The sequence below is a fragment of the Podarcis filfolensis genome, assembly GCF_964270895.1.
Source record: "Podarcis filfolensis genome assembly, chromosome: 6".
Classification (NCBI taxonomy): domain Eukaryota; kingdom Metazoa; phylum Chordata; class Lepidosauria; order Squamata; family Lacertidae; genus Podarcis; species Podarcis filfolensis.
The window spans coordinates 90489346-90777083 of NC_139609.1; the positions used below are offsets into that span (position 1 = coordinate 90489346).

General features: G+C 43.6%; 7 protein-coding genes and 1 long non-coding RNA gene across 22 annotated transcripts; 5 read left to right on the forward strand and 3 right to left on the reverse strand.

Moving 5' to 3' along the window:
- The first annotated feature begins 2206 nt into the window (after nucleotides 1–2206).
- MRGBP (MRG domain binding protein) lies at nucleotides 2207–11662 on the forward strand. The gene is made up of 5 exons (XM_083619287.1): nucleotides 2207–2691; nucleotides 3549–3670; nucleotides 4986–5067; nucleotides 6916–6990; nucleotides 10024–11662. Exons 1-5 carry the CDS (start codon nucleotides 2391–2393, stop codon nucleotides 10212–10214), a joined length of 771 nt encoding a protein of 256 aa, XP_083475413.1. The 5' UTR covers nucleotides 2207–2390; the 3' UTR covers nucleotides 10215–11662.
- Nucleotides 11663–16984: 5322 nt separating this feature from the next.
- OGFR (opioid growth factor receptor) lies at nucleotides 16985–35140 on the forward strand. 2 transcript variants are annotated; one of them, XM_083618559.1, is made up of 8 exons: nucleotides 16985–17527; nucleotides 22700–22747; nucleotides 26296–26358; nucleotides 26776–26857; nucleotides 28266–28344; nucleotides 29958–30024; nucleotides 31082–31230; nucleotides 33059–35140. In XM_083618559.1, the coding sequence occupies exons 1-8, from the start codon at nucleotides 17234–17236 to the stop codon at nucleotides 34668–34670; spliced, it is 2394 nt and encodes a 797-aa protein (XP_083474685.1). In that variant the 5' UTR covers nucleotides 16985–17233; the 3' UTR covers nucleotides 34671–35140. The 2 variants fall into 2 exon arrangements, with proteins under 2 accessions (XP_083474685.1, XP_083474686.1); XM_083618560.1 differs by lacking the exon at nucleotides 22700–22747 and having other exon boundaries at nucleotides 17092–17527.
- A 1832-nt stretch (nucleotides 35141–36972) lies between these two features.
- COL9A3 (collagen type IX alpha 3 chain) lies at nucleotides 36973–108121 on the forward strand. Of its 2 annotated transcripts, none has more exons than XM_083618668.1 (32): nucleotides 36973–37038; nucleotides 40433–40501; nucleotides 49519–49554; nucleotides 52680–52751; nucleotides 53054–53107; nucleotides 57496–57531; nucleotides 60119–60142; nucleotides 60881–60934; nucleotides 63772–63825; nucleotides 66365–66406; nucleotides 69111–69167; nucleotides 72824–72877; nucleotides 74774–74827; nucleotides 76049–76102; nucleotides 77932–77985; nucleotides 80904–80957; nucleotides 81757–81810; nucleotides 84287–84340; nucleotides 89792–89845; nucleotides 90054–90098; nucleotides 90374–90427; nucleotides 91053–91106; nucleotides 95347–95400; nucleotides 96997–97068; nucleotides 98889–98924; nucleotides 101661–101705; nucleotides 102815–102847; nucleotides 103141–103287; nucleotides 103942–103996; nucleotides 105556–105738; nucleotides 106294–106371; nucleotides 106885–108121. In XM_083618668.1, exons 1-32 carry the CDS (start codon nucleotides 36988–36990, stop codon nucleotides 107058–107060), a joined length of 2013 nt encoding a protein of 670 aa, XP_083474794.1. In that variant the 5' UTR covers nucleotides 36973–36987; the 3' UTR covers nucleotides 107061–108121. The 2 variants fall into 2 exon arrangements, with proteins under 2 accessions (XP_083474794.1, XP_083474793.1); XM_083618667.1 differs by lacking the exon at nucleotides 36973–37038 and adding an exon at nucleotides 37940–38153.
- Nucleotides 108122–108123: 2 nt separating this feature from the next.
- Nucleotides 108124–119235, reverse strand: TCFL5 (transcription factor like 5). Its single transcript, XM_083618801.1, has 6 exons — nucleotides 117197–119235; nucleotides 114531–114723; nucleotides 112745–112901; nucleotides 110735–110972; nucleotides 109809–109950; nucleotides 108124–109208 (listed from the first exon to the last, which is right to left on the reverse strand). Exons 1-6 carry the CDS (start codon nucleotides 117925–117927, stop codon nucleotides 109086–109088), a joined length of 1584 nt encoding a protein of 527 aa, XP_083474927.1. The 5' UTR covers nucleotides 117928–119235; the 3' UTR covers nucleotides 108124–109085.
- Nucleotides 119236–122792: 3557 nt separating this feature from the next.
- Nucleotides 122793–189271, reverse strand: DIDO1 (death inducer-obliterator 1). Of its 11 annotated transcripts, none has more exons than XM_083618260.1 (18): nucleotides 189005–189182; nucleotides 175052–175234; nucleotides 173744–173942; nucleotides 171649–171747; nucleotides 168239–169112; nucleotides 166332–166650; nucleotides 163881–164087; nucleotides 162188–162413; nucleotides 144551–145031; nucleotides 143811–143970; nucleotides 143193–143309; nucleotides 142939–143046; nucleotides 141884–142019; nucleotides 141052–141598; nucleotides 139981–140134; nucleotides 137404–137493; nucleotides 136098–136293; nucleotides 122793–127928 (listed from the first exon to the last, which is right to left on the reverse strand). In XM_083618260.1, the coding sequence occupies exons 2-18, from the start codon at nucleotides 175217–175219 to the stop codon at nucleotides 124633–124635; spliced, it is 7377 nt and encodes a 2458-aa protein (XP_083474386.1). In that variant the 5' UTR covers nucleotides 175220–175234; nucleotides 189005–189182; the 3' UTR covers nucleotides 122793–124632. The 11 variants fall into 11 exon arrangements, with proteins under 11 accessions (XP_083474386.1, XP_083474389.1, XP_083474390.1 ...); XM_083618263.1 differs by lacking the exon at nucleotides 189005–189182 and adding an exon at nucleotides 188609–188688; XM_083618264.1 differs by lacking the exon at nucleotides 189005–189182 and adding an exon at nucleotides 188575–188604.
- On the forward strand, nucleotides 189125–202935 carry GID8 (GID complex subunit 8 homolog). 2 transcript variants are annotated; one of them, XM_083619195.1, is made up of 5 exons: nucleotides 189125–189265; nucleotides 197292–197421; nucleotides 197876–198072; nucleotides 198692–198889; nucleotides 200047–202935. In XM_083619195.1, exons 2-5 carry the CDS (start codon nucleotides 197304–197306, stop codon nucleotides 200218–200220), a joined length of 687 nt encoding a protein of 228 aa, XP_083475321.1. In that variant the 5' UTR covers nucleotides 189125–189265; nucleotides 197292–197303; the 3' UTR covers nucleotides 200221–202935. The 2 variants fall into 2 exon arrangements, with proteins under 2 accessions (XP_083475321.1, XP_083475320.1); XM_083619194.1 differs by lacking the exon at nucleotides 189125–189265 and adding an exon at nucleotides 192057–192189.
- Nucleotides 200492–207426, reverse strand: LOC310764826. 2 transcript variants are annotated; one of them, XR_014549239.1, is made up of 3 exons: nucleotides 207289–207426; nucleotides 206205–206277; nucleotides 200492–203607 (listed from the first exon to the last, which is right to left on the reverse strand). It is a non-coding gene; the product is annotated as an uncharacterized lncRNA (long non-coding RNA). The 2 variants fall into 2 exon arrangements; XR_014549240.1 differs by having other exon boundaries at nucleotides 200492–203889.
- Nucleotides 207427–207868: 442 nt separating this feature from the next.
- SLC17A9 (solute carrier family 17 member 9) lies at nucleotides 207869–241200 on the forward strand. Its single transcript, XM_083618889.1, has 13 exons — nucleotides 207869–208006; nucleotides 218951–219148; nucleotides 220080–220219; nucleotides 222038–222137; nucleotides 223145–223275; nucleotides 223993–224089; nucleotides 226732–226828; nucleotides 228374–228461; nucleotides 229185–229219; nucleotides 231952–232067; nucleotides 234674–234729; nucleotides 236883–236912; nucleotides 238467–241200. Exons 1-13 carry the CDS (start codon nucleotides 207873–207875, stop codon nucleotides 238628–238630), a joined length of 1386 nt encoding a protein of 461 aa, XP_083475015.1. The 5' UTR covers nucleotides 207869–207872; the 3' UTR covers nucleotides 238631–241200.
- The last annotated feature ends 46538 nt before the right edge of the window (nucleotides 241201–287738 follow it).

Here is a 287738-nt window from a genome sequence, read left to right on the forward strand (position 1 = left end):
TTCTCTTGAATGAGACTCAATGCAAACTCCGATGAATTAAATCAACAGGGTGGACTGTCTCAAAGTGGAGATGGTCTTCTGAGATCGTGTATGCCCGGCACACATGCCTGCATTTAGGTAACCACCGAAAATGGGAACGCATCACAAAGAAGAAACAGTTTTGCAAGGAATTTCCCTATGATAACGTAACATAAGGTTGCATAGAAGTGCTAAGATTTCAATAGACACTATAAACCTCAAGTCTACGGCCGGAATAATAATAATAATAATAATAATAATAATAATAATAATAATAATAAAATGTATTTATATCCCGCCCTCCCCAGCCGAAGCCGGGCTCAGGGCCTGCAAACTGAGACCTGCATGCTTGCTCAGTTTGCTATCAAAATGCTTATTGTGGATAAGAAATTTCAAGGTCGTTTCCCATTCTCCCTTCTTAGGGTTTTTTAAAATCTTTAAAGGAGACTGCCCTTCAAACAGAGGGCTGAGAATTTAGACTTCTAGTCTGCATCAAAAAAGATGGAAAGCCATTCCCTGCCCCTTCAAAACTATTGTTTTATTTGCATGCAGATTTACACATATTTAGGGACGAGGTTGGCGGGTGGGCTAAACCACAGAGCCAAGGACTTGCCGATCAGAAGGTCGGCGGTTCAAATCCCCGCAACGGGGTGAGCTCCCGTTGCTCGGTCCCTGCTCCTGCCAACCTAGCAGTTCGAAAGCACGTCGAAGTGCAAGTAGATAAATAGGTAATGCTCCGGTGGGAAGGTAAACAGCGTTTCCGTGCGCTGCTCTGGTTCACTAGAAGCAGCTTAGTCATGCTGGCCACATGACCCGGAAGTTGTACGCCGGCTCCCTCAGCCAATAAAGCAAGATGAGCGCCACAACCCCAGAGTCGGCCACGACTGGACCTAATGGTCAGGGGTCACTTTACACATATTTAATCCATCAAGCCACTGATTAAAACTAGTACATTAATGTTTGAGAGAGGCAGCCCTAAGACACACACTCTCTCCCACACAGTGTGACTGCACTCAGAGCTGTTCGATGGAGAGGGAAATGCACTCTGCACCTGCTCAGGAGCACTCTTCTCACAATTGTACGCACAACAATGAGAAGAAATAAAGAATAGGGGGACGAAAGCATTGTTTTCCTTGTTTTTCCTTTCTTTTTTTATTGTGTACACATGCCACTTGTGAAGCCTGCCAGGAAAGGAATTTTATCCCCAGAATCAGTAAAAACTCGGCATTAAAACAAAGATAAATCTGACATAATCTCTCGCTCTCACACACAAGTGAGAAGGAGAGTGTCAGTCAGCAAGAGAGAGAGAGAGAGATTATGCCAGCTTCATCCTGACTTTAATGCCGAGCTTTTACTGATTCTGGGGATAAGATTCCCTCCATGGCAGGCTTCTCATGGCATAGAACCATAGAAATGTAGTTGGAAGGGACCCCTGAGGGTCATCCAGCCCAACCCCCTGCAGTGCAGCTAAAGCATCCATGACAGACGGCCACCCAACCTCTGCCTAAAAAGCCTCCAAGGAAGGAGAGTCCACAATCTCCCATGCCAGGTATATGTAATAACAAAAATAAAGGGAAAAGAGCGAAAAGAAGACCTCCCCCCCGTTTGAACCCTTCCTTCCTTTCTATCTTTCTTTCTTTCTTTCTTTCTTTCTTTCTTTGTCTATCTGCTTGTTTTCTTTCTTTCTTTCTTTCTTTCTTTCTTTCTTTCTTTCTTTCTTTCTCTTTTCTTTCTGTGTCTATTTGCCTGTTTTCTTTTTCTTTCTTTCTTTGTCTATCTGCTTGTTTTCTTTCTTTCTTTCTTTCTTTCTTTCTTTCTTTCTTTCTTTCTTTCTCTATCTGCTTGTTTTCTTTCTTTCTCTTTCCTTTCTGTGTCTATTTGCCTGTTTTCTTTCTTTCTTGTCTATCTGCTTGTTTTCTGTTTTCTTTCTTCCTTAGTGTCTGCTTGTTTTCTTTCTTTCTCTTTTCTTTCTGTGTCTATTTGCCTGTTCTATCTATCTATCTATCTATCTATCTATCTATCTATCTATCTATCTATCTATCTATCTATCTATCATCTGCGTGTTCTCTCGCTCTCTTTCCTTGATGCTTGCTTTCTTGCGGTGGTGCACACAACACGCCCCCGGGCAAAAGCGCTCCTGAGCCGGCGCAGAGTGCAATCCCCCCCCCCCCGCGCTCGAAGAAGACGCATTAGAAAAAAAGAGGCCGGGTCCTGAGCAAGGCCTTGAGTCCCGGGGGCACCTTCTTCGTCTCCCCGCGCGGAGAGGGATCTCCCCTCAGCTTCCCGCCCTCGGTCGCTTCCCTCGGGGAGGGCGGCCGACAGGGGACGCTCCGCTCTCGCCCGGCCCGCTCTCCGTGGAGGCGGCGGCGGCCATGGGCGAAGCGGAGAGCTCGGCGGCGGCGGTGGCGGCAGACGCGGGGGGGTTGAAGGCCCCCTGCCCGGCCGCAGGGCCTGCGCCGCCCGTGTCGGCCGAGCCCGCCCCGCAAGCGGCGCCCGAGGAAGCGGCCTCGGCGGCGTCGAGCGTCTCCTCAGCGGGCTCGGCGATGACCGTCATGACGGCGGCGGCTGCGGCGGCTCCCCCTCCTCCTCCCCCGCCGCTGCCGGTGCCGGTGGTGTGGAGCCCCGAGGTGGAGGTGTGCCTCTTTCACGCCATGCTGGGCCACAAGCCCGTCGGTGAGGAGAAGGCGGCGGGTGGGGGGATGGGGCGTAGGCCGCGGAACGAGCCTCGGGCTCGAGTGGAGGCGCAGGCCGCGGACGAGAGCGCTGAAGGCGGGGTGACGCCTGTCAGGAGAAAGGGCATATAGAGAGGGGTGGGGGGACGGGACACACACGCCTTATAGGCTGTGAAGCGCCCTGACATCTACGGGTGAAGGGCGGTGTACAAATTTAAATATTATTATTATTATTATTATTATTATTATCATCATCATCATCATCATCATTATCCATGGAGTCCCCTCGAAGCCATTTCCTGCACCCTCCTTCTGAAAAAAAGTACATAGACTTAAAATGGTTCCATCGCTTAGTTGTGATCTTTTATAGCCTGAGGTGGTTAAAGTGCTCTTTTAACATTCGTTTTACAAAACAGCATTTTCCCCTCTTTTTTTACCCAGAAGTAATGCTCACTGTGTTCAATAGGGCTGGATTCCTTCTACCTCCAAATGTGCTTTAAGCTTGCAAACTACTTGTTTCCCTAGTTTAAGATGTATGTAGCCCCGTCATGGATGCTTTGGTTGAGATTCCTGCATTTCACAGGGTTGGGCTAAATGGCCTTTAGGGATCCCTTCCAGCATTATAATTCTATGATCAGCGTGAAAGATAAAGGGCATTAAAATGGGTCCCTGCCGCTAGGACTTCACAGTCCGAAATAATCTGTGTTAGTGCAAGGAAGGACATAGGGTGGGACCAGATTTTGGTTATTATTTATAGTGCCATCAGGGTGCATAACAGGATTTTAATCAAGTCTTTAAAAAAAACACCACCCCGCTCTCTGTATGTTTTCTCCTTCTCACTCCCCTCTGCCATTCCAGGTGTGAATCGCCATTTTCACATGATCTGCATCCGAGATAAATTCAGCCAGAATATCGGGAGGCAGATTTCTTCCAAAGTCATCTGGGACCATTTAAGCACCATGTATGACATGCAAGCGCTGGTAAGTGTCACCAACCAAGAAACTGAGATGCTCCTGCTCCACAGGTCAGAGGTCCAATCCATATGTGCAGATGTACCACAAGCAGAATCGGGTACCGTTGTGTCCCCTATTAGTGCATGAGCTCCTGATTAAAGGGAAACAATTTGCTGTGTTGTTGATCCTCCCATTCCCTCTGTACGTGCAGATAAAGCCTAAGGGAGATGATCTCTTGTGAACGGCTTTTTCCTGCCTTCAGGTGGATTCTGAGGCATCCATCTGGCCTGTGGAAGCTGCTCACACCGAGTCCAACACCCAAAAAAGCCATGGTCATGTTTGGTTTGATGCTCTGGTCCTGGCAACTTGTGATAGGGTTACAGTGTGCAATATGTCCTAAATCTTTGCTATCCTTGTTAGCATGGCTGCTGTCCACAGCAACTAGGCCTTATTGGCATGTAAGGGTTACAGTTTGTCATAAAGGCCTCATATGATCCCAGGAAGGTGCCTTAACTGATTAGTAACTTGCATAAGAATCTGCATGGTTCTTTAGGGGAACCAAAGTTCTCATACAAGGTACAAGTGAAAAAATGTCCTGGATTTTATTTCGCTTCCTTCCACAAAACCATTGCTGAAAGGAAATACCATCTTTGATACTCTTTTTCATTTATCATTGTAATACACAAGAACCCAAATGGACAGCAGCTGTGTTTAATTTGTATTATCTATTCTTCCAGTTGATTGTCTGAAACATATTGATTTCACCGATGTTTATGTTATTGTGCTTTGCTTGGGCGTAGTTGACCAATGAAATTTTTAAACATGTGCATTTTTAAATAACTGCAGAATCTGATATGGCAGCTCTGTTCATTCTAATTGACACTGATTCTGTCCTTGCCTGGAACATGCCAAATTGCATATCTGAAACACTTGTTAAAAAATTTTAAGCAGGGACTTTTGTTTCTTTAGTTCTGGATGAATAGGTTTAAATGACTCTAGTTTTATTATGCAATTTCATTACAAAATAAAATATATTCCTTGTTGTCCCTGAAATGGAAGGGTCATTTCAATATTTTCTTTTGTTGTCGGGTAATAATTATAAATTGTATGTGATGGCGATTACCTTTGCATTTGTTTAGCATATGGTTGGCTAACCTGTGGCCCTCCAGATGTTGTTAAGCTGCAACTCCCCTTAGCCCTGTGGGCTATGTCAGGGATGATGGATGTTGTAGTCCAGCTACGTTTGGAGGGCCCCATGTTAGCCACCCTTGGTTTAGAAAATCTGAATTGTTGGTATAACCAAATTATTTATAGATTTCTTTCTCTTTAAAACATTTCTAAGCATGAATCTGAGATTCTTCCCTTCCCCAACTCAGAAAAAAACTTCAGCCTCCCTGAAGAAATTATTCAAGAGGTAAAAGAAGGTGAGACCCAAAAGCAGTCTTAATAATAATAACAACACTACTTACTATTTATATACCACAGGCAAGATTTTATTCTAGGACTTCCTCTTTCATGACCCAGTCTCTTTTCAGTATACTCTGATGCCTTTTTACTCAGTGGTAAGTCCTGTTGTGTTCAGTGGGGCTGCCTTCCCAGCAAGGATGCATAGGATTTTTAAAAGAAATATATCCCTTTAGGTTTAAAAGGATGTAGCCTTAAGGAAGTGTACATACCCTCCAGATGTTGCTTGAGTACAACTGCCATCATGTCCTATTGTGTTATTATTATGATTTGTTGTTTGTGAGCTGCTTTGGCATTCATTTGAATGCAAAGCAGCAGGGAAATATAATAAATCGAATCATCATTGGCCATGCTGGCAGGAGATGCTGGGGGCTGTAGCGAAGCAACATCAGGAGTTGGCTAGCCTGTAGTGTATAGGATTGCAGCCTAAACCACTACACTGGATCATGATGATGATGATGATGAAATTTATATACCACCCTTCATCAAAAGATTAAAGGGCGGTTTACAATATAAAAACACAAAAATACATGTCAAACATAACACCCCCCCATAGGGTTTAAAAGGCCAGAGATAGTTTAATTAGCCAAAAGCCTGGATGAAGTCTGTGAAGATGTTCAAATCTGGATTGTTTTTTAATGCTTCTATTTAAGAAAAATGGAAAGCAGACACAAATGTATTCAAAGGCCTGATTACAACATTTGAACAATTTTGATTGGTGCTTTAGTAAACAACAAAAGAATAATGAGACCGAATATTGATGGAATCTGGATTGAATTTGGGTTGTGGGTGTTCACGTTTTTTAGAAAATGATTCAACTGATATCAGTTGGGTATGGCTAGGTTTTAAAATATTTTTAAAGCTCCCCCCACTTTTTCTTTTTCTTTTGTACTCTTGTCTTTTCAGTAGTGGAGCAATTCCAGAACTGTCTGTTGGGAAGAGCATTCTGTTTAAAATTAAAGAAAAACAAAATGCAATCGTTTGCAGATATATATTAACAAAGCAGTCCAAGCGCCCTTTATGTCAGTTTGAGGGGGTGGTTCAGTTGAGTAGAGGGGCCCTTCACTCCAGCAGCTGAGTCAGCCAGCTGCAGGACAGGCAAGTGGGAGGTCACTGGCAGAATCCTCATCAGTGTAGGCCAGTAGAAAGCCCTGATATAGGATATTTTGAGAGCAGGGAGGGAATTTGGCCCAAACAGCCCAGGATCTGCTAGATCCTGAGACAGTCTCACTGCTGTCACCCAATGGCATCAGGCCTGATCTGGAACCTGGAGCTGGTATGGGGATTTCCAGCTCACCCCCCCCCCCCAAGAAAAGACAACAATAATGTTGCTACGAGCAGCTGGGCTGCAGATGTAGCAGATCTATGCTGCTCTACACATTCCTGCCAACAAGGAGTTGAGATTTGGATTGCACCCAAAAATCAGTAGCCTTTACACCTCATTTGCAGAGGTAATTTTTAAGTGCTTGGAATGGTTGAGGTGGATGTACTCTCAATATGAAAAATACTGCATATTTATATTCACAAGTTTCAAAAGAAAACACCATTGCTTGGATGATGGCTCCCTTATCATTTCTTTGCATTTTTCTACTTCAGTTGCTGTTGTCAGCTTACTGCTTGAAACAATCTAGTTTTGCTTCCTAAGTGATTTAAAATAGCCTTATTGGGAGCCGGGGGCTGTTGGCAATGACTGATCCCTTTAATTCAGTGCATATTGCTGCCATGAGCATGCCTGGAGAAGTAAAGAGGAAATTGAATTTGAATCAGTGCCATCTTCACCATCACTCCACTCATAATCATCCCCACAGGTAAAGTGATGATTGAAGATGACGTGAAAGAAGAGATAAAGGAAGAGATGGAATCGCACGCAGGTCCTGAAGAAGGTATGAGTTATTCATTTTAGCATATGAAAATGATGTGTCATCCATAGGCCTGGTTCGCTCATCACTCTTAAGCCATAGTTTGTTTTCATCTCTGGTTTAATCGCAAATGTTCCTTCCTACTGCCACCCTGGGCAACTGCACTGATTTCCAGCACACTGCTTTTTGTCACTAAAACTCAGATTGTGACTTGTTTTGTTTCAAACAAACCACAAGTGGCAAGGTAGAAATAAGCCAAGGGTTTATTTCTTGGATTATTTCTAGTTGAAATCTGGGGTGGAGAGTCATTCATAACACTGGTCAACAACAAATTTGTTGCCTGCGTTTTTTCAGTTGATTTAGGACAAATCTGATGTGCTCAATCCAAAAATCACATTGGTTTTGCTCAATCAGGTCAAGTTTTTGAGCTATGGCCACATCTCGGTTTTTTACGTTTTTTTACGTTTTTGTAATCTTCAATCAGCACGTCGTCCTGTAGCTCATTGTGATGAAATTCCAGTGCCTATCTTCGGAGAACTTCCTGACATTAGTGACGAAGATGCCTCCAGTGTTGAAGGACATGAAGAAGAAGTGGTTCTTGAAGATGATGCTCCACATCCATTTTCCCAAAAGGAGTTGAATGATCTAGTTCGCGACCTCAGCTTATCAAAGGACTCTGCCGAACTGTTGGCATCCAGATTGAAGGAAAAAAACCTCCTCTCTGATAGGGCTCGCATCAGCTTCTTCCGCAACAGGCATCAAGAGTACCTCCGTTTTTTTCTTGGAAGAGAAGGACTTGGTGTACTGTGCAGATATTGCACAGCTTCTGCTCAAGCTTGGAGTGCCACAGTATGAACCCAAAGATTGGAGACTTCATTGACAGCAGCAAGCAATCACTGAAATGTGTTCTGCTACACAACGGCAACCAGTATGCCTCTATACCCCTGGCTTACTCGAGTATACTGAAGAAGAACTATGAAGTGGTGAAGTATGTGCTGGAGAAAATTGGTTATGATCAGCATAAGTGGTTTATTTGTGTTGACCTGAAGATGGTGAACTTTTTGTTGGGACAACAGTCTGGCTTCACCAAGTACCCATGTTTTCTGTGCATGTGGGATAGTAGGGACCATGCTCAGCACTACACGAAGAAGGACTGGCCTGTGTGGGAGGAATTGGTGCCTTGCAAAAAAAGGAACATCATCAACGACCCTCTGGTGGACAGAGACAGAATACTCTTCCCACTGCTGCACATCAAGCTCGGCTTAATCAAGCAGTTCACCAAGGCTCTGGACAAGGATGGTGACTGCTTCACTTACTTGTGCCAGGCTTGACCATGGAGAAGTTGAAAGCTGGCATCTTTGACGGTCCTCAGATCCGTCAGCTCATCAGAGATCCAGAGTTCGGAAACTCAATGAACGAAGTGGAACTGGAAGCGTGGAAGGCATTTGTTCTGGTAGTGAAGAACTTTCTTGGCAACAATAAGGCCAGAAACTACGCAGAACTTGTCAACGACATTCTGACTGCTTTCAGAAACCTGGGCTGCAACATGAGTGTCAAGATGCACTACCTATTTTCACATATGGACCGGTTTCCTGAGAACCTGGGTTCAATGAGTGACAAGCAGGGGAGAGATTCCATCAGGACATGAAAGAGATGGAGACCAGGTATCAGGGTCGCTGGGACGCAGTCATGATGGCTGACTACTGTTGGACTCTGAAGAGAGACCTCCCTGCCGCTGAGCATTCCAGGAGTTCCAAGAAACGGAAGTTCAAGCCCTGAAGTTTGAAAAATGGTGAAGCAACATGCAATTCACGTGTACTTACCTTTATCAATGCCCACCATTTTACAGTAAACGTGACCTGATGGAGAGAAACGGATGCCATTTCCTGATTCAGCAGTGCAAAAATACCCTAAATCAGTTGTAGAAATCTAGACAACATTCAAAAAGTAAAAAATTGTTGCCCAGTGTAATAATTTAAACAAACTCATGGGGCCACAGTGTTCTGGGATCTGATTTTCAGCCACGTCACATGTGGGTCCTAGTTCCAGCTACCATATTCTAACAAAGTAGGATAGTACAGAGAAAATAGCCGCTACTGGATTGTGAAATATAGCCGGTTCCTCTACAGTTGGGTTAGTTCTAAATCAGAAGTAGGGAGAAAAGAGGTCCACATTCTGATTCTCACAAGAATGAGTTCCGAATTGACTTTTTATGTTTTTTCTTGTTTTGTTTTATGCTGGCTGTAATGTATGTGTTATTTATTTATGTTTGTTAAGTCACCTTGAGTTACTTTTGTAGGAAAAGGTGCCAAGTAAACTTAATTAATAATAATAATTTTGCATGATCTTCTTTGTCCTGGGCCTGCTGTTTTGATTGGCAGTGTCTTTATGGTTTGTGGGGGTCAGGGGTGCCCCTGTGCCGGATACCCGAGAACCTTCTTGAAAGCGCCTTGAAGATAATTCCCTTCATTCTTTTGGAAAGGTTCAGGTGCACTTCTAATAGTCACAGAGCTAAGGGTTTCTTCAAATGCATTGCCACAACCAGTGAACATATATTGAAACAGCGCATTTGGTTTTGGGAAGTGCTCCTTCAGTTTTGCTCCATCTATGCTTTCATGATTCTTTATTTTTTATTTCATAAAATTTATATACCACATAATTGTAAGGAAAAGCATCAAAGTGGTTTGCAAAAATGTGATCATGAGACTCCTGGGAGCATCCCCAGTTCTTTCAGAAGTGTTCAGAATATTGTTCCAAGGCAACCCCAAGATCAGGGGCTGAGAGGTATTTTCATGGGGCAGACAAACTCCAGATCAGACCTTTAATATTTTGTTTTGTCGCTTTAGTGAGGGGCATTTTTCTATTATTAGAATTTCTGCCCATATAATTAAAGTGAGTTGAGTGTGCTTCTGCAAAGAGCTTGTATTTCCTTTTTTAAAAAAGTTGGCCCACCTGCCCATTGGGCAGGGCTCGCATGCACCTGACTCTGCCTTGGATCATGGCCATAATGCGATGGATGCCATTTGGTGCATAATCTTTCATTTAATTCTCTTTCAGTATATGCATCTATGGGAAGCCTGGCCAAAGCATCTGAGAAACCAAGCAGTAAGGAGAAAGAGAGAAGCTCGTCTGAATCTGGATCCAAAGAAGGAGCAGATAAGAGAAAGCGGAACAGAGTCACTGAGAAGGTTTTGAACGCAAATAGCAATCCTTCCAGTCCAAGTGCTGCAAAACGGCGCAGAACATAAGCAGTGGCCGAGCAAGGCATAAGCATGTTTGAACAGTGGAGCCTAGGCAGCAAAGAGATTTTAGAGTCTAGTTAGCACAATGCGGGTGGAAATGAGAGATATATGCCTGGGCTCTATTGGTTAGCATAGAGCGGCGGAAAGGAGCTGAACAGTATCTTTAGCCTTACAACTTTGGGATGCATGGGAAGCTGGCAGCATTAAGAATGTGTGTTTACTGAAAAAGTCAGGATGTGGCTTTTTTTTTTTTTTTACATACCATTTGCACATTCTTGAATGGGATTCACCCAACCAGCCCCATTAGGGGAAGCCCAGCACAAGGACTGCTGCTTACACAGGGGGACTTTTCCCGCTCTCCTTCCTTCACATGCCTTCCAAAATGAGAACCCAGTTTCTTGTTTGCGAGGAGTTGGGGGGATCATTCCATCAGGCAAGCTGTAATTCTTGCGGAGACAGAATGATTGGAAGAACGCAACATTGAATTCCAGTCTACGTATTAAACATCCCTCTTGGAACAACCATTCATGGAAACACAGGACCATGGTTCTTGAATGGCTGGTTTCAACCTTGGGTCATGTTTGTATCTTGAGCTGCAGCTGCTAATTTTAGTGACGTAATAAGTGTCTTAAGTCGGTTACTGTTCTGTGAGAATTAGTTCCAAATGCCACTGGTTCTGGCTGAATAAGCATGCAAAAAATACACACCACCTGCAAAATGAAGAAGGAGCATTCTTTGCTTAAATTATGATCCGCTTTGCCTCTTCCAAACTGGAGGTATACATTTATTTTTTCAGATTGCCGAAGCAGAACAAAGGTCATTAAACATCTTAAAACCAGGATGAACAATTTCCTCATATCTGGGCTACATAGTCTCTCTAAGGAGGCTTAAAAGAAAATGGCATATGTATATTGGAAGGTTCAGCACAAACTGGTAAGAGTAGAAGAAATGGTGACTCTTGTCTTAACCACTTGTACTATATTAATGTCCTAGCTGCAAAGTCTTCAATGTGAGCACTTCCATTCAAGTAAGTGAAATCACTTGCATGAGAGGCATTTGCCAGATCGGGACATATATATATATATGTATGTATGTATTTTATATTCATTATTTAATTTCTTTTTTTGAAAAAAACAAAATGTTATTTTTGCCAGGAGTTCTTAAATGGAAGTGTTGAAAATGCTAATTTTGTCTTGTTACTCTACTTTCAAAAGTAGTTTTCACTTAATGTTTTGGATTTGTATGCAAAGTTGCTAAAACCAGAGATCCAGTTATTCATCATTTCCTGATGATCAGATAGTAAAATTTCCTCTTATTTTCGTGAAGTTGGGAAACATGTATTTTATAAAGAAAAACAAAACAAGCAAAGGAATGAAAAGGTAGCTGAAAAGCTACGGAGTTATGCATTTGTATTATCCTTTGCTATGCAATAAAGAGTTCCAGCCCACGCTTCATATTGCAGTGTCTCTCATCCTAATTATCAGGGATATAGCAAACACTTTCATTCTACTGCATATACCAAGTTAGCTTTGTTCTAGACAAGAATCAATCTTCCCTGTATCCCAGCTTCTTAACTAAGATTCATCACAAACATCAGATGAAGAAATAAAACTCTGTAGGTTTTTCCATCTCATCTGTGAGAATTAGGCCTAGGATGAATTTTAGCGTCAGGTTGTTCTGTAATTATAATGAAGGCCATGGTACAGAGTTGCTATCATGTGCACATGGAGTGTGATGTGTGATCAGAGGATAAAGATTTCTAACAATTGCTTCCCACCGCCCACCCCCAGCCCTGATAGTTTTGAGGGCAGTTGCCCAATCCAGCAGTTCCATGCTTACTCCAAGCGCCTTGTACACAAGGGCTGCTGTGAACCGCAGGCCCAAAGGAGGACTTGTGGGAGTGGTTTGGTGCAGGGATATCAAAGAAGGGTGTTAAAAACACCAGAGGGATCAGTTTTAGTACTTTATTAAAGAAAGCTGTAGACTTGCAGCAAATCCGCCTGCCAGGCCTCTCAGCCCTTAGAGACATGGGACGGACATCGCAGCAAGGAGATGGCTTGTCCACACTCAAGCAAACATTAATACATTCTTTATACACAAGGTAGCATACATCACTTGGGCCAGGACTTATCACCAGATGAGGACATAGGTGCAAATGCCCTAATCTTACAGACAGTTCCACTTTCTGGGCTCAGAGCCCAGCACCCCAAGCCCTCCACAGATAAGGATAGCATCAAAGCATGCCAATTAGCTTATATCAAAGCAAGTGAATATAAACATATATGAGCTCATTGTTACAGCAACTACCAATTAATTGTGGGGTTATCTTGACTTCCAGGATAGGGATTGCAGGAAGGGTTTCTGGAACAGTTCACCTTTGCTTCAATGCAAGGGCTTCCTCCATTCACTTCAATGGGAGAACGGAGGAGCTAAAACGGGATGCACATGGTGAGCTGTCCTCTGTTGTATGAACAGCAGCACATATATATAGAGGCTCTTATTTCAGGAGCGTTGCCTAAAAAGGGCTTAAGTATCCAACAGCGTGGAATTTTAGTACCATGAATTGCTAAATACCTACTTCTCATGTTCTTCACATGTCATGTCCTGCAAGAGCTCAAGTGCCCATTCTCCATTCTAGAACGAGTCCACAAATTATGCAAAGTTCTGGAAAGTGAACACATTTTAACTATTTTTATAATATATACATTCAGATCATAATAAGGTTTTAAGCACAAAGTGCCTAGATTCTACCAAAACAGTGACGACATTATTTTAAACTCTTCTGGAGCCTTAGTTGGGGAAAGGCCAACACTGAAGATTTATACACTGCTAGATCATATTGAAGAGGGGCGCGGGTGGCGCTGTGGGTAAAACCTCAGTGCCTAGGGCTTGCCGATCGCATGGTCAGCGGTTCGAATCCCCGCGGCGGAGTGCGCTCCCGTCGTTCGGTCCCAGCGCCTGCCAACCTAGCAGTTCGAAAGCACCTCCGGGGCAAGTAGATAAATAGGGACCACTTAACCAGCGGGAAGGTAAACGGCGTTCCGTGTGCTGCGCTGGCTCGCCAGATGCAGCTTGTCACACTGGCCACGTGACCCAGAAGTGTCTGCGGACAGCGCTGGCTCCCGGCCTATAGAGTGAGATGAGCGCACAACCCTAGAGTCTGGCAAGACTGGCCCGAACGGGCAGGGGTACCTTTACCTTTACCTTTTTTAGATTATATTGAAGTTGACAAAGTTCTTTTAATATAGTTTGACTAACTGTGGAAGCCTAGATAGAACAATTCAATAATATAAGCCGGTCCCTTAAGATGCCTGTGAATTTATTTTTATAACCATATGAGCCTTTCAAATTGTCAAGTAAATTTTATTGGTTCAGCTTTTTCTTCTTCTCCAGTGTGCACATAGTGTAAATTCCTATTAGAAGCAAAGATCTGACACAGACATTTCTGTCAATTCTAGAGAAAGCTGACTTCCTTTTCGAGTTTTTTGGTGAAAGGAAAGTTTGGGCACCTGTCTTTGATGATGCTGTAGCAGCAGTGAGTGCAACATCTTAAAACGCAGCTTGGCCTCTGATTTACCTATTGATTTTGTTACAATTCTAGCAGCATAGATAACATCAGCACAGCCAACTGGAGGGTGGCTTGTTTTCCGCATATAATGTATGCTTCAGCATTATTTTTGCTTGTTTATTAATATACCCTGTTTAGCTAAACTATCCTAAATATTTTCGCAGAAGCTTACGGAAAGCTTGGCTTATCGCTCAATATCCAAAAAAAACCAAAGTGCTGCACCAACAAGCACAAAACAACCCCTCTGCAGCGCCACAAATCCAACTCAGTGGTGTAATGTTGGAAAATTGTCAATCACTTTTCCTACCTGGCCAGTTACCTTTCTACAAGGGCCGACATTGATGCTGAAATCCAGCATCGCCTGAGCTCTGCAAGTGCAGCTTTCTCACGATTGAATCTCAAGTGTTTGAGGACTGGGACATTCACAGGAATACCAAAATGTTTGTTTACAAAGCTGTTGCACTACCAACTTTACTGTACGCTTGTGAAACATGGACCACTTATAAATGCCATCTCCAATTCCTTGAAAGCTTCCTTCAACAGTGTCTCCGAAAAAAATTGCACATCACTTGGGAAGACAGGTGAACAAATGTCAGTGTACTGAAGGAAGCAAAGATCACCAATGTCAAAGCAATGATTCTTCAACATCAACTTCGTTGGGACAGGTCATGTGCAGATGCCTGATTATCGTCTTCCAAAGCAACTACTCTATTTCCAACTAAGATTGGAAAGCGAAATACCGGTGGACAACAAAAGAGGTTTAAACACTCTCTCAAGGCAAATCTTTAAAAATGTGGTATAAGCACTGATAACTGGGAAACACTGGCCTGCAAGCGTTCCAGTTGGAGAACAGCCTTTACTAAAGGTGTCATGGACTTTGAAGAAGCACAAACTCACAGTGAAAAGGAGAAACAAGCTAAGAGGAAGGGACATTTGGCAAACTCTCACCATGATCAACTCCTGCCTGGAAACCTATGTCCCCACTATGGAAGGACGTGTGGATCCAGAATTGGCCTCCACAGTCACTTAGGACTCACGGTTAAGACCATGTTCATAGAAAATAATCTTAGTTGGCTACAAGTGATCGCCAAAGAAAGAAAAAAGAAAGAAGATGGATCTTCACGTAGCTTATTTTAAAGGGTTAGGGTTAAGGAACATGATTCAGGCTAAAGCTAAAGAGGTCCATGGTCAGTGGTTGGATGGGAGGTAATAATAATAATAATAATAATAATAATAATGATGATGATGATGATGATGATGCCATCTTCAACCAGGCCTTTGGTTGACTGACATCAAGTGTCCTTTTAAATCTCTCGGGGGGGGGGGGGTGTTAGTGGATTGTTTTTGTTCATATAGAGAGAGAGAATGTGTGTTTTTTTTATACTGTAATTTTATGTTGTGAACTGCCCTAAGATCTACAGATGAATTTAATAAAATCATCATCTAGGATAGAACAAAGAATATAATCACAACTATTTTGTTTCCCTGGTTTATCTTCTGATTCTGTAAGATAAATTGGTCAACAGCATGTGTCTGGTTTAAGGTAATCCAGTGAGCTTCATAATCAAGTGGGAAATTCAAGTTCTTGCTAAACCTTGGACAGATCCTGGCAGTCATGGTACAGGCATGCCCTGTATTGTCTGTTCATAGGGAAATACTTTGGTTTTCATAGTATGGTGAGGCCGTGGATATAATCCTACCTCCCACACAGAGAGATACTAGGAACTATGAGTCATCAGTGAAACTAACTGGCAAGGAAGATTCAGGGGCCACAAAAGGAGGTAGCTCTAAGCATAACACTTTTTTCAAAATTAAGGAAAGCCGAAATCTTGTTATACACACCCCAGTCTCTGAGTGGTAAGAGAGTTCAAGGGTTCCAGCGCTTCAGCAGGGGTTGGTCTCTTTGAAATAAAAGTCGCTGGAGACAGTGATGTGCTTAGGGTATATGGTTTTATTTGCCGATATATATGCAACTTGAGCATGAGACGGCAGGTCTCAACATTTACACTTCAAAAGATCTTCCTTTCCCCATGAGGATTCTTGGGGAGAAGAGGTTTCCCCGTAAAGTCACAGCTTTGGTTTTAGCACACAGGGCAAGTCTAACCGCTGTGTCGGCCCAGCTCCAGAATAAGCCTAGACAAAAGCTGGCTCCTGGCCTATTCTTCTTACTCCTCATCCAGCAAAGTGAGAGGGGAAAAGGCACATGCTCTCCTCCTGAAAGCATCACTAGCTAGCTAGTTTCTATGGCAACACATCTAGGGTTGCCATATTCCCAAAAGTAGGTGGGTGGTTTGTTTGTTTTTTGCGCCCTAGTTGCCATACATCCAGGTTTTCCCAGACATTTTGCCTGGACTACATTTTGACAGTCCAATTCCTGGACATGTCTAGGAAAACCCAGACGTTTGGCAGCCCTTAACACGTTTGTTTTTGACCAACTCTCTTAGGCATGCAAACTACAAAAAGAAAAACAAACACGGACTTGGCCATTTCAGCAGTCCCTTCTACTACAAACTGCCATCTTACAGAGGCAAAATCACAGGCTTGGTTGGGGCCCCCAGGCATCATCCAAACCGACCCACCAATCCTCTAACAACACAGTGGCCTACCTCAACATTCCCTAGGATGCCACACTCTCAGCCTTACCATACCTATCCATATTCTTCCTACTATCTGGGGGGGGGGAGTGGCTGTTTGTATCACCCACCCCCTTTGACTTCATTGTACGGCGCTTTGAACACCCCAATCTCCAGATAAAATATTAATTTATTTAATTCATATGCTGAGTTTTATCCAAAGATCTCAGGGTGGCACACAACATCAAAAACATAAATTTACACAGCATCATGGTAATAATAATCACAGGAAAAAAAGATGATTTAACATTTTGAACCCCACTCTTCGTTTAAGAAATAATCCACAGGAGTGGCTATGGTTAAATAACAAAAAAAATCGGTTTAGTCCCAGTAGATTATATTATCTCCTAGTATTGTGGCCTGAGGCTGCACATCCTGTGCGTATACAGTATTGGGAAGGGAACAGAGCGGAACTCCCTTCCGACACTAGCTGTAAAAAAAAAGCCCCGCCATCCGCACGCATTGAAAATACGCGAGGCGTATATACGAGGAGGAGCGCGCGGCTAAGGCGGCGCCAGCCTTGCAAGGTCGCCCTGTTTCCCGGTAGACGGGCGCCGTCATTGATAAAACAGTCTCGAGTCTGCGCCCGCGTTCCATCGGGTCCCCAACGTTCGGAAGGAGAGCTCGCCGGCCAATGAGAGAGCAGCTCGGGGTGGGGCCACCCGCGGCCGCCCCCGCCTCCTCCTCCTCCTCCTCCTCCCACGTGCCTTTCGCTTTGCATCGCCGCCGCCGCCTCCTCCTCCTCCTCTCCCTCGCCGCCGGTGCAGCGGCTGCATCCGCTTTTCTTTCGCTTTCCTTTCTTGCGCGCGTCTTCTTCGGCGAGGATGGCGGAATGGCGGTGGGGGACGGAGGAGGAGGAGGAGGACCGAGCAGGCGAGGAAGAGGAGGAAGGAGAAGAAGAGGAGGAGGAGGAGGAAGGATTCTGGGAGTACGATTCCACCTGGGAAGAGGAGGAAGAAGAGGGGGAGGGAGGAGAAGAAGAAGGTGGAAGGCAGCTGGGGGGAGATGTGGGGAGGAAGGACGCGGGGGCGGCTCCAGCCGCTGACAAAGACGCAGGGATTCAAGAGAAGCCCCAGCCCAGCAGCAGCCCAGGCTGGTGGTCGCCCTCCGGTAGCCAGGTGAGGGTCTTTGCCTATGGCTTGGGGGGGGGTTGGATATAAAGTGGTCTTTGATCCCTTCCGGGTCTCTGCAGAGAAGGAGGCAAGGGGGGGTCGTGTGTGTGTGCGCGCTAATAATAATAATAATAATAATAATAATAATAATAATAATAATAATTTATTATTTATACCCCACCCGTCTGGCTGGGCGGCTTCCAGCAGAATATTAAAATACAATAACCTATTAAACCTCTAAAGCTCCCCTAAACAGGGCTGCCTGTTTAGGGCATATAAATAAATCCATTTACTGGAGAGGTTGCAGCGCACGATTTCTTTCCCAACGTGGTGGTGTTTTTTTAGAAGGGGCTCGTTTGCGGCTGTTAATGTGGGGAGGGGCGGCGTGATCGGAAGGGAGATGACTGTTACCGTTCGCCTTACGTAACTCGACCTCTCCCTCCCGGGAAAACAGAAACGAAAATCCCTCTTAGACGTCTCCACGATCAGAAATATTTGAGAAAGTGCCAGCCGGGCACGGGACGCTGCTCCCGTCTCCCTCGGCCTCAAAGCGTCGGGCGCACGTCTTGTTGCAGATCAGTGCAATTGCAAAGGGGTCTCTCTTCCAGCGTTTCCCAAACCTGCGGGGATACAGGAAGTTGGGCGATGGCTAGATACTGTTATTAAGCGCTTATAGTGGTGCTGGGGAGGGTGCAAAGGTGTTTTTAACTGTCCTGTTCCTTCCTCCTAATTGCAGGAACACTCTCAGTGGTTGTTCTCATTTATTTATATTTTTCTGCTCTAGGCTAGGGTTGTGGGAAGCTGGGCAATGGAGTTTGCCTAAGGACGCTCAAAGGAGTTTTTGGCTTAACTGGCATCTTGAACCCAGATTTTTCAATGGCAGGCCTTGCATTGCAGAAGCCTTCTGCTTCAGAATGCGGAAGATGTGCGGTCACACTTCTGAAAGCTCACTTGTCATTTTTAAAAAATATATATAGAAAAGTTTCCCCCTGGGAAGAAAGGTTCTAGGCCAGCCATCTTTTAATTGCTTGGCTAATGCAGCAGTTTATAGAAACATTTTGTGTTTTACTTGAAACCCAAAACATTAACCACCGTTCTAATTCATTACATTAGTGTTTATTGCTGTATTGTGTTTTTAATATTCGATTGGGAGCCGCCCAGAGTGGCTGGGGAGACCCAGCCAGATGGGCGGGGGTATAAATAATAAATTATTATTATTATTATTATTATTATTATTATTATTATTATTACATTCATATACCACACATCCAGCTGAATTCTTGGGGGCATTCACAGTAAGGTACGGAATGATGATGTACAGTATGATAAAAAAAAACCAATGATGTGCATTTCACAATAAAACTCTTAAAACCAAAGTTACATTACAAAGCAGAAAACACAGCCCAAGAAACCTTAAACCCAGCAAATGAAACAATTAAGACCATGGTAAAAAAATAAAAATAAATTTACTAGGCAATAGTTGCATAGTTATGAAACTTTTTAAAGATAAGTCTGTTACTTCTTATTTTATGCATTTTCAAATGTCACTTTAAAGTTTTGTTGTTGTTGTTGTTTAGTCGTTTAGTCGTGTCCGACTCTTCGTGACCCCAAGGACCAGAGCACGCCAGGCACTTCTGTCCTCCACTGCCTCCCGCAGTTTGATCAAACTCATGCTGGTAGCTTCGAGAACACCATCCAACCATCTCATCCTCTGTCGTCCCCTTCTCCTTGTGCCCTCCATCTTTCCCAACATCAGGGTCTTTTCCAGGGAGTCTTCTCTTCTCATGAGGTGGCCAAAGTATTGGAGCCTCAGCTTCACGATCTGTCCTTCCAGTGAGCACTCAGGGCTGATTTCCTTAAGAATGGATACGTTTGATCTTGCAGTCCTTGGGACTCTCAAGAGTCTCCTCCAGCACCATAATTCAAAAGCATCAATTCTTCGGCGATCAGCCTTCTTTATGGTCCAGCTCTCATTTCCATACATCACTACTGGGAAAACCATAGCTTTAACTATACGGACCTTTGTTGGCAAGGTGGTGTCTCTACTTTTTAAGATGCTGTCTAGGTTTGTCATTGCTTTTCTCCCAAGAAGCAGGCGTCTTTTAATTTCGTGACTGCTGTCACCATCTGCAGTGATCATGGAGCCCAAGAAAGTAAAATCTCTTACTGCCTCCATTTCTTCCTCTTCTATTTGCCAGGAGGTGATGGGACCAGTGGCCATGATCCTCGTTTTTTTGATGTTGAGCTTCAGACCATATTTTGCGCTCTCCTCTTTCACCCTCAATAAAAGGTTCTTTAATTCCTCCTCACTTTCTGCCATCAAGGTTGTGTCATCTGCATATCTGAGGTTGTTGATATTTCTTCCGGCAATCTTAATTCCGGCTTCGGATTCATCCAGCCCAGCCTTTCGCATGATGAATTCTGCATATAAGTTAAATAAGCAGGGAGACATTATACAGCCTTGTCGTACTCCTTTCCCAATTTTGAACCAATCAGTTGTTCCATATCCAGTTCTAACTGTAGCTTCTTGTCCCACATAGAGATTTCTCAGGAGACAGATGAGGTGATCAGGCACTCCCATTTCTTTAAGAACTTGCCATAGTTTGCTGTGGTCGACACAGTCAAAGGCTTTTGCATAGTCAATGAAGCAGAAGTAGATGTCTTTCTGGAACTCTCTAGCTTTCTCCATAATCCAGCGCATATTTGCAATTTGGTCTCTGGTTCCTCTGCCTCTTCTAAATCCAGCTTGCACTTCTGGGAGTTCTCGGTCCACATACTGCTTGAGCCTTCCTTGTAGAATTTTAAGCATAACCTTGCTAGCGTGTGAAATGAGTGCAATTGTGCGGTAGTTGGAGCATTCTTTGGCACTGCCCTTCTTTGGGATTGGGATGTAGACTGATCTTCTCCAATCCTCTGGCCACTGCTGAGTTTTCCAAACTTGCTGGCATATTGAGTGTAGCACCTTAACAGCATCATCCTTTAAAATTTAAAGTTTAACCATAGTTAAAAATAAGCTGTGGTTTAATTCAAATGGCCAGCTTTTAGTTGCACGCTGCACAAAATTTTGCTCCTCCTCTGCTCCTGCTGTCACAGTATTGGCGAGGGAGCAAGACACAGGCTGCTATCATATTACGTGTGAACCAGCACTGATGGTTTGTTTGGAGAGAAACAAACCACGAGCACTGGGTTACATATGTAAAGTGCGGCCAGCTTCTGGTTTGTTCTCTCCCCAGCTCAACAGGAGCAGGGGAGGAACAAATGAAAGCACACAGCTCATTCACATAAACCGTGCTTTGTTTTTAACTACAGTTTAGTGTGACGTGCAAACAAGGCTTATCCAGCCTTCCTTTTAATAAATCAATTCCCATTGGATATTAAAGGTGAGTAGACCTATTCTGTTTCTTCAGCCTAGGGGAAAAGAGAATGAAAGGGCCGCAAGAAAATAATAATTATTTATACTCCACCCATCTGGCTGGGTTTCCCCAGCCACTCTGCGCGGCTCCCAACAGAATATTAAAAGCATGATAAAACATCAAACATTAAAAATTTCCCTAAACAGGGCTGCCTTCAGATGTCTTCTATGTCAGATAGTTATTTATTTCCTTGCCATCTGATGGGAGGGCGTTCCACAGGGCGGGTGCCACTACCGAGAAGGCCCTGTGCCTGGTTCCCTGTAACCTCACTTCTCGCAGGGATGGAACTGCCAGAAGGCCCTCGGGACTGGATGTCAATGTCCAGGCTGAACGATGGGGGTGGAGACGCTCCTTCAGGTATATCTTGCATCTCCCACCAACAGAGAAATGGAAACTAATATTTGGATTTGGTTTTGCTGTGCAACTTGAAAGAAACGAAACTGAAATATAATAGTGCCTGTGTAAGGCAATCTCATATTTCAGTTTCTAAGTTTGCACTGATTCTTAGGAAGCAACTTGAGAAGGTCAGGATTGCTGGTGTAGATGCCAGATTTAATACCAATCTGCTTTTTGGAGCTTGTCTGCTTTTTGGCTGATTCACCCAGATCAGCTGAGTAGGAGAGTCACCTCCCAGTTCTGTATCTGTTCTTGTTTTTCATGTTGTTGCTGCTGTCAAAATTAGAGGGGTGGGTCACACAGAAAACTGCTTGGGAAGCCACATCCGGTTCTCAAACTGGGAGTTAAACATCCCCATTCCATAATAGAAAGTATTGATAAGCAAACATGAATTAAAAAGGGGGTAGCCATTCCAGGTATGAAATTAATTGACTGCTTTTTCATGAAGTTCAAAACTTTCTTTAGTCCTGGGTAAATAATAATATAATAATTTATTATTTATACTCCACCCATCTGGCTGGGTTTCCCCAGCCACTCTGGGCGGCTCCCAACAGAATATAAATAATACGGTAGAACATCAAACATTAAAAACTTCCCTAAACAGGGCTGCCTTCAGATGTCTTCTTAAAGTCAGATAGTTGTTTATTTCCTTGTCATCTGACAGGAGGGCGTTCCACAGGGTGGGTGCCACTGCTGAGAAGGCCCTGTGCCTGGTTCCCTGTAACCTCACTTCTCGCAGGGAGGGAACCACCAGAAGGCCCTCAGCGCTGGACCTGAGTGTCCAGGCTGAACGATGGCGGTGGAGACTCTCCTTCAGGTATACTGGGCTGAGGCACTCCTTGGCCAGAAACGCAATTTTTTTACTCTTGGCCAGTTACCAGAACTATTGAATGCAATGCTTGAAAAAAAAAGGTTCCCGTGAAGCCATTTGTTTAGATGCAACTGTCATCAAGCAACAAAGAAATATTATTTCTGAGTTATTCCACACACCAATCTCCTTCAACCTGGTGCATTTCAGATGTTTTGGACTACAACTCCCATCAGCGCCAGCCAGCAATCAGGGTTGATGTGAGTTGTAGTCCCCAAATCTGGTGGGATTCCAGGTTGGGAAAGACTGCCACAAACTATTCACTGATACTTGTTTAGTTTTCTGATAGTGGTCATAGGAGTTGCACCACCGATATGACTCTCCCTTCTTGACCTTGCAATTCTATAACCACTTAATATTTCGAGAAATAACGAAGAACCACAATGAACCAAATGAAGAGGGTTTTTTGTCAGGTGTTGGTGAAATGCGTTCGTTCTAACTGTTGATACCAATATCCTAAATGTTTCTAAAACTTTTAAATGTCCTGTTTTCTCTCTGCAGGAGTGGCAACGGCCAAACCTTGCCTCCATGAGCTTTAGAAAACGCACGGTGGGTGTTTTCTTTTTTTAAGTTTTGTGCCTTTTAAAGAATTGGGCTGTGTTCTCTTCTCCTGTGGCCTTTGTGTGTTTGATCCGATGCAATTGAGAAAGTTTTGGTGGTCTTGCTGTTTTCATGCCTTCCTGAGCTGAAGAACCAGTTTTGAACTGCAAAGAATCTAAACTATAAAGGCTGAAGTAGCTTGTTAGGCCCAGTAGCTACCAATTAGTTTCCGGGCTCAGTTGGAATTGTTGGGTTTGATCTATAAAGCCTTACGAGGCCCAAGACCCCAATCTCCCCTCTGGTTGCCCCACCTCTCCAATACCATTTTTGTTCAGGCCTTAAGACCCATTAAATTTTTGCAGGACCATTGTTAGCCACCCTCTATGAGCTCTGTACGAGGAAGGGTAGGAGGCAAGACATCAAATAGCATAGTTGCTTTGCAAACTTATGTACAGTGGTACCTCGGGTTAAGTACTTAATTCGTTCCAGAGGTCCGTTCTTAACCTGAAACTGTTCTTAACCTGAAGCACCAATTTAGCTAATGGGGCCTCCTGCTGCTGCTGCACAATTTCTGTTCTCATCCTGAAGCAAAGTTCTTAACCCGAGGTACTATTTCTGGGTTAGCGGAGTTTGTAACCTGAAGCGTCTGTAACCCAAGGTACCACAGTACTGTAGAGGAGAGTGGTGCAAAAGTTGCACTTGTCCCTTTAAGAAGGAGGCATCATGGACATTCTCCTGCAGCATGTGTTTGTGTGGATGTTGTCGCCCTTCCCGTTATTGGGGTGCCTCTTCTCGCCACGTTAGTCCAGTGCGAGGGTAGGGGAGCCTGAACACTGAGCAGCAAATGTCTCTCTGTCTGGCTCTTGGAACTGTGCCCAGGCCAGACCTGTCACTGGCCCTGCATCCCACCCCATATGTTTTTGCCAGGCTGGAACTTGTCCTCCTTGAACTCTACTGGTGCTTCTTGGTGGAGGCATGGGGGGGGGGAGAGAGAGAGGGTTGTGTGTGCGCATGTGTGCATGCACACACACGCGCGCATAGAAACTAACCTGCTGCCCAAGGGTCAAATTTACATTTCCTGTTCCACTCACTTGGACCTGAAAGGGACCTTTGGGTTCATCTAGTCCAAGACTTCCCAAACTTGGGTCTCCAGCTGTTTTTGGACTACAATTCCCAGCATCCCTGACCACTGGTCCTGCTAGCTAGGGATGTTGGGAGTTGTAGTCCAAAAGCAGCTGGAGACCCAAGTTTGACAAACCCTGATCTAGTCGAACTTCCTACAATGTAGGAATAGGCAGCTGTCCCGTACGGGGATCGAACCTGCAGCCTTGGCATTATCAGCACCACGCTCTGTCCAACTGAGCTGTGGCCCTCAGAAGGTTGCGCAGAAGAGAATGTGGCTCTCGGCCAAGGAGGGCATGGCTTCCCGTAAAAATATCACTTGAGAGCATGATGGGAGTGAACCAGTAAACCATTTGAATGCAGTGATTCAGCTACCCTGATTGAGGTTTCACTATTCATGGAACCTGACTGCTTGTTCCGTGATGTGGGATGCTAAAAATAAAGCCATGGCGGTCTGCTTACAAACTGTGCAGAGAGTTGATACGCAGAGGCAAGGTTGGCAATTGAGCAGGAAGGCCGAGGCTCAAGCTCTCTTCTAGCAAAGCAGCCCTATGTTCAGTGAAAGCACGCCAATGGCATTCTCTCCCCATGGCATCCACATCACTAGTGCTGTGCACCGGATTCAGCCCCACCACCCTGAGCCGAATCAGGCCTACTCAGAGGGAGTTGGGCGAGTCGGGTTCAGACAACCATGGTTTGCTCTGGGTCGGGTTGGAGGGCCCTGAGCAATCCGTGGCTGTTGGGGAGCAGGCCGTGAAAGCCCAGCGAAAAATCCAAGGACCAGACCCAACTTCCAGCCTGCCTTGCACTCCCCTTCCTTCCTGATGACTCCCTGCCTTGGATCACAGCTGTTGATAATAATAATAATAATTTTATTAAAACAAAAAAAAATTTTTTTCTTTCCAGTAGCACCTTAAAGACCAACTAAGTTAGTTCTTGGTATGAGCTTTCGTGTGCATGCACACTTCGTCAGATACACTGAAATAGAAGTTGCCAGATCCTTCTATATAGTGAGAAGGTGGGGAGGGGTATTACTCAGAAGGGTGGTGGGAATGGGTGGTTGGCAGATAGCTGAGATGAGCCTGTTGACGGCTCTTAACGATAAATAAATAATATATTAACGATAAATAAATAATATCTTAACGATAAATAAATAATAAATAATAATAATTTTATTATTTATACTCTGCCCATCTGGCTGGGTTTCCCCAGCCACTCTGTTGAGGCGAGCGAGGAATTCTGCAGCCTGCAGGTGATACTCTGCAAACAGCAACCAAGATCGATCACCCTGCTTGGAGCAACTTACTTGGGGCCGTATCTGGGGCAGGGTGGTGGTTCCCAGAGCGGGGGGGGGGGTTGTGCAGAACCCCATAAAAGTCACCCCTGTGCCTTCACTGAGCATAGTCCTGCTGATTTAAAGGTCCTGCTGATTTAGGAATGTCAAGAGTATGAGAGATTATGTGGCGAGCCGGACTGTCTCGCCAGAGTGGTGAATGCTCTGCTTATCTCTCGTTTGGACTACTGCAAAAGCGCTCTACGTGGGGCTACCTTTGAAGCTAACTTGGAAACTACAACTAATCCAGTATGCGGCAGCTAGACTGGTGACTGGGAGCGGCCACCGAGACCACATAGGTCTTGAAAGACCTACATTGGCTCCCAGTACGTTTCTTAGCACAGTTCAAAGTGTTGGTGCTGACCTTTAAAGCCCTAAACGGCCTTGGTCCTGTATACCTGAAGGAGCATCTCCACCCCCATTGTTCTACCTGGACACTGAGGTCCAGCGCCGAGGGCCTTCTGGTGGTTCCCTCGCTGTGAGAAGCCAAGTTACAGGGAACCAGGCAGAGGGCCTCCTCAGTAGTGGCACCCGCTCTGTGGAACGCCCTCCCACCAGATGTCAAATATAAATAACTACCAGACTTTTAGAAGACATCTGAAGGCAGCCCTGTTTAGGGAAGCTTTTAATGTTTGATGGATTACTGTATTTTGTTGGAAGCCGCCCAGAGTGGCTGGCGAAGCCCAGCCAGATAGACAGGGTATAAATAACAAATTATTATTATTATTATTATTATTATTTATTATCATTACCGTTATTGTCCACTAAACATGAGCACTGCATCTAAAATAGGTTTTCATAGAATTCTATAGTTTCAAGGGACCCTGAGGATCATCTAGTCCAACCCCCTACAGTGCAGGAATATTCAGGTGTCCCATACAGAGATCGAACCTGCAACCTTGGCATTTTCAGCACCACGCTGTAACCAGTTGAGCTATCCAGGCTTCTCTGGAATTTTGCTCTCTTCGATCTAAGTAACTTTGTACTTTTCAATATGGAAGGACTACGTTGGCTTTTGTGGTGGTCTGGAGGGTTTTTTATAGCGATCATTCAGCTTCACAGCCCCTCCCTTAACTCTCGCCGCCCCCCCTCTCTCTCTTAGAACGCAGCTGGTCGCAACTGGATGGCAGCAAAAGATATGCAGAAATACAGGCAACATTATCCGGTAAGAGTGTGTTGATCATCGTTCATAACATGAGACTGCTAGCTGGCTGTGCCATTCATTTATTGTACACCGATCTTGTATATAAGCCCCCAATGATCCACGTAACTAAGATCTGAATGGCGCTTAATTTAGAAAGGAAACCTCCCAATCAGGGGTAGCCAACCGAGTGCACTCCAGATGTTGTCTCATCAGCCCCAGTCAGCATCACGCCCATGGCCAGGAGTGAGGGGAGCTTCTCTCCAGCAAAGAAATCAATGGTTCCAAAAAAAAGAAAAGGCCATTTCTGATGTCCCAATTAAGTCTGCTAAAGGGGTGTGGCACGCAACAGGTTGTGTGTGGTCAAGATTTTCCTGGGGTAGCTCAGTGATACATCATCCACATCCTCAACTGATCTTCCTTCCTTCCTTCCTTCCTCAGGGTTTGGAAGAAACTGAAATGAGAGAGGAGAAAATGTGGAATTTGAGGTTTTACAAAAACGAGATGAGTTTTCAGCCTAATGGTATGGCTTTTGATATTATTCTCTCTTTTCCCCAAGGCAAATGTTAGCTCTTGCTTCCCCCCCCCCCCCCACTGGCCCTTGACAGGGGAGTGAATTGTTTTTGGTTTTAGAACGCTATTTATTTATGCCTGTTCCTGAAGAAATGATTGAAGGCCTGTATATATTTCCTACAGCTGTTCCCCCTGGAAGGCAAATTTAAATCTGTAAAAGGGAACCCGTTGCATTCTGCTGTTGCAAGGAGCAGGTTTCGTTCTCCCTTTTCCCGGGGCAAAAGGCCTCTGTCTCTCCCGCAGGTGTTTATGAATTCTTCCTCACAATACACCAGGATAGGTCAGCCATGCAGTAATTCCTACAGTCCCTGAGTGGTGGAGATTGCCTGGGAAATCCACACGGCTTGGAACACTGGAAGTTGCATTGTATCAAGTCAGGCCATTGGCACATCTAACTTAGTATTGCCTGCACGGACTAGCAGCAGCTCTCCAGGGTTGTAAGCGGGGGACACAAGTACTCTCAGCCTGGATAGCTCAGTCGGTTAGAGCATGGTGCTGATAACGCCAAGGTTGCAAGTTCAATCCTCGTATGGGACATACTCTTGCATTGCAGTTCAAAAGTATGCCAGTGCAAGTAGATAAATAGGTACCACTGTGGTGGGAAGGTAAACGGCATTTCCATGTGCTCTGGTTTCCGTCACAGTGTTCTGTTTTATCAGAAGCAGTTTAGTCCTGCTGGCCACATGACCCGGAAAGCTGTCTGTGGACAAACGCTGGCTCCCTCAGCCTGAAAGCGAGATGAGTGCTGCAACCCCATAGTCGCCTTTGACTGGACTTAACTGTCGAGGAGGGATGCGGCGGATGGCGCTGTGGGTTAAACCACAGAGCCTAGTGCAAGTAGATAAATAGGTACTGCTCCAGCAGGAAGGTAAACGGCGTTTCCATGTGCTGCTGTGGTTCGCCAGAAGCGGCTTAGTCATGCTGGCCACATGACCCAGAAGCTGTACGCCGGCTCCCTCGGCCAGTAAAGCAAGATGAGCGCCACAATCCCACAGTTGGCCATGACTGGACCTAATGGTTAGGGGTCCCTTTACCTTTAACTGTCCAGGGGTCCTTTACCTTTTTACCCGGGCATTTGGTGGCTGCATAATAAAATTCCTGGCACCCCCAAGATTGTTAGTTATTATATAACTGCAACTGACTTTAGATGTCTTTAATTGTTTTTGGAATGTTTTAGCTGTTTTTGAACGTTCTGCTTGGGTTTTGTTGTGAATTGGGTATCTGTTTGCCACCCTGGGCATCTTCGGGAGTAAAGGCGGGGTATAAATTCAATTAATAAGAATAACAATGGGGGAATCTCTCCATTTACATGCTGTGTCTAATTTTAGACCCTTCTTATGTTTCCCATCCTCTTCTAGGCCTCCTTATTGAAGATCTCCTTGAGTTGTGGCATAACGACTATGTAACTCTGGAAGAAAACCATTCATATATCCAGTGGTAAGTGGCCCCCGTTAGATATTCTAATGACACATGGGGACTGGGAGTGCTGTAGGCTATTTTCTGTTTTTGGACATTCCTGTTCTTTCCTTTCCACTTCTCCTCTTCTTTGGAGGCTCTCCAAAATCTGAGCCAGAGCATCTTCCAGAGGGGCTGTAACACACTTCCTTTGGGCGGGACTGCAATGAAAAACAAGCTTATTTCCATCAAATATTGTTAATAGTGAATTGCAGCTTGCATTCTAGAAACATAGACGTGTTCTGGGCTACCACGGTTCGTGCCCTCACCCACCAATGAGCGTAACTTTAAAAAGCATCAGTCCCTGTGCTGTATGCATATTCAAGGTTATGATGATGATGATGATGATGATGATGATGATAATGATAATAATTTATTTATACCCCACCCATCAGGCTGGGTTTCCCCAGCCACTCTGGGTGGCTTTCAACAGAATATTAAAATACAATAATCTATTAAACATTAAAAGCTTCCCTAAACAGGGCTGCCTTCAGATGTCTTCTAAAGGTCTGGTAGTTGTCTTTCTTTTTGACATCTGGTGGGAGGGCGTTCCACAGGGCGGGTGCCACTACCGAGAAGGCCCTCTGCCTGGTTCCCTGTAACTTGGCTTCTCGCAGCGAGGGAACTGCCAGAAGGCCCTTGGCACTGGACCTCAGTGTCCGGGCAGAAGAATGGGGGTGGAGACGATTCCTCAGGTATACTGGACCGATGGCTGATGCAAAGCTCTGCTCCAGTTACTTGTTAAACAAAATGCTTGGGATGTGTGGCACTCACACAAGTGCCTCACGTGTTGGTCTAAGGGTTTGGGTAGGATGCTCTGGCAAGATGTGAGCAGGTCCTAGGCAGTTTGAGGCTTTATATACCAGCAGTAAAAACCTTAAACCAGTTGCCAGCCAGTACAGATCCCATTAATAGTGTGTCCTCCTCTCAAGCCTAACTTTGGGGGTTAGGGGGTACCAGGGAATGCCTCTGAGGCCACCTGTGCACCTGCGGGCACCATGTTGCAGACCTCTGTTTTAATGTGTAGCCAACTTTCTGAAGTCTTGAAGATGTGGGTCATATCTAAATAAACTGACCCATTTTCTGGCTTAATCAGGGTCTCTTGGGTATTTCTGCAGAAGTTAAGGTTTCTGTGCAATGCGGAAGAATCCTTGCAACTCTGTCACACTCGTGGCAGTTGGTAAGAAAACTTGAGCCAGGGGCATAATTGTCTCTTCTAAATGGCTGCTTCCAGAAGTTGCTCATCAGGCGAGGCAGAACCTTTATACTCGCTCCTGACCAAGCGGGGTCACTGTTGCTTGCCAGAAGGGATGAGAGGAGAAGGAGGTCAGCGCAGTGCAACTGCACTGGTGGAAACAATCTGGTGCTCCTGCCAACGTGTTTGCACCCCATCAACCTTCCTGCTGCAGCAGCAGCAGCAGCCCACCTTCCAGGAAGCTGGGCTGCGGCGGTTGGAGTTGGGATCCAACAATATCTTGAGGGGTACCATGCTGGATTCTGTGCCTCTCAGCAGTTGGGATGTCCTGCCTGTTTCTGGGCTAAATTCTTGTTTTCTTTGCAGACTTGATTCCCCTCTTTGTTTGACTTCCTTCCAGGTTATTTCCTTTGCGTGAGCCGGGAAGGAACTGGCGAGCGCGGCTTCTCACCTGCCAAGAAATCCAGGTAGGAGTCCTCTTGCCCTTTAAACATTGTCTTTAAAACCACAGGTAGGGGGAAATGGATTCTGAGTTTTCTGCCTTCTTTTTACACCCATTTATGAAATAATAGCAACTCTGACTGTGGTGGCTTTGGCGCTATGACTGCTGGGGCCCATAAGACCTGTGTCTCGATTTCCCTACTTCCACGCTAGCACCAGTCACCGAACCCAGGAATCCCCAGAGGTGTCTTCCCTCTAGCTTTCGGTCAGAGGATGGAGACATCCCTCTGGTTCACCCAGTTAGGTGACCCACAACCTGCATTGCTAGCTATCAGGACTGAAGGGAGTTATAGCTCAAAAAATATGGAGGGCACCAGAATGAAGGTTGTTGAGTTGCTCCTTGATGGAACACTTTGGCCAACTTCTAAAGTTGCTGCTGTTGTTTCAGCTCTAAAATGTTCCTGTATAGCTGTTCATACAGAATCTTGCACTAGGGCTGCGGGTGGTGCTGTGGGTTAAACCACCAAGCCTAGGACTTGCCAATCAGAAGGTCGGTGGTTCGAATCCCTGCGACGGGGTGAGCTCCCGTTGCTCGGTCCCAGCTCCTGCCAACCTAGCAGTTCAAAAGCACATCAAAGTGCAAGTAGATAAACAGGTACCGCTCCGGCAGGAAGGTAAACGCCGTTTCCGTGCGCTGCCCTGGTTCGCCAGAAGCGGCTTAGTCATGCTGGCCACATGACCCGGAAGCTGTATGCCGGCTCATTCAGCCAATAAAGCAAGATGAGCGCCGCAACCCCAGAGTCGGCCATGACTGGACCTAATGGTCAGGGGTCCCTTTACCTTAACCTTTGCAGCAGGTTGCATAGGTCAAAAACAACACCCACAAAATCAAGCAGTAAAATAGTACCAAATAAGCAAAAAAGTTTAAATCAACAGTGCTTAATTAAAAAAAAAAAGTTTCACAATATATTTTTACCTCTGGATTGTAATTAAAACCTCAAAGCAGAGGTTTCAAGTAGAACGAAACAATGAAGTCCTCAATAAAGAACAACTGTTTTGTGTCCTGTCTGTTGGGTATTTCAGGCCTTCAAGAAATCGAAGGAAGTCATGGCGAGGTTCGTCAGGGCTTACAAGCTCATGTTGGACTTCTATGGAATCGAGCTGCTAAATGAGAAAACGGGCGAATTGCGACGAGCAAAGAATTGGAGAGAGAGATTCGAGAACCTCAACCAGTGAGTTGCTTTGCTAGACAGACATGTGCATAAAAGTCACCAGGTGGCCTGCACGGCAGTCTCTTGACTACTGCAGTCATGATTCTGGGAATGGAGTTGAGTGATGACCTAACCTGGGGAGAAAACAGCAAAGACCTAATGAAGAGAGCACAGCAGAGGTTATATTTTCTGAAAATCCCCCGGAAAAATAATCTCTCAAAGGACCTGTTGATGGCATTTTACCATTGTACTGTTGAGAGTGTATTAACTTATGGTCTGTGTGTGTGGTTTGGGAGCTGCACGGTCAGAGAAAAAACAATGCTGTCCAGGGTTGTAAAGACTGCGGAGAGAATAATTGGGTGCACTCTTCCCACCTCGGATCAAATCTATGCTTCCAGGTGCCATAAGAATGTGGCAGAGATAGCACAGGATAGTGCACACCCTGGAAATGATCTCTTTCAGCTTCTGCCTTCTGAAAGAAGGTACAGGGTTATAAAGACTAGGACTAGCCGCCTGAGAAACAGTTTTTATCCAAATGCGATTTTGGTTTTAAACGCAGTGTAAGGTAGTCTCTGTGGGAGTATATTGTATTTAATTATGAGGTATCAGAGTTTTTAGGGGGTTAACCAGGCTGGGATAGCAGGCTTGTTGGTTTCTGAATGTCTGATGTAGATTTTTTCAATTTCGTTGTTGTGTATGGGACAATGACAATAAAGATATCGTATATCGTACCAAATGTGAATGAAGCTGAGTGAAGCTGGCTTTGTGCTGTGCTTGCATAGAAAGAGCTATTCCATATTAGTCTCAAGAACATCAGGAGAGTCCTCTGGATCAAGCCAATGTTTCATTTAGTGCAGTATCCTGTTCCCACAAAGGCCAACCAGATGCACATGGGAAGCTTGCAAGCAAGACACGAGCACAACACTTCCCTCTCTGCTTGTAATTCTCTCCCCGCTTGTGATTCCTGGCATTCAGAAGCATTACTGCCTCTGACAAAACATAACCATCACGGCCGGTAGCCATCAATACACGCATGCTCTGTGAGATGATGGGCTGCGCTAGGATCCATGGATTTTGCAGTGGGTTTGTGAGTGAACTTGGGCCGTTCTCCACCTCCAGTTCTTGGTCTGGGATCCTGCATGGGAACACCAGCTACTTAAGCTAAGGGGTGCTTGATAGGCTGAGCGCCATCAAGGCAAAAACATCCTGCCAACCAGAGTTTCTGCATAAAAGCATAATAGAATTTATTATTTGTGCACTGTCCATCTGACTGGGTTGCTCCAGCTGCGCTGGGCGGCTTCCAACAGATATAAAAGCATAATAAGACATCAGAGCTAAAAACTTCCCTATACAAGGCTACCTTCAGATGTCTTCTGAAAGTCAGATACAGTTGTACCTGAAGTTCCGGAAGTCCATTCGACTTCCAGAATGTTGAAAAACCAAAGTGCATCTTCTGATTGGCTGCAGGAATCTCCTGCAGCCAATCAGAAGCCGCTGAATCCCCATCGGACATTTGGCTTCCGAAAGAACGTTCGAAAACTGAAACAGTCACTTCCGGGTTTCGATCGTTTTGAAGCCAAAATGTTTAAGAACCAAGCTGTTCGACTTCCAAGGTATGGCTGTAGTTTTTTATCTCCTTTACATCTGATGGGAGGGCATTCCACAGGGAGGGCGCCACTACCAAAAAGGCCCTCTTCTTGGTTCCCTGTAACTTCACTGCTGGCTTGTTCCATTCCAAAAAGTAAGTGGGAATGTCCTTTGTAGGATATTTGGATAGTAGCTCCCTTCCGTGCTAGTCGTTTGCCTTCACAATGTGAGACTTACTTCGCCTTCTTTCTCCCCCTTTCAGGTTCAGCCACAATAATTTGCGGATCACTCGCATCCTGAAGTGCTTGGGAGAGCTGGGCTACGAAAACTACCAGATGCACCTGGTGAAGTTCTTCCTGACGGAGATCCTAGTCCACCAGGAGCTCCCACGGGTGCTGAGAAGTGCCTTGGACTACTTTGTGTTCACTGTCCGGAACAAGCAGCAGCGGAAGGAGCTGGTGCATTTTGCGTGGCGGCACTTCACGCCCAAGCGGGATTTCGTCTGGGGCCCGCACAGGAAGCTCCGACGATTCAAACCCCGGTCCCCAGAATTCCTGAACAGCGAGCGGCTGGAGGGGGAGCAGAGTGAGGATGGAGAGGAGACCGCAGGAAAGAGTGAAGTCGAGCAGCAACATAAAACATGCCAGAGACTTGAGGAAGAGCCTGCGAGGAGGGAGAGCATGGAAAACGATCAAGATGAGCTGCTGGACATGACAGGCACCGTTTGCCCTGCTGTAGACCAAACAACCAATAATCTGATTGAGGAGCCTGTATCCAAAAGTGATGATGAGCTGGGGTTTTCATCCAATGACTCTGTCCTTAGCAAAGTTATCAAGGGAGAGCCTTCTTCTGTGATCTGTGGCGATGGATTGCAAGCTGGAGATGGTCTGGGACCCCAAACGAGTCCCGCAGGTGAACACAAAGCTTCAGGTAAGGCGAGTCAATGTGGGCTCTTAACAGCAGAGGCGGAGAAGGACGGTGGGAAAGAAGACACACCGGTTTCTTCATTTGTCAACTTGGGAAGGCAGGATCTTGAGGAGGAGGCTGAGAGTGGGGCACAGAAGGGCAGGAGGAAAGATGGAGCTCCAAGTTCTTCGCCTCCCCAGCTGGAAAGGCAGGATCCCGCGGACGAGGGTGAGAGCGGAGCGTCCGGTGAAAGTCCGAAGGAATGCAAGAAGAGGAAGCTGGAGATGAGCAGGTTGAGCGAGGAAAGCATGAGGGTGGTGAGAAGCCCCACCGACATTGAGAAGATCTCTACCAACCTCGGAGAGGTTGTGATTGGTCAGAAGGCGATCGACGGCCTTCTGTTCACGGAGGAGAAGGCCTGCCCCTTGCTGCCTCAAGGAGGTGGTATGGATGGTGGGTACATGAAGGAGACGGAAGCCACTGACGCAATGAGAAAAAGGCGGAAAGTTGAGATGGCATCGGAAGGCAGTGCCTTGGGGACACCTGAAGAGGCGGGCATCGAGGTGGCATCCTCTGAGGGCCAGATAAACTCCGCCAGCACCGAGAGGACGGATCGAGCCTGCCACGATGCGACAGAAACAATTGGCAACACTCCTATAGACAGCGACTGTAGAACGCCGGGCGTGGATTTATTGGTTAATTCCAAAACTAACGCCAAGTCGAGCCTTTCGCTGGACAGCTGTGTGCCAGCCCAGTCTGGCAAGCAAGGAACTACCTCCGCCTTGGAAGGCAAGAGATCACAGGCCAGCGAAACTCTGCCAGTCAGTGAAAAGAAGGATGTGGGTGGCGAAAGCCCAGGACAGGAAGAGGGGGGCATTGAAGGAAAGGCAGAAGAAGTGGCAGATAAGAATGAAACACCTGAAACAGCGGAGGGTGTGAATTCTGTATCAGGTCTAGAAGCAGAATAGCTTTATCCTGGATAAGAAGTGAAGTGGTTCCACTGATTCTGGAGGCAGTTAAAAGGACATACCTTTTTACAAGTTGATCAGAACAGCACCAGTCCACTGCCCGTGTGTGTGTGTGTGTGTGTGTGTGTGTGTGTGTTTTGGTTCCTCTTTTTTTGTATACTTGGTTATGAAGCCCAAGACCTTCATAATGGGTTGTTTTCACTGGGGACAGACAACAAAGGCTTCGAGATGAAACTCCCCCAGTTGTGGACTTGCATACTTGATCTTCTGAATTCTCAAATAATGTGTGTGGGTTTTTGCCTTTGCTTTATAAATGATTCCTAATAGCTCTGGTTTCGAAACGGAAATCATTTTTTGAGCAAGTAAATGCCACTTTGTGGGCAAATTTTCCAGTATTTACTAGACGGTCCGAAAGGAATCTATTTGTTAAATTAATCTTGCTTTGTTAAAATAAAAGTTCCTAACTTCTAGTTAAGAGCTTCTAGTTTCTTTTCTTCATCATTAAACTGGGCATGTTTGAGAATGAAGCCTAAGCTAAACAATCTTGCAAAGATCTCCTCGGAGAAGAGTGTTTTGTGGCGTCTGATTTCATGTTCTTAAATGTAGAGAAGTAAGGAACAACAGTTGTTTTCTTCCATATACTCCCCATAGACTTTGGTTTATGAACAAGTTAAAAAGCACAGATCTCAAAAGCGGTCGTTGGAGGACTCCTCTTTCTACATCTCCATTGGGAGAACTTTCAATTTATTCTCACACTCTGCTTTCTGCTACTTAACTACTTGTTCTTTATGAGGAGAGTCTAAAAAGTTAGCAAGATGGGACTGGGGGGTGGGTCTCTAGTGACTGGCATTGCCCCTCAATGCAGCTGAAGGCGTCTTGGTGACATTCCCATTCCGCACCATCAACCAAAGCCTCTGGGTGGTTTGCAAATTTATAATTCAAAACATTGCAAACAAATGCAATCAGAACCTTATAGCAATCTCAACACAATATAGAATAAAAGCCAGCACACGGCAGCGTTAAGTGCAATGTAAACCCAGTCAGGGGAAGTGATGGTCTCCCAATGGTCTTATGTGCTAAAAGGACCATAAGATCAGTGTCACCAGGTGAACCTCTCTAGGGTGTCTGCTGTGCAATAGGAGAATAGGAGAAAGCGGGAGGCGGCCTCGTATGAAGGTCTTGGGGGCCAGGCAAGTATATTCAGGAGGCCACAGTCCTTCAGATAACCTCACTGCAAGCTGCATAGGTTTCGAAGCGTGTTGGGGAAACCGGTGGCCCTCCAGCTGCTAGTAGGCTGACAGCTCCCACCAGCCCCACCCAGAATGTCCAATGGTTTGGGACAGTGGGAAAGTCCAGCAATCCAGGTTTAAAGTTTAAGGCAAACACTTTGAATTGGGCATGAAAAAGGACTGGAAGCTAGTGCAGATGACCAAGCAGTAGTGCGATGCCTGCCCAGGTCTGGACCAGCTGAAGTTTCCAGACTACGTAGAACAGGTAGTTCTCCAACCAGGAGGTTACCAGAGCCTGGATAACTCAGAAGTCTCTGATCTGAGTGTACACTGCTGGACCTAAGCATCCCCACCCCAAAATCGCACACCTCACAATTTTTCCAGTGTGCTGCAGCTGTGAAAAATACAAATGCCATGATAATAATCATCTTTAGGAAAGCAACTGAAAATAAGATGCTAGTACAGTGGTACCTCGGGTTACATACGCTTCAGGTTACATGCGCTTCAGGTTACAGACTCTGCTAACCCAGAAATAGTGCTTCAGGTTAAGAACTTTTGCTTCAGGATGAGAAGAGAATTTGTGCTCCAGCAGCACGGCGGCAGCAGGAGGCCCCATTAGCTAAAGTGGTGCTTCAGGTTAAGAACAGTTTCTAATTAAGTACGGACCTCCGGAACGAATTAAGTACTTCACCCGAGGTACCACTGTATCATAATGGCATTATGGTGCAGAAGCGTCTGGAATGCTGTACAGTTTGATTGCCTCAAAAAGTGTTTCACAATCAATCTCTTAAGGAGCAGAGCGGAAGTGTTTCCTATAAGAATTACCACATTAGAATATCCACATTGCCTGGCATTGGCCCAGACAGCAGTAGTTGATCTCTGGCGAATCTGGTTAATTCACACTCGCAGCTCGTCGCTAATCGAGGGATCAATAAGTATGTCTGAACTCTTGTTGCCGGTTTGTGCACTAGCGCTGTCCTGCTTATCCATGGGTACAAATTCTAATGGATAAACTTAAAATGTGAGAGTTAAGTTGTTCTGGATATGACCCCTGCAACCATTCCAATCGTGGTGGGACTCTGATTCACATGGATACATCCTTGGGTCACCCAGCTAACACCCTGTCAATGTTTTTCCATGTAAGTGGTGTCAGAGAGTTCAAGGCCTTTTTGCATTGCCAAATGGATCGCCCACAACATAAATTTAACCCACTTAGAACAGCCACACCTTCCCCCAAATAATTCTGGGCACTGCCGCTGAAGTGTGCTGAGAGGCCTCTATTCCCCTCATGGAGCCACAGTTATCAGGGTGACAATCTACTCTTCGCAGGGAACTCTAGGAATTATAATTTGGTGAGGGGAATAGAGGTCACCTAACAATTCTTGGCACCCTTAAGAAACTACACCTACCAGAATTATTTGGGGGAAGCAGTGATTGTTTATAGTGGTATCATAGTGCTTTAAATATATGGTGTGGTAAAAGGGAAAGGGACCCCTGACCATTAGGTCTAGTCGTGGCCGACTCGGGTTGTGGTGCTCATCTCGCTTTATTGGCCGAGGGAGCCGGCGTACAGCTTCCGGGTCATGTGGCCAGCATGACTAAGCCACTTCTGGCGAACCAGAGCAGCGCATGGAAATGCCGTTTACCTTCCCGCCGGAGCGGTACCTATTTATCTACTTGCACTCTGACGTGCTTTCAAACTGCTAGGTTGGCAGGAGCTGGGACAGAGCAATGGGAGCTCACCCCGTTGCGGGGATTCAAACCACCGACCTTCTGATCGGCAAGCCCTAGGCTCTGTGGTTTAGACCACAGCGCCACCCGCGTCCCTTCATATGGTGTGGATGTAGCCTAAATCAGCTAACCCAAGCCAATCAACACTCTCCCTGTGCCTGGGCCCCTTCCACTGCTATCCTCCAGCAAGCTGGAAAAAATATATTGAGTTATGAATGGAGGTGTCCAGCTCTTCCTTTCCTCCTCCCCTTTCTCAGTGGCCCGGTCTCATTCTGCATCAGAGTCCAGCCCCCTCTGCCTCCTTGGCTGGTGTGTGTCTCCTTCCAGACAGGAGGCACAGGTTTCCCTGGCGGTGGAAGGGACTTGTTCAGGAGTGGAGATTCTGAAAAGCACAGGACGGAATAATAGGCAGCAGGGGGAGAAGGCTTCTGGAGCCAAGAGGAATTAATTTGTGACGGCTATGGCTGGGTTCTCAGCCCTCGGATTACTTCTTCTTTCTCAGCTTTTGGCCTCCTCAGCTCAGGTAAGGATTGTTCTTTCTGCCTTTTCGAAAGGACAGAGCTTCCCAGCTGCAGTTTAGCTCCATCTTCTGGAACAATCATCCACATCTCCCCAAAAGAAAAGGACAGACCGTATCACTTTTCCGTTATGTATAGATAGGTCTGTGAGGTTTCAGCTTGAAAGCAGCAGGACTTATAGCTGGGTTGGTGTGGATAGGATCCAGGTACTTCCCTGAATAGCAATTAATCTTCAATGCTCACGTTTTCGTTTGCGCAGTCCTGATAGCAGAATATGAGAGCGGTCTTGGTCTTAGGAATCGGGCTGTGATTCAAAGAGTCTTTAGTGGTTATGACAACTGAGCTGTTTTCAAGATCCTTATCTATATGATTTTTGCAATGCTATTGTACGGTCCGTGTCATAAACCAACTTCATTAAACTTTACGTGTTTCTAAAATGGAGACACTTTTTTCCTCGCTATAAGATATTAACACTAAGATGTTGGGGAGTTGACTTGGAGAGTAACCGTTTTGTTTAACATGAAAGCATCAAGTTTCAGACGGAACAAAAACTCCAGTGTTCTGCATTTTCAGCCTTTTTGGAGGTGTGAGCTCCCCGCTCCTTTTCCCATCAGTTGATCTCCTTTGAACTAACTTTTAAGGGGGAAATAATAGCAAATTCTTCATCCAGCAGAGGTCCCATTCCTAAAGAGCACCCTGCAAGGAATATTAATTACTGAATTATGGGGGAATTAAAAGGATTCTTTTCTCTAAAGTTGCCAGTGACGTTTGTCTGCAGCCGGGTTCAGGAATCTAGAGTCGTCCTGTCCCATCCGTGAGCAAACCTTGCTGTACAAAGAAAGCTTTGTTGACCAATGCCTGGTTGCAAGTTACTCTCTGGGGCCTTTTTTTTCCACATAGAAAAGCATTTATAGCATTTCTCCCCCCCCCCCAACCTTAGCACCAAACAGTGCGTGCATTCATTGAGTAGAATTTGACGCAGCTCACAGAAATTGACTGCAGACCCCTATGTCTCCAACCTTATAGACATATTATAAAGATGGCAAATTGCAGACTGTTGTAACTTTAACTAATTCGCCACCACGACATTGGAAAGTGGTTCTGTAACACTCAGTAGGGTTAAGATGTGCAATTAGTGTAACTGGGAATCGTGCTTGCTAAATCTTTTCTGCGCTATAAATTCTGTGCTGCTAAGGAAGAAGGTCTTTGACCCATTCGCCACCAGGGGAGGGGGAGAGAGAGAAATCCTTTTGAATCTGCTGAGCCGCAAATTTGTCTGAAAGTTTAGAAATAGACAGCCAACAGGAACATACAGGTGAGAGATGGAAGCCACGTGTGGGTCGGAGAATCCGTATTTCAAAGGGAAAGAATTTAGGGCAGGGATACGAGCTGTTTGTAGTTGCCTTTGTTTTTAATGATGGCTGGTAAAATGTATTTTATAATATACACCATCCTGGTGTTGGCACTTGATGATGCATCTTTTAAACCAATTAAATAAAATGCTGAGGTTCAAGTCCCCTCACTCAGCTATGATACCAATTGAGTTGTTCGGAATAAGTGATTGCCATAATATTGGCGATTAGGATCAAGTGGAATGACCCTGAGAACAGAAGATACAAGCAGTGCCGGATTTACATATATGCAAAACAAGCTATAGCTTAGGGCCCCTGGGGCCCCCCCAAAAAAATTTTAAGGAAAAAAACCTTGGATGTACATTTCCAAAATATAAGATAAAAAATAATTACTTTGATAAAATACATATTTTGTTATGTGCAAATGGCTTTAGATATCTATTAGGTCCATAAATTACCATATAGCATATATTCAACACAAAAAAACCGACAATTTGTTGTTGACAAAGGACAGCTGGACATATAAAGGGCCCCATTACCTTCAGTAGCCGAGGGCCTCATCAAACCTAAATCCAGCCCTGGATACAAGTGTGATAAATTATAGTTGTGGAATGGGGTCCCCCCCCCCCATTTCTGAAAGGGTGTCGCTAAATTAAGGGTCTGGAATTGAATGTGTCCTTGTTTGAAAGTTCCACGAAAGCTAACCCCAGAAACAGGGCGAGGGGGAATTTGAGCAACATGTTTTAATGAAGGCTGGAGGTTATGTCTCCCTAGCATCTGAGCTGGTTAGGTTTCCACTCAAAGAGTTCCTTAGGTGCCTGTCCCAAACAGAAGGGGATTTAGAAGTCTCTGGTTGTCCATGAATTTCTTGATCTATTTCCTTACGTTTCACCTGATGCAAAGCCTCACTTTTCTCCCGCTTCCCTTCCCAGAGGCCAGGACCACGGGGCCCTCCTGGACCACGAGGACCTCCTGGAACATCTGGCAAAGATGGCATAGATGTAAGTATCTGAGCAGCCCAGGATTGGACCAAGCTTGAGGGAGAAATGGGCGGAGCATCGGTGGGCCAACCTAATAGGCTGAGTAGGATTACTGATGGGTCAACCTCTAACCTCCTGTCTGGCTTGAAGACTTGCTATTTATAGTGCAGAATGTGCCTCTTTCATCTCTCCTTCCTGAGAGAGTCTTAAGCAATCTTTTCTCCAACCTCAGAACATCTAGTTCGTCAAGAACATGGGCGCAAAATGACCACATCTTCTTGGACAGGCCTCTGCTTCTTGCTGGACGAAATGAAGCACCGAGATCATAGAATTGTAGAACTGGAAGGGACCACGAGGGTCATCCAGTCCAACCCCTTACAAATGCATAAATCTTTTGCCCAACATGGGTCTTGAACCTACACCCAGATAAATAATCCTTCATAGAATTAAACCTGAATATTACTTGCTAGGTTGATTTTTTTTTGAGTGTGTGCCTTGTTTCAATAAACAGGCGATGTCATATAACCTCTGCACAAGTTTAGAATCACAGAATCACGACAGATGGCCGTACCAGCATGAGCACTCAGTAAATCTCCCTGTCTTTCGTCCAGTTTAAACTGTTGTTCTTAAGCTTTAGAATTTATTGGTATTTGTTCTTGTTCTTGGTACTGTGCTTGTACTGTGCTTTTCAGGTCATATTCATGCCAGAAAATGCATGTACATTTTAAGCAAAGTGTGCTGTTTCGGAAGGAAGAGAAATAGAGAAGATGTATCCCACTGCTCAGAAGGGACGCGGGTGGTGCTGTAGGTTAAACCACAGAGCCCAGGGCTTGCCGATCAGAAGGTCGGCGGTTCGAATCCCCGCGACGGGGTGAGCTCCCGTTGCTCGGTCCCTGCTCCTGCCAAACTAGCAGTTTGAAAGCACGTCAAAGTGCAAGTAGATAAATAGGTACCACTCCGGTGGGGAGGTAAACGGCGTTTGCGTGTGCTTCTCTGGTTTGTCATGCTGGCCACATGACCCGGAAGCTGTACTCCGGCTCCCTCGGCCAATAAAGTGAGATGAGCGCCACAACCCCAGAGTCGGCCATGACTGGATAATGGTCAGGGGTCCCTTTCCCTTTCCCTTTATCCCACAGCTCAGATCCCACCGAACTGGGAACACGGGGGAGCCACCTGTGGCATTGCATTTCTTCCAGCGCATGATTCCAAATTTCATTATTTTATTGTTTAAAATTATTGAATTTACCTACTCCCCTTCATCTGAGGATGGGGGGCCGGACCCCAAATTCTTTCACATCTGCGCAGGTCACCCAGCTGCCAGCTGGGGGCGCTAGAAGCAATGCAACTGCAAAAGGTCTTCCTTCTGGGTCACAAGTTAGGAAAACAACAATCAGGATCGAGAGCAGGGCTAATTTCTACTGACGGATGCATGAGTCAAAACAGTTTTTGGAGAACCCAGCATGCACCACCACAAGCAGCTTCTCGTTTCGCTGTTGCCTTGGGAGCATAAATGCTTTGGGCTGGGGCGGCATTACCGGGATCTAGCAAATGCTCCCACCGGAGTAAGAAAGGGGAAGAGTCTCCAGCTCAGCGGCAGATCATCTGCCTGCCCTCAGAAGCTCCTAGCTTCAGTCCTTGTCATTTCAAAGTAGGGCTGGGAGAGAACTCTGCTAGAAACCCTGGAGAAGCTGCTGCTGCCAGCCAGTGTTGGCTATACTGAACTGGGTAGACCTAAGGCATAAGGCGGAAAGCTGTATTCCCTTTGCTTTGTAGGAAAAGGAGAAGGGCATTTTGAAGCCATCGCCTCTGTAGCCCCTGTTTCATAAAAAGGTAAAGGTAAAGGACCCCTGACAGTTAAGTCCAGTCGCGGACGACTCTGGGGTTGCGGTGCTCATCTCGCTTTACTGGCCAAGGGAGCCGGCATTTGTCCGCAGACAGTTTTTCCGGGTCATGTGGCCAGCATGACTAAGCCGCTTCTGGCAAAACCAGAGCAGCACACGGAAACGCCATTTCCCTTTCCGCCGGAGCGATACCTTTTATCTACTGGCACTTTGACGTGCTTTCGAACTGCTAGGTTGGCAGGAGCAGGGACCGAGGAACGGGAGCTCACCCTGTCGTGGGGATTTGAACCACCGACCTTCTGATCGGCAACCCCTAGGCTCAGTGGTTTACACCACAGCGCCACCTGTGTGCCTCCATGTTTCATAGAATCATATAATTGTAGAGTCGGAAGGGGCCATTTAGCACAGTGCCCTGAAATGCAGGAAACTCTTGCCCAATGCAGTTCCATACGGTCTCTCGCCCTCCTGAGCAGATTTTCGGGAGATCCAGTGGGCTTCAGACGGAAGGAGGAAATTGCCTTCCACTTCCGCCAGCAAAAGTGCCCTCTGAGCATTGTTCCACTCATGCGAGTTGTGAACTAGGGGGTTGGACTACATGACTCTCAAAGTCCCTTCCAACTCTACAAATCTATGATTCTAGGAAAGTTTTGTACAATAAACCCTTCCCATCCCCACCTCCAAAAACACACACACTGATATTCTTGTCATGATCTAACAAGGTAATTGCTTAGCTTAGCTCCTAAGAATAGAACAGCTGTCAAATGGGAATTGATTTAACTGACATTAAAAACTTGTGTGTGTGTGTGTGTGTGTGTGTGTGTGTGTGGAGGGGGGTTAATCCATTTTTAAAATGTATTTGTGTCTGAAGTTGACTTTTATGTGATCATATGATACAGATTTCACAGAAATAAACAAGCTTGTGAAAAGGGATTTTTGCTGAGCACCCTTAAATATAATTATTAGCGGCTGATTGATTAATTCTGACCTCCCCCCCCCCAAAAAAATGTTTTTCTTCTTGTCTGTTCTACGAGGATCAGGAAGGTGGATTCAGAGGACTGGGACCCACAGGGTAGCTGCTTTTAAAAGATGTTAAATGTCAGCATGTTGCGAGTTGGTTGGTGCTTAAGCCTCAGACCTAGTGGCTGAACCTAACATACCCCTCTGCCAGAGCTCAGCATCTGCAGACAGTCCTGGGTTCAATCCCCAAGCAGGGCTGGGAGTTTTTCTAGCTTGAAACCCTGCAGAGCTGCTACCAGTATGTGTAGACAGTACTAAGCCAGATTGCCCAAACGCCCGACGCAGTGCGAGACAGCTTCTTCCTATGTTCCTCTGCTACCGAGGCTTTTCCCATGGGAAGGGGCTAGCTAACTCCAGGCTTAATTGCACGATCAGAAGTCAGCAGGTCACATGCAAAAGATTCCTGTGTTGCAGGGGGTTGGACTAGATGACCCTTAGAGATCCCTTCTGACTCTGTGATTCTGTGCTGAAGGTGAAATGCTGAATCCAGCTCAGGGTGAGGGCATTTGACATGATGTGCAGACCTTGCTTTGCCCAAAATTGACATTAGGGCCAAACCTATTGATTAGGCGGATGTGTCACAAAACAGCATGCAAGCTTTTCAGCTCAACAGAATTCTTCATGGGGGCAAGCAAAGCAAGGAGGGAAACTTGCCAATGAGAGGAATATATTATTGGTGTTTTACAACTTTCTGACTAGTTGCAGGACCTTAGCCAGGCCTAGCAGAGTACACGCAGAATCCACGGAAGCAATTGGCAACTTGGCTGCAGACAGGATAGACGAAGCAGGAACCAGGAACTTGTAGTTGGGTGTTTATTATATACAGTGGACTATTTACAGGAACAGAAGATGGATCTTTTGCTAGCTCTCTCTGATATGACTCACAACTCCTACACTGACACAGAACTCTGAACACTGAACTCCTGAACTAACACATTTCAGTTAGTAGGCCATTAATTGTCACTCCCTTGAGAGAGCTTGAGCGGTCTCCATGTCTCTGTCAGGGAGCGGTCTCCATGTCTCTGTTATCACCAGGCAGACTTACTCCTTCAGATTGCCTTCTGGCTGTCTGCCAAACCTTAATTGACTCTGTGTGAGTAGCTGCACGTACACAGTTTCCCAACATATATTCTCTGAACGAACATTCCCAGCCATTAGTGAGTAAAGCTACCTGGTGTGGATCTTAGGTAAAGGGACCCCTGACCATTAGGTCCAGTCGTGGCCGACTCTGGGGTTGCGGTGCTCATCTCGCCGAGGGAGCCGGCGTACAGCTTCCGAGTCATGTGGCCAGCATGACTAAGCCGCTTCTGGCGAACCAGAGCAGCGCACAGAAACGCCGTTTACCTTCCCGCCAGAGCGGTACCTATTTATCTACTTGCACTTTGACGTGCTTTCGAACTGCTAGGTTGGCAGGAACAGGGACCGAGCAACAGGAGCTCACTCCATCGCGGGGATTCGAACTGCCGACCTTCTGATCAGCAAGTCCTAGGCTCTGTGGTTTAACCCACAGCACCACCCGCATCCGGGTGTGGATCTTATTTTAACCTAAAATTAATCTCCAGCTTTATTAATATGGACACAGCTTTCCCCCTTTCCTGTTTTCCACCTACCAAGGAACCTGTGTTAGGCCAAAGGGCCAAGACAGACCTGGGCTATTAGGTGGATTTTTATATTTTAAAAAATGAGGGGGCCGATCATTTGCACGCTCCTCCTTGCTGGCAGTCCCAGGTGCAACCTGCAACCTGCAACCTGCACAGCACCTTGCAGAGTAGCCTCATTTTGATGTGTACTCCTCCATTGCCCCCCGAGACAGAAGGATGCTAGCCGACCAACCAACCTGCACACACACACACCCAGACTCTCTTTGCTTTATGATATGGTAGCTGTCAAAGAAGAACAGGTTCAAGAACGCTGCCACCTAAGGGTGAGAAGTCAGATGACCACACACATTGACGATCTTGCCAACTGTTGAGATCCAGGAAGATCTTTTTTTAAAAAAAAAATAATTATAAATTTTATTAGTATTTTCCACACAACAACAACAACACAAAAAAATTCGAAAAATAACAATACACAAAACACAAAAACCGACATTCAAAAAAAGAAAAAAATCCATATCTTACAAGTTAATTATATAAACACTAAAAAGAAAAACAAACATTGACTTCCACCAATCCCGCAGCACCTCTTTTACCTCTCATTGTGTCTTCCTGTTTTCCTTATCATCTCTATCCTAGCATCCAGATATAAATCCCTCTTTCTTATCCTTTCACTTCACAAGGTTATTCCAGACTCAGCCAGATTTCTGTCCTCGAACCTTGGCTTTTAAGGTATTCATTTAGACACTCCCATTCCTTTTTCACTTTTTGTCTTATTATATCTGTCAATTTGGCTAATTCTAAATATTCTGAAAGCTTACATAACCACTCTCCCCTAGTGGGTAACTGATTTCCTTTCCAATACTTAGCCGCCAGGATTCTTGCTGCAGACGTCGCATATAGGAAAAATTTAGTTTCGTCTTTTGGAATATCATCATTTAAAATTCCTAGAAGGAGGTTGCAGAATCTCCTCCATTGGAGATTTTTCAGATGGCCATCCGTCATGGATGCTTTGATTCCTGCATTTCATGGGGTTGGACTGGATGACACTTGGGGTCCCAACTCTCCAATTCTGTGACCCAACACCTACCCCAACCGCAGTTCCAGCAGTCTATTTTAGTGATCTAGGCATCCATCAGGCAAGAAGTTTGATTAGATGAATTCAGCAGGTCCCCTGCAGTTGGAGGACTCCATACTCTTCTAGACATAGGATCAGACCAAAGGCATCAGGTGTGGGTACCCCTTGGTCTTCCAGGTGTTGCTGAACTACAACTCCCATCATCCTTGGCCATTAACCATGCTTGCTGGGGCTTCTGGGAGTTGTAGTTCAGTAGCGTCTGGAGGGCCAGAGGTTCACCGCACCTGGCCTGCCTTGTCCTTTCTCCCACAGTGGGCAGGCTGGTTCATTTTGCTTACATTTATATTCTGCTCTCTCGTGGAATGCAAGGGGAACGATAGGGTTCCCAGGAGGTATCCCATCCAGATGATGATGATAATTATAATTAATTTATTATATATATCCTGCCCACCTGGCTGGGTTTCCCCAGCCACACTGGGCAGCTCCCAATGGAATATTAAAAACATGATAAAACATCAAACATTAAAAACTTCCCTGAACAGGGCTGTCTTCAGATGTCTTCTAAAAGTAAGATAGTTGTTTATTTCCTTGACATCTGATGGGAGGGCGTTCCACAGGGTGGGCGCCACTACCGAGAAGGCCCTCTGTCTGGTTTCCTGTAACCTCACATCTCGCAGGGAGGGAACCACCAGAAGGCCCTTGAAGCTGGATCTCAATGTCCGGGTAGAACGATGGGAGTGGAAATGCTCCTTCAGGTATACAGGACTGAGGCCGTTTAGGGCTTTGAATTGTGCTCTGACCAGACCCGGCTTAGCTTCAGCATGGTGGTGGTTTCATAGGCCTTCAGATTTTGCTTGTGTTTCTGCTTATTCTCTCATCCCAGAGGTAGCATAAAGCCATCACTAGGAGTAGCCACCGATATCCATGACTTTGCCTCGTTCTTTTTTAAAGCCATCTGTCTGGGTGGTACAACTTAGCTTGCTCTTGGCAGCAAATGTGCCTACATTTTTCTGGACACGTAGGGCAACTTATAACAAATTTATTTTTCAAACAAGGAATGTTTATTTTCTTTATTTTGTTCCATTCAAGAATCACTTCCTGTTAACCATCTCAAAGCAACTGAACAATTTATGCATCAGTCTTGGTTGGTTGGCATCTGTCTGTTTCGAGAGACAAAGGAGGAGTGAGACTTTGGGGGTGAAGTCAAACTGTTGGAAGGCTGCAGCGCCTGCTGTTGCTGCAGAGATCGATAGGGGAGAGACATGTTTTGTTGCAGCAGGGGCAGATGAAGGCGTCTGGTTGTGCTGATGCAGATGCATCATGGCGTTTCTTTTATCTGAGTTCCTCCCAGTGGTCATTGCTCCTCTGGTCATTGCTGTGGATGCACGACTGCACTGTCTTGTCTCCAGGCCGAGCCGTCTTACCCATAGGCACTAGGGGTGCGGGGCACCTGGGCACTGGGCTCTGAGGGGCGCCAGGCCAAGAATCTGTGGCCCAAGAGTTGAGTCCAAGGAAGAGCCTGCCGGTCGGTTGGAGTGTTGTGGTGGGCTCTTCTGTTGTGGGCGGCTCTGCGCCGCGAGTTCGGGGGCAACCGAGCCACCGAGACGCTGAGGCGGCCAGCTGGCTCTGCCCGCCTGCGTGCCTGGGAGCGGGCAACCTGGGTCAGGGGGCTGGCGCCGGGTGGATCTTTGCACCCCAGTGCCGCATATGCTTAAGACAGCCCTGTCTCCAGGCGCTGTGATCCAGGCACTCTCTCTTTCTAAAAACAGCTAAACAGTTTTTATAGAAAAGCAGTTTTCAAATCCAAGGCCAGATATGGACAGGAATAAACATTCTGCGGGACGCGGGTGGCGCTGTGGGTTAAACCACAGAGCCTAGGACTTGCCGATCAGAAGGTCGGCGGTTCGAATCCCCGTGACGGGGTGAGCTCCTGTTGCTCAGTCCCTGCTCCTGCCCACCTAGCAGTTCGGAAGCACGTCAAATGGCAAGTAGATAAATAGGTACTGCTCCGGCGGGAAGGTAAACGGCGTTTCCGTGCACTGCTCTGGTTCGCCAGAAGTGGCTTAGTCATGCTGGCCACATGATCCGGAAGCTGTATGCCGGCTCCCTCGGGCAATAAAGCGAGATGAGCGCTGCAACCCCAGAGTCGGTCACAACTGGACCTAATGGTCAGGGGTCCCTTTACCTTAAACAGCCTGCACTTAAAATGGTTGCTGAAAAAGGAAAGTCTTCAATAGACACCAGAAAGACAGTAGAGATGGCACCTGCCTAATGTGTAACAGAAGGCACTTCTAAATGATGAATGGCACCCACTAAAGGCCCAATTCCTACATTATATGGAATGGACTTCCCTATGAGTTGTTATCTGCAGGAGGTCGTCTCCCCAGCACAGCACAGTAATCTGTTGGCTGTATGAGACCATATCAATGCATGGGATGAAAAAAACCCCACAGAAATTCTTCCATGCTTCTTTTGGCTTTTTGGATGGTGGGGCAAAGATTGTAGCTTATTGGTAGGACTACATGCTTTGTGTGCAGAAGATCCCAGGTTGAATCCCCAACATCTTGGGACCGTCCCCTGCCCGAAATCTTGGAGAGCTGCTGCCAGTCCGTGTAGACAGCACTGGCCTAGTTGGAGCAATGGCCTGACTCTGGGCTCACCCGCTCGCCCCATGCCTAGAAAGCACAAGTCTAAGCGGTTTTGCCTTTGCCCTGCCACTTCCCCCTGGAAAACCTGATCTTCAGCGCAGGCTTTAGAGACTGTGAAGCTCAAGGTTGCGGGTTCGAGCCCCACAGTGGGCAAAAGATTCCTGCATCTCAGGGGGTCAGACTAGAAGACCCTCGTGGTCCCTTCCAACTCTACGATTCTATGCAGGAATATGCAGCTGTCCCGTACAGGGATCAAACCTGTAACCTTGGTGTATCATTGCTTTCTTTGGCAATCAAAGCAACTGATGCTTTTGGTAAAGGTAAAGGGACCCCTGACCATTAGGTCCAGTGGTGACCAACTCTGGGGTTGCAGTGCTCATCTTGCTTTATTGGCCAAGGGAGCTGGCATACAGCTTCCGGGTCATGTGGCCAGCATGACTAAGCCACTTCTGGCGAACCAGCGCAGCACACGGAAACACCGTTTACCTTCCCGCTGGAGCTGTACCTGTTTATCTACTTGCACTTTGACGTGCTTTCGAACTGCTAGGTTGGCAGGAGCAGGGACTGAGCAACAGGAGCTCACCCCATCCCGGGGATTCGAACCGCTGACCTTCTGATCGGCAAGTCCTAGGCTCTATGGTTTAACCCACAGCGCCACCCGCGTCCCAAAATGATGCTTTAGGAGTTCCTAAATCTTAGTGGACAGTGAAGTTCTAGCAAGTACTTAAGCATCCGGACTTACAGGAAATCTTCATGTGCTTTTAGTGGGGCTGGGGAAAGATTGGGTGTAAATATGGCAGCTGACGGTGGAGATAGGAACCTAACTCTTAATTCTGCTTTCTTTTAAAATATTTAGGGAGAGCCTGGTCCTCCTGGTTTGCCTGGTCCACCAGTAAGTATTTGCTCATTTAACATTCCTTAATGTTGTCCTTAGGGAAGTCCAACAAACCCCATCGCTCAGTGGTAGATCAGAGACTTTGCATGCAGATGCTCTTTGTGGGTGGCTGGGATTAAGAACTACTTTGCATAGAGGGAAGATTCTGCAAGTGTGCTCTGTTACTGTATTTTTAGATACAGTAACATGCCCATTTCCTCCTCCCTTATTTTTTTTTTTTTGCTGCAGTGAGAATCTGCATTTTATGAGAAGCTGTCTTCTGCTGTGCATTTTTCCTTATTGTGATTTTATTTCTGTAACTGTTCAGATCTGTATATTGCATAGATATGGCATTCTGTATTGTGCTTTGTGTTCTGTGTTGTAAGCTGCCCCGTGGTCTTTTGACAAAGGCTGGTATGCAAGATTTTAATAATAATAGTAATAATAATGGATAATTAAAAAAAAGTTAATAATAGTAATGAGGTTGATGCAGAAGGTTCCGGGTTCAAATCCCCAGCATCTCCAGGTAGGGTTCAGAGAGACCCTGAAACCCTGGAGTGTTTATGCCGGTCAGTGTAGACAATACAGAGCTAGATGGACCCAAGGAATGATCAGAAGCATCTGTGGTACAAGAAAGAGACCAGAATCAGGGGCAAAGGGTATAGGAGGAGTAGAGACAGCAAAGGACCAAGGAACACACTTGTCTGGGAAATAAAAGCAGCTTTCGGTAACTCTTATTTCTGAAAGAAGGACAGGTAGGGATGAAAAACTTGAGAGCCTCCGTACTGAGGTGGGCTGCAGTGAGGAGGAATGGTGGAACCTCCCCCTCCCTCTGATCCTGAATCTTCCCAGGAGCAGGAGGGCAGCATAGATTTGGAACAGTGGTTTGTAGAGGGACATAGTTCAGAAGGCAGTAGCTGGGAAATACTGGCTGGGGAACAGCTAGGAGAAGAAACAATGGGAGAGGGAGAGAGTTAACAGATTCACAGTCTCTGGACAGCATTCCTCCGCTCAGCCCAAGGTCAAGAAAAGCTGAGAAAGTGGCAGAACAGAAAACACAGGGTATAAACTCAGAGTACTAGATGTTGGAGTGACGTAGATTAATAGGGACAGAAGGGGGTGAAATCCTTAACTGGGAGCACCGCCATTCTAGGAGATGGTTTCTTTGTTCTCTTGCTGTGATTATTAAAGTTTCTAACTGGTAGGAAGACGCCTTTTCCTTTGTTCTGCTTATCTACTTCCATGGGGGGTGGAAACAGATTCCCTTAAGCCTGACATCCTAGCAGTGTTTGATTTATATCACAGAACTTTTTTTAAGAATATGATCACGGGACTTACAGGAAGCATAGAACAATGCAGCTGCATAAGAACACGGATCGTTCCCAAAGTATAATATTGTGTCAGGGACCAGTGGCGTAGCGTGGGGGGTGCAGGGGGGGCCGGCCGCACCGGGCGCAACATCTGGGGTTAGGGCAAATCCACGGGTTAGGGGGCGCAAATCCACGGGTTAGGGGGCGCAAATTACTTGCCTTGCCCCGGGTGCTGACAACCCACGCTACGCCACTGTCAGGGACTGGCAGGGCATTGTGGAGGGTGCAGCAGTAGAAGGGAGCCTGGAGTCTGACTCGCGAGAGGAGGGCAGTGGTTTGTGGGGGACCTGTACCACTCAGGAGGCAAGACTCAGAGGCAGGGGGAGCTTCAGAGCTGGAGGGTGGCGCACAGGGGGAAGAAGATGCAGGTCAGGCAAGTGAAGGGCTGGATGCTTCCCCACCTTTTCCTGCACCACTGTTTCCCAGAACCAGGAGGAAACTGAAAAGGGATGAGCAGAGGACGTTTCCATGAAGGCGCAGTCTCCGGCTGCAGCAAGTGGTCCTCTGTTGCTGCCACTGCTCCACAAAGCGTGGACCTGGGCACAGCTGCCTAGCCGCTGGATTGGCGTGCATTGATACCCAGAGCTGTTCCTTTTAAAAAGTCCCATATGCTCAGAGACTTTGCATCTGTTCATTGGGGGAGATAGGAAGCCCAGAGTGCTTGTTCTTTTACAGTGGTACCTCAGGTTACATACGTTTCAGGTTACATATGCTTCAGGTTACAGACTCCACTAACCGAGAAATAGTGCTTCAGGTTAAGAACTTTGCTTCAGGATGAGAACAGAAATTGTGCTCTGGCGGCATGGCAGGAGCAGGAGGCTCCATTAGCTAAAGTGGTGCTTCAGGTTAAGAACAGTTTCAAGTTAAGAATGGACCTCCAGAATGAATTAAGTACTTAACCTGAGGTACCACTGTAGTTAGACCATTGATCCCCTGCTGGTGAGGCTCACTGACCTCCCGGAAAAGCAAAAATTTGACGTTTTCCTGTTAGGCAAAGGTCATAAGACGACCCGGATGGTCGCCAGATTCTGTGTACAGATCTGTAGGCGCAGACCATCCCCTGACTCAAACTAGTTTGTTAAGAAAATCCCCAAACTCTGTTCCATGGGTGACTCTGGGTCATATCTCTGTGGTAGCTTATCTTAAAGTTTTAAGTGTCTATACGCTTATCGCATTTATAATTTATTGTTGTACATTGTTTTAAATGTTTGTTTTCCTTCTGGGATTGTACCCTCAAGTGTGTTTTATAAGCTGGTCTCCGACCGTAATAAATTATCTACCCAGAGCTGTAGAAGCGACTGTGTTATCTTTGGCAATAAATACTTAGCTATCTGCACTGCACATTCCTTTGGCCAGGACGCGCCCTTGGCATATGGATTGCCCTTGGGTCTTCCTGCCACGCTTGCCACCTTCTCCGGCCACGTGGCACATCACACCCTTTGAGAACCACTGCTGTAGCTTGTGGGGCTGCAGAGAAATGCCTGGGGAGCGCAAAGCTGTTTCTCCACATCCCACAGCAGAGAAGTGCTCAGAGCCTTGAGAAATACTTAACAACTCATTAGGCAGGCCACAGGGATAGAATTCCGCTGAGGGTGTCCTTCCTGTTGGTGGGAGTCAAACGTGGATTCCAATTCCGAGACTTGAAAGAAATTCCGCGCTTATATATGCTGCAGAGTCCACGCTTTGAGAAAGTGTCAACGCTGAAGGCATGCTATCCTGTTATATCTCTGTGGTTGTTATATTAACAGTGCCTGCCTCTTAATCTGGTTTTAGGGGCCAAAAGGAGCACCAGGGAAGCCTGGGAAAGCAGGAAATGCCGGCTTGCCTGGCCTTCCGGGAGTAGATGTAAGTATTGAATATTCCTTTCTGCGCCCTCCTCATTAGTGAGAGCGATTCCCAGCATGCTTTGCTGACATCCCAGTGCTCAAATTATGGGGGGAAACCTCTCTCTGTGTGTTCTTCAATATCGTCATTCTCTTTTCTTTTTTAAAAAAGGACCCCACTCTGTTTTCTTGGCTATAATTTTTAAAGACTGGTTTTAATATTGAATTTTGTCAGTTGTCGTATCCCACCTCTGGACCTCGTGGTGAAGGATGGGTAAGAAATAAATGAAAACATTAATATTTTCTCTGCTGCTTCTTTGTCAGGGTTTAACGGGATCCGATGGCCCACCTGGACCAGTAGGGCCACCAGGGGACAGAGTAAGTACCAGAGCCTTTAAAAACGTGAAGGACCATTGGGGCAAAAGTAAGCTCATTAACCAAAGTGGAATGGCAATATTAATCTGCATGCCAGGGATGGAAAACCTGAGGTCATCTAGGTGTTGCTGGGTTCTCCTTCAGAAAAGGTGAAATTGGCAATTAACTGTTCCACCCAATTCTGCCTCTGGCCCCGCCCACCTCTGCCATGTGGCTCTCAGATGGTTTGCCCAGAAGTGAATGTGGCCCTCAAGCTAAAAATGGTCCCACTGCCCCGTGAGAGTTGATCTAGAATGGGGGGTGAGGAACGTGCAGCCCTCTAGATGTTGTTCTTCTGCAAGTCCCAACATCCCTGACCATTGGTTGTGCTGGCTGGGGTTGATGGGAGACTAGAATCGTAGAGTTGGAAGGGACTCTGAGATTCGTCTAGTCCAGTGTTTCCCAACCTCAAGTCTCCAGCTGTTGTTGGACTACAACTCCCATCATCCCTAGGCAGCAAGACCAGTGGTGAGGGATGATGGGAACTGTAGTCCAAAACCAGCTGGAGATCCAAATTTGAGGAACTCTGATCTAGTCCAACCCCCTGCAATGCAGGAATCTCAGTTAAAGCATCCATGGCAGATAGCCATCCAACCTCTGCTTTAAAAGCTCCAAAGAAGGAGAGTCCACCATCTCCCTAGGGAAACCGTTCCATGGTTGAACAGCTCTTACCTTCAGAAAGTTCTTCCTGATGTTTAGTCGGAATCTCCTTTCTTGCAACTTGAAGCCATTGGTTTGAGTCCTACCCTCCAAAGCAGGAGAAGACAAGGTTGCGCCATCCTCCATGTGACAGTCCTTTAGATATTTGAAGATGGCTATCATCTCTCCTCTCAGACTCCTTTTATCCAGGCTAAACAATATCTGGAGAGGTCCACAGGTCCCCCAACTTTGCTGTTACCCACTGCACATACAGCTAACCAGTGTGTGAATTACTTTCCATATTTTAAGGGATTTTAGCTCAGGATTTGTGCGAGTTCTGCAGCAGATTTGATGTAAGAATTAGCAAGCTTTTTCTGAGAACTCATCATTTCTTCAGTCATTAAGAAGGACAACAATCCACTCTTTCCTTCCAGCAGCCAGCGCTGTAAAAGACTAGTTTAGGATCTGTCAGGAAGTAGTCCAGGAACAAAAAAATGTGAATAACCGAGCTTTTAAAAATATATAACTAAGCTGGCATTTGTAAACAAAGTTGATCTTGATGGGATTACAGCCTGATCTTAAGGGGGTGGAAATGGAATTAATTATGGCTTTGAGCTCTCAGAAGCTGTCCATCTGATTAGAGGGTTGTCTTTAAATTTAACGGGGGGAAAAACCCTACTAATCTGCTTTGGTGTGGTATGCAGAATGCCAGGGTGCCCTTCCTTTTGAACTCCAAATCAAGCAACAGCTTTTCAGATGTTTTCATAAACCAAGTCCCTTTTTTTAAGGCAAATTCATAGAGGAGAAAGCTTTCAACAGGATTATCTCTGTTCTGCCTCCATGGTCATAGCCAGCAATGCTTCTCAGTACCAGTTACTGGAATATAGTATAGTACTGGACTATAGGTCCGTATACTTAAAGCTATGGTTTTCCCAGTAGTGATGTATGGAAGTGAGAGCTGGACCATAAAGAAAGCTGATCGCTGAAGAATTGATGCTTTTGAATTATGGTGCTGGAGGAGACTCTTGAGAGTCCCATGGACTGCAAGAAGATCAAACCTCTCCATTCTGAAGGAAATCAGCCCTGAGTTCTCACTGGAAGGACATATCCGGAAGCTGAGGCTCCAATACTTTGGCCACCTCATGAGAAGAGAAGACTCCCTGGAAAAGACCCTGATGTTGGGAAAGATGGAGGGCACAAGGAGAAGGGGATGACAGAGGACGAGATGGTTGGACAGTGTTCTCGAAGCTACCAGCATGAGTTTGACCAAACTGCGGGAGGCAGTGGAAGACAGGAGTGCCTGGCGTGCTCTGGTCCATGGGGTCACGAAGAGTCGGACATGACTAAAAGACTAAACAACAACAAACCAGTTACTGGAAGCCGCAGGAAAGGGGAATGCTCTTTGTGTTCAAATCCTGATTGCGGGCCTCCCACAAGCATCTGATTTTCCACTGTGAGAACAGGATGCTGGACTAGATGGGCCATTCGCCTGATCCAGCTGTCTCTCCTTATGTTGCTGTGACAAGTCCCTGCTTAAAGGCACTTACATCCTCAAACGGGGTTCAGAGACATGCTTGCCAATATTATATCACTGGTGGGAAAGGGGGAGGCGCTTTGCAAACGACAGGCAGGAGGGGTGCTGAACTCCTCCTGTGCCTGTAAGTTTTTATCTGCCAAGACCCAATGACCCAAGAGTCATTGTAGTCCGACTCCCTGCAATGCAGGAATCTCAGCTAAAGCATCCATGACAGATGACCCTCCCACCTCTGCTTAAAAACCTCCAAGGAAGAAGAGAAGAAGAAGAAGAGTTTGGATTTGATATCCCACTTTATCACTGCCTGAAGGAGTCTCAAAGTGGCTAACAATCTCCTTTCCCTTCCTCCCCCACAACAAACACTCTGTGAGGTGAGTGGGGCTGAGAGACTTCAGAGAAGTGTGACTGGCCTAAGGTCACCCAGCAGCTGCATGTGGAGTAGCGGGGAAGCGAACCCGGTTCACCAGATTACGAGTCCACTGCTCTTAACCACTACACCACACTGGCTCTCAAGGAAGGAAAGTCCACAACCAGAACAACTCTTTCTGTCAGAAAGTTCTTCCTCATGTTTAGTCGGAATCTTCTTTCTTGCAACATGAATGGTGCTACCATACCCTCTGACATGCCCCAGTGCAAAACTTGGACATGCGGCTTCCGGGTTGTGCTGCCACACAAGTCACATGACCTCCATGAACATAACAGTTTTCACATGCAGGGCAGAATAAAGATAACAGTTTGAGTTCCTCACTTGAAGCTTTATAAATTTATATATTGTAACATCATGGATGGAAACCATTAACTATGCAGCTGTTGACTAAGGGATTATTATTATAACTGAAATGTAACTGATAATAATTAAGATTATGGAACGCAGTGATATAAGAACGGAAATTGCACGCAGTCCACCATGCGGGGAGCCACTTTAACTAAAATGCATTAATTGGAAGTTGATTGACATTTTGATAATTTTGATAATTTGGGAATTAATCGTTGCTATTACAATTTGGCTATTACAGTGGTACCTTGGTTTTTAAACGTGTCCGCTGACGAACATTTCAGTTTACGAACACCGTAAACCCAGAAGTAAATGCTTCGGTTTTCGAAAGCACCTCGGAAGTCGAACATGCCATGCATATTGAGTTTTCCATTTTCGAACATTTTGGAACTTGGAATGGATTATGTTTGGAAACCGAGGTACCACTGTATTGGGGTTATGTGGGAAAACTAATTAAAAAAATAAATCAAAAAACAGAGAGAACCCTCTGCCTTAGTATAAAGCAAACAAGGAAAGTTACAAGTCTGCCTGGTGTGAATTTGTGACGTTGGTCAGAAAGGTTTTTTCAGTAGGCCAATGGGTGGAACTGATTTTTCTGTTTTATGTTTTTTATCAAGCCTGATCACTTCTTATTACTGAGTTGAAAGGGAGGGGAGGGCAAACATATATGTAATTTATTATTTCCTGCAATTTATCTATACCTGCATCTCTATACATCCAAAAGCATCAACATGAAGAGGTTGGGGTGTTGTTGTTTTTTGCACAACTAGTTCAAAGTGATCTAGTTCAAATGGGCAATGCTGACATCCAGAGGGTCACCCATTCACGCTGAACTGGGGTGTGCATTCAGTTGTGTAAGGCAACATGAGTCTCTTTCTGCACCAACCACTTGTGTGTTATTATGCACAAAGTAGAACTGGTTTTGTGACCACCGGTGCTCAGCACCATTTGACATGGCTGGGAGCACCTTCTCAGATGGTTGAGCAGTGGGCATGAATTCCCACTTCCCCACCTCCCAAAGCAGGAGCAGCAGTGTTGTGTAATGGTTAGAGTGTTGGACTATGACCCGGGAGAGACCAGGGTTAGGATCCCCACTCAGCCCTGAAACTCACTGGGTGAGCTTGGGCCAGTCATCGCCTCTCAACCTAACTGGCCTTTCAGGGTTGTTTTGCAGATGAAATGGGGAGGAGGAGACCTCCTTGGGAGATAAAGGTGGCATATAAATGCAAAAACAAACAAATAAAAATGAAACAAAATTATAGGAACCTTGACTGCAAAGAGGTGCTCATGAAAGAGCAGAATGCAGGGTTTCTGTGATCATTTTGACATCTGTCCCTAAATGGCAACTTTCACAGTGGAATCCAAATTCAGTGCAGCGCTAATTTTAATGTTTCTATCTGGCAGGGCGCCATAGGACCTCCGGGGCCAGCTGGACCAGCCGTGAGTGAACCTACAATTTTATATCTCTCGCATATAAGTATGGCATAGGTTGTGCGTCACGCACATTGCTGCATAGTGCAATGTCAACAGGGATCCTTCGTGCTGCTGTTTCTGAAGTCGCAGGAATAAGGCAAGGGCATAGCTAAGGGGCAGAACACACTTTTTGCATCCAGGTCAGGGGTCGGCAACCTAAGGCCCATGGGCCACAAGCGGGGGTTGCTTAACCAGCCCCCGAACCGAGCCACCCACTTGGCAAGTCCCTGTGAGCTGTGCTAAATCAGCGCGGCACAGGGACTCGCTTTCGTGGCACTGGAAATCACGTCTGCGCAGACGCAGATGATGGAAATTGCGTCTGCGCAGGTGTAGACGCCGGAAATTGTGGGGTCGTGCGCAGTCTGGCCTATGGAGGGATCTCCGCTGGAGTGAACTGGCCCAGGTGGGGTAAACCTTGCTGTCCCCTGATCCAGGTGGTCCCAGCACCTCCTGTTTAAAGCAGCTGGAAAATGGGAAGTCATAGCAGATAGTACCAGACTACACAGCGGCGTAGCGTGGGTTGTCAGCACCCGGGGCAAGGCAAGTAATTTGCGCCCCCTAACCCGGGGCAAGGCAAGTAATTTGCGCCCCCTAACCCAGGGCAAGGCAAGTAATTTGCGCCCCCTAACCCGGGGCAAGGCAAGTAATTTGCGCCCCCTAACCCGGGGCAAGGCAAGTAATTTGCGCCCCCTAACCTTCCGCCGCTGCCAGCTTCTTCTTGCTGCTGCCTGGTCTGGTCTGGTGTGGTTCTCTCCCGCGCTCAGCGCTGCGCTGGGCGGCCGCTGCACTGTCCCTCCCCCAGATAGTCCCTCGCCCTCTCTCCGCACCGCACACCTGGCACCCACCCCCTCCACAGTGGGCGGCGACCCGGCGGCTCGGATCGGATTCGCACAGCCAGCACTGCAGTGAGAGAGAGTGAGTGAGCCAGGTAGGGGCAGAGAGCTGCGAGTGCGAGCGCCCCCCCCAGATGTTGCGCCCGGTGTGGCCGGCCCCCCCTGCACCCCCCACGCTACACCACTGAGACTACATGGCACAAGGAAGCTTTGTGTGTCCAAGAATAGTCAAGAGAGGAGATGCTAGATCTGGTCCAGTGTTCAATTTCCAACTCTATGTCTGCTGGGCCTGAAAATTAGCCAGCGCCAACAGATGGGTACATTTGGCCACAGTTAGTTACTGGGGTGGCGAAGTCATTAGGAATATTATTTCCATTGGAATCAACAAGGATTTGGATCAGCTCATAAAAGTTATACAGGTGCAAAATACCATTTTGTTAAATCTTGTGCCATCGCTGCGGAAAGCTGTGAAGTTATTGCGCCAGTAGTTCACAGTATTGCCTTTTGTCTCTGTTGTTAATGTTACATCATGATGTGAACTGATGTTCTGTCACCTGGATCATTTCAGGGGAGGAAACCACATGTGTTTTTGTTTTGGTTTTTGTAGCTGAAGAAGGAACTGTGCATCCTGCATTGGTCAGAGTTGGTCCTCTCCATTAAACAGCTAACATGCACAATTGCTGACATTTCTTTATTTTTATAGCAAATTTAACGAAAGAAATAATCGAAAAGGCAAAAAATAAACCCCGGCTCCCAATAATAATAATACAAAAACCATCAATATATCCATCTCAGTTTAAACCTACAAGTTGATATATAGCACCCAAATGTCCTGACAGACAGCTGTTCAATATTGACAATTATAAGAAATATGTTCAAATGTAGCAAGGCCAGGAAAGTCCTCAGATGATCATTTAATAGATGGTGGGTGTTTGTCTTGAGATGAGAAACCTATTGAGGTTATTAATATTGCGCCTATGGAAGCTGTTGGATGAATACAAATGGACTCTTCTTTGAAATAAAAATTCTCCAGTCCAAAAATATGGTTCAAAAACTTTACTTGCAGAACTTTAACTCCAAACAACTTGAAACAATACAAGTTACATTCAGATAGTTGCCTATTTCTTTATACTGATCCCAGCATAGGTATAAACCTAGCATCTTGATTCCTGAGCTAAAAAATCAAAGCTATACAGTATCTCTCTTCAAACAGCCTCCATTTAGCCTGTGGCTGTTTTACTGGAGAGATTAGCATGTCCGTTCTCTTCAGCAGCTGGAAAACAAAGCATATGCATAGACCTATGGGATTCTCAGCTTGTGACTGAGCCAGCAGAGATACAGCCCCACTTAATGATTACCCTGTTAGGCTCTCTGCAGCTTCAGTGGAAATTTCCATGCCATGTTTCACAGTATACATGCAGACACATTATAGAGTTATTTTCCATTTCAATGTGCATTAAACAATTATGCTTAACAAAACCACCATGTGCAACTTAGTTCACTGCATCAGTTTTCACATTTCCTCACAGCCTCTTACGTCCGTGTAAGAACATCCGTTCCCTTAGCAGGAAAGGGGCAAAATAGTTTGCTAATGTTTTAAAACTGCACATTTTATATTTGAATAAAGGGAAGGGAAAAGAGAGGAGAGAGTGGGTTTTCAAACAAGGTCTATTTTTTATGAATCTTCTGTTTTTGAAATGTAATTTTGATCTCACTTTCAGGGCAAAGGACTTCCAGGGCCCCCGGTAAGCAAGACCAGCTTGGTACTATTTGCCGAAATCTAACCACACTTACCTTTGCCTCCCTGAGAACTGCCTTTACAGCTCTCCGTTTTCAAACAATGCTTGCATCAGTTTTAGATGGAAGATCTAGAAATGTTCCAAAGCATTTAAGACTTTGTACTAACATGAGTTTGACAAACTGTGGGAGGCAGTGGAAGACAGGAGTGCCTGGCATGCTCTGGTCCATGGGGTCACGAGGAGTCGGACACGACTAAACGACAACAATTTGTGGGCTAGGCGAGGTAGAAGGTCTCCCCCATTATATACTCCACTGTCACCTATATCCAAACCCCAGAAAGATATTTTTTTGGGAACAGATGCTGGCAGAACCCTGAAGTGAAAATATGTTGGCTGTTATCTGATTCTGATCTGGTTGTGCTATACAAAACAGCCCTGTTTGCTAAAGCAGCTAAAAGTATTCATGCTAGCTATATAAAAGACAACGCTGTAGACTGTGCAGGTGATTCATTAATTTGACTTATTGTAAATGGATGTATATCTCTGGATATATATATATTTAACAGGTTTTAATTGACTTGCTGGATCCGTAATTGAATTTGTAATGGCTTTTAGTCAAATGCAATAAATGATGGATTGGATTGTGAAGTAAGAGCAGCTCCTTAGCAATATGATTCAAATACCTTGGAAGTTCAGAGCTCCTGTCCTACGGTTGTGGCTCATATAACATGCTTTCTTTTGCAGGGACCTCCAGGCCCCAGTGGGCTCCCAGGTGGAAACGGATACCCAGGACCACCCGTGAGTTCCCCTTGCTTCTGAAGTTTCCCATACCCCAAAGGGACAAATATCTTGCCTTTCAGCACTGCGTTTTTCAGGTGTTGCAACTGTATGACCCAACAACCAGGTGGCGATCTTTCCTTTATAAGCAACTCCTGCCAGCATAATGGCACTCTCTCTGATGGCACCCTCTCAGAGCCAAGTACTGAATCGATTCAAAATTTGGCGGCTGCGTCTCCTTTTAGAAGGGAGCAGCTCTTGGAGCAGGGGCAGACTTTGGTCATTTGGCGCCCTGAGTGAGCACATTTGTCCCCTTCCCCCCAGAAATATTTCTTATTTTCACAATAAATCCTTTTGGCACAGTGGCTTTTTATCAATCTTCTCAGTATGTACACATATAAATATAGGTTTATTGTTATTGTTATTTTGTGCCCCCTCGGCTCGGCGGCCTGTGCTGTGGAACCGCCGTAAACCCAGCACTGCTTGGAAGGAAACAGCTACACACACAAAACCAATTCATGGAGGTGGTTTGTGCAATTTTTGTTTGTGGTGAGAAGAATGCAGGGTTGCAGCATTAACCTTGCTTGAAGCTTCTTTTGCATGACGATGGCCCAGTGGGGAGCTGGGATGCCTTTGGGTACCCAAGGAATAAGCTGCCCTCCTATAACATATTTCCCCTTCTTTACAGCTAACCACCTTATTTAACAATAACTCAGCGGCGCTCAGAATGCCCTAAAGCAGAGTTCTCCAGGGAGGTGTCCATGGGCACACACACGCCCACAGAGACCTTCCTCGGTACTTGCCAGGTTCCCCACCATCCCACCCAGAAAAGAAGCTACCTTTGAAGGTGACCCGGAAACTGCAATTAATCCAGAATGCAGCAGCCAGACTGGTGTCAGGGAGTGGCCACTGAGACCATATAACACCGGTCCTGAAAGACCTACATTGGCTCCCAGTAGGTTTCCGAGCACAATTCAAAGTGTTGGTGCTGACCTTTAAAGCCCTAAACGGCCTCGGTCCAGTATACCTGAGGTCCACCTCTGAGGGCCTTCTGGTGGTTCCCTCCCTGCGAGAAGTGAGGTTACAGGGAACCAGGCAGAATGCCTTCTCGGTGGTGGCACCCGCCCTGTGGAACGCCCTCCCATCAGATGTCAAGGAAATAAACAACTCTCTGACTTTTCGAAGACATCTGAAGGCAGCCCTGTTTAGGGAAGTTTTTAATGTTTGATGTTTTATCTTGTTTTTCATAATCTGTTTGCACACAGCAGTTTCTCCAGTTTGCAAATATGCCCTGCTGCAAAAGCTGGCGATCCCTGCTTTAGGGATGGAGCATGGCATATGGCCTCTGAAAAATGTTTTGTTTTGTCCCCCGTCTTGGCCATTAACTCCCCTGCTCCTGGGGTCCTCTTCCACTCAGTGAGCTTGACTGTGCAAGACTTCCTGCCGCTAGTATCCTGTTCTCTTCTGTTTTTCTTCTGGCTCCCATGTGATCCTTTCCCAGCCAGGCTGGGCTTTCACCTCTACGCCATCCACCTCGTTTGGCCTCACATAACAATCACAGCAGGGAGATCAAACTGTTTGCCTGCCCGAATTGTTGTTGGGATTGACTGTGCGAAGCTGCTGCATCAGAAAACCGGGAGAGCAAATATTAAGTCCCCGGCAACATTTCCACTGCAAGAGTGGCTTTGGAGCATCAGTGTGCTTGAGTAAACAGACACAGAATGGAGCGAGATCTTCATTCAGATAATCCAAATAGGGGGATGTGTGCAAAATATCACCAAGTAAAACATATCAGCGCAAGGATTTCTGACGGTGCCACAGGATTTCGCCCCCTCTCTCCCCCCCCCCGTTAAATCTGTTATGGGGTCTCCCCCCAACCCTCTGGAGCAGATTTGGGAAGCATGTGGGGTGAACACAGTGGGAGGAGGAAAAGGAATAAATTCCCATTGTGCAAGTAGAAATCCTTGTGCTGTTGGGATGCATTAGTTGGAGACTACAAAAAATGTCAGGGGGCATAGTGTGGATGAACATGCTAGCTCTGCCCCCTTTATCTCTTTTTTCCATCACCTTCCAAATTGTGGAAGACTTGTGGGGCGATTTTTATACCTGCGGAGGCGTTCAGCACATTTTGGAACCCCGGGGAACCCAGTCTGTGGCCTGCCACAAAGGGGAAGGTGACGAAAATTGACACCCTCCTTCTCCTATTTTCCGGTATTTGGGAACCGCAAAATAAACTAGGCATATAATCTGGGCAGGGTGGGGGACAGTTACGATGTGAACAGGTCGTATAAATTCTACACCAGGAAAACGGACTATATAAGGAGTGTTTGTGCATTCAACATTGGCTGTGTAACCAATGGTTGAGGTGTGCAAATCAGTCAAAGCCCAAAGACTTGTACATCTGTACAGGCAGCCTTTACCTGTGTTCCATGTATTGGGTTGTCTCCAATATTAGCGCTACTCAGAGTAGACCCATTGCAATCTATGGGCCTGACTAACCTAGGTGCATTAATTTAAATAGATCTTATTTGGTAACTGCTGGCTTGTTTGAAACCCACCACAGTGCACATTCTTTGCACTGTGTCATAAAACCATTGCTAATCCATTCCCCCAGGTTTTGCAGGACAAATCCTCTCCTCATTTTCAAGAATCAGAAACCTTATTAAGATTTATTGAGTGCCATGGAAGCTAACCACAATTTGCATGTTGATGGGATTTCATAAATTTGGGATGCCTTTATGTCCAACCTCCAATTCTTCAAAATCTTCTCCCAGATCTGCAAGCTGGAAATCATTTCTCCCCAAATATAAATAGGCTGTACCTGCACTGAAACCTTTGCTATTTCTCATTCTGTTTAGGGACCAGCTGGACTTCCTGGTTTTGCTGGACCACCGGGACCCCCAGGACCACCAGTAAGTTTTGATTTTTTTTCAGATCGTACTATTGGACTTGGGGAAAATTGCCGGCTCAGCTGCCCATCACTGTATCCTTTCGGGGGAACACACAAAGGATGCCCGTTCTTTAGCAATAGCAGGTTCAGGAAAGCAATAGCTTTCACTGCTGACAGCCAATGAAAAATTGTAATGCACTTCAATGCACATTAGTGCTGTTCAGTTAATACTAACGCAATAATGAAATGGAGACACAGATTGCCCAGTGCTTTGGGCGAGGTGAAAAAGTACCGTACTTTTCTGTGTATAAGACTAGGTTTTTTTCTTTAAAAGTTATGCTAAAAAGTGGGGGTCGTTTTATACATGGATAGTGCTAAGGGGGGGGGGACGAGATGTTTGATCGGTTCCTGCTGTTAGCTGGCAATTGTCAGTGGCTATTGGGTGTGTTGTTGGTGGCTGCAGCAAGCGCTGGAGTTGATTGGCTGTCACTGTGGCAATTGGGCGGGCGATTGGCGGCTTCTGTCGACAAGGGGACAGATGATGTTATACAGAGAAAAATTATTTGGAAGGTCAAGCACCCCTCGTAGCATGCGACTTGTCTTTTGGAGCCATTCTGAGGTTATTTTTTCTTGCAGCATAGTAAGATCTGGTGTGCATAGACTGACTTCAGATGAGTTGGCTATGGGCTGGATTGCATTAGCCTGCTGAGCAGGGCAGTGAGTAAAATGGCCCGTTCCTGCAAATGTCTGGTGTGCCACGATGATACACCGCCTTACTTATATGTTAGAATTCCTGCTCCATGGTTGCAGTCATGGGATTTTTGTCTATCACATGACGGTATATGTTTTGACTCCACAGAGTGGGAAGTGACGGAGACAGGATGTTTGTGTTACTGTGTTCCGTGAAGTGGGACTATTGTCCTTTGTTCTTTCTCTTTGCTGTCTGATGCTAGAGAGAGAGGGAGCCGTGTTGCAGTGCTCCGTGTGTGTTTATATGTAAATAGATTAGCCAAAATGCTGAGTTGCTGAGGTCTGTTATGCAAGCTGCAAAGACTCTGCGGATCCCTAAGTGTGCCGATGTCTGTTGGCATCGGTCGCTGTGATTTTCGGGCAGAAAAAAAGCTTTTGAAGCTCCCGAACAATCGACCAGGAGGGAGAGAACATGCCAGTCAGGCATGTGTCTCTGCCAGGGTCCTACTCGAGAGTAGGACAAGCTCCTGACAACTTATACCCCATTTGGATTACTATTACTCTAACTGGGACTTCCTTCGAAAAACGTTTGGAAATTTCAGTGGGTCAAAGCTGCAGTGGCCAGTTCTCTGGTTACAGGGAGAACAGAAACACTTGGTTAGCTACAGCTGCACTGACTGCGAGTCTGGTCACAATTCGGAGACATGGTTATGACCTACAAAGCCCTTATAGCTTGGGTCCAAGCTCTCTGAAGGAATGTATCTCCCTCTATGAGCCTGCCCAGGCTTTGAGATCTTCTGAGGAGGCCATTCTCTCAGTCCTGCCACCTCCATGGTAGGGCTGAGTGATGTATCAATATCCTGTATTGTCCAAAAGCGGCTTGAAGAAGAGTTTGGATTTGATATCCTGCTTTATCACGACCCGAAGGAGTCTCAAAGCGGCTAACATTCTCCTTTCCCTTCCTCCCCCACAACAAACACTCTGTGAGGTGAGTGGGGCTGAGAGACTTCAGAGAAGTGTGATTGGCACAAGGTTACCCAGCAGCTGCTTGTGGAGGAGCGGGGAAGCGAACCCGGTTAACCAGATTACAAGTCTACCGCTCTTAACCACTACACCACACTGGCTCTCAGTCCATATGGTGATATTGGTTTCATAATTTTTGACCTGGCAATATATCACGAATCGTGCGTGTGTGTGTGCGCGCTATGCAAAAATCACAATGTGGGGAAAACCGTGAAGCCAGCCATCGCCTCTACCAAGCTCCATCCTTATTTCAGACATTGTGATATATCGGTATGTTGTGATGTTTAGCTAGTGATACATCACAATGTTGAAAACCATATATCGCTTGGTCCTATTCCACAGGTACGTTTGGTGAGGACCTGAGGCAGGGCCTTCTTGGTGGCTGCTCCAAGATTGTGGAAATACCTCCCATGGAAGGCTAGATTGCTCCCCCCCTGTCTTTTTTCACTGGCAGTTTTGGCCATCAACTGGCTGTTGTGAAAGTCTTCTGAGATTGGGTGTTGTATATTGTTTCCTTTCCATCATTTTTAGGGGTTTCAGTGCTGGTTTTTTAAATAATAATAATAATAATAATAATAATAATAATAATAATGTTATTTTTCATTTGTGCTGAGAGCTATCTTGGGTCCCGACTGGGAGAAAGGCAGGATATAAATAAATAAAATGCAGTTTTGATTATTTCCAGCTCTTGAATCTTCCAAATAAAAATTACAAATTGTTCAGAGCTGATTAGACACTCAAACGGAGCACAATAAAAGCGGCTTGCAGCCTGTCTGAATTCAAATATATTCTTTGTTACCCTTGGCATGTATTGGCGACATATTTAAAACCCACACTCTTTGTTGCAGGGTATTCCTGGAGTTATGCCTGACGGCAATGGAGACCTTCAGGTACTGTTTCCTTTTACACACCTATCAAACTGTTATTTTCCAACTGCACAAATGCTTAAGCTCTATATATCTTTTAGTGTGACAGAACTTACACTCTGGAATTCCTTGCTTGTTGACACCAGGCAGGCGCATTCACTGTACTCTTTTTGGCGCCTGCTAAAAAAGATTTTTGTGTAGACAATCCTTTGAATGTTTTAAAGAGCCGCCTTCACTGTACGCTTTTTGGCGCCTGCTAAAAAAGATTTTTGTGTAGACAATCCTTTGAATGTTTTACTGGTTTTTACTGATAATTCTGTTTTATTCTCTTTGGAAATGACTTTCAGGGTGGTTTTGTTTGTTTGTTTGTTTGTTTGTTTGTTTACAATCCCTAATTGTAAAAAAAATAAGAATTACAATTGAGTGATGCCAATTTTTAAATGCCTGCAGAAAACCTTTCTGTTTCTCCATGCAAGCTATTAAAAGTCCTTGCGCTTTTATTGCATGTTCTTTTTTTTTTTAACCTTTGTAAACAGCTTTGACAAATACTTGTGATGTAGTGGCATATAAATAAATACACAAAGAATGCCCTGGTGGTGAGCACTGGTTCTGCACAACTGGCGCTGATGGCTTCATCAAATCACGAGCATCTTCTTCCTCTTCGTTTAAATCATCGCTTTTGTTCATGCCTTTGAAATAGGAATGGTCAAATTTGGTCCGCGGTTGACAACAGCACCTTTTTCCCGTGGGCAGGGCAGCTGTTTGTTCTGTGGGCTTTGAGCACGCACAAGAAAGTCTTGATTCTTTGCGTTGAAACAAACATGACATTAACGCGAGTCGACAAAGCAACATTTCAGCGTTCCCCATCTGTTGTTATGACAGTTCCCTTCGTTTTCTAATTGGAGTCCTCAAGGAGAAGCTAATAATTTCCTTGAACCGCCTTATTGGAAAACCTTTTTAGAGGTTGGATGGGAAATGACAGCGTTCCCCTCCCTCCTTTTCCATTTTCAAAAGAGCATCCTATAGAAGCTAATAGAAAATTATAACCTTGCTGTGAAATGACATTATTATTTATTTATTTTTGAAGGGGTGAAATACCAAGGAAAATATCTTGCTTTAAGTCCCGTGGATTTGTAAAGAAACTACCATTAACATCTCTCTCCCAATTTCCATTGACTCTGAACTAAGATAAGTTGAGGCTGAAGAAGACCATGGCTGGGGGCAAGAGGGGGAGGGGAAAGGACTTTACTTTTTGAGGTATCCCAGGACACAAGGCTTCACCAACCTGGTGCCCTCCAGATGTGTTGAACTGCAGCTGGCAGGGGCTGATGGGAGTTGTAGTCCAACACATTTGAAGGACACCAGGCTGGCCAAAACTGCCCCAAGCTACTGTTCTTAGAAGCCATAGTGAGTTAAAGGTAAAGGGACCCCTTACCATTAGGCCCAGTCGTGGCCGACTCTGGGGTTGCGGTGCTCATCTCGCTTTATTGGCCAAGGGAGCCGGCGTACAGCTTCCGGATCATGTGGCCAGCATGACTAAGCCGCTTCTGGCAAACCAGAGCAGCACACGGAAACACCGTTTACCTTCCCACCGGAGCGGTACCTATTTATCTACTTGCACTTTGACGTGCTTTCGAACTGCTAGGTTGGCAGGAGCAGGGGCCGAGCAACGGGAGCTCACCCCATCACAAGGATTCGAACCGCCAACCTTCTGATCGGCAAGTCCTAGGCTCTGTGGTTTAACCCACAGTGCCACCCGCGTCCCATCATAGTGAGTTAGGGTAGGATTTAATAATAATCTATTATTATTACAGTGGTACCTCTGGTTGTGAACGGGATCCATTCCGGAGGCCCGTTCGCAACATGAAAAGAGCGCAACCTGCAGCGGCGCATCTGCGCACACATGGGTTGCGATTTGCGCATGTGCGTGATATCATTTTGCGTGTCTGCGCATGCGCGAGCAGTGAAACCCAGAAGTAACCCTTTCAGGTACTTCCGGGTCACCACGGGACATATCCTGAAAGAACGTAATATGAAGCAAACGTAGCATGAGGTATGACATTACAGAACTGCATTCCCTGGTGTTTCCCAGGAAGAGCAAATCCCTGTTGCTCAGAAACAGCCACAACAGTGGTTCCTCACAGGAAACCTCTGCCTTGACCCATTTTACAACTAAAGGTGTGACACAGCCTTTCTCCTGCTTTTGTACAGTTCCTTACACTTTATTCATCCATTGTATTTCTTTTTTTAAAAAAAACACATTTAATTTCACTCAGTAGAAAAACGGAGACAGTGGGTTGTAACCAGTGCTAGTCCTACTTCGAGTAATCCCATTGCTATTGATGAAAAGAACTTAGGCCCATTAATTTCAGTGGGTTTACTCTGAGTAAACCTTAGTTGGATGTAACATCCCCACATTGTGCAAAACTGCTATTTGATGCATTGTGACTCTTGTAACAAAGAAATGCAGACTTGTTGTTGTTTTATTTAAAAAACAAACAAATTGCTGGAATGTTGTAATAAGCAATCGGCTTAACCAGTTTCACCAAATCCTGAATTTCCCTTAACCACCAGCGATCTAGAGTTGAATATTGTCCATGAAACACAGTAACAGAAATTTCCAGGCTTGTTAATATCACTGCCTTCTCCCCTCGTGGATTAATTATTTTTGTTCTGGTTGAATCTGGTTGTGTGTTATATTTATATTTCCCATTTGTTTTGAGTACAGTGTCCAGCTGTCTGTCCACCTGGCCCTCCAGGACCGCCAGGGATACCAGGATTCAAGGTGAGGAATGCTCTTTGGTGAACCTAGAGTAGCCATTGCCTGACGTAATGTAAAGAGAAACACAGGCTGCATTACCCATCTGCAGCCCAGATAAGTAGGTTTCCTAGATACAGAATCATGCATGCTCATCTTCAACAATGCAGCTTCTAAGCTAGATGGATTATAGATCCTGTTGTCTATAAGGGTGGGTGATGTAACAACATACATTTGAAAACCCTCCCCTTAATTTGATTATCCACACTTTCCCCTCCCAGAAGGTGAATGTAGAAGCAAGTGCCAATGGTGATCTTAGTGTATGCCCACCCACAACACCATTAAGGAGGTGGGGATATCTCTAGGACCAAGTCCATCCATGGCAGGTGGTGGGACGATGCAGCATCAATCTGCAATGAGCTTTGATCTCTGGAATTAAACTAGTTTGTGGGAAAGTGCTCTTGAGGGGTATAAAATATTCAACAGGTCCAAACTGAATCAGAATTGTAGAGTTGGAAAGGACCCTGACGATCATCTAGTCCAGTGGTTCTCAACCTGTGGGTCCCCAGATGTTGTTGGACTACAACTCCCATCATTCCTAGCCAGCATGACCAGTGGTCAGGGATGATGGGAGTTGTAGTCCAACAACATCTGGGACCCATAGGTTGAGAACCACTGATCTAGTCACTCAGGGGTCTCAGCTGAAGCATCCATGACAGATGGCCACCAGACCTGGGTAGGAGAAACGCAAGATCTCAGGTGCATTGAATGTACAATGCAATGTTTTGTTTGTGTAGCCATAGACAGAGTCCCACTAGTGCAATGGACCTTTAACCCCCTCCACTGCTTTTTTCTGGGGTTATGCAGGGGTACGCATACCCTTAAACATTTTGTGAATCTTTGTACTTTTGTCCATTTACTGTACAGTGGTGCCTCGGGTTACAAACACCACGGGTTACAAACACTTCAGGTGACAGATTCTGCTAACCCAGAAGTAGTACCTCGGGTTAAGAACTTTACCTCAGGATGGGAACAGAAATCGTGTGCCGGCAGTGCGGTGGCAGTAGAAAGCCCCAATTAGCTACAGTGGTACCTCAGGTTAAGAACAGTTTCCGGTTAAGAACGGACCTCCGGAAAAAATTAAGTTCATAACCAGAGGTACCACTGTATTTATTTTCCCCTGATACGAACTATAAAATGATGATTTTCTTGAGTCAAAATAATACCCCTAAACATTTTTTTAAGGGGGCGGGAAAAGAGCACTGCCCCTCTCTTTTTTTTTTATTTTTTATTTTATAATATTTTTATTTTTTCCATATAAACACCACACAACAAACATAAACATACAAAGACAAAAACAGAACAAAAAACATGTATCATTTCATATCCTAATTTCTTATACCTTTCTTCCCCGACTTCCTCATGCCTCCCCTTTCTGTATTCCAAATTCTTATCGATTGTTCAGCAAATCTTCCCTTATTTTAGAGCACTGCCCCTCTCTCCTCTCTATCAAATCTGCTCTGGGAGGGTCAGGAGAGCCCTAAGATCAGCACACAGTAGGAGGAGATGGGAGATTGTTCTGTCCAGCAAGCAAAAATGATGAAATGATCACCTTAGTGTAACATTGAATTCCGCTGTGGATTCTCCTTGTGTGGTGGTTTTGAGAAAAAGGCGGGGCAAGCTTTTGTTGAGAAAGAGCCATAGCTCAGTGGCAGAGCATCTGTTTCACATGCAGAAGATCCCAGATTGAATTCCTAGCATCTCCAGATTTGGAATGTGTGAAGCCCTGGAGAGTCTGTGCTAGTCATTGTGTAGACAACACCCAGGTAGCGGGGGACCCCTGACCATTAGGTCCAGTCGTGACCGACTCTGGGGTTGCAGTGCTCATCTCGCATTACTGGCCTAGCTTCCGGGTCATGTGGCCAGCATGACTAAGCCACTTCTGGCGAACCAGAGCAGCGCACGGAAACGCCGTTTACCTTCCCACCGGAGCGGTCCCTACTTTGACATGCTTTCGAACTGCTAGGTTGGCAGGAGCAGGGACCAAGCAACGGGAGCTCACCCCATCGCAGGGATTCGAAACACCCAGGTAGAGAGACCCAATTATCTGTTTCCCAAGCACTGGGCTTTCCCCCGATGGATTTGTACAGACTGTATCTGTGCAGAAATGATTAATTTACTAATTTAAATTATACATGAATTACATGTAACAGTAAATTTCTAAGCAGTTTAGTACAGAACGAAATAGGAAAATGAACATCAGAGTATCTCGTAAGCAACTGGGTATAATTAATGCTGCGAGAGACGCAGTGGCTTGGGCGCCCGCAGGCTCTGCATTGCCCAAATGGTCCACCCACTGCCTCCCCCCATCTGTAGGGCGGCTGAGTGGAAGGAGGCAGGCAGAAGAGTGACTAGTGGGGTGCCACAGGGTTCTGTCTTGGGCCCGGTCTTATTCAACATCTTTATCAACGACTTGGATGATGGACTCAAGGGCATCCTGATCAAATCTGCAGATGACACCAAACTGGGAGGGGTGGCTAACACCCCAGAGGACAGGATCACACTTCAAAATGACCTTGACAGATTAGAGAACTGGGCCAAAACAAACAAGATGAATTTTAACAGGGAGAAATGTAAAGTATTGCACTTGGGCAAAAAAAATGAGAGGTACAAATACAAGATGGGTGACACCTGGCTTGAGAGCAGTACATGTGAAAAGGATCTAGGAGTCTTGGTTGACCACAAACTTGACATGAGCCAACAGTGTGACGCGGCAGCTAAAAAAGCCAATGCAATTCTGGGCTGCATCAATAGGAGTATAGCATCTAGATCAAGGGAAGTAATAGTGCCACTGTATTCTGCTCTGGTCAGACCTCACCTGGAGTACTGTGTCCAGTTCTGGGCACCACAGTTCAAGAAGGACACTGACAAACTGGAACGTGTCCAGAGGAGGGCAACCAAAATGGTCAAAGGCCTGGAAACGATGCCTTATGAGGAACGGCTAAGGGAGCTAGGCATGTTTAGCCTGGAGAAGAGGAGGTTAAGGGGTGATATGATAGCCATGTTCAAATATATAAAAGGATGCCACATAGAGGAGGGAGAAAGGTTGTTTTCTGCTGCTCCAGAGAAGCGGACACGGAGCAATGGTTCCAAACTACAAGAAAGAAGATTCCACCTAAACATTAGGAAGAACTTCCTGACAGTAAGAGCTGTTCGACAGTGGAATTTACTGCCAAGGAGTGTGGTGGAGTCTCCTTCTTTGGAGGTCTTTAAGCAGAGGCTTGACAACCATATGTCAGGAGTGCTCTGATGGTGTTTCCTGCTTGGCAGGGGGTTGGACTCGATGGCCCTTGTGGTCTCTTCCAACTCTATGATTCTATGATTCAGACTCCGGAGGCCCCACGGTGTGCCCTGCCCCTATGGGTGGCTCGCCCTGCTCCTGGGCGCACCGCCCCAGGCACCTGAGTGGCTTCCTCCCCCACTGCTTAGTCTGTGTGATTTATTGCTGGCTGGTTCCCTGACACAACATGTAGATATATACTCACTATTACTCCATGAAATGTTTCTCATTGAATAGACTCAATACAGTTTGGTTTTCTAAAAGCTGTGTGTGCACCTTTTTGACCCAAACAAACTGCATGTCTACAGTAATAGGATACTGATTACTCTGGTTTTATTTTTAGGGACATACGGGTTATAAAGGCGAACCTGGAGAAGTAGGCAAAGATGGCGAGAAGGTAACACAAACACCCCTTTTTTCTTAAGCGTCAATTTTGTTCCCAGTGAAAGCTTCAAGGAAATTGGGCTGTCAATCAGCCAGAATAGATTGGAATCAACAGTGTTGTGAGGAGTAGGCTTAAGGGATGGGAGATGAATGAATTAAGAAAATAAATGCTGTTTTATATCAGGTTCCATGCCCAGCCTTGGATGTTTGGCATTGTTGCATTTTTCTATGTAGAGTGTTCAGTCAAGGGCCGGATCTACACAGCTATAAAGAAGAAAAGCATTATGAAAAGAAACGCTATAAAAGCTCATAATGGAAATTATTGTTGACTTCAGATTTCTGCTCTATAGTGCCATCTGGTGTGACATTTTTATAACGCATTTATAATGTTATAATTGACGAGTGTAGCTGAGTCCAAGAAGAGGAGAGGGTAGAGAACGTAGGAATCCCGGGGCAGTTGAAATATTCATCCCTGAAATACACACCTCAACAACACTGGACTAGTTCGTGCCAAATTATAAAAACGATGAGTCAGTGTAGGCAGATTTTTGGAGGACAGGGCTGCCAGTGCTGTTATCCCCCCGTTCAGGTGTTAGAAGCCTGTACTGAGTAACACTGTGTGGGCTGAGTAAGGATATGAGAGAAATTAAATCCAGTCTGCATTTGAAGGTTAACCTACTTAATTTGCACTTTCGTGAAACAGTAATATGTGCGCCGAAACATCGCCACCTTTTGACATTTGCACTTCGCCAAATTTTACAGTGTGGTTCTCCAGCCAATCAACGTGTCCAAATGATGCATGCGAATTTTGCATTTCTGTAAAGCGTGCGTGTAAATGCCTATATCAATGCAAGCAGTACATGAAAGTGTATTACATGTTCCAGAAATGTGTCTATTAGGCAAAATTGCGCACAAACCTGAAAACTGAAATGCTGATGAATTTTCATGAGGACTTTTAATAATAGTAATAATAATAATTTTTTAAAAAATGCAAAGTGATTTGGAAATGTGGAGAATGGAAAATGAAAAAACCGAAAGAAACTTAAATGGAAAGATCTGTCCGTCTCTAGTAAACTTTCTGGGGAGTGAGTATATTACAGGTCATTGGATGACTGGTTTTGTTCCTAAAATATACTCCTGTCCAGTAATGAGGCCACTGTTTGGGTTGCAAGATAATTTCTACAGCAACCCAGATGTTGGCAAGGGTTAAATCATGGGTAGGCAAACTAAGGCCCAGGGGCCGGATCCAGCCCAATCGCCTTCTCAATCCGGCCTGCGGATGGTCCAAGAATCAGCGTGTTTTTACTTGAGTAGAATGTGTCCTTTTATTTAAAATGCATCTCTGGGTTATTTGTGGGGCAGTGGCGTAGCGTGGGGGGTGCAGGGGGGGCCCGGCCGCACCGGGCGCAACATCTGGGGTTAGGGCAAATCCACGGGTTAGGGGGTGCAAATCCACGGGTTAGGGGGCGCAAATCCACGGGTTAGGGGGCGCAAATTACTTGCCTTGCCCCGGGTGCTGACAACCCACGCTACGCCACTGTTGTGGGGCATAGGAATCTGTTCATTTTTCCCCCCTTCAAAATATAGTCTGGGCCCCCACAAGGTCTGAGGGACAGTGGACCGGCCCCCTGCTGAAACAGTTTGCTGACCCCTGGGTTAGATGGAGGCTTGAATTGGTAGCCAATATGTATACAGCAATGCTATTTGGGACACATGATTCCACCATGTTAAGGTTAATGGATTAGACTATTTCATGGAGGAGAGCTTTCCATGATGGCAGTCCTCCGCCTCCACAGTCGAAGGGAGCGATGCTTGCAAATACCTGTTGCTGGAAGCCACGGGGGGGGGGGAGGGTTGTAGGCCTTGTCAACACGCCTTGCGTCAATCATTTCTTGTTCTCTTCTTCCAGGGTTCACCAGGACCCCCAGGTCCTGCAGGACCTCCAGGAACTGTTGGCTTGCAGGTAAAATAGGCCGCCGTTTCCATTTATTTTTAAAATATTTTTTATTCGTTTTCAATTTAAAACCTTCCAAGTAATGACAAATCAATTCCAATCATACCGAATCGTTAAACCAAAAATAGTAAAAGGTAAAGGGACCCCTGACCATTAGGTCCAGTCGTGACCCACTCTGGGGTTGCAGCACTCATCTCGCTCTATAGGCCGAGGGAGCCAGCGTTTGTCCGCAGACAGCTTCCGGGTCATGTGGCCAGCATGACTAAGCCGCTTCTGGCGAACCAGAGCAGCGCACGGAAGCGCCGTTTACCTTCCCGCTAGAGCGGTACCTATTTATCTACTTGCACTTTGACGTGCTTTTGAACTGCTAGGTTGGCAGGAACAGGGACCAAGCAATGGGAGCTCACCCCGTCGCGGGGATTCGAACCGCTGACCTTCTGATCGGCAAGTCCTAGGCTCTGTGGTTTAACCAAAATACAGCCAATTAAACATTCCAAATTTTTAAAAAAAATTCAAAAGGGGACTTCCCACGTTGTGGATATCGAGAGATGTCCTTCATTTGTTTTCTGCTTTCCTTCCTTGTTGTTTTCCACTTTCATAGTTCCGATCTTAACCGCCCTTATCTTCTCCATCAGCCACTGGTGTATGACTCACGATCTTACTTAACAAAGTCCATATATCTGTTATCCTGCAAGAGGCAAATTTTTTATTCCATGTTGTTTTCCATTAGTTGTTTTTAAGACACAATCCTCTGGGTAGCTCCTCCTTTCACTCCACCATCTTTTTTTTATTCCAAATGCTCTGGGCATAGTTCTGCCCATAGTACTGCCCAGCTCACAATGACCGCTCCCCGCTTAAAACGGGGGGCGCCCTTTGCGTGGACGCGTGCAGCCCCTAGATCTGGAGCGGCTCCATCAGCATAGGCTTGGCTTTGCCTTCCCTCAGGTGGGATACCTGGAGGTCTCCGCCTACCTCAGTCAGTTGTCCAATCCCACCTGGGGGAAGCGTTGCCAAGGAGACCAGGCCAGGTAGGGGAGGGATTACCTGCCCACACAATAGAGGGAGGATCTTACCTGGGAATCCTCACTTGGCTCCAGAGCACAAAAAAGAGCCCCAGACTCTGATCTCTGTCTTTTCCCACCAAACAATGCCTTGGCCTTCATGCCACTTCCAGAATTTCATTTAATCCTGAATTTTCTAAATAAATCAACAGATACTTTTCTTTCCCAGGGACCACGAGGGTTAAGAGGTCTGATTGGCCCCGTGGGGCCCGTTGGAGACAGGGTAAGTCCAGCTTCCTTTCCTCTTGACTCTTCTCAGACCCTTGCACCAAAGACGGCTGTTCTCGAATCCAGCGCTTCTGTGTAACCTGTAAGAGTGGAAATTGATGTTGTTTGACACTGATTGACATTGGAGAGAAATTGAGTTGAGAAACAAGATTAAGGGTACATATTGAAATAGGAATGTATTAGATAAAATGTAAAGAAATATACAATAATAAGAGTACATTCATTTGTAAAAAAAAAAGAATATACAACGAGATTGGCAGGAAGTCTGTAGTGTTGGTGCAAATATTTTGAAATGGCTTTATGTCTTTGTTTTTTCTTTCTTTAGCTACATAAATTTGGTATATAAACTTTGTATACATGTTGGAAAATATATTATAATATGCTCTGTAATATGATAATGTATACATATGTGACATAAGAACGTTAATTTTTTAAAAAGCAAAAAAAGAGAGTGGAAATTGACCATGAGAAAGTTTCCCCTACTTCAGATCTTTCCTTGGCCTCAGATGCTACTAGGCCACCTTTGGCAAACAGTTTCCTCTCAGTCTTCGCAGAATACTGGATTACCTTGCAGGAGGGCTGGGGAACCTCAAGATCATGAGGCAAAGGCAGCCCCCCAGGATGGTCTGTTTCGCCCTTGGCTCTCTCACCAGCCTGTGCCTCTCACCATGCCCACCTCAAGAGTTGCCCTTGCCTGGAATTGGTTCATCCTTGATCGGGGATAACTGTCACTGAAAGTCCACTCAATATTGATCCAGAGTAGATTCCAATGTATAGTTAGCAGAGTAAAAACCTGAACAGGTTGCAGGGTTCCCCAAAAATAGACCAGAGGCAATTAATATTCCATCCAGCAGAGCTTTACTGCTACTGAAGGCAAATGAGCATCATGGTCACAAATCTAATACATTCAGAATTGGCACTGTCCATAAGAAATCCAGTTGCTGCAGACTTGATAAACTTAAAGGTACCCCTGACCATTAGGTCCAGTCGTGGCCGACTCGGGTTGCGGCACTCATCTCGCTTTATTGGCCAAGGGAGCCGGTGTACAGCTTCCGGGTCATGTGGCCAGCATGACTAAGCCACTTCTGGTGAACCAGAGCAGAGCATGGAAACGCCGTTTACCTTCCCGCCAGAGTGGTACCTATTTATCTACTTGCACTTTGACGTGCTTTTGAACTGCTAGGTTGGCAGGAGCAGGGACCGAGCAATGGGAGCTCACCCCGTCGCAGGGATTTGAACCGCCGATCTTCTGATCGGCAAGCCCTAGGCTCTGTGGTTTAGACCACAGTACCACCCACGTCCCTTAATAATAACCTTAGAACTTAATTTATAAGACTAAACCTTAACACTAAACATACTATGTACAGAACACCACACTAGAACGAAAGAGAGACGGAAAGAGAAAGTGACGAAACCCAGGCTCCTTCTGGCCTCTACTATTATCTCTACCTTGCAGAAGAGATAACAGAACCAGTTTAAACCATCTGTACTCAGCTTCTTTGAAGGAATAACCCAAAAAAATCACAAACTTTCTGTTTGTTTCTTTCTCACAGAGAAGCTTCCAGAAGCTTCCAGAACCCTCTTGAATCAATTAGAATAGGAAAGATCTGTACACATCAGATCAATACTTTCCGCACTAAGAAATGAAAACTGGCAATAACACCTCTTTTTGTATGTGGGTGGATATTGGAAGCTGCTTCTGAAGGTCAGAGAATGAATGAAAAGTTCTGTGTGCTTTCTTGCCCCTTTTCACAGCAATTTGCTTATTAAGGATAAGTCTCTCTTCTAGGCAAAGGTCTGACCACGTTCATTTCTTGTTTTCAGGGAACAATAGGTTTCAGAGGACCTCCCGGCCTTCCGGGACCCCCAGGAAAAGCGGTATGTGCCTCTTTTTATATTACTAGGTTTCTCCAGTGGGCATTTCCAGATGTATCAAGGCCTATTTCTCTTCATTTATTTACTATCAGCTGCGCACCTAGGGTTGCTCAGGAATTCTAAACAAAGAAACTTGTGCAGCTTGGAAACCAGTGGTTAAAATAAGTGCAGTTTTGAAAAAATCAGCCCACCACCATGATTCAAGATGGTGTCCCATTGCATCCAAACTGTTATGTACTGAGTTGAATAGGATCCAAAATGCAGCAGTCTGATTGGTCCTAGAACAATAGGATTCAGAATGCAGCAATCTGATTGGTCCACAGGAGGCACCCAATCCAGCTCCAGGTGGAAGTGAATCCGCAACCTGATTGGCCTACAGGAGAATCCCGGAATTAGCCAATCATGTGGGGCCCATTGTGTAAATAATGTATATAAAGCAGACCTTCTGGGGGAACTTCCATTCCTTCTCATCACTATGAGCTGAATAAAGAGCATGAAAGCTACTCTCGACTTTGAGTATATTTCACAAACGTAGATGAAAACCTGCTCCTTGATCTCAGGAACCATCGTGCAGAGTTTGGTTACAATATCTTAAAAGGTGCACAGAGGACAGACAAGCAACTTTCTGAAATATGGAGTAGATTTGAGTGTTTGGTGGTTGTTTTTTTACAGGACAATGCCCTCTCTAGGCAGCGTTGAGAACTTTGCAATTCTAGCGAGCAAACATCCAGAAAAGGGAAAACTTCAAGAAAAGGGGAATCAAAAGAAAAACTCAGCAGAGCAAGCAACAAATATTGCTGCTCTATTTGGGACACCCCTATTTTGGCTTAATAAATCAAGATATGAACATGATTTCTGCCCGCGCACATAAGCCCCTTTGCTCTTCTCTGACTACAGTGCTGAAGTCTCTCAATTAGCCATCATTTCCAGGTTCCTGCAAACTCAGAAAATGTGGTTTCCAGCTTCAAAATAAGCCAAGATCCTAAAAATACTTCAAAATGTGGTTTAGGGAACCTGGCTTCTTCCAAAGCTGGTAACCATAGTTTCCTGGTTTGGCTGAAATGTGAAACTATGTTTAATTGGAGAGATCTTGCTTTTTCTGCATATTATTAAGCCAATATATGGTCCCCTGAACATGACCTTCGACTTTGAGCAAGAATGGGTGGTGAACCTAAACAATACACTATTCAGACAGAAAGATAAATTCAACTTCATCATACAACTTGAATAAATTTAAATTTAGAGGTTCCTTATTTTTGCTAAATGAAATGAACGGGGGAGAAAAGTTTTGAAAACCACATCCACTAGTGGAACAGGAATGAATGAAAATATGACACTTTTTTATGGAAATGATTTAATAGAGCATATGGGGAGGTAAAGGGGTAAAGGGGACCCCGACCATTAGTTCCAGACGTGACGACTTTGGGGTTGCAGTGCTCATCTCGCTTTATTGGCCGAGGGAGCCGGCGTACAGCTTCCAGGTCATGTGGCCAGCATGACTAAGCCGCTTCTGGCGAACCAGAGCAGCGCACGGAAACGCCGTTTACCTTCCTGCCGGAGCGGTGCCTATTTATCTACTTGCACTTTGACATGCTTTCGAACTGCTAGGTGCACAGGAGCAGGGACCGAGCAACGGGAGCTCACCCCGTCATGGGGATTCGAACCACCAACCTTCTGATCGGCAAGTCCTAGGCTCTGTGGTTTAACCAACAGCGCCACCCACTTCCCAGAGCATATGGGAGCTGGAGCCAAATCTCTCCATGGTTGGAATAGCAGAGCATCAATGGAACTTAAATTTAAGTGGGTCTACTCTTAAGCATGAAAATCGGGGTCCACTCCATAATATTCCTTTTTTAAAAATGCATGTAGCCAAAGAATGCTGCAGATAAACTGCATTTGGCACATAAAATAATTAAAAAAATGTGAGTATATATGTTTTAAACTAGCACAAGATTCAAAATGGGATCCTAAAAAGACATTTTCTGTGATAAATTCTTTTAAGATACTTTTACATAAGTTTGGGTCACAGGGGCTTGTCACCAATTTGAGACTGGACAAGTAGGAATGAAACAAAAGGATTCAAAATCTTGAAAGACCAGGGAGCATAGATAATCCTGTCTCTCCTTGAATAGACACATATTTGCTTGCAGATGTGTCTTTCTCCCCAGACTTCATGTTTCCAGAGCATATTGGTTGGCTTTCACACAACTTAATAGTAGTGCATGCTCTGGTTATCTCCCGCTTGGACTACTGCAATGCGCTCTACGTGGGACTACCTTTGAAGGTGACCCGGAAACTAAAACTAATCCAGAATGCGGCAGCTAGACTGGTGACTGGGAGCGGCCGCCGAGACCAAATAACACCGGTCTTGAAAGACCTACACTGGCGTCCAGTACGTTTCCAAGCACAATTCAGAGTGTTGGTGCTGACCTTTAAAGCCCTAAACAGCCTCGGTCCAGCATACCTGAAGGAGCGTCTCCACCCCCATCGTTCTGCCCGGACACTGAGGTCCAGCGCCGAGGGCCTTCTGGCGGTTCCCTCACTGCAAGAAGCCAAGTTACAGGGAACCAGGCAGAGGGCCTTCTCGGTAGTGGCGCCCTCCCTGTGGAACGCCCTTCCACCAGATGTCAAAGAGAACAACAACTACCAAACTTTTAGAAGACATCTGAAGGCAGCCCTGTTTAGGGAAGCTTTTAATGTTTGATGTATTGCAGTGTTTTAATATTTGGTTGGAAGCCGCCCAGAGTGGCTGGGGAAGCCCAGCCAGATGGGCGGGGTATAAATAAATTATTATTATTATGTTATTGTTGTTGTTATTATTATTATTATTATTATTATTATTATTATTATTATTATTATTTGAAAATGGCCCGGGCCATTGCAAAATAGAATGACAAAAGGCTTCTGCTTTTTCATTTCAGGGGCCTCGTGGAGATCGGGGTCCTCAGGGGTTTCGGGGACCCAAAGGCGATACTGTAAGTACATTTCTATTTTTTACTATACTTACTAATACCACCATCATCATTATCTATATTATTTCTATGTATGTGTTATTTTACTTAACGTTACGTTTTTGTGCCATTAAGAGTTTTGTTCCACTGCCTATATTTCAAAGGTGCTGGAGCGCAGAGAGAACTAGGGCGACAAGAAATGTGAAAACGTCAAAGGAACCATTACTAAGAGAAATGGCTGTTGTGTCTGACGGAGAATGACACAGCCTTTAAGGCTCCACTGCACTCTCTAAGTTTTGCTAGTGCTGTAAGGAAGACTTCTGAAGGAAGATTCCTTTCAGCATTCACCCCTCTCTTTGTTTTATTTATTTATTTTATCTTTCGTTTATTGAATTTATATACCGCCCTATACCCGGAGGTCTCAGGGCGGTTCATGGAAAAGATCACAATATATAAAATCAAAATAAAAACAATAACCCAATAACATCCCTCCGCAAAATAGAGCCACATTTTAAAAGGGCATAGGATGTAAATCGGATCAACAACAAAGGCCTCGTTAAAGAGGAACGTTTTTGCCTGGCGCCTAAAGGTGTATAATGAAGGCACTATGCGAACTTCCCTGGGGAGAGCATTCCACAGACGGGGAGCCACTGCAGAGAAGGCCCTGTTCTTGTGTTGCCACTTTCTGGACCTCTCGAGGAGGAGGCACAGAAAGAAGGGCCTCAGAAGATGATCTCAGGGCCCGGTTAGGTTCATATGTTTTGATGATACGTCATTGGTCACAAGTAATGCTTGTTAAGAGTTTTTTGCTCTCTGCTCCTAGGGCAGACCAGGACCCAAAGGAACTCCAGGAACTGCTGGACCCTTAGGAGAACCTGTAAGTCTTGCTGTCATCGTTAACATGAAGCTATTTTTGGTGCCAAGTTCATAGCAAGGGAACGTGCGTGCCCTGTTTGGTAGAAAGATGGTGAACCTGAAGCTCAAGATATTTTATTGAACAGGATTTGCATGCCACTTAATCATCTAAACCTCAGTCTCAGTTACAGGAGACGCTAAATGTGTCTCTCAGTATGGTGGCTGGCATTCTCCGTATCTCTTGAGTCCCCGTCTGCACTGTGCATTTAAATCAGTGTCATACCGCTTTAAACAGTCATGCCTCCCCCACCCCAATAATCCCAGGAACTTTAGTTTCTTAAGGGTGCTGAGAGTTGTTAGGTGACCCTCTGTTCCTTTCACTGAATGGGTGACACCTGGCTTGAGAGCAGTACATGTGAAAAGGATCTAGGAGTCTTGGTTGACCACAAACTTGACATGAGGCAACAGTGTGACACGGCAGCTAAAAAAGCCAATGCAATTCTGGGCTGCATCAATAGGAGTATAGCATCTAGATCAAGGGAAGTAATAGTGCCACTGTATTCTGCTCTGGTCAGACCTCACCTGGAGTACTGTGTCCAGTTCTGGGCACCACAGTTCAAGAAGGACACTGACAAACTGGAACGTGTCCAGAGGAGGGCAACCAAAATGGTCAAAGGCCTGGAAACGATGCCTTATGAGGAACGGCTAAGGGAGCTGGGCATGTTTAGCCTGGAGAAGAGGAGGTTAAGGGGTGATATGATAGCCATGTTCAAATATATAAAAGGATGTCACATAGAGGAGGGAGAAAGGTTGTTTTCTGCTGCTCCAGAGAAGCGGACACGGAACAATGGATCCAAACTACAAGAAAGAAGATTCCACCTAAACATTAGGAAGAACTTCCTGACAGTAAGAGCTGTTCGACAGTGGAATTTGCTGCCAAGGAGTGTGGTGGAGTCTCCTTCTTTGGAGGTCTTTAAGCAGAGGCTTGACAGCCATATGTCAGGAGTGCTCTGATGGTGTTTCCTGCTTGGCAGGCGGTTGGACTCGATGGCCCTTGTGGTCTCTTCCAACTCTATGATTCTATGATTCTATGAACTACAATTCCCAGAGTTCAGACTGGCCCTTAAACCACTCTGAGAACTGTAGCTCTGTGAGGGTAAGTAGGGGGTCTCTGAATAACTCTCAACACCCTTCAGTTACCAGGGTTCTTTGGGGGATGCCTGTTGAAAAAGGAACAATACAGCTTTAAACACATGGTGCAGATGGAGCCTAACTTACTGGTGTTATAAGAATGCTAAGGTCTTATATACCGTATTTTTCACCCTATAGGATGCACTTTTTCCCCTCCAAAAATGAAGGGGAAATGTGTGCGCGTCCTATGGGGCGAATGCAGGCTTTCGCTGAAGCCTGGAGAGCGAGAGGGGTCGGTGCGCACCGACCCCTCTAGCTCTCCAGGCTTCAGGAAGCTCTCCGCAAGCCTTGGGAGCCCGGCGCGACTTCCCGCCGGGCTCCCAAGGCTTGCGGATAGCCGCCTGTTCTGGGGGCTGGGGGGGGGGAATAAATTTTTTTTTCTTTATTTCCCCCCCCCAAAAAAAAAACTAGGTGCGCCCTATGGGCCGGTGCACCCTATAGGGCGAAAAATACAGTATATACCGGTATGTATATGGAATAAATGTTCATAAATGTACAAGGCAAACACAGATGCATAAATATAGTGTCTGGAACAGTACAGGAGAGCAATTCTGAAGCCATTTTGACTCTCCCAAATTGACCTCAAATATTTATCTGCAAGGAGAAAGGAAATGGGGAAAGCTTTCCAGTTGTCTTTGGACTGTAGGGACTTACACCTCCCTGTAAATACAGCCTGGCAAGTATCTGTTAAGCTGAGCACACTATCAATATGCGCAAGAGATTCAGGAACTAAGTATTGACCATCTCCAAGGAATGGCCAGGCTACCCAGAAAAGGCAATCAGATATGGCATTATCAGGTATCCTGGCAGACAGGAGAGAAGCAACACGCTCAAATTTCTGCTGGGGACCACCTCTTTCTGTGATGTATGTATGATGTTTTTTTGGGGGTGGTCTTGAGCTACAGGGTAGGCAGTTTCAAAAGTCAATATAAGAGCTTGCACACCAATGTTCTGGGTTCCTCTCCTCCCTCCCTGCATGGGGAGAATGGGGGAATCCTGTTGCAACAGTTTAATAAAGATCAGGCTTACTAGCTGCTTTGCTTCTCAACATTCTCTGGTTGGCCTCTGTTATTTTCTCCTACCGATAGAGAATCTACTTAAGGACTCTATACGGGTTCTTGGGTACCCCATAAGGGGAAAAGGAGCAGTTTTTTCTTATAACACTGGTAATTTGTGCTGAGAGGGAAGAGTGCTGCACTTAAAGGCAGAACTAAACAATTAAGGGTCTTGGGTGGACAGGGGTATCTGTGATGTTTATTTAATTACACACACACCCCACTTAAAAATGGTGTCCTCCAATATTTCAGGGCATGCCTGGAAAAGATGGGAGAGATGGAACTCATGGACTCGATGGTGAGAAGGTTTGTAGTCCTTTTTACGAACCCTGTCAAAGTATGCACAAAGCACATAGTTTAACGTTTTCCCTTACCCTCTTCCTGCAAATTCCTGTAAGTTCAAATTGTTATTGATGCAAAATACCTTTGATTTACAGTTGCCAATCTAAGCAATACACACTGCCATGCGTAATTTCGTATCTGTAACAATTGCAATGATTTTGGTATACACTTTGGCACAACATTGTCAGTTTATTCAGAAATGCTTATCTGAGCGTTTGTTGTTGTTTTCTTCTTATTTTTTGCATAATGTTTGCTCATCATATGGTCAAATGCAAACAAAGGTATATCTCCGTGCAACCATGTTAAATAGTTCAAAGGTGGAAATGAATAAAACTACGTCTGTCCGTCCCCCACAAGAAAAAGGACATAAAGAAAATCTGTTGAAAAGCAGCATCCGAGGCATAAAGAACTGCTTTGCCGGATCAGGCCCAAAGGCTACCGAGTCCAGCCTCCTTTTCTTACGGTGGCCAGTCAGACATCTGTGGGGAAAACCCTGGTCATTCCTCCTATGCTTCCTGGCCACTTTCCACCCCACTGCCCTGGAGATCAGGGCTCTGTGTGCCACATGGAGCCATCACACACTCCTTGGAGTAGACTGCTGCCCCCTAGTGCAGCCAGGACATTGCCTTGTTTGTTGCTGGTGTAGAAATAAGATTCAGTAACATGCAGATAGATAGATAGATAGATAGATAGATAGATAGATAGATAGATAAACAGACAGACAGACAGACAGATAATTTATTACGGTTGGAGACCAGCTTATAAAAGACACTTGGGGTACAATCCCAGAAGGGAAACTAACATTTAAAACAATGTACAACAATAAATTTAAAATTTATAAATGCAATAAGCATATAGACACTTAAACTTTAAGATAAGCTGCCGCAGAGAAGTGACCCAGAGTCACCCATGGAACCGAGTTTGGGGATTTTCTTAACGAACTAGTTTGGGTTGGGGGGTGGTTTGCACCTACAGATCTGCACACAGAATCTGGAGACCATCCGGGTCGTCTTATGATCTTTGCCTAACAGCAACATGTACAAAAATGCATTATACAATTGCTTTGCCAAAATGTGTCTATTGAGGGGGAATTCCATTTAAAGATGTGTATATTGGGAGAAACATGTTGATGAATTTTCGTGAGGACTCTTTTTTTAAAAAAAAAGCAAGCTGATATGAAATAGGGAGAACTGCACATCAAGTTGGATAAATGAAAAACTCAGTATTTTACTTACTTGATTCGTATTTGTTGTAGTCACTATTTTACTATATTGTGGGGGGAAATTATTTAAAGTCAGAAGGAAGGAAGGAAGGGGTGGGATATTTTTGAAGCTTAGAAAAGGGAAAATGAAAAACTGAGAAAAACAGAAATTAATAGATTCTCCCATCTCTAATTCATGTTGACATAGCACAGCTGCCACCAGCCTTTAAAAACCCACTTATTTTCAAAGATTGTATTCAGTGGTTCTACTGCGTGGCGCCAGTTTACTGTCATTAAGTAAATACATTGATTCTCTCGGCTTGAAATGAACCCTGAACCCCAAACGAAAAAGAAAGGGCAATATTTTTCCACCTGGAAGCCAATTTTACTGTCCAATTTAAACGCTTCATTTATTTGATGATAGTGCAGCCAATCTCTCACCTTCCCTTTTAATTTCTCAAAACTCTGCAATCTCAATTTATCCCCTTCCTTTTCCAAGATTTCCCAGTATTTTGGCCACTTCGACTCCATGTTTAACTTTTTAACTGCCTTAGCTTCCATTGGCGACAGCCACCTTGGAGTTTTATTTTCCAGCAGATCTTTATATCTAATCCAAACATTTAATCGTGCTTTTCTGACAATATGGTTTTTAAAACTTTTATGTGCTTTAACCTTGTCATACCACAAATATGCATGCCACCCAAAAATGTTATTAAAACCTTCCAAATCCAAAATGTCTGTGTTTTCAAGAAGTAGCCATTCTTTCAGCCAGCAGAAAGCTGCCGCTTCATAATAAAGTTTAAAGTCTGGCAGGGCAAACCCCCCTCTTTCCTTTGAATCCGTTAATATCTTGAATTTAATTCTGGGCCTCTTGCCCTGCCAGACAAATTTAGATATGTCTTTTTGCCACTTCTTGAAACAATCCATTTTCTCCATTATTTGCAATGTTTGAAACAAAAACAACATTCTTGGCAATACATTCATCTTTATAACTGCAATTCGACCTAACAAGGAAAGCTTTAAGTTTGACCAGATCTCCAAATCTTTTTTCACTTCTATCCAAGTTTTATCATAATTGTCTTTAAATAAGTTCACATTCTTAGCTGTCATGTTTATACCCAAATATTTCACTTTTTTAACCACGGTCAACCCTGTCTCATTCTGAAACCTTTCTTTTTCAGTCTGTGTTAAATTTTTCTCTAGTACCTTTGTCTTTAACTTATTCAGTTTAAATCCTGCCAATTGACCAAACTCTTGGATTATTTCCAAAACTCTTTTCGTACTAGCTTCTGGCTCTTGCAATGTAAGTACTAAGTCATCTGCAAATGCTCTCAATTTGTATTGTTTAGCTCCGACCTGAATCCCTTTAACCAACTGGTCCCTCCTAATCATATTAAGCAAAACCTCCAGGACCGATATAAAAAGTAGTGGGGAAATAGGGCACCCCTGACGTGTCCCTTTTTCAATCTTGAACTCTTCTGTAACCACGTTATTTACAATTAATTTTGCTTTCTGTTCAGAATATATAGCACCTATACCATTCTCGAACCCTTGGCCTACCCCCATCCCCCGGAGGTTCTTCAGCATAAAATTCCAAGAAATGTTGTCAAAGGCTTTCTCGGCATCCACAAATATCAAAACAGCCTTAGTGTTTATATTCACTTCCAACTTTTCCAAAATGTCAATTATATTCCTTACATTGTCCGACAAATGCCTTTTCGGGAGAAAGCCTGCTTGGTCCCCATGAATCTCCTCCATCAAAACTCTTTTCAATCTTTTTGCTAAAATATCAGCAAAAATTTTATAATCCACATTTAGTAACGAGATGGGTCGGTAGTTTTTAAGTTGAGTCTTTTCAGTCTCTGTCTTTGGTATAAGTGTAATGTAGGCCTCTCTCCACGTATCGGGTGCCCTTTTCCCCTTCATAATCTCATTGCAGACTTCCTTCAGAGGTTGTATCAATCCTTCCTTCAAAACTTTGTAGTACTTGGAAGTCAGTCCGTCCGGCCCGGGTGATTTGCCCAACGCCATGCCTTGAATGGTATCTTCTATTTCTTGTGCTGATATCTCCTGGTTCAAAATTGACTTACTTTCCTGTGAAACCTTTTTCAGCCCATTTTTCTCGAGGAATTGTTGTATGTCCATTTCATTCTGCGGCCCTTGTGTGTAAAGTTGTCTAAAGTAGTTCTGGAAGCAATTCCTGATTTCCGCTGGGTTACTTATGTTCTTTCCTTCCACTTCTATATTTGTTACCGTGTTGAGTTTTTGTCTCTTCTTTATTTGCCAGGCCAATAACTTGCCACATTTATCAGCAGATTCAAAGGTCTTTTGTCTCATTTGCTTAATTTTCCACTCTAATTCTTGATTCATCAGCTCCATATATTGTGTTTGATGGAATTTAATCTCTCTTAAAATCTCTTGCGATTTCGGCTTCGATCTTAATTTCTTTTCCCCTTCTTTTATCTTTTCCAAAAATTTTTCCTTCCTCTCATTTTGCTTTCTCTTCTTTAATGTATTTTGTTGTATCAAAAATCCTCTCATCACGGCTTTACTTGCATCCCATACTATTCTTTTTTCTACTTTAGTCCTCAAGTTAATTTCGAAGTAATCTTTCAAAGTTTTTTGGGCCTTCTTGCAAATCTCCTCGTCTCTGAATAAGTTGTCATTCATTCTCCATCTAAAAGAGCCAGTTGTTGTTTGCTTCATCACCATCTTTACTGCATTATGGTCGGAGAAGGTTTTTGGGCAGATTTCCACTTTCTTTATATTCGGCGCCATACTGCTAGTCACCCAGATTTGGTCAATCCTTGTCCATGTCATTTTGGCTTCAGAAAAGAAGGTTCCCTCTCTTTCTAATGGGTGTTTTGTTCTCCAAATATCAATCAAGTCCATATTGTCAGTCATTTCAAAAAAAGTCTTTGGTAGTCTTCCATCTTTTGTTATTACCTGTCTTTGTGCTTTGTCCATATTTGTTGAAACTACTCCATTCATATCTCCCATCAAAATTAAGTTATAATCTATATAGTCCATCAAAATTTCATGCAACTTCTTAAAAAATTCAGCTTTCCCTTCATTTGGTGCATAATCAAAATCAAAATTGGAGACAGAATTGTTAGAACCCAGTACTAAGAATTTGTCAAAAATGTACAATTTGCTGCTGAAATGGAATACACAAGACGAAACGGTTAAATCAGCTATGATTAAATGGGCTCAGGACATTGGTCATAATATTTTGTTTGCTGATTGGGAGAAGTTGTGGACCACCGGGATGAAATTTACGGCATGTAATGCTCTGAGAGAAAACATTATGAAAATGATATATAGGTGGTACATAACCCCAGTCAAGCTTGCAAAGATTTACCACTTGCCTGATAATAAATGTTGGAAATGTAAAGAAAAGGAAGGTACATTTTTTCACCTTTGGTGGACGTGCCCGAAGATTAAGGCATTCTGGGAAATGATCTATAATGAACTTAAAAAGGTATTTAAATATACTTTCCCTAAGAAACCAGAGGCCTTTCTCTTGGGCATTGTCGGACAGGGGGTGTTAAAGACGGATATAACTTTCTTTTTGTACGCTACAACAGCAGCTAGAATACTTATTGCAAAGTACTGGAAGACACAAGAACTACCCACACTGGAAGAATGGCAGATGAAGGTGATAGACTACATGGGCCTGGCAGAAATGACGAGCAGAATCCGAAACCAGGGAAGAGAAGCAGCGCAAGAAGAATGGAAAAAGTTCAAGGACTATTTAAAGAAATACTACAAAATTAATGAAAGTTAGAATGATGTTGGACTGGAAAGTAAACGGTTACTATTAGTAAGGGTTAAGACAAGGAGAATAAGGAAAGATTAAATTTAAATTAAAATAAGGGAAGATTTGCTGAGTAATTGATAAGAATTTGGAATACAGAAAAGGGAAGCATGAGGAAGTCGGGGAAGAAAGGTATAAGAAATTAAGATATGAAATGGTACATGTTTTTTGTTTTGTTTTTGTTTATGTCTGTTTATGTATTTGTTATATGTTTGTTACTGTTATAAAAACCTTTAATAAAAAAATAATTAAAAAAGAAAAAGAAAAAGAAAGGGCAATATTCTACAGAAGTGTACAACGGGCAGAACTGCTGGACCCTCTTTTAAATTTCTCTGGCGATGTTAATGCTCCAATAGGCTGAACAACCCACACACCAACATTATTTTGCATTTTACAGGGTGATGCCGCTCGCTTTGGTGTTCCTGGAGAAAAGGGACCAAATGGACTTCCTGTGAGTATTCTTCCACAGAAAACATCTGGGTGGGGGGAACAATTTATATATTTATTACATTCATCCAAGGAGTTTGAGGTGTTGTATATGTATGTCCAACCATATCAACAGCTTGGGTAGGGCTGCGACCATTTCCTGTTTTCTAGAACATTCAGTGGTGAATTCAATTCTCTGTTGCTTCCATGTTTTCTGACTCTCTCCCCTTCAGGGACTACCTGGAAGACCTGGAACTAAAGGCGAAAAGGGTCAACCAGTAAGTAAGGCCTTTTATTTAACGTCCTTGGAAGTATGTGAGTTGCTTTAAGCCGGGGTGTTTACTCTGTGATGGATACTCTTTGCCACCAAAGGTTGTCCTGGGTCACCACCTGTCGGCAAGACCACCACAGCATCTCCTCAGCTTTGCTCACCTGTATTTGACAGCTAGCCTGGGGGTCTGTCCCCCATCTGACCGGGTGGTGAACTTTTGCAAATGGAAACGCAGACTTAATGGAACGCCCTGGTCACTTTTCATTCTCTGTCCTCCGGTAGGGTGTTCCGGGAGAGATGGGAGGAACCGGTCCTTCAGGAGAGCCAGGTATACCTGTACGTATCTCATCCATGCATGCTCCATGCTTGTCGATAATACTCATCCTTCCAGGTTGCTCTGCTTCACTGTTGATGACGAGCTCAGAGCCATCTTCATTCCCTCTGCTTCTGACATACAGATTGCAGGTGCAGGTCCAAAACGGCTCTGCCCACACATGAGAGATAGATAGATAGATAGATAGATAGATAGATAGATAGAGGGAGCTATCAGTTCTCCTGAGGCTTGCTGAGTGCAACAAAATCTCTAGGGGAAAGACCGAAAAGGGGGCAAGGAACCAGCAAACTCAGCAATGGCTGTGCTCAATGAAAGGTTGGCTCACAGTTTCTGGGGTGGTGGACAGGAGGTAAGACAGAAAACCATGTGTGGACAAGAGAATTAGGAGTGGAATAGAGAATTCTGGTTTCCTTGGAACACCCTAAGCAGGACACACCCCACACTGCAAAATTTTGCAACCATTTGAGCTCAGAACCCTTGTAGATCTATTGCAAACCTCCCTGAGATCCACCAGCAGATAGATCTCCATGTGGGTCCCGCCCACCATGATGCAGAACAATGGCTTTGAATAGTGGGACTGGATTGTTTGCAAATGCACCACATATGACCTTCTGTTATTTTTCTCAGGGAGATCGTGGGATCCCTGGGGAGAGAGGCGACCCTGGTCCAAGGGGATCTTCTGTAAGTAACCAGTAATCCCGTTTAAAAGCATTATTGTTCATCTTAGTCACATGCTAAACTTCCATCGAGGTGGAGTCCATCTCCTTTCGTCCCAGAATACACCTGTCCTGTGCTCTCTGTGACTGCGATTCCTACCCAGTGCTTACCAGAATTAAGTTAAGAGTAGAAAGGATAATGGATGGTGAATTTTTCAACATCTGCCTGTCAATTGCCTTCCTCTTAAAATATCACGGCATTAAGAAGCCACTTTAATTTGGAGTCTTCAGCTCAAGGTAAATATTTGTTTTCATTTTGCATCTAATGAGCTCTAGCAATTGACTCGCAGCAGGCAGTATGTTTGTGTGTTTTAAATCTCTCTCTTCTCTTTTATTTGATCAAAAATGCACACACAGGGCATCTTAACTGATTTCTTGCAAGTGCCTTGGGCCAGTCATTAAGCAGCAGAATAAGGCATTTCCAAGGGGAAGGAAATAAGCTGGAAAACCAGACTCCTTATTCATAATTATAAAGCGAAGGAATAAAAGGGTAATTGGAGAACTGCGAGAAAATAACAGGAAAACTGTATGTGGTGATGGTTGCATGAGAAGCATGTTCTACCCTAAGGGCTCTTGCAGACAACCTGTTTATTGATTATTGTAACTCGCTCTACGCGGGGCTGCCCTTGAAGCTGACCCAGAAATTCCAGCGGGTGCAGAATGCCGCAGTGAGGCTCCTTATGGGGTCCTTGCCGCAGGATCACATTCATCCAGTGCTTTACCAACTGCACTGGCTGCCGGTGGAGTACAGGGTCAGGTTGAAGGTGCTGGTTTTGACCTTTAAAGCCCTATGCGGCCTAGGACCCACATACCTATGGGACTGCCACTCTTCGTATGCCCCACCTTAAGGCCCACAAATGACAACACTTTGGAGGTCCCAGGTCGCAAAGTGGTTAGATTGCTCTCAACTAGGGCCAGGGCCTTTTCAGTACTGGCCCCGACTTGGTGGAACGCTCTGTCACAAGAGACTAGGGCCCTGCAGGACTTGATGTCTTTCCTCAGGGCCTGCAAGACAGAGCTGTTCCACCTGGCCTTTGGTTTGGACTCAGTCTGAGCCTTATGCTTCCCCCCCTTATGATTTTGATCTATGGGCTACTTTTAAAATGAGGCTGCATTTTAAATTGCATTGTAACCTGTATTTTAAATTGGTTTCCCCTGCCCCCATTATGTTTTTACTGTAATTTTTACTGGTGTTAGCCACCCTGAGCCCAGCTCTGGCCAGGGAGAGTGGGGTATAAATAAGATTTATTATTGTTCTTATTATTATTGAGGACTTGCCCTGATTTGTTTGCAAGGCAACATTGAGCAATGTTGGCTCTTTACTGAGCATTTATTCCAACTTGTAGATGCTGCCGCATTGTCATCCACAAGGCATTTTTTTCATCACTTTCCTTATTGCAAGAATTCTGATCTTTGGGGGAAGCGATTTCCTTGTGCAAAAACTCCCAACTGACTACATTTACACAACCTGCATTGCTGGTACGTGATGGAATCCCATCTGAAAATAGTGAAAGTCTCAAAGTGCGCTCAGATTGTTTCCTACCCAGGACGGAAAGGATGCTCAGATTCCATGTATTGTTTTTCCATGTTGCTCCTCAAATTCTTCCAAAGTTGCCTCCGGCCTGACAGCATTCTGCAGCAGGGAATTCAAACACATCGGTTTAGGTTTGCACAATGGATTGAAGGGCTCTTTCGCCCTGGTGCAACAAATCCACTTTTTAAAAAACAGAAAGATGGCAAACTTTTTGTGGATAGGAAATACAGTGGTGCCTCGCAAGATGAAATTAATTCGTTCAGCAAGTTTTTTCTTCTTGCGAGTTTTTCGTCTTGCGAAGCACGGTTTCCCATAGGAATGCATTGAAAATCAATTAATGCGTTCCTATGGAGACCGCTTGCCAGGCTGGCGGTGCGGAGAAGGGCTTTTCTCCCCACTGCAAGCCTTCAGGACAGGTCCGGGAACAGAGGGGAAGGCGTGCAGTGCTTCTCCTCTGTTCCAGGGGCTTGCGGTGGGAGGAGGGTTTTTCCTCCCCACCGCCAGCATTCAGAACAGCATTCTGAATGTTGGCGGTGGGAAGGAAAACCCTCCTCCCACCGCAAGTCTTCAGGACAGCCATCCGAAGGCTGGCGGTGGGGCGGAGAGACCTCCTCCCGCCGCCAGCCTTCCGAGCAGCCTTCCGAAGGCTGGCGGTGGGGCGGAGAGACCTCCTCCCGCCGCCAGCCTTCCGAGCAGCCTTCCGAAGGCTGGCGGTGGGGCGGAGAGACCTCCTCCCGCCGCCAGCCTTCGGAAGGCTGCTCGGAAGGCTGGCGGCGGGAGGAGGTCTCTCCGCCCCACCGCCAGCCTTCGGAGGAGGTCCGAGGACAGTGGGGAAGACGCGCTGCGCTTCCCCGCTGTCCTGGAGATTTCCCTATGGGCTTTCGTCTTGCGAAGGAAGCCCATAGGGAAATACGTTTTGCGAAGCGCCTCCAAAACGGAAAAACCCTTTCGTCTAGCGGGTTTTTCGTCTTGTGAGGCGTTCGTCTTGCGGGGCACCATTGTACACTGAAACATGTGATATGAGTGAATGACTGATAAGAAAGTTTGTAACCATCACGCAAGTAAGTCAGGATAAATTCAGGATGATAGCTTTGTCATCATGTAAACGCTCCAGAAACAAATCAGAACATTTCTTTTTAAAAAATTAAATTTGCCGATTATTTTTTATTGCTTTTCAAAAAAATTAACGAATTTACATCAAATTAATTTAAATTTAATACATATTTAAAAGTTGATCTCCCACCTTTTCTTACACTTGTGTCCTTCTCCCTCTCTCACTGCATTATAAAACATATTTTTATCTACGTGCCAATATATTACTTAAGAACATCATTTTCCATTGGCTGTGCATATTTCAATCCCTGCCCTTCCTTTTATTGACTATATTTCCCATAGAAAACCAAATTGCTCTTCACTTTGCCAAACCGTAGAAAAAATCCATATTAAAAACTTTCCTTTCCTTGCATCTTACATATGCAAAGTTCTGATCATTGTTGGTACAAATTTCACTGATTTTCTTCTTCCAAAGCTTTAGTCTATTAAAAAACCCTTTGGGTGTGCTCTTTATCCGTTGTCGCCATAAATAAATTTGTAAACTGCCCTTGATCTGCAGATCTTAGGGCTGTTCACGACATAAATGCTCCATAATAATCTGACCTCCATGTAAGCTCTGTGTGAGCAAATCAGAATGACCGTTCGATAAACAGGTTGTCTGGAGGATTCCCAAGGCAGAACACTGTTGTAGGGCAGACCATGACCAAGTGATGACTGGGCCTGCTCCTTCTGCCCAGAGCAACTTCAAGGCCTGTCATTTTCTACCTTCCTGGGGAATTTTATCTTCAAGCTGAGTGGGAGAGCCTTCTTTGGAGATTTCTGCTCGCCCCGAGCTTCGCAAAGTGGTCATGCTGCCACAAATACCCATAGATGTCAACTTACAGATTTGGAAATAAGGGACCAGCAGCCTGGGAAATAAGGGATCAGCAGCCAAAATAAGGGATTTTGCTTGGCTTATACATAAATCCGGCACTGATGGAGCCACACTGCTTTTGCAGTTATGAAAGAGTTATGAAAGGGATGCAGAGGGGGAAATCAGTACATTAAGATGCTGCACTGGTTGGAGAGTATGCTAAGCAGCACGTCGGGGCTGCCGTTGTCTTGGCGCGAGGAGTTCCATCGGCCCTTCCCTGCCTGGGAGAGAGGGAGGGAGGGAGAGAGACTCTCACCCACGCCGCCTGCAAGCCCGGCATGAGGTGGTTGCGGCGTCGCGGCAGCCACTGAAGCGCCACCCTTCTGCGTCCCTCCCCATCCCCTCCTCTTCCTCCTCCCTCAGGCCGCCTCCTCAGCTGCCGCCTCTGGCTTCCCCTAGCAGCACGGCGGAAGTCTCGCAAGAGAGGGGCTGCCTGCCCACCCGCCGCCACCTGTCTCCTCACAACGCGCCCTGAGGGGGAAAAAGGAGAGACAGAGATGTGGCAGCTCGTGCGCGCTCTCTCTCTCACAGTGGAGGACCCCGAGCTGCTGCTTCCCTCTCGAGCCGGGCGAGCATGAAACACGGGAAATTTAAGGGACATCATCAATAAGGGACAGCAGCGGGACACGGCGCTGGGATAAGGGAGTTTCCCACCAAATAAGGGACGGTTGACAGCTATGCAAATACCATTTCTTTCCTTTTCAGGGACCAATTGGTTTGCAAGGCCCCATGGGAGCACCAGGTGTAAGAGGGTTTCAGGTGAGTCCATTATGCAACAGCAACAACTTAGCACACAGCTGAGGAACCTTCTCTGCATCGTGGACTTCAAGAAATAAGTGGGGCACGATTGGGGAAGCTATCTTATGAGAACAGTTGGGTGGGGGGATATTCTATGCTAGTCTTGCTTAGAGTAGACTCATTATGCAGAGTAATTGTTCGCTATCTGCAGATTAGTTGCGCGGCAGAAGGCGTACTGGGGAGGCCACGCATTACAAGGAACGCAAAAGTAACTTTTGCTAGGTTTTAACAACAAAAACAAAAACTCCTTTTACAATATATCAATAAGCATGACCCATCCACCAGGGTACTGAGAGAGCTAGGTGCTGCTCTTTATATACTATAAAAGGTAAAGGGACCCCTGACCATTAGGTCCAGTCATGACCGACTCTGGGGTTGCGGCACTCATCTCGCTTTATTGGCCAAGGGAGCCGGCGTACAGCTTCTGGGTCATGTGGCCAGCATGACTAAGCTGCTTCTGGCAAACCAGAGCAGCGCACGGAAATGTCATTTACCTTCCCACCTTTACCTATTTATCTACTTGCACTTTGACGTGCTTTCGAACTGCTAGGTTGGCAGGAGCAGGGACCGAGCAACGGGAGCTCACCCCGTTGCGGGGATTCGAACCACTGACCTTCTGATCGGCAAGTCCTAGGCTCTGTGGTTTAACCCACAGCACCACCCGCATCCCTTATATACTATACGCAACAGCTTAATTAACATAACTTAACAGCACCTGCTATACTGCTTCACAGCTGTAAAACTAGGTCAAGTTATTTGCTCTGGCCCTTAAAGACATACTGTGGAACAATAATGAAACCTAAAAATTAAAGAAACCATTCCACATTAATAAGTATGACTAATTTAGGTTCATTGCTTTCGGTGGGTCTACTCTGAGTAGGAGTTGGTTGGAGTTGGCTTCACTCAAGGCCACATGCAACACAACAGAACATTTCCTTTCCTCCTCCTCACCCCTGGCAAATGCCTTTTAATCTTGGGTCCCTTCCAAGTGTGGCTGGAGTTAGGGGTCAGTAAGATGGGGCAGCTGTCAGTGCTGTGACCCATTAAGGGCCCCCACAGACTTAGGCTGCATATGCACCATGGGTGAATTCAGTGTGGGGCATGCATGAGTAGAATGAGGTCCACTTGCAACTATGAGACTCCTCCCATTTCCCTCCATGGCCCCCAAACCTGCTTTGGGTTCCCCAAAATCCTCCAAAGCAGATTTAGGAGGCATGTGGGAGAGGGAGGAAAGGAAAGTCCCATTGCATGAGTGGACCTCTTTCCACTTGTGGAACATCTATGTTAAATCCCACCTTATACTTTTAAAGCACGTGGCTTCCCCCAGAGAATTCTGGGAACTGTACTTTGCCCTCTAACAGATCTGTAGTTCCCAGCACCCTTAATAATCCAGCACTGGCTTGGCTCCGTCAGTGTGTTTGCACCATGCTAATCTCCTCGCCCTTCACCCTTTGAGTAAACACCACTTGCTGTGAAACTAGCATAGCAACTCCACCCAGTGACCTGCTTCTGTTGCTTTGTGGTAAAATGCCTTTGTTGCTTATTATTATTTTTTAGGGTCGTAAAGGGTCCAGTGGGGAACCTGGCCTTCCTGGTCCCACCGGAATCCGTGGTGGGTCTGGTGAAAGGGTAAGAAAGAAGGAGCGTCTCCACCCCCATCATTCCCTCATTGCGAGAGGCAAAGCTACAGGGAACCAGGCAGAGGGCCTTCTTGGTGGTGGCGCCCGCCCTGTGGAACGCCCCCCCATCAGATGTCAAAGAGATAAGCAACCACCTGACATTTAGAAGACATCTGAAGGCAGCCCTGTTTAGGGAAGTTTTTAATGTGTGACATTTTAATGTATTTTTAATATTTGTTGGAAGCTGCCCACAGTGGCTGCAGAAACCCAGTCAGATGGGCGGGGTACAAATAATAAATTATTATGATTATAAAGAAAGTGGGAAAGTTGAGAACAGCGGCTTACTTAACTTCACACAAAATAACAGCACTATTTTTGCTATGTAGGGTTGCCATATTAACATATCAACATGTGTGTAGACCTAAGTCCTATTAGATTGAATGATACTTATTCCCCGGTATATGTGCAGTGAAGGCTTGGTCTCAAGAGGCAGGGAGTTCCAAAGTTCCAAACGAAGCATCCCATAAGAAAGGACAGGGAATGCTTCTTTCAAATGATGACATTGCAACACCTGCCTGCATCGTGTGGGGTTTCTCCTCTGCAGACGTTCTGCCTGCAGAGTGATGTGCGGCAAAACTCTCCTCCTTGCTGCAGGTGAAGACTTGGCAGCAAGTCAAGCACCTCATAGCTGGTGAGCAGAGGACTCAGTTCCTGCTCTCTGCAGTGCGGTCCAGAAGGCACCTCCCATATGCATGTTTAAAAGGGCTTTAAAACCCTAATTAAGCATTAAGGCTGCCCCCCATCCCAATTGATTCAGTTTGGCCCTGTATACCTGAAGGAGCATCTCCACCCCCATTGTTGAGCCCGGACACTGAGGTCCAGCTCCGAGGGCCTTCTGGCAGTTCCCTCCCTGCAAGAAGTGAGGTTACAGGGAACCAGGCAGAGCGCCTTCTCAGTGTTGGCACCCACCCTGTGGAACGCCCTCCCACCAGATGTCAACTATCTGACTTTTAGAAGACACCTGAAGGCAGCCCTCTGTGTGTAGGGAAGTTTTCAATGTTTGATGTTTTAGTGTGCTTATTGTTATCAATTTGTTGCAAGCTGCCCGGGGCAACCCAGTCAGATGGGTGGCATATAAATAAATTATTATTACAGTCACACCTCGGGATAAATGTGCTTCAGGTTGAGCGTTTTCAGGTTACGCTCTGCAGCGACCTGGAAGTAATGGAGCACGTTACTTCTGGGTTTCTCCGTTCGCGCATGCACAGACACTCAAAATGACGTCAGGCGCATGCGCGGAAGCGGCAAATCACGACCCGCGCACGTGCAGACGTGGGTTGCGTTTGCTTCAGGATGCGAACGGGGCTCCGTAACGGATCCCGTTCACATCCAGAGGTACCACTGTATTATTATTATTATTATTATTATTATTATTATTATTATTATTATTATTCAGGGCCTGGATCAGGAGAGGGGCGTGGACAGCCCTAAGGGAAACTGATGCCGTCACCCAGTTAAGGCACTTAAAACTGATTAATCACTTGGGCTTTTTTAAAATCCATTTGAGCACATGGCACATGTTCCCTGCTGGAAGGTGCCACGTTTTTCCCTTCCTCCTGACTATGCTTCTGCAAGCGTGCACAAGGGGTAGGAAAATAAAATGAAAAAGACCTGCTGCTATTGTGCATGGTACAGGTTAGGTGCAAGCCTGATCTCTTTCTATAACCTATAAAGCAACCTGTGCAGGTTTCCTTTGGCCTGCAGGGCTCTTCTTATGTCTTTAGCCATAAAATTGCTTCATTGTTGTGCTAACTTTCTTCTTGTTCCCAGGGCCCTGGTGGAGTTTCTGGACCGAAAGGTAACCAGGTAATGTCAATCATCTGTGCCCATATCTGTATCTTCTTTGTCCCTTCCCCTCCCCTCCCCTCCCCCCTCAAACTTAAGGTCTGGTTCAAATATTTAAAAATGATCCCCGCTGTCAGAAGGTAAGAGGTGGCTCCTCTTCTTTGACGATTGATCACTCGTAGCCGAGTAAGATTGTCTTCCATAAAAATGGTTTTAACAGTGAGTCTGTAAGTGACTGCGGAGGCCAATTCTGGATCCACATGTCCTTCCACAGCGGGAGCATAGGTTTCCGGGCGGAAGTTGACCACAGTGTGGATTTGCCAAGTGTGCCTTCCTCTTAGCACGTTTCTCCCTTGCGTCCTGAGTTCGATTCAAAGCACCTTTGGTAAAGACTGTTCTCCAATTGAAGCGCTCAGAAGCCAGTGTTTCCCAATTGTCGGTGTTTATGCTACATTTTTTAATATTTGCCTTGAGAGAGTCTTTGGACCTCTTTTTTATTTATTTAAATAATACAGCAAAAAACAGAACACCAACAGAAAAGGAAAAATGAAATTGGGGGTGGGGGAACCAGTTCAAAATCATTGAAAACAAACATACTTATTGTATAGTACTCCCTCTCACCCACCCACAGCTTCCCTCCTCCACAATTCGACTTCTTTAAATCTCTATCTCCACATTTATCCTTGCATTCTCCAAATTTATCGTTATTTGGACATCTTTTATCTCTTTTCTTTTCCAATTCATGCATATACTTTACATTTTTATTCTAGGCATATTAGCATATCTTTCTTAGAACAATACTTTAACATGTAATCTTCGAAACATCTCCATTCCTTTTTTAATTTTTGATTTTGAACCTCTTTTGTTGACCACCAGCATTATGCTTTCCATTTTAAAGTTTGGAATAGAGTAGTTGCTTTGAAAGATGATAATCAGGCATCTGTGCAACATGACCAGTCCTACAAAGTTGATGCTGAAGAATCATTGCTTCAACACTGGTGATCTTTGCTTCTTCCTGGCATTGGTCATTCTCTGTATAGCTGCTAGGCTTTCTCTCATACCTGGGCAACTGGTGCCACCTTTTGGTTGAACAGAGTACAGGCACATTCAAGATCCCCGGAACGGTGTGTTTGCATAATATCACGCAAGACCCAGGGGTCAGCAACCTTTTTCAGCCGTGGGCCGGTCCACCGTCCCTCAGACCTTTTGGGGTGCCAGACTATATTTTTTAAAAATATAGGAACGAATTCCTATGCCCCACAAATAACCCAGAGATGCATTTTAAATAAAAGCACACATTCTACTCATGTAAAAACACCAGGCAGGCCCCACAAATAACCCAGAGATGTGTTTTAAGTAAAAGGACACATTCTGCTCATGTAAAAACACGCCGATTGCCGGACCGTCCGTGGGTCGGATTGAGAAGGCGATTGGGCCGCATCTGGCCCACGGGCCTTAGGTTGCCTACCCTTGAGCAAGACTGTTGATCAGCTGCCCTGAAGAAACAGGTCCCTTCATGAAAGGTGTAAGGGCTCATACACACATCTGCTTGTGCCCTGCGTAGAAAGCATGGGTCTGGTTTTCGTCTTGCCCTGCTCCTTTCCAAAGGAAAACCCGCTCTTTAGCAATAGATAGGAACTAACAGCAATCCGGAAAAACTCTGAATTTTGACTTGCTAAAGAGCGATTTCCCCTAACCCTAAAAGTAGTGGGGCAGGAAGAAGCTGTCGGTAAGCCCTAACTTTGATGCAAAATTGCATCTTCGGTCATCATTAGTACCCTCGGAGAACTATTAGCAACACCCAGGCTCATTTCCTGGGTAGTTTCTTTGATAACAGGGATGTGTTCATAATAATAAATTTCCCCATTCAGCTGGTAAGAGCCAGAGTGAATCCGAATGTCTGCCAATCCAGCTCTCCCTGGTACTGATGCAAGGACCTCCATACAGATTTTTGGTAGTTTTGAACAGTTTTCACGTTGTGTGTTTTATCAGTTTTGCACCCCACTTTCGAGTTCAGTAAATAGTCCAGCGATCTATAAAGGTGTAAAGGTAAAGGGACCCCTGATCATTAGGTCCAGTCGTGGCCGACTTCGGGGTTGCGGCACTCATCTCGCTTTATTGGCTGAAGGAGCCGGCGTACAGCTTCCGGGTCATGTGGCCAGCATGACTAAGCTGCTTCTGGCGAACCAGAGCAGCGCATGGAAACGCCCTTTACCTTCCCGCCGGAGTGGTACCTATTTATCTACTTGCACTTTGACATGCTTTCGAACTGCTAGGTTGGCAGGAGCAGGGACTGAGCAATGGGAGCTCACCCGTTGCGGGGATTCAAACCACCGACCTTCTGATCGGCATCTCCTAGGCTCTGTGGTTTAACCCACAGCGCCACCTGCGTCCCCTATAAAGGTGTACAAATAAATAATAAAGCTCCCAATAAGGGAGCCTGGGAGCACAGAATCATAGAGCTGGAAGGGACCCAAGGGTCATCTAGTCCAGCCCCATGCAATGCAGGAATCTCAGTTAAAGCATCCATGGCAAACGGCCATCCAACCTCTGCTTACAAACCTCCACGGAAGGACATCCCACAACCTCCCGAGGGAGACCGTTCCACTGTCGAACAGCTCTTACTGTCAGAAAGCTTTTCCAAATGTTTAGATGGAATCTCCTTTTTTACGGGAGAAGAAAGCAGCACAGTTTGAGATTTTAAAAAATAAAATAAGTAATAGCAATACCCATTGCTGTTCTTGTTTTTTCTTCAAGGGCATCGCTGGAGCAGATGGGCTTCCGGGAGACAAAGGAGAGTTGGTAGGTGGTGTTAATTTGTAGAACCTCCTAATGCATGAAAAGGATGAGTCCAGCGGTTCTAGAAAATGGATAATAACATCTCAAGTCGGGGTTAGCCTCAAAAATAAATCCCCCACGCAACTTAAGCTTTGTAGCCTACCATGAACTATCCCACAGGAAAGGGGAAAGAACTCTCCTCCAGTGGTCAACTGGTGCAGAGAAGATACAGGAGAGGACAAAAGTGTGGCTTTTCTGCCAAGTAACTGGAAATGGAAGGATGCAACAGTAGAGCACTAATATTGGGATTTATATCATCAGGACTACATACTCATAGCCAATGCTTTTTTTTCTTTAAAAAGTGTTTAGGGGTACTTTCATTTTGACTCAGGAAAATCACCATTTTGTAGTTCAAATTGGGAAAAATAAATAGGGTAAATGGACAAAAGTACAAAGAACATGCATTACCTCATATTACACAGCTGACAGCTCACAGTCTTCCACACTGGCATGAGGTTGTGTGCACTAACATGTTCCCGATTCCTCTGCTTGCTGTTGGTGTCCGTCACCAAATGTCGTCCTTTCAACAACCACGAAACTGACCAATCACTGTGCTAGATTCCAACGCCTACTTCACACATTAAACGCTCGCTTCCGTCTGAGACCCAGGAAACACGGTGACAGGAAGTGAGACTGCCATTGGGGGTAGCAACGGAACTGATGATTCACCGTGCTAGGGAAGAAACTAATTTTTTTAGTTTCCTCTCCTGTTAGATTCACAAAATGTTTAGGGGTACATGTCTCCCTGCGTCCCCTCAGAAAAAAAGCACTGCTAATAGCAAATCCATTCTTTGAATATAGCCAAAACTACACTTTAAGTGGACTTGAGGAAGCCCAAAGGTTTGCAGAAGAACAAACAAGACTCACACGAAAACCCAACCCAGTAAGGACCTAAGATCACAGGGCATGCAATGTTGACTGACTGTTATAGGTAGATGAGGAACTAGGGAACCAAAATGGGGATCAGGATGCAGGAATCTGGAAAAGGGCTTGGCTGGCTGGCTGTAACACCATGTTACAGATCCCACTTGTTCAGAATATTCATTGTCTGCTTCTCCTGGCTCTTTCTTTAGGGTCCTTTCGGCCCTCCTGGGCAAAAAGGGGAGGTAAGTTTCATATATTGTTTCGTTGTAAAATTATTCTCTGTGTTCCTGTTTGCTGCTTGGTAGACCCCGTGAGTCTCTTTGGACAAGGACACGGGATAGAAAGGGGAAAAAAAGATTTGCCCAGGAAGTGAAGCCACTATTGGTCCCATTTGCGCCCCATCTTCCTTCCTTTCAAATCAAAATGGGATGGGTAGTCTTTTGACCATCCCTGGGACCAGCCCCATCATGTGCCTTCAGACCCTGGGACCAACATATTACGACTGATGGTTGTCTCTGTTTTCTTCCTTCGGAAGGCAGGAAGCAGGGGCGAGCTGGGCCCCAAAGGAGTTCAAGGTCCCAATGGAACAGTGGGAGTTCCAGGAATTCCAGGACACCCGGGCAAGCTGGGTTTGCAAGGCGAACAAGGGATCCCAGGGATCACCGGCAAGCCAGGTCCTCCAGTAAGTAGCCTGTCCAACTCTTTTGCTGTCTCACCCTTCCCTTCATTAGCCTTCCTCAGTTTTTCCCACTCTGTTTTCTCTACTCACTATTCCTCATAGCAATGATTGTCAGCTGATTGAAAGACCATCTTGGGGCACTTGCAGACGACCTGATTATTGAGGATTCGCTCTGATTTGTTTGCAAAGTGGAGGAGATTGAAAAATGACAGCTATTTATTAAGCGTTCTTTCCGATTTGTTCGTGGGGAGGTTAGATGTTGCATTGAAGCAAGCGCCATCCCACACTTTCAGTGCCATTTCCATTCCATGCAAATATTCTGATCTTTTGGAGCAGTGGGTTTGTTGCAAAAGAGCTCCCCATCATCTTTAATGGCACCTCCTGAATGGCCAGCGTGTGATTGATTCCCAGCTGAAAACGGCAGCAGTCTGGAAGCACCCGTGTATGAGTCTGAATCAGTGAATGAAATTGATCTGCACATATGTAAAATAGTTCTTAATGGAAGAAAACAAAACACCCTCTAGCTTAGGAGATGCATCTGTGTGTGTTGCAGTAGGCCATAGATGTACCATTCCTATGTGTGAGAGAAGGAAGCGTAGTTGTTTTAAGAAATGTTGCTTTTAAAGTACGCTTCATAATATCTTTGTGTCATTCCAGGGCAAGGAAGCCAGTGAGCAACACATAAGAGAACTCTGTGGTGGAATGATCCGTGGTGAGTATTAACTCGGGGTCTGGGCAACTAGATAATGTGATTTCTCTGAATGGAATTGCCGGTGGTGAGAAGATAAAAAATGAGTCCGTCTAACCCAGAGTTGTTGACTTCCGACTAGCTTTCCGGGATCCCAGCTGGGAGTTTTTCTCTGATCCTGTCACCTAACACCCTTCAAGTCAAATATTTGGGACTGAATCTCAGATCTCCTCCTCCTCCTTTGTTGACCACTCGTAGCCGAGTAAGATTGTCTTCCATAAACACGGTTTTAACAGTGAGTCCGTAAGTGATTGTGGAGGCCAATTCTGAATCTACATGTCCTTCCACAGTGGGGACAGAGGTTTCTGGGTAGGAGTTGATCATGGTGAGGGTTTGCCAAGCATGCCTTCCTCATAGCACGTTTCTCCCTTTCAATCCTGAGTTTGTGACACCTTTGGAAAATGCTGTTCTCCAATTGGACCACTCGCAGGCCAGTGTTTTCGTGTAGTCAGTGTTTATGCTACATTTTTTTAGATTTGCCTTGAGAGAGTCTTTAAACCTCTTTTGTTGACCACCAGCATTGCGCTTTCCATTTTTAAGTTCGGAATAGAGTAGTTGCTTTGGAAGATGATAATCAGGCATTGGCACAACATGACCAGTCCAATGAAGTTGATGCTGAAGAATCATTCCTTTGACACTGGTGATCTTTGCTTCTTCCAGGACACTGGCATCAGTTCACCTGTCTTCCCAAGGGATGTGTCACATTCACACCATACATTAAAAGCTATTTGAAACCACTTTAAGCAGCAATGTCTCCCCACCTCAAGACTTCTGGGAATAGTATTGTGTTACAGGTGCTGCGAGTTGTTAGGCAACCCCTATTTGCCTCACAGAGCTGCCATTCCCTGAGTGGTTTAACAATCAATCCCTCTTCCCAGGGAACGGTGAAAAATGCATGGACTTGTCCTAAAAGTGTACATAGATTCATACAGGCGGGTCCCCCCCCCCAAACGGCTTCCTCCACTTCTCATCAGCCTCAGGCAGCATACAGTTCATGATTTTTGTTTTGTTTTCTGAAATATATTTTTTTAAACATTTTTTCCAATTCGGAATGGATATCCTCCCAGAACACCTCGATTTCTTTACATTGCCACCACATGTGATATAGATTACCTGGTTTTTCTTTACACCTCCAACAATTGCTTGGTACACTTTTATACATTTTGGAGAGCTTCCAAGGGTTTATATACTACCGATGTTGCATTTTAAGAAAGTTCTCTCTTAAGGAGTGAGTAACACTCTGTAAATTTCCAATCTGTTTTCCACGGATGTTCCCACTTTCTCATGGTTATCGTGTACCCAAAGTCTTGCACCCATTTAACCATGGCTGCAGTGACCTCCTCCTCCTTGACTTCCCAGTCAAGGAGGAGTCGGTATGCTTTGGAGAGTGTTTTAGATTTAGAATTTACCATATCGGCTTCGAATCTGTAAGTCTCTCTGGCGAAACCTTTTTGTTTGTCTATTTTGAATGTCTTGTATAATTGATGATATTGAAACCAGTCCGTTATTGTTTTCAATTCCAGAGCAAATTGCACAGTTAGCTGCTAACTTGAGGAAGCCCCTCGCTCCTGGAATGACGGGGCGGCCCGGGCCTGCTGGTCCCCCAGGCCCTCCCGGGGCAACGGGAATTATTGGGCACCCTGGAGCTCGTGGCCCACCCGGATACCGAGGACCACCAGGAGACCTAGGAGATCCTGGTCCTAGAGGTGAGTCAGATTGACACCGGAAGCAGACCAGCGAGTGCCAGCGAAAGACCGCAAACTCGGTCCTGTGCCTGCCTGTTTGGAAATAAACACCTCTGAGTTGAGTGGGGCTTGCTTCCCAGGTTTGCAGCTTGTATCAAGTTGGGTGCTTCCCAAATGATGTGGGAATCTACCAATTTATGAAGACAACCATATGTGCTCCCAGTGGATAAACTGAAGGACGGTCAAGGGTAGAAATGCAGTGTTCAGGCTTGCATATGTTTGCAAGAGTAGAGCTCTGGGAGTAAGGCAATACTACAAGTGCCTCATTTCTTGTTTATAGACTGCTTTTCTGCCCAGTGCCTCCAATGCAGCATTCAACATAGCTTATCTTAATAAAAGCGCTTAAAGATTTTTGTTGATTAAGCAGCGTATAAAACTTGCCCGATAAATAATATAGCAGACAAGTGCATCAGTAGTGAGAAACTTCTAGCCCAGAGTTTCCCAAACTTGGATCTCCATATGTTGTTGGACCACTACTCAACTGAAGTCGTTTATGCTTTTGTTACGACACTGTAGGTGACCATGGCGAGAGGGGAGACAAAGGTGCCATGGGGAAAGGTGTTGACGGACCAGATGGGGATCAAGGACCTCAAGGTAAGTTGACCGGGTGCTGATATAACTGTGTACTCCCCACTTCCCTGAGCCGTGAGAAGTTAGCAAGGGAAGCACATCTTAGGTTTGATTTCCCTTGGAGGAGAGAATACTGATTTGCCTCTGAATGTATCTTTTTAAAACACTAAAAACAGCTGCCAGGGGCCGATGACTCTGCTCAACATTGTTGTATATAGGGATGGTTCTTTTTAAAAACTGTTTCCCACCTTCTGCTGCTATTTGCAATGGGAGGCGGGGACTGCCCATTGATGCCAATGAGAGCTTCCCTCCTGATGCAAACAGCAGCTTTTGGGGGTTGTTTTCACATGGACTGCAATGTAGGAAGGTTTCTATTTATTTTATAATAAATCTATCTTCTGTCATGGAACTCAGGGTGGCGTACATGTGGTTTTCGGGAAGTTACCCATCTAAGCAAGGGCTATTTTAACCAATAATTTTATCCAGGGGAAAGTGCAGAATATCATGCCGAACCTTTCTCTCTTTCCCCCTGAAAAGGTCCGCCGGGTGTCCCAGGGACTAGTAAAGATGGCCGGGATGGCTCTCCTGGTGAACCTGGGTTGCCAGGGGATCCTGGAAGACCAGGTGCAATTGGAGTCCAAGGAACTCCAGGAGTCTGTGATACATCTGCCTGCATGGGAGCTGTCGCTGGAGGAAAATCCAAAAAGTCATAAAACTGCATTTAATGGAAGTCAGAAAAAGGGTACGGAGTATTTAAGCAAATTGTTCATACGTGAAGAGGAAACCACCCTTTGAAAAATTTGGAGGGGCAGTTCTCCTGTAAGAATGAATGAAATGGAGACTTTTAGTTCAATGAAACAGGAAATCATCAGATGGAAATTTGTACTATATCCCCTACAATTGTTCCCCAATTTTCACTACATTGTTGTTTGCTCCTTGCCCCACTGAAGAGAGACTTCCCCGCTTATTCTGATGTAAGAGGTGTTTCCCCCAGCACCACCACAAATCAACTGGACTGTGTTTTATGCAATTTTTAGGATGGCTCGAACCTGCGCCAGTTTACGTTAATGGTAAACTCTGTTCCAACCTTATTATGTGTGAGCACTGAGGCCAGGGCTGCAGAGGGCTAACCCTGGTCAGATAAACGAGAGGCACAATTATCTAGCCAGGGCTATGCACACACAGCCTCATCACTTGACCAGGAACAACTCCATCCAGCTAAGTAGGCATGCTTCGTTGGACTGTGTCAAGTAAATGTAGAAGTAGTGGGCTAAATAAACATTATTCAGATAGAACTATTGACAACCTTGATTGTTCATATGATGGACACAATCCAAAGAGCCCCTCTATATGCGCACACCAGAGTTTTCCTAAGGCAGATCTCTATACTGTGTCAGAAGTCTCTTCTGAAGATCCTCCCAGTTTTCAAGGGTGGTTTGTCCCAGCAGCACAGAGAACAGTCTCTGCAAAAGGGGAACCACAAATGCTTACCACAAGTAAATTTTTTCCAATAAATTCCATATGAGGTAGAATGTATATCTCTCTTACATTGGGTTAATTTCAAACATTTCCATATTATATTTAGTAATGACATTTTACATTACAGATGAACACTGCCCAAAATTAGTATATGCATTATTGTAATTTTTTTAAAGAAAAAAAAAATCACTTTTTTTGTAACATTGTGTTTGCCTGTTTTATAATAGGCTTGTTTTGTTAATACTTTTATTTTTCCCCTTGCTGATTGGAAATAAAGGTGCTACACAAATGTGAATATCCGTGATTTAAACAGTATTTATTTTGGGATGAGTTCTGTATAAGAAATACTTACTGGCATCATCTGTTTGATAGATAAATGAAGCCACTTTCAATTCAATAAATATACTATTTCTCAAATGCTTCAGCTTTCCTAACACATACTGCTAATACTAGTCTTTTTTAAAAAAGAAAATATTATGTGCACTTAAAAATCATGTACTGTTTACAAAATACCACTTTTGCACTGAAATCATGCAATTATCTGGATTTTTTTTCCGTATGGAAGCCCAATTGAAATAAATCAGATTTGCACCAGAGCACACAGCTGTATTTCTCCTGTTCATTTCAGTGGGTATTTGTGCAGCAGATAATTCCTTGACTGTATCCTGCACTAAAAATCGTTGGAGAATGCAAAACATATTTTAAATAGTAGTGTATTTATAACACACTGTCAAAAAGCTTTTTCTATATATTTTAGTTTCACAGGTATGAACATTTTGAAATGGAAGGCAAATCTCAGTTACTATATACAAGTTACTATATTTTATATAATTTATAAACTAGTTACATTTCTTCTTTTTCCAAACTGGTTGTTACGACATTCTAACAATTATCTATATCAGTACAAGTGTGTACAAGGTTGAAAAGAACAAGCTGCTGTTTGACACATCTGAATTATATTATACTTGGCAAACAAACAAACAAACAAAAATATAGAAAATGGGTTACTAGCTTGTACTGCTGTTTTCTACTTCCCTCTGGTGCAACGCTTTTCTTAGGGCAGCACTAATAAATAAATGTTGTTGGTGTCTTGCTTTTCTTCTTTGTTTGGAATAAAGTGTGTCATTTCTTTAACACTTAGGTATTTTTCAAAGGACAGTAAGTCATAAGAGAAGTCCAGCAGGTGAATTTGAATTAAAAGTTCATACAAATCCTTGCATGTTCACCCTTTACACCAGTTTTTGACTATAGAGAGCCAACTATTTTATCTCCATAGGTGTGCCATTCTGAGTAATCTCCTGTGTCGAGCACGTTGCTAGTGAATCGGATCTTGTTAACTTTAGTCGTCTGCCTGTTTTACCACAGAACACGGTCTCAAATTCCTAAAAAGCAGACACAGAGAATAATTACGATATGGACTTGTGAAAGAGCAAACCTTGGGGAAAGTGGGGGCACACAGCTATCCCTAAAGGAGAGAAGTTACTAAGCAACTTTTAGCTTTTCCTAGCAAACTTTTGAAGGTATTTAAAAAACAAAACACACATTTATTTCAGAGTGGAGCAGCTCCAGAAATAAAGAGCTGCCCTTCCATTATTGTCAGCACAATAGCTGGTGTCCAGATGGAGCTATTTAACCTGGGGGGAGCCAACTGAAGTGAAAATACTAGGTGGGTATTGCTTGCAGTATAGTAGTTCCAAAATGTTGAAAGCATGTCCTAATAATATTTAATAATAGGTAGATAAGGTTTAGATTTCTATACAACAATCTTGTGATGTATGACAGTATTATTTTTATCCTCATTTTTCAAATGAACGGGTAGTTAAAGGCTGAGATTGTATCCTGCTTAAGATCATAGGCCACTGAAGATGTGTGTTCCTGTATCCACTGAAGTAAATGGTCAAGGTACCTATCATAATTCCACGAGGCATTTGGTTATTGCTTTAATGCATTTTGTTCTGCGCATTTATGTGAAACTTACTGACCTTTTTCAGAGAATCCCCATGTCGTTCCTGAATATATTTTAGAAATGCTGTTGTCCATTGTAAAGTTGTTGCCTTGTCAGTATCCGAAGTGCAAAATGGAACCAGAAGATTAAGTTCATCGCAACAAATCCTGATTCTGCGCCTAGAATTGCATACAACATGGAGAGTTCTAGTAGTGCTTGAAACGGTAACATAAAACATTTATTAATTAGGTGCAGCAACTTAGAAGCCAATTATTTGATGAAGATAGTGGCAAAGCATCAGTCGCACATGTTATAATAGGTTTCCCGGGCTTACAAAACGCTCATTATTCCTCCCTGTAATGCTGAATCAAAGACCACAAGTGTACTAACATGAGGATCCTTAAAATCAATCCTAAGTTTTCTGGTTATAGGACACGAGCCTGTAAGGTTTGTATTAAAATTTTGCAAATATTTATAAAGTTGACTGTGATTGAAGCCACATAAGAACATAAATAACATAAAGCCTCCTAGATCAGGCCCATCTAGTCGAGCATCTGTTCTCTCTGTGGCCAACCAGATGCCTGAGAGAAACCCGTAAGTAGGAATTGAGTGCAACAGCAACACCTTTCCTGCAGCTTCCAGCAACTGGTATTCAGAGGCATACTGCCTCAGACAGTAGAAATAACAGCTAATATCTTAATTTAGTTACTTTCCTCCTCCCTTTCCATACTCCACCCACTCCTTTTGTACAGTATCTGGAGTATGAGCCACTATTTAATATATGTTCTATTGTACACTGGCAGAAAGGCAGTATATCAATGTCATAAATACCCAGATATATGACATTGAGGCATGTAAATCAACACCAAATTAACATTAAAACAAATTCATTCGTACAGACCTGATAACTTAAGAACCAAACACAAAAGGGTGTTCTTTTCAGAGGCCACCACTAGCAATTACCTTCTGTCTCTTTCCATCCGGTTATGTCTCTCCCGACGCTGAGAGGTACCACCTTGAGTTCCACTTTGTGTGCTCTGGGTTGGTTGTGTTGCTTGCCAAGTGCTATGAGCTGGGCCAGCGTTTTGGGTATCACACACATTCTGAATATCACCAAGCGGTTTACGCTGCACACTGGTGTCCAAGGGATGTATTCGACTACGACTTCTTTTGTTTATTGTTTGCTTACATATAGCATCACCTTTGCAAAACAAGAGGAAAAAGAAATGTGTTGCCATTTTTATTTTCTTTACCTCTCTCGCTCTGACCTAGCCACTGTGATCTACGCGACGGTCACCTCCAGACTTGATTATTGTAACTCACTCTACGTGGGGCTGCCCTTGAGACTGACCCAGAAACTCCAGTGGGTGCAGAATGCCGTGGCGAGACTCCTAACAGGGTCCTCACCGCGGGATCACATTCACCCGGTGCTATACCAGCTGCACTGGCTCCCGGTGGAGTACAGGATCAGGTTCAAGGTGCTGGTTTTAACCTTTAAAGCCCTATATGGCCTAGGACCCCCGTACCTACGGGATCACCTCTCCTGGTATGTCCCACGGAGGACCTTACGGTCTTCAAATAAAAACATCTTGGTGATCCGGGGCCACAGGGAGGTTAGGCTGGCCTCAACCAGAGCCAGGGCTTTTTCGGCCGTGGCCCCGATCTGGTGGAATGCTGTGTCACAAGAAACTAGGGCCCTGCAGGACTTGACATCTTTCTGCAGGGCCTGCAAGGCAGAGCTGTTCCACCAGGCTTTTGGCCAAGGCACAGTCTGACCCCCTCCTTCAGTAATCCTCACAGAACTCTAGCCCAATGGTTGCCGTTAATTTGATTTTGAATTGATTTTAGAATGGATTGATTTTAGAACGCATTTCAATTAATTGATTGTGATTTTATGTAAACTGCGTTACTTTTATTGTTGTTAGCCGCTCTGAGCCCGGCTTCGGCTGGGGAGGGTGGGATATAATAATAATAATAATAATAATAATAATAATAATAATAATAATAATAATTCTTTTTGCCATAAGTAAATTGTATGGTTGAACTAAAATTTCACCTTGTATCAAGCTCAGCTTTGGTTTACTGCTTCTAAGGCTGTCCACCACTAAAATAATTGTGGTGGATCAATAATTAGTTGCTTTTTACATGTAAATAACCCTTAAATAATATTGCAGCTTAGCAAAGACATCAGTACAGCTATTGAAGGAAATTTGAGAGACCTTGCAACTAAATAAACAAACACTGCCAGTCATTGTTGTTCCCTATTTTACTGCCACACCAGAACCAGAGTAACCTTAAAGATAAACAAGTGGGCATTTTATCTCTTAGCCCTCCTGCTAATTAAAATTTACCCCACTGTTTAAATTAATCCCTATGATTAGTAAACTAAGACCTTACTTAATGGCTATACTTGCTTAATATGGCAGTGGAAACATTTCTATATACCGTAATGCAGCACAGCAAATGCTGTGAGAAGGTACATACATAGGTTGGCCCCAGGCTCTCTACTTCAGAGTCTCAAATGTCTAGAACCTGGAGCACCCATCACAGCTGGATCTCAGGAAAGGCAGCAAAAGACTGCCCAAGGATTTGTTTGCCAGTTTCTCTCTGGAGCTCTGTGTTACTTCCTCCAATTCTGTTACTTCATCCAAGGGCATGCATAGCACTAAAAACCCCATTTCACCCAACCTCAAAACCACCCCATGCAAAAGATAATTGTCACTGCTGCTTATAGAGATCAGAAACTGAAAAGCAATAAACTGTCAGGGTCACACATGGGCTTCCTCCTAGCTTCCAAAACAGCTAAGCTGCCTTAAATGCTTGGGGAATGCATTTTTATTAAGCATTTTGTCAAACAGAAGCATGATCTTTTGATTACTCTTCTCTGAAAAAAAACTAACTTAAGAAATCAGAATGAATTACTTCAAAGTTATAGCCACTGACAACAAACTTAGTCAAAATTCAGCAGTTTACCTCCTAATTTAATCCAAACATGTTCAGGCAGTGCCTTATTTCTAGGACCAACAGTCTGTTTTGTAGCCTCAATTTCCTGCTGGTAACAAATAGAAAAAGCTCGAGGTAACCCAAGATCTTGATGTTTGGCTGTTTCCAGAACAGAGGCTCCAGAGCTCTAAAAGAAAACGTATGTATCAGTATTAAATGAAGCCAAGTGTAAATCATGTTGGCTATCCTCCCCTTTTACTGAATATTACAGGCATTGTAGTCCTAAAGCTACATTGGTGCTGCTCCTGCTAAGCCTCTCCTTCCACCATCCAATGACTCCACATACAGTGGTACCTTGGGTTAAGAAGTTAATTCGTTCTGGAAGTCCATTCTTAACCTGAAACTGTTCTTAACCTGAAGCACCACTTTAGCTAATGGGGCCTCCTGCTGCTGCCATGCCGTCAGAGCACAATTTCTGTTCTCATCCTGAAGCAAAGTTCTTAACCCAATGTACTATTTCTGGGTTAGCGGAGTCTGTAACCTGAAGCGTATGTAACCCGAGGTACCACTGTACTCAGAAAAGTCTCATCTAGTGCAGCCCAAGAACTGCCTATTCCAATCTTGAGTTTGGATTTGCTGCTAGTCATGGAATGGTAATGAAATGGTTAATTTTAATGAAATTCTAACCCACTTACCTGGGAGTAAGCACCACTGAATTAAATAGATCTTACTTCTGAGTAGGCATGGTTAGGATTGCCCTCTTAGTCATGAAGTCATTAATTTTAACTACAATTGGCCCTTTCATTTACTGCGGGCAGAATTCTACTACTTTGTCCATTCTGTGTAAGGTGACAGTCTTCCCTCTCCTCTCCCAAGGACACCCCATGCCTTCTCTAAAACTGCTCTGGAAGGTTGGGAGAACCCCTAAAACAGATTTAGGGGTTCATAGGGTGAGGGGGGAAATTCCATTGCACTAGCAGTAAACCTTGTGCTGATCAGACCCTGGATCACATTCCTTATAGTTATAATGTAGCTCTAGATATTGGATGATGCTCATATTTTTGTTATATTAGCTCTAGGCTAGGCATTGCAATATTTTTTGAAATTTATAAAGCCCTGTTCAATGAATAAAGTGCTTTACAATTTGTATCTCATTGCTAATACAACCTGACATGTAGACTTTAGTTCTGTCTCTCATCCTAATATAAATACCATTTATGATTCTTAGGCTATTACCACTGCCAACTTCACAAAGTATTATAGTAAGGTATGGGTTTTAAAAAACCGGCAAAGAAATAGTTCATCTGAATAGCTTTCAGTCTAGAAAGGTTTATGTAAGATGCAAATTTCCAATTTTGGGAAGAGAGGATTGTTCCAAATACTGACAAATCAAAGTGAAAAAGAGCAATGGGAGTTATAAAAAAAATAAGATTACAACTCAAGGTAAGTGTCAAGATTATAAGAAGGAATTGAAAGAACTTTACAGTAGAAGCTAAAGAATGAAGACAGAAAAGTTGAAATGAATTTAAGAACAGATAAGAAGCCATTTTTTTCTGCTCAAGAAAAACAAGTCTAAAGTCTACTTGGACTAATGGCTCTTCATATCCTGGCCAATGCTAATTAATTTATTTCACCAAATAACATGAAACAAGTGGCAGATACATTTACATTTCAAAACTCAGATTGACAATTCTCTTGTTTAATGCATTCTCTTCAGAGGTTTTACTATGACTAATATAAAGCTTTGAAACTAAACGGCTGCAATTTAAATAATAATAATAATAGTAATAATAATAATTAATTCAAAAATACCAACCTGTGTTTGTGAAGGGTTTGCATTTCCAGTTACAGGAGAAGAAACATTCGGATTAAACAGTGGGCATGTAAACTGCAATGCAGTAGTCGTAGTAGCAGCCGTCTTATTTTTCACTAATGTGGTACATTTATTCTGTTGCTGGTGGAGAGGAACACCCATCACTTCTGAAGGATGGCGAATTAGAGTTACTAAACTATAAAAGGAGTGAATAAACAAAGGCACTTATTTGAAATGACTGGATTAGAATAGCCATTTTGCTGCATAATCTTCCACATCAGTAGACAACCCAGTATAGGTTCAGAATTCTAATATAACCCATCTCAAACATATATTTCAATATATAAACTAATGGTTCAGGCATGAGGAACCTACAGCCTTTCTGGTGTACATGGACTACAAATCCCATCATCCCTGACCACTGGTCATGCTGGCTGGGGTTAATGGGAGTTGGAGCTGAGCAAAGACAGAAAAAAGCCTGTATTCTAAACAGCAGGATTCTGTCTTGCTTTTTGCAGCAGCAGCGGCAGCATTCTTCATTCTCTGCATTCCTCCTTTCAAGCTGCAACCTTGGAGGATGAAAAGGGGAGGATGGGGAAAGACTTTATGAGCCATCCACACACTTCTTTGCACCTCTGATGTGCAAAGCCCTTTGTAATCCTCTCCCCTTCTCCTCTGCACCCATGATGTTAGAGGTGCAACAGGGAAAGGGGGTAGGATTGCAAAGGGCTTTCACAGCCTCCAAGCACAGCTGCATTCCATCTCCTATGTCAAAGGTGGAAAGCATCTGTGTGGGGCAGCTTCCAGGAGCAACGCTGGGAGAACCATGTGCCCGTCCTCGAGCAAAGAGCTCTCCTAAGATCTTCCCCTTTCCGCCTCATGCTGCTGGCACAGCCAAGTGGGATGATGAGTTGGACTGGCAGGCAAAGGAAGGAGGCCAAAAGTAGCAGCAGGTCAGGCTGAAGATCTGCTGCTGCTTTATCCAGGCCAACTTCATTTTAATTGGTGGCAACAGCAGCAGACTAGCAGACCTTACCATGCTTCTAATCAGCCATGGCAGAAGCAGAAGATCCCCAATTTGGAGTGGCACCAGCTAGTCTGGGGCTCTGGATCATGGGAGCAAGGACCCCATAGCTGGCAAGTGGAGGAGCCAGCAGAGCAGGGAAGTTCCTGGGGAACTGCTACAGCCTGTTCTGATTGTCCCTCTGAAGCTTGCCTGGGCCACCCATCCACCACCTTTTTCGCACTATAGTTCACAGCACCACCTGTCTGTGGCCAGATGAACTGCAGTGTGATGAAACGTTTGCATTTTTATTATATGTAAAGAAAGGACACATCACACACCTGGGCTGCCTGCAGCTCCCTATTGTGTAACAAACCCAGCTTTGCTGGCACATGGCGTGGAGTGGCCCTTGGGTACATGGACAGGAAGTCTGGGTTGGTTGTTTGGTACTGACTTGCAATGCTGTGATATATGGTAGCAATCACTGGTAGGATTGCAACTATAAGCTCAGCATTATGGGCTTACTTCATGGGCACTCAGAATTTTAGGGTTATTGTAAAAAGAAAAGTGCAGTATAAATCCACCAGCCAAGGCTTGGCTTTAACCATGTTTATCAAATGATGCCAGTCACAAATAAATAAAAAAAGCAAGTTGCTGGAAAAATGGCATACTACAGTTTTTAGAGTGCGAGTATGCTGATGGATCCATCCACAGGTGGATAATGTAATGACATTGAAATCTTAAAATCTACAGTTTGATATAGAATTGATATGGAATAAAAGAATTGGAGGGGGCCTTGTAGACCACCTGGTCTAGGGTGGCAACATGCATTGCCAAAAGAATGAAACACACCACCACAATAGAGAACAGATTTGCCCATAAGCTGCATGTTTTAATTTATATGCAAAAATGCAAATTTAGAAATAATTACCACAATTTCAATACAAATGCAATATTTATATGAAAATCTCACAAAACTGTGACTAGGTGTCTTGTGTGCCTGCTTAGTCTGTTTCCAGCTGCTACTGATGCAGAACTTCAAGACCTCTGCTCTCCTTTCTAATGGTTATTTATAATTAAACACATTTGAACCAGAAGCCCTTCATACAGAAGACTGTCCTCGGTACACATGACCATCCTACTCTGGTATAATCCTCTACTTGATACAGGAGATCTAGAGCTAGAGCTTCCTCAAAAGTAAAAGTAATTGGCATTTTGCCACAGCTTGCACTCTAGTGGTCTTCGTATAGCAGCAAAACTGAAAGTGCAGGAGATAAAAAAATCATGTAGATCCAAAGAACATGAGGAACACCCCAAAAGCTTACATATACACTAGAGTGTGGCTCAGTTTAAATGCTAGTTTTTCTAACACCAGGTAAGATCTAGGACGCACACATGATATAGTTAAGGAATATTGGAGACAGGTCTAAAATCACTTACTACCAATTACTCTTGCCTATCCACCCCTTTGTATATATGTATCAAACGGTGAATCCACACAATTTTAATTGATAGAAATCAGAACTTACAGATTGGAATTATTCCTTATTAATAAATGCAAAGCATCTTGGGTATGCACCCTAGTATTTCTAATGTTCGATTGACAGAGACCACAGTTAATATACATGATTAAGCTGAGATTAAAGGAAATAAAAATGTAACACACTTGTTAATGGCTACTCCAGTTTCCTGGGTTTCTTGACATCTGGGAAGTTCAGCCTGGATACTGTTGAATCTGTCTTCCAATCGAACACGGACTGCAGATTTGGCTCTGGATTCAAGAATTGGTGCTGAATTTTCCACAGGCAAATTTTCTTTATTTAGCCCGCCCAAGTTTTCACTATGTTTGGCTTTAACTGAACTCTGCCCAGACATCTCCACAGAGCTACTATTAGGGGTTTTCTCAGCTTGGTTTGGAGGGATGCTAGACTCACTGAGCAACATCATTCTTAGCTCCTGGAAGTCAATGTGCCCTAGACACTGATTAGGACCCATGAAATTGCTGTCAGAGGCTAAACCAGACTGACAGATAATGGGATAAAGTGACTGGTTTCCAGAACTGTTTGATGAAAAGCCACTTAGGCTGTTACTAGATGATGACAGGTATTGTGATTGATTTGCAGGATTGTTAGTGGAGAAGGAACTTGAATTCAGCCTATTTTCTCCTTCATTTTCATTTGCTTGCGCCTCCATATGGGAATAGAGTATGTGCTGAAGTTGTGTGTATTCTATTTCTGTCATTTCCACCAGGCTGAGATCTGTGGTGGTGAAGCTCAGGTTTTGCTCACCAAAAGAGGAATCTGCTGGGCCTTCAGCAGCAGAAGCAGTAGAAGCTGGATCTGTAACCACAGCCCGAGGGTTGGAAGTTTCGGACACCTTGGAGGTTGAGTCTGACATGATACTGGCAAATACCAATGTCTCAAAGTCTTCAGAAAGCTGAATGTACAGGTAGTAAACACTACAAAACTTTCCAAATAATAGGTGCAATCAGGAGCTAGTGCTTTTAAAGATGTGATTAGCCTGCACAAAACAGTTGTTGCATTGCCTTATGCTTCCATTACATCCTCTGCACATTAACTTTCCCAATTCTTGACAGCGCCATCACCAGCTAAAAAACATCGATGGCATCCAAAGCATATGAGTGGCTCAATGTTTTGTTAAAAATTGAAATGTTACGTTCTCCAAAAAGTGCCTGAAGTTAAAAGATGCCAAATAAAATATCCAATCCTCCCTTGGGATGTGTGTGTGTGTGGATGGGTTTGGGGGATGGAAAGGGGGTCCTATCCTTTTTTTTAAAGGTGAAGCGCAGGGTACTTCAAAACCCAGAGCCAAAAAGGAAAAGCACACCACCCTTTAAAAATGCATAAGATAATATTTTTAAAAACAATTAGAGGGTGTCTTCAGCCCCTGGCAATCAAACTTTTCAAGGGGAAAGTGGGACTGAGCCCCTTCTGAATAAGACCCCCCCTTCTCCAGTGGCAGGTGAAGCATGCAATCAAAGCTCCTTTCTGGGGGTGGGATGCGAATTGGGGAGGAAACCTGGCCAGCTCCAGGCAGGTAACCAATGGCGTCAGCCTCCCCACCTGCCCACCTCTGAGGGCAGGCCCAAACCAGGTAACCAAGCACCCCCTTAGCAACCGACGGGAGGGCGGCCCCGCCCACCACCCGCCTCTCAGCCCTCGCGCCCGCCTCCAAACGGCCCCTGGGCTCCCCGAGGGGGGGCGAAGCCCCGCCTCCCCAAACTACTCCTCCAACGGCCAAAACCGCGGAGGGGAGGGGCGTTGGGAAGCCCCGCCCACGCCTCGTTGGAGGCCGAGGGAGCAACGGCCGCGCCAGCTCCCTCAACCAGTGCCTTTGGGGATGGCGGGGGGGGGGTTCAACTGTCGCCCGCCATGTCTTCCACCTCACGGTCTCTGCTCTCCATACACACACACCCAAACAACAAAACAAAAAAATCCCTCCACGTTATTCCCTGCCATAGGAAGCGAATTCCCCCGTCATAAACTTGCATGTAATGGACGGGTTTTTTTATGGGGGGGGAGCGTTAAACCCCTCAACAAAAGTCACCCCCGCCGCCGTCGTTATAAAGCTTCTGCTACACAATATGGCGCCTCACGGGCCGCAGGTTCTTCACCTGCGAAGAATGAATAGGGAGGCGGCATTCGCCTCATTCCCTCAGTGTTTCGTTTCCTTAAGCGGCTGCGAGGTACTTACTCCCCGGTAACGCTACGTGTGGAGGCTGCCAGTCGCGGTTATTTCGTTATTTGTGGGGCTTGGAGGCCAGACTCGAGTCCTGCTGCTCCTCTCGAGTAGGCCCGTTGGAAGCCAAGGGACGTGAGGCGTTCGGGAGCCGAAGCTTCTTGCCCCGTCGGCTTCGGTGGGCCTGTCCCTTAAGCATGAGGGGCTCAAGCCAGTCCATGCCTACTCGGAAGTAAGCGCCGCTGAATCCTGCGGGGCTTGCTCCTAGGTAAAGGGGCTCCTTGGGCGCAGCAGCAGCAGCATCTCTCCAAGGGCAAGATCCCCTTGGATCGTTGATCCAGAGCATCCCGCTCCACATTGGGCAACACAACAGATTTTAAAAAAATAAAATAAATACCGCATAAAGCGGTATAGAAATCACATCAAATCATAAATTATCCTCCGCGTTTCCGAGGATATACAGTACAGTGAAAAAATTTGCATTCAATTGCAAAGGCTGGTTTCCTTCTGCACAATTATTTGCACATCTGTTCAGAAAATGGGATTAAACTCCCGGGATTGTAAACCCTAATTTGCAAAAGTCCGGCTACACATACACTTTTTAAAAAAAATCACATATTGCACCCTCCTCTGAACCATAACACATTTAAATATGAGTTTTGTTTTGCTTAATTGCTTTGAGTATTAAAAAAAAAGTTCGTTTCGTTTTGCTAGTTTGGGCTGGTCCTGAATCTCTAGGATAAAAGCCAAGAACAGTTCAAACTCATTAAGAGAGTTTTGAAATATTAAGCGGTATACAGCATAAATGCTTCTAAATAAATATATGCATTACCATTTATATTTACATAATTGTTATTTAAATGTTAAACTTCTGGAAGAGGCAACTGTTCCACAAAGCGGAAATGTTCCTTAAGCTAAATTCTTTTCTCTTAAGTATCTCCAAAAGAAATCACCTTTCCCCTTAGGTTTCCCTAGCCTAACTTTACAGTTGTTGCAAAAATAAAAGAACAATTTCAGGACTTCCATGTATTATAGAATATATTGCTGACATAATGCTGTCAGCTGCATCAAATTCTTTTGCTGGCTAACTCACTGGGCTGTTTTGAATATTTTTTTATTTTGTGGATTTTTGCGGCTTCTGCAAGTACATGGATAGCTCCATTGTTTCTTGGTGACTCCATTTGGACGACAGTCCTATCCATACTTTCCCACCAAAGTTTGCTATAGTGATGGCTGGGTGGAAAGGTAAGTTCTAGCTTGCTGCAGTATCGCAAGACCTAAAACTTGACAATTTGCAGGTGAATATGTGAATTGACACTATTAAAATATATTTGTGATAATTTCAGCTGCTACAGTGTCCTGATGCATTCAGGCTGTGATGGCTACTGGGCAGGGCAGGAAATTTGCCACCCAATGCTTTACTGAGTGATAAATAAATGTACAGTGGTACCTCGGGTTACATACGCTTCAGGTTACATACGTTTCAAGTTACAGACTCTGCTAACCCAGAAATAGTACCTCGGGTTAAGAACTTTGCTTCAGGATGAGAACAGAAATCAGGCTCCGGTGGCGCGGCGGCAGCAGGAGGCCCCATTACCTAAAGTGGTGATTCAGGTTAAGAACAGTTTCAGGTTAAGAACGGACCTCTGGAACGAATTAAGTTCTTAACCCGAGGTACTATTTCTGGGTTGGCAGAGTCTGTAACCTGAAGCGTCTGTAACCCGAGGTACCACTGTATGTGAAACAGCCTTGCTGCCTGTTTTAATCCTACATTCCCCTTCTACTAAATAAGAGGTAGCCAATTCCTGTAAGTCAGCTGTGTTTCATCGCTCTTTTGTGCAAGAAAACAAAATGTTTGAAATCTGTCACAGATGAACATTATGTATCTTACAGGAGTGGCAGCTTGGCCCTGTGACCATGGGTGCCATGCGGGGTGCATGGCCCTGGCACCAAAATTTGTGGGTGCTTGGGCACCCAGGGAGTTGGCATCTATGGCATGGGTAGGCAAACTAAGGCCTGGGGGATCAACTTCTAAATCTAGCCCGCGGACAGTCTGGGAATCAGCATGTTTTCACATTAGCAGAATGTGTCCTTTTATTTAAAATGCACCTCTGGATTATTTGTGGGGCTTGCCTGGTGTTTTTACATGAGTAGAATGTGTGCTTTTATTTAAAATGCATCTCTGGGTTATTTGTGGGGCATAGGAATTCGTTCATTTATTCTGGCTACATAAATGAGGGTGCTCAGATTTGGAGTAAAAGTACAGGACGAATTGTTTGAAGTATTTAGCCTCCTTTATCACTGCAGCAGTTCTGAGCAGACTTTAGGGACTCTTGAAACCACTGAATTCTTTTAGCTCTCATTCTGTAATCAAAGATCCATATCATATGCCAATGTGCCCCACCTTTGCTCTAAAAACTGTCATTATTATTGGCAGGCAGTGGTGCACCTCCTCCACTTCCCAGCCCAATTTAACCATGTGCTGAGATATTCAGAGCAATATTCCATAGGGTTTGGCTTACCAAACAATATACATAGTGTTTTGCTGGAATACTGGAATCTATATTTTTGTGCACCAAGATTTGACTCACCAAAGTAAACTCCACATTTTCACACACACACACACACACCCCCCCCCGGTAATACAGGAAGGACACCCTTTTAGCTTCTGCACTGAACATGTACATTCAAGGGACAGGATGAATGGTGTAATCCCATTCCCTTCAACATAAATTCAGCCTAAACTTGGAGCTCTGCATACAGCTCATATGTGTACCAAATTTCAGTTATTGTTAATGTAAAAGTACAATGGTCATGGGGGGGGGTACATTTCACACACCCTCTTTCAATAATAGGTTTACAAATGCCAGCCATCCCCCAGGTGAGGCTTTCCTAGTACAGTATCTGTTTTGTGAGTTACAGGTAGGTAGCCGTGTTGGTCTGCCGTAGTCAAAACAAACAAACAAACAAACAAATTCCTTCCAGTAGCACCTTAGAGACCAACTAAGTTTGTTATTGGTATGAGCTTTCGTGTGCATATCTGAAGTGTGCATGCACACAAAAGTTCATACCAATAGCAAACTTAATTGGTCTCTAAGGTGAGTGTTTGAAGTACCTTGATCATTCTCAAATATACTTTATGGCTAGTTTTGTAGAGAAACGACATCTTTCCAATAAAGAGCACTGGGGATTGCATCAATTGCTGCATGAGTGCAAGGGTTCAGTGTAGTACTGAGAGCCATGACTGCTATACTGACATGCAGATGGAGCACTGAGCATCATGTCACAGGACTGTTTGGCCAACAGCCAACCAAATGACCATACTTTTTTGTTGTTGTTAAACTATTTGAGTGACGTATTCCTCGTTTTACTAAGTGATCTCTGGCTGAAGAGCTCATCTAGTGGTTGCAAAGTCAGCTACCCATTCCTCTTGCATCTTCTCAAAATAGAGATACCCTGTTCTGGAATCAACCACCCAAAGAAACTGAAGCATTAGAGTAGTGTATTTGGATTAATGTGGCAGATTTTGCCATCAGTTCCTATGAAAATTTTGATACAACGGCTTTCTTTAGATGTTTATTTGACTTACAGTAACAAAACCTATGAAGTTCCACATTTAATGTACAGTGATATATTCTGAAATATAAAATACAATTTACAGAAACCCCTTTCAAATAAACCTAAACAAACACTTGATTTTGCATACTTTCATATATATCTAAGTTAGAAACATTTTGAATAGAAAAATTACATCATAGTAGATATTTATGTTCTACACTACCTCTTTCTTTTTAATATTTTTGCAAAAGAGTTTTGCATACAGGTCATTGTTTAAATCAGTTTGTCCTTGATGTTTAAAGTGTAAGATGTACCAATATAAAGTGTAAATCTGTAGTGATTTATTTATAGGAGTAGTGCTACTTGAAATGCAGATCTGAAAATGCCAATGTTACGAATCTATTTTTACATTTGCAAAATGTTTATAAAAATATCAAAGTAACTGCTCAACTATAAGTGCATAAATTCAGTTAAACTGGTAGGATTTCCCTCCATGCATTCTTTTGAATTATGAACTTGAAAGATACAGGAAAAGTAATAGTATACTGCATTATTTCACAGTGAAAAGCTCTCCTCTTTAAAGCAGATTTGTTAGTATCAGGTTTACTACTCCATTTTTTACACAAATATTTATTTCCAATGTTATCAAGATAGCCATGAGTGTGGCAAGAACAGGACTGAGGATGTATTCTAGACTAATTTAAGCACTTTTAAGCTCCACATATTTCAATGGGGCAATTATTACATACTTAAATGTCTCCCATTGTTATTAGTAAGACTCAAAGGTACTTAACACAACTTGTCCAAATATTTTACTTTGAGCACTGGAAAAGTCAAACTGCTTAAATTATCCATATTTATTCTGCACAAAGGATTAGATCTGCAAACTACTCTCTTTTCAGTCAGTCATTTGAACCATTTATAAAATGTTTTCCAATAAGTATGTTTTAAAAGTTGAGTTGCTTTGTATAGAGGTGTCATTAATTTTTAATCAATTACACTTTTTGTACAAATTCAACATTAAAAACCTTAAACTAAATAGGAAATATGGTTACTTAGGCATTTTTTTGTCTTAGTTGAAATCTGTAACTCAAAATGCCCTCATGTAAAAAGGAAGATAATGAAGCTAGAAGCTTAATGTTTATTATTCAAATACTCTGCCAGCTGCTAGAAATACTGCTCCCCAGCAATCTTTCTTTAAATACACAAAATCCTGCCCTAATTAGCTCAGGACAGAAATGTTGGGCTCTCCTGAATGTAGGAACTATTGTACTGAAACACCAAAATACTATATATTTAAGATGTAATGGTATGGCTTCTAAGATATTGTTTAAATTTTCATAAAATTACATTTCAAGTTAGTGGAAAACATAACTTTACATCCATAAAAAGCAATGTGCTCATTGAAGAGAGTTCCCATTTTTACTTCTGTAAATGGAAATTTAAAGACAAAGTAAGGAGGAAAAAAGCAACATTTTAGAACTGTAATGCTATAGGCATTAGTTTTTCTGTGTGGATGGAATATTGGATCCCCTGATCCCAGACCCCTGGTCTAGCAGGCAGTGCAATGGTCCAAGGCTAGGGGAAAACAGTACTCAGGCACTGTGCCCATGCGGGAAAGGATTGTGCCTTAATATCTTATAGAGGGAGGAGGCGAACAAAATGTAGCAAGTCCAGCATGTACCTGCTTAATATATGAATATATGCATTTACAATCCAAAATCTCATTTGTGAAACAGGTTTTACCAAACTATGCCTAACGATCAGAATATACAATATGTACAAGTAATAAAGAGTCATGTTTTTCTTCCTCATGTGGCTCATTATTGAAGAATAATTATGTTTCTATGTCTGCTTAGCGGAAGAAGCTTCTGCATGTGATGCCCTTTGGCCACCAGTTTGTGTTTCTTGCTTAGAGTCCTTATCGCACTCCTTACTTTTACTCCGGTCCTTGCGATCTCTTGCTCTGTCTTTGTCACGGTCTCTATCTCTTTCTCTATCCCTTTCTCTGTCTCTACTTCGAGCTCGTTCTCTGTCCCTGAATCTGTCATAATCACGGTCTCTGCTTCTTGATCTGTCTCGTCTTCGGTAAATATCTCCATCTCTGGTTCTGGCTCTCTCTCTGGTTCTTTCCCAGTCTTTCCCCCGTTCTGAATCTCTATCCCTGTCTTTGTTATAGTTTCTCTCTCTGTTTTTATCCCAGTCTTTTTCTTTATGTCTCTCCCATTCCCTTTCTCTCCCCCTATTCCAGTTTCTGCCACGGTCCCTTTCCCAAGCCCAGTTGTGGTCACGATCTCGTCGTCTATCATCCATTACTCTATTTGATCGATTATCTGACTGATCAGACTGCTCTAGTATTTTTTCCTTATTACCTCCCTCAAATCTCTCTCTTTGTCTCCCTTCAAAAGTCTGAGCTCTATAGTCATTACTTCGGCCATCTCGAAAATCAGATGCTGACCACTGTGCTTCTGTCTCAGAACCCTGCCCTGAAGTATTAGGATGAGAGGCAGGTGGTCCAGTTTCATCCCACATCTCTTTCCTGTGCTGAGGTGGATGACTTGGAAGATCCAAGAGTGGTCTGGGGCTTGGCTTCATACCTTGCTGAGATTGTCCTGGAAAGTTATGTCTATTTGGGGGAGGTTCATTTTTTTCTGGAAATGGACCAGATGCAGGTCCCCTTGGTCCTCCAAACTGATGTGGTGCTGGACCTCTCTGATTTGGAAACCTGGGTGGTGGGCTCCCTCTCCGTTCTTCAAACGGTGGTGGTAGAAGTCCTCTTGGTCCTGGCATGTGACTTGGAGCAGGTCCTCTTTGTCCTTCAAACTGATTTGGAGGAGGACCTCTTGAACCACCAAAATGGTTAGGTGATGGACCTCTTGGCACTCCAAACTGAGGTGACTGGCCTCCTCTTTGACCTTTAAATTGATTTGGTGGAGGCCTTCTTGGGTTCCCGAAAGGAAAGGGTGAAGGTCCTCTATTTCCCATAAACTGCGGAGGCTCAGGTCCTTCAAATTGTCCAGGACCACCACTCATCTCATGATATTGGGGATCTGCATATTGGGAATCCCTGTGTTCCATGTGAGGTTCCCTATGCTCTTCAAATTGAGAAGGTGCACTTTCTCTTGGCCCATCAGGAAATGATTGTGAAGGGCCCCTATTATCACCAAAATGTGGTGGTGGTGGTCCATGTTGTGCAGAAAATAAGGAAGGGATAGGTGCTCTTGGGGCTCCAAACCTGTTGGGTGGAGGCCCTCTTTGTCCATCATTATTTGGTAGAGGATTATGCCCGTCAGTAAACTGTTGTGGTAGTCCCCTCTGTCCATGGAAATCTGGAGCACCACTCATTAATGGAGGACCGCTTTTGTGTCCAAGAGAAGAAAATGGGGGCCCACCTCTTTCTTCATCATTTTTAATTGTGGGTGACTCCATTTGTTCATAAAAGTGGCAAGGCTGTGGATTTCTTTGGTCTTCATAATGTGATGGACCTCTTTCTGTTTCAAAATGGCCAGGAGCTTTCTCCTGAGATGGGAACACTGGGCTTGGGAAAGAATCCCTTGCTACCCCTGGAACATTTTTCTCCTGAGATTCATTTGACCAAGCTACAGACTGAACACTGTTAGGTGAAGAGAAAGTAGGGAGGAAACATGGATTGACAGGGGTGGGTAGCAGTACTTTACGAACAGGTGCAGTTGTAGATGTTTCAATAGAAGCTGGTTTATTTACAGTTTCCTGGTGAACCTGTGGGGCATTTTCAGGGTTGATAGTGGGCACATCTTGTTCAGACATAACAGAACTTTTTTCACTAGTAACCCATGCATCTTTATGACTAGGATGAGGGACAGAAATCAATGTTTTATCTGCTTTGTCAAGTGCAGTTTGCAATGGACCTGCAAAGCTGGGTGGAGGAATTGGTACTGTAGGTGATTCTATAACATGCTGCTTTACATTAGAGTCAGCACTTTCATTACACTCTGTTAGAATCCTTCTAGCTTGTCTGGGATCTCTACTTTGTCTAGGATCACTTCCCTGATTTAACAATTGAGTTTGACTTGTGGATGTAGGCAATTCAGATTTTTCAGTAGTTTGTTTTTCATGTTGGAATAGCTCATTTTTTGCTAGAGATGATTTTGGAGGTGGTGACATCAAAGCATCAGAAACTGAAAAATGAGCCATTGATACACCAACAGCTGCTCGTTGTTGCCTGAGGGCTTCTTCTTGTTCTTCCAGCTGTCTTTTCTGTTCTTCTATTTGTTTGTTTAATTCTTCTAACATTTTCTGTTGCTCTACCAAAGATGGTGGAGCAGATACATCGGGCACAAATGAAGAAGATGCTGTCAAGGAGTGGCTTTTAGATTCCGAAAACATTTTATTAGGCAAATCATCAACAGTAACCTTTGCCTCTTCTAAGATAGTTTCATCTTCTGGATCATAGGCTTCATCTTCTTGCTCTGAAGTTTCACATCTTTTTTGAAGACCACTTTCACAACTTTGCATTTCAAAAGCTTTCTGTGGAGCATACTCTTCCTCCGGATCATAAGGCCTGTCATCTTCCTCCTCTTCTATAGCTTTGTCTTTCGACATTTGTCCAAATTGCTGCACAATGGGATCAAGTATGGGAGCTGCTGGTAATCCTTCCTCACCAACAGTCTGCATTTCAGTCTGACCACCTTCAGAATCCTTGGAAACAGGATCAAAAGATTTCTTTTTCCCGAAAAGAGTTTGCAGGATGTGATCAAGTGGTGTGGCTGATTTTGAAGATGAGGAAGCAGTAGAAGATGCAGTAGCTGTGTTAATTCCCAACACAGAAGCACTTGACTGTGCAACAGTGGCTGAGCTTCCAGATTTAATTGATGACAATATTTTTAATGCAGAAGTTGGCTCTGGGGGTGGAGGTGGAGGAGATCCAGGTGGTGTTGTACTGACAATTGTTTCTCCAGTATAGAGAGAGAATTTTGCAGGTTTTTTCTCTTGCTGAGAAGCCATATTGCCTTTAGGGTACGCAGATACTTCAGTTTCTTCCTGCAGTTGAATCCTGCTTTTCTTTTCTTCCATCTTTTCAGTTTCCAGTACAGCTGCAGGTCGCTTAGTTTTCTGACAAATTACTAATCCAAGAATTAAGTTTGGACGTGCTGATTCAAGACCTGTAAGACAAAACAAGATTTCATATAAGATTTTTTTAAAAAAAAATTAAGCTTGAAATCAGTCATGGCTAAGATTTGTAACAAACAATGTGAAAAATGTTGCAGAACACTATGCATACTCTACTTTATTAATGAATGTAATAATAATTAGCGGAAAACAGCACATTAAAGTAACTATCAGACTGTAACTAAGTCAAAAACTGTATTTTCTTCTCAATATTACTAAGAAACCAATATATGCTTTTATGTAGTAAAACTGGTGACTGTCACTTGATGATGATGATGATGATGAAGATGTTCTTATCATCATCCTTAACTTTCTCCCAGACAGATACTCAAGGCTGCTTACAGATAAAATAGAAACAGCTAAAAACTTAGGGGAGGGGGAAACTATTTAATTCACAGCACCAGCCCTTTCCTTAAAAATCAGTACTAAAAGGCCTGTTGGAATAAGAATGGCTTCACCTGCTGGCCGAAGGACAGCAAGGAGGGAGCCAGTCGAACGTCTCTGCGTATGTTCATGATGCCTATGAGATTCCTCCATGGATCATGTCACTTATCTACAAAGCACAACCCTTGCAGTACAGTCCTATGCCTACCCACAACCAAGTCCCATTAAGTCCAATGGTACTTAACTCCCAGGTGAGCATGCATTATTAATTTGTTTATCATCCACCCCACAAGGTCACATGTCAGGTTACAGCAATGTAATGCACAATATTAATATCAATTTAAAACAAATACAATCAAAATAATAGGGTGGGAACCAAAAATATATATCTCAGGTGTCAAAGGCCAGGGTAAAGAGGTGTGTCTTCATCATGCACCAGAAACTACGTTTTTAAAAGGTGCTGAATGCATCTCTGTGGAGAAGGAATTATATAACTTAGCAGCTGCCGCATAGTGCCCTTTCCCAGGCCATCACCACCCAGGGTGGCATAACTATCAAGAGGGCCCTCTCTGCTGATCTTAACACCCAAGAGTATCTGTAGGAAATAAGGTGTTTTAGACACTGGGACGTAGTTTAGGGCTTTAAATACTAGCGTGAGCACCCTGAATTAGGGTAACATGAGTTCTAAATGGAATCCCAGTAATTTGGCTGCTGTATTTTTTAACCAATTAACCTTTCAGAGACTGATTAGATCCTTAATAAAGAGTGGCTCTTATTAGTTACTTGTGGAATCCTCAAATTTAGGATTCTACAAGTAACTATATAAATTATCAGAGGGTAATAGAAAACTGTGCATTTTTATGATTTCCAAATAATTAACAAATCAACAGCCATATGAGTAGGGTGTTCTTGTATTATTATTATTATTATTATTATTATTATTATTATTATTATTATCCCCAACACCACCAGTTTTGCCAGTCCTACTTTCAGCAGACATACAAACATCTGATCTTTCTGTAAGTCATATTGATGGTTAACAAAGCGCTACATAATGACTGGGGGAAATACAGAATTACTCAAAGGAGAAATGGAACAGAGGTAATTATGGAATAGACTGCTGAGAGAGAGATCCAGCAATTTCCAGTTTAGTTAAATGTTTCAATAGAGATTTAACCTTACAAGGTTAGTATCACTAGGTCAACAAATAGAATATACATACACTTTTACCAATCATACTATTATATATGGAAAACAAGTAATAATAAAGCCCTTGGAAACCACTGTTGTTGTTTCATAAGGTTGCACTTAAGTTTTACATTACTATACATACAACAGAGACTCCAGCCCTAAGAACTGGACAGTCATGTAGATGAGTCTGATAATGCATTGCTTTTTCTTTCCTCAACTCCAATTTTACTGTCGATTCTGCCCACTTGTGCAAACGTTCAGGAATATAGTTAAGAGTATATGAATATTATAGACTTAAGAATAATTAAATGCCATGACAGTTCACACCCTAATAGGTTACAGTAAAACAGATCAAATATTAAGTAGTCTATTTCAATTTATTAGAGGAGTGCTAACTAATTAGGATGAAGGATCTCATCTTGTGAGAATAATTTTCTTTCCAATTTGCATTAAATGTATTATCATTTGGAGGAGGCTAAGGGCAAGTACAATATTCAACTGATGCATTCTTTCCAAATTTGTAGTCTTTTTATATCTTAGTTCTGCATTATATACAATATTTTCATCTAGCAATCCCAGTGATTTAGCCCATCAGATGCCTACCACAATCATTAAAGTAATAATTACTGGAGTGGCTACTACTGTACATTTTGACAGTCAATGCATTATTTTGATTTTCTCCTTTTAGTTGGTTGTGTTCAATTCTCCTTTCTGTGTGATCTTTAAGTAAAGCTAAAGTACTAATCATTTCCATTACTATTACTTTTTAAGATTTTGATCTTAACACTGATCATGTTTATTAACTTAAGTTGCCCTAAATATATTTAATAGGAAAAAACTTCACTTTGTTTCTCTTAAAATGAAGGAAGTTGGCATTTCAGTTGAAAAGTATGAATTGTTTGGCTGTTTAAAATGTAGCATGTGCTCAGAAAGTCTGCTGAATAAGGATAAAAACCAACGACTTAACAAATGTATTGCATGAAATAGGAAAGTACTTTTAGAAGACAAAATGTTTTAGAGCAGCAAAGAATAAATGTAGAATGATCATTACTAATAACTCCACATTAAAAAAAACAGTTGTGAAAAATGTTTATTCTGACCTTTAAAAAAATTAGTTTGTAATTCCGAAGGAAGCTATCATTTGCATCTCCTTAACTGTTCTGATTAATTTATCTTCCAGTCCTTTACACCATTACCTGGGAGTAATTCCCATTGAACTCACTGGGCACACTTCTGAGTGACCATGCAGAGAATTGTGCCTAATCTTTCATGGACAATTTGATCAGCTTTTGCCTATTAATCTTACAAAGATCTGTGGTACTCTACATAAACTTTGGTGTTCCCAGAACAATCCACCTACACTTCTGTCAAGCCGTGTTTTCTCCTTCCATCACTTTTTTGACACTCTGAGCAGTTCTACTGTAATGCTGGCATTCAAAAGTGTTGTGTAGTGTTGAGCTAGGCTTACTGGGTTCAAACTATATATGCTTATATTGCCCTCAAGGTGGCCAACCCAGTTTTAAAACCAATGGGGATGTAGGTGAGAAGTTACATGGAAATAAAAATGATTTTGCATTAGTTAACTACAATCTCTTGTGCACAGCTAAGAAGTATTAAATAACTGGTTATAAGTAACTAACCTAGTTAATTTAGAAAGGGTGGGCAGAAATGTTTTATAAACCAGCTTATAAATACAAACCCTATAAAATTTAAAACCACTACTTAAGAAAGCAGCTTCTGCGTGGCCGTTTAGCCTCTGTGGATAATGGAAACATGAAGCAAGCCAGGTTACAAGCAATGACTATTGGGGATAATGTGACAAAGAGACTATACTCTTTGTGGAGGCATAATGAGCAACCATGTAAGCCAATTTATTTATTAAAGTTTATCAATGGCTGCTACATGCCTCAATGACTCTATTCAACCTCCAGTCAGAGGCACTATGGCTCTAAATACCAGTTCCTGGGGATCTAAGGTGGGCACAGTGCTGTTGTGCTCATGGTCCAGTTCTCACAGGCATCTCACAGGTTGGCCCCATTGAGAACATGATGCTGGTCTAGATGGGCCAATGGCCTGATTCAGCAGGTTCATCTTAGGTTCATCTTTTATAAGAGCCTAGTTAAAAAAGAGCCTAGTTACAAAAGTGTATACCAACATTTGTTTCTGGAGGAAGGTTAAAAATATTGATTTATTTTTTTTAAAGCTAGTCCTTTTAAAAAAAACCACTAGTATTTTTTACTGTACACTATATTCCTAGATTGATCTGAATATGAATCAGAGGAAAGAATGTAAACTATATTAAAAATATGACCCCTAAGGGAAACTTATCAATTCCTGTCTAGTTGCTGCTGCCCATATTATGAATTCAGGTAAGTATATGGAGGCTTACTGTTTCTAAGAAATTAAGACATTCATGTCATCACTCCCATAAACTTTTAAAAAGCCCTGAACGCTTATTTCTTGACATAAAACCAAGAATTTTTATAAAGTAAGTTTTCATAAAAGATTTGTCACCACGGTAGGTGCAAACCAGTGCTGCTCATTAAGCAGCTGTAGGGCTACTTCAGTGATCTTTCTTACAGCCTTCTTTACCTGAACCTCAATACAGTCATACCTCGGGTTACAGACGCTTCAGGCTGTGTGTTTTCAGGTTGTGCACCGTGCCGAACCCAGAAGTACCAGAACGGATTACTTCCGGGTTTCGGCGCTTGCACATGTGCAGAAGCGCTGAATCGCGACCCGCGCGTGCGCTGAAGGTTGCGAACGTGCCTCTCGCACGAATCATGTTCACAACCCGAGCATCCACCGTAATGTCCCTTATTCATAATTGGAACTGGCAGCAGTACTAAGACTGGTTTACACAATCCCTCAACGTTAGTTGTGCTCAGCCTGACCAACAAGCGCTGGCTATCTAGTAAGCAGTATGATTATTATAGTTGCTTTTGAGGAAAGCAGAAAATTGTTGTGTTGTTTTTTTTTTAAAAAAAAAGGCTGTGGGAAGTGTGGTGCCCTGTAAATATTGCTCCTCTTTGGAGTCACCAATCATTTTGGGCCAGTAAGCAATGTGCATATTGGAAAAGTTGTGGGGAATACACACCCACACCCACACACCCACACACCCACGAGAGAGAGAGAGAATGAGCCAAACATGCACAGGAACCTATTCTGTTGACTAGAATTGAATGCTTTCTTCAAGTCTTAATTCCAGAAGCAGGTAATGCTCTTGTAGGCACATGTGCACCTGAGAGTCTCATGTTGATGATCCGGACTGCACATAGTATTGTATTATAAATAATGCATCAAAGGTACAAGTGGTTCTTTTTCACTGCGAAGATCCTTCTTCCAATTACCAAGAATATTCTTCTTTTAATATTCTTCTAGCTTTGGGCTAGGGAATACCTATTGACTAAAATATTAAGCTTTTGCTGAAAGAAACACCAAGCTTCAATAGTGTATGGAGATGAGTTCTGCAGATATCCACTCCCGATTCCACCACTCAATGATTTCATTTGTAGATTTGAGAACATGCTAACTTCCTTGGGGGGAACGAGACACTGCCAGTGTTTGAAAATATGTAAGTCAAAATGGTCTGTGGAACAAAATAGAAAATCTTCATCAAGTTTCAGCATAAATGTCTGCAAGTGCTGAAAAGGTTTTTAGTGAATAGAACCTGATTCCAAGAAGGCATGCTTGTTGCAATTGTGGCAGCTGGCATGGGGCCATATACTTGAAGGATCCACCTAGGTTATCCCACCTCCCCTGCCCTGCATTAGTCAGTGTAGGAAAAGAAACAGTCAGATAAGATGACCAAGTGCTCTTTGGACATTCTACTGCTTAGCAGTGTCAGGTATGTGAATCACACACATCGGACTGATGATGGAGGAGGTGTGATAATTCATGTAGGTTGGAACAATATCACTGCAATTTCCTTGCGGGGAGTGGGGGCTGGGACAGCCATTCTGATCCATTTCCCATATTTCCATTCCCCATTACTAATTGAGAAGAGAAAGCAGGTAGCAATGAAGCTTATTTCACCAAACGCAGAATGATTTAACTAATTACAACTTTTAACTCCTAAAGTTTAGTGACATTAACATGTTTCAGTTCCAGTACAAATTATGCTTTCTTTTTCTTTCTTGGTTTTGACATCAGCTGAAGTGACTTATTGTAGAACAGAAGTCTGCCATGCAGCACAGTCATCTAATGGTCCAGGCACAGACGAGGAATTCGCATGATGTACTCCAGCTCTACTATTTATGATCACCACTAGGTATGTCACAACCATTTCACCTACAACCTCTGTAAACCAAACTTAGTCCTAGGTAAGTCCTATGAAATTGAAGAGGATTAACTTCTAAGTAGATATGTAGAGGATTATACTGTCAAGCATATTGTAGTCTCTATCTTAAACATATCAGAGCAAGCTCTACTGAATAACTGATACCAACTAATACCGAAATGCTTTAGGATATTTGTTTTGTTAAAATATTTTGTCCCAGCCTGGTAAAGCAACAGTCTGAAAGCCAGAATTGATCCTGTGATACAGAATATATGTCTCAACTATGTGTGTGAATAACATTTTTAGCAGCCTAGCAGGTGTCACTATAAAATAAGACTTATTTTACTAACTAGACCGAGTCCAATACATGGTTACAGCCACTAAAACATCTGAATTGAAAGAGACAATGACCACTTTGCACAAAATACATTTTATTAAGATCATGTAATAAGAGCAGTAAATTTCATTAAAATATATGGATAGCAGATTTTATACCTCTCCCCGTACATGTCCGCGTATACTGAAAACTGAGACAACTTATCCGAAAAGGTTCTAATAGGCTTCATGTATATGACTCACCTCAAAACACACACAGAAAATTATGATTTGGACCGTGTCCTCTATTTTTTTTTAAAAAAAACCTGTTGGTAGAAGTATGTGTATGCTGTCATCAAGGAGGATTATGATGGGGGTGCTTTCAAACAAATTTCACATGCTTTCTGAGTTGTCACAACCCTATTAGAAGACTTCTCTTCCCCTGAACATTTAACTAGGCCTTCAGAATCAAGAGCAACGTAGAATCTGAAAAAAATGGTTCAGGCAGTCCATATTTTGAAATTGTGGTTCTTTTTTCAGATTCAAGTGGTTTGAAATAAGGTTCTTTGTTTATAGGATTTTAGAGTGTGCCCTATGTTAGTATGGTTTTCAGACGGTGCTCTAGGGATGCTTGGGTTTATCAAAAGCTTATGCGGAGTTCCTTAAATGACTGGTACAGTTTCAAGGAAGTTAGTTTGCCATAACCAAACCATGAAATGCACAGTTGTGGGGAAGTGTCAGATTTGTTACAACTTCTAAGTTGTAATCTCAGTTCCAACAGGCTGACAGCTTTGCCTAACAGGCCTGTAAAATGAGTATGTGCCATAGACTTTTCCTGAGAATCCTCAGCAATATACACAAATGGAAAGGGGTTGAAGTTCAAGATTCAAAGTTACAAGAAATACTACTTTAGATACAAAAGGAGAAAACCTCAATTTTCTCTCCCCTACCCAGTTTGTTTGCCACAAACTAAAGAGACTGGATTAAAGTCTTTTTTTCCAGTCAAAATGGAAATTTCTTGTGGTTTATCCTGGAGCCGAAGAGAATTTCCTTACAAGCATATGTGCAGTATTGTGTGGTTATTTATTCAGAAGGACAACATACATAAATAGCATGGTGACCTCTTAAGAGTGCAGAAGCTCAGGAATATAGTATTGAAATAAACCATACCTTATTTCTAATCAGTTCTGACTAATTAGTATGCAGTATTTGTTTGATTAAAATCTGTTTTAGATAGAAAAACAGCATTCCCTCTAGAAATAAGACAGAGACTGTGGTTCTCTTCCATGGGGCAATGAATCTATCAGTGTCAAGACAGCTGATGGACTAGTGTGTAACTACAGCTTATTTATGTGTGTGTCTCTTTCAGCTATGAAAGCTTGAGTTCCTTGGGACATTCCTCACACCACTGGGCGAGCTCAGTGCTGAAATCTTGAGATCTTGTGAGTTTTTGATTGTAGGAGTTCAAGCACACCTATAATATAGTCTGCAAATGACAATCTTACCTTTCAACGTCAGTGATGTTCCGTGGGCTTTCTGTGTTTGCTTCTGTTCAAAGATGCTGACCACTTCTGCTCATTTGGAGCATGTCATGTTGCGTACCAACTTAACTAACCTCCCTGTGCCTTTTTAAAAGATCAAAGTTCTTGTAGTTATGTCCCCCAATTTCCCAAACTATGATTTGTATATAGCAGGCACGTCCAACTTCCAATAGGCTGCGATCTATTAAAAAATGGCAGTGAGCTACCCATTGGATTGACCAGAGTTGCTGAGCTTTTGTTGGGAAAGCATCAAAGTTGTTGAGCTTTCGGGGGGAGGGGGGCATGATCCCGCAATCAACCAGGGACATACTGCAATCGACCGGTATATGGTACTTTTCCTTTCTACATTTATCCAGCTGAAGTGTGTGTTTATGAATGATGTCTGGTATGGTATTTATAGTTGTAACACAGAAGGGCAGAAGTATTTGGGTTTCCTACAATTCATTGCTTACCTGGTCCCTCAAAGGGTAAAAGTTTGGATGGAATAGGATCCTTTGCACTGAGAGGAATCAAATAGAGGTCCTTGACATGTCTGTTGTTATTAGCAACAACACCAAATCGGCCACGACTGCTAAAATAGGAGTACAGAGAAATGTAGGAAGGCACCTCTTCTTCTGTTGCAGGATGGAAGCGGATCAAACATAGTTCCTATAATACAAAAATATAAAGGAAAAATACCAACCTATTGCTAAATAAATAGCAAGTGAGGGCAACATGGCATCAATGCACTTCACTTTTGAAGTAATAATTTCAGAATTATTCTTATTCAATTTCTATACCGTCCTTCATCTAAGAATCACAAGGTAGTTTACAAAAATGCATACCATAATAACAAACGGAAACAATAACACCCCCCCATAAAGTTTTAAAAGCCATAAATTGTATAATTAGCCAAAGGCCTGGGAAAAGAGGAATGTTTTTGCCTGGCACTTAAAGATAGGTAATGAAGGCACCAGGTTAGCCTTCCTGGGGATAGCATTCCACGAACAGGGAGCCACTGCAGAAAGGGCCCACTCCCATATGGCCACCATCTGGACCTCTCTTAGAGGAGCACATGAAGAAGGGCCTCAGACACTGATTGCAGGGTCTGCAGCAGTAAATATGGAGTTATGTTGGTGATCCAAAAGATGGTGCAGCTTTAAAAAATCCCTTATTTCACTGCCATCAAATAAGCAAAGATTATGTAAAATTAATTATCAATATAATTTTACTTTACATTATTTAAGGTTGCTGAATTTTTCGTTATTAAAACACTTTTAGGGTTAGATCTAGTAAGGATTCTTACTATGATGGTTCACAGGAAGTCAGTGATAATTTATGCTGTGCTGGAAATTGAAATGTTACTAACACAGAACTGGTTGGGGCAGGGAAGAAGTGGTGAGAGTATACGGAAGGGAAGTAATAGCCAGCACAAAAAGCCATTATAGTATTTTGCTTGTCTTAAAGAATTTCAGATGCAAATTACTGACAAGAATCCAAACTGCTGCTGGGGTGCAGGTGGGTAGGAACAATTTTATCTTTCTATTTTGATGAATAGGCCTGCATGCCATGTTTAAAAAAGAAGTCTCCTTCACATTTCAAAAGAGACGTGTGAAAAACATTAGGAGTTGCTGCTGTACCATAAATTCAAGCCAGCAGTGTCCTCCTCCCTTAGGTAGAAGAACTTAGTTACATAGTTCACTGGATCCCATCCACAATTATTATTTCAAATAAAGTTCAATTCTTTCACCATTACCAAACAGGATTTTTAAAAAGTACCTTTGACACAGATGATTTCAGTTTGCCAATATAATCCCATACTGTCTTCGGTGAGATCCTCCCTCCAATATGAATTGTATCAGGTAAATCCTAGATAAGAAGCATTACATAATGTGAGAAGAGGGCAGTTTGAGGGCAAAGTATATTGCCCTACACCTCCCAGTAAATAGAATTATACCAACAGAATATAAATAGAAGCTAACGTATTTTTCCATCTATAAGACAACCACATGTATAAGACGACCCTTATTTTTGCAGCAACAACCAATCACCAGTCCACCCTTGGCAATATCCATGTATAAGATGCCCCTTAATTTTTTACATTATTTTTACATTATTATTTTTTTGGGGGGGAGTCTAGTCTTATACACGGAAAAATACGGTATATTGTGATTTTACTATAGCTAGAGCCATTATGTTCAAAATTCTGTTTATCCTTCCACTTCCATTTTCAAACTGCTAGCAGAAAACATAGTCCCCTTTTAATTCCACAAACCACAGCTCATTTTGAGGTTGTTCATTATGTTCCTTTCTGAATCTGGCACTTGGGTACCCCTACTATAGTTTCTTATCTGGGAATGAAGAAAAATGTCTGACACTGTAGTAGGATGTTGCTTTTATTTACATGTTCTGTCCACATCAAGGGGGATAGGTGCCACAAGATCTTAGGAACTGATGAACACTGTATTTGTATGGGTGAAACATGACTCTTTGTACAAGGAAAATAAGCTGGAAAGGCTGGCTATTGGTGTGCTAAGAACCTGAGGCCCACTCCCTCTCATATTAGGCTCAGACAGTAACATCTGAGGACTGTGAGAGATAGCTTTTACATAAAGAAGTATACTTTTGCACATTAAAGCTACAAAAAGTTCTTAAATATATAATTATTTTGAAAATTGTGACAAAACTTTCCTAGCCTATTTTCATAGAGTAAAAATTTAATTCTCACTAAAACATGCTGTTGAGGCACAATGTGTTTATATTTATAAAGCTGTCTTATCTATAGTTGAAGGGGCAAACATATTTCTATTTGTTTGCATTAACCACAGTTTGTCTCAGAATTCACGATATAAACATTGCTACTATATCATATTCATAGCCCACTGAGCCTAAGATCGTAACATACTTGTTTTCCAAACTAGGAGGAAAAGGGTTATTATTACATCTGTAAGTTTAGGAGTCTTCCTATCCCTGCTTCAAAACACAGGAAGAAAGATACACTAATTCCACTGACAGAATTTACTGGTGCACAGGAATCAAAATTCCAAGCGCCCTGTTCATAGTGACCATAAAAGGAGCATACGTAGGCTAAAAAAAAAAAAAAAAGGTTGAATACACTGAACTATCTTCCTCCTCTAAGGCAGGAAAGATATACAGTTGTTTCAGCTACTGCTCTACTCCCCACCCTCCCAACAGTTCTTACACAAACAATGCAAAGCAATACGTGAAATCTATTTGAATGTATGCAAGAACCAAGGTGGCTTTTTCTCAAATAATGTTATTTATGAACAGTCTGCGGTTGTTGGTTTGACACTTGATAATAAACTACATTGAACTTCCTATGTTTCTTTTTGGGGTTTAATACAGGAAACTGGGAGCTCACTGAATATTGCAGTCATCCCATGACAGTGGCAATCATCACTTAGTTAACAGTGTCACACTTCCTGGTTACTGTTCACTGTGTGTTCAGTTATTACAGATCACTGCTTCTCACCATCAGACCAAAATGAAAATGATAAACAGTGCTTTTTCAGTTACTGATATGAAGTATTAATACTAAAAATGGAATATCCAGCATGCCATTTCAGTGCTACTATTTTCCTCTTACAGTGGTACCTACAGCTATGAACTTAATGCATTCAAGAGGTCCGTTCATAACCAGAAACCGCTCGTAACATGAGGCGTGCTTTCGCTAATGGCACCTCCTGCTGCTGCCGCGCCACCGGAATGCGACTTCCGCTCACATCCCAGGGCAAAGTTCACAACAAGGGGCATCTACTTCCGGGTTAGCAGAGCGCATAACCCGAAACATTCGTAAGGGGCGGGGTGGTACGTAACACGAGGTACCATTGTACTTACAGATCACCAATACTGTTTTATTATTTTTTAAATAAATTGCTGTTCTATACAATAGAGGCAGTGAACATTTTAGGTGCATCCAATTGACACATGATCACCGATGCATGGTCTTTTTGGACCCAGAAGACGACAGAATGGGGACATAATGGGGCAGGGGCTGCTTATCCGTGTTCCGCTGACAAACGCAGGGGCTGGGAACAGAAGCCCCGCATGAAATGGTTGCCAAGTCAATGTACACATTATCTATGTCCGATTTCTTATGCTACACTGCTACACTATTTGCAGTCAGGCCACTGTCTGAACAGTGAGTTATTAAAACTCTTACCTAAATGAAATTTGAAAATGTTAATAGGTCAATTTGCTTAGCTTTCAAGCTATCGTGTTGAGTAAACATGGTAACATATTACATAGCTAACCTCTTACCGCAAAGCAAATTTAGTTAGAAATATGATTTTAGATATAGTTTACACAGAAAGCACAAGCACTTCAAAGTCGCACCTCACTGAGGTAGTCAAAGGATCCAGAGACAGGGTAAGCTTTGGTGACAAACTTGGCCACGCTTTGCATGTTGATAAAGCCTTTCCATATGGTGTTAAGGCGAGAGAGAAAGACGGACGTATCTCCTTCTTGAGGGGACCGTATCTCCGACATACTGCAAAACAGAAAACCCAGGAGGGAGAATTGTGTCAAGTGTGGCTCTACAAATTGTATCTCTACAAATGGCCCTCCAACCCAGGCAACCTCAACATTTTTCAAATTCCACATCAAATGATCCTAAATCTTATGAAATATACTTTTAGTAAATTAAATTAATGGGCTAGAAATCAATTTTTAAGACTTGCAGCACATTCGGTGGAAGGCTAGTGATCACAAAAGACGGACCATTAATTTGCTAACCCATGAATAGAATTCCTGTTATTATTAGGGATTGAGTTGATATTTTAAGACTTGTGACTGATTCTCTTTTGCATGAAAGAGTGGGTCAAGCATGGAGAGACACTGAAGTTCATAAACCTGCCTTGAATGAAGGCAATGTGTGACCCCACGTTCCCCAGTTCTTACAAACACTGGCTCCTCCTGTGCATCAATGCTACTAGAGGTTGAGAAGTGTGCTACATGAGAAAATAGGACTTGGCAAATCTTCAAAGTATGCAGAAGTAGTAAAAAATCCTCCTGTTCATGGCTTTGCTGTCCTTTCCTCCTAGTGGCTCCTGCGAGATTAGCACTAGTTATCTCTCCTTCACATCTTGAGGAGAGGCAAAGAATGATCCCTCACTGTCACTTAGCATCAGAGTACTTGCAGAGCAATGGCAGCAAGGGTGTTTGGTCTGAGCTTTTCTCCTTCTTGCACAATTGGGGGACAGCAAGGAGGGGGGGATACCTAGTTATGCCCATTAACTTGCCCACCCACCTTGCCCCCCATTTTACTCACTCTGGGAAGCTTTCTTCCTTAGAAGGAATCTGAAGGCTCCCCCTGCACCTAGATACACACACACCATTCGGTTGCATGGTCCCCTTTGCACAATACCGCAGGCCTGGTCACCCTCTTGCAGACTGACACACACATACCTAACATTTAGGGATGGTTGAGCTGCCAAGTATCTTGGGTCCGATGATGATGATGGCTTCGTTAATATTGATTTTGGAGCTGCTACAGTATTTCTGGATATTTCCAGTTTACTTTCCCCTACAGAACCTTTGTCAGATGCCGGGGTGGGATGCAATGCAGAAGTCACAGTAGAAGCAGAGGTTGACAAAGTGCTCATGGCTGTTCTGGGATCCTTCCCAGAGACTGTCACAGTAGTGATAACACCGCCAGCATAAGATGTGGGATAAAGAGAGCTCTCATTGGGTAGAGAAGATAATGGATTGCTTTGTCCTTGTGTTAAAGGAATGTAAGCTTTTTCTATGCTTGGCTGAGGAACTACTTCAGCTACAGGTTCAACAACAGGTTCTGCAGCAGTCTCCATTTCCTCTTCTTTTGCAGCCTCCACTTCATCTGTTGGTGTCGAGCTTTCAAATTTTGACTTCATTTCTGGCTTTGGTTCCGCCTTCTTAACAGAGGACGATTTTAGTTTCTTTGAAGCTGGTTCTTCATCAGATGCTGACATCTGACCTAAATGGTAAAAAAAAGGTAGCATGTAACATTGTGAGTCTGTGTCATTTCATGGACATGTTGCTCTATTTCCCTTGGAGACAGGGAAATCACTTCTTGCTTGTTGCTGTTTTATAGAAGCAAAATGTTTATTTTACTGCAAGAAGAAAGTCTGGCCATTTGTATAATTGAGGCTCCAGTCAGATTTGGGTTTACTCAGAACAAAATTGGTATGGTAATTTAAATTTCTGCTTTGCATTTCTACCACGTGGGTGTTCACACAGCCTTGGTAATCCATGTGCATACCTGTACAGATTTTGCAGTTCAGGTCAAAAAGATGGGCTCGGTGTTGACTTGTTGTGTCCTGTAACATACTGCTGAAAACATCAAGAATTGGAGCGCTGCTTTTCTCAGGAGCTGCTCGATCTGCCTCTTGCTGCTCCTAAAAAGGAATTGAGGCAATGGTATGATTTGCTGGTATCAGGCTCATTTCAACTATACACATGCAAATTCCTGTAGATATGCACAGATTTTAAACCAAACATCCACAGCTCCAAAAAATAAAGCAATTGATACTACTAAAATCTAACATAACTTGACCTTTCAACAAGTGCAAGCTCATATGCAGAAAGAGATCCTTATAAGGTTTGCGTAAATTCATTACTGGCACCACAGGTTTCGACAGCACCCAAGTGGGGAAACAGAAAGTGTGCTGGTCCCCTGTTTTGGGCAAATTAATTAATGTACGGGCAACAACCAATTGACATTCACACACGTGTGCATTGTGGTGACCCAGAAGTGGCAGGAAAACGGGGTGGGAACAAGCTTATGTGTGCTCCGCTCTCATGCACAATGACCCAAAACACAGCCATGCACAAATAAGGGGTTGCCTGTTTATCATTGGTCTCTTTGCAATAGGAACCATGCCAAAGCAACATTCCAGGTAATAGGCAGTGTACTACAGTGTAGAGTGGTGGGTGGGCTATTGGTTTGGTTTGTTCTTGTTTTCATCATGTTCGTTGTGGTTTTATTCTGTATTTTATGCTGTGAATCACCCTGAGATCTTTGGATGAAGGGCAGTATACAAATTTAAAATAATAATAATAAACAATACTGTGTACATGTACCTCAGAATAAGTAGAGAGTACTGCAGGAATTGTGCAGCGTGTGTGTAAGCTGCTATAGAGCATTACTGGATTGTGCCCTCTAAAATAAAAAAGGCAAGCAAGCAGATAAACCATGCTTGAGATCTTAAAACATGACATTTAAAATTATACAATATCTTCATGTAAAGAACTAAATTTTGGTAAATGGTCTATATAATTAATTGTAAACCAGTGCCATGAGTGGCTTATACTTACATCTGAATCAGACACTGGTGGGGAATCTTCCATATTAGCATCTGGGATGGGTTCTTGTTTTACAGCAGATTTCTTGTTTTCAAAAGATTTACGTCTAGCTGCCATTACCTATGAAAACAATAATGTGGTTTGTATACACACACAAAGTCAGTGATCTAGACTTTAATCATTAATCTGTAGTCAATTACCACATCAGCTGGAATTGCTCATCAACCATCCTTACGTAATAAACACCACAAAATTTAATTGCTTACTGCTTTGGCTGGCTTTTCTTTCCATGTAGATAGCTCTTTGGATACGAGTTCTTCCGGCTTCATTCTTACAAGCCTTGACAAAGGAAGGTCTTCCCTAAGAACACGATGGAAAAGTCCCTAAAGAGAGAGGAGTGATTCAAGGTGAGCACTAACTACTTACACAACTAGCAAATGAGAATCTTCCAATAGGCAAGTAAATTGCTGTCATCCAGTTCATGAATTCCTTCTAAAAGGTCTTAAGTGTAAATAGAATGAAATATTTAAAATACATTTTTTAAAAAAATATTGCCAGGTTAGCAAAATATTAAGAGTCTACTCTATAACATAATTTGAAGCATGTCTGTATCAGGAATGGGAACAAACAATAGATGGGATTGAGCGTTCCACAGGCATTTTCTCCACATGCAGAATTTTATATATCTCTATCATATTCCCTTGCCTCTTTTCTAAACCAAACAGCCCCAAGCTTGTTAGTTTTAGCCATTCATGCTTCCAAAGCCCCCCACTCCAATAAAATTTACAATCTTCTTGTACAATCTTGATTGTACGGAAAACTCAAAGCAGTTTACAAAAAGAGCTATAAAAGGCTGTTGAGAAGTCATTCACTTTCATACAAACCTGATTTTTAGGGTCCTTCAGATTGAACATAATGCTGCGATATTTACTCTTATACCGATTGTCTGTAGCCTGGAATAAATTAAACATCTCCTTTTCAATGTTCAGTGCAATCTTTCCCACCTCACTCTCTGTCATAGCCAGATCATCACTATCATTTACTCTGCCAAAAGAAAGAGTTAGGAAAGAAAAGGGAGTCAAAAATGACAGTACTGCTAAGTAGCTTGATCTACCTACATGCAGGAAGAATCTTCTATGACTTAACTCTCAAAAATGGCCTACTTAATTCAGGGATGAATTTTCCTTCTTTGATTCCCACTGTCGACTGCTGCAACATCCTCTGAATATCATATACTCAGGAGGATTGTTCTGCTGCTTAAAGTACTGATGATAGTTTGGGAAAACTGGTGATGAGCACATGCATTTATATTGGACAGTGCTTATCTGTTTTGCGAATACCATGTTTTTTTTAAAAAAATCTAGTTTTCAAGAAAGTAAGATTGCCTTTGGGGCCTTCCATTCTTGTTTAAAACCTTCAAGAAATGTTGACATTTACTAAGGTATTTCCTTCTCAGTCAAAAATATTCACAACTATTTTAGCACTAAACTTATTTCAGATACATTATCTAAAGTGCTATGAAAGGTGAGAAGAGATGAATATCACTGTTCGCGCAGCATTACAACTAATGATTATCCTAAACTATACAGATTATTTGCACAGAGCAAGTGCACTTAGTGCCTACCTTTTCCACAATATCTCCTTAAGGGATCTCCGTATATTTTGGCGAATTTGAGAGTTAGGCTGTGATTGACTAGAACTTGCAGATTTTGCTTGTGTAGCTGAGGAAGTTGTTGAAGAAGCAGAGGACACCATGGGCTTCCTGAGTCCTCCACCAATGCTTGAAGAGGAAATTGTTTTTTTATAAACTGAGGAAGTACCATAGGACAAAGGTGAAGGCTTTGATGATGACACATTGCTTGATGTAGGTGGACCAGTTGAAAGTGAAGATTTCTTAGGTATCACCCCTTTGAAACCTGCAGCGGAGTATTTAATTGGATGCTTAGAACTAGTAAATGTAGAGGGTTTCTTTAAGGGCAGATTTCTGCTTTGGGTAGACACTGCAGAAGTGGGTTGAGACGCTGCAGTAGTTGACACAACCATTTTCTTTGATGCTACTGAAGATTCAGCTGGCTTATCCTCATTCTTACGTTCCTCTTTCTGTGCTGTTAACAGGAACAAAACACAATAAATTATATTTTTTTCAACAGGTGCTGCAAAGATTCAACAAGAGACATGATCCAGTAAGCCAAACATGTGCGTAATTCTTTTAATGAAAATAAAGAGATTAAAGAAGATCAATTTAGGCTAGATTATGGACAAACAATATTTGTTGTTTAAAGCTATCTTATAGAAATGATAGAAACTTATATTGGTTTTATGAAGAAGGTGCCTTATTTTTGTACAAATTGATTTGACACAATAAACTTGCAAGGCACAGGAAGAGATGGGCTGTGCCCATGATGCAAATGAATCATGCACAATGAATCATGCCCAAAGTTTACCAACAGGAAAGGGTACAATCTCTTAAGGAGAGAAAACATATCAAAAAGAAAGCTATTTCGAATACGTGTTTTTCACACTTTTAAAACAAAAGTAGATCCATCTTCAAAGATTGCACACATGAGCTAACGTTAAGCTAACACATATACAAAACAGCAAGTATAAGGCTCAGGCAAACAAGCTGTTTTTTTAAGGAAAAGAAAGAATATTCACTTTCTAAATAATGCGAACAATTCTAACATTTATTATACTTGTATCAGATATGTTGAATTATCAGTGTGAAGTAATGGTCACAACACATCAAACCAAATACTTAAGCTGAACGTTTTAGAAGAGCACTTGTTAGAATAGCATCTGACTAAACAAAGATGATTTTATTGCATCTCTCCCCATTTCACCTGAAACACTTTAGAATTCTGCTTGTAACATCATGCGAATTCTTGCATCATAACATCAGTTTTCATTCCTACCTGTATATGTGTGGCCGCAATCGACCACAACTTTCAACACATGCTCAGTAAGAAACTTGTAGGATTGTAACATATTATGATATTCACAAGTGTTTTCTGTAAATAAGTGCCTCCCTCAAAAACAAACACTTGCCTTAAAATGAAATTGCAAGGTTCTATTTAAACTATAGAAATTAAGGTATCTAGATAGATAGATGCACATGTGAAATAACTCACACTCAAAAGAAAAATAACCTCTATTAACAATGGAATAGATCTGGACAATGGCTGGTAATGAGGAACAGTATAACATTCGTTAACAGAAGGAATGTAGTGTGAATTGTTTGTTATTATGCAGTTTTCAGTCATCATTTTTTAAGCAGCATCTTAAAACATAGGCCGTAATTTTGGTAGCTGAAAACCATACTTGCTAAAAATCTCTAAACAGACATCTGAAACCTATTCTCATTAGAGGTATTTAAATATGATCTCTGAAGTAACATTGAATGAGAGATCTGCTCTTCTACAAATTCATTAGGTATTATGTACTCACGTTTAGCAATGTGCTTTAGTTATTCCAAGGTAAACAATCTTTGTGGCTTTTGTTGCAGCTGCCTCTGCAAAGTGCTGCTATCTTGAACAAATGAGTTTATGTAATTACTACAGTAGGAGTAAAACTTTGCATTCATTAATGTTTAGCATACTGGATGGGATCAGAGTCCAACCACATCAGATAATTCAAAATACTCATGGTGAGCTAGTGTTCTGACCACTCGATCGAGTCGGTGTATCTATATGTATGATAGCATTGTGAATGGCATGGCACTTATTGCCAGATTGAGAAAAGACCTGGAAATGAAGAGCCACTGATGTTTGTATTTGCGATTAGGCTGTTTCATGTGATTTAGTTGAAATAAGTGAATAAATACTCCTGTTGAAGAGAATACTATGCCCTTACTAGAAATAGTTCTTTACAGAGGTTCAAGAGCAATAGGAGATAAACACAATAATCTTGATGTTTATACTATAATGTTTATACTTCTGAAAAATTATACAGAACTCGCTTTTCAGAAAGGAATATTTAACCACAGAAATGTTTTGTAATCTAAGATTGTTACCTTGCCTTTCTTTAGCAGTAAAAGTTTTTGTGTAAGGACACCAATTGGATACAACCCATAAAGTTACACACACAACTATGTGTGTTCCAAGGTCAGCTTGTGGCAGCCGCACAGCACAAACCTTTGACACTGAGTTAGCACTCTGACCATGGCATCCCATACTAAACACCCACATGGCAGAACAGTGGTCCAATAAAACCAGGTTGCTAGAAAGACAAATTCTAATGCCTGTGGTTCCAAGTTAAAAGTCAAATCTTTAGCATTTAAATAATTTTAATTTAGAGTTTCAAAACTTGCAAGTTATGTTTCATATGGAGATAATAAAAATATGTACTTCATTATACTATAACGTTGACTTTTTACACCTATTAAAGTTTAGTATCGCACAATATTTTTGATTTAGCACACCAGTAGATTCAGAAACAGATAACTTGTTCACTCATTGCAATTAGGCTTCTTAAGATTGGAGATGCAGCATCTGATGTGTTCATCCCAGTTACTCAAGTTTTCCTTTTGGTACTTGTACATAATTTGCTCTACCCAAATCCCTGTCCCCTCCATGCTTCAAAGCCAATTGTAGCTGCCCCGTTGGAACTCCTAGTAGTCTCTTTTCCTAATCTGCACAAATCACTAAGTATTCACCTTATCCCCAGGGATGCTCCTCCACGAGGATTCCTTTGAGGAATCTGATCACCCTGCTTTTTATCATTACTCGTTTTTGCAATAAATTAGAATCTGGCAATAGCATAGAGCAAACACAGGACTCTATTTACTTGCAAACTCTGGGAAAGCTCAGAATTTAACATTTGTCGTAAACTGCAGCATTCTTAAAAGCCCTGCTCTTTTTATTTTTAAATCAAGTTTCTGTACCTTATTGTTGACACACCTGAAATCATGTGGACAATGCACCCTTGACAAAAAATGTTTTGCCTTTTTATAATCGAGTAATACTGGGAGCCACTTTGGACAGTTTACTGTGGGAAAGTGGCATATAAACTAGACACCTCTGATGTCTAGTGTGGGAGAAGTAGGTGTTTGGCATAGGGTCTCACTGAAACATATCTCTGCTCTTACGCACAAACTGGTTTGAAGAATGGCACAATGGCTCAGTGTGTCTGACTGTGAACCAGAAGGTTGGTGGTTTGAGCCAACCAAGGGACAGCTATGATCAGGATTCCTGCACTACAGGGGGTTGGACTAGATGACCCTTGAGGTCCCTTCCAACTCTGCAGCTCTGTGATCCCAAGTTATAAAACATATACAGAAAATGTTAGATATACAATATACAGTATAGGAAAAATAGATCACCTTCAGGAATTGCTTTTGAGCTTGCCTTCTTATAAACAAATATCCTGAGATGCTCTTTTTGTATAACGAATGTTCTCTATAGAAGAGACACAAGAGTCTCCCAAGGGCTGCAGTAAGTTTTCTCAGGAAATGCAGGATTAAGACTTTAATTTTTTCCTACTGAAACTTGCATTTAGTTTAAGTTGTTGGTTTTATATTTGAAAAGTTAACAGGATCTAACCTCTTCTTATTTTTCCCATTTTAGCAGTTGAACACTGACAGCCTGAAAAATACTGGCATATCTGCAAAAGCCGCTATGCAACTGATTAGACACAACAGGAGGCATTTGCCGCGCAGTAGCAAGCTTTCTGTTTTCTTCAGCTGTAGCATAAACAAATCTACCAAAGCAATTGGGAGTTGAAGTAACTAGGAACCTAGTTTTTCATCATGGGCTTCTCACTCTTTCATTTTAACCTCCAGGTAACTGACCATGCCAGCTGTGATGGGTGGAAGAGTTGTGAGGAATTTACAGCAGCCACGGAGTGACAACACACTATGGGCTTCCCTGCTTATGCATACAAAGTAAGGTATTAATTCAATTTCTTGCCTGCCCTTCTTCATAAGGTCCCGGGGGTTATTTGGCATTAACAATTCTGAAGCACATGTATTTCATCATAAAAAACCACCCACCCAGCCTGTCAAGATGTGTTGAGAAATTCCTGCAATCTATGAATACAAGGGCCCGTACTAGTTTTACTGTGTTTTTATGTAGTATCAAACCCTTCCCATGAAAGTAACTCAAATACTGCATTTTAAGAATGAGAGCTGAAGTGTGTGGTCTGGAATCGCCTGATGCAGAATTGCTGAAGTGAAGATGATGTAGAACTTTTTAGTCTCTTGACCAGGAGACCACTGAAGGCCCCATATAAGGAAAGGGCAAGAAAAACACTACTGGAGGCAGGGATCCAACTTTAGGGAGATAAAATCGCCTAAGAACCCAAGAGCAACAGATGAGCAAATACTGAGAAAGGATACCTGATTCGAGAGCAGACTATAGATAGCCAAACATAAAATCCCAACATGTTTACTTGGCCTGATTTTTCTGCCTTCTTTTCTCCTGTTACTGCCCATACTTGTGCATTGCCACAGCAACGTACATATTTCGTGTCTTGGAGGATAAGAGCGGGACAGAGAAAAACAAACAAGCTGTATCCTCAGGCACGACACAAGAGAAAAACACTCCAGAACAGATGGGGTCTCAAATTGCCTGCAGGCTTGTTGTGTTCCCATTCGTGAAATGAGGGCTGGGGGCTTTGAAAACAAGTATAATTGCAGAGCTGCAGTCCAGGGCAAGTGCGCAGAGAGAACGGCTGCAACAGATGTCAGCCCTGATCTGTTGTTTGTGGGCAGGAAGCTTTGAGGCCTTGAAGGTGAAGAGGGAAGATCAACAGCGATAGCACAGTAGCTGCATGACAATCGTATTGGTAGCTCCCCAAGTGCCCGACTAAGCAGCTACCTGGAGACACGGCTAGCTGCTACTGTAAGGGGGACTCCATCCTATCCTAGCCAGTGTCCACATCTTCATACCAACTAAACAGCTCCATCCAGACATTTTGGGGCAAAGTAGTTTACAGTGTTTGCCTGCAAATGCTCAAAGGCTGGCGATTACCGTATGCAGAATTAAGGGAATTATATTCACAAATTCCAATAACTGTTACTTGCAGCTGGTTTTGTAAAATCACTTCTACTGACACATGGTTTTAGTGGTCTTCGTAAGTTGAATACTAAGTGGTGACCATTCTTTTGGGTAAGCATGCCACAAATCAAGTCGAAAGTATGAAAAAATGTCATTCAGGTGCACATTATACCAAGCAGGGATCTGCTGTGGAGTTTACAGAACTGAGCAGTAGGAAGGAGTGCAGGACTGACCATAGCCACCAACCCAAATAAAATTTTCTTAGATTCAAATTGTAGCAGAACTTAATATAGAAGGCTATTACACCAGACTAACACAAATCTAGACAATCACTTCTACTAACTGTACAATTCACATTCCACTCCACAAGCCTGCACAGATTACTCTGGTCCATAATCTGGGACAGAGTGGTCCAACCTCCCGAAGTGTGTGGCAAGAGTACTTTGACGCAGAAACCAGAGGCTCCAGAGTGAATCAAATTTTTATATTGTTACTTAAGTATTTGCAATATAGCTAATATTATTTAATATACACCATTAGTATATTTAAGTATAAGCATAATGGGACCTACTCCCGAGTTAGTATGCGCTGAATCAGTGTGCTAGGCTATGATCCGCAAAATAGGATTGTAACTCCATGTGTGGTCAAAATGCAGTCCAAGAGTTAAGCAAATATGTGGAGGTATCCAGTTGTTCATTATCAGTGTGTGGAAAATACTTCTCTCCTGTTAATACATTATTTTATTGTCTCTTATATATACACAGAGCAATCCTGGGCAAGGTTAGAGGATGCAGCGGGGGAGGGCTGGCCCGTTTGGCCTTGAAGGGGATGAGAGAGACAAGCGCCTTTGCCATTTGTTTTCTTGTGTGCCTCACAGCAACAAGGAAAAAAAAAGCCAGCTACTTGAGCCACTTTAAGAGGTCCTGAACATTGCCAAAGGCTGTTGAAAATGGCCTTGAGGGGTGCATGCAACCCCCGGGCTGCATGTTGGACCACCCTCATATAGGAAATCAGAATTGTTTGTGCATCTGTTAAACATCCATCTGAGGGGAAGTGGAGTTAATTGACAAACGGTACGACTTGGGAGTCAGGGAATTCTTGCCAACTTTTCATGGGTCTAGCCTCAGCAACCTACACATGGCCATGATTGCATGAATATAGTCAAAAACTAGGCTCATCTTGAGTAGTCTATCTTTGTATGTGTCATTTGCTGTAAAAAGCACTGATGCAGCTGAAGGTATAGCCTAGGGGGGAGTGACCAGTAACTTTAATTAGCTGATATAAAAGGCAGAATTCTATTTCACCTAAAACTGAAAGCCATCACATTGTGGCTGTAAATGCAGTTCTCAAGCAAAGAGAGCCTGCATAAAATCAAAGGGGAGAGTTTAAGCCATCTTGGACACAGCATTCATTTGCAGTGCCATTTAGTGACCTGCATTTGTTCAGATCTGTGTGATGGTATTCTGACATAGCAGAATCCCTCATAAAAACAGCTCACTGTCTAGACCAGGTGTCAGAACCTTTGGTTCTCCAGATGTTGCTGAACTACAACTCCCATCATCTTTGGCCACTGGCTGTGCTTGCTGGAGTTTATCAGATTTGTAGTTCAGCAATGTCTAGAGGGTCAAACGTTCCCCACACCTAGTCTAGAACATTTGGGCTTAAACTTTTTTTCCCCTAGAAAGGCAGGAAGTACTTTCCTGTTTTGTTTTTTTACTGTTTTGTTCAACTTTCCCCAAAGAAAGCAAATGTATAGTATTACAGCTCAACCAGAAAACCACTAACAGCTCATGCATGTATGTTATTCAGGAATGTGGTGGTGGTGGTGGTAGGAAATGCACAGAATTTCTACAGTCAAATAGGAAAGGGAAGTGACTGCATTCTACTCACAGCTATTGCACAAGGCATGCACTCACCACAATCAGTTCTGTAGGCAGTAGCTAGCTTTTGGCGTAATACTGAAGATTGCAGCTGGATGGGAATCTTAAAGGTCGCAGAAGTTTTATACAGCTTATCAAAATATATGGCTTGATTATGCAGTAAAAATAATTAGTAGCACCTGTTATATACATAAAATACATAGGTAAGAGAGGTCTGCCCACTTGCCAGAGCATAGGGTATTTAGAGGGTTGAAGCTTACAGGAATGCCTATGCACAGGATTAATTCTCAGTATTTCAATTCAACAAACATTAAGATGCAGAAATCAATAGCACATTAGATAAAAAAAATAACTAATTTAAATATGCCATTTAATATTTTTAAATCAGCTTTGTCATTCTTGTTTTGGTTTTTGAAAAAATCTCTGTATGTTGTTGATTCCTTAGTACTAAGTTTGGTCTCTTTCTATACTGTGCTGCGGAACTTGTGATCATACAAATATGGCATTTCCGAACTCCCATCAGCCCCAGCCAGGATCACAAATGGTCAGGGATGGGAGCTGTAATGCAGCATTTAGAAGGCAAGAGGTTTCCCCTCCCCCCGGTTCTATATGTGTGTCAGTTACCTCCTACTAACCTTCTTTCCAATAAATAAATCTTATTTAAGTCAGTTTAGACCACACTCCTTTAAGTGCCAATTACACAACACTGGTTTATTTTACACCCTCCCCCCAGGCATGGGGTTTGTTTGCCTGCCAGTACTTTTCAAAAGAAAAACATAGTTGCATATATACTAAAGCAGCATGACCAGATTAGCCCATACTGCAATTTGTTGATATGCACATGCTCACTGGAAAAATGGGACACCCAAGTTACGTTTAGATGTCCTGTAAATTAGGTAAGGCAACAAGAAGGCAGGCAAAGGAGGCTAAGAGAAACCTGTTCTGTCCATTCATTGTAGGTTTACCGATGGGATATGAAGTTTAGACTTGCTCATCAAGTTGCATTTGGGTAGGGAAATCTGCTCCTTCCCAATGAAATTTGGGTTAGCATTAGAATTTGATGTGTGCAATATAGGTTCCAACTTGCTTCCATCAGTTGCATGAGGAGTTCAACAGAAAATGACTGCCAATTCCTTACAGTGTGCAGGCAGACCCTAGATGGGGGTATATGCATACAGGTTTAGCAAACTCCCCACCTTGCCATAATTGGTACTGCAGTTCTGGTACCCCTATTAGTTGTTTGCAATTCTCATTTGATGACACCATAAGATGTTGGAAAGTCCAGCCATAAAATTAGTCTACGTTGGTCATTCTGTTGAAAGGAGTAAGCTGCCAGTAGGAATCTTGTTTGTTCAGGGCCCATATTAGGATAGTCATGTAATTTGGATTTAGGTGGCAGAGGAGAAAGTAGTTGTAATCAAGTCCTTTTCTCCTACAAGCTAACAATTCTACACTAAGCTCATGCTGACAATACCGAGACATTGGGAAGTGATTCAATACACCCCAAAGGGGATCTTCTTTCACTTTAGAAGGAGTAATGGAACTAGTCACAAATGAATCTGAAATCCTATGGTTAGCAACTGAACAGTGTGTTCCATTAATGAATGCAACATTACATGCTCCAATATTGGAAATGCCAGTTGGCTGGTCAGCAATTACCCTCCAATTACCTAAAATATCAAAACATCCCTAGCAGTTTCATTGGTAGACTGGTAACTTCCATAAGGGGAAAAGAACACACCACCTTTCCTTAATTGCTGAACAGCACACATGACTATGTTGAGGGTGCCAAGCACATAATCTGTGTAGGCACATAATGTGGTACACATGCTTAAGCCTTTGTTTGCAAGCCCATATACAGTCAGGTTCTGTATACCATCATCACAAAGCATATGTATCTTTCGTAAGTGAATACCACAAAAATATGAGCCAGTAAACTGAGATTTTAAAACATTATATGGAAGGCTGACCGGGGGGGGGGGGGCGCAGAAAGATTATATAATTTAAATCTTCCTCATGTCTAGAACTTGGCATACCTATTCATCATATATGGCTTCTTCAAAAAGTATTCACTTTAGATATGATAGTAAGAATCAGATTAAATGTGGTTTCCAGGTTTACCCAGTGACACTAATTCACGGCCAAGGATGAAAATCCCAAAATCACACCCAGTGTATTTTTCAGATTTCTAAAAATTTCAGCTTAATCAAGTTTCTAGTCTTCATGAAAAGAAGGGTCTGTTGTGGTATGTATATGGAGCTGCTTCGCATAGATCACCTCAGAGCTCACCAACCAGTCCACACATGACTCCCCATCTTGTCTTCTACTGCACGATTCTCTAATGATTTCAGAAAAGCTAACTTTTCAGAAGTAGTTTTGAGTGAACTACCACTGTTGCAGATTCAGTTCAAAGAGCGCCTACATTTGACTTAGAAATTTGACTTTGCTTACAAAACAATAACCAAATCTTTGAAATGGCTAACTTAATAATCTGCATCAGACGAAACCAGGAGCACTTTATTAAAAAACAAAACAAAAAACCTCATCTAAAACAAAGGCATGAATCTAATTTTCTCCTTGTGGAATGGCAGTCATGTTCTTGCCAAATTGTGGGAAATTATGTGCGCTAAGAATACCCTACCTGAAATACCAATTTGAAACCATTTCAGCAAAACACAGGCGGTTAGCAGTTCTGTTGAGATGATTATGCATCACAACACCTGCACATGACTGCTTCTCAAACATTGCTGCCCATATTATTTGGATACCATGCAACAATGCAAAATTTCAGTAATAAAGCTAGGGCCAAAATGCTTTGGTAACCACTGCACCGGTAGCTTGTTATTACATGGCTGCCTCAGTAACTGGTTGAAATAGGGCAAAGCAACCCCATGATCCAGTTGTACACTCTTAGTATCACATGAAATGTAAACTGAAGTAACAGGGCTCAGGTGGCATCTTCTGGCAAGAAGCAAGATTTAGTATCATGAGTGAGATAGTTGGTAAGCATTGTGAGGATTGTCAATGCGAGCTCCGCTTAGGTTGATTTGAGAATTTAGTACATGGATTGTGCTAGTTTTGTTTGCTGTAGCTAAAATGTACAAAAATCCTAAATGCATTTCATTGCAGATTTCTGAGAAAGCAGTTTCTGCCAAGTCTCCGTGTGGCACAATTTGCAATAATCTAATGTTTCCCAGCGAGTGGCTTAAGAGAATCTTGTGTGCTGTTCTCGGGTTGCCGATTTGTGCAAGGCTAAAAGTAGATGGGAACCTCTGCAGGCCTTATTGTTCTCAAGAAACCAGGTGGTCAGAATGGGGAGAAGTTTGCTCTCATTCCAACTCCCCTAAAAGCCAAGATGGCTTTTTACTGAATTTACTATGTTTCCCCTTTGCTGAACAGGGAAACTGAAATAGAATCCTAAGCTAGTAATTCACTAGTAGTATGTGGAAGATCTTAGTAACTGCATACAGAAACTGTCTTATCAGTGGGCCAAACTTAAGGTAATTTTCATATGCTGCTAATCACATATGCCTCATCAATTCTAGTATTCATTGGATTTTCCTAACTTTTTATTATGCACTGAAAATATTTATATGCAGCCCTATTACAGAATTGTGCTATGGAGTGTGTAATGTTCTCTTTAACAGAGAACATCCAGTCCATTTAAGACAATGGAAGTGGAATGTTCTTGTAAGAGTGAACAATCCCCAGGTAAATAAAAAAGTACCCAAGCCCCCATTCACAGTGCAAAAGATGGGTGTGAAGGCTTGAAGGAGGGGTATTTTAAACCCTCAAAAAGCAAAACCCATTCCAAGCACTTCCATAATGTTGAATAGTATAAATGGCAAAGATCAGCAGGTGCTGCAGCCATTCCACAATATTACTTACCACAAACTGTAACTCAAGTGTTGCCTCCGCATGTTCACTGTTGGGAGATGAATGCAACACTTCAGAGCATCAGCAGCATGTAGAGCCATGCTTGAAAGACACTCAAGCACCCTAATGTAGCCCTGAATCTTTGGTTCCTAGACGTGTCACCAGAATCTGCCTCAAATCCTCCTGTCTGCGGTTGGAGGAAGATACTTCCTGTTATGCTTTTAAATCTGTATTATGTATCAATTATTTTTTGTCCCTGGTTCTCCTTCTGGACCCACTAAGCACCTTCTAAAGTGCATCTACCCCCCCCCCCAACCTCAAAACACGCTGCATTGCCCACCCCTCTTGAGAGTCATCAAATCAGGCTTGAAAGCAAGGCTTGCTTTAAACCCAGATTCTGGACTCGCAAGTGTTAGGACAGGCTGTTCATCTGTGTCAGGATTTCTTCGTAATAGTGAGGCAAGTCTATGAGCATTTGCCCAATTCAAGTCACCCAGGACCGCTTGTTGGATCAAACTATTTTCAGTTGTACTACTCTCCACTTGGAACAAATGTAAACTGCAACTGTTTGCTGCTGCCTACAATCAGGTTTTGAACTCGTATAACTTGATTAAGGCAGCTTCTCTGCATTTTAACCATGATCATATTCTAGATATGGGTGAATTAATTTTCTCCAGCCTTACAAAAGGCGAACTGAAGGAAAATTAATGCTGTCTATACTCAGTGCTGTACAGAAAATAAATATAAGGCATTGCTTCATGTGTGTTTGATATAGCCTTTTAGAAATGATTAGTGATGAACCTGTTTTCAACTTAGCTGAGTAATTGTGACATGCTGTGTGATGAACTTTAACCAGCCTTATCAGTAGTGATCTACAATAGGCAGGGAAGGATAGCCGCTTTTCAGGACGCTTTTCTTCCTCTGAATCATCCAAGATGGCACCAATTGCAAATGGACATTGAATTGGCAAGCCCTGGTGCTCGAGCTCTATGGAAACCTATCCTGGCAAGGTCTAGCATGGCCTTCCTGGGGCATCTAGAATCTCATCAGTTGGCAAGAAAAATCTTCACACATTCCCAAACCCAACCCAGGTAAGTGGATGTTTCTGCAGCTTATACACCTCCCCTGCAATATGTGGTGCAGCCCACCGCTTAAGTCTTCTTGCACAGATCTTGAAGATGTAGCTCCACGGAGGGCATCTTCAGCTCCCATTCACTGCTTTCAGGCACAGTCAGAAGCCACGCAGCAGTCCAGATCTGCTCCTTTGTCTGTAATACTGGAAGTATGAGACATCAGCATGGAGAACCCCTTTTATTTGGAGGGGAGGAGGAAGAGTTCCAATTAGTCACTCAGCCAGTTTAAGGTAATGATGATAAAAAACTCAAAACATATATAGTAGAAAGGAACCTTGCATTCCCTTTATATTTGATTAGCGAAGAAAGAGTTGACGAGGTAAGACACATGACAGCCCCAAATGATTGAATTACACCTGCTAACTGAGCTGGGTCACTGCTCTCACACAAGAGATTTTCTTCAGGTAAGAACTTGCCCCTGATTCTGCACACTACCCATACTTCTATATAATCATCTTTTTAATTCTAGGCTAGTATGTAGTTTCCTACACCTACCCAGGATGGAACATCTCGCAAATGCTCTAGGGCGCAAAATATGACTTGCTCTGATCAGAACAAATGCTCAAGTGATTAGAACACTCTTATATTTAAGCACTTGTCTGGCTCCCCCTGGTGATAAGGAATACCACATAGGCAAGGGCACAAAATTCCCTCCCGACCAATTTGTTGCAATTTTACTAGCTTCTACCCTGGCTGTGGGAAAAGGAAAGCCCCTTCCTCCTTTGCCAGCACAGAAGTGCAGCAGAATTCCTAGAGAGCAGGCGTTTATATTGCTTGCACAGGAGGCACAGTCCCTTCTTGTACACCTAGCATATAAATCAACCAGGCTGTCAGTGTTGGAAGGCTGTCAACAAATACCTCCTCTGTCAGCCTCCTACATTTTTACTAGCCTTTTTACTCATAAAAGGAAACCCTCTCATGAGTTAATGTTTTTCTGCAGTTCAGTCAACTAATTAACAAGGCTGGATTATTAGAGTACTCGTCCTCTTTCTAGTCCCATAAATACTACTCTCTGGTTTTCAACAATTCTCATCTGAAAAAACTCTACAATGAGAAAACATTGAACTTCAAGGTGTTTTGTTGATTTTGAAGAAAAATTAGTGATATGCTTCCTCTACTGTTTAGAAATCCTGGCTGCATCTTGAGATGTTGCCAGCCCCTTTCTCTTCTCACCAGGCTGCTAATTACTTCCTTCAATTTAAGCACTTTTAATTGATTACTACTACCTGAGAAATGGAGTTTACAACAGCACTCTAACACTATTCTTGACCTCAGTATAGATCAATGCGATGTTAAAGCATTCTAGCACTTTAAAACCAACTTTAATGGAAAGGAAGGGCTGAGAGGAGTATTTAAGACTAGCCCTGACTTCTTATTAGAAAAAGTAGCTTAAAGCAGGACCACTAACTATATACTGATTTAACCATTTCATTGCTATAATTGCTTTTTTAATTCCTCTTTTGCTTATGGACCCAGCCACCCAGAGTGGCAGGTACAACTCAATCAGATAGGTGGTGTGTTAGTAAGATGTTATTTTTAAAAGGGCTTGCTTGTCAAATATACTTCCCCTAATTTCATTATTGCTTTTTCTTTCACAGCTTTCCACTGTCAAAACATTTTCAACTCTCAGTGACTCTTAATATTCTAGTTTTTACAGAGAAAAATAAAAGCTACAATGAAATTGTGTTTTGAAGTCAGAAGTACATTAAAGCTTTCATTGTGGCCAGTAAATCTATCAATTTCGTTTTTCTCAACTGCAAAGGAAGGGCAGATGGTGTGTTGAAATGAGATGTTAGTTTTAAATCCTATCATCAGTGTTCTGCTTCTAGACAGTCAGAATCAACTAAGAACAACAAAAATTAAGAAACTTTAATCTCTCTCCTGCCCAGTAGGTGGCAGAAGGTTCATCCATCGGATTTCTGGATTGGTTTTGTAATAATAAGTTTCTTACCAGCACTTGAAATACTCTGTCCCATTATTTGGACTTTAATTCCACATTCTTTGTTTGTGACTACATTTGTCCTGCAGCCAACTCAAGACTGCATGACAATGTATGACACCATCATACTTTCAGAATGACAGAGTAAGTGAATTCCCTACTGATCTGCATTAAAATGCTGCATCAAAAATGCTATCGCAATAGACACATATACATAATTATGGCAATACAGATTTGGTTTTATAGCTGTGTTTTTAATGTTGAAGTTGTGTACTGAACAGCATGTTTAAGTAATCTGAAATTCTCCTTTCCATCCTACTCTCATAAAGCAGGGTATGATTGTATATTGTTTGCTGTTAAGAAACAAATAAATTCAAGCATAGTCAAATTGCTGAACTTTTTGAATTTAATGTGGGGAACTCAGGTTCAAAACCTTGTTCAATTAGAACATTCACCGGGAAGTTACTATCTCTCAGCCTGACTTGCCTTACAAAGCTGTTGTCAGGGTAAAATGGGATAACCCACAATAAATCACTCCAATAAGACTGAAAGAAAACCCCACTCATTTTCTGAGTAACAGAAATTTTGCCTCCAGTGGCTGAGTACCTGTAAACAGTGACAAAGGTGTGACAGGAATGTTAGGGTACAGAACACGGCTTCCCTTCCTCGGAACTTGAACAGTTTCATTGAATCACTGATAGTGACTCAATAGGCATGGACGAGAAGTCCAAATTGAGAACTTGATCTGCTAATTCCCAACCCTCTCCCTACGAGCATATATATATTTTTTAAATGTAATCATGGATAAGGGACATTTGATGTTGTAGTAAGATACCTGTACTAGTAATAGGATATATAAGCTGAAGCTACTCCTTCCCCTCCCCAAAGTACACTATCAGCCTACATGGTATACTAGAGAATTAGGGAACATTTTCCTCCCTACAGTGTTATTGTTTTGCCCAGAGCAATATGCATGGTGTCTCCTTTATTCTTTGCATCTGAAGTTCCTCAGAACAGCAGTATCATGTGTTCGCTTAATGTGTAGTAGGGTCCCACTAGGTGATGGGTGCAGTATTGAGCAGAACTCTGAAAAGGACCTTACTGTACAAAATTACTCTAGAGCAGCATTTCCCCAAATCCCCCCCCCACACAGACACAAACCACCTGAAAATTACTGAGGGTCTTGGAGGACTACTTAATGATTTCTCTGTTTGTTGTAGTGACTGTGATGCACTGTGCTAGACTGTGTTGTTGGAGACATGTCATGGACCACTTGAATGAAGCCTGCAGACCAGTTTGGGAACTTCTGCTCTAAAGTAACTCTAGAGTAACTTATAGCTATTATGAAAGGAAACTAGTGCAGTTATCTAAGAAGCTCCCTTTACTAACATCTAATTTAAGAGTGTGGTGATGTTTTTAAGGTCATTTTTCAGGAAAATGAACACTCACGACCAGGCACTACAGTGCAGCGAGCATCCAATCAGCATGGGGTCATAAGTACTTTGGATATTTCTGAGGAGTGCAAAGACATGCAAGAGTAGATGAAGCATAGTAGGGTGCCATGTCTCTAATGCTGTAGAGCTTATTGCTGTCTACCATAATAGTGTGTTTTTCAGAGATCAGAAAGGAAATGAATGAAGTTTCATGTAATGTATGTGAGATCCAGATCTACTCCATCAGGTGATGATCAATAAGACTTCTGTACATGCCCAACCCCACATAGTGCCAGGACTAATCAGTCTACAGATACAAATCTTGTATAACACTGCCTCCCAAGAAAGGGGGAGGAGTAACCACTCCTGGATAACCTCCACCACTGAAGGAGAAAGGAGTCGTTTCAATGAATGAATTTATATTTGGTAGTTTAGCAGTGATACAAATAACTTGAAGACATTCATAGAACTTACCTTGAAGTGGGAGCGGCTTCTAGAGATGGTGAAAGCTCTTCACTAAATGCAAACTAAATGAATATGTCCATTTTCAAGCATAACAGCAACGACAAAAAGATAGTTCCAACTCTAAATTTCCCCGCTAGTTATGGGATTTCACAAAAATGCTCACATTTTGATAATGTACCAGTTAATGTACAATTGATAGAGACATTGCTGAGATTAGGCTTCTCAATAGTAGCCTTGAAGTGACTAGGTAAGGAAGCTTTAGTAAGCTGGAAGATAACTGGCTCTTTCAGACTGTTGTGCCAGAAGTGACCCATAGGGCTATGTGCAGGCAGGTGGACTAGCAAGCTTCGTAGATTTCGTTGAAAGGGTGGGCTGGGTTAATGAAAGTGACAAGGAGAAACAAACCTACGGGAGGTTTTAAATAAAGGTGTCTGAGTCCTACATGCCTTAGATACCAAGTCCTCCTGCTCTTGGCTGCCACTGACAAGCAAAAGGCATTACTTTGTTGGTCAAACCCCCCCCCAAAAAATGAAAGCAGGCCGAAATGAAAGGTGGCTTCTCCTCAAGCCCTGGAACTCCATTCTTTCAGGGTTTCACCAAAGCCATCTTCCAGTGGAAATCAAGCAAACATTTAGAGACTGTTATTTTAGTAGCAGACCTAAGAGTTTTGTCTTTTTCTACTGTTACTGATGCAGAGCCTTATATCGGGGATTACAAATATGTCTGACACATTTGAGCATTAAGTCCTTTACCTTTTGCCATGCAATAAAAAAACCCCTGCAACACTGTTTAAATGAAGGAAGTAAAACAGGCCTAAGAGAACAATCATTTTTACATTGCAAAGCGCTAACTTACTTACCTTTATAAGCTAAACGTTGCCAAAAATATTCTTCAAATACTTTAAAGTTGTGTCATTCAAGGTGAGAACTCTCTTCCTATTGTTCTACCTTGACAAATGCCTCTGACACATACCTTTCATAGATAAAAATCCCTATGGTTTAAGATGGGCCTTGACATGATTTCATGTAAGTCACATTCTTGGAAGGAGGATCAGCCCCTCCCAAAACTCCCCAAAATTAATACCTAAAAGTTGTGTGGTTGTGTATGCATGTAAATTATCCATTTGAATCATTCAGAAACCTTGTAGACCTGACATTCCTAAGTCATAATGCAAAGGCAGATAGGGACTTAAATGAAAGTGAACAAAACAGTTACTCTGTACATTATATAAACTTAGGAAACAAATAAATGTTTATCATTACCTACCTTCTATTAGAACATACCTATCATCTATGAAAAATAATAGGTTTGTTAACCTGCAAGTATACGCTTAAGTGCCATTTTATACAACCTGAGAGAAAACCCCAAGTTGTCGTTTCTATATATGAGCCTTGAAACTCTCCCTGAGAGGTATGTGTGCAAATCTTTGAAGATGGGGAAAGACCGTAATTAAAACCCCTTTCTAATTTAACAGGGTCAAAAGTTGAAAGGTACTCAAGGAAAGTGTAATGATTGCAGAGGTATATCCCTGTGAAATACATACATTTGAACAACAGTGATGATGAAATGGCAGGAGTCTTTTCTGGCTTTACTGCATTATAATTATGATCGCTTGCCCAGGATGGTGTGCTGCTTTCTGAAGCTGGCTCTTTAGCAACTGTCTGAGTATTTGCTTCGGTCTTTACGGGTGCTGCCACGGTTTTCTTCATGATAATCTCTCTTTTTTCAGGAGCTGGTCTCTTCTGTGCGGAGAGAGGTTTGATACCGGCCTGTGTAACCAGCAGAACCTTAATCACTAAGTATTGCAATAATACAGTCATCATAACACAGGAGTAGAGGTCAGTTCATTATGTATTAGAGAACTTGCAAACATCTCATACAACAAAATTCCAGATTATATTTCTCTGCACGCCACCTCCAGAAACTATAACCCTGGCTTGTGATCAATAGTATGCACAACACACAACTATAGCAAAGTGAATGCAGATCATAATGGGTGGTTGAGCACCTGTTTGTAGCTGATGTTCCGCCAACCCATAGATTAACATGGGTGCAAAGGATCTGAAGCAAAGAACAATCTGCGCCTAACCGTGGTTCTAATTTGTTTGGGGAGCCTCCATGAGTACAGGAAGTTCCCCACTTCAGCGGTTTCCCTTCCCTGAACTGGTGGGTGACAGCAGGGGACAGGGAAGAGACTGAGTTTAGTGCACTCGTGATCAAGTGACTGCACAGGGCAAATGTTTTCAAAATCATTCTCTATTCTGCAATAAATTTTTATGCTATTGTTATGACCATTAAACACGTAGATCTTTGCTCTCCATGAGTTGGTGAGCAACAGTGAGGCACAGCTTAGTGTGCTGATCCCTGTTCTCATGTATGCTTTTACAAACAAGAACCTCTGTATGAGACTATTATGAGAACTGTATCAGCTTAATGAGATCAAATGGGGCACCAATCTGCAATTGTGAACATGTGTGTGCCAGCGATGTATCAAATGTCTTTTTCAAGGAATGTTACTGGTTTTGAGTTTGTTTGTTTTTTGATACCTTCTGGTCTTAATGTGGCTAACAATCTAAGTTGTAGATTGCTTTGTAACTAGTGCTATAAAACAGCATATTCTTAGGAGAGACAGCAGTTCTTTTAATGATTCTGTAAAGGAAAGCAGACATATATATGATAATGCTGCTCTCACAACAAAGGTGGTGGTGGGATTTAGGATGGAAACTGTGATATCCCCCCACAACACCAGAAGTTGTGCTCATTCAAATTAGCTAAATGGATAGAAGATTCAGGACACACAAAAGGAAATACTTCTTCACACAGTATAAAATCATCGAAGTATAATAACCAACAAAGACTGCTTTAAATGGGGATTAGTTAGATTCCTTGAGTATATCGATGGTTATATACTACAGGAAGAAAATTTATTACCATACCAGTCACTAAGGTAAACAACAGTGGAAATGCCCTGCTTGTGCATTTCTCATAAGCCACAGAGGGAACAGGATGGTGGACTAGATAGGCATTTGTTCTGATCCAGCAAAGATATTATGTTCTTAATTAGATAGAATGATGAGATCTCATCAAGGGAGCACACAAAATAACTTGAGGAAAAATTTAGATCTTTTACCATGAAAATGAATTTTTTCTATTTTACAAAATGTGTGTTCCTCCAAGATCTCCCTCTGTGTGTGGTGTAGGAAGGGCTATTTACTTCAAAAACAATTCAGACTTACCATAGGCTGAGGTTTTACGGCAACAGCTCGTTCAACTTTTGGTTTGGTCTTCTCTTTTGGCTTTTGCTCTTTGCCTTCACTTAGAAACTTCATGGTGGCTGCAGCGTGTTTGAGAATGCATTCATGACCACAGTACACAGAACCTGACTGAGCAACATTAGAACACCCTGGGCCAATGCAACTGGCTGCTTCAGGCTCTTCAACTACCTGAAGAACAGCACAAGAAATTAAAAAAGAAAAGAAAAATGTTCATCCTCTTTATCACTGGCAAGATTTTGACACAACAATGCTAAAAACAGAGCTGTCTTACATGCACTTTGACAAAGCTCAGATATATTTTAAAGACTTGCTTTTCTTAATGGTGGTTTGCTCTTCTATTTTTCATCTGTTTCTATCTTTTTCATATGTGTTCATGTGCTAAAGACTGTCTGCATTTTGCAATCTATAGGTGCTTTTCTTACTCAAAGTTTCTGCATGCATGTTTGGATGTACATTCTAAAAAGAGTTGTAGAACTTGGGTTTTTGTTTTTTTAGAAATAGTCAAGTCTACTTAGTCTACTTGACTAAGAAGGGTAACGTTAAGTTCTGACACAGTGACAACCTCTACGAGCAAGGCCAGTGGGGATGCGAAATCTACTTTTTGCCTTCTGGGAGGATTCCTCCCACGTAAAGGTGAGCTGTTATCTAGACTAATCAGTGTGAATTCATAAGTGAATGAAAGGAGTTCACAGAAAGAACGCTTTCCACCCTTTCTCTCCCTGCCCCTGCCCCCAAGGCTCCCTGGAAGACTGGGGCCCTCGCCTGAACCTCATCGGAATGAGTGTAGGGAAAGTAAAGAGATAATCTGAAATGCAGACATCTCATTTGATTTGGGACATTTCTCCTTCCCTCTGCATCCCCCTGTACTCCATTCCTCACTTTCTAAATACTCTTTGGTTGGTCTCCCATCTCTCAACTCTGTTCTGTTTCCTCCACCCCAATTTCTGGTATGTTCCACACTTTGATAATCTATTCCAGAATAGGTACGTCTTGAATTATGGTTTTACTAGAAACTAGGGATTAGCAAATTCCATATTAGTTCATGGTAAGTTCTACTCATGGAGTTATAGATCACGTATAGTATAAGATTAAGTGAAATTTGCATAATTTGCCTACTATAATAATTTGCCTCCAGAATCTGGTGCTGTCATCTGGTTTATTATCAAATGTGTGGAGGAAGGATCTGCTTTAATAATTCATCTCCCAACAGTTATGCTGATTATTTTTATAAATCTTACTTATTTTATAAAGTGAAAGTAGATTTGGGCCTTTTCAGGCAAGACCAATAGAAAAAGGATTTAGATTATGGCACATTGCAATAAAAATGCCAGAACTCTCTAGTAACATCTAATCAACTCTACAACAAAATTAACAACAGAAATTGAAATCATGTACAGTGGTACCTTAGGTTATATTACCATCGGGTGATGTAATTTCGAGTTACAAACGTGGCAAACCCGGAAGTGTATACTTCCAGGTTTCGCCGCACAGAAGCGCTCTACTGCGCCGTGTGCATGCGCATAAGCGGCGCCACCGGATATGGACTTTTCGGGGTGAGAACGGACCCCCTGGATGAATTAAGTTCATATCCGGAGGGTCCACTGTATAGCCTTGATAGGCATGGAGCTTGATCCTCCAAATGTTCTTGGACTCCAACTTCCATCAAACCTAGCCGAAATAGCCAATAGTTAGGGATGATGGGAATTGCAGACTAACATTTGCAGGGTCAAAGACTTCCTATTCCTGATATACAGAAACCTAGGAAGCAATTAGCAACTTCTGAGATTCAGAAATGAGCAGAGGCTTTCATAATAATCTGTTCCCTATTTTTAAAATAACTGAAGCACAAGACAAAAAGAAATTATGGTTATGGATAGCTCTTCCATATCTTAAACGGATATTCATGCAGCAGGGTGTGCGTGCCATGACTATTCCATACAAATATGTTGTTCCCTCACCCCACCTTTTCCTTCTTTGTATATAGGATAAATAGGACAATTGTGGAAGGACATACTTGGGGGATAGGAAATAGAGAGAAAAGAGAAAGCTTTTTGTTAATGTAATGTCTAAGAAACTTGGTAACATTTAAACAAACAAACATCAAATTATAGCCCTATAGCAAGGGAGAACCAAGACAGAATGACAGAACAGCATGCAGATGCAACCAAGGTAGCTAAGAATGAGCAATACTTCCCCTATTTCCTCTTCTAAAATATATTAATATTCTGATTCACTAAGTATAATGAATTACCTATATCTAAGTAGTGTATTTGCTTAATACAATAACTAACATACAAAAAATACAAAATTTAATTATACCTAGGGTGACTTTTTCTTTCACTTCAGTTATGAACCAGAACAATTGCACTAGAAACACACTTAGCCTCATGTCACTACAAATTAAATACTCACTGGTTGAAATATTTTGAGCTTTTTCTTTCCACTGGGATTTGCAGCCTTTTCAATCCGTCCCTTGATTCCTTGGTCTTCAATGGACTTTTGCTCAACAGTTCCTATGCTTGTAAGCTCTGTGCCATCACCTGTTACCTGTCCCAACATGGTTTGTTGTTGGTCTGCATCCATAACTGTCTCATCATGCACCTGCAGAATGGTGCAATTTGGGCAGATATAATCCTCCCCATTCCTTTCCAAGAGTCGCCCACGAGCCTCTGAAATCCCTACGCAGTTTCCATGAAACCATTCCTCACATCTATCACAACAAATCATAAACCTAAAAAAGGAAAGGGTTGGCAAAAATATATCATTAATGGGAAATACTTCAGTTTTACAAAATCTGTCTGATTACAATCAAATACAGCCAATAAAATTAGTCATATCACCACCAAAACAGTAAATAAAAAAGATCCCACATCTATATGAAATCAGACAAAAGCTTACTTCGTTATCCCATTTAACTCTTTTCTTTACATAATTTAATGCCCAAATGTCCCAGCAAATGCTGCAATTTAACACTACCTTCACCCCTACATATGACTCCCACTGCTTTGCCAAACCCATATACAATTGTCTTTCTTTGTCACCTTTGCTTTCCTACAGACTACTCAGGAACAACAATGACTTCAAGTTACAAGAAAGGAGATTCTGACTACAGTGGTACCTCGGGTTACAGACTCCACTAACCCAGAAATAGTATCTCGGGTTAAGAACTTTGCTTCAGGATGAGAACAGAAATCGTGCTCCGGCGGCGCAACGGGAGCAGGAGGTCCCATTAGCTAAAGTGGTGCTTCAGGTTAAGAACAGACCTCCGGAACGAATTAAGTACTTAACCCGAGGTACCACTGTAAACTTATGGAAAAGCTTTCTAATGTTAAGAGCTGTTCAGCAGTGCAACAGACTCCCTCGGGAGGTTGTGGACTCTCCTTCCTTTGAGGTTTTTAAGCAGAGGTTGGATGGCTATCTGTAATGGTTGCTTTATCTGAGATTCCTGCATTGCAGGGGGTTGGACCACATGACTCTCCGGGTCCCTTCCAACTCTACGATTCCATGATCCTATAACAAGCCTTCCCAAAACTGCATTTTCCCTTCCTGAAAACTCAGAGTACTACTTTCCTCTTGACTGATTAGACCATATGAACGCTTCCACCCTAAATTAGAACTTCTGTATCTCAGACTACTGGGACTGAACAACAGTGGTAGATGTATGTGAAGAGCCATGTGGTAGCACAGCAGATGTATTTTAAATTGTGCATTCCGAGCAACACATAGTTAAATTGTTGTTTGAAAGTTCCATTTACATGCTCTCTCAACTGCATTCAACAACTATCCCTCTATCACTCAAAACTTTCAAACCTCTATAAAAAGTTCTTGTACATAATAGACTGTCTCTTAAGAGCAGAAATTTCAAAACTGTCTATTTCATGTTTAAAGATTTTATCCAACTACTATACAGTGGTACCTCGGGTTACAAACACTTCAGGTTACAAACTCTGCTAACCCAGAAGTGGTACCTCAGGTTAAGAACTTTACCTCAGGATGAGAACAGAAATCACATGCCGACGGCACGGCAGGCCTCATTAGCTAAAGTGGTACCTCAGGTTAAGAACGGTTTCCGGTTAAGAATGGACCTCCAGAACGAATTAAGTTCATAACCAGAGGTACCACTGTAGCTATTTTAGAAACTATTTGGCAGCGGGGTTCGGGGGAGTTTGTGAAAAACTATTTTAACTTCTGTATATTTTAAAGTATGGCCATGAATTTTTCTTGATTTTACTACTTTATCTTTTGTAAACCACTTTGAGGGTTTTTTTTTTACAATCGAGCGGTGTATAAATTTTATGAAATAAATAAGTAGGTAATACCTGTTGTTGTGAGGCTGCTGACAGATACAGTACAGAGTACTAGGATCATAAACTTCAGACTCTGATTTCCTCTTTTTGGATTCTTCAGGTTCATCCCCAGTATGCGCAGGAGATCTTCCTTCTTTCTTAACCTGAACTGCTTCACTCATTTCTTTGGGAACTGTTCCTTGATCTCCAGCCTCGGTATTGCCTCTACTTTCTGGTTCTTGCTTTACAGCTATTTCGGTCTTAATTTGGTTGCCTGCTTGAACATCAACTGTCTCTGTAGGATTTTGTTCTTGATGTTTTTTCCTGAGGCGATTCTGTAACTCTTTCAGAGTTAGTTCTGTAGGTTTCTGCTCGACACATTTCTTTCTTAGACGGTTCTGTAGCTCTTTCAGTGTTAACCCATCACTATCACTGTCAGATGAATCCTCCTCCCTTTCCTCATAGTCATGCTCTTTAGTGGCTCTCCCTTTCCCAGCTGGCTGGCCCTTACTGTCCTTGGAGTGACACTTCTGAGACATGGCTTTTACATCTGACATGCTTTCTACACTGCCTTCAGAAGCAGTTTCAATGTCAGTAACATGGCAGGATGCTGGCTCGCTCAAGTCCTCAAGAGCTGTGGGAAGATTCTTTCTTCCTCTGCGCCTTACAGTTGTAAGAAATTCTTCTACCCGTTCAGTGCGTTTGGGCTGTCGCCCACTACGCCTAAGAGCCAGACTTTGCTGCTGTGGAGATGACTGTTCGGTGATGTCCATTTCAGCATCCCCTAAACCTTCACGCTTTGCAATTGTAGTTCTCCGAAACCCCCAAGTTTTCTTGAACTCCTTACTTGTGGGTTTAATTGTTTTTTGTTCATCGTCATTGCTTTGCTCACTTTTGTCATCCAAAGCTGATGTTGAAGAGAAATGATACAAAGAATTGCATATTTTAAACATGGATTTTAAAATTTCCTTCCCATAAACAGTAACATGTTTCACACTTCTTCCTGTATATGTTTCATTTTTGAACTTTTGAGCAAAAACATACTTCCTCTTGAAATTCCAACTAAACAGAATGCAAGGTTATAGTAGAAACAGGGCATGGTGTTAAGTTTCTCTGTCCATTACACCTTGTTTTTCCGCGCCTCTTCCCTTTCAGGCTTAATCAACAAATGACTGGCAGCTACCTATCCTGGCAATGGGTAGGTGGAGACTATGATCAAGATGAATGGACAGCATATTACTCAGCCTATTATATAAAAGTCTGCTCAGGGTTATGATTTCACAAGTACAACTAGCCATTTGTCTATTGGCTTGGATCCATCTTCCCCAACCTGGTAACCTACAAATGCTTTAGGTTATAACTCCCATCAACCCTGGATAGTATGATGAAAATTGTAGCCCAACACATTGGAATACATCAGGTTGGGGAATGCTGACCTATAACGAATAGGACATTCCCCAAATACAAGAGATACAATTATTTATGTTCTGTAGCAGTATATGAGAGTCAAGTAACTGAAAAGTTTTACTTATTTATTTTTAAAAAATATCTATATACCGCTATTATCATAAAAATATCAAAGCAGTTTACATCTATATATATATATGTTTCCTAGTTCTGCTGGATCTCTCAGCGGCTCTTGACACCATCGACCATAACATCCTTCTGGACCGTCTAGTGGGCTGGGAGCTGGGGGCACTGTTATACAGTGGTTCCGCTCCTTCCTCCTAGGCCACGTTCAGAAAGTTGGGGGGATGAGGTTCAGACCCCTGGGCTCTCATGTGGGGTGCCTCAGGGTTCTGTCCTCTCCCCCTTCCTTTTCAACATCTACATGCAGCCACTGGGAGAGATCATCAGGGGGTTTGGGCTGGGTGTTCATCATTATGCAGATGATACCCAGCTCTACCTCTCTTTCAAATCAGAACCAGTGAATGCGGTGAAGGTCCTGTGTGAGTGTCTGGAGGCGGCTGGAAGATGGATGGTGGCTAACAGATTGAGGTTGAATCCTGACAAGAGAGAAGTACTGTTTTTGGGGGGACAGGAGGTGGGCAGGTGTGGAGGACTCCCTGGTCCTGAATGGGGTAACTGAATGGGGAAAGACCAGGTGCGCAGCCTGGGAGTCATTCTGGATTCACAGCTGTCCATGGAGGCACAGGTCAATTCTGTGTTCAGGGCAGATGTTTATCAGCTCCATCTGGTACTCAAGCTGAGACCCTACCTGCCCGCGGACTGTCTCGCCAAAGTGGTGCATGCTCTAGTTATCTCTCGCTTGGGCTACTGCAATGCGCTCTATGTGGGGCTACCTTTGAAGGGGACCCGAAAACTACAACTAATCCAGAATGCGGCAGCTACACTGGTGACTGGGAGCGGCCGCTGAGACCACATAACACCGGTCTTGAAAGACCTACACTGGCTTCCAGTACGTTTCCGAGCACAATTCAAAATGTTGGTGCTGACCTTTAAAGCCCTAAACGGCCTCGGTCCAGTATACCTGAAGGAACGTCTCCACCCCCATCGTTCTGCTTGGACACTGAGGACCAGCACCAAGCGCCTTCTGGTGGTTCCCTCGCTGCGAGAAGCCAAGTTACAGGGAACCAGGCAGAGGGCCTTCTTAGTAGAGGCACCCGCTCTGTGGAACGCCCTCTCACCAGATGTCAAAGAGAAAAACAACTACCAGACTTTTAGAAGACATCTGAAGGCAGCCCTATTTAGGGAAGCTTTTAATGTTTAATAGACTATTGTATTTTAATACTCTGTTGGAAGCTGCCCAGAGTGGCTGGGGAAGAATAAATAAATTATTCTTATTCTTAAGAGTTGAGTCAGAGACCATTAACTATTAAAACTATTAACTTCCATTGCAAATCAATGCAGACTATGATCAGTATTATTACAGTGGTACCTTGGTACTCGAATGGCTTGCCTCCTGAACAAATTGGCTTTCAAACACTGCAAACCCATTTTTCGGAAGCCTAACATCCAACACGGCTTCCACTTGAGTGCAGGAAACTCCTGCGACCAATCAGAAGCTACACTTTGGTTTTTGAACCGTTTTGGGAGTCAAACTGACTCTCAGAACGGATTAAACTCGAGAACCAAGGTACCACTGTATAGGCAATTGGAACCTTTAACAAAAGGTTTCAGTGTCAGGTGTTTTGAGGTTCCAGCTACTTCACCTTTCCCCACCAATCAGCATTTTGTGATCAGGGCACATGCTCAGTCCTCACTGGGCTGTTTCCTGCTACTTATTTTGTTTAAAGAAATACTTTTACTTCTGCAAACCTTGAGGTCACCACCAAACCTTCCAATATATATCTCTTGTGAATGGGTGGTACAGTTTTGGCTATATAAGCAACAGCACTCACAGCCTAATAATCAGAAATGGAAGTAATTACAATTAGAAGCCTTTATTCAGAATAGACACTTTCCTAAACAAAATAATTTACCAAGAGAACGGGTTTCCATATTAGATTCAGAATCCAGTGCCAGAGATTCCAGATTCTCTTCTTTCACACCAGTGATAACACTATTCCCAAATGTCACCCCTGAAAAAGAACAAACACAAAAGGTTTTTAACACTGATTTACTTTCAAACTGATAAACATGGAAAAGCAAATTAGCTATTTCATTAAAATATTTAGATTGGGATAGGGCACCTTTTTCAGCCTGAAGTGACATTCCCTTCTGAGGATCACAGGTGGGGACAGAGACAAAAGTGGGTACAGCAACTAATGTAGGTTTGTTTTTGGAGTAGACTACTTTCTATAGACACATACACACACCCTCTATTATCCATCCATCCAGGCAAGCAGCTAGAGACTTCATCAGCATTCAAGGACACATTGCAACTAGGCAGAAACACCCTGGGTGTGAAGCAGGGCCAATGAGGGGTGAGGCTTGGAAAGAGTCCTGAAGGGATTTAGACAGCTGATGACTCTTAAAAAAGCAGAACATTGCTAGTTTTGTAATGGTCCTACAGTTACAGCATATTTTGAACACAGCACACATATTGTCTAAAGGGTCAATCTTCAAGGTAGAGCTGGGAAATGCTTCTGTCTGAAACCGTGGACAGCTCCTACCAGTCACTATCAACAATGCCAAGCTAGATGGGCCAACAGCCTGACTCTATAAGGCAGCTTCCTACCCTATGAATGCACCATTGTGTTTATTTTAGCATGCGTGGAATCCAAAGTATGTTGTCTGTTACATTAAATATAGCTTGAAGGGAACAGGTTAGACAATTAAAGCATGCACTTGCTGAAACATGCTCCCACACTTGCCTTCTTCCCAACTCCACAATCGCTGTCTGCCAGAAACAAACCTAGCAGTACTCTAGGTGTGCTGCAGCATAATACAAGGTACTTCCAGTTTCTCCCCTGCCTGAACACAGAAACCAACCATATAGCTTTCTGGTCTTCCCTTTACCTATAACCTCAGTTATGCTACTCTGAATAGAGCAACTGTTACCATACACATCAGCGGCACTAGGGCTCCCACTCCAGTGACTGCTCATAATCCAAGAATGGTGCCTGAATAGGAAGCATGTTCTGTAGATCACAAACTGGTCTGTAAGTCTGCCTTCCTACATTTCCCATGCCCACTGAGACCCTGACAATTTTCACCAGTCACCCCATACAGTATTAGAGAGACAGCACATTCCATTAAAGGACTTCCTGAGATACTGAATCTAGGCAAGACTCATTCACAAGATATTGGAAAAATCTTCTGGATTGGGGTCCATGCCTTTTGTCCTATGGAATAGCAGGGAAATGAGTAACAGCCCTACACAATCTTTGTACTGGGTGTGTCATAACATGATTTCTATATTTATTCTGCTTACAGCAAGCCTTCTCAAGTTGGACTTCCAACTTTTCAGAACTGAATTTCTTCAGACAGCTGTCCCCTGCCTAATTATCAACAAAGTCCCCAGCTTTGAGCCGCAAAACTCCACAAACATGTTATATGACACAATGTCACACAGCAATGTGGACACAGCTAGGACTTGCTTTCATAATTATTGTATTTTCCCGTGTATAAGATGCCCCCATGTATAAGATGACTCCTATTTTTCCGAACCCAAAATTAAGAAATCAATATTTTAAACAGCAAACAGAACAAATTTGATATTTTATTAAACCTTCAAAGCACTGGCAACAGCATGGCAACCCCCACTGGCGCCTGGGGCAGTAGCGAGGCGTGCCCCACCAACACTCAAGATCGCCCAAAGTTGAGCTTTTTTGGGGAGATTGCCCAAGCCAGGCACCCGGGAGGGACAGTTTAATCCCTGTGCATTCACCATCCGTGTATAAGACCCCCCCTTAATTTTTGACTAATTTTTTTAAGCAAACAACATTTTCTTATACACAGAAAAATAACGTACAATAGAATTCTGAAGAGACTGCAATACAACAGAACACAGTATATAATTAAGATCTTTACTTTGGATAGTAAAGAAAGGTTATGAAATAAGAAGGTGGATCCTAATTTCCAGAAAAAGCAAATGAAATAGAATAGGCTCCAATATCCTCTAAATGCTTTTACCTGACATAGCATTAGAGGATGCCAGTATTTTTTCTCCCTCTTGACTTAAACCAAAGGAAGAATCACTGGAGGGCAGAAGCAAGTCACTCAGCATAAGCCCTACAGTGCAGGCTGTTCTGGGGAAGTCAGAAGCACAAAGTTCATCTTGATGCCATCCTGTTGACTCCGAAACCAGCAATGCTGCACTTGGTTTGGCTGCCTGTTACAAAAAATGTATTTAGATTGTTGTTTACTTGCATTACCACTTCTTACCCATTTGAAATAAGAGATCCTGCTCACACTAACTAAATTATTAGAACTTGCACCAACTTATTTTTAAAGGGGATAATTTCATTATATTATATACAGGATGAAACCTATTAAGCATTAACCATTTGTGAATGCTACACTCGACCACAACTTTCAAAGTTTTGCCTCTTATCAGTGTTTTACAGGAATGGAATTGGGCACAGGTATTTTTATAAATCAAAGAGTACTAAGGTAATTTATAGCTTCAAATTATTGTGAAGTCATAGAATGAATACTTGCAAAAGAAAAATCTTCATCCTACTATAAAATATGGGTATTCCTGTTTAAGGGATGATTTGAAGAACAAGTTACATGTTAAGGTTTTTGAACAGATCTTCAGTATTAAAACATCCCCTTGTTTCACTTTCTTACTTTTGAGTTTTTCTTTCTAGAGCTTCTGCTGCCAGTTCTCACTCTCTCCATCACTAACCCACACAGGGATTTGCCCAACCGACAAATCCCAACCACCAGAAATCAAAAGCTTGAAGATTCTACCCCATCTCATTTAAAGGGCCAGCACTTTAAATACTGTGTCAATACCATTTGTTCAGCGCAGAACACAAAAAGAGAGATTGGGGGGTTGAATTAAATATGGCCAAAACTGTTGTAAGTGCCATCTTCAGACAAAACTAGGCTTTAACAACCACAAAAAATGCTACAGAAAAATCTAATGCAATTTTATTCTCTCAATTTATTTATGTTCTCAGATATTTTGCCATACGCAAAAGGATGATTCTTCCCTAAAACTGCATTTTAAGACAGGGCTTATTATTTGGTTACCTCAGGGGAAATTTATGTTAGCATAGACTTTTGAAATGTATCTTTCTCAAATAAACAAGGCATAAGTATTCCTCCTTGAATTGTGTCAACCTTTAAGCAACATTATAATTCAACACCACTTACAGATAATGTGTGCCAACACATATCCTAGATGGCTTTCTAAATACTATGCAAATAAAGTCTACTATGATAGGACAAGTTATCATGGGAGCCCTGTAACAACAATAAGGTATTTGATACCTTTACTAAACTGCCTTGTGTTTCACTGCTTGAAGCAGTGGCTACATCCCAGGAATCAGAGCTTGACGGCTGAAGAGATTCTGAGTTTAAGGAGCTTCCTTCCACGATGCTGCTTTGTAATAACCTCCCAATCTCCCTGTTAAGAAGCTCCAACTCATCACACATCATGCAATTTTAAAAGATCTGCCAGAAGGAAGAGGGAAAAAGTTGGCTAATCATTTCTTGTTCAATTTCTTTATAAAAGTATCTCTTTAATTCTAAAGCAAAACTAAAAGCCTAATCATCAGCTTATACTTTAATAATACTAAAAGTCATATCCCATCAGTTAGATGACAGAATAATTGGCCATTATGCAAAGAACGCATATTATACACTAAACCCCTAATGTGTTTAATTTGGGAAAAGAGTAATTAGACATTACTTTAGCATAAAGAGCAGTTGGCATACAATTTGTTCACTTCCTTCTGCTGGAAATTCTCCACTACATTGGAGAATACATTGCGATTTTACTCTACCCTGGAGCAAGGGGATAATATTATATGTTAAACACAAGCTGGCTGAGCAGGGTCAGCTACGTGTGGATGACTCCCACAAGACTTAACAGAGGCCCCTTTTCTCAAACTCCCCCAAACCAAGAGAAAGGGCAGCATGCACAAAATGCTGCAGGGAACAGGCCTATTTATAAACAGCTTTCAAAAGGTAAGGTAAACAGCTTTCAAAAGGTTTACCGATTTTGCAAGCATATATATACACAATGAGGGGAGGGGGATGTTGGGTTTGAATTGGGTGGACGCAGGCACAAAGGTGTCATTAGAGTGAATATAAGTGCTGTCACATGATTGGTGATTGCATTGGATAGTCCAGTGAATGGGACTGACCAAGTCAGGCTTCTTCAACCTCGGCTCTCCAGATGTTTTGAGACCACAGTTCCCAGCATCCCTGACCACTGGTCCTGCTAGCTACGGATCATGGGAGTTGCAGGCCAAAAAGAAGATTCCACTTAAACATTAGGAAGAACTTCCTGACAGTAAGAGCTGTTCAACAGTGGAATTTGCTGCCAAGGAGTGTGGTGGAGTCTCCTTCTTTGGAGGTCTTTAAGCAGAGGCTTGACAACCATATGTCAGGAGTGCTCTGATGGTGTTTCCTGCTTGGCAGGGGGTTGGACTCGATGGCCCTTGTGGTCTCTTCCAACTCTATGATTCTATGATTCTAACATCTGGAGGGCCGAGGCTGAGGAAGCCTGGACCAAGTCATCCATTTTTATGTCTAGACAATTGATAATGTACAGATGTGTTGTCATAGAAACAACTAGCTAGTGTTGTTTCCAGAAGGAGAGGGTAGGTCTTCATCCCTCACCAGGCTGGAGACCAAGGCACCCTAGCAGTAGAAGAATAAGAAGTCAGGGTCTAGCTTTTGCCTCGTGTCCTCTGGAGCCGGGAAGATAGAGGCCTGACTTGCTCTTTGTGATTAAACCAAAGCTATGGCTTTCAGGACCCTCCCTAGAAATCCAATGGAAGAGCAAGATCCGTTGGGACTCTGTAAGCCCTTCAAACTTATTGCTCAGTTTGTATATGTGTGTAAATAAAATCACACAACGTGGAGACACTACAGACTCCAGTGACTTTTATTCTAAGAAAATCAAAGCCAGGATAACCACTTGAAGAATAACCCTTGAAGTCTCTCATCACTTGAAAATTGGGATGGGTGTTACAGTATTTATGCACAGCAGAACCCTTAACAAAGGTCAGGCTTCAATTCCAGCACTGCTAGGCTTGCCTACAGATGTTCCCTTTTACGTAAATGCCAAAAATCCAGGCTCCTGAAGCTACACTGGCAAGCTTAAGGAAAGCTACATCAATCATTAATGTTTCAGTCACATCTCCAGTCTGCTTCTACAACCATCTGGTAGAAAGTGTTCACTAACTTGAAAATATTTTCTATTTCTTTCTTCTAACATTATCAAGTAACAGTTAGCAACCTAAGTTTTGTGTATATTTGTGTGCAATCCGTGCACACACTTGCATGTAAAGCCATTTGCCTTTTCTGAATGCAGCTTCTGAAAATCCCTCAAGTTCTGGTGGAGCCAAAGTCAAAAGGGAGCTACAGTCTAAAGAGACCCTGAACTCTTGCTCAAACAAATGAGTAATTTCCCCATCTGGCATGTTGGATACTGACCTGCATATACATTGTCTATGGTGTTAGGATTTGCAAGCTTCAAATAACTATTGACCAATTACAACATATGGGGATGTGATTAAGTTTTAAAACTAGCACTGGAGATTGCAATGTCTGCAATATTAGATGCAAAACACAGACAAGTGTTATTAGTCAGTAAGTCCATAATGCGAAGGGGTCACTAAGAGCAACTTGTGGCAGAAACACCAGAAATAGAGTAGCAGCCTTGGCCAACCCACATTTCCCTTCTGCCCTTCCCAGCTCAGCCCCTCCACAGCAGCTGACATGCAAGGGAAATTTAAAATGACTGATCTAAATCATTCCAAGGAATACCAATGTAACATTACTGATTGTCGTGGCTTTCCATTTAAAACAGCCATTTTTCCTAAATATAAATACAATTTCCTTCCTTACTATGCTATCAGTATTCTGATAGATTCAAAGGTCCTTATAACACTAATGTGTTGGGTTGCAATATATTTCAGAACCTTTGATCACAATCTTTCGACTACAGAAATATATCTACATTTGTACTGAAATAGTTTTTTTATGTGAGAGGAAGGATGGAATATAAATTCAATAACTGAAATATATGCATAGAGACTAGGGATTGCGAAATATGTGAATACATATGCAACCACTTTAAGATCACTTACTGGAAAACTTAATTGTTCAGAACTTTTCAAAAGCTAGAGTTGATGTTAGTTGGACCAAACGTGTTTTCTTAACATAAATTTGGGAAACAAGACACTACTGTGAGCTCAGTTAGTGAGGTAATAGAGAGTACAAGATCACACAGTATGGCTTAGCAGTCACCCATCTGAGTACAGGATGAAACTCCCTGGATTCTAGCACATATGACGACTCACAATCCATGCCAGTAGGAATTATAATAAATATCAGTTGTAACATCTGCTTACTCTGCCAAAGCTCTTTTTTGGATTAAAAAATAGGCAACACCCCCCCGCCCCCCGTTTTACAAATGGCAATGAAATAGAATTAAAAATACACTGTAGGGTTTAGAACATTTGTATTATATGTTGATTTTGTTTTAAGCTTATTTAAGAAATGTGTATTTTTAAGAAATAGCTAAAATTCATGGCTGGGATCTCAAAGAGTTACTTGTATATACTTAAAAGACTGAACATGCCTAACAGAATTTTATCTGTTAGAAGAACCCATCTCCTATCGCCCAATCTGCCTCTGAAGCATCCCTCAGTTTCAACAGTGCTGCAATTATTTGGAATATGACCTGTTAACATCAGATTGTTGAAAGTAATGTGACAGAAACACTAAACTGTGCATCATGACCATTAAATCAATCTATGTAGTAAGGAATAAAGGAGAATCCTATCAAACATTATCTAATAGTGTCTACTAACCAGATGCTGCTACCATCAAAACATCTCATGTTACAGTATTGTATAATTATAATCATGCACAGTACAGTACATAATTAGAAACCTACCAGATAGGATTCTGCTCTAGCCCTGCTTCACAACATAAAGCAACAAACACCCTAACATCTTCACAACCTTATTGCTTTTCTGGGTTTGCAACAAAAAAAACACTCACAGAAGCAAGCCAAGTATTTTAACATACTACAAGAGCAATCACAGCTATAAAACTATATTAAGCAATAAGAGGTTAGTTTTCTCTTAGTATGACTTGTGGGAATTACCAACACAGCATTTGTGCATAGATGTCTATTTTGCAACCAAAAACACATGGTATACCAAGTACTGGAATTATTTAAGTGACAAGTGTCTAGTTTTTTCTAGTTACATTTCTATTGAAACTCATCCAGCACTAGTCAAAAGAGCTTTAGTTTTAAGTATTTGACTTCTCTTTTCCATAGGCACTCAAAAGTGTCATTTCTTCATTGTCGCTATTATCATAGCAAAACCAGACTTTGCCATCCCAGTTATCAGCTTATTTGAAATACATCAATCTTTTCATTCTAGCCAAGATCTTGGAACAGCAGTTAAAAGAAAAAACATGAAAATAAGCAGCCAAGCTACGCAAAGTCTTCATCCCTTTGTTGCTGTATATTATTTTCACCAGCAAAACTGAGCAGTGGATCTCTGAAGATAAAGACTCTTAAGCTGTCAACCTTTTCACAGTTAGCTGAATGTGTCTACAGCCAATCTGATCTTTTGCATTATATCTCTCTCCCCATTTCACCAACAGTGTAACCCAAAGATCAGCAAACATTTCAAAATTTTAATTGTTAGGAAATAGCTAGAAATGCTTAGGAGAATTTAAGTAATTATAATGCATGGAGATGGAAAGTAAAAGATGGACCCTTTGTAAACAAAGTAAAAATGCATTCTAGCAAGACTGGTGGAAGAGAAAGTACAATGGTAGGAATAACTGCAAAGAGGTGTTCATCACTGCTTAAAATCTTTTCACAGAGTACATAGGAAAAACCACTGATCATCAAGAGCTATGCTATTCAACAAAAAAAGCCTAATTTAAGAAATGAGCAATGAAAGCATTTTAATCAAATATTGCATTATGTAAGCTATTCTAACATCCTGTCCTGGACATTGCAATAGGACAGATGTCACCAAAGATCCACCACACTTTGAGGAGTTTCTCTAAGGATGTCACAAAAAATGCATCAGAAATGCCTGTAATGTTTTTATGTCTCCTGAATAATGAATTTCCCTAGTGTATAAAACTCTATTAATACAATAATATTATATACAACTATACACACAGCGGAGAGCTCACCCTAAACAAGGCTCTCTGGAGCATGCAGCTTGCACAGAGCCAAGTCAACATGCCTCTTCCTTCCCACTCCAGCTCAAAGCTAGATGAGGGGAGAAGCAAGTCAACATACCACCACTCCCTCCACTCTGTCCACATCAAAGATGGATGTGGGAGGCAGTGGGATACTACTCAGCCAACCTGCCATGCCTCCATCTTAGAAGCTGGAGGAGGAAAGAGAATATGCACTTCTGTAAGAAAGTATGTCGAGGGCTTGCCAATTTGGCCGTGCACAGCCGGGATTTATCTCTCAGCTTGGCTCTGCACTGGTCAGATGCTGCTCTGAAGAAGGATTGTTATTTTTTGCACACTGAAATGTGCATGAATGGTGAGTAGTCAGTCCACAAATTCCACATATAAGGTTATTTATTTTGTTCCTCCTATCAACAACCTATACAGACTTTAGCGGCGTTTACAATGACATTCTGCTTCCTGTAACATGCTAGTAGAATAATGCTAGTGGAACCCTTGCAAGAAGAACTGTCATGATTACAGTACAATGTACTCAAAAATCTAACGGGGGGAAAGCGGAGCTAAAAGCATAAACCAAAACTTTCCACAAATGGTGTTGGTACAACGGTGGGTTCACACATTAGCCTGTTAATGGATATATCACAGAACCCTGTTTCTGTCTGTACTAACTCTTCAGAAGAAGGGAGGTGGTGAGCAAAATAAAGCAACTACAAATTCTGACACTTGCTCTGTCTTTTGTAATGCTCAAAGCTCCCAGCCAAGAGGGTTCCACCACCAGAATCTATAGTCCTGGCCTCCAACATCACCCTCGCTCCCTCACACGCTTCCTTAACTCCTTGTTACTCTAGTGGAGTACTCCAGAGAAAACAGATGTTGCCAAAACAATAGAGATGTTTTACAACCGGGTATGATGGAATGCTGCAGACTGCTGCCAAAGGCGGCTAAGAGCCAGAACTGTGCAAAGCTGCGGCAGATGTTTTTTGACCAAAGCTGCAGGCTATGGATAGAGTCAACTGCTGAAAACATCCTTAGTTCACAGTGACATTCAACAATTCCAGAAAGAAAATTTGGCCTAGATTTTAATTTTCCAATAACCCTTATGAAACATGGAACTATCAATATCCAACTCTTACAGTGACATCAGTAAGCCAACTCAATTCTGCTACATCTAACTGTCAGAAAACCACAATAAACTCTTGTCTCCAGCATTTTAGACAGGGACCAACTCTAACATGAACATTCTTTAACTGAAGGCTGGCAGGGATTATATCTAGGATTTATACAATCAAATAAGTGGAAGATACAAAAAAAAAAAAAAGACGGCTCATGTATACAATTTCGCACTATGATGCAGTACCATTCTCACACTAATGCCATCTACATCACAGCAATACAGTATATAAAGACCAGAGACCTGTACACAGAATGTGTACACATTACAAAGGGAAACATAGGTTGAAAAACATAGCATAAAGCAAGTTACTGTCCCTTCCTACAGTTCATTTGTGCATGAATTCTGCAGCTTATGCAATTTATATAAATTTTGTAGCTGATCCTCCAATATCCTCTGTCAGAAAGCCAGTTCAATTTTTTTTCATACACTTCCATACACTTTAGTTGAATATATGAAGTGTGCACCTAGTATACTGCTTTTATTGGGTTGTTGCTGTTGTTTGCAAAGCTTTCAGTGCATATTTTGGTCACCTCCCTGGGACACTGCTGCTGAACTATGTAAGTACTTTTAATCACAACCAGCATGCTAGCAAGCATTTTGAGATGAAATTATACCACCCTATTGATTTAAATGAACTGATTTTTCCCTATATCCTCATGTACCATTTTGACACCAGCCAACATGCTAGTGGAAATGCAAAGGAACATACCTTACATATCATATTGCACTTGCTATTTTATTCTAGTCCATTTCATTTGCAGTTTTTTGGTTGGCTGTTTTGCATACATGTAATTCTTCAAAGCCAACACAAATATCCTTTCAATAAGCTAAAGAAATAATCAGCTTAATAGGCAAAATGAGCTTTTCTTCCAAAGTGAAGACATTTTTGTGAATGTTCCAAGATCAGAGAAAACATTGTCCACACTTAGCACAATCTACCTGGAAGGTCCCTTTCACCAAACACTCTGAGGTGAACATACCCATGTATAATTTGCAATTATTTCACTGAAATGGCAGAGTAGGCCTTTGTACAACCAGCTATGCAAATGAGTGCTATCTCCTTTTCGGGGTAGTCTAACATAATGGCACAATGAAAATATCAAATTCTATTTGTCTGACATTAACCTGGAAGTAACCAGCAAGGGTGGCTGAGTTTTTATCAAAATTATTTCTTACAGCGATGAATGGCACTATTTAGCAGGAAGAAAGTCCAATGAAAATCCTCATTATTACATATTTTTACATGGCTGTTTATTTGTATATATTTTAAAATTTTATATATGGATGTTTTATGATGGCCTATATTTGAATGCCTAACACAGGTTTGGCAAAGTAGAGTAGGCCTTTGCCAGTGAATTGTGACACTTCCTTGATTTCCAATAATAAAGAGTTATATTCAGACTTCACTCATATAAACAGTATAGCAAGTCTAAACACTAAATTAAAAAATAGTGTTTTAAGATTCTTTAATCTCTGGAATTTATTTGAGGGGGAAGGAATACAGATGAAAAGGCCTGGGGAAAAACAGGGAAAATTTGGGGGGGGGGAGAGTTTGATATAGTTTGAATATTCCAGACCTTTTTTTCTGGGGGGGAAACACTTTGGGGGGGGGAACCTGTTTTTCTCCAATTTTCCCCGTTTTTTCCCAGGCTTTCCCATCTAACTATAATTTGTGGAAATGCTTAGCCTATTGATGAGAACAGTGTGCATTCTTTACACGTATCTTATTCCTCCTTTTGTTCTTCCATCTCTATTGCTTTTGTGGTGACTGCAGAAATGTGATGTGGATTTTGAGAAATAATTATTTGCTTCATCCCAAAAGTGTTGTTATTAATTACCCACCCTTCACCCTAAGGTTGCAGGATGGGTTCTACCAGCATGAGGCCCAATAAGTTAACAGAAGCCTAAACAAATCTAGCACTTTGGGTAGTATTCAACGGAAACCATCCACTGACCAAAAAAATCTGTCAGCAGAACAGGGAGGAAGGAGGTTTTCAGTGATACCTCCCTCATCTTACCCCTCTGTCTCCCAAGCTGTTTCAGACTTGACAGTATGGTTGTACTATTAATTCAAACCTTCAACTCTCCTGTGATTTTATTACTTTCCTCCAACATAATTCTACCTCCAATTGCTCCAGCCCCAACTTAAATCTCTTAGTGAGACTAAGCTGACTACTTGTAGGCAAGCGTCACTGAATCAAATTTACTTAAAGTAAACTCTCTCATGACTGGGGTTCTAGTTTAGTTGTGCTGAGAAAAGCACAAAGCCCATAAAGTCTCTCTGGTTTCAATGATTAAGGTGATGGTGTTTCTTTCTGTAATCACCTGATAAGCCCTTTACATTCTGTTACAAAACTGAGTAATACTTATTTCCTTCCTAAAATGTCACTGAATTTTGACTTCTCAGAAAAAAAGACTACTACCAAGGCACCATTCTGCACCAGACTTATTTGAGATATGACTTACTGTATATGCTTCTATCATGCATGCTGTACAGCCTCACCAAAAGAACAATACACTAGATATCTCATATAAAATACCTCAAATTATTTTCTGCTTCTAAGTTACAAAATATTTTCACTATATTTCAGTTTATCCCAGGTCATTCTCTAGTCAATCGTACCATTATAACAAGGGGAGGTTGCTTGCTCCACTTTCTCAAGCAGGACACAACAGAATGAAGCAGCCTGCTTCACACAGCTCCAATTCCTGAGTAGTGGTTTTTTTTCAAAGTGCTGGCCCAAACAGGTTGCAGGAGGGCACTACTTGGCCTCTGCTTCAGGAAGCAAAATTCCTTGAACTAGTACTGTTCTCAAGAGGTAGAAAGCTCAAGGTTTGCTTCCTAACAATAAGGGTGAACACTGGAGACATATGGTATCTTTGTAATACTTCTGTATTTACAAGTAAACACACTGATCATGGAGAACCATGCAGACATCCAGAGATAACAATAGGCAAAACAGCATAAATTCAAACAAGACATGAATTTTGAGTCCCCAGTGCCATAAATCTGTCGGGTCCAACATGGGCCTTTCCAGAGCGAACCCTTTGGGGTCTGAGTGTGGCCTGCAACAACCCTACCATAAGCTAAGCAAATTCCCGAACCATTTTCAGATCAAAAAAATTGAGTTTCTTAGAAGAGCAATGGAGTTAACCCAGCAATTGCGATCTTTCTTGCCATAGCATCTGCTTCTTCCACTAGTCCCTTTAATTAGTAGCGCCATGTGCCAAGAAATATGGAGTATAGTACGGTGAACTGGAGAGAAAAGAACACATAATTTATAATTTTCCTGTATTTACAGCAAAGAGGGATGGTGCAGAATGGTATGTGGTGAACTGTGAGAAGGACAACTAAATGATAGCGATGTCTGCTCTACCAAAATTGGGGCAGAGGACAATTATTTGGGCCGAGGAATGTTTTCTGGAGAGCAAGAAATGACTTATGAGAAGTTGACTAATGTAGTCAAGTTTGCCACTGCAGGGATAATTCAAGCCAACCATGGGAGAGCTGGCAATTTGGAGACTGGAGGGGACAGAAGACAATAAACGAAAGAGTGGTACACTGGAATTGGATAGTTCGGATTGTTTTTATTTAAATTCCCCAGGTTCTATCATTTAAAAATTTTAGGGTGTGGCTCCATGGCATCTGCTGGCTGGATAATTTGGTCATCCAATGCATGTGAGATTGATGACTCTGTCAGAGATCCTACTTTCAAACCAGCTGCAAAAATCAATTCCATCTCACCTTCTAGCTCTCAGAACTACTTTTTCCTGCTCTCACACACTCCTTCATATCTTTCTTCCTACAGTCTCACAAATCTGCTGAGGAGGGTTAAGAAACCCTGTAAAGCAGATTTTGGGGGGCATACAGCCAACTGCAGGGCAAGAAGAGTTAACCAGAAGTCCTGTTGCCCAAGTTGATTTCTTTAATGCAGGCCCTTCATGTGTTATTGGACTTCAACTCCCATTACCCCCATGCAGAATGGCCAATAGTCAGGAATGATGGGATATGTATTTTAAGCAATCTGGTAGGCCACATGTTCCTTAGCCCTGATTTAGAAGCTTCAGCTGCCAATGCTTTTTGTGTGGTGGTTCAGTTCTGAGAGCTGAACCAACAACTTACAGATTAGCACACCCAATGCTTAAATTTTACACGACACAACTATTGGCCTAGGCGGAAAAATATTTTAAATCCCTATACATCACTACAGAACTCTTCTAACCAAACTTCAAGGCAGTCAAAGGAGTATGTTTATTCCTATGTCCCTAGAAAGATATGTAATAAACCCAGGATTAATTCCACCTGAAAACATATACTAGTAAGCTAGTTCAAAAAATATGAATACTTTTATTTAAAGTAACTTATATACTGCCTTTCACCAGAACGATTATGAGGCAGTTTACAAAAATAAGGGCAATACAGTGGTACCTTGGGTTAAGAACTTAATTCATTCCGGACATCCGTTCTTAACCTGAAACTGTTCTTAACCTGAAGCACTACTTTAGCTAATGGGGCCTGCTGCACCACCACTGCACGATTTCTGTTCTCATCCTGAAGCAAAGTTCTTAATCCGAGGTACTATTTCTGGGTTAGCAGAGTCAACCTGAAGCGTCTGTAACCCAAGGTACCACTGTACAATAAAACAATACAGCTAAAATATACAAAAATATATCCAGAAGTTGTACTAAGAATTAACCGCCTGAAAATGTCTGAGAAAACAGATGTAGCCTAACAACCTCTACATAGAACGTTTTTCTCTTCACTTCTGCTGAATTGCAACCCTGAGCACAATCTGAGACCAGGACCCAAAGCCATCTTGAGTAATCATATCAATATATAAAGTAAAGTAATACTATTATACATTTATGCAACATCAGAAGTGTACTAATAGTAGTACAGAAGATAAAATTATTGTATTTGCTACCCAGAAATTGGAAGAAGGGAGAGAATTTACTACAGTACAGTACAGGATATATCTAAGGAGAAGCAACAATGAAGCACTAGCAGACAGAATGGTAAACTGTCAAACTATACATGAACAAAAGTTGGTATCTTATGTTATCAATTCCCTACTGCTGGGCACTGAGCAAAACAAACCCCTTCAAAGGCATTTACCATTTACTTTACCACAAAAACAATACTAAAAGGAGTGAAACCTGCATTGTTATGAAATTCATAATGACCTATTATGTCACCATGGTAGGGTTATCATATGATGCCAAGGACAGCAAGATGGAAATGTACCTTCTGCTCCAGAAGGAACCATAAAGGACAAAGGAAATTACACACAAGCAAAATTGAACTTCTCAGAATAGGAGTTCTGTCAATAGGAATTAATGACCTGGACTGAATTCCACACATTTCCAAATTCAAGGTGGGTCATCTTATTGGGAAGTTTAAAGAAAGTAAAATTTAGACTTTTACTGTCCTTAAAAACCAGTGAGCACCAAAATAGGGAAACAAAAATTAAATTAAAGCTTTTCTATTCCATTACCACAGCAGACTACACACAGTTTAGTATTAAGAAGTATAGTAAAGTCAGCTTCAGAAGTTAAAAAGGTAACATATAAAAAGATTCTAAAGCCACTTGAGTAAGCATGCAGTAGTAAAAACTGTATCCTACAACTGAGTTATCTACCTATCTACTGCTGGAAAACTGCCAGTTCTCACACACTTTATTGTAAGCACTAGACTGCAATCCAAAATACATATTATTGGGGAAAGGAAGATACTGAACACAATGAAGCTTACTCCTGAGTAAGCACACAATGTTAGAAACTCACATATATAAGCTAATTGTCAAATTGCACCTTAAACCAAGGTTGCAGTCACCACAATGGATTGTTTAGGCGCCACCCCCTGCACCCGTTGGGGTTGGTGGTGGTGGTTGTTGTTATTAATCATCTCATTTGTATATATTTTAAAAAACAAATCTCAAAGTTGTTTACAACCCATTAAAACATCAAATAAAACAAATCAAGTTTCAAGGAAAATATTTCTGATCCTTCTCGAAGTGACATTTTGCTTTCCCCCAGGAATAACCTTGCATCCAGAGATCTCTGCATGGTCACAATTGGACCCACACTAGTCGCAAAACGCGCCTGGCTAATTTCAAACACTGCCTGCAAACAGTTGCACTTTTATAGCACAATCCTATACATGACTACGAAACAATAGTTCAATGGAACTTATAGGATTGCATGGAACAGAAGATTAGACTCTTCAATCCAGTGTTTTCCAAAAAAAAATATTTAGTGATACTCTCATTTTCCTACTCATATTGAAATACTGCCCCTCAATGAGGCCAAATTTAGTTTCACAAAATGTTTAGGGGTATGCATACCCCTGCGTACCCCCAGAAAAAAGCACTGCTTCAATCCTATTATTAGGTATTATTAACCATACAGTTGTTATTTTTGTGCAGAAGCTTATGAAGGCCTGCCACAACACACTTAACTGGAATCTAGCTACACACGTGTATTAAAAAGTATCTTAATGTAACAAAAATAATGTCCAGTTCTCCCTTTCGAAAGTGTTATGCATACAACTTGCCCTAACCATGCTATTATTGAAACACCTCATTTTTTATATTATTCAGTGTATTTGGAGCAAAAATTAGAATTTTACCCTTTGCCAAATTCTAAGCACACAAAACAGTAAGGCATGAAAACCATTTATAGCAGGCAGGGGAGACTGACTACACTTAAAGGAGGCAGCTTCATTGGTGGGCAGGAACAGCCTTCCAGACAAAAATAAAATCGACCTAACCGAACAGGCAAGAGGTCGTAACCTCCACTTTGAACTATTCACTGTGCAATTCTATGCCTATTCAGTAGTAAACCCCATTGAATTCAATGAGACTAACTCCCAAGTAAGAGTGTACAAGATTCTAGCCCTAGGCTACAATCGTCTATATGCTTACCTATGAATTAAGTTCTGCTGGACTGAACAGGGCTTACGTTTACGATGACACACACACACATAAGGTGATCACATTCCAGGTGTATGTATATATATATACCTGCAACGTGATCACCATATGTGTGTGCAAATAAATAATACACACACACACCCCACCCTGGAACGTGATCACCTTAACTAAAACCACAAACCGAAGCTTCACACATGCAAGCTCAGGGAAAGGCGGCTACCGCTGGAGAAATAAAGTGAAAATAAAGATCGCGGCGAAAGCAGCCAGAGGAAGAATCAGAGATTCTTAATCCAAAACCAAAGGAAGGTGTGGTCAGGCTCGCCACCGAAAAACAGGCCGGCAAGCTCAAATAAGGTCACTCTTCCTGTTCGACAATAAAGAGGAGGGAGAGATGATGCCCCCCCACAAACCACGAATTGCAGGGTTTAGAGCGGCGAGGGCCGGAGTCTACTTACTACAGTGCTGTTAACACGCCAAGCGGATCCTGAAACAATTACCCGGAAGGCCTGTGATTAAAGGGGGGGGACACACCGCAAACTCGCCCTTCCTCCGTTTCTCTCTGGTGGCCACGTTATCACACATCGGGCGGGGAGCTATTTCCTGGGCGCCCCTCCCTCACCTCCACCCCCCAAAACAACAACAACAGCCCCCACAGCCCCCCCACGTTCAAGTGTCGGGGGTGCCTTTTACCGGGGGCGTCACGAAGCCCTCCGACGTCACCCGATTGTGGTCTCACACCGCGGGGCTTGCACGAGCGGCGGTTTTAAAGGCCCTGATCCCGACCTAACCCCCCGGGGGGGGGAGAAAGGGCGAGATAGGGGCGAGGTCGCTCCTCCCGCCGCCCCCCCCACCCACCGCCCGCGCTGCCTGCCGCCTTCCTCCTCCTCCATATTTCAGCCAGGCCCGAAGCGGCTGTCCCTCACTCACCGTAGAGGAGGGAAAAAGGGGGTCGAAGAAAACTAGGGGGGGCAAAGAGACTCGGGATGGGGGAGAAAGGGAGCGCGTTCCCGCCTGGGTGCCGGCGCCTCTCTCCCTCCCTGGGCCTCAGCCGAGACGAGCGGCGGCGGCGGAGTCCGCCATTTCCATTCCCTCCGCCTCCTCCTCTCCTTCCCTCACGGCTCCCTTCAGACTTGTTGCTCCGCCCGCGCCGAGGCTGAGAGGAACCCGTCGCCAAAATGGCCGCCCGAGGTGGCTGCGCGCGAGGAAGTGCGCGTTGGGCTGCGGGGGGGCGGGGCGGAGGAGGACGCTCTGCTCCGTCGCACGCAGTGGCAGTTGGGAAGGCGCCCAGAGGTAATCCGGGCGGGGAAGGAACCACAGAGAGCGCGGAAACTTAGAGAGTCTTTCTCTCTGGTGGGGAGAGCAGTGCAGAGCGGCAAGGAAAGGCATCGGGCGCCCCCTCTGCGGGAGGAGGAAGTGCTGCAACGTTCTTAATCCAAGTTGTTCATGAACTAAGCTGTTCTTACAGTATTGAGAAGCGTTCTGGATTTCCATTATGGGTGGGTTATAGGCATATCTGTCAACGTTTCCCTTTTTTAAAGGGAAATTCCCTTATTCCGAACAGGATTCCTTGCAAGAAAAGGAAAAAGTTGACAGCTATGGTTATAGGTTCAGCCCTTCCAAGTGTCCCTATTTTCCAGGGACAGTGCTGGATTTACAGAAGCCGTCCAGGTTTCTGATTTGCATCCCGGAATGTCCCACTTTCCCTTAGGACAGGCATAGACAGCCTAGAGCAGGCATAGGCAAACTTGGCCCTCTAGATGTTTTGGGACTACAACTCCCATCATCCCTGACCACTGGTCCTGTTAGCTAGGGATGGTGGGAGTTGTAGTTCCAAAACATCTAGCGGGCCGAGTATGGGTAATAGCTGAAATCCTTTTACAATTAAACTTCTTAACCTTTTACTTCTACCAGACCTATACCTGGAATCTAAAGTGTATGTAGATAACACAACTGAAAAGTTACCTTTCATATGCTTGCACAAAAAGTAACTTGACAAAAGGAAGCAAACTACATATTTACTATTTTATCTTTAAAGTGTTGCACCAGTTTAAAATAGCAAAATTATTATAGGGACAAAAATGGAACACATGATGCCTTATTACTTAAATCCTCCCAAAAGCTCTTAGTGTAGCTTGACCATTAACAATGGATGCTGATGCGTGGGCTATCTGAGCAGCAGATCATTTTCTCCATTTAAAAAAATAATAATAGTGGTACACATATAACTATTTTTATAAATAAAAAATAAGGCAACTAAGAATACCTCTCTCCATACTAACTGATTTCTGATTTTAACTTTTTAAAAATGTTTTTTGTGTAATAGTAGTAAATGGCTCTGATATTTTAATGATATAATCACCTCTTAATTGGGGCACAGGTGGCGCTGTGGGTTAAACCAGAGCCTAGGACTTGCCCATCAGAAGGTCAGCGGTTCGAATCCCCGCAATGGGTTGAGCTCCCGTTGCTCGGTCCCTGCTCTTGCCAACCTAGCAGTTCGAAAGCACGTAGGGCAAGTAGATAAATAGGTACCGCTCCAGCAGGAAGGGAAACGCCATTTCTGTGTGCTGCTCTGGTTTGCCAGAAGCGGCTTAGTCATGCTAGTCACATGACATGGAAGCTGTACGCCAGTTCCCTCGGCCAGTAAAGCAAGATGAGCGCCGCAACCCCAGAGTCGTCCACGACTGGACTTAACGGTCAGGGGGTCCCTTTACCTTTACCTCTTAATTACTAGTTTTTATTCTTTACCTGTTTAAAGTCTTATGTGTTCCATTTATCCATGTGTTTTATCTTATGCTGGTCTGTGACCGAAATAAAGTTTGATACTGATGAATATCAGTGTAATTATTTGTATGACTTACCGTAAATAAATCACCTTAGCCAATCAGTCATGGAAGAACCTGTGAAACTGGTTTGGAGCACAGGGTGGAGACACGACCACAGATAGAAACAATTTTGTTGCCAGAATTGCAAATAGGCTTTTGCCGGATAGCTCTTCTAAACATTTTGGGATTCTTCTTAGGGACCTGAACTTCCTCACTGTGCATCCCAATAACATCTACAGTGGTACCTCGGGTTACATACGCTTCAGGTTACATACGCTTCAGGTTACAGACTCCGCTAACCCAGAAATAGTGCTTCAGGTTAAGAACTTTGCTTCAGGATAAGAACAGAAATCGTGCTCTGGTGGCACGGCGGCAGCAGGAGGCCCCATTAGCTAAAGTGGTGCTTCAGGTTAAGAACAGTTTCAGGTTAAGAACGGACCTCCGGAACTAATTAAGTACTTAACCCGAGGTACCACTGTATAGGATTAGATTTCTGTTCTCATCCTGAAGCAAAGTGCTTAACCTGAAGCACTATTTATGGGTTAACAGAGTCTGTAACCTGAAGCGTATGTAACCTGAAGCGTATGTAACCCGAGGTACCACTGTACTCAGTTTGCAGAGGACCTTGCCAGCCCTGGCTAGAGACACCTGGAACTGAATCTCCAACCTTCTGCATGCAAGTCACTAGTTCTAACACTGAGCTATGTCCTTCCCACAATAAGGACGTCTTTTCACCCAGGCTTTACCTCTTCCATCAGAATGAATTACCTGTACCTGGAATCATCAGGTCCTATAATGCTGTTTTACTGTGTTTACTAGACAGTTTTATCGTTTCCTTTTTGCATGTCGCTTGAGAATTATTATTTTTTAAAAATTAGAACTTAACAGCTTCAGCCGGTAGCGCATGAGGCTCTCAATCACGGGGTCGTGGGTTCGAATCCCACGCCGGGCCAAAGATTCCCTTGCAGCGCCTTCTAACGCTACGATATTTAGGCCGTTCTAGGACGCCCCTTCTCTATAGACCGCCCCTCCCTCTCCCCCCCCCCGTGCTGATCCCCTCTCTTCTCCCTCGTCTCTATGATCCACGCGACCTTTCGGAGGGGATTGGCTGAGGGCGGCTTTGGCGGAGCTCTCGCGAGAGGCGCGGCCTGCGAGAGGCCGGCGGCGGGGGTGTTGGGGGGGGGAAGCGGGAGCGAGAGCGGCGCAGGGAGGAGGGGGCGGAGCAGGTGACGGGGCCTGGCGTTGAAGGCCCGGCGGAGGAGGCGGCGGCGGCGGCGGCGAGCTCGGTCGGTGAGTAAAATGGCGGCGCCGGTGGGGAGAGTGTCACCTGTGGGAGGGGGGAAAGGCGGCGGCGGCAGCCCGTGAGGGGCATGAGGCCCTTCTCCGTGGCGGATGCGGCGGCGGCTGAGGGGGAAGCAGCCATTTTGGGGCGGCGTGAGGCCTGCCTGGTGGCGCCGAGGGGTCCGCCCCCGCCTGGGCCTGCTCTCGGAGGGCGAGAGGAAGGAAGCCCCGAGACGCGGCCGGGAGGAGCGGTGGGCGGGCAGCTCCTGTCGCGGGAGACTCTGCCGCCGCCGCCTCTTCCTTACTGGGGTTTTTCCCTTCTTTCTCTCCCCCCCCCCATTTGACACGACGCGGCCTCCCCGCCGCTTCGCGCCTGTCTCGCACTTTCCCTGAAGGGGCAGGGACAAGCTTCGGGGTTTCGCTTCTTTTTATTGTTATTATTTATACGCTGCTCCTCCGACACGCTCGTTTCTATTTCAAGGAAATGCAAGCTTTCGTGGAGCACTTGTTGTTTTTTTAAATAAAGAAGGGGGAAATAAAATTTTAAAAAAATATAAAAAAGGGAGAAACTGGATCCGATTCCTGCGTTGTGCGAAACGGATTGGAGCGCCTCTTCTTCTCAAGTTTTAAAAAGGCGCTTCTCGTTCTGAACCTTTTTTTTGTGGGGGGGGGGGAAGGATGGGAAAGGCTTTCTTTACGTTTCGGTTTTACCCAGAAACAACACACGTGGTTCATATTCGGAGTGACTTTTGTTTGTGTTCTATCGGAAACCAGAGCGTTCGGCACTCAGTACACATGTGAACCTATATACCGTGCAAGCAGAAAGAAAAAAGACCGATCTTTTCTCTACCCGTGAACTTCGTAACCATCCTCGGACGTTACGTGTCTTAATTAGAGACGTGTTGGTTTTTAACAGAGCTTTGGAAAGAGGAAAGCGGTTTCAGTTCTGGATGGAGCCGTATCAAAGGGATGCATCTATCCTAATAGATTCCGCAGCAGTTCCGTTTAGGTGTTTATTGTGACACATTGCTTGAGCTTTATCTTTAAAGGGCTTCCGGTTAGCTCATCACTGGAGACTCCTACGAGGTGTATATTTTGCAACACAGTCCTCAGCAGTTTTTTCAGTTCAGCCTATGCTATCCTTGAAGACCTAATGAGACTGTACAGAGGTGGTAGTGTTGCTAGTGAGTGATAATTAAAGTGACTAAACCTAAAATTTGTCAAAGAATCATCTAGACTGAGTAAGATACATTTCATGGCAGCAAGACACCAGTTTTCAGTCTGGTGTTCAGCCTTTGTGCACCCAAAAAGGGTGGGATTAAACCATACAGCTTAATAGCAATTCCAAGATTATTTACCTGTCCTTCCAACAAATAAACATGGGACTTAGTTCTTTTATTTTACAAACAGGAAGCTTAGTGTTTGAGGGAGTGATTGCTCAGGACCCATTATTAACAGTGAGACTAATAGCATATGTAAGTTTAGTTGCTGCAAAGCCTCACTGAAACTTATTCCCAAGATTTTGTTCTGACTTGTTTTGAATGTGGTAGTCTGACTACAGTAGCTTTCTGTGCTACACCCAATTAAATATTTCACCTCTTTAATGCTTCATTGGAGCCATAGTGCTTTGCATATTTTGTTCATTTTAAAGCTACAGTTCTATGGAAACAAGTTGAAAGAAAGGCATTTCAAATCATTTTCGGTCTGTATTGAATATTATATTTCTGTGCTGCCTGCCCATTATTAAGAGCAATTCTAGGGTCAATTAACTTATCTATAAATAAGAATGTGTAAGAAATTACACTAGATCTTGTTAAGGCTACATGACACTGAATTCTTTTTTTAAAAAAAGATATTTATTGAAATTTTACAAAGAAAATTACAATATAAGAAAAGAAAAAAGACAAAGAAAAAAGATACAAAAATACAGAAAAAATACAAAATATGTAAAAAAATAAATAAAAACAAATCAAACTTTTCATGTTTTATATTTCAATTACTCGTTTCCTGACCTCCTCACACCTCCCTTTTTTGTATTCCAGTTCACATAGTTAATTCAGCAAATCCTTTCCCTCTTTGTTTTTATCCTAATTATAAATCTTGACATGTTAAACATCATATTTTCATCTAATTATCAATCCTTTGATATATTCTTTTAATTTTGTTACTAAAACCATCTAATTTCAATCCTGCATCATATTAACATTCATTAATTTTACAGTGTTTCTGCAGATAGTCTTTAAATTTCTTCCAATTTTCTTCCACCAACTCTTCTCCCTGGTCGCGGATTCTGCCAGTCATTTCCATTAATTCCATATAGTCTATCACTTTCATCTGCCATTCTTCCAAGGTGGGTAGATCTTGTGTCTTCCAATACTTCGCGATGAGTATTCTTGCTGCTGTTGTTGCATACATAAAGAAAGTTCTGTCCTTCTTTGGCACCAATTGGCCGACCATGCCCAGGAGAAAGGCCTCTGCTTTCTTCAGGAAGGTATATTTCAATACCTTTTTCATTTCATTATAGATCATTTCCCAGAAAGCCTTAATCTTTGGGCACGTCCACCAAAGGTGAAAGAATGTACCTTCGTTTTTTTTACACTTCCAACACTTATTATCGGGCAAATGGTATATTTTAGCAAGCTTGACTGGTGTCATGTACCACCTGTATATCATTTTCATAATATTCTCTCTTAAGGCATTACATGCCGTAAATTTCATACCTGTGGTCCACAACTGTTCCCAGTCAGCAAACATTATGTTATGTCCAACATCTTGTGCCCATTTAATCATAGCAGATTTAACCGTTTCATCCTGAGTATTCCATTTCAACAACAAGTTATACATTCTTGATAATGTCTTAGTTTTGGGATCTAACAGTTCTGTTTCCAATTTTGATTTTTCCACCTGGAAGCCAATTTTTTTGTCCAAGTTATAAACCTCCCTTATTTGATAATAATGAAGCCAATCTCGCACTTTATCTTTTAGTTTCTCAAAACTCTGCAGTTTCAGTTTGTCACCCTCCTGTTCCAGAATCTCCCAATATTTTGGCTATTTGGCCTCCATATTGAGCTTTTTCTGAGCCTTCGCTTCCATTGGTGATAACCACCTTGGTGTTTTATTTTCAAGCAAGTCTTTATATCTTGTCCAGACATTGAGCAGTGCTCTTCTGACAATATGGTTTTTAAATGCTTTATGTGCTTTAACCTTGTCATATCACAAATATGCATGCCACCCAAAAACATTATTAAAACCTTCTAAATCCAAAATGTCTGTGTTCTCAAGAAGCAGCCATTCTTTCAACCAGCAAAATGCTGCTGATTCATAGTAAAGTTTAAGGTCTGGCAGGGCAAATCCACCTCTATCCTTTGCATCAGTTAATATTTTAAATTTTATTATGGGCATCTTGCCCTGCCAGACAAATCTAGAAATATCTCTCTGCCACTTCTTGAAACAATCCATTTTGTCCAAAATTTGCAATGATTGAAATAAAAAAAACATTCTTGGCAATACATTCATCTTTATAACAGCACATGACACTGAATTCTCTAGGACTTAACATATGAGTAGAAATGGTTATGGTTGTGCTGGAAATGTTTCTTTGTGACTGAGATGTGTAAGCAGTAAGCATTTTTCTTTGTTAATTCCTTCTATCATAATAAAGTATAAATTGTGTAACTGGATCAGACCAGTGTCTTTCTATTTTAGTGTTTCTAAAGTTGACAAACTGTGTAGGGGATAACCTTCATCTGCTGTTTACCTCACATCTTGTAACCAGAGGCATGCTGACCAAATTCTTTTTTCTGTCATTTTTAAATGTGCTTCCACACCTGTCCCCCATCAATTTGTCCAGTCACTTTAAAAGCTGTGAATAAGACCCTGCCACAAAACATTGCAGCGTGGAATGCTTCTGTTCAGGGTTCAAACCATTCCATTATTGTGCCTGCCCCCAGTTACCCCACCTCTGCAGTGTTTGATAGTTTGAAAAGTGCTTTTGGATCATGGCAAAGTTAAGAGAGAACAGCAAGAACAGCTAGGTGTGAAAGCAGATCTGAGATGCCTTCATATTTGTGCCATGGCCATTTGCTCTAATTAGTAATATGTCATCAGAAGATGAGCTGTGAACCAGAAAATCAAATCTCAGCTCCGTCAATGTGTGTCAATATTCAAGCCAACATTTCCTCAGCCTTTGTTCTGTAACACGGGGGTGTAAAGACACTTGTCTACTTTGTAGGATTGTTGTGAGAAGTACTGTGAGGATATATATAAAACTCCTTTGTGCACTCAAAAAGCACTACATGTATAAATGCTAATAATGATTAGGTGCTTGCCACTACACGTCACGATAGCACTACTATTTTATATTTATTTATACCCTGCCTTTTCCCCTTATGGGACTCAAGGCAGCTTACAGATAAAAACTATCTCAAAATATATAAACAATTATTAAAAACAATAAACACTGATAGAATTACAACTATGTACATATAAAAATTGTTTACAACATACAAATAATATGTAGTGCTGTTTTTATTGTAATTAACAGTGTATGTACTGTGATGAGCATTTGATAAGATGTATTAACCATTCTATAATTATGCCATGTTTTAGGGTAGAACTGCTCATTAAATATGTGACCCCTGCATATAACAGGTGGGTTTGATTTCCCCCTTCTCCCTCTTTAATATATGGGACAACTCACCTATATCCTGACTTCAAACACACACCCCTGCCAGCTGATCTATGCATAGAAAGTTTGCTTATGCAAGACTGATTACTGGACCACCCAGACCAGAATTGTCTCTTCTGATTGATAGTGGCTGTTCTGTGTCCCAACCGGAACCCTTGTTTATCTGAGAATGTTTTAACTGGCAGGGGAATAGAACCTGGGATGTTCTGCATACAGAACATTTGTGTTCTAAACTGAGCTGCTGTCCTGATGGAGTACAAGCTGTGAAATCAGGACGTGCATAAGTTTACTGTCTCTGGTTGCTGTTTTTTACAGAGTGAACAGTAAAAACCATCTCGGAAAAGTAATGAGGTATTTGCTTGTTCTCTTGTATCTGCTCACTCACAGTAATTTATCTTGCCTGTTTTTTTCTCACCCTTCCTAGTGAGGGACAAGAATGAGTTATGCCGAAAAACCCGATGAAATCACAAAAGACGAGTGGATGGAAAAACTTAATAATTTGCACATCCAGAGAGCTGACATGAACCGCTTGATCATGAACTACCTTGTTACAGGTAATCAGTCAGCTGGTTTAGAAAATAAAGTTACCACAATAACCATGTACGGGTATTCATTTGAGACATCATGGGAGTATTTGTGTATTGCAAGAATTTACTAACCTTTCCCCCTGTACACTGTTCTGGAGGTTCTTCTGACAGCATACCTGACCAATTGGGGGGAGCAAGAAGAGGCCTTTGTCAATTTATTAGATGAATCCTGTTTTAAGAAACTGGATTTATGGAAATATCGAGTGTACTACTGTTCCAATTTAGCCATTTATGTAGATATTGTTCGATTTGGCTTTGCACTTTTTGATGTTTTGTTTATTGTTTATGACTACTTTTGCTATGTTTCTAATTATGTGATTTTTAATGTTGTAAGCTGCCTTAATTTTGGAAAGGTGACATACAAATATGATTGATTGAATTGGTTTCCATTTTCTGCAAGCAGTTTCTTTTTGCATTTCAGAAGGCTTCAAAGAGGCAGCAGAAAAGTTTCGGATGGAGTCTGGAATTGAGCCCAGTGTTGATTTAGAGACCCTGGATGAAAGAATAAAAATTCGAGAGATGATCCTCAAAGGCCAGATTCAGGAAGCCATTGCACTGATCAACAGCCTTCACCCAGAATTGTTAGATACGAACCGATACCTTTACTTCCACTTACAGGTAAGATTCACATTGAAACTGGCATTGATTACATTTAAAACTAATTGACAGTGGTGAAGGAAGGTTGCTATATTCGGAAAGCCTTTTCTTCTTCTGTTTTGGTATCCTGTATATATGGTGTGCATTCTTCTTTGGCCTGGTGTAGATAGGAATAAGCAGCAGAATTGTATGCCCGCTTCCTTCTCCTGGGGGCTTTAACCATTGTTTAGCATTCAGTGTTGTTAACCGTTGTCTTGGTCAACCATAGTTTCCATCTTAACCTGAGTTTCAAATTAGGAATTGAAGAAAATTGTAGCGCCTGTTTTGAGAGGGAAACTAGTTACCATTAACCACTGTTAGTGCTGATTCAGGCATACTATTAAACCATAGTTAAAATAGGGAAGCAAGGGGAAATTCATGCTAGGAAATGTAACCTGATTTCTCTGACATTGCTGCTTTTAACACTGTTTTCAGTAGCTAGTTCCCAAGTTCTAATTGAAAGGCTTCACTTGAATGCTCAGCTGACATATTTTTAGAAGAACATTGATCAAGTGAAAGAAACTGAATGAACTGTATTTAATTTTTTCTGTACGGTCTCCCTATTTCTTTTTTGTTTCCTTTTTTTGGTTGGCTGGTGCAGCAACAGCATTTAATTGAGTTGATTCGGCAGCGTGAAACAGAAGCTGCGCTGGAGTTTGCTCAGACGCAGCTAGCAGAACAAGGCGAGGAGAGCCGGGAATGCCTGACTGAGATGGAGCGCACTCTGGCCCTGCTTGCTTTCGATAACCCAGAAGAATCACCTTTTGGAGACTTGCTCAACATGATGCAGAGACAGAAAGTAATTGCGCTTAATCCCTTGTAACTAAAAATTAGATGCTGCATGCCTCTTAAAAGGGCACTTTTAAGATTTGCCCTTTATTACAGTGGTACCTCAGGTTACATACGCCTCAGGTTACATACGCCTCAGGTTACATACGCTTCAGGTTACAGACTCCACTAACCTAGAAATATTACCTCGGGTTAAGAACTTTGCTTCAGGATGAGAACAGAAATCGTGCAGCAGCAGGAGGCCCCATTAGCTAAAGTGGTGCTTCAGGTTAAGAACAGTTTCAGGTTAAGTATACACCTCCTGAACGAATTAAGTACTTAACCTGAGGTACCACTATACATTATAAAGAAAAGCTGTCTGTACAGGTTTTCACTTTCCATCATCTTTTGTAATAAATCACGTGGCTTTTTTCTGAAAGTTTGCTGGTGGCTTTCAGTTAGCTTATTTATATTTTTAGTTCATTTTACGCCCCAAAGTTTGAGGATGAGTAGCATTTTTAAAATGTTGTGAAAAAGCAAGCTTGAACCAGTTTAATCTCTGGATTGATCAACTGACATTTTACAGCACAATGTGTCAACGCAGAAGGAAGTCCTATTAAATTAAATGGGTCCCAGGTAAGGGGGGTTAGAATTGCAGTTTTAGCTGGTCAGTTGCTGGGAGCAACTTTTACTTGGCGAACATTAGAACAACAAGTTACTTTTGTTCTGTTTTATTCTAACAGGATGAAAAAGGAAAATATAGGTGACCTTTACCACTCCAGTAGGCTTTCTAAGTTACCACTCCCTTTATCTCAAAAAGACCCATACTGAGGTTTTGATAAGGAGCTTTATTTTTATCAGAGGAACACTCTTCAATTAAATGCTGATGTTTTTGTGGAATTTGATACTAACGTCTGAGCTTTGTTGAAAGGAAGTTACAGAGCTGGGAAATAGCCACCGAAAGCCTCTTGGCATGACTTTGTTCTTTGTGCTCTGCAATATCCTGCAGCTCTATAGTTCGTATTTTTTGGGGGGAGGGGCTTGAGACTGATATTTAGTTGCTTGCACAAGGTCATGATACCTGCGGAGGAATTTAGTCCTTCAGGTCATAAACTGTTGGTAGATAATGTTGACTTTCTATGACATATGCATATATTGTGCTAAACTGAGTTGCTCCTCTCTCTCTAGGTTTGGAGCGAAGTTAACCAAGCTGTTCTAGACTATGAAAATCGTGAGTCGACACCCAAGCTGGCTAAATTACTGAAATTACTACTGTGGGCTCAGAACGAGCTGGACCAGAAGAAAGTAAAATATCCCAAAATGACAGACCTCAGCAAGGGGACAATTGAGGAACCCAAGTAAAATGTGCAGGTGGACATTTAACACTCGGAACTGCACAGTTATATACATTTTTAATCAGTCTGTGACTGAAATATTTTTACTACAGTTCAGGACTTTGCAATTTGGTTGTGTGTGGGGTTTTTTGTTTTTCTTGGCAAGCATACTTAAAGGGAGATGGGTCCCTTTTTAAAATGCAGCAGATCAGCATTGAGAAGCATTGTATCACTTTGACCATCTGACTTAGGCTATGCACTGTCATACATTTTAAGCAAAAAACCCAAGTCTCTCTCGCATATATATATATATATATATATATATATATATATATATATACACACTGTGCTGAAGGTTTGTAATGTCTGGCTACTGAAACACATTTCGGTGGCCAGTGAATTAATCTCCAGTTAACCTGTCTCTCACTTGAATATTGACTATTTTCTGTGTTAATTTATAGCCAAATATGCATTCCCTATTTATAAACTAGCAACTGCTTGAAGTGATCATTTTGTAAACCTCATGGCAATGTTGTTTTTCTGCATAGAGTATAGCATAGGAAGCTTGTACGCTGTAATTGGACATAATTCCCTTGCTTTTCACACCTTGGTGACTTATTTATATGGGGCTGAATGTTATATTCATGATGGGCCTAGTTCTCTTCGAAGTATTGCTGACAATAAAGGCTTTTTATTTTATAGTTTTCAAGAATGACAAAAATATGCCTCTGAAACAAGACATGAAATCACTTGGTAATTAGATTTTCTTTCATTGGGGTTTTGTTTATTATTATTTTTTAAAAAATAATACCAGCTGTAGTATTGGTGTGGGTGGTAGCTACATCCTTAATGCCAACAGTGTGTCTTGGGGGGTGGGTATAAAATACTCAGCTTTGTTGTTATGGCTGGGGCCATTTCCAGTTAGAATAAACGTCTGATGTAATGCCGATACACTGAAACAGCATGGAAGTTCTTGGGCTGTAATTTATAATAATGATGGTGGAGGTTTTATCAAGTTTCCTGCCTTGGGTAAAGAGAACTGTGATTTTACAAATCTTCCATTTTGGAATTCCCAAATTGGTATTGGTATTGTGATCACGGTGATAGAGCTTATTTCTACACCAGCTAAAGGCCCTGTAATTCCATGAAGTCCCTCTTATTTTGTTGCTGCCTTGTAATTTTTGCTAAGGTGTGGGATGCTGCATCGCATGTATGACTGTCTTAAAGGAATGTTCACTTGTTCCGCTGTTTAGTATTAAGCACTAACCCTTGCTATTTCAAAGATGGCGATACAAAACACCCATTCAGTTAAGTTGCCAGCAGGGCTGTTGAGGAAACGGCAGAATTCAGTAGAAAAGCTGTTAATAATGCTGCTTATAGTCCTGTGGCTATCTGGCCACTGTAGATTTAATTCCGACACATGCACAAGCCTCCCATGCAAATCTTACATGAAAGCAGCTTCCTCCCGGTTTGCACAATCAATTCAGTAACGTTTTAGACGATTCATTCAGAACCTAAGCTTAGCGGGTAGATGATAAACCTAAAACGATTTGGCTTCTAGCATGCTTAGCTAGTCACTGGGACTCGCTAGTACAAGAAATCTCATACTTGGAATCTCTTCCATGCAAACCTCATAGAAATATATGGAAATTGTTTGGGAGAGGTTCCTGGGGAAATGTGCGTCCATAGTTGCTAATGACTACTGTGAAAACTTGTTGGCATTTGTATGAAACTTGGCTCTAGAGAAGGCACACTTGTGCAAGCTTTTGAGATATACTAGTTTCACAAGTCTAGTTGAATATAGTCCGTCTTCACCAACTGAAGCTCTGATGCCACACAGTTTTAAGCTGTTGCGAAACGGACCACCTGACTTTTAGTGTCATGGGCTAGCTTTTTGTTCCTGACAGATGTTTCCTGTTAAATGACCCGTAGCTGCATTTAATTGAGAACAGAGAGTTGCAATTCGTGTGGATAAAGATCTTTTGTTATAAGGACAATGTGAAACAGTGAAAGTGAAATGGCTCTAAACCTTTCCTCAACTATGACTAGCTTTTCTTCCTGTTCTTGGCTGTTGGATGCAAAAGTGCAGGTTTGGGAAATGTTTGGAGTTTCAGCTTTCAGCGCAAAGTTGAACAGGTCACTGCACCAGAAATACTGCACTGCAACCCTGCTTAAGAAGATTCCTGTGTGTTTAGAGCACAGGGTTTCTTCCAAGAGTGCAAAGATAACTGGAACTTCCATTACCTTACTTAATTCATTTAATTTCAGAGCCAAATATGTGAGATTTCCCCAAGAGGTTTAAATATGACAGTTGAGATTTATTTCCTTTGGGTTTTTTAAAAATATCACACACTGAAGCAGCTTTAATCTGTAAAGTTTTTTGGGTAACTTGAGAGAAAATATTTAAAATGGTATGAAAGAAAGCTATGCATTTTACAGAAAGTTCAAGGGTGTCATCCCAATGGTACTTTTAGGGATCTTTATATTCATGTGTATATAAAATAGTTTGCATATACAAAATATAATATAATCAGTTTGAATTATTCTCAAATGGGGGAGGCTGTGAACCATAACTTATGAAATATTGTACACAGGAATCAGCCCTCACTACGTAAACGGATTTGTCATATGCATGAGAAATGTCTTATCCTGGTGGCTATGGATGAATGGTTGCAATTTTGTTAGCTCCATAATGTTAGATCGCCACTCTTAACTGCTTAGCATTAAATACCACTTTCAACAATACGTTTTACATTTGTGTTTTTGAAATGCTGTCATAAAAAGTATGTGTGGAAAATAAGTTTAAATGCCTCCCACTCCTTCACACTTAGTAACTGCTAACAGTCACTGTAGAGGAGGCAGGGTTGTGTGTACCCTTGAAATAATATTAATATTCCTCAACAAGTTTCGAATTTCATATCAAGAAAATTTTCGTTTCTAAGACCTTTATATATCAAATTGTGGTGATTTGCATAATGATTTTGTGTGTGGCAATGTTTAGTTTAATCAAGTGATACTTTTATGACCTAAAAAGTGATAATTAGAGTAAATTTAATTTTTTAAAAAAGCAAATACGAAAATGTATGATGAGCACTATCTTAAAAGGCAAACACGTGTGCATGGCTGGTGATGACAACTTTTTTTTTACTTATATGAAAATTTAATTGATTTAATTGTATGAGTTTTATAGTCTTAAGACATATTTAATTGGATTGTAGACCTACTTTTTTCCATTGCTCTGGAACAGAACTTGAGGGCAGTGCAGCATGCTGCAGGGGGAAGGAAGAAGAGGTGGTGTTCTGCTTCACAAACAAAAATACATTCAGCTTGCAACGCAGCGTTGGGCGCAACCTGTGGCATTTATGAGGAATATGTTCCGTGGTGTTGCTCGCTTCCATCTGTTTCTGGCTTCCATCTGTTTCGAGAGACAATAGAGTACACTTCTGGGGGTGAAGTCAAACCCCTGTGTTAGCAGCACTGAAACGACCTTCCATGGTGTGCAAGCCTGAGCAGTATTTATGGGGGTCCTGGGCTGCCCAGACGACAAGGCAGCCTTCTCAGCCTCTCTGATGTGTTCCAAAGGAAAGCAGAGTAATACGTTTGGCACCAGCCTGGCTGCAGGAGTTGTACAAGACGCGATCCAACCATCTTAGGGACTCCACTCCGGATTTGTGTAGAGTTTACTCCTTAGCCCTTTCTTCTCCCAAAGGAAGCAGAGGTTTAGGATCAGTTTTCCTTTTTCCTTTCCAGGTTGAGCCCCATCTGCCCCTCTCTTCCCTCTACAGCAGGGGCAGAAACTGTTTTCTTGACCACTGGACCCACTATTGGTCTCATCCGCTCAATCTTCACATGCAGGGGAGTCCCAAACTCACCTAGGATTTGAGACCCATTGGCTACCCTCACCTGGTTTAGCTGGCCAGTCGAAGCCGTTCCGGGGTGTGGCTGCTGTCGCATGCTGGCAACTTCTAGGAGCTACAAGTGAGAGCTGAGTGCAGGGTGAGGACCAGAGGGGGCTATACTACCCCATATATTGCTCTAAACTGACAATCCCCTTAAATTCCCATAAAAACCAACATAGATTTCTTGGCTCAATGAAGACCACATTCATGGAATATTTTAAAAGACAGAAAAAGAAGAAACCCATACCTAGCTTTGAGCTGAGGCTACGGGTAAGTCACCAATGTACTTTCCTTTTAATGAAAGCCATATTTCTTTTTTAAAAATCAGCATTTCCAAAGGCACACAGTTCCTATTTTCCTTCGCTCTAGTTATTGTGCTCTTTGATTTATAGTTTAAAAATTCCCCTAAGAAGGGGGCCTTCAATGTGTGATAGGGCCATTTAAAAGAATATATAATAAAAGTATGGACTCGAGCAGTAGAAAAGACATGAATGCAATTTGCACGGAATGGTAGAGCTTCCTAAAAGCCCAAGCTATTGTGAGAAGGAGGAAGAATTAACACCCAAAGCATGCTGAACTGGAACTCAGGAGTCACAGTCCAGAAGCTGTATTTCTGAGATCAGCTGAGACTAAACAGGATCTCTGTTTCAAAATGTGATTGGGTGGGTGGGATTCTCTGGGAATAAGTGCTTGTTTTAAAGAAGGTACAGATTTTATAGAACATGACAGCTATGCATGCTGCATTCATTAAACCTGCAAGAGCTACAATATCCTGGTTCTCCCCTCATTATTTCTCAAGCAGATTAGAACTCTCTTCAAAGAGGATGAGAGGTTATTATGACAATGGAAGAGTGTGCATACAGAACACTATATTATGTAAAACACTTTCAATAAGGGTGCAACATGATCCTTAGCTGTAGACTAGGCAAAGAATTTAATGTCACTGCACTCTTCAGTATGCAAAAGAACTTTGTCCTTTAGGATAACTAATTGAGTCAATTTAAGCAACATCCCTGCGCTGGGACTAATACACGTTTCCAAATGTGTAAGAGAATGTAAGAAAGGTAAAACCTACATTTTTGTAAGCAGTATGTACATTTGATTTATTCTGTCCCACAATGACATTCCTAAAATCTTAAGAGCTACGTGCTCAAAAGTGGTTGTCAATTATAATTTTGTCACATGGACCAAATTAGCAGTCTTAAATATGAAGATAACCTAATTGGTGAGAGTGCCTTATTTGTTTTTTCTACATATATTAAGAACGTACGGGCCACATATAATGCAAAGAAAGCAAAGCTATACTTCTGAGTAAACCACTTGCGCATGGTTCAGGCTCCGCCATAAGAGATGCTTAAGTTCATGTGTTAAACCCTGTAGTGTCCAAAATGACTCTATTACTGCCTAAGCCTTCATTTCCTAAACACTGAGGATTTGGGATCCTTGCAACAGTGTACATTTACACTAGAGAAAGTCTGACTGGATTGCTCTCCCATACTATTTTAGACACCTGGTTTTTATATTTAGATATGTGGGCAGACTCAGCCAAAGCACATTTTCTGGATGGTGGACTTGGCCTATAAGCCTCCAACTGATGTTCATTCAACTGGCCCAAGAGCTGTCATGGGTTAAATGTGGCAAATTTATAGCCGATCCAATTCAATTTAACGGGGGCAAAACGAGTAGAAAATGGAGGGGATTAGGGCAGTGTCCAGTAACCATGTTTTCACCTGCTTACAATAAATACAGGTGTCTCTCCACTTGCCCAGGAGTTACGGTCCTGGTTACCGCATGAATATGTAAAATTGTGTACAGCGTGGAAGACCCATCTAAAAAGCCAAACTCCGCCACAATCGCTCCCTCCAAACCTTTCTCAAGCTCCAACTCTCCACAGGCCTCAAAGACGGATGCAAAATCTCCTGGGATTGCTGTTTTCCTGCCCCTTTCACAGCATTTCTGCAGTTTTCCAACTTTTTGGGTCATTTTTGCCCTTGTCACACCTTTCTGCAGTTTAAATTGATTTCTTTAATTATTTCCTGGCTACCCTCACCTGGGTTTGGAGTGAATCGAGACCTCTGTATCGGATTGGAAAGCCGGAAAAACAACCTCTTACCTAAGTTATTACACGATTTTATTGTCTTCTTGAACTTGTTACGATGCACCACAGCAAATGCTCCAGAGATTTCCTACAAAACAAAAAGAAAAAACACGATAGTGTTGTAAACCACCTTGAAGCACCTTTACTGATTTGAGGAATAAATATACATGCAACACAATTATAGTTCACTACACGGGTGGCACTGTAGGTTAAACCACAGAGCCTAGGACTTGCCGATCAGAAGGTCGGTGGTTCGAATCCCCACGACGGGGTGAACTCCCGTTGCTTGGTCCCAGCTCCTGCCAACCTAGCAATTCAAAAGCACGTCAAACTGCAAGTAGATAAATAGGTACCGCTCCGGCGGGAAGGTAAACGGCGTTTCCGTGCGCTGCTCTGGTCCGCCAGAAGCGGCTTAGTCATGCTGGCCACATGACCCAGAAGCTGTACGCAGGCTCCCTCAGCCAATAAAGCAAGATGAGCGCTGCAACCCCAGAGTCGGCCACGACTGGACCTAATGGTCAGGGGTCCCTTTAACTTTTTACCCTACCCAGCAGTTCCTTTTTCCAAAGTGGCAGATTTGGTAAACAAGTTGAAACATGCTGTCATTTTTTTTTTATTTGATTGGCTGTGTGTCTTGCACCCATTCTGGGAAGTGCGTACTGTATTTCCTTTCATTTCATTTCTTCAAAGAAGGCAGCCACTGACTTGATGCACTAAGTTTGCACAGTCTGGCTTTACAGAAAACCAGCAATAGCAGAGGCGCGCGCGGGCGCGCAGGCACAACCTCTCTTACGCATCTGCTTTCAGTTTTCTGTTTGCGGGTGCCGAAGCCCTTGGCAATTTCCACCATCCGTCGATCCCTCCACCGGATCCTGTTTGTAAACATGACGAACAGGATCAAAAGGCGCTGCTGGAGAGAGAAGGGAGACGTCAATCACAGAGCGCAAAGTTCTAGGGACGGGGAAAGGAGACGCTGTTTCGCGCGCTCGGCAATAGATTTTGCAAAAGAACGAAAGAGCCAAACCGCGCGCGCGCGATCTCCAAATCGCCCAGCACAACAACGCATCTTGTTTCGGATCTTGGATAGCATCATCCTGACCTGCTTCTTGAATTATCTCCGCCTCCGGCGAGACCTTGGCCTTTTCCGACTTCTGCATCTGTCTGCAAACGCGTCTCTCCCGGGCTCCTCCTTTTGCAAGCATCGCCCCCGAGCAGCCTCGACCTTCTGCGGCGAGACTTCCTGCAGAAATCCCCACACAGGAAGAGGAGACGCTGAAAAAAGTGACACGTGGACTTGGTGCTTATTGCAGAAGGGCGAAATAAAAACTCCCCTCGCCAGACCTAAACGCGCCGCGCGCAGCTTTTCGCTTCCTCTGCCGGCAAACTGTCAGGGCGAATGGATTCACTTGGCCGAGGGGCCGGTAGTTGGGTTTCCCCTCCCGCTTTTAAATTCAATCAGCATGCCCAATAAACGAGTCATTGAATCATAAAAAATAATAGCAAAAACATCGCGCTTTTTTTTTTTTTTGGAACCCCCCCTATTCCCCGGGGGCGGGGGGCGGGTGTCACCATCTGTTCGCTGTCATCCAGTTGCTTCGTAGATTTCGGCAGCGGCGACAAGCCGTTGTACAAGAGGACTTTTGCCTTGTACGGATTATTATTTTTTAAAAAATAAAAAGTTGAATGGCCCTGAGTGTCAGTGAAAATGGAGCGCAGGTGTGCGGGGCTGATCTGCACTCTCTTCATCATCTCAAGCAGCAGCTGAAGACCACGGAGGAGGGCATGAAAAAGGATGGCGCTGATTCTTATTGGTCCAGGTAAGTTTCAGCATCATTAACTTTGGGGAGGCGACCCTGTGCCAGACCTGGAGGGAGCAAACTGCAGAAGGAAAACTTTCAAAAATGGTGGTTTCCAGCTGCATCTCTCTCTCTCTCTCTCTCTCTCTCTCCCTCTCTCTCTCTCAGGATACAGTGGTACCTCGGGTTACATACGCTTCAGGTTACATACGCTTCAGGTTACAGACTCTGCTAACCCAGGAATATTACCTCGGGTTAAGAACTTTGCTTCAGGATGAGAACAGAAATCGTGCAGCAGCAGGAGGCCCCATTAGCTAAAGTGGTGCTTCAGGTTAAGAACAGTTTCAGGTTAAGAACTGACCTCCAGAACAAATTAAGTACTTAACCTGAGGTACCACTGTACTTCCACATGGCAGTTTACTGTGCATTTAGGCTTGTGCACATACCATACATTTAAAGCACACACACCCTTCCCCAAAAAGAATATTGGGAGCTGTAATTTATACTACAACTTCCAGCACCCTTAACAAACTGCATTTCCCAGGATTCGGGGGGGGGGGAATGTGCTTTAAATAAACGTAAGGTGAGTACACAGCTATATACCGGTAGCACTGTTAATACACACATGGTTCGTGCAAGGACTATCTGCCCCAAAATGCCATCCCATTTCCTATTTAATCTGGATTTAACCATTTCTGCAGAAAATACGATAAATGGGGTGTGTGTGGGGGGGAACCCATGAAAAGGCTAAATCTGAATAATAATAATTTATTTATACCCTGCCCATCTGGCTGGGTTTCCCCAGCCACTCTGGGTGGCTCCCATCTGAATATTATTACAGTGGTACCTCGGGTTAAGTACTTAATTCGTTCCGGAGGTCTGTTCTTAACCTGAAACTGTTCTTAACCTGAAGCACCACTTTAGCTAATGGGGCTTCCTGCTGCCGCCGCTCCGCCAGAGCACGATTTCTGTTCTCATTCTGAAGCAAAGTTCTTAACTTGAAGCACTATTTCTGGGTTAGCAGAGTCTGTAACCTGAAGCGTATGTAACCTGAGGTACCACTGTATTATTATTAATGCAATAAAACATCAAACATTAAAAAGCTTCCCCATACAGGGCTGCCTTCAGATGTCTTCTAAAAGTCAGATAGTTGTTTATTTCTTTGACATTTGATAGAAGGACGTTCCACAGGGCGGGTGCCACTACCGAGAAGGCCCTCTGCCTGCTTCCCTGTTAACCTCACTTCTCGCAGGGAGGGAACCGCCAGAAGGCCCTTGGAGCTGGACCTCAGTGTCCGGGCTATATGATGGGGGTGGAGACGCTCCTTCAGGTATACTGGGCCGAGGCTGATTGGAGGGGGGAAGAACCAGGGTGTCATTTTGACCTGTGGGTGCAGCGAAAAACTTGCATTCCTGAGCCAACACTGAATCCCCATAATAAACGGTTGTGTGGCGGTCCTCTTCTCTCCTTTCTGTTACAGTTCCTGTTTGTGGATTTATGAGCACTGTATTCCCCAAACTCCTCTATTTTGCTCCCTGTGGTGTGTGGTTAGTTATTCCCTGTCCCATGACAGAACATTAAGCTCTGGTGCTAATTTGTACTGTGCAGAAGTACATAAATAACTTGCACATAAATTATGCAATGCTTTGATTCTGAAGCTGGCCGCATATTCCCTTTTCTTTATTGCCGGATGTGATTCAAAGCTATTTCGTTCGGATTTGCCCACAGCTTATTATTCCACCCTCAATTCCCTTTCTTTGCAGTTGTCATGTGGAGTCATTGTATATTATTTACAAGTGCCGTGCAAAACAGCGGGTTCGATTCCCAAAAAATATTGGGGCTCTTGAAGACGTCATGTAGATAAGCACAATGCAGCCTCTTCATTGGAGTCGGGTGGCTGGCGGTCAGGAATTCTTCAGCTGTTATCACTGCATTGCAAAGGGTTGGGCGACATGACCTTTGGGATCCTTTCCAAATCTACAGTTCTATGATTCTAAACCTATTTTATTGTATTTTTAATATTTTGTTGGAAGCTGTCCAGAGTGGCTGGGAAACCCAGCCAGATGGGTGGGGTATAAATAAATCATTATTATTATTATTAATATTATTATTATTAGGCTATCCCTCCCCCAATGAATCGCATTGCTTCCATGCATTTATTTTGTAAACATGCATTATTCACTTTTAGTTCATTATTTTCTGTTTCTTACGCATCAAAGTTGCATTTGCTTCAGAGAAATGCAAATGTTAGTCTTTATTTTTATTTTTTATTTTTTAAGGCTAGAATTAAAAAGAATTATGATTTGGCCCTCTTGAATGTGCTAAGAGCTAAGGCTGAAACTTGCCTCTCTGACTTGGGACTTGGGCTGTAAAAAGCTTAGCTTGTACCTGTGAAAAGTACAGTGCTTTCAAACCATTTTATTCACATCTAATTTGTTTGGGGCATTTCCACAAACCCTGGGTTTGTTTTGGCAAGGCTTTACTAGTCTGGCAAATGTAGGCCTCCGACTCAAGCATAAGAAGCTAAAGTGTTGTTGTTCTGGTTTGTGACCTGTGTATAGAGAGAAAGGGTTCATTAAGTAGGCTATGAGCCACTCCTTCAAGTTATCGGAATGCCTTCTAGTGAGCTTAGGAAACAGCTTCCAAAACAATGGGAAATTACACAATGGAAATTGGAACTGCAGGGTTTATGGCACTTCACAGATCAATTAAAAAGGTGGCCCTGATTAGCCAACCTGAGATCTTTTACTTTTGTTTTTTAAGCTATCTTTAATACAATCCTGAGAGCTCTAGATCATTAAGGGTGCCAGTGGTTATTTGGAGACCCCTATTCTGTTGGGGTAGTGATGTATGGAAGTGAGAGCTGGACCATAAAGAAGGCCGGTCGCCGAAGAATTGATGCTTTTGAATTATGGGGCTGGAGGAGATTATTGAGAGTCCCATGGACTGCAAGAAGATCAAACCTCTCCATTCTGAAGGAAATCAGCCCTGAGTGCTCACTGGAAGGACAGATCCTGAAGCTGAGGCTCCAATACTTTGGCCACCTCATGAGAAGAGAAGACTCCCTGGAAAAGACCCTGATGTTGGGAAAGATGGAGGGCACAAGGAGAAGGGGACGACAGAGGACAAGATGGTTGGACAGTGTTCTCAAAGCTATGAACATGAGTTTGACCAAACTGCGGGAGGCAGTGGAAGACAGGAGTGCCTGGCGTGCTCTGGTCATGAGGAGTCGGACACGACTAAACAACAACAACAATAATACAATCCTGAGACTCTAGATCGTTAAGGGTGCCAGTGGTTATTCGGAGACCCCTATTCTGTTGGGGCATGTGCAGAGTGCCCATCATGCCAGCAAAGTGTGCCCAAAGAACAGAGAAACAAACAGTTCTAGGAAGTTGCACTTTAGGTTTACCCAGTGCTTTTTTCTGGGGGGACGCAGGGGTACGCATACCCCTATACATTTTGTGAATCTTTGTAGTTTTGTCCATTTACTGTTGTTGTAAGAATTTAAGGTCTCAAATACATAAATTAAATGTTCCTAAATTTACAAGGCAAACACATACGTAAGTATGTAAACCAAGTGTCTGAAATAGTACAGGAGAGCAATCCTGAAACCATTTTGACTCTCCCAAATTGACCTCAAATGTTTCTCTGCAAGGAGGAAGGAAATGGAAAAGCCTCTCCATTGTCTTTTGCTTACCTGTCTTAAGGGCATCTTTGTGTATGAATAGGGTGAGCCTGTGACCTGGATTCAGGAATTAAAGTATTTACCATCACAAAAGAATGGCCAGGCTGCCCAGGTAAACCAATCTCTGACCAACAGAGAACCCACTTAAGGACTCTGTAGAGGCTCTTGGATACCCCATAAGGGAAAAGGAGTAGATTTTGTTTACATCACTGTACTGTATATATTTTTCCTGATTTGAACTATAAACCGGTGATTTTCTTGAGTTTTTAGGGGGGAAAGCACTGGATTTAACCCCGTAGAACAAATGAAATGGTCTATCTTGAATCACAAAGTTAAAGTCTGTTCTGCAAGTAAGATGCTGTCATTATTGCTTCCCGCCCCAATATTTAATGGACAGCACACCGAAATTAGTCCTTTCTTTCCCTTTTCCTCTGCACGCATAAAACCTTATACGTTAACACATTCCGTTCACAAGCCTACAGTTCCCAAAAAGGAGAGAGATTCATTTGTTAAACCACTCTGGGAATTGTAGTTCTGGGAGGGGACTGGAGGGGGTTCTAGCAACTCTCAGCGCCCATAATGAACTACAGCTCCCAGAGTTCTTTGGTGAGAGAAGCCAGGGCTGTTTAAAGTGGTATCAATAGTGCTTTAAACATTTGGTGGGAATGTGGCTTAAGTCTTTGAGATGTCACAAGACTCCTGCGTTGCTTTTCCTGCAACAGACTTAGCAAGGCTCGCCTTTTCAAAAGCAACAAACCAGTTGTCTTAAGCAATGCTTTGTCTTTGTCTCTGGCTATAACTACTAAAGGTAAAGGGACCCCTGACCATTAGGTCCAGTCATGACCGACTGGGGTTGCGGCATTCATCTTGCTTTATTGGCCGAGGGAGCCGGCGTACAGCTTCCAGGTCATGTGGCCAGCATGACTAAGCCGCTTCTGGCGATCCAGAAGGCAAACGCCCTTTACCTTCCCACCTATTTATCTACTTGCACTTGACATGCTTTCGAACTGCTAGGTTGGCAGGAGCAGGGACCAAGCAACAGGAGCTCGCCCCGTCGCAGGGATTCGAACTGCCGACCTTCTGATCAGCAAGTCCTAGGCTCTGTGGTTTAACCCACAGAGCCACCCGCATCTCTTCTATAACTCCCACCCACTTCCAAATTAGGTACCTTTCCCTCGAACAGGTTGAAATTTTCATCAAGACCTCCTTGCCTTCTTTCTCTCTTGTAACACTAAAAACAACCAAGGCTTGCATCAGATTTCCAAAATGCAGCCAGTAGGTGGAAAGGGGGAAATTCATAATTTCCACACTTATCCACCCACCCCAAGCTTTGGTCTAGAACTCAGATTCTTTGGTTGATGCTAACTAATGTTATAAGACAAACTGTTCCCTTTCCCTTATGGGGTATTCCAGAGCCTGTATGGAGTCCTTTAGTGGGTTCCCTGTCGGTAGGAGAAAATAACAGAGGCCAACCAGAGTATATTGAGAATCAAATCAGCTAGTAAGACTGATCTTTATTCAAGGAACAGTTGCAACAGGGTCCCTACTCACCACGCAGGAGGGAGGAGAACCCTAAACAATGGTGCTCAGGCCCTTATATAGACTTTTGAAATTGCCCACCCTATAGCCCAAGACCACCCCCCAAAACATCATACATACATCACAGAAGGAGACGATCTACAGCAGAAATCCTATCTGCCAGGATACCTGATAATGGTCACTGATTGCATTACCTGGGCAGTCTGGCCATTCTTTTGTGATGGTTAGTTCTGAATCCAGGTCACAGGCTCACCCTATTCATACACAAATACGCCCATAGGACATGATTTTCAAGCAAAAGGCCAATGGGAAGGCTTTCCCCATTTGCCTCCCTTACTGCAGAGGAATATTTGAGGTCATTGGGAGAGTCAAAATGGCTTCAGGATTGCTTTCTGTTATGTACTGAGTTGAATAGGATCCAAACTGCAGCAGCCTGATTGGTCCTAGAACAATAGGATCCAAAAGGCAGCAGTCTGATTGGTCCTAGAACAATAGGATTCAGAATGCAACAGTCTGACTGGTCCTAGAACAATGCAGCAGTATGATTGGTTGGCAGGAACCACCCAATCATGCTCCAGATAGAAGTGAATCCACAACCTGATTGGCTTACTGTAGAATTCCGGAATTAGCCAATCATGTGCAGCCCATTGTGTAAATAATGTATATAAAGCAGATACTTTGAGGGGACTTTCATTTTCATTCCTCCTCACCACTATGAGCTGAATAAAGAGCATGAAATCACTTTGCGACTCTGAGTATATTTCACTTTCCCATACTATTAGACACAGGTAAGTACTGTAGCTGTGTTGGTCTGCCGTAGTTGAAACAAAATAAAAAAATTCCTTTCAGTAGCACACTTCTGAAGAAGTGTACATGCACACAAAAGCTCATACCAATAACAAACTTACTTGGTGCTACTGGAAGGAATTTTTTTATTCCCCCCCCCATACTATGTCAGACACGTGGTTCATATATTTAGATTGTGTGCATATATGAATATTCTATACAAAGACCTTGAAATTCTTATAACCAGTGCTTTTTTGGGGGGGGGGACGCAGGGGTACGGATACCCCAAAACATTTTGTGAATCTTTGTACTTTTCCCCATTTACTCTATTTATTTTCCCCAATTTGAACTATAAAATGGTGATTTTCTTGAGTCTAAATAATAATTTTTTATTATTTGTACCCCACCCATCTGGCTGGGTTTCCCCAGCCACTCTGGGTGACTTCCAGCAAGGATTAAAAATACATTAAAATGTCACACATTAAAAACTTCCCTGGACAGGGCTGCCTTCTAAACATTTTTTTTAGAAAAAAAAGCTTATAACACTAAATAATTGAGCAAGCAGAACAATGTCCCACTCCCAGTCCTTTCGCAGGCTTCCCGCAAATGTGCTCTGATGGTTGGTTGCCCCAAATTTGGGCGCAGTATAGCTATAGGCGCCGTCGACCTTGCAAAAGTTATTCCCACTCATTCAGTGATTTAGTTGGCTCCTTTGCCTCTGTTGTAGACGTGGGCTGAGCCTGACTGAAAGCAGTGGGGGTAATGCGGTTCTAAGCTGTTTTTGAATGCATGGTCAAGGCTTGGTTAATCATTCTCCACAACATGATAAATATACGTAGGCTGGTTAGTTAAATGTTGCGTAAAGGTGGGAAGAAGTTATGACAAACAGGGAAGGAGGCTGTTTGTCAAAGGGTTACAGCTCCAGAGTTCTTTGCACGCAGTTGACTTGAATTTCCTCTCCTTCCAGTCCCTGCCTCTTAAAATATTTTCTGGATGTTTGGGAGACACCCCCCAGAGCAGATTTGGAAGGGGGTCGTGGGGGGTAGAAGAGGAAAAGGAAGTCCTCTTGCACCAGCGGAATCCTTCATTCAACCCCAGCAGTGTTAGAAACTCAAGATATATAAGCATAGCTGTCCACGTTTCCGTTTTTTAAGGGAAATTCCCTTATTCCGAATAGGATTCCTCGCAAGAAAAGGGAAAAGTTGACAGCTATGTATATAAGCTAGGCACCAAATGGCTCCTTAAACCAGGGTTCTGGTCACCAAAACGGAATGTCCAGTTGCCATTTGGGGGCCAGGCGGCTCAGAAGTCGTATTCTTCAATATGACATTTTGGTTCCAGAAATTCATTCCGATTGTGGAGATAAAAATATAACGGATAGAATTCTACAGGATGCGTTGCTAGCTTGTCAAAACAGTCAAAATCCAAGCTTCCCTAGGAAGGCACCTTCAGATGCATCATCCTGGCTCTTTCGCATCTTCAATTGGTCACAAGTGGCTAGTAGCAAGGTGGAAAATGCACCTGGCGAATTTTGAACTCTGAACCCAAGTGTCTTGTAGCCTGGAATTTGGGAGCAATGGTCTTTAATTAATAATAATAATAATAATAATAATAATAATAATAATAATAATAATTTATTATTTATACCCCTCCCATCTGGCTGGGTTTCCCCAGCCACTCTGGGTGGCTTCCAACAGAATATTAAAATACAATAGTCTATTAAACATTAAAAGCTTCCCTAAACAGGGCTGCCTTCAGATGTCTTCTAAAAATCTGGTACAGTGGTACCTCAGGTTAAGAACTTAATTCGTTCTGGAGGTCCGTTCTTAACCTGAAACTGTTCTTAACCTGAGGTACCACTTTAGCTAATGGGGCCTCCCGCTGCTGCCGCACTGCTGCTGTGCAATTTCTGTTCTCATCCTGAAGCAAAGTTCCTAACCCGAGGTAATATTTCTGGGTTAGCGGAGTCTGTAACCTGAAGCGTATGTAACCTGAGGTACCACTGTAGTTGTTTTCCTCTTTGACAACTGGTGGGAGGGTGTTCCACATGGCGGATGCCACTACCAAGAAGGCCCTCTGCCTGGTTCCCTGTAACTTGGCTTCTCGCAAAATGACTTTCTTTCTTAATATGCGACTGTATTGGTCCATGGGGAGGCGGAATCTAAAATAGACGGTAGAGCCGTACTTTTACCCATGAAGTGTGCTGAGTGATCTTTTAGCCAGGTGCTACCTCTCTGCCTACCTTGCAGGGTTGGTTGTTAGGAGGATAAAATGGCGGGTTGGCGAAAGGCCATGTTCAAAAGTTCTGAGAGGAAAGGCAGGGTGCAAATGTATGACAGGAGGACCAACCAAAACGCCAGAGTTCTTTTGTGAGCAAACATTCGAGTTCTGCAGAGCCCTTCATCGCGCTGGATGTTAAGCAAAAGGGTAGGGAGACAGGGGTATAAGGCTAAGCAGTAGGGACGATATTAAAGCCACAATGTCCACAGACTGTCAACAGACCCAAAAGGCCTTGGTTTCCTAACCAAGCAGAGTATTTGGAAATTACACAGAGTATTTGGAAAACAAGATAGTAATCTATAATGCCTTTTGCATTTCCCCCTTTCCCTCCTGTAAAATGTGTGCAAGGGGTCAAACTGGTGTTTGCAATTCGAACGGAGAATTATGTCATAATTGTCCGCTTTCGCTGTGATCTCTCCGTGTTTCAATCAGCGCACAGGTCTTCCTCTGTCCCTCTTTCTCAAAATTCAGAACTGTGTTGCTTCTCTTGCACAGGCTGCCAAGCAACCCCTTTGGACCCCATCCTTGCAGGTGGGCGAGCTTCTTCAGGGAACATTCAGAGCCGGAACAGAAAAGTTAAAGTTCTTTTGTCAAAACCCAGACTCCCATTCTGAGACATTTTGGGTCAAGCCACCATAATGGACGTGGTAATCAGATAGCAAAATTCCCACATGTTTGCATAGACCCTACAAAATAAGGGGGGGAAGAGAATTGTTTCTGCTGAGAGTGGAATTGACCCTTCTTTTCTTGTTAGAAAAATATTTGTCCTGTTGGTTGCTGCTTGCTTTCATTTTTATTTAACAGAATGTGTGGATACTGCTTAACTGAAAAACACTCCAAGCTCTAAGCAGTTTACATACGTTAAAACGATCAGTGCAAAGCCAGGAGCCTAAAAGCAGGAAGTCCTTGGGGTAAAAAATAAAAATATAAATAAAACCAGCAATTAAAAATGTACATTGCATAGAAATAAAAATAAATACACACCATTTTTACATGGCTTAATGGTGATCATCATTGTCAATTGCTCATGGTATTTTGCCCGCAATGTATGCTGTAGGCATTCAGTAATTCTTGATGATGATGATGATGATGATGATGAGAGTTAAATATTTTCGTGAGAACTGGAACAAATGACCTGGGTTAGTTGCAGTCCCCATTTAGATGGGTCTTATTCAGCAGAGCAAAGCAAAAAGGCCAGCTCTTAAATTCTGCCTTTCTACCTCAGTGGGAAACACAGGCTATTAAGGGAAATCTACAGTGCTTAAAAATAAACAGATACGGATCTGTATTCCATTTGCAACTAACTAGCTAGCAGGTTTGCTAATGTATTATATATAAATTTTGTTCGGTCAAAACTGCTGTGGAGTTGGAGAAGGCATCCCTTGCCAAGAACTGTGTTCGCGGAAGGCAGGAGCGAGCGCTTTCTCGTTTTGCCCTCCCGCAAAGGATTTGGGCTCCGTGCCAAGTTACCATCAGGATTGCTAATCCACTGCTGGGGCTGCCGTGCCAGCTCCGTTCAGGATGACAGGTGAGTGGCAGGCCTTTTGAAGGCCTGTGACAATGTGAGGAGCTGCTACGGGAAGGGAGACCAGTTGGACTTGCCGAGGCCCTGAAGGGAACCTGCCCTGCCTGCGCTATGTGATCTGAATCAGATTCAGTGTAACAGGCACGAAGGGTGATGGGGAAGTGACAGCCGGCCTGCAAGTCAGGAAGCCCTCGCTTCAAATCTTGCCTCTGGAAAGCCAACCTCTCTCGTCCTTGGCTGTTCCTCTGCAAAGTCATAAGAGTCAGGAAGGACCTCAGAGGTTGTTGAGTGCCGCCCTCTTTCCAGTGCAGGAAAATTATTAAATCGCCTTCCACGCACATGTCTCATGGCAAGGCTCAAAATGCAGTAAAGACAGCTGCAAACAGCACAGAAGTAACAGCAGAGGCGCTTAAAAGCATTGCCAAGTCTTCTTCTTCCTTGGCGATCACTGGTAGCGGAGTAAGATTGTGCTGCTCCGTCACGGATACAGCTGCCGAGCTGCTCAACTGCCTCATTCCTTGAGTCAGAACGACTGAATCTGAATCCACCGCCCATGTGCTGGTTCATGACTAGGGGCTTCCAGATTTCACGGTCCTACCCCCGTTACCATTTCCCGATCGTCATGGCACTTTTGGGGAGTTTGGGTTTGGGGTGAGTTTTTGGGAAGACACCTACATTGGCTCCCAGTACGTTTCCAGGCACAGTTCAAAGTGTTGAATTGTATACCTCCAGTATACCTGAAGGAGCGTCTCCACCCCCGTCGTTCAGCCCGGACACTGAGGTCCAGCTCCGAGGGCCTTCTGGCGGTTCCCTCGCTGCGAGAAGTGAAGTTACAGGGAACCAGGCAGAGGGCCTTCTCGGTGGTGGCGCCCGCCCTGTGGAACGCCCTCCCACCAGATGTCAAAGAAATAAACAGCTATCTGACGTTTAAAAGACATCTGAAGGCAGCCCTGTTTAGAGAAGTTTTGAATGTTTGATGTTTTATCATGTTTTTTATATTCTGTTGGGAGCTGCCCAGAGTGGCTGGGGAAACCCAGTCAGGTGGGCAGGGTATAAATAATAATAATAAAAATAAAAATAAAAATAAAAATAAAAACAACAACAGCCATTTTTTTAAAGGAGTGTTCCTTTTTCTTTATGTTTGCAGGCCTGAATCTCGAATATGGACCATAGCGTTGCTACTTGGGACCTGCCTGCTCTACTGCACGAGGGTCGCCTTGCCCATCTCTGTTGCCGCCATGAGCGCTCACTTTGACTGGGACAAGAGGCAGTCAGGCATCGTGTTGAGCAGCTTCTTCTGGGGCTACTGTCTGACCCAAATCGCCGGAGGCCACCTGAGCGATCGGTATGACTTGTCTCGCACTGTGCCCCTTCTAGAGCCGAAGGGAAGAGCCACGCTTATTTGAAATCCGCTAGATTTAGAACTTTTTATTTCGCCACTTGGATTCTGAGTGGCAGCTGTCTGTGGCTACTAACCCTGAAGCCGGGGTGGATTTGATTTAAATCGAATCAATTTAAATCACTAGTCAGTAAACTTGATTTAAATAATTTTTTTACAGAAAGACTCATTCTTGCTGATATCATCTTAATATTTACAATCAGATGAAGGTTTCATTTTTGGAATAATAGTTTTTACTGTTATATCAAAAATTACTGATTTGATTATACTATTAGAAATACATAGACAGATAATTACGAAATTATTGTGAGGTTTAATAACTTTATATTTGGACAACTTTTCTGCTGTACTTTATTGGAAGGAGAAAAATAATCATTTCCTTAATAACAATTTAAACAACTTATCTAACTAAAACAATAGCATTATAGCATATATATCTCTGTTTGTTAACTGATGTGGTTAAATAACTTTTTAAAAACAAACTAACTTGAGACTGAGTTTTAGCACACATGAAAAACTTAAAACAAATCCTTATTTCCTGATGAATAGCCTTTGGACTATTATGTAACTTAAATAGAAAACTATCTTTAGAAAACTTTTTCCTCCAAAAGCATTTTATTTATAAATCTGATTAAATTTTTTAAAGAATTTGATTTAATTTTTTAAATCTGATTTATTTGTTTATTTAAATCATTGATTTTTATCCACCCTGCCTGAAGGCTATATCCTTCTTTTGGAGGCAGCAGGCTTCTGAATATCAGTTGTGGCACTTAGGTCCTGCTTGCGGGCTTTGCATAGGCGTAAGGTAGGGAACTTGGGACCTGGAGTGCAGAAAGCACCCTTGGGGCTGGTACCCTGACTCTTCTCTGCCTTCTAGGATAGGAGGAGTGAAAGTTATCCTTCTCTCTGCATCCGTCTGGGGCTCCATCACGGCCATCACCCCTCTGCTCACCTATGTCGGCTCTGCTCACCTGGTTCTCATCGCTTTCTCCCGGTTCCTTATGGGCTTGCTGCAAGGTGAGACGATCTGCTTCCAAGACTGTCCCAAAATTCCCAAGAAACGGACTGGGGGAGCTCAGCCAATCCATGATCCAAAAGGAAGGAAGGAAATGAATGAATGAATTTACTTAGGTGCACCCACAAAAAAGTGCAGCCTAACTAAAATGTTTCGCCGGTTCTCTCCTTCACCTGAACGACTTGTATCATGTTCCAGGCTTTTCCTGGCATCCCCAAAATCTTTGAGCAGTTCGTTTGCTGTGATCATCCCGTGACCGTTTGCCAAAAAGGGCTTGCATGCAGCATGCACACTGCAGCCTGTGGGAATTTTCAGGGAGGCAGGAGAGGATATATTGCTTATTAATATCCTTCCTAACCTGCACTAGCAAGTTGCTTTACTTAGCAGTAGGGCGGTTCATAAAAAACTTTTTTTAAAAAAATGCCTGCTCCAAAGGTCTTATTTTACTACACTAGGGATTATATAGCTATATCTGAAATTTCATGCATATCAGTTAATATATTGACCCTGCTCCACTGAATTGAAATTTCAGCCTTCACGGCATAGGACATATTGTATTTTAATATTCTGGTGGAAGCTGCCCAGAGTGGCTGGGGAAACCCAGCCAAATGGGCGGGGTATAAATAATAAATTATTATTATTATTATTATTATTATTATTATTATTATTATTATTGGAAAACGGCCAAGTAAACAGCTATTTTCTTGGAGGAGGGCAAAGATATTAACTGATTTTTTTAAAAAAGTTTTTTATGAACTTCCCTACTTAGCAGAGTTTCACATTCCCCTTATAAATGCGTAGAGGGTAGCTGGTTGCAGGCTTGTGTACGCCTCTCACTATTAGGTTCCTGGTAAGTTCCCTTATATCCCTCTTAAAAGAATAAACACGCCACAATCCTGTGTAAAGTATATAAAAGTAGTTTACTCACAATCTGTTCACAGTTGGATCCCAGAAGGCAGACTTAGTTACAAAGTATATGCATGTGGAGCTCTCCGATATGGGGATAATCCCAGTGTCCTCTGTTGGCTGAAAGTCAACAGAGCATCTCTAGCTAAAAGCTGCTCCAACGACGGAGGAAGTCAAAAAGAAAGAGAGTGCTGCGTGCCTTGTCCTTTTGTTATCTGGACTGGTAAGGTCACGCCCACCTCTAGTCACATGCAAAGGAAGGATGTCCCAGCCAGGAGGAAACAGGAAGTTTCCGACTGGCTGGACCGAACATTCCCCTGCATGTCCACTCTAGGAAAACAAGGAATGTTGTACTTGACTGCTACTTATGTATCACATCCCACACAGCATGTGTCAACCTTTATCCAAAGATGCATGTGGAGAAAAAAGCCCTGCTTGCCCCTCCTGGCAAACGTTTGGACAGGCAGTGTTCACAATATCCAAGGTTTGGGAGGGAAAGGTGCCAGCAACAGAATGTTGACAAACAGCGCCATTACAGTCATACCTCAGGTTGCGTCCGCTTCAGGTTGGTTTCTTCAGGTTGCGGACTGCTGAAACCCAGAAGTACCGGAATGGGTTACTTCCGGGTTTCGGCAGTCGCGCATGCGCAGAAGCGCTAAATCGTGCTTTGCACATGCACAGAAGCCCCAAATCGTAACCTGCGCATGCACAGACACGGGTTGTGAACATGCATCCCACACGGATCACATTCGCAACCCGAGCGTCCACTGTACTCTGTTGGGTGTGGAATTAAAAAAGAGAGAGGAATTTCTTAGACAATCAGTGGCAAAGAGGAGCTGTGTAGCGTTCACAGAACCTGCATCAAACCTGTGGCTGATTATAACGGAATTTCCTTCCCCTCAACCTTTTATTAGGGGTTTACTTTCCTGCCTTGGCAAGCCTGTTTTCCCGGAAAGTGCGGGAGAACGAAAGGGCATTCACATACAGCACGGTTGGGACAGGATCTCAGTTTGGGTAAGTTACAAGATAAATTCTGCTAGTAGAGTCGTAGAATGGGAAGGGGACCCTTAGGGTCATCTAGTCCTACCCCCTGCAGTGCAGGAATCTTTTGCCCAATTTGGGTCTCAAACCTGAGACTGAGAGTCTCATACTCTACTGACTGAGCTACTCGTGCTCCTTTTCCCGCCTCTCCAAGTCTGTTTTTTTTGCAGCCTGACAGTAAAATAAAAAAGAGGCTAAACAGCGCAACCGCAAGAAAAGTCATATTATAATAATAATAAAAATTCAGTTTTTTTATTATTTTTCCAAAATTTTAAACTAGCAAACAAACATGCATCATGACTGTACTTATTCCAGTCTTAAAGACATTGTTAAGTGACTTCCTCAAATTCCCTTGACTGAATTTCATTATATATCATTGTAATGGTTTTCCAAAACAAAATCTCATAAAATTTACTTAATCCTCTTAACATCTTTGTTTCTTTTCATCTTTACTTTAAACATATTATTCTATAACTTAAATCCTTAGCCTATCTATTTTTTTGCAAGTATTTCTATTCAATTTATCTTAGCATATTTAAGTAAATAGTCTTTGAAATTCTTCCTGGTGCTCCTCCTCCTTCTGATCACGTCCTCTTCCGGTCAGGTCAGCTAGCTCCGAAAAATCCATCAAAAATTATTATTATTACTATAATTTTTATTTATACCCCGCCCATCTGGTTGGGTTTCCCCACCCACCCTGGGTGGCTCCCAACAGAATATTAAAAACACAATACAACCGGCAAAGCATTACAGCACTCATGATCAACAATATTAACAACGTTAACGAACGAACAGCCAAAAAGAAACAGCACTGCTGAGTTTGCAGAATTCACTCTCCCCACACCCATGACTCTCGCAGAGGAAACAGCTCCCTTTTGAAGGCCGGAGGGTGGGGTCAGGCAGGTGGGAAAAGTCCTTGCCAGGTTAGCAGGAACTCCCATTTCCCCTCCTGTCGTCCTAATTCTCCCTCCCCCTTCCAGGACGCTGGTGATGGGGGCCGCCGGGTCCCTGCTCCTCGACTGGTACGGCTGGAAGAGCGTCTTCTACTTCTCGGGGGCCCTGACGTTGCTGTGGGTTTACTGCATGCGCAAATACCTCGTGAATGGAAAGGGTAAATGACACTTTCAGTGCAAGCCCTCCCTCCCAGCTGAACACCAGAAACCTGAAGTGTGCTTTTGTAGGCCCCATTGGGGACTAAAGTGGCATTCGGCACAGGGTGTGAATATGGGATTGTGGGAAGGATGAGCAAAATAAGCTTTGCAATTGCCAGAAAATGTTTCGAAAGAAGCCAGCATTATGACAAATGCAGGTTTGAATTAGGTTCTTGTTAAAAGATAAGGTAAAGGGACCTCTGACCATTAGGTCCAGTTGTGACCGACTCTGGAGTTGCGGCGCTCATCTTGCTTTATTGGCCGAGGGAGCCGGCATACAGTTTCCGGGTCATGTGGCCAGAATGACTAAGCTGCTTCTGGCAAACCAGAGCAGCGCACGAAAACGGCGTTTACCTTCCCGCCGGAGCTGTACCTATTTATCTACTTGCACTTTGACTTGCTTTCAAAGTGCTAGGTTGGCAGGAGCAGGGACCGAGCAACGGGAGCTCACCCCATTGCGGGGATTCGAACCGCCAACCTTCTGATCGGCAAGTCCTAGGCTCTGTGGTTTAACCCACAGTGCCACCAGCGTCCCTTGTTAAAAGATAGTTCTCTGTTAATGCTAATAGATAGGGAGAACGTTTAGATGTTATATACGTCTGTTTCAGCCCCTGCATGCATTGATTCTGGATATTATTAAACCCTGGGTTTAGATATGTCTTCTTTGCTTTACGCAGAACTCATCATCCCTTTGGAAGACTTAGCAAAGGGCCTCTCCTTATCCAAACAGACCAAAGTGCCTTGGAAACAGATATTCAAAAAGGCCCCTGTATGGTAAGTCATTGTCATGTATTCATCCATCCAGTACTTTGTCAGCCTGGGACCCACAAATATTTTGCACCATGGCTGCTATCAGCCGCAGCCATAAAAGCCAACCTCTGCTGATACAGCTATATGTGCAGGGGCCCTTCATGCAAGTGGGGTTCCTGAGCACTCGAAGAGTTCTCCAGATATGCCAGCAAAGAAGCGGAAGTCAAGCGGAGTAGAGCAGGCACCCCCAACCTTCGGCCCTCCAGATGTTTTGGACTACAATTCCCATTATCCCTGACCATTGGTCATGTTAGCTAGGGATCATGGGAGTTGTAGGCTAAAACATCTGGAGGGCCGCAGGTTGGGGGTACCTGGAGTAGAGTCAACTGGTGCCTCTATGCTTTGAGATATATGATCAGGGCTTACGTTTGCATTAATTCCACCTACAAATCATTTTTACTTCTTTTTCCATTCTGGCCGTGACTGGTGCTCAGCTGGCTCTGCTTTCAATTTCTTTAAAAGTAAGTTTCTAGCCCTCATGGTAGCTTGCTGTTTGTCCGTCTCCCTCTGCTTTCCCCAGTAAACCCCACATCCACCCCATAGTTCACAATACATCAGCAGCTGCCTTATACCGAGGGGGTAAAAAGATGTTGTTATCCTTTCCATCCTGCATTTGTCAAATGCAGCACTGTTTCCCTTCCACTTCAGTTCATCTTCTGCCAAATACCATTATTTGTCTTGCTTTCCACTATGATAAAATTACATGATTAATTGCAGTGGAACCTTGGTTCTCAAACGGCTTAGCTGACGAACAAATCGGCTCCCAAACACTGAAAACCCGAAAGTAAGTGTTCCGGTTTTCGAACGTTTTTCAGAAGCCAAATGTCCAATGCGGCTGTCAGCTATTGTTTCTGGGGCGCTGGCACCAATCGGAACCCGCACCTTGGTTTTCAAATGTTTCGGGAGTCGGAACGGACTTTCAGAATGGATTAAGTTCAAAACCCAACATTCCCCTGTACAGTGGTACCTCTGGTTACGTACTTAATTCGTTCCAGAGGTCCGTTCTTAACCTGAAACTGTTCTTAATCTGAAGTACCACTTTAGCTAATGGGGCCTGCCACGCTGCCGCCACGCGATTTCTGTTCTCATCTTGAAGCAAAGTTCTTAACCCGAGGTACTATTTCTGGGTTAGCAGAGTCTGTAACCTGAAGCGTATGTAACCTGAAGCGTGTGTAACCTGAGGTACCACTGTACTCAAATTACATTGTCGTTATTCCACCCCATTCATTCCAGTCCAAATGAAACATAATTCAAACGATTGGCGGGATTGGAATAATCAATTGCATATTGTTTGTGGACCAAAGGCATCAACAGCAGTGAATATTGAACATGTTTGCCTAATTGCTTTCCTTTCTGGACATAGAACAAACAAGCAGACATCTTATTCCATCAGAATCCTCCAACATCCCTGCTTATATCCCATCTCGCTATTTATCCTTCTAGCAAGTCCCATGTCATCTATTTTGGCTGGCAGTTAATCTCCAGAGTCTCAGTGAGAGGTTCTTCCTCTGTACCTGAGTCGTCTTCAAGTGCAGATTCTAGGGGCTAAACCTGAGACCTTCTAAATCAGGGCTGGAGAGCCTTGGACCTTCCAGGTATTGTTGGACTCCACCTCCCAGGAGCCTCAGCCCCATGTGGCCAGTGGTCAGGGGTGATGGGAGTAGTTGTCCAGCAACAGCCGGAGGGCCAAAGTTTCCCCATCCCTGTTCTGCACATGCTCTGCGCCTGAGCTGCCAGTTATAGTGCTTGCTCAGTTTCCTTGAAAACGTGTATGTGTATGCCCTTGAAGCTGATCCAGAAACTCCAGCTGGTGCAGAATGCTACGGCGAGGCTCCTTACGGGGTCTTTCCTGCAGGATCACATTCATCCAGTGCTTTACTAACTGCACTGGCTCCCGGTGGAGTACAGGGTCAGGTTTAATAATCTGGAAACTATAGTTTGCTACAGGGGCCAGGAATTACTAGGAGACTGCTATTAGCTTCACAATGCTACGATTCCCAGGATCATGGTGGAGTACAGGGTCAGGTTTAAGGTGCTGGTTTTGACCTTTAAAGCCCTATGCGGCCTAGGACCCACGTACCTACAGGACTGCCTCTCCTGGTATGCCCCGCGGAGGACCTTAAGGTCCGCAAATGACAACATTTTGGAGGTCCCAGGTGGCAAGGTGGTTAGATTGGTCTCAACTAGGGCCAGGGCCTTTTCAGTACTGGCCCCGACTTGGTGGAACGCTCTGTCACAAGAGACTAGAGCCCTGCGGGACTTGACATCTTTCCGCAGGGCCTGCAAGACAGAGCTGTTCCGCCTGGCCTTTGGTGTGGACTCAGTCTGACCCTTATGTTTCCCTCCCCTTATGGTTTTGATTTATGGGCTATTATTAAAATGAGGCTGCATTTTAAATTGTATTTTTAACCTGTATTTTAAATTGTTGGTTTTTTCCCTCCCCTATTATGTTTTTATTGTAATTTTACTGGTGTTAGCTGCCCTGAGCCCAGCTCTGGCCAGGGAGGGCGGGGTATAAATAAAAAAATATTGTTATTGTTAGTTTTGTGCATACCCTAATGATCCACCACATCTAACTGTGGCTTCTCCTGTATATCTCCCCCCAGGGCAGTGATCACAGCTCAACTGTGTGCGGCCGGCTCCTTTTTCACCCTCCTCTCCTGGCTTCCGACTTTCTTCAAGGAGACTTTTCCTGATTCCAAAGTAAGCTGGCATTGTGGATAAGAAGGAAAGAGAAGGACAGTTGAGGGGTTGTGAATGGCTCCCAGAAGCATAAACAGAGCTTTCAGCTGTCAGTAGGAATCGCAAGTGGCAACTCCTGCCTGCCCCTTTAAAAGCAGGATTGGATGAACCTGTGGCCTCCAAATATGGTTGAACTCAACTCCCACCAGCCCCAGCTGATGCCCAGAGGTCAGGGATGATGGGAGTTGTAGTCCAGAAACATCTGGAAGAGCACAGGTCCCCCATCACTGTTGCATTAAGGCAACCTTTGACTCAAGGCCTTGGTTTTTCATTTAGTAATTACATCAGAGAAATGTTGATGATTGGCAGGGGTGGCGACTTGCCCCCCCTCCCACATTGAGGGGGCCTGGCCATGTGACATGTCACATGGATGCCATCCAGAGTGTGCTGAGCAGGGGTGGGACTCGCAGAAGCACTCTGGTAAGCATTTGTTCCAACTGTCCTGTTGTCTGCACTCTGCTGTTACTTAATAATTGTATAATTAGGGCTGCCATGTGTCCAGAATTACCTGGACACAGCCGGAATATGGCAGTTGGAAACAGCACTGCTTAAATGTCCAGGAAAATTGGGACATATGTCAAGATTTTGGCGATATTCTTTTTGGAAAAAAAAAGCTCAACAACCTTTTTGTCCTCATTTTCACTTTTTGAAATATGGCAACCCTCTTGTATTAATACAGGGGCTGTGAATTTTAATCCTCTGTCAGAAGACTCAGTGTGGTAAAACTGCACCACCTTCTGTTCAAATGTGCACACAGCAAACAAATTCTTCCTATAAACGGGTGCTCAATCAGCAATGATTTTTAAAAACAGGGTTAGCTGAAGACATTTTGCTGCCTGAGGTAACGGTCCAGGAACTCTTTGGCGGCTGAGCTAAGAGTTTGTTTGGACCCTGGCTGAGAACCCGGAGGCTGAGAGGGAGGGTGTGCCAGAAAGGAAAGTGAATTGACCCTGATTTTTATATGTTGCTCACTTCGTAGTAATAGGACATATTTATTTGTAACTGTGTATTCCTGTACTACCTTCGTTCATGCTGTTTGTTGTTGTTTCCGCTTTTCTGTACAAACATATTTTTTTAAATATATTAAGCGGTATAGAAGTTAAATTAAATTTTTAAAAGATGGGACATTCTTCTACCGAGGGTCCCCTGATATTGTTGGGCTTCAACTCCCATCATCCCTGAGCAATGGCTAAACTGGCTGGGGATGATGGGAGTTGTAGTCCACCATCATATGGGAACCTAAGGCCACGAGAGAGCGCTGAACCAAATAGCCAAAGAAATTGACTTGGTCTGAGGCTGTTTGCTTGTTCACCAGCACCATACGACCCCAAGAGGCTTCTGACACAGGGGCCATGCAGGATCAGGCCATGTTCTTGTAAACATTCGAAGATGGCTGATTCAGGGCCAGATCTTGATCCATATTCTCTTGCACTCTCAAGGCTTCTGTTAGTGGACTGGCCATTTTTTGTGTGTGTGTGTTCATGTTTCCCTTCTCTCTCCTTTCAGGGGTGGGTATTTAATGTTGTGCCTTGGCTGGTGGCAATCCCGGCAAGCTTGTTCAGCGGATTCCTTTCTGACCAGTTTATCAATCAAGGTAACTTAATCCCATGGGATGTTTTCCCTCTTTCATCTCTCCATGCTGGCGGTTGGGCAGGGGCATGGATGAAAATCCAACAGGTGTAGCTTTGCACTTTGCACATGCACAGAAGCTCCGAATCACAACCCACACGTGCGCAGCTGCGGGTTGCGAGTGTGCATCACGCACAGATCGCATTCGCAACCCGAGCGTCCACTGTATTGCTCTTTTAGGGTGTTCTGGTTTTATAATAAGCGAAGGCACGTCTTGAAACTTCTAATCCAATCTTCACCCACTTTTGCCTCCGGTCCTGCCCCCGAAAAGTTGCTAATACTAATGAAGAAGAAGAAGTGGTGTTATTTTATTGTTTATACCCCGCCTACTCTGGGTGTCTCCCAACAGAACATAAAAACAATAAAACTTCAAACATTAAAAACTTCCCTAAACTTCAGATGTCTTCTAAAAGTCCAGTAGTTGTTTATTTCCTTGACATCTGGTGGGAGGGCGTTACACAGGGCGGGCGCCACTACCGAGAAGGCCCTCTGCCTGGTTCCCTGTAACCTCACTTCTCACAGTGAGGGAACCGCCGGAAGGCCCTCAGAGCTGGACCTCAGCGTCCAGGCTGAACTATGCACTGCAGAAACTTCTGTGTAACAGCCCTTTGGATATTTAAGGACAGCTGCTGCGCTCGGCTCTTTAAACTGCTCCAGACTTTCTGACACTCTTTCTTTCTCCTTCCAGGATATAAAGCAATCACTGTCCGTAAGTTCATGCAGGTGAGAGAAAAAGACCATGAATGTGCAAACAGGTTGGCATGACAGGAACACGTTTCCTTGTGCGAGGAGATCTGCAAGGTCTGTTCTTTGCGTTACAGTCAAGGTGGTACAGAAGACAGAGGGAGGAACTCAGCATTGCACTAGTACAAACGTTCCTGCTTGCCAGGCGAGATGATCTCTCCCCCCCCCCCAGGCTGGCTCTTCTGGGGGGTTCTCTCCTGACCCCTACCTCCCCAAGAGCCAATTCAGGGGGCACAGGAGGAAACAGAAGGCCCTTGTCCTGGTGGAAGTCATTCTGTGGGCTTCTGCTAGCAGGAACTAGTTAATTGACTCTGGCTGAGGATGCCAAGTAAGGACCAGGGAGACACAGGATTGAAGCCCATAAAACTGTTAGTAATAATAATAATAATAATAATAATAATAATAATAATTTATTATTTATACCCCGCCCATCTGGCTGGGCTTCCCCAGCCACTCTGGGCGGCTTTCAACAAAATATTAAAATACAGTAATGCATCAAACATTAAAAGCTTCCCTAAACAGGGCTGCCTTCAGATGTCTTCTAAAAGTCTGGTAGTTGTTCTCTTTGACATCTGGTGGGAGGGCGTTCCACAGGGCGGGCGCCACTACGAAGAAGGCCCTCTGCCTGGTTCCCTGTAGCTTTGCTTCTCGCAATGAGGGAACCGCCAGAAAGCCCTCGGCGCTGGACCTCAGCGTCCGGGCAGAACGATGGGGTTGGAGATGCTCCTTCAGGTATACTGGACCAAGGCCGTTTAGGGCTTTAAAGGTCAGTACCAACACTTTGAATTGTGCTCGGAAACGTACTGGGAGCCAATGTAGATCTTTCAAGACCGGTGTTATGCGGTCTCGGCGGCCGCTCCCAGTCACCAGTCCAGCTACCGCATTCTGGATTAGTTGTAGTTTCTGGGTCACCTTCAAACGTAGCCCCACATCTTCCGCTCGTGGAATGAAACTTCCGCTTCCTTTCCTGCCTCCCCTGAGTTCTCCTCGCACCCTCCGCAAATGCTTGGCGGAACCCCCCGGAGCAGATTTTTGGGTGTAGAAATTGTGGAGTTGGAAGGGGAACCACGGCGGCCATCTAGTCCAACCCCTTGCAAAGCAGGAATCGTTTGCCCAGTATGGGGCTCAAACCCACAACCGTCGGATTAAGAGTCTCATGCTCAACCGACTGAGCTATCCCTTGGTGTGGATGTGCAGAGAAGGAAGAGATAAAGTTCCGATGGCCAAGTGGAAGATAGGCTTGCCCAGTGACTTCATTGGGTAGAAATCCCTGCCCAGCCATGTAACTTACTGTGTTACCTGGGGCTGATCATTAATCTCTTCGTCTGGCCTTCCTTAGAGGGTGTTTTTGTGCTGTTAAAAGCAAGGAGGTAGGAGAGAATAGTTTATGGTGCCCTGACCTCCTTGATTGCCTTTCTCAGGACACATGAGGTCTAAGTACGTCCCTTCCAATTGTGATTTTTAAAAAAGTAATTACAGGCATGCAGAGGGGAGTTGATTTTGGCACTCATGATAGTTGCTCCCACCAGCCCATAACTGCAGGATGGGGAGGGGGATTTTGCTGCAATGGGTTGGGGGGGGATTATACATCCCTGCTCCATGTACTGTTTTCCTAGTTAAAATCACAATTCCCATTGTAATTAAATTACAAAACACACAACATGGTTGGCAGCAATACAATGAGCTTTATATGGGCCTTTACTGAGTAGTAAGTTAAATGTGAGGGATGCAGGTAGTGCTGTGGGTTAAACCACAGAGCCTAGGGCTTGCGGATCAGAAGGTTGGCGGTTCGAATCCCCGCGATGGGGTAAATTCCTGTTGTTCAGTCCTGCTCCTGCCCACCTAGCAGTTCGAAAGCACATCAAGTGCAAGTAGATAAATAGGTACCACTCTGGCAGGAAGGTAAATGGCGTTTCTGTGTGCTGCTCTGGTTCGCCACATTACCCGGAAGCTGTCTGCAGACAAACGCCTGCTCCCTCGGCCTATAGAGCCAGATGAGCGCGCAACCCCAGAGTCGTCCATGACTGGACCTAACTGTCAAGGGTACCTTTAAAAGGTAAAAGGTACCCCTGACCATTAGGTCCAGTCGTGACCGACTCTGGGGTTGCAGCACTCATCTCGCTTTATCGGCCGAGGGAGCCGGCGTACAGCTTCCGGGTCATGTGGCCAGTATGGCTAAGCCACTTCTGGCAAACCAGAGCAGCGCACGGAAACACCGTTTACCTTCCTGCCGGAGCGGTACCTATTTATCTACTAGCACTGGTGTGCTTTCAAACTGCTAGGTGGGCAGGAGAAGGGACTTAGCAATGGGAGCTCACCCCGTCGCGTGGATTCGAACCGCCGACCTTCTGATTGGCAAGCCCTAGGCTCTGTGGTTTAACCCACAGCGCCACCCGCGTCCCTAGGGGTACCTTTACCTTTAAGTTAAATGTGGAGAAGAGCTGCTGCCAGTCTGAGTAGGCAATATTGGCCTTGGTTGACAAACTTCCTATGTCCCATTGAACCCTGTGGCACTTTGTTCTGAGTAAACCTTCGCAGGAGTAGCCAGCTGGCTTCCCCCATTGTTCAGAATTTGATACAGATAGTGGATTGTCGGCCTTGATGGTGGCTGGGAAACAGTGGTCAGGTAACGATAGCTGAAGCTGCTGTCGCCCCATCTGCTAAATTCCACTCCAGCTAAATTTGGTATTTTGACTTTCTTCTCCTTTGAGGTCGTCGGCTCAGGGGTTTCCAGCATGTTTGCCCTGTGCATAGGTCACACCAACAGCTTCTGCCGTGCGGTTGTGTTTGCGTCGGCCTGCGTGGGACTACAGGCCTTCAACCACAGGTAATAGTGGAACACCTTCTCAGTCCAGAAGCGCTCTTGGGGACCCGAAAGGCTAGCCATGGTGGTGGGATTGGGTTGCGGAGACCTGAGTTCAGATCCCTGGCCAGCCATGGAAGGTGCTGGCTGGACCTCAGCTTGGCCTGCTTCGCAAGGCAGTTGTGAGGTTGTACTGCGCCGCGTTCCTTGGAAGAAAGATGTGATGAGTCGGAGTGGGGAACCTTTGTTTTGCGAGCCGATTGCAGCCTACCAGGCCTCCCCAATTAGTTCTGCAAGGCTGTTCTCCCTAAGTCCTCACCTGCGACGCCAGGTATGGGGCAGGTAGAGGCAATGTTGCGGAAGGCAGGACTGAGCTCCCCATGCATCAGCTGATCATGGAATTGTAGAGTTGGGACCCCAAGGATCATCTCGTCCAACCCCCTGAAATGCAGGAATCTCCGCCAAACATCCATGGCAGGCGGGCACCCAACCTCTGCTTAAAAACCTCCCAAGGAAGGAGAGTCCACAACCTCTCGTGGGAGTCCACTGTGGAACAGCTCTTACTGCCAGAAAGTTTTTCCTGATGTTTAGTCGGATTCTCCTTTCCTGCCACTTGAAGCCATGGGTTCGAGTCCTACCGTCCAGAGCAGGAGAGTTCGGTCATGCTTGCTTCGACTGCCCTAGCCAATCCTTGCTGGGAACGGTCTGGCCTGCCCAAAGCTTGCAGAAAGCAGGATTGAACTGTGTGGGGAGTTCAATCTCCTGCTAGTGCGTGAGCATCTACCCTTAGGTTTTCATTCTTTCTTCAGCAGGGTTCCTTTTCCAGAAAACTTTTCCTGCATCTTTTACTTCTTTGCAGCAGCAGCATTCCAGCTCTCTCTTAGTCGGGGGGTCAGCAAACTTTTTCAGCGGGGGCCGGTCCACTGTCCCTCAGACCTTGTGGGGGCCCGCACTATATTTTGAAAAAATAAAATAAAAAATGAACGAATTCCTATGCCCCGCAAATAACCCAGAGATGCATTTTAAATAAAATGATACATTTTACTCAAGTAAAAACACACTGATTCCCGGACCATCTGTGGGCCGGATTTAGAAGGTGATTGGGCCAGATCCGGCCCCCGGGCCTTAGTTTGTCTACCCATGCACTTAGTGAAATTCCCGTAACAGGAATAAACACCATTGGGTTCTGCTTCTAAGAGTCTTTATTATTTACAAAAGCTTTACACTGGTCATGAATAAAGAAAAATAAAGAAAGAAACATAATCTTTTTCTCCTTTAGCCATCCAGCCAGAGACCTAATGCTGACTCATTCACCTGCTCACTTACACTGACCCAGACTTAGTTGATCACATGTCCTAATAAGGACACCTGTTGCTGGGAAAATTTTCCGTTGCCTAGCAACTTCTTCAAGACCATTTTTCAAATTTCTTCTAGAATATTCCAACATCTCCCCACCCCGCATGGGCCAACTTTGACAAGTGATTGCTCAGTCTGCTTGTCAATCACCTGGTACCATTATGATGCGAAACAAAGTGCTGTATTTTTCGTTCCATAAGACGCACCTGACCATAAGACACACCTAGTTTTTAGAGGAGGAAAACAAGGGGGGAAAATATTCTGAACGAAACAGTACATGTATGATTTTTGTGGTTCATTCTGTGGCCACAGACATGTGATTGGACAGAGAGTTTGGGGTAGCCTAATGCAAAAATCCTGAGAATGCATGTGGATCCGTGCTTTGTAACCACGTTTTTGCACCATTGTGGCCCCATAAAACAGTGGATGCGTGCTTTTTTTGGTGCAGGCTGTAGCCATGGACATGCTATGTGATCTGGTGGTGAATGTGGGGTGACCCAGTGCAAAAATCCTGAGGATCCATGGGCTTTTACCTCCCCCCTCCCAGGCAGCCTCCTTTATCGCTAGCCTCCCTTATCTCCCTCCCCGATCACTTGCCGATCAGCTGTTTCCTTTCAACACTCTCTTCCTTCTTGTTTGCCTTAGTGTCTTTTCCTTAGCTAGAGCAGTTTTTTGCTCCTCCTTTTCTTCTAATTTCTCTCCCCATTGCTTTAGTCTTCCTGTCTCCTCTCCTTGCAAGTTTGCTGTCTTTACCTCCCCCCCCGTCCCCCAGCAGCCTCCTTTACCAGCAGCCTTATCTCCCTCCCAATCGCTTGCCGATCAGCAGCTTTGTTTCAACACCCACTTCCCTCTTTCTAAAAAAAAAAAGCATGATCTGCTTTTTGCCCCATGGGCAATTTGGCTCCAGGGACCACGCATTCGCTCCATAAGACGCACAGACATTTCCCCTTACTTTTTAGGAAGAAAAAAGTGTGTCTTATGGAGTGAAAAATACAGTAAGTAGTTTTGTCCCCCAGCCGGTACTGGCCTGCAGGGATGGGTAAAATAAAGATCTGGCCTGCCCCTCCCAAAAAGGTTCCCCACCGCTGTAATAAATAGTAGCTTGCTTTCTGAGTCATGCCACTCTCTGAAACAGGAAGTGCAGGTTTGCAACCAAAAGTGCTATAAATATGGTAGCTGCTTCTCAAATATTGCAGCTGTCTCATTCACAGCTTCCTTCCCCCAGCCTTGGTCTCAGTTCATATTCTTTCCTCTTCTTTCCCTCCCCTGAACAGTGGCATCTCAGTCAATATACAAGACCTGGCTCCTTCGTGCGCTGGTTTGCTGTTTGGTGAGGATAAATTATATATTACAAATTTTATATTCAACAAGGAAAACAAAGTATCACATTTTAATATTATGAAGGTATCAGAGACCAGGAAAAGTGAACCAGTTTCTGTGGTATTTACTGGCATTCCTGTATTAGATAGGGATGAATAGGAATTTCGGTGTCTTCACATTTCTGCACCAGACGGAAAATTGGTCAGCTGCAGAGCGCTCCCGTTGCATTCACGAAAAACAGCAAGGGGAGTGACACGCAGGGCTTTTAAAATTGTTTTTATTTTGAAATTTTCTTGGGTTGCCAGAAACGAAATGAAACGAAAAACAACCCAGACATTTGGCCAAATTTTTAAAATCCGCCCAAACAGAAAAATTCTGAGAAAGAGGACATGTCCTGGGAAAAGAGGGCATGTGGTAACCAGGCCCGAAAGAGGGGACGTATCCTGGAAAAAGAGGACATATGGTAGCCCTAATTTTTGCAAACTTGCATTTAGATGCCAAATTGTGTGCACCACCAGCAGAGGGGAGCCAAAGTAAGTTAGGGAAGGCTTTGTTTGACAAGATGAAATATACTCGGAGTCGAGAGTGGATTTCATGCTCTTTATTCAGCTCATAGTGGTGAGGAGGAATGGAAGTTCCCCCAGAATGTCTGCTTTATATACGTTATTTACACAATGGGCCCCACGTGATTGGCTAATTCTGGCATTCACCTGTAGGCCAATCAGGTTGTGGATTCACTTCCACCTAGAGCTGGATTGGGTGGCTCCTGTGGACCAATCAGACTGCTGCATTCTGAGTCCTATTGTTCTAGGACCAATCAGACTGCTGCATTTTGGATCCTATTCAACTCAGTACATAGCAGAAGAGCTGCGTGAAAAGTGACTTGGGGGAGATGTACCCTGAGAGATCAAGAGGGAAAGCCAGTTCAGGACGTAGGGATGAGCTTGTACAGATCACATGTCAGCATATGAGCTGCGTGAACCAGTGGAAATGGGTCAGTGGGGCACAGGATTCAACCACGGTTGGGGGAGGGACCTGTGCCCCCCCCTCAGTTAAGAAAACTTAAAAGGTTCAGCCTTACCTACTGTTAGTATTCCAGTAATTTGTAAGAAAGGACCATCCATTAATAAACTTCAGGTCTTCATTGACTTCCTGAGAACTGGGGTGTCCCAGGGCTGCAGAAACTACAACTAATCCAGAATGCGGCAGCTAGACTGGTGACTGGGAGTGGCCGCATAACACCGGTCTTGAAAGACCTACATTGGCTCCCAGTACGTTTCCGAGCACAATTCAAAGTGTTGGTGCTGACATTGAAAGCCCTAAACAGCCTTGGCCCAGTATACCTGAAGGAGCGTCTCCACCCCCATCATTCTGCCCGGACACTGAGGTCCAGCTCTGAGGGCCTTCTGGCAGTTCCTACCCTGTGAGAAGCCAAGTTACAGGGAACCAGGCAGAGGGCCTTCTCGGTAGTGGCACCCAGCCTGTGGAACGCCCTCCCATCAGATGTCAAAGAAATAAACAACTATCTGGCTTTTAGAAGACATCTGAAGGCAGCCCTGTTTGGGGAAACTTTTAATATTTGATGAATTATTGTATTTTAATATTTTGCTGGAAGCCGCCCAGAGTGGCTGGGGAAACCCAGTCAGATGGGCGGGGTATAAATAATAAATTATTATTATTATTATTATTATTATTATTATTATTAAAACAAATAAGCAATTCAACAACATTTCAATTTTAGCAATCAATCACTCCATCTGCAACTTCCCCTCCCTCCATGGTTCCCCCTATAATATTTTTCAATTCAGATTTTCTGTAAAAAAACCATTCAAAAATTGATGGGATTTGTGACGTTTTCCCACGCCCAGCAGTACAGACTGATGCGCTTGCAAGTAAAAGGACATCCCTTGTTTTTAAGTGAAATGGCAACCCAGACAAAGGGGTTAGAGAAAGGAACAGCGCACCCTTTCCCAACCTGGTGCTCTCCAGGTAATTGGACTACAACTCCCATCATCCCTGATCATTGGCCATGCTGGCTGGGGATGGTTGGAGTTTGAGAGTCTACCCAACACCTAGAAAGTTGCAGGATTCTCCAACCATGGATTAAAGGCATTGTGCATTTTTTCAAAGCCATGCCTCAGTTTCATTTCTTCCTCTCCACAGGTGTGGCAAATACCGGTGGGGCCTTACTAGGTAAGTGATTGTTCAGGAATTTGCTCCATTAAGTCTGTCCATACAAAGGACTGGTTTGTTAAACAGTCCCTTAGCACAAAGAACCCTGGGGATTTTGGCCCTCTGAGGATGGCCAGGGAGCCCTGACAAATAATTTATGTACAGTGGTACCTTGGTTCTCAAACTTAATCGATTCCAGAAGTCTGTTCCAAAACCAAAGCGTTCCAAAACCAAGGCCTGCTTTCCCATAGAAAGTAATGCAAAATGGATTAATCCGTTCAGACTTTTAAAAACAACCCCTAAAACAGCAATTTAACATGAATTTTACTATCTAACGAGACCATTGATCCATAAAATGAAAGCAATAAATAATGTACTGCAGTCACACAATCAGTCAATCAGTAACTGAACTGCAAAATTACAAAATGCAAAAATGCAAAATTAATAGCAAAAACAGACAGACCTCAGTGTAACATTCAAAATGGAAGTGTGGCACTCAAAACAGTGCATGTTTGGCTTCCGGAAAAAGTTCACAAACTGAAACACTTACTTCCGGGTTTACAGTGTTTGAGTTCCAAGTTGTTTGAGTACCAAGGCATTTGAGAACCAAGGTACAACTGTAATTGAATTAAAGGGTGCCCCAGACTCCTTAGTTAACTCCTTAGCTTCTGGAGTGGTGGAGTAAGGGGTTTTGGTCATTACCTAGCCAAAATATTAGTGGAGCTGGATATGGAGCTTGTGGAATTCATTAAGGGCCCTGTCTACCTACGCTCCTCCTGCAAAAAATTAATAAATCAAGGACTGAACAATTCTTAAAAGCTTTGTGGGGGATGGGAGGGAGCAAACCGTGACCGCCAACCTAAGTGTAAAGATAGTCAATGTACAGTGGTGCCTCGCAAGACGAAATTAATCCGTTCCGCGAGTCTCTTTGTCTTGCGGTTTTTTCGTCTTGCGAAGCACGGCTATTAGCGGCTTAGCGGCTATTAACGGCTTAGCGGCTTAGTGGCTTTAAGAAAAAGGAAACAAACTCGCAAGAACTCGCAAGACGTTTCGTCTTGCGAAGAAAGCCCATAGGGAAAATCGTCTAGCGAAGCGACGCAAAAACCCTTTCGTCTTGCGCGTTTTTCGTTTTGCGAGGCATTCGTCTTGCGGGGCACCACTGTATTTGCAGCGCATCTTTTTACTGTATTTTTATTTGTCGAGATTTCCATACAACTCGATTCGCAAAAACCTTCCAAGCAGTTTGCATGAAACGGCATATTAATTAAAAAATGCCGATAAAAATCAACATTAAAAACAGATTAAAATGTAAATATAAATCACATCGGCGGTTTTCAAACAAATCTATGTAATAATGTTATATATGAAAATGGCAAGGTTTGTAGAAGTGACTCTTCTGCAGGTCAAAGCAGTTGACTGGGTTCAGGAGATCTTTCAAGTAAACTGGTGTAATCAAATCAATAGGGATTTTGGTTTTGGTTTGGTTTTTTACCCCATGAGCAAAAAAACCCAAGAGACTAATTGTATGGATTTTTTTTAAAATTGCCAATATGTTCCCTTTCTTTCTGCACGTAGGTGTTGTTTGTGTGTACCTAGCCGGACATCTGATCGAAATCACCGGTTCATGGGTATCTGTTTTCAATCTTGTGGCAGCAGTAAACGCCTTTGGACTTTGCACTTTCCTCATCTTTGGGAAAGCTCACAGAGTGGACACAGACTCTGCTTTTGTAGAACTGTAGGGACCAAGATTTAGACAGGACACAAAGTCTGGAATGGGAGAACGCAGAATTTAAACAGGACACCGAGATAGTTTTTATGGATGAAGAAATGGATGAAGAATGAATGAAGAAATTGACAAATGGATATCCAGTGGCTTACTGATATTTTCAGTTCCATCAATGTGCACCCACAAAAGACCACTGCAACAGAGTTGTGGCTACATAACGTTGTCCCAGGAAGAGCAGAGTCAAGGCCTAATCTGCCCGTTAAAAAGAGAAATTGTTTTCTGCAGCCTTAACATTGGTCTTCCAGGTCGCAGCTGAAGTGTTTGTGAAACCTGCAGTTTTTCTGTACCATTTTGATTCTCTGTTCCAGAGACCCTCGTTGGTGGGTCTCCTATCAAAAATGACGCAACGCAGTTGTGAGTTTTCTCAGCCGGTAGACTTCCAGATACATGACTTTGTGTGAGAGCGTGTATGTGAGCAATAATGGGTTAGTTGTTTTTCTTTCTTCTCAGTTCTTAGATGACATCCTGACAGTTTTCTCCAGGGAAGAGTTCCTGTTGTTGCGAGGGAGGGATATATTTCCTGCACACACCAGTATTATTATTTTTTTTAATCTCTAAGGAAAATGTGAATTTAGGCCTCTCTGCACTGCCAGCAGGTAGGCTTGCCACTCAGTCAGCATTTTAACTGGTTTGACTGGTAAAACCGTGTCCTCTCAGAAAACCAGGACTGGGCTCTGAAAAGTCAGTAAACTCTGGATTCTGCCAGACTCTGCCCTTAAACCTGCCAGATTCCATGTGGGCTCTGGCTCCTCCCACTGGTCCTGTTAATGTATTTTTTGTCTAGGTCAGGGTTTCCCAAACTTGGGTCTTTGGACTACAGTTCCCATCAACCCTAGCTAGCAGGACCCGTGGTCAAGGATGATGGGAACTGTAGTCCAAAAACTGCTAGAGACCCAAGTTTGGGAAACCCTGGTCTAGGTTGAAGTGCTCTGGTGGAATTGGCTAGTACCTGTAACGTCACTAGAGATAGGCAACAATTTCCCCCCTTTATTCCAGAACCATTCCATTTTGCTTAGTGTGTGTGTGTGTATTTTAATAGGATGTAGGGATTTTGGTTCATTGTAGGTTGTGTACTGTATTACATAAGCAAAGAAATGAGGACATAGCCACTGGTGGAGAGCTTGCTAGAGGTTCGTGCAAAGGAGAAAATGTAGTTGCAATATTGTTTTATATATAATGCACAGTGAGGCCATATAGATTTCCTGCTAGCTCTCACTTTCTTCCAAGGGCTGTGGGGCAGTAGCCCTAGGAATTTGAAAGAGGAATGTGGATCCATAGAGTGTCTTATGAGAGTCCCTTTAACTAGAGGAGCATGAAAGCTTTGAGCCTTCAGCATAAAATAGTGTACTGGGCTTCTTGGGAGAGAGCTGTTCGACACTTCTTCCCCATTTCAGATGGAAAATGTGTTGGGGTAAGTCAAGGGAAAAGCACCTTCTGTAAAATCCTGAGTTCTCTACCTTTCGTCTCTACAAGATTCCCTGTATATATATTTCATTGGTGTTTACGTGAACTGAGAATGTTAAAAGAACTGAATGTTAGTCCTTAACTCACCCTCTTGTGCCTTAAGTCTGCAATTGCTGGAAGGAGCAAAAATCTGGGCGTCCTGGCGGTCAGGCCCAGGGATGGCTTCGGTCCATGTTTCTGACACCAGCGGTGGGAAGAATTCTGCAGACAGCACTCCGCCTGAAAAACTTAATATGGGGTCGCATTTGCTCAGAATGAACCCACTGAAACTAAACATGACTAAGCTAGGCCCATTAATTTTATTAGGCCTTCTTTGAGTAAAACTTGGTGGAATACTACCCTGTGAGTCTGATCCCAAGACTCCGCTTTGAATGTTCCAGGAACTAGCAGACAAGCAAAGTTTGAATTTCTCAGAGATCTCTGTGGAGCTGTTAAACGCCAAAATTAATGTTATGGTTAATGCACAGCTGTGTGTCTTAGTGCCGCCCATTTCTTAGTAACATCTGGTGCAGCTGTGGGGAGTCTTTGGTCCTTGAGATGTTGATTAACTACAAGTCCCATCATCCCCAGAGGTGTCGGGAGTTGTAATTCAGCAACATCTAGTACATCTTACTGTGTCCTGAAACCCTGATATCCCATGTCTTCTCCTATTCCCCATCACTAGCAGACAACGATGTGGTGAAATTCAACATGTCCGTGCATCAGGACTTGCAGCTAGGTTGTACTATAGACAGAGAGGGTGAGAAGCAGCTGTTTGTTCCCTGCAATGCCCTGTGTATTTTCACATTACAATACTTGAAAGTGTCCCCCTGCCCGTTACACTCAATGGCAGCTACCAGTTGTGTTCAAGTGACCTCATCTGTTTTCCTTTTGTAAATGTAGCATTTATTTACGTGGATGCGATCTATACAGGTGTTTCATACGGTCTGCGCCTTTTGAGACAGCGATCCTTTGGTCCCTGGTCCATGGGTGGTTTTTGAAAGAGAAACACCGCTAGGCTTGGGTTGTTGTTGTTTTTTGCCTGAATCTCATCAGCCCAAAATAAAGGAGACAAAACCACCCGTCGTCGTCTTTAAATGAGCAAGGTCTGTGTTGCTCTGCCAATAATTAAGCAGGAATTCAATTAAGCGGAATTTGAATCGCGTACAAAATCTGGACGCCCGTAATGACCCGCTTTTGATACTTCATTATAACTGTGCCTCAGGAGTGCGGGATCTTTTTCAGGGCCGCATAACTCTGCTAAGTAGCCTCCCAGGGGCCACTTGGCAGTGATGGGCGGGGCCAGAAGCAAAAGTGGGAGTAGCAGTGAATGCACATTTTACCTTGGCTGGCTTCTTTCCAGACTTGCACAGCTCCCTCTGTCCTCCACTCAGGAAGGAAGAGTCACTGTCAGAGCTCTAACCATCACACGGTAAACCGTAATGCCAAGAAGTGAGAGACCAGACAAAATATACACTTCAGGACTGATTGCCGCTACGCGTACTTTGGGGGAATGTTCTTAAGAACAAGGAAAACTGTGTTATAACTTGAAGTGGCATGGCACTGCATCTATCCCAGGGTTGAGGCGGCTGTGCTGAGGATGATGGACTACAAATCCCATCTTTCGACATTGGTCATGCTGCCTGGGTCTGATGGGATCAATATCTGGAGGGCTTAAGGTTCCCCATCCCTCATCTGTACTTTTGAATAAAAGTAGACACAGAAACATGCCTTTCTCAAGCGGTGCGCCGCGGTGCCTCCTCGTGAGTAAATTTACCTGTGTGCGAAGCGCAGCAGAAGGATGGATTGAAGGATTGGGAAACTGCCGGAATAGCTGCAACGCAAACCTTCATTGGTTTTAAACGGCCATTGCTCCCCTCCCAAAGCTTCGTGTGGTGCTGATTGTTTTCGTTTGGAGATCTCTCTCCCGAGAAAGTTGCAATGTCCAGGGTTCCCTGTGGAAATGGAATTATTAAAGCAGTTTTAAGTGTGTGGATATGCAAATGTGCCTCACATTGAAAATCTTTTGTACAACTCTCACTGCAATTAAATGGGAGTTCTACCTCTTTATATGCAGGCTAGCATTTCCTAGTTGGCTCTGTGTCTGCTACTGTATTTTGGCTTCAATCTCTGTGTGTGGGATATGAAGCCTGTTTTCCCTCTTCTAATTTTTGGGGCTTTGAATGCCATTCTTTTCTTCGTTTCTACTGTAACAACACAGACATCTATATAATGCACACATTACTTTGCAGGGGGATTACTTTTCCATGCATTTCAAGAGAAACAGCTACATGCAGAGTCCAACAGAGGGAGCTGCAAGAACTGGGATCTGGGTCAACCCAAGTCTAGATTTCAAGACTCCTGTTGAATTCCCTTCTGAAAGGCTGTAAAAAGCAGCAACACCACAGAGTTCAGAGTCAAACTGGCTGCTTAAGGCCAAGTCTGCATTGCAGATGATCTCCATTAAATTTACATGACTTGAGCTGATAATTGCTTAGAACAGCCTTTGCTAGCTGGATTACTTTCATACGTTTTGGACTATTATTCCCATCAGCCCCAGCAAGCCCAACCTGCCTGGGGCTGATGGGAGTTGTAGTTGAAAAATTCTGGAGGGAACCAGATTGGCATAGGACACTGTGACCAAACATCTCATAGTTCCTTCTTTGCTCCTGTTTCCCCCTGTTGTAAGAATTTTAAGGTCTTGTATATATAAAATAGATGTTCATAAATGTATCAAGCAAACACATACAAATATGTAAACCATATGTCTGAAAGCCACAGAAAAGTCCTGAAACCATTTTCTCTCTCCCAAAATGACCTCAAATATTTCTCTGCAAGGTGGAAGGAAATGGGAAATCTCCCCATTGTCTCTGTTCCTTAAGGGGCACATTTAAGGTGTGAATAGGGTGAACCTGTGACCTGGATTCAGGAATTAAGTAGTTATAATAACAAAAGAGTGGCCAAAACCCAGATAATGCAATCAGGTAAATGGCCGACAGGAGATAAACAACACACTCAGGATTCTGTTTTAGACCGCCCCCTGTGATGTATGTACAGTGGTACCTCGGGTTAATTACTTAATTCGTTCCAGAGGTCCATTCTTAACCTGAAACGGTTCTTAACCTGAAGCACCACTTTAGCTAATGGGGCCTCCTGCTGCCGCCGCGCTGCCGGAACACGATTTCTGTTCTTATCCTGAAGCAAAGTTCTTAACCTGAAGCACTATTTCTGGGTTAGCGGAGTGTGTAACCTGAAGCGTATGTAACCTGAAGCGTATGTAACCCGAGGTACCACGGTATGCTGTACAGTGGTTCCTCGGGTTACAGACACTTCAGGTTACAGACTCCGCTAACCCAGAAATAGTACCTTGGGTTAAGAACTTTGCTTCAGGATGAGAACACAGTTTCAGGTTAAGAACGGACCTCCAGAACGAATTAAGTTCTTAACCCGAGGTACCACTGTATTGGAGGAGGTGGTCCTGGGCTACACCCCTTCTATGATGTATGTATGATGTTTCTGGAGGTGGTCTGGAGTTTGAGTGTAGGCAACTTCAAAGTCTATATAAGGGCAGGCACACCTTTGTTCTGGGTCCCTTCCCCCCTCCTGTGTGTTTTGGGGGGGAGTACCCTGTTGCAACAGCTTTAATAAAGATCAGGCTTACTAGCTGCTTTGCTTCTCAATATTCTCTGGTTGGTCTCTGTTATTTTCTCCTACCAATAGAGAACCTACAAAAGGACTCTATACGGGCTCTTGGGTACCCCATAAGGGAAAAGGAGCAGGGTTTTTTTTCCTCCTAACACCCCCCTGTGGAAGTAACAACAGTCTCATTTTCTATGGGCTTGGAGTTGTCGTTTAGTCTTGCACCATTAGGAGATCGGGGTTGTGTGCCACAGTATTATTAATAATTGGACAAACAGCGCATTATAATTCATGCTAAATGCTAAAGCTTTGCAAATTATTGCGTACGTTTTGCAGTAGGGTTGAGCACATCTGCAGTGGCTTCCTATGCCTTCTAGTGTCACAAGGACATAAGAAATGCCTGCCAGATCCGTCCAGTGGTCCATCTAGTCCCAACATCCTGTTTTCACAGAGGCCAACCAGGTGCCTGTGGCAACATGCCCCCCCCCAGCAGGATTCGAACACAAGAGCCCTCTCCCCTTGTGTGCCTTCCAGCAACTGGTATTCATAAGCATCCCTGCCTCTGACCTTAGGTTTAATTGTAGAGAAGACACAAGTCTTACGGCACCTTCAAGACTGTCAAGGGCATTTTGCCGCAAGGACGCATCTCCTAAGTCAATAAAACCGAGGAGCTCTAAAGCATTTTGCACACTCAGAAGTCATACGGAGCTTAGGAACGGCGATCACAGCAGAAATTTACCAGGACTTGCACAGTCAACTCAAGATCTTGAGTAGCACATTACCGCGTTGTCGTTAAACCGTTCTCCAACAAATTGCTGTTAATTCCGGGTCTGATGGAAAAGGGGCGGGGGGGGGGGGGAGAGGAGAGAATTAAAATCACAGGAGACGTCGGCAAGGTACATGTGTAGCAATTATCTGTGTTATGACTTTCTATACAAAGAATTATAAAGCTACCAGAAACCTGTCCTGAATCCTCATTAATGGAAAAGAGGCAGCCATTGACAGGGGACTTTCCACTGTTGCCTTTCAGGCTCATTGCAGCTGTTCACTTCCTTTCATGTTGTTTCCTCTCACCCCCCCCCCCCCACCTCCCCATCACTTCTCCTATAAAAACGTTAATTTATCACCTTTCCAGTCCATGACTGTGATCAGAGGAAGGGGGAAGCGCCATCAATGAAAGGATCTTCAGGTCTTTTTGAAGTCTCAGTTGTGACCCTCCTCTCGGGGCAGCCTTCCAAGCAAACAGAGCACACTTGGGGGCCAGGAGTGGCACGGTTTTTCTCGAGAACTTCCCAGCACAGACACTTCGCAGCAACCAAGCACTGGCATCTTGGCTCTGCCCGGTGAATGGCTGGCACACAACAGATGCTACGGCAGGGGTGGCGAACACAGTGCCCTTGAAAGGATGCTAGACTCCACCTGCCATCCTCCCTAGCCAGCATGGCCAAAAGCCAGGGATGATGGGTTATGTAGTCTATAGTGTTGGTGCTGACCTTTAAAGCCCTAAACAGCCTCAGTCCTGTATACCTGAAGGAGCGTCTCCGCCCCCATCATTCTGCCTGGACACTGAGGTCCAGCACCGAGGGCTTTTTGGCGGTTCCCTCGCTGTGAGAAGTGAGGTTACAGGGAACCAAGTACAGGGCCTTTTCGGGTGCAGTGGCGTAGCGTGGGGGTGCAGGGGGGGCCGGCCGCACCGGGCGCAACATCTGGGGGTTAGGGTTAGGGGGCGCAAATCCACGGGTTAGGGGTGCAAATTACTTGCCTTGCCCCGGGTTCTGACAACCCACGCTACGCCACTGTTCGGGTGTGGTGCCTGCCCTGTGGAATGTCCTCCCATCAGATGTCTGAAGGCAGGCCTGTACAGGGAAGTTTTTAATGTTTGATGTTTTGTTGTGTTTTTATTATGGCAGAAGCCTCGCAGAGTGGCTGGGGCAATCCAGTCAGATGGGCAGGGTATTGCAGCTATTATTATTATTATTATTATTATTATTATTATTATTACTACCCACTGGAAGCTCTTGCAAGCCGCTGCCCGCGCAAGTTTTCTGAAGAAAGTGAGGGAAATCGTTTTACACAGAGCCAGACTCATCTCACTCAACATCATTTATACTGAGCAATTGAAAAGGATGTTTAAAACAATGTTTGTTAAAAAAACAAAAATCCACAGAAGCTTTTCTTTTGGGAATTATAGGGACAGAACTACCGAAACTGTATAGAAACTTATTCATGTATGCTACTACAGCAGCAAGAATGCTACTCGCCCGAAAATGGAAAGTAGCAGAAGTCCCAGCAAAGTAAGAATGGATACAAAAACGTATGGAATATGCAGGAATGGCAAAACCTACCAGAAGAAAAAGAAATCAAGATAACAATCTTTTTTTTTTAATAGAAGAATGGAAATCGTTTATTGAATCATTACAGATAAACTGCAAACACATAAGAACATTGGCAGGATTATTGTAATAACCTGCAGTTTCATAACAGTATATATTTAAAGAAGATAAATAAATGAGCAAATTAAATGAATTTGGATATGCAGAAGATATTAAAAAATTTAAGAAACCGCAAAAAGAGGGGGAAGGAAGCCAAGTTTTGAAATGTTAAAATGATTGTAAAATTAGTGAAATGTATAAATTTGAAAAGCATATATATATTTTTTTAAAAAACGGTTTTTATAACACTGTGTGGCAGTGGCTCTCCAGAGGTTCAGATGTGGATATTCTCTACCTTTTGCCATGGAAAGCTGCCTTTCAGAAGAAGTGAAGCTGCTGAAGAAAACATATAGTATTCTGCTAGAATGGGAATTGCTTTTGAATTATGGTGCTGGAGGAGACTCTTGAGAGTCCCATGGACTGCAAGAAGATCAAACCTATCCATTCTGAAGGAAATCAGCCCTGAGTGCTCACTGGAAGGACAGATCCTGAAGCTGAGGCTCCAATACTCTGGCCACCTCATGAGAAAAGACTCCCTGGAAAAGACCCTGATGTTGGGAAAGATGGAGGGCACAAGCAGAAGGGGACGACAGAGGACGAGATGGTTGGACAGTGTTCTCGAAGCTACCAGCATGAGTTTGACCAAACTGTGGGAGGCAGTGGAAGACAGGAGTGCCTGGCGTGCTCTGGTCCATGGGGTCACGAAGAGTCAGACACGACTAAACGACTAAACAACAACAACAAGAATGGGAAACAAAAGATAAGGAGGTCAAATCAGTCATGATCAAATGGGCACAAGATATAGGACATAATATACAATTTGAGGCCTGGGAAAAATTGTAGAAGGTAGATTTGAAATTTAGAGATTGTTCTCTTTTGAAAGAAAACTATATGAAAATGATGTACAGATGGTATATCACACCACTACAAATAGCAAAAATGTACAAAACCAGGTCAAACATATGTTGGAAATGTAAAGAAAAAGAAGGTACTTTATATCATATGTGGTGGGAATGTAGAGAAGTTTAAAAAAAAAGGGAAACGATATATCATGAATTGAAAAAAATGTTTAAAATGACATTTGTAAAAAAAACCAGAAGCATTTTTGTTAGGGACTGTAGGACAAGACCTGCCAAGAAAAATAAAGAACTTATTTATGTATCTTACAATAGCGGCAAGAGTCTTGTTAGCGCAAGGATGGAAGAATGAGGAAATTCCAACGAAAGAACAGTGGCAAGAAAAACTAATGAGCTATGCGGAATTGGCTAAATTGACATACAAACTGCGTTTTAAGGACAACTGTGACTTCAAGGAAGAATGGGAACTTTTTACAAATTACCTAAAAAGACAACAAAATGAACTGGACTCCTTGGCAAGTTTTGAATAAACATCCACAAATTTATTAGTTGAATACATGATAGCTAAGGCAAGGATATGTACAATTTTATAACATGCAGAGAACAATATGTGCAAAGAAATCAGAGAGGGGAGCTGAGGGAAGTCCTGGGTGGGGGGGAGGGGGAAAATAATGTAATTGATTACTAGGATTGATAATTTGTTATGTTGAAATTGTTTATTTTATTTTTTTAAAGCTGCCTTTCACGGAGACGGGCCACTGGTCCATCTAACTCAGGCTTGTTGACACTGGCTGGCAGTAACTTTCCAGGTTTCAAACAGAAGGCAGCATTTCAAACAGTATTACCTGGAGGTGCACCTGGAGCAGACACTAACATGAGCAGGGATGAAGACCCCCTCGCCTGTCGCTTCTACTCTCTCGTAGATCCAAGTCTGGTTTCCAATGTCTGGTTTGGCCTTTAGATTATTGTGCAGGCTGTATCCTGTGGCACAGAAGGGCATTTACAGCAGAATCCGCTATAAATATTGCACTAAACAGTGACCCACACTAACAAAGAAATTAGATTGTTTCCACGCATAAGATTAAGGGTTTTTTTTATAAAAACAACAACAACCAACCAGTCAGACACATTAGATTAACTGCAAATCATTTTGCACTGCACAATTGCTTCTCTTCATAGCCCATTTAATAACAGTGAAATGTTCCAATTGAAAGCTACCTTTAATACCAGATTTACCAAGCCAGCCCTCTCCTGCCCCCGCTCAATAATACCCAGGCAGAGACAACTCAAGGCAGTGAAAATACATTTAAGGATCAGAAGAGATGATAAGGCTATGGGAAACCAAGACGGACATTAGCTACTTACACTATAAGTCTTGCAGGCAGTGGATTGATTGCTTTTCTGCACTCTCGATATGCATTTTTGTATTTTTTGATTAAGGTGCAAGTTTGGTTTTAAAAGGGATGACTGTCTTGCAGGTTTATCTTTTGTTTACCAGGCTTACTGATGTCTTCGGATCAAACCTTCGTATAAGCAACCCAGGGAGGCTCGCCTGGCGCCTTTGTTACATATCTTTAGGTACCAGGCAAATACAATCCTCTTCTCCCAGGCTAATTTGACAATCTACGGCCTTTTAAACAGTGTGTGTGTTGTTACTTTTGTTTGTTACTATGTTGTATATTTTTGTGTTTTTATACAGTGGTACATTGGTTTGGGACGCGGGTGGCGCTGTAGTCTAAACCACTGAACCTAGGGCTTGCTGATGAGAAGGTTGGCAGTTCGAATCCCCGCAATGGGGTGAGCTTCCATTGCTCTGTCCCTGCTCCTGTCCACCTAGCAGTTCGAAAGCACATCAAAGTGCAAGTAGATAAATAGGTACCGCTCCAGCGGGAAGGTAAATGGCGCTTCCATGTGCTGCTCTGGTTTCGCCAGAAGCGGCTTAGTCATCCTGGCCACATTACCCGGAAGCTGTCTGTGGACAAATGCTGGCTCCCTCAGCCTATAGAGCGAGATGAGTGCTGCAGCCCCAGAGTCGTCCGCGACTGGACCTAACACTCAGGGGTACCTTTACCTTGGTTTACGGACTTAATCCGTTCCGAAAGTCCATTCTTAAACCAAAGCATTCTTAAACCAAGGCTTTCCCATAGCAGCGGGGGACTCAATTTACAAATGGAACACACTCAACAGGAAGCGAAACATGTTCTTATTCCAAGGCAAAGTTCGCAAACCAAAACACCTACTTCTGGGTTTTCAGCGTTCTTAATCCAAGTTGTTCATAAACTAAGCTGTTCTTAAACCAATGTGCCACTGTATTGCGAACCACCCTCTGATCCTTGGATGAAAGGTGGTATACAAATATAATAATAATAATAATAATAATAATAATAATAATAATAATAATATTATAAGGGGAATTGACTATTCTTTCTGTCTCCCCCCCACTTTTTTTAAAAAAAAATACTATTTTGACCTTTGTATCCCATCTTCCCTTCAAGATAACAGATCTAATCTGCACTTCCAAAAACAACACATGAACCAAACAATAGCCAAAATGTTGCAGTGCTGTTCTCCAGTCAGGTAATGAGTACAAAATTGCATGTACTACAGTAAAGTGTGCCTAAAAATGCATATATTAGTGGAAGATAACATACAAAAATTCACTAGGTGTGTGTGTGGGGGGGATGTGTGTATTAGGCAAAATGGCATACAATATTAGGAGAAAGTTGTACTTAAATCCTGATGAATTTTCAGGAGAACTTTAAAAACATGCACCCACACCCACAAGTTGACTTGGAAATCTGGAGAACTGAACTTATGAGACACTGAGAGAAAGGGAAATGGATGTAGTCACCCTTCCTTAAGTGGTGTCATACCCAAATTAAGTGACCATAATGAAACATCACCTTGCCAACAAAGGTCCGTATAGTTAAAGCTATGGTTTTCCCAGTAGTGCGGTATGGAAGTGAGAGCTGGACCATAAAGAAGGCTGATCGCTGAAGAATTGATGCTTTTGAATTCTGGTGCTGGAGGAGACTCTTGAGAGTCCCACGCACTGCAAGAAGATCAAACCTATCCATTCTGAAGGAAATCAGCCCTGAGTGCTCACTGGAAGGACTGATCCTGAAGCTGAGGCTCCAATACTTTGGCCACCTTCTGAGAAGAAAAGACTCCCTGGAAAAGACCCTGATGTTGGGAAAGATGGAGGGCCCAAGGAGAAGGGGACGACCGAGGACGAGATGGTGGGACAGTGTTCTCGAAGCTACCAGCATGAGCTTGACCAAACTGCGGGAGGCAGTGGAAGACAGGAGTGCCTGGCGTGCTCTGGTCCATGGGGTCACGAAGAGTTGGACACAACTAAACAACAATAACAATGAAACAGGTTCAGATAATTTGACTGTTGAGTGTTCTATCCTCTGCAGAACTGGGAACTATAAGAACTGCTCAACTCAGGCTCAGAATTCCTTACATGAGCTTCTCCACTGGAGTTAGGATGTTCAGTGATGTGCAGCTGGTATAGAGTTAAGGAGGGAAGGTTGTCTGAATTCATCCACATCAACAAGGGAAACCTGGGGAGTTTGCATTGTGGAATGGGTTCATTTTGGAGAGAGGAAAACATGTCCCATATTTTTTCACTGGATTGCAATAAACCCGAGGGTTGGGGAGATGGCCTGGCTTAAAATATAAACCAGGAACTAGAAAGATAATTTGCCTGGCCCACTGTCTCCTGATCGATCAGGCCACTACAAGGGCTCATTGCATCACAAGAGCAATGTGGGAAACCTCTGAGCCCCTTTGTGGCTCTGAAAGAAGCATCTGAGGTTAACGGCAAGGTGTAACTAAATCTGCTTTCCCCTGAGCTTTCCCCTTGCGCATGATAAAATTGCCCCCTATAATTGATCGGAACAGGCAAAATATATCCCAGGAGAGATTAAGCCAAAGTCCCACCTAATTGAGACCTTGGAGACCAACAGGGATGGGGAAGAGGAACAGAATTAGCTTAATCTTCACTTAGACGTGGCCACATTCGAGGAGGGTTTCTCTGAGATTGGATAAGCCACGGTGGAAACACAGATGCTACTTTAAGTCTCCTAGGCCCAGGGACAGAGAGGATACTAGAAGACCACATTGCTCCTGAGTGTGTGTGTCACTGGTATGGTAACCCTGCATGTGAGTTGGCCAGCATACATGGGACATTCAGCTGAGCAGTCAAAGACACATACTTATTTCTTAAAAATTATACAGTCGTACCTTGGTTGTCGAACGCCTTGGTACTTGTACGTTTCAGCTCCCAAATGATTGAAATCCAGAAGTGAGGGTTCTGGTTTTCAAACGGTTTTTTTAGAAGCCAAACGTCCCATGTGGCTTCTGTTATTGTTTCCCGTGCGCCTGCACAATCGGAAGCCAATAGGTTTCTGAATGTTTTGGAAGTCAAACGGACTTCCGGAACGCATTCTGTTCGAAAACCAAGGTACGACTGTATACTGCTTAATTGTAATAGTAAAACAGAACCTCAAAGTGGTTTACAAAAAAAAAGGAAGCAACAAATTTACCGCTACAAAATTTACAACCATAACTTAAATCATACAGAAAATTAAAACCAAAACAGAATAAACCACGAGCAGCCACGAAATTAAAAGACGCCTGCTTCTTGGGAGAAAAGCAATGACAAACCTAGACAGCATCTTAAAAAGCAGAGACATCACCTTGCCAACAAAGGGCCGTATAGTTAAAGCTATGGTTTTCCCAGTAGTGATGTATGGAAGTGAGAGCTGGACCATAAAGAAGGCTGATCGCCGAAGAATTGGTGCTTTTGAATTACGGTGCTGGAGGAGACTCTTGAGAGTCCCACGGACTGCAAGAAGATCAAACCTCTCCATTCTTAAGGAAATCAGCCCTGAGTGCTCACTGGAAGGACAGATCATGAAGCTGAGGCTCCAATACTTTGGCCACCTCATGAGAAGAGAAGACTCTCTGGAAAAGACCCTGATGTTGCGAAAGATGGAGGGCACAAGAAGGGGATGAAAGAGGACAAGATGGTTGGACAGTGTTCTCGAAGCTACTAACATAAGTTTGACCAAACTGCGGGAGGCAGTGGAAGACAGGAGTGCCTGGCATGCTCTGGTCCATGGGGTCACGAAGAGTCGGACACGACTAAACGACTAAACAACAACAACAAGAATAAACCAGTGTTTCTCAAACTTGGGTCTCCAGCTGTTGCTGGACTACAACTACCATCATCCCTGACCACGGTCCTGCTAGCTAGGGACAATGGGAGTTGTAGTCCAACAACAGCTGGAGACCCAAGTTTGAGAAAAAATAACGGAGGACAAGTCTATACAAGGCTACTAGTCATGGTGGCTATGCTCTGCCTACACAGCTGGAAGGCAGTAGTACTTCTGAGAAACAGTTTCTGGAAGCCGCTGAGGGGAGAGGGCAGGATTGTGCTTGAATCCTGCTTGTGAGTTTCCCACAGGAATTTGGTTGGCCACTGTGAGATCCGGGTGCTGGTCTACATGGGCCATTGGCTTGGCCCAGCAAGCTTTTCTGATGTTCTGATGAAGCCTGGCATAAGGCAAAAGAAAAACAAGGCGACTTGGGTGTTTTTTTGTTTGGTTTTTAAAAATGCATCTCCATACAAATCCAACTCAATCGCTGTGTGGCAACTCAGTGTGTTTACCACTCCGCCTGAGGTGCCAAAGGAGGTGAAGAAACAGTCCCCCCCTTCTTTCCTGCTAGTTATTTTTGAAAAGCCGGGGGAAAGCCGTCGAAAGAGAAGTCAGAGTGGTGTTGCAGGAGGGGCGGGGAGCTGACACATGTTTGATATACACTTTTGACGGAGATTTTACTTTATTATGTTTAATTGAAAACTGTTAAAGTCCTCTGACATGAATATTCAACAGAGGCCTTTTGGTGATGTTCCAGGAGTTATGATTGTCTGTGATTCTGCCACGGCTTCGCAGCACGGAGCCCTGTCAAAGCGAGAGTGACAGTGGGGAAGCTATTAATTGAAATAGCTTCATTAATTAGTAATTAACAGCGGGGTAATGACTATGTCACCCATCGTATTTCAATGAATGCCCTTCATGTGTTATGGGGCCTTTAATTACGGAATATGCATTTTAATTAAAAGGCAAACTTCGGCCCTTTGGCCTTTCAGAATACAAAAGATGTTTCCAACTTTCGAGAAGCAAAAGGAAGACGAGGAGGAGGAAAGGTTAGGGTCTATAAAGAGAGAGAGATCCAGGGAGGGAGGGAGGTTTCAAAGTGAGACTCCGCCAGCCGCAATCACTGGGATGATCTACCGCCGCTCAGTATGGAGGCAGCGATTTGGAAAGCGTTCGTCACAACCCATCATTCTGCTTCTCATCCCGTGCAAATCCAAGTAACAATCTCAACTCTCATCCCTTTGGTTGGTAAGACAGCTACTACTGCCGTTCTTGGAGAGAGATAGCTTGGCCACAGTTGTCCATGCATTGGTAACCTCATGGCTAGACTACTGCAATGTGCTTTATGTGGGGCTGCCCTTGGGATTGGTCCAGAAGCTGCAACTGATAAGAATGCCCAGAGCCCAGTGCAAGAAAACTGGTCGCGCTGCTCTAAATCTGCCTCTGCGATAGTGAAGGCCTAAGCCAACAGGCCTAAGCCATTGACAGTGTCCAGATCAAGGGAATTAATAGTCCTGTTCTATGGTGCCTTGAACTGATGCTTTTGAATTATGGTGCTGGAGGAGACTCTTGAGAGTCCTGTGGACTGCAAGAAGATCAAACCTCTCCATTCTTAGGGAAATCAGCCCTGAGTGCTCACTGGAAGGACAGATCCTGAAGCTGAGGCTCCAATACTTTGGCCAGCTCATGAGAAGAGAAGACTCCCTGGAAAAGACCCTGATGTTGGGAAAGATGGAGGGCACAAGGAGAAGGAGACGACAGAGGATGAGATGGTTGGACAGTGTTCTCGAAGCTACCAGCATGAGTTTGACCAAACTGCGGGAGGTGGTGGAGGACAGGGGTGCCTGGCGTGCTGTGGTCCATGGGGTCACGAAGAGTTGGACACGACTAAACGACTAAACAACAACAACATTCTGCCTCGGTCAGACCCCACCTGGAATACTGTGTCTGATTCTGGGCGCCACAATTTAGGAAGGATGTTGACAAGCTGGAACGTGTGCAGAGGAGGGTGACCAAGATGATCAAGGGTCTGCAAACTAAGCCTTATGAGGAACGGTTGAAGGAGCTGGGTATGTTTAGCCTGGAAAAGAAGAGACTGAAAGGAGACATGATAGCCATCTTTAAACATCTCAAGAGTTGTCAGATGGAAAAGGGAGCAAGCTTGTTTTCTCCTGCTCTGGAGGAGAGGACTCAAACCAAGGGATTCAAGTTACAAGAAAGGAGATTCTGGCTGAACATCAGGAAGAACTTTCTGACAGTAAGAACTGTTCAACACTGGAACAGGCTCCCTTGGAAGGTTGTGGACTCTCCTTCCTTGGAGGTTTTTAAGCAGAGGTTGGATGGCCGTCTAACATGGATGCTTTAGTTGAGATTCCTGCATTGCAAATTGTTGGACTAGATGACCCTCAGGGTCCCTTCCAACTCTATGACAGTCTTACCCTTCATGAACTTGTCTAATCTGGTAGCCATCACTGACTGCTGTAGGAGTGAAATCCATAGTTTCACGATTGGTTGTACAAAGAAGTACTTGCTTTCAGCCATCTTGAATCTTCTAACATCCATTAGGTGCCCCTGAGTTCTAGTGTTAAGCGAGAGGGATAATTCCCCCCCCCCAAGTTCTCCATTTTATTTCTATTTAGAGACTGGGGCGGGGGGCAGGGAGAGAGGTGCAATTTTATGTCCCTCCATGTTATGCACTGAGTTGAATAGGATTCAGAATGCAGCAGTCTGATTGGTCCTTGAACAATAGGATCCAAAGCAGAGCAGTCTGATTGGTCTGCAGGAGCCACCCAATCCAACTCCAGGTGGAAGTGAATCCGCAACCTGATTGGCCTACAGGAGAATCCCAGAATTAGCCAATCATGTGGGGCTCGTTGTATAAATAATGTATATAAGGCAGACATTCTGGGGGAATTTCCATTCCTCCTCACCACTATGAGCTGAATAAAGAGCATGAAATCCACTCTCGACTCCGAGTATATTTCACTCCCCAAAGCATCAGCACATCACCACCTGAGTTTGCTATTAGAAGGAGTTAGTGCCACATTTGTAGGTGTTGTTGTTGTTTAGTCGTTTAGTCGTGTCCGACTCTTCGTGACCCCATGGACCAGAGCACGCCAGGCACTTCTGTCTTCCACTGCCTCCCGCAGTTTAGTCAGACTCATGTTTGTAGCTTCGAAGACACTATCCAACCATCTCGTCCTCTGTCGTCCCCTTCTCCTTGTGCCCTCCATCTTTCCCAACATCAGGGTCTTTTCCAGGGAGTCTTCTCTTCTCATGAGGTGGCCAAAGTATTGGAGCCTCAGCTTCACGATCTGTCCTTCCAGTGAGCACTCAGGGCTGATTTCCTTAAGAATGGATAGGTTTGATCTTCTTGCAGTCCATGGGACTCTCAAGAGTCTCCTCCAGCACCATAATTCAAAAGCATCAATTCTTCGACGATCAGCCTTCTTTATGGTCCAGCTCTCACTTCCATACATCACTACTGGGAAAACCATGGCTTTAACTATACGGACCTTTGTTGGCAAGGTGATGTCTCTACTTTTTAAGATGCTGTCTAGGTTGGTCATTGCTTTCCTCCCAAGAAGCAGGCGTCTCTTAATTTCATGGCTGCTGTCACCATCTGCAGTGATCATGGAACCCAAGAAAGTAAAATTTCTCACTGCCTCCATTTCTTCTCCTTCTATTTGCCAGGAGGTGATGGGACCAGTGGCCATGATCTTCGTTTTTTTGATGTTGAGCTTCAGACCATATTTTGCGCTCTCCTCTTTTACCCTCAATAAAAGGTTCTTTAATTCCTCCTCACTTTCTGCCATCAAGGTTGTGTCATCTGCATATCTGAGGTTGTTGATATTTCTTCCAGCAATCTTAATTCCGGCTAGGGATTCATCCAGCCCAGCCTTTCGCATGATGAATTCTGCATATAAGTTAAATAACCAGGGAGACAATATACAGCCTTGTCGTACGCCTTTCCTAATTTTGAACCAATCAGTTGTTCCATATCCAGTTCTAACTGTAGCTTCTTGTCCCACATAGAGATTTCTCAGGAGACAGATGAGGTGATCAGGCACTCCCATTTCTTTAAGAACTTGCCATAGTTTGCTGTGGTCAACACAGTCAAAGGCTTTTGCATAGTCAATGAAGCAGAAGTAGATGTCTTTCTGGAACTCTCTGGCTTTCTCCATAATCCAGCGCATGTTTGCAATTTGGTCTCTGGTTCCTCTGCCTCTTCTAAATCCAGCTTGCGCTTCTGGGAGTTCTCGGTCCACATACTGCTTGAGCCTTCCTTGTAGAATTTTAAGCATAACCTTGCTAGCGTGTGAAATAAGTGCAATTGTGCGGTAGTTGGAGCATTCTTTAGCACTGCCCTTCCTTGGGATTGGAATGTAGACTGATCTTCTCCAATCCTCTGGCCACTGCTGAGTTTTCCAAACTTGCTGGCATATTGAGTGTAGCACCTTAACAGCATCATCTTTTAAAATTTTAAATAGTTCAGCTGGAATACCATCACTTCCACTGGCCTTGTTATTTGCAGTGCTTTCTAAGGCCCATTTGACTTCACTCTCCAGGATGTCTGGCTCAAGGTCAGCAACCCCACTACATGGGGTGTACGAGGCATCCATTTCTTTCTGGTATAATTCCTCTGTGTATTCTTGCCACCTCTTCTTGATGTCTTCTGCTTCTGTTAGGTCCTTACCACTTTTGTCCTTTATTATGGCAATCTTTGAATGAAATGTTCCTTTCATATCTCCAATTTTCTTGAACAGATCTCTGGTTCTTCCCATTCTGTTGTTTTCCTCTATTTCTTTGCATTGCTCGTTTAAGAAGGCCTTCTTATCTCTCCTTGCTATTTTTTGGAAATCTGCATTCAATTTCCTGTATCTTTCTCTATCTCCCTCGCATTTTGCTTGCCTTCTCTCCCCCGCTATTTGTAAGGCCTCATTGGACAGCCACTTTGCTTTCTTGCATTTCCTTTTCATTGGGATGGTTTTCGTTGCTGCCTCCTGTATAATGTTGCGAGCCTCCATCCATAGTTCTTCAGGCACTCTGTCTAGCAAATCTAAATCCTTAAACCTGTTCCTCACTTCCACTGTGTATTCATAAGGGATTTGATTTAGATTGTATCTTACCGGCCCAGTGGTTTTTCCTACTTTCTTCAGTTTAAGCTTGAATTTTGCTATAAGAAGCTGATGATCCGAGCCACAGTCAGCTCCAGGTCTTGTTTTTGCTGACTGTATTGAGCTTCTCCATCTTTGGCTGCAGAGAATATAATCAATCTGATTTCGATGCTGCCCATCTGGTGATGTCCACGTGTAGAGTCGTCTCTTGTGTTGTTGGAAAAGCGTGTTTGTGATGACCAGCTTGTTCTCTTGACAGAACTCTATTAGCCTTTGCCCTGCTTCATTTTGCTCTCCAAGGCCAAACTTGCCCGTTGTTCCTTTTATCTCTTGATTCCCTACTTTAGCATTCCAATCCCCTATAATGAGAAGAACATCCTTCTTTGGTGTCGCTTCTATAAGGTGTTGTAAGTCTTCATAGAATTGGTCAATTTCAGTTTCTTCAGCACCAGTAGTTGGTGCATAAACTTGGATTACTGTTATGTTAAAAGGTCTGCCTTGGATTCGTATCGAGATCATTCTATCATTTTTGAGATTGCATCCCAGTACAGCTTTCGCCACTCTTTTGTTGACTATGAGGGCCACTCCATTTCTTTTCCGGGTTTCTTGCCCACAGTAGTAGATATGATGGTCATCCGAACTGAATTCGCCCATTCCTGTCCATTTTAGTTCACTGATGCCCAGGATGTCAATATTTATTCTTGCCATCTCATTTTTGACCACATCCAACTTACCCAGGTTCATGGTTCTTACATTCCAGGTTCCTATGCAATATTTTTCTTTACAGCATTGGACTTTCCTTTCGCTTCCAGGCATATCCGCAACTGAACGTCCTTTCGGCTTTAGCCCAGCCGCTTCATCAGCTCTGGATCTACTTGTACTTGTCCTCCGCTCTTCCCCAGTAGCATGTTGGACGCCTTCCGACCTGAGGGGCTCATCTCCCAGCGTCATAACTTTTATATGCCTGTTGTCTTTGTCCATGGAGTTTTCTTGGCAGGGATACTGGAGTGGCTTGCCGGTTCCTCCTCCAGGTGGATCACGTTTGGTCAAAACTCTCCACTATGACCTGTTCATCTTGGGTGCCCTGCTCGGCATAGTTCATAGCTTCTCTGAGTTCTTCAAGCCCCTTCGCCACGGCAAGTCAGTGATCCATGAAGGGGACATTTGTAGGTAGCAACATTCAAATAATTCCCTGTGTTATATCTCACATGCATATTGACCACATATATATTTAAAACAAAACAGAAGCTCAAAATAGTATAGAGACAAAGATCTTTCTTAAGGCTGATGTGCAAAATCCTTAATGGGAGCAAATAATAATAATGCAAGCGATCGACAAACCATCTAATTGCATTTAAATTGCACTCTGTTTTTTTTCTCTCTCTTTCTCTTTAAAGGATCTTATTTGTTTGTTAAAACAAACGAGCTGCTTCAAGCTCACCATGCCCTCTTTCTGTTTTGATTTTAAGCCTTACTCCCCTGGTGTCCTTGATGGGAAGGCATGAAAAGGAAGCCGCATTCCAAATGGGAGTTGGACTAAATGAATGAAGTGCTTCATCTGAAAGGGAAAACAGCAGATCAAGTGAGAGACAAGTGTGGCAAACCAAACCCTTTGCCCACGGGACTTCTGACTTTGGAGCAGCGGGAGCTGGACGAGGTGGAGGCAGCAGCTGCTGCTATCTGTGGGGATGCAAATAACAGAGCTGCCTTATACCAGACCGGACTGTTCGTCCATTTGGCCTTGTATCCTCAACTCTGACTGGCAGCGGGTATCCAGCATCTCATGTCAAGAATCCTTCATCTCACCTGCTACCTAACCCTTTTAACTGGAAATGTCAGGGATAGAAATAGGGACTTTTTGCCAAAAGTCAAGATTTTGGGTATAATATATAGCTGAATGACTGGGTAAAACTGTGGAAGGAAGGTTTAAAATTTACTGCATGCAATGCCTTAAAAGAAAATGTGATGAAAATGTTTTATGGATGGTATATTACACCTATTAAACTGGCTAAAATGTATAAGGTAAGCAATAAATGTTGGAAATGCAAAGAAAAAGAAGGAACTTTTTATCACATGTGGTGGGAATGTAAAAAGGTGAAAAACTTCTGGGAAATGATATATAATGAGATGAAAAAAATGTTGAAATATACGTTCATTAAAAAACCAGAAGCATTTTTACTAGGCATTGTAGGGGATGATATAAATAGAAATGACTGTAAGTTGTTTTGATACGCAATGACGGCAGCAAGAATATTATTGGCACAAAATGGAAGCAAGAAGAATTACCAACGAAAGAAGATTGGAGGATGAAATTGATGGACTATGCAGAACTAGAGAAACTAACGGGAAGAATTTGAAACCGGCGGGACCAGAGATACACAGAAGATTGGCGTAAATTTACAGACTATTTGAAAAGTAGTTGTGATGACCAGATTACATTTGTAGGTTTGCAGGAAGTTTTGTAAGGGGAATAATTGGAAATATTGCATTATTGAACGAAAAGGATGATCTTAGTTATGATAATTAAAGGCAATATGAATTTAAGTAATGCTGAAGAAATTATAAAAATGGAAGGTCAGCAGAGGTGCTGATGGAAGTCCAAAAAATATTGTATAAGATGTGAAATTTGGTGAAATGTATGATAATTATTATGTTTGAAAATTAATAAAAATTATATCTATATAAAAAATGAAATAGGGACTTTTTGCATGCAAAGCAGATACAATGGACAAGATTTCACAGTAGATAGTTTGCCCAGCACCTCCACTCTTTCCCAGTGACGCACAGGCATAGCAGAACATTGGGTGCCTTCTTGCTTGTGCTTTCTGTTTTTGTAAAACGACGGAGAGAGCAGAAGATGCCCGGCCATGTGCAGATGTTAGCTCAGTGTGTGCAACCCAGAAGTGGGCTGGCTTCAGTCATTTACTGCCACATTTTAAAACTTCCCTCCCCACAAGCAATGCTGTGGTCCATCAATAATAATAATAATAATAATAATAATAATAATAATAATAATAATAATAAATTATATCCCACCCATCTGGCTGAGTTTCCCCAGCCACTCTGGGCGGCTTTCAACAGAATATTAAAATACAATAATCTATTAAATATTAAACGCTTCCCTAAACAGGGCTGCCTTCAGATGTCTTCTAAAAGTCTGGTAGTTGTTGTTCTCTTTGACATCTGGTGGGAGGGCATTCCACAGGGCAGGTGCCACTACCGAGAAGGCCCTCTGCCTAGTTTCCTGTAACTTGGCTTCTCGCAGCGAGGGAACCGCCAGAAGGCCCTCGGCGCTGGACCTCAGCGTCCGGGCAGAACGATCAATGTCTCCTAAATTTGCAAAGCAAGTGTGCAGGGCCAGCTGTGGGTTAAAAGACACACACACCCGTCAAGTCTCTCCCCATCCCATGGGCTTACTTGCTGGTGACAACAGCTACCAGTCAATGTTGTCTATCACTGTCCCTTTAAGACAACAAGGCAAGGGGGGAAAAAGGAAAGAGCACTTCATTTAAAGCTTAAACTTTGCTGCAGAAGCTGTGGGGGGAGGAGCACACACACAGAGGCATGAATCACTCGCTGTATCCATCAATGGCAATCAGTGTTAATAACACTAAATAATTTTAGTCGACAGGCAATATTTTATGTTGTAATTCCTTGGCATTTTTACTGGTGTTGCAATGGGTTTCTCCTTGTGTAAAAAAAGGCCATTTCGGATGCTGCCGGTGGAATTTAACACGAAGGATAATGTCGGGTGGTTGGGAGCGAAGAATCGGGTGGAGCACAAGATAATAGAATCATAGAATAGAATCATAGAATCATAGAGTTGGAAGAGACCACAAGGGCCATCGAGTCCAACCCCCTGCCAAGCAGGAAACACCATCAGAGCACTCCTGACATATGGTTGTCAAGCCTCTGCTTAAAGACCTCCAAAGAAGGAGACTCCACCACACTCCTTGGCAGCAAATTCCACTGTCGAACAGCTCTTACTGTCAGGAAGTTCTTCCTAATGTTTAGGTGGAATCTTCTTTCTTGTAGTTTGGATCCATTGCTCCGTGTCCGCTTCTCTGGAGCAGCAGAAAACAACCTTTCTCCCTCCTCTATGTGACATCCTTTTATATATTTGAACATGGCTATCATATCACCCCTTAACCTCCTCTTCTCCAGGCTAAACATGCCCAGCTCCCTTAGCCGTTCCTCATAAGGCATTGTTTCCAGGCCTTTGACCATTCTGGTTGCCCTCCTCTGGACACGTTCCAGTTTGTCAGTGTCCTTCTTGAACTGTGGTGCCCAGAACTGGACACAGTACTCCAGGTGAGGTCTGACCAGAGCAGAATACAGTGGCACTATTACTTCCCTTGATCTAGATGCTATACTCCTATTGATGCAGCCCAGAATTGCATTGGCTTTTTTAGCTGCCGCGTCACACTGTTGGCTCATGTCAAGTTTGTGGTCAACCAAGACTCCTAGATCCTTTTCACATGTACTGCTCTCAAGCCAGGTGTATTTAAGTAATAGTATTTAAGTCCTCCTGATTCCAGTGGGCATTGCTCTGGATATGGCGGTGAAAGCTGAGGTGCTGTGGAGTTGTGGTTCACAACACCTCTAGGGCACCACGTTTGCTGTGTCTTTCTGTGTGGCATCTCTCAACTCACCAGACATTTCCTGCTGGTGGGCTCTGTGCATGGGATAGTTCCACAAGATGTTTGGGAGAGTGCCATAGCTGAGGGCTTCTGCAGCAGGGTGCAGATGGCCTCTCAAAATCCATCACTTTATTTGGAGCCCAAGAAACTGAGGGGAGCCTGTCACCAGAATCTCTCCAGAGGGAGAAGAAATTCTCAGATAGTTTATTGGGGTGAGGCTATCTTTTACCAGCGGCAATAGAAAAGCTTCTTTATTCCCCCTATTCCAAAGTTTATTTTGTTGCTGCTGCACCCTAGCTGTGGATTTTGCCCCCTAGCTGTGGATCCTGCATCGCCAGGGGTTGGACTAAATGATCCTTGGGATCCCTTCCAACTCTACAGAACAGTGATTCTAGACACAAACCACCAGATCTAGTATCCCACAACCTTTGCAACTTGCTCTTCTTTTTCTAGAGGGTGAGAAAAAGAGAAATCTGAGGGGCCCCCTCCCCCAAAGCACATATTATGCAAGTGTCCCAGAAAACTGGGGCATCCTGTTTTTTCCTCATGTGAGAATGGTGGCCATTTTGGATGCCGTGATCTTCACAATTTCATGCTGTGATCCAGTGGCGTAGCATGGGTTGTCAGCACCCGGGGCAAGGCAAGTAATTTGCGCCCCCTAACCCATGGATTTGCGCCCCCTAACCCGTGGATTTGCCCTAACCCCCAGATGTTGCGCCCGGTGCGGCCGGCCCCCCCCCCTGGACCCCCCACGCTACGCCACTGCTGTGATCCCCCCCATGCTTTTTCAGGGTGGAATCGCAGTGCGCAATCGTGTGAGATCAGTGTGTCCAAAACGGCCGCGGTTCTCTCGAGAGAAAACAAAACAAAACAAGAAGATGGAATCCGGGAAGGCCGTGTCCCAGATTTTGCCGTGAGGCATTGGAGGGTGTGAAAATATCTTTCAGGAAATTTCGACTCAGCTCTTAAGTAGAACATCCCTTGATTTGCACATGGAAGCTCCCAGGTATTATCGTCATCTTCAATCCTGCAGTTGGAGGAGACAATGCAGAAGGCAACTTCCTCCTTCTGTATTTGGAAAGGGTCTTTGCTCAGCAGTAGAGCACCTCTCCTTTGCAAGGAGAAGGTCTCGGGTTTAATCCATAGCTGTCAACATTTCCCTTTTTTTAAGGGAAATTCCCTTATTCCGAATAGGATTCCACGCAAGAAAAGGGAAAAGTTGACAGCTATGCTTTAATCCCTGGCATCTCCAGGTACGACTGGGAATGTCCCCTCCTTGAAAAGCTTGGAGGCACCAAGGCCAGTCAGTGTAGACCTTCTGAGCTAGATGGACCCATGGTCTGGCTCAGGAGAAAGTAACTTCTTGTGTTCAGTTGACCATAGAGACTGAGGTGCGCCAGAAAGTAGAAAGGGAACCATAGGGATCTGAAGGGTCCTTTTTTAAAACGTTTTTTTAAATAAAGATTTCTTGATTTACAAAAGTATGTGCAATGTCTCTTTTTCAAGTTACATTTTCTACAAATCAGTTTCACTTGTTGAGACATTAGTGTTACATTAGGAAGAAAAGAGGGGTTTTTTGGATTTGATATCCCGCTTTATCACTACCCTAAAGAGTTTCAAAGCGGCTAACCATTTCCTTTTCCTTCGTCCCCCACAACAAACACTCTGTGAGGTGAGGGAGGCTGAGACTTCAGAGAAGTGTGACTGGCCCAAGGTCACCCAGCAGCTGCATGTAGAGGAGCGGAGAAGCCAACCCGGTTCACCAGATTACGAGACCACCGCTCTTAACCACTACACCACACTGGGGAAAGAGGTGGAGGGGGCCATCTTGAGTGGGGGTGGGGTCGGGTGGCAATGTTTCTATTTTACTTAATGTATGTGTGGAGTTTTGTGTCAGCGTCGCTTGTGTAGGTTCTCGTTGCTATTCGCTTGTGTTCCTTTGGTGGTGAGAGAGGTTGGGGTTGGCCTAGGGTGTGGTTGTTCATTTGTGATTGACTGTGGTGGACTTTGTTTTCGTGTGTGAGTGGGATGGGTGGGCATTTTTGGATCAGGTTAGCCAGATTGATTCGTATGCTGTTGGTGGATTCTTGTCGTTGTCTTGTTGGGCTGTGTATGTGATAAAGGGGAGCCATACCAGGGTGAAGGCGTCCATTGGAGGGCAAGTCTGGTGCCAGCAGCCGCGGTAATTCCAGCTCCAATAGCGTATCTTAAAGTTGCTGCAGTTAAAAAGCTCGTAGTTGGATCTTGGGATCAAGCTCGCGGTCCGCCGTGAGGCGAGCTACCGCCTGTCCCAGCCCCTGCCTCTCGGCGCTCCCTCGATGCTCTTAACTGAGTGTCCCGGGGGTCCGAAGCGTTTACTTTGAAAAAATTAGAGTGTTCAAAGCAGGCTGGTCGCCGGAATACTCCAGCTAGGAATAATGGAATAGGACTCCGGTTCTATTTTGTTGGTTTTCGGAACTGGGACCATGATTAAGAGGGACGGCCAGGGGCATTCGTATTGTGCCGCTAGAGGTGAAATTCTTGGACCGGCGCAAGACGAACCAGAGCGAAAGCATTTGCCAAGAATGTTTTCATTAATCAAGAACGAAAGTCGGAGGTTCGAAGACGATCAGATACCGTCGTAGTTCCGACCATATGTCAGGAGTGCTCTGATGGTGTTTCCTGCTTGGCAGGGGGTTGGACTCGATGGCCCTTGTGGTCTCTTCCAACTCTATGATTCTATGATTCTATGATTCTATTCTATGATTCTATGATTCTTCCATTTGTCCCCGTGTCAGTCTCAGTTTATTGGTTAATTTTTCTAATAAGGCTGTTTCCCATACTATTTGGTACCAATGGTCCATGCTTACTCCTGACAGGTCTCTCCAATGTCTGGCCATGATGTTTCTGAGATTAGTTGAGTTATCTGAAGGGTCATTTATCGTTTGACATGTTCACTTCTTGGCTGGTCCATACAGAAACATCCTTCCAAGGTCTGACCTTGCTCTTTCCTTCTGTTTATGAAATTCTGGGAAGGGATGCCACTGTTTCCCTTTCATCGGGTATTTGTTGTGTACTGGAGTGTGCCATCAAACATCTTTTCTCCTCTGCGCCTCCTGAAATTAAAATGTGGTAGGTTGCTCTGTTTTGAAGCTCAAGATTAAAAGTTGTTTGAAGACAAATGTTTGCCTAAGTTTTCGCTGACATTCAATTTTAATGGCTTTTTAAAACAAAGTAACTATTTAACTGTGCGTCATTTTATAGTTTCCTGATGTCTGACAGGTGTTTTTGCCCATGTGGGAAACAGATGCTAATAGCATTTCCCCTAATAGCTCATAAATAATAATCATTTAGCATTTTCCTTTGTATACCGCTCTGTCAAATAGCCAATTTACTTTTCAGAAGCTGCTACGTTTTCCTGTCAATCATTTTTAGCCTCCGGCTCTTTTTGGTGATTAGAAGCCCCTTGGAGAGTAAGAACTCCAAATTAGTTTTAAATAAAAAATAAGAGTATTCATGCTGTTGAACATCTAAAGGTAAAACCAAAAAAAGAAGAAGATCTGGGTACACAAATATCACTGGTAGCATATTAATACTTTATAAAAATAGAGTGACCAGCTGTCCTGGAGAAACAAAGCAGAGATAAATACGACATAAAAAGTACCGGGTGAAAGACAAAAAGAAACACATTTTGATTAAAGGAAAAGTAAGTAAGTAAGTTTGGCTGTTAGTGATAACTCTCAACACTTGGTGGTTTTCCATGCTTCTGCACACACAGAATTTGGCAACTGGCGTGGAATCTGCCAGTTTGCACATGACAACTTTTGGGAATCTTGACTTTTAGTGTTTCTAGCCCTCATTGTTGCAGGAACTATGCAAGCAGAACCCCATGGGTGGCACAATACTCACAATGGCCTCACCCTTTGTAGTCATTAGAATGTCAAGCTAGGACCTGGGAGACTCGGGTTCAAATCCCCACTTGGTCATGCAGCTCACTGGAAGATTTTGGGCCAGTCACTGCCCCTCAGCCCTAACCTACCTCATTGGGGTCATTGTGGGGATTAACTGAGGAAGGGGAGAACTGTGGGAATGTTCAGGGATGCAGGAGAGGATATATTGTCTGATTATATCCTTATCCAACTTGTGTTAACAAGTTCTCCAATTTCAGCAGAGTAATACATTCCCCTTTATTTTAAGTTTGCAACGGCAGCGTTTGCTCAGGCTCGCTAAAGCCTCTATAATAACTATTTTGGTAATTTCCCCTTATTCCCTCATAAAATAGAAGAGACGACATAGTCTTTTACAAAAGTATAAAAAGAGTTTACTCACATTCTGTTCACAATCAGATCCCAGAAGGCAGACTTAAGCTTAATGAAGTAACATACATTTGGAATCTATCTTATAAGAAGACAGTCCCTTTGTCCTCTCTTGGCTGGGAGCCAAGAGGGCATCTTTCACTCAGTAGATGTTGCTTCTTCGATGCATGTGGTGAAAGAAAGATGGAAGAGAGAGATGGCTGCCCTGCCCTATGCTTTTATCATTACTTGCACAGGTGAGGCCACACACACCTCTAGTCACATGTAGAGGAAATCTGTCCCAGCCCAGAGGGAAACAGGAAGTTTACTTGCTGGCTGCACAAACATCCCTCCCCATGTCTAAACATGTTCACTCTAGAAATGTTGTACTTGACTGCTCTTGTGTTTCACATCCCACAAGACCCACCTTGAGCTCTTTGGAGAAAAAGGTGGGAAATAAATGAAGTAAGTGGAAATAATAAATAAACTGAGGCGCAGCTCTGTGTGTGGATGGTTTTCATACTGAAGTTGATTTTGGGGAAAAATATCGAAACTCGATCAGAGACCATCCTGTTCACTTAACGCATTACTATTACAAAATCTTGAATCTTCAGATTGCAGCTTCAGTGATCTGCTGTGCCCATTTTACTAAACTTCCATTGCCACCATAGCTATTATCTGTATATCTTTCCAAACTGTGTGTCACAACACACTAGTGTGTCGGTTGCAGTGTGTAGGTGTGTCGCACGAACGCTCCCCGTGCTCCTTCCGGGGCTGGAAAGGGGTTAGCTTAACCTCTGGTTTGCTCTGAATTACTGTGTCGCGAAATGATGCATGTCTAAAAAGCGTGTCACCAACATGAAAAGTTTGGAAAGCTCTGCTGCATATCATTCCCTCTAATAGCAAACTAGCGGTTTAGTAATTAATCTGTTTGGAAGCAAAACAGGAAATCACACTGGAGATTCTACAGGCAGAAGTATAGAAGTTTGCAAATGATAACAAAAACATTTTTGGGTGGTGGTGGTGGGGACTTCTCAGAAATGTTCCCCAACCGAGCAGAAACTACCTGCAAACTTTATCTTTATTTTCCTTTGTAAGAACCCCAGAACACCTCCCCCCCAAATGCTATAACCCTGGAAACACTGGTTTGTGTGACTTAACTCGTTTTGCATAAAGGCACTGAGGAGGCAAGAGCTGAAAATTGAGTATTCCATTGGGAACCTTCAATCCCAATTCTTCATGCTGCTCCTTAGGAGAAGATTTCATGCTTCACTAACGTAACTTTATCATCTCCAATGGGTTGGTTTTTTTTTTTTTTTGGGTGGGGGGTCCCTCCAGCTGGTCCAATGGCTCAACCTTCTGGTTTAGTTGGTTTTCCCTCCGAAGGGGAGCTAGTGTGGTATAGTGGTTAAAAGCGGTAGACTTGTAATCTGGTGAACTGGGTTTGCTTCCCCGCTCCTCCACATGCAGCTGCTGAGTGACTTTGGGCTAGTCACACTTCTCTGAAGTCTCTCAGCCTCACTCGCCTCACAGAGTGTTTGTTTTGGGGGAGGAAGGGAAAGGAGATGGTTGGCCACTTTGAGACTCCTTAGAGTAGTGATAAAGCAGGATATCAAATCCAATCTCCTCCTCTTCTTCTTCATGGCTGGGTTAAAAGATACACTTTCAAAACATACAAGCTCTGATCTAACTGCAGAGCAGGTATGTTTTTGGTGGGTTTCTAAAGCCCAGTCCACAGGTCACGGGTTGAAATAACCATTCGTGAAACATTTCTAAGACCATACAACAAAATAAACTTTTGACCAATGCAGGCATGGCCATATTGACACATTGCATTTGAAGCACACATGCCTCCCCCCCCCCGAATCCCAGGAACTGTAGTTTAACCACAACTGAGCTGCAATTCCCAGCACCCATAACAAACTACAGTTCCCAGAATTCATGGAGGTGCCGTGTGTTTTAAACATGCTTTGAATATATGGTGTGTATGTGACCATTATAGCTTCTTCTTCTTCTTTTCTTTGATTTTAAAAAGCATAAACATACAACAAAAAACCGTTCCGAATCCAAATATCAAGATTACTCTGAATCTCCTGACTTCCCCCTATCCCTTCCATGGGTCCTAACGGTATTATTTACAACGGCATATCAATACTTATCCAATTTTTTAAATCCTTCTAAATTATGCATACTTTCCATTACTTTACAAGTATGGTTAAAATCCTGCCAACGTTTCCACCTGCTTACTGTGGTCTCATAAATAAATTATAAACTTTTCCCATTCCTTATTAAAGTTTTTGTCTTCTTGATTTCTAAGCTTCCCAGTTAATTCTGCCATTTCGGCATAGTCCATCAACTTGGTTTGCCATTCTTCTTGTGGCCATTATAGCTTCAGTACCAAGGTGTATTTCTTCTGTCTCTCCCTCCCCCCTCCCTGCCCTTGAGCTCTGCTGAACACCCAGCCTGGTGAAGAGTTCTGGAGGACTCAAAAGCTTGCTCACTGTTTTGTAACATTACGGATGGCCACAGAAAAGAGATCCAAGCGATTCCCCCCACCCCAAAAAAAATGAAAGTGGAAATTTAACCCATGTGCATGCTAATATATAAACCCACCTCTCCCTCTGTTTGCTGTTGCTGTTTTTCCCCCTGAGAGAAGCTTATTTCTTTGGCCTGCAATCTTACTTACATATTCTGTTGAAAAATATCGGGTATGTACCTTTTTTATATATATTCTGTTTTGCATATTCTGCTTTATTTTACAATGTGTATGCAGGTAGCTCAGTTTTGTTATCATTCATCGGTTGTATTCCTTGTATCTTATTTCCAGCTAATGAAGACTATTGCGAAACAGTAGTATCATTCCGGAGACACCGTCCTTTTGAGGCTTTTGAGACATCTTCCGCTGAAACTTTTGAAAGACTATTGTGAGGCTGTCCTTAGACATCTGTTCTGAACACACGGCTTGATGGTCCTCGCTACCACTCTGTTATACTGTACATATGAACTTTGATTGGCTTATTCCTATAATTTGAATGATATCCTTATTCTATTATATATTCTCTACTAACTATTAGCCTACGTGTTGTGTTTGGATTGTTGTGAGGACTGACAAATATGGTCTGCTTGTTATTGCATTAGGATGTAAAGAAAAGCATAAATGGACAATGGGAAAATGGAATGACTATGTTTTTGAAAATATACAGTCTGATATATATTTGAACAGGTAATGACGGAAGATACATGGGAAAACAAATGTCAAAAGATTTTGAATAAAAGGACAAGTTATAGGAATTGGATAGCATGGGGGAAGCCAACCCAAGCATCCAAATTAGAATGAATAATCTGTGCACATGGTTAAAGATTTGAAGAGAGAACAAGTTTTGGGGGGGGGGGTTAAAGGGGAGGGAGGGAGGGGATGCAGGTGGCGCTGTGGGTTAAACCACAGAGCCTAGGACTTGCCGATCAGAAGGTCGGCGGTTCGAATCCCCGCGACAGGGTGAGCTCCCGTTGCTTGGTCCCTGCTCCTGCCAACCTAGCGGTTCGAAAGCACGTCAAAGCGCAAGTAGATAAATAGGTACCGCTCCGGCGGGAAGGTAAATGGTGTTTCTGTGCGCTGCTCTGCTTCGGCAGAAGTGGCTTAGTCATGCTGGCCACATGACTCGGAAGCTGTACGCCGGCTCCCTCGGCCAATAAAGTGAGTTGAGCGCCGCAACCCCAGATTTGGCCACGACTGGACCTAATGGTCAGGGGTCCCTTTACCTTTTTATAACTAATAGGAAGATGATTTTGATACATGCTATTGTTAGATTTTCAACTGAATGATTTTTTTGGTAAGTTATTCAACATCCCTGGATGAAAGTGTGATTATAAAGAATGGGGTGGGAAAATAGGATTGACAGATAGCATCTCAAAAGAGGGCAGCATCCTTTTTGCTGCAAACTAAGCAGCAGTCCTTTGGCTCTGCCTGCTCCTCTACATCACTGCATCTGCAGCCAAAAATTGGGCAGGGGTGGAAAATTATGGATCTGAGGCCAAATAGTCAGCACGGCCAGGAACTTCTGCAAATGTGATCCCTGAGCAGGAGGTGGCAGATTTTAAGAGGCTAGTTTTGCTTGGCTCAAGAATTCCGTCTCCAGGTTCAGTTTTGTGCCCAAATAGACATACATTATGCTTGACAGATTAGGGATCTTGTGATATTTCTGTTCGTAAACTCCGGACCACGCTCAGATATTGATCTCGCCATTGTTTGGGCTGGAGCATATGCCTTGGGTGCCCGCCGTCCCCAGAGAAAACCCCTGTCACATTTCTAAATATTTTAGCAAATAAAGATTTTCTCCTTCCACCACCGCCGTTTCCAACACCCCCCTCCCCCAGCACGCGGCCAGATGTCCACACTGACACAGCGCTTAAGGCGTTTGACTGATAAAAAGGCAAAGGACCTGGGTAAGTGGGGATTTTCAAAACATGTCCTGAGGCAAAGAGTGTGAAATTAAAAACGTCCTGGGCTCTTTTGTATGGAGATTTGCATACGCCGAGGTTTTTAAAGAGGATGTCCATCTGTCACTGAGCATTCTCCCGATTCTACAAAGTGTCGATAAATATTTTGAACCGCAGTCGCTTCTTTTGCGGTGGGCACTGGCAGTGGAATATAATAGCTTCAGCTGGGAAATCTGTGCTTTGTGCCTTAAAAGAGAATCCTCTGCCTCTCTCGGAAGGAGCATTCAGTATTTATGAGGGTGACAGTAGCGTTACAATTAGGGGACCCACAACCTGGGCCTTGGGAAGATTGGTTAGGAAGGGCCTGTCAGTGAAAAGTGAATACTCAAGCTTTTTGGGAAGGGGGTGGGGGAAGAGAAGGACTAGGCCATCTAAGATAACAACTAGTACATGAATTATTATTAGTCTGAATTCATAGGTTTATTGTTCTAGCCAAAGGCTGTGACCAACAATACATCCATAATATAAGCTGACATTATTATTTATTTCATTGACACCCTCCCATTCCCTCCAACATTTTTCTGATGAAAACAGGTGCATCCTACCATACAGTCCAATATTTCTCTGATGAAAATAAGGACGCGGGTGGCGCTGTGGATTAAACCACAGAGCCTAGGACTTGCCGATCAGAAGGTCGGTGGTTTGAATCCCCACAACGGGGTGAGCTCCCGTTGCTTGGTCCCTGCTCCTGCCAACCTAGCAGTTCGAAAGCACATCAAAGTGCAAGTAGATAAATAGGTACTCTGGTGGGAAGGTAAACGGCGTTTCCGTGCGCTGCTCTGGTTCGCCAGAAGTGGCTTAGTCATGCTGGCTACATGACCCGGAAGCTGTACACCGGCTCCCTCAGCCAATAAAGTGAGATGAGCGCCGCAACCCCAGAGTCGGCCACGACTAGACCTAATGGTCAGGGGTCCCTTTACCTTTACCTAAGGAAAAGTGAGACATTCTGGGATCAAATCAGAAACCAAGACAGCTTCTGTAATCTGGGACTGTCCCTGGAAAATAGGGACACTTGGAAGGTCTGTTTATTGCAGGAGTTCCCAAACTTTGTCGGACCGCTGCCTTCTTGAGTTGAGGCCCTCCTTTGTGTGCCTCCTCCCTGCGAGGTCCAGAGGGTAGCAACATGAGAACGGGGCCTTCTCTGCAGTGGTTCCCCATCTACAGAATGCTCTCCCGAGGGAAGTTTGCCTGGCGCGTTCATTATACAGTGGTACCTTGGGTTACATACGCTTCAGGTTACAGACGCTTCAGGTTACAGAGTCCACTAACCCAGAAATAGTACCTCGGGTTAAGAACTTTGCTTCAGGATGAGAACAGAAATCGTGCTTCGGCGGCGCAGCAGCAGCAGGAGGCCCCATTAGCTAAAGTGGTGCTTCAGGTTAAGAACAGTTTCAGGTTAAGAACGGACCTCCGGAACGAATTAAGTACTTAACCCGAGGTACCACTGTACACCTTTAGGCGCCATTTCTTTTTAATCAGGCCTTTGGTTGACCTGATGGACATCCTATACCCTTTTAAAATGTGGGTCTTTGGGGAGTGGTGGTTATTGGGTTATTGTTCTTATTTTGATTTTATATATTGTGATCTTTTCTGTGGACCGCCCTGAGACCTCCTGGTATAGGGCGGTATATAAATTCAAATAATAATAATAATAATAATACAGTGGTATCTCGGGTTACAGACGCTTCAGGTTACAGATGCTTCAGGTTACAGGTTACTCCACTAACCCAGAAATAGTACCTCAGGTTAAGAACTTTACTTCAGGATGAGAACAGAAATTGCATGCCTGCGGCACAGCGGCAGCAGGAGGCCCCATTAGCTAAAGTGGTACCTCAGGTTAAGATCAGTTTCAGGTTAAGAATGGACCTCCAGAATGAATTAAGTTCTTAACCTGAGGTACCACTGTAATAATAATAAACAATTCATCTCCAGTGCCCCCTACCCTATCCCTTCCCCCCAAAAAAACCCTCTAGGTGGATTAAATAAATCAACTTTCAAGTGAAAATCATCATCTGGTCATGACACTCTCCAGTTTTGAATTCAACAGCGTCTCATTCCCATCCCCACCCACGCCAGCCCCCAAACGGTGCTAGTTTACATCCAACTCTTTAGGGCTTGCATAGCAGTAACTACTTAATTTGCACAAACCGATCATTACAGCCAAATTAAAACCTACAATTAGCAACCCAGGAGTGCATAGCTCTCATTCTGGCAGATGCAGCACTTAAAAAAATATTTACATAAAACTGCCAGAGTAAGTACCTGGCTCGCGGCGATCCAAATAAAACTATTTTTTTAAAGGTGTCAAAGGGCCAAATCACATCTTGTGCTAAACATGGTTTTTATTTTTAAACAAGTGGGATTCAATTATCCACTTTTACATCGATGCAAAATCAGGCACAGGGCGTGAAAATGGAATATGCCTCCAACCTGGGCTGGGAACCCTACCTTGCTTTCATGCTGGAAATGGCTCCTCTCCCAGCTGCTATTTGCACAAAAATCTGCTGTTTCCTGCAAAGAGTTTACTGCACGGGCTGCATGTCGCCCAGCAGGGGATCTTCACTGCACCAAACTGAAAATAAAACATGGGGTGATTTAATCTTATTTCAGTAACAGCATTTCAATAAGTGATGGAGAGCCAGGGGACCTCTAGATCTTGTTGGACTACAGCTCCCATCAGCCCTAGCCAGCATGGTCCAAGGTGAGGGATGATGGGAATTGTAGTCCAACAACAGCTGTGGTGCCACAGGTTCCTCAATCCCTGCTGTAAATCTACATTGAAGCCTGTGATGTCAGCAACCAACCACAACAAAAAAACTTATCTGCCTAAAGGTCTTGTGTTCCCTCTCCTTGGATTTCAAACTAACTCATTTGAACATAAACCAGCCCATTCCCCTCGATTTTAATGAGACAGGATCAGCCTCTGTTTTTTTTTTTTTTAAAGAAAATTATTGGTGGTGACGATGGCAGAACTGCCCTTTAGCAAGGTGCTCAAAAACTTTCTGAAACTGAATCCCGCTTTTTATTTCAGAATGAAAGGAGATATCATTCCGGCCCAATTAATCTCCTGATCTAAGAGTTTGGAATATCTGAACAGGTGATTTGCTTTGTTTCAGCACAATGGAAACTTAAAAAAAAATTAAAAAGATACTGCAGACAAATTTTTTATTATTACAGCTTTTATAGGGAACATGAAATGAGCACTAGTTTAATACAAAGTCATTACTGCAGTTAAAACCATTAAGTTAATTAATATGGACATTTATTACTGCCGATAAAAGATAATAACAGGGGATTTATAGAATCAATATATCTGTATATGTATTCACACTCCTGCTGCCACTGCAAAGACAGGTGTACAGAGGAGCAATGCGTAAAAGGGCCTGTTACCATAGCCATAGCTAAAGGCAGGTCAAGGGGAATTGCAAAATGCAAGTTCCCCCCAGCTATCCCCGAGAGCCTAAAAAATGTGTTTATGAACCAGAGGCATTGTCTGGGGGCTAACAAAGCAAAGGAACTCTGAACATACAATGCACGTTCACATTTGTATTGTGGACATGCTGTTCCAGAGAAACAGATCCGTCAACAGTCATTGGATGACTTTACAAAAGGATTGGACAAATTGATGGAGGGTAGTGCTATCAATTGGTGACAGCAGTCAAGAAATTAAAAGACGCCTGCTTCTTGGGAGAAAAGCGATGACAAACCTAGACAGCATCTTAAAAAGCAGAGACATCACCTTGCCGACAAAGGTCCGTATAGTTAAAGCTATGGTTTTCCCAGTAGCGATGTATGGAAGTGAGAGCTGGACCACAAAGAAGGCTGATCGCCGAAGAATTGATGCTTTTGAATTATGGTGCTGGAGGAGACTCTTGAGAGTCCCATGGACTGCAAGAAGATCACCCTATCTATTCTGAAGGAAATCAGCCCTGAGTGCTCACTGGAAGGACAGATTCTGAAGCTGAGGCTCCAATACTTTGGCCACCTCATGAGAAGAGAAGACTCCCTGGAAAAGACCCTGATGTTGGGAAAGATGGAGGGCACAAGGAGAAGGGGATGACAGAGGACAAGATGGTTGGGCAATGTTCTCGAAGCTACCAGCATGAGTTTGACCAAACTGTGGGAGGCAGTGGAAGACAGGAGTGCCTGGCGTGCTCTGGTCCATGAGGTCACAAAGAGTTGGACACGACTAAACAACAACAACAAAAATGCTATCAGTGACTACAAGCAATGATGACTATGCCAATTACTGGAAGCCAGAAAAAGGGAGAGTTCTCTTGTGCTTGGGTTCTGCTTGTTGGTTTCCCACAGGCAACTTGTTGGCCACCGTGAGAAAAGGAGGCTGGACTAGATGGGCCGCTGGCCTGATCCAGGAGGTTCTTCGAATGTTCTTAGATTAACCAGTGTTAACGTTCAGAGATGGATGCAAGGGAAAGAGAACGGATGGCAGCTCTACCAACACTTCCCAAGCCCTGTCAGGCTTGTGCTGGTCAAAGCAGGAAGTTGTGGTGCGATGATCAGTTTCATGGAAAACTTTAGTCCACATTGTGTTCATCAACTGGGCATGCCCATCCCACGTGGGCTTCAGCAATTTTTAAAAACGATGATAGCAAAAAGCAGCAAGTACAGCAGCAATAAAAACAGAGAAAAAGCAGGAAGAAAACTAACTATTTAAAGCTTAGGTATTACATTTGCCTCTAAGCTGTGTACAGTAACTCACATCATCAACAACAACAAAACAACAATGATATATTTAAAACTATAGCTTAAGCGCACAGCTATAGTTAAAACTATAATGTAAGCCTGGATAGCTCAGTTGGTTAGAGTGTGGTGCTAATAATGCCAAGGTTGCAGGTTCAATTCCCGTATGGGACAGGTGCATATTCCTGCATTGCAGGGGGTTGGACTAGATGATCCTCAGGGTCCCTTCCAACTCTATAATTCTATGTTTCTATGATTCTATAAAATCAGAATTGTTAAGATGCCTGCTGGAACACAAAATTTTCTTTGCCTGGAGTCAAAGATGCTAGAAAAACAGGAGCTGGCCTGAATGTTTTTGTGAGAGTTCTATTTTGCAACTGGGGTGCCGCCACCAAAAAGACCCTGACTCAGAAGACAGTGGCACCTGGATCTGGTCCTCTGATGCAGAACCTACAGAGTGGACAGGCTCACAGGGTTTCTGGGGGCATCTCGCTCCCAGGTTTGTGGTCTTTGCATCTCAGTATGACTAACCTGGGACCCCCCCCCCTGCTTCCAATAGCAGAGCTGGTGGCTCAGGCCACAGGAAATCACACCTGACAGCCATGACAGGCAACATGGGCTCTCTCAAACCATCTCCATCACCCAGAAACCAGCACCAGCAGCCACCTCTGGGCCACTGGCCTCCGAAGCCCACATTGTACGGCTGCTGAGCGTCTTTATCAATGTCAAAAGTTTGTGTTGCCCCTGCCGGTGACTCTTGATAATTTCATTCCTCGGATTGCAGATGACATTTGGAAGGCAAGGTAATTTAGTGACGCTCGGAGAGTGTCGGCAACTGCAAAACATGATACGGAAGGCTCTATCCATCACAATAATGATAGGCATTAGCAGAATGGCAAGTGTTTTGGTTGGAGCAACGGCCGCCCTCTCCGCTTTGCCACCAACAGCCGCCGAGCGAAGTTGCACGCAGTGGCCGTTCTAATTTAGTGCTGGCTCCCGAACTGTCACTTAGAGGGGAGATTTATTGGGCTGATACATTTGATTTACGCCTGACAGCTTCGGCTTTCCTAGCTCCGGAGCCACAATAGTCGTTAACAACCAATTAAAGCCTTTTCCAATCCATTTTGCCGGCAGCTACAAAGGCTCCTTTGGACTAACACTTAATTGCAACCTCCTCTTTGTCATCTAACGGAGGAAGACAGATTCACTCGCTGCCCTTGAAGGTGCAGCAAGAACCTTTTCCCACACACAGAAAGGTTCTGTCGGCTGGGATCTCCCAGGCAACCGGTTCTGGGAAATGGCCAGCGACTGTTTCCAAGGCTTGTTTGTTGGTTTATTCCGCCGTCGTCTCTCAACTGGTTTTCCTTCCCCATATGCTGTCAAGAAGGGCTGGGCAATTTGTTCTGGCCTGCAGCCACCTTGGAAGCCGGCAATGACCTCGACACCCGCATCTCATTTGCATATATTACTGAACGCACAACACCATTGGTGTGTGCATGTGGTGGATGCCAGGTGACAGCGCACAGACAGAGTGTACTTCATCACCGCTGCAACTGGGTCTTTAACATTTACTTAGCACTGAACAGAATAGAGAAGTGATGTGCTCTCTTTTGGTGCAGAAGCGATCTACATAAAACAGATGAGACAAAGGTATATAGAGCAAGACCAGGCTTGTGGAAGGCAGACGTGAGAGAAGAAGCAGGAAGACTGCAAACCTCAACAGGTGGGTTAATCAACCACTGCTTTAGTTGATTAACGAGTGCCAGCGTAGTGTAGGGGATGCTGTTTTGCACTTGGTCTAGAGAGACCAAGGACTCAGCTACATTAGTCAAAAGACGACGTTCTGAATTCGTTATAGACATGCAACACCAGATGGTACCATAGAGAAAACAAAACTTCTATGCAATTTTTACATAGCGCTTTTTTTCTTTTGTTATAACGATTTAAATTCTGACTTACTTACAGCGTTCCCCCCCCCTGTGATCCATCCCAAGGTTCAGAGCCAAACTAGATCGACAGCAGCAATCTATAAATGCAGCATGTCTACTTGAACCATGTGTTATGTGGGAGATAGGATAGGAGTCTATTTTTTTTAAGAGTATAAAGGTTGGATGCAGCCCATGAGTGTGTGTGTGTGTGTGTGTGTGTGTGTGTGTGTGTGTGTGCGCGCGCGCGCATTCACACATACACATATAAAAATGTTCCTGCCCAAAGATATATAGCAACAGAATGTCAAGGAGAAGTCTAGGCTATACAGATTGTGTCCTTGATGTGCTGAGTTTCCAAAGGAAGGGAGTTTTTGCACTCAATCATGTAATTCTTTTTCTGCAGTCTGAAATGCTATGAGCCAAGGACCACTGTACTGTATGAAACCTGCAACATTCCTTCCTGGGCTTCAAGATCTGGGATGATGCACTGCTCTGCGTATTAATGTGTAGAGATATTCGAACTACAAGTCCAAAAGACTAGGACTCCTCATCCATAAAGACCCATCAGCTTCTACCTTTACCAGACAGTAAAAACTTTTAGAAAGTACTTCCAGCTTGATAAGATTAAGTTTTTAAAACTTAATGCTACTGGAGAGACGTTGGTTTCTGGATTGTCTTAATTCAGTTCAGGCCCTACATTGCTGGGAGCCTCCACGTATCTGAATTCAGTCGTTTTTGAAAATGCATTTTCTGCCCTTCACTCCAGTCTTAGGGTCAGTGCAAAGCCATTAAAAATATAAACCCACAAATAATATATAAGCAGTAGCATAAGAATACAGTCCAGTGGCAAGGGGTGGAACTAAAGAAAAACACCACCTCATCTCACTTCACCAAAAGCCTGGGCTGTGAACTGAAGGACTGTGGCTCAGTGGGAGACCACATGCTTTGTAGGAAAAAGATGGCCAATGGCCTGACTCAGTATAAGATAGCTTCCTATGTTGCCCCATATGAGACTGTCAGCCAATTGAGATATTTGCCAAGAGCATCATTTTGTAGTTCCTGCCATTGTTTTAGGATAGGCTGGTGGGAATACAAGACTGGGACTTTTCTGTGGTGGCCCCTTGGTTTTTCCCAGAAGGCACATGAGGCTTCTTCCTGCTTCTGACATGGTACAGATAATTCTTTTTCACTGAGCTCCTTACAATAGCTAAGTGGATTGTAGTGGACCTTCATGCAGCATCTCTCCCCTAGGGGAAAAAAAACAGGTATCAGATCCACACCACCGTTTCAAATTACCGTATTTTTCGCACCATTGGACGCTCCGTCCCATAGGACGCACCTAGTTTTTTGGGGGGAAATAAAGGAAAAAAAATTTCCCTTTATTTCCCCCCCAAAAGCAGGTCAGGGAAACCGAACCAGGTCGAGGAACAGCGGGATGGTGGCGCTGCGCCTCCCTGCTGTCCCCCGAGCTTGTGGGGCTGGCTGATGTCTGCCTGGCGCGCGGGGCACTCTGCTTCAGCGGGCCCCACCCGCCAGGCAGCAGGCTGCTATCCGCAGGTGGGGAGCCCTGCGGGGAACTCCTGCAGGGCTCCCCACGCTGCGGATGTCTGCCTGGCGCGAGGGGCGCTCTGATTCAGGGCGCCCTGCCCGCCAGGCGGCAGGCTGCTATCCGCAGCGTGGGGAGCCCTGCGGGGAACTCCTGCAGGGCTCCCCACGCTGCAGATGTCTGCCTGGCGCGAGGGGCGCTCTGCTTCAGGGCGCCCCGCCCGCCGGGCGGCAGGCTGCTATCCGCAGCTTGGGGAGCCTTGCGGGGAACTCCTGCAGGGCTCCCCACGCTGCAGATGTCTGCCTGGCGCGAGGGGCGCTCTGCTTCAGGGCGCCCTGCCCGCCGGGCGGCAGGCTGCTATCCGCAGCTTGGGGAGCCTTGCGGGGAACTCCTGCAGGGCTCCCCACGCTGCAGATGTCTGCCTGGCGCGAGGGGCGCTCTGCTTCAGGGCGCCCCACCCGCCGGGCGGCAGGCTACTATCCGCAGCTTGGGGAGCCTTGCGGGGAACTCCTGCAGGGCTCCCCACGCTGCAGATGTCTGCCTGGCGCGAGGGGCGCTCTGCTTCAGGGCGCCCCACCCGCCGGGCGGCAGGCTGCTATCCGCAGCTTGGGGAGCCTTGCGGGGAACTCCTGCAGGGCTCCCCACGCTGCAGATGTCTGCCTGGCGGGAGGGGCGCTCTGCTTCAGGGCGCCCCACCCACCGGGCGGCAGGCTGCTATCCGCAGCGTGGGGAGCCCTGTGGGGAACTCCTGCAGGGCTCCCCACGCTGCAGATGTCTGCCTGGCGCGAGGGGCGCTCTGCTTCAGGGCGCCCCATCCGCCAGGCGGCAGGCTGCTATCCGCAGCGTGGGGAGCCCTGTGGGGAACTCCTGCAGGGCTCCCCACGCTGCAGATGTCTGCCTGGCGCGAGGGGCGCTCTGCTTCAGGGCGCCCCTCGCGCCGGGCGGCAGGCTGCTATGCACAGCGTGGGGAGCCCTGCGGGGAACTCCTGCAAGGCTCCCCACGCTGCGGATGTGTTCCCGAAGCGCCGGGCGCTCTGCTTTCAGGGCGCCCAACGCTCCGGGAAGCAGGCTACCATCCGCAGCCTAGACACGGCTAGCGGAGCGCTGCGCTAATCCGGAAGCTTGGGGCCTGCGGAGCTCAGCGCGCCCCAAGCTTCTGGGTGCCGGCAAGGTCTCCGCTAGACGGCTAGCGGAGACCTTGCCGGCACCCAGAAGCTTGGGGCGCGCTGAGCTCCGCACGCCCCAAGCTTCCGGATTAATGCAGCACTCCGCTAGCCGTGGGAGAGCTGGGTCTCCCATGGCTAGCGGATAGCTTCCTGAAGCCTGGAGAGCGAGAGGGGTCGGTGCGCACCGACCCCTCTCGCTCTCCAGGCTTCAGTGAAAGCCTGCATTCGCTCCATAGGACGCACACACATTTTCCCTTGCTTTTTAGGAGGGAAAAAGTGCGTCCTATGGTGCGAAAAATACGGTAATTTGCGGCAAGTCACATTTGATTGCATAGTCCGAAATTATGCATTTTAACCTTTACGAGCTTCCTTGGGGGCCTTTATGGAAAGCCACGTAGAAGCAAGCGATAAGAAAAGTGCCGTACGATATAGCAAATGACAACATTATACCTTGAGCGTTTTAAGGCGAGGTGACACATAAACGTAGCAAACAAGCCAATGCCTGCCTGATTAAAGCTGCAATTCTGTCCCCACTTACCTGGGAGTAAGCTCTACTGAACTCAATGGGGCTTAACTTCTGAGCAGACTAAGACTGCGGCGCAAAAATCTCTTTAACAAGTCAAGCGGCCAGACTAGTTCGTAAGACGAATGATCCGGCATCGCCCTCATGGGCCGACTTCGCTGCACCTCCCTTCCCTCCCCCTTTCCCCATTCTCTCATCTCCTTTGAAGCGGATGCGTTGATAGCAGCGACTGTCTTCAGCACCCGTTTTCGAGGCGACAAGCGGCTCAGTCACACTGCTCCATCTGATGCGCTGCCAAATCTGGCTGCGCGGTGGCATGTTGAGCCAATCTGGATCTTTTGTGTGAGATGAGAACTTTTTCCAAAAGCAAAAACAATCCGTGATAATTAGCTGAGCTGCATATTAAGGGTGGTGGATCTCTTCTGAATGAAGTTGTCTTAATTACTAATGACAGGTTTACTCTGCTGCCCCTCCTCCTGAAACACTGTCGATATCCGGCTTAAGAAGCATTGGATCTGGTAACCTGGGTTCATGCCCTGGGCGTAACCAAGTTGTTTGGGGCAAAATGGGTGCTTCATAACCGTGGATCTGTAAAATGGGTGCAAGTAATTGTACTGGCCGATGGGAGGGGGCAAGAGGGACCATGCCTCAGTTTAGACACTCAGCCAGTGCTGAAATAAAATGGGTTGCCTTGAAGTTGAGCCTGGGACGTTGCAAAGGCTCGAACACTGATTGCCCTCCCTCTCAAAAGGCACAGAATCGATTCATCTTGCTTTCCTTGGGATTAATAATTACAGCTAATCACAGCATACAGATAAGTTCCACAGCGCTGCTCCACATTGTAATATGACCCTCGATCTTTATTAGCCAATCGAAAAAGAATTGGCTCCCGTGCAATTTTTCAATCTCTTTGTTATCCTGCAAAGCCAAGGCGGTTGCAGCGGATGAGCAAGAAAGCACATTGTTCCATGGGAGTCCGAGTGGTTTTGTTGCTTCCTAAGACTTCTCCATTTCTGTGTTCCATGTCAGGAGACGCTGCTGCAAAGGTATGTTAACTACCTCATGTCCTGATGTATTGACACGACTCTTGATTTCTTCCCGCTTTGTATCAAATTTAATATGCATAATGTTAGGAGAAGCAGGTCAGCATTTGAGATTAACACCAATAACCATAATGAGAACAGATGTTTACATCCATCTGGAATGCAGATTTAATATGTTAAGTTCATAGCTCAGGCCCATGAAATGCAATCAGAGGGTTGCTGGTCCCAATTTAATGAGTGATTTCGGATTAAACGAGGGGGGCCCAAACAACAGGCCACTGATCTATATTAAATCTCCACAAAATGAAAATTGCAAAGATTTACTTAGGGTCATTACACAAGAAAATTTAATCACAACCCCATCCATAATGTCACATCGTCATCGGCTGATAATTGAAATGCCATGCTAGGGATTATGAATAACCCTCTGTTTATGGAGATAGCTTTCTGATTATCTTTATGTCCGGTGGGTAACATAAAATATGATTTTTAATAATGTACATACACTTTGCTTACAAGAATCTCCACTGGGAGCTTCGTAGAGAGAGAAATCCCAGTGTTTACCTTCTTTTTCTTTCTGATTCTTGAGATTCTGGTACACACTAAAGGAAAGGCTAACTATGAACTAAAATCTGTCTCAAATTATGTAGCAATTTTCTGGTCTCACATGTTTTTAGATGTTTTGTCAATTAATAATGACTATATCCAATGGAGTCCATTATAATTCTGTGGGACTTTCCAACTTTATGCCTGCTATTACTATTATTGCGACAAGCAAACTTTGCCTCAAATTCTTACCTTCCGTGTTGCGTTTGACTTTGGGAACCATCAAAATAACGTTGCAAGCACCCCCCCCCCCCCGGCTTGCAAAACGTTGTGGGGGAACTTTTCTCTGGAGGGATGCCTTCCCTTGGGAGCAAACTGTTTAGGGGCAACCAAAATGGTGCCCGTGGGTGCCAGCGAGGCTGACAGAACCTTCTCTGGGGCCTGCAAAAGGTCTTGGAAAATATCCACCGGGGAAAAAATTCACACTGCACGGCAGGCTGTTTGCAGTTCCTGCTCAGCTCGTGTTTGCACTATCAGGAGTTCAGCCTCCACTTGAGTAGGACCCTGGCAGAGACACATGCCCGACTGGCATGTTCACTCCCTCCTGGTTTTTCGTTCGGGAGCTTCATAAGCTTTCTTCAGCCCAAAAATCACAGCGACTGATGCCAACTGACACCGGTACACTTAGGGATCTGCAGAGTTTGTAGCATCATGCGCGTGACAGAACTCAGCATTTTGGCTAATCTGCTTTATTTACATATAAACACACACGGAGCGCTGCAACGTGGCTCCCCCTCTCTCTAGCATCAGACAGCAAAGAGAAAAAGAACAAAGGACAATAGTCCCACTTCATGGAACACAGTAACACAAATATCCTGTCTCCGTCACTTCCCACTCTGTGGAGAGAAAAATCCCATGACTGCAATCATGGAGCAGGAATTCTAACACGCACCAGCTCATCCTTTCCTGCATTGACGCCACTATTCTACACCCCTGTGGCACTTTCTCAAAATTCTGACTATGCCCATTGGCACCCAAATGTTGACTACCTCTAGGGCGTTTCACAAGAGGTGGGAGGGGGAGGAGCAAAAAGTGGGAGGTGCACTCTCTTTTTTACTCTCTTTCTGCCACCCCCTTTTCTCTCTCTCCTTCCCTCTCTGTCCAGGGGAGGGTCAGGTTGCTGTTTCTAGAAGTATGAGCTCATTGCTAGCCCTCCTTCCATCCCTCTGGCTTCCCCCCCTCCGGGGTCAGCCCATCCACAAGGCAAGGTGAGTCAACCGCCTCGGGCAGCAGGAGCCACAAGGTCAGCAAATCTGGCCCCCAAGGATTTTATATAGTTGGGAGATGATTCCCTTTCCCAGTGGGTTGAGTTGAGTAGTTGCTCAGAACTATTTAAGCTGCATTAATTCTTGAGTCCTTGGTTGATTTAGAAAATATACAATCTGGTGTATCTCTAACCAGCCACATGGTATATCTCCAAGCTGTAAGGGTTTTTTGTTTTTGTTTTGATTAGTGTAGAAGTCTCTGAGTTTCTGTAATCCCACTGTTTCCTGCCTAGCAAATGAGCCTGATTTGGCTGCAGTGCGAAAGGGAGAGTGTTGAGTTATTGGGACTAAAGGGGAATCAGAGGTTGGACGGCCATCTGTCATGGATGCTTTAGCTGAGATTCCTGCAATGCAGGGGGCTGGACTTGATGACCCCCAGGGTCCCTTCTTGTGATTCTATGACCTCTTCAGGAGCAGGTACAGCTGGTACACCAGCCTAAGATTAGCCTCAACCAGAGCCAGGGCCTTTTCAACACTGGCTCCGGCCTGGTGGAACGCTCTGTCTCATGAGACCAGGGCCCTGCAGGATCTGATTTCTTTCCGCAGGGCCTGCAAGACAGAGTTGTCCCGCCTGGCCTTTGGCTTGGAATCAACTTGATCCCCTCCCCCTCTTTCTTTTTTCCTTTCTCCTTCTGTGTTGGAACTCCTATTTGGGGACTTCCCTGGCTTTTTTCTGGCCCACATAGGACCAGTCTGGATAGTTAGCCTTGGTGAAGACTTGACGTTTTTATCCCCAAAAATGTTTTTGATTGAGTTCCACTGAAATGAGGCTGCAGTTTAATGTTTAAATGTTGTATTTTAATTTTGTTTTTTAAGCTGTATTCTAATCAATTGTTTTTATATTTGGTGTTTGCTGCCCTGAGCCTGGTCTTGGCTGGGGAGGGCAGGGTATAAATAAAATTATTATTATTATTATTATTATTATTATTATTATTATTATTATTATTATAGCATCCCACGTCACCAATATATCCAGGTGTGAGGCTGAATCCAGGGGTGCCCCTGTCGGGATCTCCGTTCAACTGAGCTGCTAAGGCTCATCCTCCTCCGGCCGAGTCCTTCAGAATCGCCCTAGACGATGATTAACGACCTGAGCCTCTGATAAGGCTCCAGGCACATCCCCCATTCAGCAGAGTTTCCAGCACAGGGAAGAGACGAGAGGTTTGGGCTACATTGCTAGGAGTTTTATTTTCCTAACTACGCAGACAAAAAACGCATCCTCTCTCTGTGACAGCAGAGAGCAACTGAACAACAAAGGAACAAAGGAACAGGAAACCACTAACGTCACGTCCGTCTCCCATGAGACTTCCAACTATATGGAATGTGTGGAATGTAAACAGAGTCTGGTGACTCCAAAGCACTGCACAGTGGCAAACAGAAACTAACAGCCCCCACACCGAACCTGATGCTCAAGGACAGCCCCCACTCCATCCAAAACAGGCTGCATCTCTAGGCTCAGACGGAAGCCACAGAGCCAAAGCGATCCAAGGCTACTAGCCGCAATGTCTGTGTTCCACCTCCACTCTTGGTATGCATCTGAACTCCAGCTGCTGGGAATCACAGCTGGAGAGGGTAGTCTTGTGCTCAGGTCCTGCTTGTGAGTTTCCATGGGCATCTGGTGGGTTACTCTGAGAACATACTGGACTAGATGGGCCTTTGGCCAGTTCCAGCAGCCGGGCTTTGTCTATGCCATGACCTGAATATAAGTTTCCCTTGCATTAGCAATTATTTGGGCAACATTCTTTATCAACAACAAGTACAACCCCCCGTACTTGAAGAGCTGCACATTATCTCTCTAAACGACATATTTAGCTAGTTATTCAGGGCCATAATGAAGCCGCTTAATGAAGTCAATGTCCTTGAAAGTTCTTCATCAATTCCACCCCCCCCTTCATCTGTCAGCATGTCCACTTGCCGACACAATATTAATTAAACACAACATTTCCTGAAGTGTTGAAGTGAAGCCCCGGCACTGATAATGAACAGGTTTAGGAGAGTCACATCCCAACAAAATTACTTTTTAAACCAGCCTTATTAAGCAGAAAATTAGACCTAAATCACCATACACCATCCTCATTAAAAGCCACTGATCCTTGGCTACTTCTATGTTCTAACATCTTTAATTAGCAAACTGCTAGTCTCTCTGCCATGATAAATGCTATTAATCTTACCTTTCATTTGCTTCTCTCCCCCTAACCTATCATTTTCCAATTTGGGAGAGTCCTGTACAGCCAGCCAGAATTCATTGCATTTCGCTGCCTGCCCTTGTCTACATTGCATGCAAAATGGCACAGTCTTATCAGCTCAGAAAGAGATGTTGCAAAAGCAGTGCTTGTACCCCATCTAACTAGCTGACATCCTATTTCTAGCTGTCTTCAAGTCCAGAACATTGGCTTTGACACTCAATATTCCCCTTTTTTAATAGTTAAAATGCACGGCTCCTTTGTTTCCTCATTCCAGGGATATAGGGGAACTTTCTGAGACCCACTGCTGACCACCAGAACCTCCTATCCCTGCCGTTGCTCCTCTCGCCACTGCTGTTTGTTTATTAAACAGGTGACTGTAGATCGCTTGCTCAATAAATTGTAGTACTTAACAGCAACAATAATGCTTCGGTTTGGACCTTGATTCTGTCTACTGGGTTCTAGCTATCATCCTTTCACCCTTTTAGAAGCTTGGCACTCGCAGTGCCAAAGAGGCAAGCCGCTTTTCAACTTACCTTTCAAAATTGATGGTGGCAATGCAGCTCACCTCATCGACATGGAGAGGACCTTTCTAAGAAACCATCTTTTCAGAGAAGTTGGGTGACTTAGCACTTTGCTGTTATGGCTTTGATTGTGAAAGTATATGCAAGACTACTAGTACGTTTCCGAGCACAATTCAAAGTGTTGGTGTTGACCTTTAAAGACCTAAACAGCCTCAGCCCAGTATACCTGAAGGAGCGTCTCCACCCCCATTGTTCTGCCCAGATGCTGAGATCCAGCACCGAGGGCCTTCTGGTGGTTCCCTCACTGAGAGAAGCAAAGCTACAGGGAACCAGGCAGAGGGCCTTCTCGGTAGTGGTTCCTGCCCTGTGGAACGCCCTCCCATCAAATGTCAAAGAGATAAACAACTACCTGACATTTAGAAGACATCTGAAGGCAGCCTGGTCCAGGGAAGTTTTTAATGTGTGACATTTTAATGTATTTTTAGTCTTTGTTGGAAGCCGCCCAGAGTGGCTGGGGAAACCCAGCCAGATGGGCGGGGTACAAATAATAAATTATATTATTACTACTACTACTACTACTACTACTACTAGTTCCCAGATCATGGAGTTAAAAACCTACAGATCATGGAGTTAAAAATCTACAGCAGTACGGATGCCCTCGGATGGTGGTGGACTCTCTTTCATTGGAGATTTTTAAACAGGGGTTGGATGATCACCTAGGATGGATACTTTAGTGGTGATTCCTGCACGGCATGACCCCAGGGTCCCTTCCAACTCTACAGTTCTATGATTTCATGAACCTATACTGTCCCATTGCCCATTTCCACTGTCCAAGAGCCCAGAAATATCCTCTTTGTAATTGTCACTGCTGGGGAAAGATAAGGCACAGCAACCGCCTCTCAGAAGCTACCACCCTCCCCTGAGATCCTGAGAGACCACGACTGGCTGCCTCCTCATCTGAGATCTCATGCTCCCCATACTAGATCACCAGTGCAAGCAATGGACTAGTAGGAAAATGGGAAAGATTTCCAAATAGAGGTTGGATGGCCATCTGTCAGGGATTATTTAGCTGTGGTTCCTGTACAGCAGGGGTTGGACTAGGTGACTCTTGGGGTCCTCTCAACTCTACAGTTCTGTGATTTGGACAGCATAGGTTGCATACACACCATACATTTAAAGCACATCCCCCACTTCTCAGAAACCTGGGAATTGTAGTTCACGGTCACAGAGCTACAATCCCTAGCTCCTGGGATTATTATTTTTTGTATTTTTGGGGTGGAGGGGAAATGTGCTTTCAATGTTTAGTGTGTACGCAACCATAATACAGTCATACCTCATGTTACGTTTGCTTCAGGTTGCGCGTTTTCAGGTTGCATCCCGCGGCGACCCGGAAGTACTGGAAAGGATTACTTCTGTATTTCGCCACTCGCACATGCACAGATGCGCAAAATGACGTCACACACATGCGCAGAAGCGGTGAATCGCGACCCATGCGTGCGCAGATGTGGGTTG

What these genes read in the sequence shown, in the direction of transcription:
- TCFL5 (XM_083618801.1), bottom strand. Translation starts at nt 117,927, where the DNA reads ATGTCAGACTCAACCTCCAAGGTGTCCGAAACTTCCAACCCTCGGGCT. An exon ending in CAAACCCTTCACAAACACAG is followed by an intron (nt 112,902 to 114,530) that starts GTTGGTATTTTT and finishes GTTTTCTTTTAG; the next exon opens with AGCTCTGGAGCCTCTGTTCT. An exon ending in ATGGGGATTCTCTGAAAAAG is followed by an intron (nt 109,209 to 109,808) that starts GTCAGTAAGTTT and finishes TCTGCTTTTTAG; the next exon opens with GAATTTGAGACCGTGTTCTG.
- MRGBP (XM_083619287.1), top strand. Translation starts at nt 2,391, where the DNA reads ATGGGCGAAGCGGAGAGCTCGGCGGCGGCGGTGGCGGCAGACGCGGGG. An exon ending in GCTGGGCCACAAGCCCGTCG is followed by an intron (nt 2,692 to 3,548) that starts GTGAGGAGAAGG and finishes CTGCCATTCCAG; the next exon opens with GTGTGAATCGCCATTTTCAC. An exon ending in GCACGCAGGTCCTGAAGAAG is followed by an intron (nt 6,991 to 10,023) that starts GTATGAGTTATT and finishes ATTCTCTTTCAG; the next exon opens with TATATGCATCTATGGGAAGC.
- SLC17A9 (XM_083618889.1), top strand. Translation starts at nt 207,873, where the DNA reads ATGGCCCTGAGTGTCAGTGAAAATGGAGCGCAGGTGTGCGGGGCTGAT. An exon ending in CTACAGGCCTTCAACCACAG is followed by an intron (nt 232,068 to 234,673) that starts GTAATAGTGGAA and finishes TCCCCTGAACAG; the next exon opens with TGGCATCTCAGTCAATATAC. An exon ending in TACCGGTGGGGCCTTACTAG is followed by an intron (nt 236,913 to 238,466) that starts GTAAGTGATTGT and finishes TTCTGCACGTAG; the next exon opens with GTGTTGTTTGTGTGTACCTA.
- COL9A3 (XM_083618667.1), top strand. Translation starts at nt 38,091, where the DNA reads ATGGCTGGGTTCTCAGCCCTCGGATTACTTCTTCTTTCTCAGCTTTTG. An exon ending in AAGGACTTCCAGGGCCCCCG is followed by an intron (nt 60,143 to 60,880) that starts GTAAGCAAGACC and finishes TTTCTTTTGCAG; the next exon opens with GGACCTCCAGGCCCCAGTGG. An exon ending in AGGGACCAAATGGACTTCCT is followed by an intron (nt 89,846 to 90,053) that starts GTGAGTATTCTT and finishes TCTCCCCTTCAG; the next exon opens with GGACTACCTGGAAGACCTGG.
- OGFR (XM_083618559.1), top strand. Translation starts at nt 17,234, where the DNA reads ATGGCGGAATGGCGGTGGGGGACGGAGGAGGAGGAGGAGGACCGAGCA. An exon ending in GGTCGCCCTCCGGTAGCCAG is followed by an intron (nt 17,528 to 22,699) that starts GTGAGGGTCTTT and finishes TTCTCTCTGCAG; the next exon opens with GAGTGGCAACGGCCAAACCT. An exon ending in AGATTCGAGAACCTCAACCA is followed by an intron (nt 31,231 to 33,058) that starts GTGAGTTGCTTT and finishes TCCCCCTTTCAG; the next exon opens with GTTCAGCCACAATAATTTGC.
- GID8 (XM_083619195.1), top strand. Translation starts at nt 197,304, where the DNA reads ATGAGTTATGCCGAAAAACCCGATGAAATCACAAAAGACGAGTGGATG. An exon ending in ACCTTTACTTCCACTTACAG is followed by an intron (nt 198,073 to 198,691) that starts GTAAGATTCACA and finishes TGGCTGGTGCAG; the next exon opens with CAACAGCATTTAATTGAGTT. An exon ending in ACATGATGCAGAGACAGAAA is followed by an intron (nt 198,890 to 200,046) that starts GTAATTGCGCTT and finishes CTCTCTCTCTAG; the next exon opens with GTTTGGAGCGAAGTTAACCA.
- DIDO1 (XM_083618260.1), bottom strand. Translation starts at nt 175,219, where the DNA reads ATGATGTGTGATGAGTTGGAGCTTCTTAACAGGGAGATTGGGAGGTTA. An exon ending in ATCCTCTAATGCTATGTCAG is followed by an intron (nt 171,748 to 173,743) that starts GTAAAAGCATTT and finishes GTTCTTTTTCAG; the next exon opens with GGGTGACATTTGGGAATAGT. An exon ending in TTTACCCTTTGAGGGACCAG is followed by an intron (nt 127,929 to 136,097) that starts GTAAGCAATGAA and finishes TTTGTCTTACAG; the next exon opens with GTCTTGAATCAGCACGTCCA.